At 44.7% G+C, this 288,358-nt stretch overlaps 6 protein-coding genes, 4 long non-coding RNA genes and 1 pseudogene across 20 annotated transcripts; 7 read left to right on the top strand and 4 right to left on the bottom strand.

The window, feature by feature from the left end:
• The first annotated feature begins 19 nt into the window (after window positions 1–19).
• On the top strand, window positions 20–13,391 carry SPINT1 (serine peptidase inhibitor, Kunitz type 1). 8 transcript variants are annotated; one of them, XM_070584069.1, is made up of 12 exons: window positions 20–283; window positions 1,892–2,125; window positions 2,346–2,885; window positions 9,309–9,436; window positions 9,664–9,799; window positions 9,890–10,060; window positions 10,245–10,271; window positions 10,587–10,712; window positions 10,829–10,879; window positions 11,628–11,798; window positions 12,011–12,058; window positions 12,494–13,391. In XM_070584069.1, exons 3-12 carry the CDS (start codon window positions 2,426–2,428, stop codon window positions 12,703–12,705), a joined length of 1,530 nt encoding a protein of 509 aa, XP_070440170.1. In that variant the 5' UTR covers window positions 20–283; window positions 1,892–2,125; window positions 2,346–2,425; the 3' UTR covers window positions 12,706–13,391. The 8 variants fall into 8 exon arrangements, with proteins under 8 accessions (XP_070440170.1, XP_070440177.1, XP_070440165.1 ...); XM_070584076.1 differs by having other exon boundaries at window positions 26–283; window positions 1,892–2,037; XM_070584054.1 differs by lacking the exon at window positions 20–283 and adding an exon at window positions 1,195–1,715 and having other exon boundaries at window positions 1,892–2,037.
• An 11,188-nt stretch (window positions 13,392–24,579) lies between these two features.
• Window positions 24,580–45,292, bottom strand: RHOV (ras homolog family member V). Of its 2 annotated transcripts, XM_070584025.1 has the most exons (6): window positions 44,857–45,292; window positions 38,279–38,352; window positions 29,722–29,746; window positions 26,381–26,924; window positions 26,127–26,185; window positions 24,580–25,929 (listed from the first exon to the last, which is right to left on the bottom strand). In XM_070584025.1, the coding sequence occupies exons 4-6, from the start codon at window positions 26,586–26,588 to the stop codon at window positions 25,486–25,488; spliced, it is 711 nt and encodes a 236-aa protein (XP_070440126.1). In that variant the 5' UTR covers window positions 26,589–26,924; window positions 29,722–29,746; window positions 38,279–38,352; window positions 44,857–45,292; the 3' UTR covers window positions 24,580–25,485. The 2 variants fall into 2 exon arrangements, with proteins under 2 accessions (XP_070440126.1, XP_008538847.2); XM_008540625.2 differs by lacking the exons at window positions 29,722–29,746; window positions 38,279–38,352; window positions 44,857–45,292 and having other exon boundaries at window positions 26,381–29,645.
• VPS18 (VPS18 core subunit of CORVET and HOPS complexes) lies at window positions 45,192–53,891 on the top strand. Its single transcript, XM_008540624.2, has 5 exons — window positions 45,192–45,805; window positions 46,853–46,994; window positions 49,648–49,739; window positions 49,887–51,757; window positions 52,557–53,891. The coding sequence occupies exons 1-5, from the start codon at window positions 45,715–45,717 to the stop codon at window positions 53,280–53,282; spliced, it is 2,922 nt and encodes a 973-aa protein (XP_008538846.1). The 5' UTR covers window positions 45,192–45,714; the 3' UTR covers window positions 53,283–53,891.
• Window positions 53,892–54,679: 788 nt separating this feature from the next.
• Window positions 54,680–58,265, top strand: LOC139077244 (uncharacterized). The gene is made up of 3 exons (XR_011529579.1): window positions 54,680–54,961; window positions 57,508–57,742; window positions 57,954–58,265. It is a non-coding gene; the product is annotated as an uncharacterized lncRNA (long non-coding RNA).
• Window positions 58,266–68,368: 10,103 nt separating this feature from the next.
• Window positions 68,369–75,449, bottom strand: LOC103564729 (uncharacterized). 2 transcript variants are annotated; one of them, XR_011529565.1, is made up of 5 exons: window positions 75,206–75,341; window positions 72,868–73,484; window positions 71,448–71,609; window positions 70,866–70,933; window positions 68,369–68,704 (listed from the first exon to the last, which is right to left on the bottom strand). It is a non-coding gene; the product is annotated as an uncharacterized lncRNA (long non-coding RNA). The 2 variants fall into 2 exon arrangements; XR_011529566.1 differs by lacking the exon at window positions 72,868–73,484 and having other exon boundaries at window positions 75,206–75,449.
• On the top strand, window positions 74,512–85,081 carry DLL4 (delta like canonical Notch ligand 4). The gene is made up of 11 exons (XM_070583847.1): window positions 74,512–76,260; window positions 76,372–76,641; window positions 77,134–77,191; window positions 77,980–78,243; window positions 78,655–78,715; window positions 78,802–78,932; window positions 80,433–80,602; window positions 80,776–80,995; window positions 82,147–82,849; window positions 83,356–83,464; window positions 84,000–85,081. The coding sequence occupies exons 1-11, from the start codon at window positions 76,195–76,197 to the stop codon at window positions 84,003–84,005; spliced, it is 2,058 nt and encodes a 685-aa protein (XP_070439948.1). The 5' UTR covers window positions 74,512–76,194; the 3' UTR covers window positions 84,006–85,081.
• A 6,811-nt stretch (window positions 85,082–91,892) lies between these two features.
• On the top strand, window positions 91,893–98,050 carry CHAC1 (ChaC glutathione specific gamma-glutamylcyclotransferase 1). Its single transcript, XM_008509202.2, has 3 exons — window positions 91,893–96,027; window positions 96,433–96,468; window positions 96,924–98,050. The coding sequence occupies exons 1-3, from the start codon at window positions 95,797–95,799 to the stop codon at window positions 97,323–97,325; spliced, it is 669 nt and encodes a 222-aa protein (XP_008507424.2). The 5' UTR covers window positions 91,893–95,796; the 3' UTR covers window positions 97,326–98,050.
• Window positions 98,051–104,579: 6,529 nt separating this feature from the next.
• LOC139077236 (uncharacterized) lies at window positions 104,580–123,173 on the top strand. Its single transcript, XR_011529569.1, has 2 exons — window positions 104,580–104,671; window positions 122,910–123,173. It is a non-coding gene; the product is annotated as an uncharacterized lncRNA (long non-coding RNA).
• INO80 (INO80 complex ATPase subunit) lies at window positions 118,246–244,624 on the bottom strand. 2 transcript variants are annotated; one of them, XM_070583754.1, is made up of 36 exons: window positions 244,029–244,624; window positions 219,046–219,231; window positions 218,627–218,796; window positions 218,469–218,536; window positions 215,527–215,694; window positions 206,562–206,682; window positions 205,245–205,459; window positions 201,275–201,328; window positions 200,252–200,455; window positions 197,892–198,087; window positions 196,932–196,999; window positions 195,662–195,871; window positions 195,086–195,166; window positions 194,152–194,247; window positions 188,753–188,812; window positions 188,174–188,316; window positions 186,923–187,007; window positions 185,810–185,927; window positions 184,442–184,527; window positions 181,478–181,645; window positions 181,124–181,257; window positions 179,544–179,611; window positions 178,737–178,830; window positions 177,801–177,972; window positions 163,710–163,850; window positions 158,142–158,367; window positions 153,733–153,860; window positions 140,387–140,481; window positions 134,108–134,180; window positions 127,222–127,380; window positions 126,488–126,590; window positions 125,318–125,406; window positions 123,024–123,179; window positions 122,564–122,723; window positions 121,635–121,850; window positions 118,246–119,845 (listed from the first exon to the last, which is right to left on the bottom strand). In XM_070583754.1, the coding sequence occupies exons 2-36, from the start codon at window positions 219,186–219,188 to the stop codon at window positions 119,628–119,630; spliced, it is 4,686 nt and encodes a 1,561-aa protein (XP_070439855.1). In that variant the 5' UTR covers window positions 219,189–219,231; window positions 244,029–244,624; the 3' UTR covers window positions 118,246–119,627. The 2 variants fall into 2 exon arrangements, with proteins under 2 accessions (XP_070439855.1, XP_070439863.1); XM_070583762.1 differs by having other exon boundaries at window positions 123,024–123,176.
• Window positions 164,685–173,064, bottom strand: LOC139077206 (glycoprotein-N-acetylgalactosamine 3-beta-galactosyltransferase 1 pseudogene; annotated as a pseudogene).
• LOC139077235 (uncharacterized) lies at window positions 243,700–246,323 on the top strand. The gene is made up of 2 exons (XR_011529568.1): window positions 243,700–243,818; window positions 245,816–246,323. It is a non-coding gene; the product is annotated as an uncharacterized lncRNA (long non-coding RNA).
• The last annotated feature ends 42,035 nt before the right edge of the window (window positions 246,324–288,358 follow it).

The following is a 288,358-nucleotide window of genomic DNA, read 5'->3' as shown; positions in this document are numbered from 1 at the left end:
CTTGTGCAAAGTAGAAACTATTCTCAGAGTTGTCGTGGGCATTAGCAATTATATATGTCAAGTGTCTGGCACGCAGTAAGCATCTCAACTAATGGCGGCGGCTCACCACTTGAAAATGAGTTTTTGTTTCAGGCAAGTTGAATCTGAGGTGAGGGTGGAACTTCTGGCTGAAGTTAGAATTGCGAGTCTGGCAAAGCCCGGGGTTTAGGTGCAGAAGCAATGGAATTGGCCTGCCTGGGCTCCAACCCCTGCTCTGCCACCTAACTGCCACATGACCCGACAGGTAAGTTCACCTGTCTGAGCCTGTTTGCTCATCTGTAAAGTGAGGATAAAAATAGTACCTACTTTCTTGGTTTGTTTTGAGTATACAAGGCAATGTACGTGAAGTGCTTAGGAACAGGGTTTGGGCATTGTCAATGCTTGATAAATGTAGGTTTTTGTAACAGTGTGTACCATGGATGTAATGATAAATCTGTGATAATGTAAGATTACAAGAAGGTAAGCATCTCCTGTGTTAGCATTTCTGTGCAAATAAGGTATCAGAGGAGGCAGGAATCAAATCAAACAAAACCCTTTCTTTCCAGTAAGTGCACGACCGTTTGCTTCATTCCCAGCAAACCATCTTTGCCCTGTGTCCAGCACTGTGCCAGGGGCTCTGGAAAAATCCAGAAAATCCAGAGAAAGGGAGACAGACCCCAGATTCCCATCCCTGACACCCACAATGTAGGCAGCTGGCAGATGTTTCAGTTCAGCCAGGAAAGTGACCGAAAGTTTGGCTATGGGACCCAGCAGGTCAAGCCGTTCTAAATGAGAAATTAGGACGAACGTTCCCATTGGGCAGGGGTTTAAGTCATCACAAAAAGGGGTGGAATCTCTTATTTCGTGAGGGCATTAATAAGAGCAATCTTGCTCTGGAGGGAAAGATCTTTAAGAGTTCTTCACTCAGGAGCAGCAGTGAGGGTGGCATCAAGGAGTCCACGGTTCCGTGAAGGTCATTCATTAACTCTGCTACTTTGATGAGTTGGAACCTCTAAGCTTCCAAGGATGGCATTTCACTGGAAGAGAGTGGCCAGCTCTTAACCAGGAGCACATGGGTGAGAGAGAAGAGGGAACCTGTGTTCCAGGGGAGACAGCAGCAGCTAACAGGGCGCTAAGGATGCTAATGAGCGCCAACAGGGACTTAGCTCCGACGGGGCCCGGAACCTAAACGTTAGTACAAGAGGAGGGAAGGCCTCAAACAAAAGGGAAGCACTGCGAATCAAGCTGGGAAATGGGACGCGGGAAATGGCCTCAGCTTCTCACTCAGGCAGAAAGGAGGGCTTCCTGGAGCTGGCAAGGGCGGGGACGCTGGAGCAGGCATCCCGGATTCCACTTATCAAAGGTGCAGCCACACAGCTTCTAGGATCTCTTCCGGCCACGAGATGGAAATGTTTCCCGAGGGCTGACGCCGACGGCGAGATCGTTTGCATCGGGCTTTCCCCCAAGTCTCCTCCCCCAGCCCCTTCACCAGCGCCTCAGGCATGGGGCTGGAAACGCGGGCCGGACCAGAAAGGAAGGCAGGAAGCAACCCGCCAGATCGCCCGACCCTCACGTGCCCGACGTCGAGGGAGCTTCCCGGCCGGGTCCGGGCCTCCGAGGTCGGCGAGCACTTCTGGGGCGCGGGGCCTCCCTGCGAGGCTGGACTCGGTGGAGCCTGCGGACAGCAGCCTGGAGGGGTGCGCCCCGGTGCCGGTCGCCCCAGGGCCTCAGAGCCCCCTTGGGGACCCAACCGCAGGGGAGTGGGGATGGCGGGCTGGGCAGTCCGGAAGCTCGCCAGGGCGGGGCGGCCGAGGCGCACCGGGCATGGGCGGGGCCAGCGGCACTAGGGTTAACGTCCGCCCCGCCCCGACAGCGCTGACTCAGTTTCACCAGAAACTAGGAGGAGGAGGTGGCCGATCCAGCGCACCGGGCAGCGGGGCGGAAGCGGCGGGCCGAGCCGCGCAGGAAGGCGGGACCGGAACCTCGGCAGGCCCGGCCCCACCCCACTCACCTGCGCAGGTAACCGGGGCCCGGCGCGCGCCAAGGCGGAGGCAGAGCCGGACGGAGCATGTTTGGCCCTTTGTTTTGCGCCCGCGCGTGCGTCCAGGTACGCGAGCTCCTCAGCCGGCAGTCGGGCCGTCCGTGGGTGGCGGGGCTGGGGGTCACCCCAGTGCGCGAGGGAGGGCTGGGCGCGCGTGCGCCTCTCCCTCTTTGGGTGTTCGGTGCTCCCCTCCCTCCTCTGCACTTCCTCCCGGCCCGCCCGCCTCCTTTGAAGTCTCCCCAGCTGATGAGGTGTGTCTCCTCCTCCGTCCCCTCCCCTCTTTCAGGTCTCAAGCACCCTTGGGGCCCAGAGGCCCGCACTGTGAAGGTGACCCCCGTGGGGAGGAGGGCGACGGCCCCTGGGAGGATGATGGCCGGCGCCCACCTCTCCCAGGCCCTCATCCCAGCGGTCCTGGTTTGGCTCCTGTGCGAGCTCGGCCTCCGGGGCACCCAGGCCGGGCAGCCGCCCGAGCCCCCTGGGCTGCCCGCGGGACCCGCCTGCCTGGACCGCTTCACCGCCGGGGTGCCTGACTTCGTGCTCGACACCGAGGCCTCGGTCAGCAACGGGGCCACTTTCCTGGGCTCCCCGACCGTCCGCCGCGGCTGGGACTGCGTACGCGCCTGCTGCACCACCCAGAACTGCAACTTGGCGCTGGTGGAGCTGCACTCCGACGGCGGGGAGGACGCCATCGCCACCTGCTTCCTCATGGACTGCCTCTACGAGCAGAACTTCGTGTGCAAGTTCGCGCCCAGGGAGGGCTTCATCAACTACCTCACGCGGGAGGTTTACCGCTCCTACCGCGAGCTGCGGACCCAGGGCTTTGGAGGTAAGGAGGAGGGTGCTGGGATGGTTGCATTTGGAGAGACTAAGAAAGGGCGCTGGTGATGGAGTCCTGGGGGAGGCGAGCATCAGAAAGGAGTTAAGGGGCCCGCGTAGTGGTTAAGTTCGCGCGATCCGCTTGGGCGGCCCAGAGTTGGCCAGTTCCGATCCTGGGCACGGACCTAGCGCCGCTCCTCAAGCCATGTTGAGGCGGCGTCCCACATAGAAGACTAGAAAGACGTACAACTAGGGTATGCAACTATGTACTGCGGCTTTGGGGAAAGAAAAAAAAGAAGATTGGCAACAGATGTGCGCTCAGAGCCAATCTTCCTCCCCCCCCCCAAAAAATAATTATGTATATTAAAAAGAAAAAAAGAAAGGAGTTAAGGAGAGTCCATTCTACCCCAGCTCCTCCTTAGAAGTGGGTAGTATAAACAGTAAACAGACGGGCTACTGAGTGGGGAGGGGCAACATCCAAGAGCCGGGACTCTGGCTCAGGAATTCAGGATGCTGAGTGGGCTGATGCTCTAGGGTGTGTGTGTGGAAGAGAGGAGGCAGCTCCTCAGGATTCCCGATGTCTGGCCCTGCTTTGCTGAGTCAGGGAGTGAGCTGTCTGGAGGCTGCCTGGTGAGCAGATAGGCCCCTCTGGCCAAGCACTGGCCTGGACACCTTGAGGCCTTATCCAGTGAGCCCGGTGAAGGGTAGTCTCCTGTGCTGTTGGGCTTGGGATGGGTTAGCATCTCTGTGCACCCCGCCCCCCAACATACTGCCCTTTTGGTGGGCTGGGGAAAACTGCCAGACCCCAGAGACTAAAGAACAAGCCCAAGAATGAGGGTGACCCAAACAGGGAGAGGGTGGTGTTGTGGGCACCGTAGCCTAGAGGCTCTAGGGTGGGGGTAAGGAGGGTTGCTGAGTGAGTCAGCCCACTGGTATGTGTACCTGGTGGGGGAGGGATGTCAGCTGTCCCAGCAGGTGAGTTTGTGTGCTCTCCCTGCTTAGGATCTGGGAGCCGAGCTGTCTGCTCGCCTTGTTTATCTCCAAGGATAAGGGCAAAGTGGGGGCCGGGGCTCCTCCTCTTTCCTCCTGGGACTGAGCAGTTCTCTGGCTCAGGGTCCCTCCAGAGACCTTCGTTCCCCATTCTCGCCACCAGCTGTTCTGGCCAGGTGGGGCTCCAGGGCAGCGATGGGTCACGACTGATAACCTCTGCTAGCGCTTTACAGTTCACCGATTGCTGTGCCACCCAGCCTCTCACTTAGGCCTCATGATAACCACCTTTGACAAGGGTGCTATTAGTAGTCACCCCACTTTTTAGATTAGCAAACCGACTCCTGTGTTAAATAACAGGATAACACTGCCCGTAATGGGAGGCCTGGAACTCAACTCCAGGAGGGACTTCTAAAAGCCTCGTGCTGTTTTTCATACAAGACCACCTTTCTAGAAGAAACCTGTCTCTGACCCAAGACAGCCCAGCAGATAACAGAACCAGAGACCTGGGACCCAGCGGCCAGGACTGGGCTGGGGCTGACTCTGGGGCTGGACTCAATTCTGGAAAGTGGAGAAGGAGCTTCCCTCTCCAGCCTTTGCCTGGGCCATCCTCTCTCCCAGGCGAAGGCTTGCTCTTCTCCCTCTCCTTCGAGTAGCTCTCCTGGATCTCTGAGGAGAGGTGTGATGAGGACTCTAGGAGGGGGGCTCCATCTTAAGGCCAGGCTGGGCCACCAAGTCCCACTGAGCCAGAGCCTGAGCCTGTTCCACAAGGAAGTAGCAGAGCATGTAGGTGGTGACGACTCTTAATTGACCTCAGCTCCCTTGCTGCTCTGATGGAGGCCCCATGGGAGTCCCACTCCAGGGCCAGCGCCTGGAACTCTGGGGTCTGGTCAGGGAGCTGAGCTGGACCGGGTCACATGGTTTTGGGACCAGCCTTCCTTATCTGGAAACCTCAGCCTGCTCCTAGATTAGCCTGTTTGGCACAAGACAGGGTGGACGGGGATTTCCTGGGGCATTTAGGGAGCTGGGTAGGGCTTTGACTGAGTATGAGCTCCAGGCCATTTTCAGGGCGCTGCTGCAATGCTTTGGGGAGTGGGGGAAGCTGTGTGTGTGTTAAGGAGTCCATTCTCAGCTGAGAGTTTGGAGGTGGATAAGAGAAGGATCAAGCCATTAGAGCATCCTGGAGGTGAGGGTAGGTGGAGCAGGCAAGGTGGGCGGGGGTGCTTAGGCCTTCTAAACCTTTCTCTTTTTTTGGTGAGGAAGATTGTCCCTGAGCTAACATCTGTGCCAGTCTTCCTCTATTTTGTGTGTGAGATGCTGCCACAGCACGGCCACTGATGAGTGGTGTAGATCGAGTGAGTGGTGTAGATCTGCACCTGGGAAGTGAACCTGGCTGTGGAAGAACAGCACACTGACTTAACCACCGCACCACCAGGCCAACCCCCAAACCTGTGATTCTTGTACTGGGTAGAGAGAAACCCTCCCCAGAGTGAGTTAATTTGTTCACCTTCCCCTGCCTGTGGCCAGTCCAATCCAGATTCCTGCGGCCACCTGAGCACCCTGCTCCTTCCTCCATCGCCCTCCAGCCCCCTCCATCCCCCTCCTCAGCTCTCCCCCTCTTTCCCTTCGAGGAGTGCCTTGGGAGGTGGAGTCTGTGTTTCCCTGGAGATATCCTAAGGCCTGGCCTCTGGGGCAGAGGCTGGTTTTATTGCCATTCTAGCCCTTTGCTCTCTTAGGGGTGGGAAGCAGGGAGTGGTAGGGCAGGGCCTGTGCCCCTTGCTCCTGAAGACTGGGGCCTGGACAGGACGGCTGTGTGTGGGTGGACTTCACTGATTTGGCTGAAGGTCTGACACATCGCTCTGGCTGCCGCTTCCACCCTGGGGGCTAGTGGGGCTAGCCTGCCTGTCTGCCAGGGAGACTGCCAAGGAGTCTGTCTCCTGTCTCCTTTCTCCTTTTAAACGGCTGATCGCTTTCTGCAAATGCAAGGAGAGAGGAACGGGCTCCTCCCAGCTCCTTGCCCCCTTGTCCCGGAGCCCTGTTGGCCTCCTCCTGATCTCCAGCCAAGCCACTGGGCTGAGGGATGGTTCCAGACAGGCACTTTCCTTTCCTGCTCTCCTGGTCTTATTTCCCCTCAGCTCCTGGAACCCAGATCCTTTTTCTCTTTCTCCTAGGCCTCTGCACCATTTGACATGTTTCTCTGTGGCAGCTCTCCCCTCCCATCCTTTTGCTGTCACTGTGTGTCCTGGTCTTCTCACCCATGGGACCACCCTCTGTGAGTCCCACAATGGCTCTGCTTTCTCTGCCTCCTCAAAGGGGAATCTCTATGACTCAGCCTCGTGTCAGCCTTCTTATCTTTTCCCTTCTCTTCTTCCGTTGAACTCTCTTACCCTTGATGTAACCCTCCGTAAGGCCTCTCTGGAGTGCAGTTTGGTAACGTTCATCCAAAGTGTAAGTGCACAACCTTCCACGCAATTCCACTTGTAGGAATTCATCTTGTGACTATACTTATACGTGTGTGAAGCAACTTACCAGCCAGTTATTCACTGTAGTGTTGTTTATAATAGCAAAGGATTGGAAACGATCTCGATGTCTGTCAACATCTTATAATTGGATACTGTGAGCCTGTTTTAATAATAATCATAATAAACCCTGAGGCAGCATGGTTTAGTTCTTTAAAAAAATTTTTTTTATTGGTGCAGGATAGTGCCTTTTTGTTTTTTTCTGAGGAAGATTTGCCCTGAACTAACATCTGTGCCAGTCTTTCCTATGTTTTGTATGAGGGTCACTGCCACAGCCTGGCCACTGAGAAGTGGTGTAGGTACATGCCCAGGAACTGAACCCGGGCCACCAATGCAGAGCCTCTAAATTAAGAGGAGATTGGTAGACTGGTTAATTAAGTTGTAAATTATAGTGCATTCATACAATGAGTACTCTTCAAAAGAAAAGAAAAGAAACTCTTTGTGTTGTCATGGAATGAGTTCTAAAATATATTATGGGAAAAATAAGAAGAACCTGCATGCTTATGAATTCAATACTCTGGATAGTCACACACATAAACCAGTTAAAGAATGGAGTGCCTCTGGAGAGAGGAACCTGGGGGATTACGGAGAAGAGGCGACTTAATTCTCACTGCCCTTTTGTGTTTTTTGAAGTTTATATTATGTATATGTATTACCTAAGCTAAAAACAACAAAACCACAAGATTATAAAAGCTATCAAAATCACACCTCTGGGCAGGTGGTGACCTGCAGCGTGGTGTTTTGGAAAGAGCATGAGCTATAGAGTCAGACCAGGGTTCAAATCCCAGCTCAGCTGTTTAGAAGCTGAGCGATCCTGGACAAGTTATTTAACCTCTCTGATGTCAATGTTCTTCTCTGGAAAGGGGTGAGAACACCGTTGTGGCATCGTGGTTAGAAAGCAAGTTAATGTAGGTCAGGGGTCATCAAACTTTCTGTGAAAGTTCAAATGGTAAATATTTTGGGTTTTGTGGGCCATGCAGTCTCTGTCAGAACTATTCAGTTCTGCTGTTGTCACATGAAAGCAGCCGTACACAGTATGTAAATGAATAGGCGAGGCTGTCTTCCAATTTACAGACAAAATTTGATTTTTACGTACTTTTCACGTCATGAAATATTATTCTTTGGATTTTTTTCAGCCATTTAGAAGTGTAACAGGTGGTGGGCTGGATTTGGCTTGTGGGCCATAGTTTGCCAACCCTTGACGTAGATGATGCAGGTAACGTACCTACGTGATGCCAGGCACACACTCAGTGAGTGGCAGCTTTGTTAATAAGTATGACTCCAGATCCATCTCCCGTCCTCGCCTCTCTGGAGCGCCCTCTGCGCACCGCCCCTCTGGATGGTCTTCTCTCCCTCAAGTTCAGCTTCTCTGTGATTGAACCCACGAGTTCCCTCTGCATCTCGTTTCCCTTCTGCCTGGGCTCTGGCTCTTCCTCCCCAGTTCCCAGAGTCTGTCATGCATGGAAACCTGAAGCGTCTGCTCAGCATTGTTCCCACATCCGCCTTAGCTGTCAGGCCCTTGATTCAGACCGCTCCTGTTACATCTGCCCTGAACCGCTGACTGGTCCACTCGTCTCCTCACTCCATAGAAATAATTCCAAACAGTTGCATAAACAGCCCTACCTGGAGCTCAGCACTGTCGCTGCTGTCCAGGCCCTTGGCCCTCCCTTAGGACTCCTGGACCTCGAGCATGCATCTAGGAGGTCAATGTCTGGTGCAGCCAGGGCTTCCAGAACTCTGCACCACTGCTCGTGGCTAGTGTGTGTCCCCTTCCTATACTGCCAGTTGTTAAATATTTGAATGTCACTCCTGCTGTGTCCACATGCCCTGGCCTGGCATCCAGGGCCCTTTGGGGTCTCTCTGAGCCCAGCTGGTTTTCTTAATGTCTGCCAAACCAGCTTTGCAAATTCCCAGCTCCTTGCTTTGGCTCCTCATGTTTTCTGCTGTCACCAACAACACAGCACATTCTTCCCCGCCACCAAACAAAAACAAAATAAAAGAATCAAAAACTCCTTTCTCCTTTCTTCAGAAAGCCTTGACTTATTCCTGTACCCTGCTGTGGCCTCTCCCTTCTCTGAATGTCCTCTTCCTTGTCTTGTACACGTACCATGTATCACTTCTGGCTGGGTCTTTTCTCCCATGTGTTTCATGTTGTTAGGTCTTATCTGTAGTCTCCTCAAGGGCAGTATATTAATCTTCTATGGCTGCTTTAACAAATTACGACAAACTGAGTGACTTAAAACAACAGAAATTCATTGTCTCACAGTTCTAGAGGCCAGAAGTCCAAAATCAAGGTGTGAGCAGGGCCACACTCCCTCTGAAGACCCTAGGGAGAATCCATCCTTGCCTCTTCAGCCGCCTCATAACTGGAGGCAGGATCTGTCTGAGGTGGCAGAGACACCCTCTTCCTGTAGCCACTCACCCTGGGACCCTAAGACCTGCCACATTGCTGGCCAGGGACGCTGAGCTTAAGGTCTCTACTAGGATGGGCATCTCAGAAACCAGCCAGCAGACTGATGGGTGGTAGGTGTTAGTCACACATTTACTTATTTGGCTTTCCAAAAATAATGTTACTTTAACTTTTTAAAGTAATTGGCACAAGACCTGCTTACTGTAGAAGATAGGAATAATCCCCCCGATATATATATATATTTATGTATATATTTCCTAAATAGGATCAGATGGCACATGCTACTCAGTCATTTGTTTCAGAATGTGAGTTTAACAACATAAAAATGTCTTCAATATACCAAAGACATAATATATCTAAAGAGAGAGCAAGAAGATGGTTGAGTGGTGAGCTCTTGCCTGCACCCCATGCGGACTGCCCAGGCTTAGGCTGGTCTAGGGGTGGCCCATCCTTCCCCCAGTGCCAGGAGAGAGCTGGTCCATCCAGTGAGAGTTGACCTTGCTTCCCCCTCCCCCAGGGTCCGGGATCCCCAGGATCTGGGCAGGCGTGGACTTGAAGGTGCAGCCCCAGGAACCCCTGGTGCTGAAGGGTGTGGGGACCACAGATTGGCACCTACTGCAGGGTGACACGGACGTCAGGGTAGAGGTGAGACACTGGGCTGGCTCCCTGACCCCCTCCTCAGCTCTCCAGACCCCCCTTTCTGGGGCCACAGACCAACCAGTGGCTCTAGGTGGGGTGGGGTGGATAGAAGCCGAGGATGCATTTAATACCAAGTCCCTCTGCTCTCCCTAGGGGAGGTGTGTGGCTGGGAGGGCCTGGGACAGCCCAAGGGCGTCAGGGGGTTGCAGCCTGATGGCCACTCCTATATACAGAAGAATGATCTGGACCAAGTGGAGCTGTGGGGACTCAAGGAGGGCGCCTACCTGTTCCAGCTGAGAGCTGGCTCAGACCAGCCAGACAGCACGACCAACATCACCATCACCGTGCTGTCCGCCAAGCAGACAGAAGGTGAGGGAGGGGGCGAGGAGGCAGCACCTGGAGTAACCCCCTCTGTTGATTGGCCCTGCAGGCACCTCTCATAAGCCTTCCTCCCCCTAGAATATTGCCTCGCATCTAGCAAGGTGGGGCGCTGCCGTGGTTCCTTCCCCCGCTGGTACTACGACCCCACAGAACAGATCTGCAAGAGTTTCGTTTATGGAGGTTGCTTGGGCAACAAGAACAACTACCTTCGGGAAGAAGAGTGCAAGCTGGCCTGCCGCGATGTGCAAGGTGGGCCTTTGCGGGGCAGCTTTGGGGCTCAGGTGACTTTCCCCCAGGGTGAGTTGTCTGCCTACACCGGTCAGGGAGGTGGGCATGGGAGTCCTCCCTTCACAGACCCCCATTCCCCCGGTCAGCTCATCCCTGCTGGGGCCTGGCCCTGCCTCCTCTCACTTCTCTGTCTTCTCCTTCCCAGGTCCATCCGTGGAAAGGCACCATCCAGGTGGGCTTTGTTCCTTTCCGTTCCCCTCATCCCTGCCACATCACATCCGTGCCCCTGACCCAGCTGCTTTTGCCCGAGTCATTCCTCCCTTCATAGGATGTGGAAGGACCACAAAGGCCCCACCCCTCGCTGCCCAGCATCCTCCTCTCCTCCCAGTTTGTGTGTTGGAAGGCTCAGGACGGGGAGGGCAGGAGGGGAACAAGGACGTGTCATGATGCTGTGTGGGGGTAGAGAGAGCCAGGTACATGATGGCCCTTTGGTACCTGCTGGTCTCTTCTCGAGCCTGACCTCACCCCCCCGCCCCGCCCCACCCAGTGTGCTCAGGCACCTGTCCCTCCACCAAGTTCCGCTGCAGCGATGGCTGTTGCATCGACAGCTTCTTGGAGTGTGACGACACTCCCGACTGCCCCGATGCCTCCGATGAGGCCACCTGTGACAAATGTGAGGCCTGGGAGATGGCGGGGCAGGAGGGCAGCAGAGGGGAGGTCCCGAACTTTCACCCTGCACCCCTGGGAGACCCTCGTTGGGCCTGTGCCTCTGATCTCTCATCTTTGCAGACACCAGCGGCTTCGAGGAGCTCCAGAACATCCATTTCCGCAGTGACAAAGGTAAGGTCCTCCCCAGGGCCCTGGGTCAGGGCCAATGCCGGCACTGCCATCCTCACTCATCCCATCAGCGTGCCGAGGAGCCTGCTGTGTGTGCCTGGCTGGGGGCGGAGAGAGCTGGGGGGCTCCTGAGCTCCTTTGGCTCTGTTTCCCAAACGTCAGTCATCCTCTTCACACCTTCAGAAATTTAGCCATGCCCACGTATTGCTGAGGTGTTCTTTACTTCATGTTTTTTCTATAATCAATTAGTTTTTTAACTTAATGTACTAAAAGGGAAATTTGACATCACTCCCATCAATGGAAAGCCACTGTTCCATGCCACAAATTGAGATCGACTATTAAAATAAGTATAATAAAACAAGGGTAATCAATTTTAGCTGGACGTTGTTGCCGCTGAGGCTCAGAGCCCGAGCCTTCTTTGTTAAGAGGTAGGCCGTCCAGGGCTGGAGTGGAAACCGAGACCTTGACACAATGAGAGAAGCTGAAAGAAAATTGAAAAAGAAATAGTTCTGTGAGTCGGTGTAGTTACTTCTGTACTTGAACTATGACCCAGGATTTGTCTTCCATGCTTTTGGCAACACTTTACATGGGCCAGATGTTTCTGGGGCTCTGAGGCCCTCACTGAGTCATAGCCGTCCTTGGCATAAGATGGGTCGGGAGGTGGCAGGCAGCAACCATGTGGAGCCTAGTGGACGGTGGCAGGGAGGCCCTGGGGACTCACTCACCCCTCTGCCTGCTCCTCACCCCCCAGGGCACTGCGTGGACCTGCCGGACACAGGCCTCTGCTTGGAGAGCATCCCACGCTGGTACTACAACCCCTTCAGTGAACGCTGCGCCCGCTTTACCTATGGCGGTTGTTATGGCAACAAGAACAACTTTGAGGAGGAGCAGCAGTGCCTTGAGTCCTGCCGTGGCATCTCCAGTGAGCAGGGCAGTGGGAGGTGGAAGATGGGAGGGTCAAGGCTTTGCTAGGGTGTTCTGCTCTCTCCCAAAGCCTGGGCTGGTCACGCCTTGTCCTCAGCACCTGGAGTAGGGGCTAGAGAGGATGGCAGGGTAGGGGGAGCCTGGAGCACCAGAGAGCAACTGACTCAGAGCCCTTAGTATTGACTTGTCTCTTTCCCCATCATTTTGTAGAGAAGGATGTATTTGGTCTGCGGCGGGAAAGCCACATTCCCAGCGTAGGTAAGCCTTGGTCTGCCCTGTCTCCAGTGAATAGGTATCAACTCAAGGATCAACTCCACTCACTTGGTTGTCACTGCCTAAACCTGTGTTGAGAAGGATCCTAAGGTTGACTAAAGTGACAGAGTACCACAATCAATAATTATTGTTACCTGCCATGGGCCAGGGAGGGGAGCATGGTAAAGTGCATGGAAGATGTTTGCCATCAGAGTCTCAGGCCTTTCCCCACACCACCTGCAAGGAAAGCAACCTGGAGCTGAGACCTGAGGCCCATAAGCATCCCTCCCACTGAGCTCCGCATGGAGCCACTCAGCTCTCATGTGCTCGAGGTCCTTCCACACCTGGCATCCATTGGACTTGATCCCTTCAGTATAGAATGGGGGTGGGCATCAGAACTGAGAAGGCCCCGGGAGCTCATTTGGCCCCTTCTTCCCCCAGGCTCCGTGGAGGTTGCCGTTGCAGTGCTCTTAGTCACCTGCATTGTGGTGGTGGTAGCCATCCTGGGTTACTGCTTCATCAAGAACCAGAGAAAGAGCTTCCACAGACACCACCACCGCCGCCCTCCGCCTCCTACCCCCACCAGCTCCACAGTCTCCACCACCGAGGACACAGAGCACCTGGTCTATAACCACACGACCCGACCCCTCTGAGCTGGAGTTGCCTTGGCCCTTCGGCCTGGGGCTCTCGCCAGCTCTCACCTGGCCCTGCTTCCTCCTTGCCTAGGTGGAGGCTGGGCTGGGGAAGACTTTGGGACTAGACTCCTCTAGCCTGTTTCCCGGGACCATTCTGCCTCAGAGGCCAGGGCTCCAGCCCCACCTGAAGGTGTCTCAGCTGTGCTCAGGCCGTTTGCTCCTGAGGAAGCTCAAGGGTCCAAGAGGAGCAGAAAACCTTTGAGTCAGGAGTCCCACACACAGATGGACCTCTCTGCCTAGGATTTTGGAGGAAGTCGGAGTTTGATTCCTGTTCAGAGCTGCCTGCCCTGACCCCATGGCGTTGGGAAGGGGCCTGGGGCTGTGTTGGAAGTTGGAGGCCCCAACCCAGTCCTCCTGAGCTGCCCCTCCCACTCTGCCCAGTCCAGAGCTGGGGGGAGGGACCTCCATATTTTGTGCTGTACAGAGTTGCTTTTTGGTTATTTAATGCTGTGGGGGTGGGTGAGAGGAGTGGAAAGTGCTGGTCTGGCCTCTGCCGCTTCTCCTTTCCCCAAGAGTGGGCCCCAGCCTGGCCTGGCCTGGCTCACAGGGCCAGATCCATGGCATCCTCCTGGCACCCTCCAGGGCTCCCCTACTTCCCACAGGCCCAAGTCCACGCATAGTGTAATAAATGGTTTGTCCTGTGAGCCTTCTGCCTCTGCTCTGTGGGCCAGGAGAGGGACAGGGCCGCTGGGGGGAGATGGGACCGCCCTGTCCAACCGGTTCAGGCTTTGGCCACCCTGTTTAGCAGGTTTTCCTACCCTCCCTGAAACTGCCCCAGCCCCTGAGGGTAGAGGGAAGCGCCAAGTTTGACCACCAGAGGGAAGGGGAGAGGAGGGGAAGGGTGAGATGCCATGGGAGCCCGGGCCGGGCCTCTGGAGGCTGCAGTGCTCTGCTGAGCCTTCTTTCTCCCTATCTGAGCCTGTCAACAAGCCTGGCCAGGAGCTGGGACGTCTTCACTGCAGTGTGTCATTGAGGCCTGGGGGGAGGGAGGTTCTTATCTCCACTCCCTACAGTCCCATCTGGCCCGGGTCACCATCTCCCTTGCTCACCCACAGAAGCTGTTGCTTCTTCACAGGACTGCGGCTGCCCCCAGGCTCTGCGCTCCTGCCCAGGGCCTTCAGCGGAGGTCCGCCACTGATCCACACCCCTCCATTGGTTTGAGCCACCAAAGTCATACTTTCAATTCATTTCTTCATTTCTTAAACAAATTATTAAGTTCCTATTTACCAGGTCCCGCCAATAGTTAGAAATTCAGTATTGTCACGATGAGCACAGAGGAAGCACCCTGTAAGTGCTGTATGGACCTCAAGTGACTGCCTCGGTCCACAACCTGTGATAAAGGTGCTATCTTCATCTCCATTTCACAGGTGGGGAGACTGACTCAGTGGGGTTGAGTTCGCAAGGTCGTAGAGCTGGTATGGGAGGACCAGATTCAAACCCTAACATTATGGCTCCAGAGAGTCTTACAAAAGGGATACTTTTAAATGGTGATAAGTGCTGTGCAGAAAAATAAAATGGCCATGTGAGAGACTGGGGGCTACTTTGTGCAACCAAGGTGAGTGTACGCATATGAGTCATAAGTGTGCTTTTCTGGAACTGCACACGCCCAGGAGGCAGGCACCCAGATCAAGAAGCAGAACCTTACTGACACCCCAGGATGGACCTCCTTTTGACGAGTAACCTGCTAATACCTCTGTGTTTTTGTACCTGTTGTACCGTCAGCCCAGACCACCCTCCCTTTCTCATCTTTCAGCCTCAGCTCAGGTTTTTGTTCAGGAAATGCTACCACACACATCAAGGCAGGGGCACTCCCTGCTCTGCAGCCCTGTGTGTGCTAACAGGACCCTGAGCACAGAGCGCTCCCTTTTCCATTTACTTACTTGTTTTCCCTCCCGGTTATGAGCTCCTGGAAACATGGATGGCATCTCAGTCATCTCTGAGTCTCCAGTCCCCCATGCTCGCTCTATGACTTTAGTAAATGGCAGTGGTTCCCTAAGTGTTAAGTGGATGGGGGGTGGGGATGGGAGCTGGTTGCTGTGCTTTGGCTGTTCCCGTTGCATAGGGCACTGTATTTTTGCTTTCTACTTTGCCAGCCGCTCATCTGTCCTTCAAGGGTCAAACCAGGCTCCCTCCCTCGTCTGGTCCCCCAACACTGGGAACCGACCCCCTCATCCGCTGGTTCTCTGAGCCCTTCAGGACGAGGTTAATGACTCCTTAAATTCTGTATCCCGATGCCTACAACAGTGATCAACACAGAATAAATGCTTAATAAGTGTTGGACCGAAGACCATCCTCCTCTCAGGGAGGGGTGGAGAGGAAGGGGGACGCTGCCAAGCAAAGCGCCACCCGGAGCGAGAGCCGCTGGGGTGGAGGCGGGGCACAGGGGCGTCAGCTATGGCGACTGGAGGTGGGATCGCGCAGGGGCCGCTAGGGGGCACTCTTAGCACTACTGGGCGCTGTGCTCTCGCTGCAAGGGTTTGGACAGAGTACACTAGTCCCAGGCAGGTGGCAGGTGTGAAGCAATGAAAGCTGAGACGCAGCCCCTGAGCTCCTGGAGCTCCAGAGCGCAGGCGGCGGGATGCAAATACTGTAACAAAACAATTTGGTCCCCAAACTGCTCCTTATCTCTCTCTGTGTCTTCCCCATCCCCGCTCTGCTCCATCCCCACCCAAATTATTCCCTTTCTCAGAACTTTCACGCCTCCATTCCCTTACATAGACAGTTGCCTCCACCTCAGATGCCCCTTTGCCCCTGGAAAGCTCCTACTTACCCCGTTGATCCAGCTCAAAAAGCCTTCCCTGTTTCCCCAGCCAAAGTTCACTGCTGCCCGCTCCATTCTCTCCTGCTGTACATGGCTCTGCTTCGTACGTATGGCCCACGTTAGTACATGTCTGCCCTCATCTGCTTCATGTCCTCCATGTGGGGGCCCTCTTGTGGATAGAGGTATCCAACAAGTGGCTGTTGAATAAAGCAGGGGGTGGTTAAACTATTAAGAAGGAGGTTGAGAAATGGCTTCATGAAGGAGGTATAAAATGAGATGAGCAGGTAGGTGTGGGTGTTCCAGGCATAACAAAATCATAGTGAGCAAAAGCTGGGCAGTGGAGATCCTGGGTCTTGTTTTGTGTGGGAAGCAGTGAGCCGCTCAGTTTGGTTCAAGCATTGAGAGGGAAAGCTGGGGGGTTGGTGGGCAGAGGCCACGTTGGTGGGCACTTGGGGATTTGAACAGGGAAAGGAGTGGTCCAAACTCAGCTTTAAGGAGTGGAGAGTAAGGAGGCCATATCACTAGAGGTTGCACCACAGGGAGAGGGAAGAAGGGAGGAAGCCACAACAAGTAAACCAGGCAGAATAACCTGCATGAAGTACAGATAGAAGTGCAGAGAAGGCTAGTTGAAAGCTTGCACGCTGGCAGCCTGCAATTATGCTTTGGCTTAAACAGCAGTTAAATTTCTTTAATTAGTTATCAACAAAGAGTCAGGAAACTTCATTTTTAAAAAATGCATATTTCTAGCTTCTGGAGGAAACCCGGGGAACTGTCCATTTGTGGCCCACATTGCTGCAGGAATGCAGGCGCTGAGTTCCAGTCCTCTTGAGCTGGGCGGGCGCTAACCAGTCCACAGCCGCCATCCAGCCTGCCGTTCCCAGGGGCCTCCAGGCATTTAACTGTGGGACCTTCATCATCTTATCCCTTATAGCCCATCCTGCCTTCCCTATGTTGGGGAGTTTTCTCCGAAACTTACTGGTCTCAACAGTTCAAATAAACAATGACAAAAACTAAGCTGTTTCTCCCAAACCGATCCCTGCCCACTTAAACAAACAGCCCTGAATGAGCAGTGGTTTGCCCTATTGCACAAGACCACTCCCTTCCCCACCCAACCGCAGCTAGTCTGAAGCCTGGGAAGACACTTTCAGCTCCCCCCCCCCCCCAAAGGGGTGGTTGTCAATAGTGCTACCTGGAAGCCCTGAACCCGGAAGCCCGGCTTCAGCCCAGGGGATGGCCCAAACTTTCCCACAGGTTCTCTAGGAGCGCCTGCCTCTCCTTGCTCCAGTCTGCCATGGCTCCTGGGGGTTCTAGCAGCAGAGCCCAGAACCTGAAAGACCAAGACAATAGACTGGGAAAGAAATGAAGAGGCCCCTTGTCGTGGGGCTAAAAAAAAAAAAAGGCTATATATTTAGAAAAACAAAAAAAGATATTTCCCCAAATGTCCATAGTGTTATCTCATTGATGAAATTATAGGTGGTTTTCGTTTTCTTCTTTTTGTCAAGCTGCCTTCTCTAAATTTTCTACAGTGAATATCTATTGCTTTTGTAATAAGAAAAAGTTGTGAGTTTAAAAAACAAAAAGTATTCAGATGTATTTCAGAAAGAAACAAATCATCAGACCATGAAGCGCTGAGATGGGATAGAGACAGTGTGGATGGAACAGAGCAGAGGCTGCTGGAGATCTGGGGAAGGGGGAAACTCCGAGACTTACTAACTCGATTATGCAGAGGGAGAACCTGAGGCAGCGGAGGCTTCAGGTTTTCTGTCCTGGGAGCCTGGATGGGTGGCAGTGCCATTGACAGAAACAGGGCCTAGTGGAGGAGGGGCAGCTTTGGGACAACCAGACAGAAGGTGAGGGGTCACCCGGTACCAGATGGAGACTGGTTTTACTGATTTTATTGTGGGTTACTTAGTTTTTGTTTTCTTATGCCTTGCCTTACTGGGGAAAGATTTAAAGGCAGCTTGAAATGGCCTATAAATTATGAGATAACGTAAGTATAAATAAGAACAAGATTAAAAAAAGGAGCAAGAAGGAACATAAAATAGGGCCAGGAATAAGGAATATTTTATGAAAATATATGAGTTTTGTAGTCTTTGGGCCATACAGTTAGTTCTGAGTGTTCCAGCTGCAGGTGCATCCTGTGAGGCCCTGGAGGTGAGGGGTCTTGGTGGGGAGGATGGAGCTCCTGGATTTGGGAGTAGGCTGTGTGAGGGTAAAACAGGAGCGGGGAGATTCCTGAGAGAGAGAAACACAGCGGCCCTCGAAAGGAGAGCAGAAAGCTAGGAGAGCCTCTTCTCAGAGGAAGAGAAAGCAGAGGAGGAGTGGTCAGAGGGGTGGCAGGAGATAGAGGGGAGAGAAGTTTAAAGGTGAGGGGTTTCAAAGCCTGCCAGGGTCAGGAAGGAGGAAGCTGGGGATGAGGAGCTGGCTGACCATCAGGTGTGGTTGAAAGGGCAGTGGTCGTGGAGCAGCCAGGTGGGAACCTAACCAGGGACCAGGGCTGGGAGCAGAGTCAGGGTGGAGGCTGCTGTAGGTGTAGTGGGAAGAGTGAAGAGGCGGTGTCGTCGCACGGAGAGCTGGAGGAGGAGGAGAGGCCTGTGCTGGGTTTTAGGCATGCAGGGAGAGGCTGAAGGTCCAGGGGAAACCAAACACTGATGGAGTACAAAAGATTACGTTGTGGACCCACCAACTCACTTGGGGTTGTCTTCCCAGTAGATTTTCTCTGACGCATTTACTTTCTCCCCAGTGGTCCTCTTTGCAACCAGTTTATGACCTTGGGTTACCAGGCTGACCAGGGTTACTCTGTGGCCCCCAAGGAGGGCGTTCATAGTAGCCTATGAAAAGCAAAGGACTTGGACTAGATGACAAGATCCCTTCTATCCCCAAACCGTGATGTTGGCCTCAGGTTACAAGCTCTAGGACCCTCTGAGTGCAGAGCTGGGGAAGGCTGTCAGAGCCAAGTTGTTGAGGCCTAGAGAAGGGCAGCAACTGGCCCAAGGCCATACAGCCAGTGACTGGGGACAGAGCTAGGCTAGGAAGTTTCTGAGCCCCAAACTTTTTGCTCTGATGTCTCATCTTTAGTCGACTAGACTCCTGGCTTCAGCTTCTGTCCTTTCTCTGGAAATGGGACAAAGGAAGCAGGAGCCAGGCCAAGAAACTGTCAGGGCTGGTCCCAAACCCCAGGAGGCTGGAAACCCCAGGTCCACACCCATGTAAACAGAGGCCAGCACTGATACCTCCTACTTGGCTCTCAAGATAGCTTCCTCTAAAGCAGTTCCCGCTATTATCTTGCATATCCCTGCAGGCCCCCTGGGAGCCAGGGAGGGGCAGAGAATATTAGCCCTCCTTCACAAGTGGGAGACACTGAGAGGAGGAGGAAGGCTGTAATTTGCCCAAAGTAGCCCAGCCAGTCGGGGATGGGGCTGGCACAGGAGGCCCGTGGGAGATGGGGTGGTCAGCAGAGCACATGACCTGCTGGGAGGTGCCATGGGTAGAAAAATGGACACAGCCGCAGGAATTGAGAGTCCCCTGTCTTAGCATAAGAGTGATCTCGCCATCCCTGGAGGGAGACATCTGGAGAGAGGCTCTGCTTGCTCCCCAACTGGTGCAGGGTACTGGGGAGGGAGAGAAGACGAGCAGAGGCAGTGAACAGGGCCACAGAGAATATAGGTCCAAGGGAGGAAGCAATGGCAGCTCAGGTGTTGCTGGGCGAGTCCGTGCTGCCTGCTTTTCTGCCAGCTTCAAAGGGCCCCAGGGAACCCCTAGACCCACAGCGGACCCAAAGGCTCCCTGTTGCCTTCCACTGCCAAGGGGCCAGGGAGTCATCTGGACACCTGGGGAGAGAGGGGGGTGGCACAGGGGAGGGTCAAGGAGACTGTGGAGCTGATGACAATGACTGGCTCCACCTTTTAGAGGGGTTATGAGTAAGGTGACCATAAGCCCAGGTTCTTAATGGCTCTCCCATTCAGTCTTAAAAATATTCTGAGTCCAACAATGAATTCTGTGGTCATCCCAGTTATGGGGCAAATCCTCTGTTCAGTGGAGAAAGCCTTGAGGACATTCCACTAGGAGGGCAGGCCTGGTTCAGTGCTGCCATCTCTCTTCACATCCCACCTCCCGCCCTGTCTCCCTCTGCCTCCCTCCCCAGCCCAGGACAACCTACTCTGTCCCATAAACCATACCTCCCAGCCCTGCCCTCTGAGACAACCATTTCTAGGGAGCAGAACCCCCAAGGTGGCACACTAGAAAGAGGCCTGCACCTGGGGTCAGGAAAGCAGGTCCAGGGCCCAGCTATGCCTTAACCCTGGTCATGTGACTCTGTGCTTCGGTCTCCTCATCTGGAAACTGGAGCTAATAAGAGCCATCAGGCCTATCTGGAAGTTCAGTTGTAGGAATGGAATGCTGTAATGGAGGAGATAAGGCTGCCTAAGCCTTGCTGCACACAGAGACAGAAACCAGTGGTTCCCAGGGACAGCCAGCACTGCCCAGGCCCAGGAAGTCAATCTCTGCTGTTGCCACAGCGTGACTAATGTGGCCCCTTGGCTGGCCGAGTTCTGCTCACCGGAGGATCTGGCCCAGGCCCAAGGAGGGCGCTGACAGCGCAGCCCTGCTGGGAGCTGATTTCCTGGCAGCCAGGCACAGTGGGCAGGTCTGACCTGTGAGAGCCCGGTTACCGCCTGGGGCCTGGGCTGGTTGCAAAAGGGGCCGGTGCTCCTGACGCAGTCTGCTTTCGGTCTCACTCATTCTCCCAAGCTGGTTCCCAGGAGAACGGGGAGCTCACGGAGGGTGTGTCACCTCTGCCCTGGGCACCACTCCGCTCCCAGGGGAAGAGGAAGCAAGGCACACACGCACACCAGCCCAGGCCAGCATGACACTCAGCACAAAGACACACATGGGGGCTGGCCCCGTGGCTAAGTTTGCGCGCTCCGCTTCGGTGGCCCAGGGTCTTGCCGGTACAGATCCTGGGCGCGGACATGGCACTGCTCATCAAGTCGTGCAAAGGGGGCATCCCACATAGCAGAGCCAGACGGACCTACAACTAGAATATACAACTACGTACTGGGGGGCCTTGGGGAGAAGAAGAAGAAGAAAAAAAGAAGATTGGCAACAGATGTTAGCTTAGGTGCCAATCTTTAAAAAAAAAAGATGTACACGGAGAGAGACCCTCACACACATCCACACAGAATTGAGCCTAGACACACAAAGACACATGGACACAGAGCCCAGGAAACTGGGCTCAACCTAGATGTGCACACACAGACACAGAGACCAACATACACACACAGAGACACACAGGGTTGTGTATAACACACACTCCTCAGGACAGACATACACATGCAGAGCTATACATGTGTTGCATAAAGATAGACACCCACACTTACAGACATGGATGCACAGACTTGCACATATATGGAAATATGCAGTTTTTCACAAAGACAATATCCACTTTAAATACACAAGAACAAAAACAGGGACTAGAGAAATGTATATGAACACAAATATATACACACCTTGTCATCATTTAGTATTTATTGAACACCCACCATCTGCTAGTCACACTCCAACAGAAAAAGCCCCTCCCCCTGGAGTCATACATACACAGAAACTCAGGTTCCCTCGGAAGAGCACACGGGACTATGTCGAGGCCCGGCCTCCGAGTCAAAGACGAAGAACTTTGTTTTCTGGTAGGTGGTCAACAACCCACGGTGGAAAAAAATAACTAGTTGTTGATGTAGTCTCATTTATAACAGAAAAAAAAAGTTAAAGGAAAACAACCTAAATGCCCCCCAAATGGGGAACTAGTTGAAGAAATCATGGTCAGGGGAAATAGTAAGCACACATTCACACTCAGGGACAGCCTCTGGTTCCAGTTTATAATAACGTGAAAAAAGTTAAAATTTTAAATGAAAAAACCAAAAATACAAAATTGTGTATACAGCATGAGCACAAAAAATGTTTAAAAGTAGGCATAGAACTAAAGACTGGAAAGAAGCACATCAAAACGTTGTTATTGATGTTAGGGGGGAGTTAAGACTATGAGTAAATTTTCAATCTTCTAGTTCTTTGGATTTTCCAATTTTTCTACGAGTGTTTATTATAGGAGAAAAAAAGATTAAAACAAATCAACTAAAGGTTGGTTACACAGACATTAAAAACAATTTACATCAATAAGGACAGGTGTGTGGGGCCGGCCCGGTGGCGCAGTGGTTAAGTTCGCACGTTCCACTTCGGCAGCCCAGGGTTCGCCAGTTCGGATCCTGGGTGTGCACATGGCACCACTTGTCAAGCCACACTGTGGTGGGCGTCCCACATATAAAATAGAGGAAGATGGGCATGGATGTTAGCTCAGGGCCAGTCTTCCTCAGCAAAAAGAGGAGGATTGGCAGCAGATGTTAGCTCAGGGCTAATCTTCCTCAAAAAAAAAAAAATTAAATAAGGACAGCTGTCTAAGAATGTATATGTATGAAACGTACAATTTTATCCAGTTAATAGAATCAACATTCCTTTACATTTAGACTCAAGAGTGGAGAAAACAGATAGATAGAGAAAGAGATAAAAACAGTTCCAGAAAAGTAGAGAAAGACCATATTCTAGAGAGAGACAGAAGCAGAGCAAGCTGGGGGGTTTGGAACCACAGATAAATCCGTCTGGTCCTGCTTGGGCTGGGCCCCACACCTCAGAGAGCCTTTCCAGCAAGCCATTGCTCTTAGGCTTGTCTCCAGGCTTTGGTGATACAAACCTGAAGCTGAACTTGATCCTCAGTGTCCCCTCCATGGCTCACTGGTTGGCTTTTTATCCTTGAACACTTAGGGGTCGCAGCCAACATTGCCTGAGCCCAGTACCCTGTGGGAGGATAGGGGCATGCACGGGACTCTCTCTCTTCATTTAGCTGGGGAGATGCAGCCTGAGTAGGTGACCAGATTTGGAGTGCTCTCAGCGTGCCAAGAGAGTGGCGTAGATACTAAGACAGGTAAAAGACGCCTCCTGGGGAAGGGGGGTAATGGAAGATGGCTAGAGGAGAAACAGGGCATCTGGGAGGGGTCCTTTCCAAACTAGAGGATTTGGCCACAGCAAAGACTTGAATTTAGAAGTCAAGAAATGATTGGAGGGGCCGACCCCGTGGCTGAGTGATTAAGTTTGCGCGCTCTGCTTCGGTGGCCCAGGGTTTCACCGGTTCGAATCCTGGGTGAAGACGTGGCACTGCTCATCAGGCCATGTTGAGGCAACATCCCACATGCCACAACTAGAAGGACCCACAACTAAAAAATATACAACTATGTACTGGGGGGATTTGGGGAGAAAACACAAAAAAGAAAAAAAAGAAATAATTGGGGATCACCGGGACAAGCTGGCCTGGTCAGCCTGGTCCAGAGAAGGCCTTGAATGCTGAAACAAGGAGCTGGGAGTTCACTGTGGGCAATGAGAGCTGGTAACAGTTTTGAGTTGGGGAGCTGCCAGAGGGAAGACAGCAGCACTGGAGGGACTGGAGTGGGGAGCAGCAGTGGCAGGGACATCAGCAGGGGTGAAGCTGATGGAGGAGCTGCTGACCAGGCTCGATGGCCCACATGACCCAGCAGGAGAGGAGGCACGGTGATGTGGATGTGCTGGTGCCATCAAAGAATCAGGGGAGAAGTCAGAGGCGGGGCCCAGACATTACCCGATTAGGCTCTCCCCCACCCCCACCCAGGACACCTCTAAGGCCCCTCAGAACAGTCTGAAAGCCTCAAATCCAGAGTCCAGAGTCCTTTGTTTTGTAAATGAGGAACCCGAGGCACAGAGAAGGAAGATTTGCCTAAGGTAATGGTTGATGTCAGAGCCTGAACTTGAACCTGGGTCTCTGCCCCACTGGGGAGTATGTCAGGCTGGGTTGAGGTAACCGCACACTGTGGACCTGGGGTGGGACACCCCTCAGAACCTGGCTACAGCGCCTCCACCTGAGGGGGGCGAGGAGACAAAGGGAGGCGAGGGTGGCTGGAGCTCTTGGGGAGGGGCCCCTGTGGGGCAGGAGGCGGGCAGTCTTGGCTAAAACTAAACTTGGGGATTATCTGAGGTTTCACTTGGCTAGGATTTCTGTCCCTCAGCCACGCTCTTTCTCACACACACACACAGCTGTAACTTCCTGCAGAGGGAGCTGGGCTGGGACAGGGTGAGAGCTCACCTGGCCAGCACTTGCCTAGCAGGTGTCCCAGGTGTGCCTTAGCAACACCTCCCCACAGGAATAACACTGACCCATGGACCCAACTCTAGAGTTAGCAAAGTGCTCTTACAGCCACTTGGTAATAATCCCTCACTTGAGATAATACCCTTTTTCTCTGGGCTTCACTTTCCTCATGGGTAAAATAAAGCGGGGTTTTATTTCCCCCAAGGTGCCCTTTAATGTTCCTTCCAGCTCCATTTTCGGGGAATGTTCTCTGGATCCCTGATCCTCTCCAAGTCCTCACCCAATGACCCCTGACTCCCACAGGATTTCTGGGACCAAACTTCTATTAAAATTGCTGACAACCAGCACCCTGACCTTCACTAGGTCCTTATGTGGACTGTGAGGGCCAAGGTGGAAGACTGGGTCCAACCAACCCATGCCCATGAAGTTTGGCCAGTGGTTGAGGTTTAGGCTGTAGAGGAGTCCCTTCACCCTCAGGCTCTGAGCCAGGAGGCCTCCCAGCCTGAGACCCTGGGCCCTGGGAACTGTTAGAAGGATCAGAGCAGGAAGGCTGGAGGGCTCAGGATCGCCCCAGAGCCCCAGCACGGAGCTTGGTGCTCTAGAAAGGAGGGGGAGAAGGGAGAGGCACCACCCGCCCGGTGAGGTCATGGGAAAGCAGCTCTGGCGCTGACACCTGGGGAAACCCGTTTCCAGGCTGCTTCCCACGCTAGCTCTCCTGGGAACCAGCTAAGCCTCAAGCAGGGAGCCCCAAACCTGCCTCCCCAGACCAGTTCCCATCACACTGTCCCATGAGTCTAGCCCCCACCTTTCAACCTAGCCTCAGTCCTTTACTACCCAAACCATCTCCAGCCATACTGTAGGGCCATAAGGGAGTGATGGGCTGACCGCTCCAGGAAATGACACAGACAGCAGCTTCAGAAACTTACAGCTTTATTGGCAGACTCTGCACTGCTCTACCATCTAGGATGTGACCTTGGAGAAAAAGGTGACCCCAGCCTCTTTTTCCTCCAGGCTCCAGTTTGCAGCTCCTCCCCCTCCTCTTGCTGGGCCTTGCCTCTCACTTCCTGGCCCACTCCTGGCCCAGCCAGTTTGGGCAGTGCCTAGGGAGCCCTGAGACTCAGTTCTTCCCAGGGACCAGCCCCGCCCTTCCTAGCCTTGGCGGGTGAGGGCAGCCCAGGTGTCAGCCTTGCTCCTCTGCTGCCCTACTTCTCTGCTCTCCTTCTCCTTGCTCTCCTTCCTTCCAGGCCTAGCCCTCTGTTCTGCCTGCTCCTCCTCAACCCAAGGCTCCAAGGCCTTGCTTTCTGCTCCCTCTCAATCTCTCGCTGACCTCTGTCTTACCTAGTCCATCCCAAACTTCTCTCCAAATCAGAGCTGGACACCTTCCAGCCTTTCCAGATACCCAGCTGTTCCCAGGGCTCTTCCTCACTCCTGTGACAAGGAGGGAGTGGAGATCACCAAAAAGGGCCCTAATTCAGCCAGGCTGATGTGAAGGCCCATGATAAGAAACTGGGAATTGGATCCCAAACTGTGTGAAGGTGACTGACACTGTCAGAACCATCTCATGAAAATCAAAGTGCTGGGTTTCTCTGTGAGCCTTGACCACAGAAATCCAAGTCAGAGCCTTCCTTCCTCCAGGCCCTAGGCTCACCCTGGCATCTAAGTGTGGCCAGTTAGAGACCAGAATCACCCCAGTTTTCAGAAGGGAACTGAGTCCCAATGGAGTGGCGGGCTGGGCCAGTAGCCCCCTCAAAGGCCCCTTGCCCTAGGTTCTAGAAGTCTGTGGCCGATGGCCTACTGCTCCCTACGCTGCCATAGCTGTTCAAACAAAGCAGAAGAACTTCTTCCAGCGGCAGCGGGAGAGGGTGCGCACACCTTTGGCATTCAGTTTCTTCTCCAGCCGGGCTTTGTGTTCGATCGCACTGAGAATGGCTGAGTCAAACACCTCCTTCAAGTTCTTCTGTGTCAAGGCTGAGCACTCTAGGTAGCAGCAGGCCCGGATCTTCTCGGCCAGACCCTGAGCCTGGGGTTGGGGCACCGGGCCCTCCCGCCCACCTTGGTCCAGCTCAATCAGTACATTGACATCGTCCCTCAGGTCGGCCTGGGTGCCCACCAGCAGCACGGGCGCCTGGGGGTTGTGAGTGCGGATCTCGGGCAGCCATTTCTCTGTGATGTTTTGGAAGGAGCTGGGCTGCACCACGCTGAAGCAGGCCAGGAAGACATCGGTATCCGGGTAGCAGAGGGAGCGAAGGCGGTCAAAGTCTTCCTGGGATGGGAAGGCCAGGTCATTAGTAGGATTGCTTCCCGCCACCGGGAGCGGGAATCCGCCCATCACCGGCGGTTGCAGACCTGAGACTCGTAACCAAGGGCCCAAGGCCTTCCCCATTCCTGTTCGATCTGGGGTCCTCCCAGCCTCCAGCCCACCTCCCCCCAGCCCAGAAGAGGCCGATCCCAGCTCCTCACCTGTCCTGCCGTGTCCCAGAGCTCAATGCGCACAGGGGCTCCATCCACCAGGACTTGCACTGCAGGGGCGGGGCGGAGGATAGCCTCAGTTAGAAGAGCGTCCTGGGCCCCAGAGCCCTCACCAGCGCCACCTCGAGGCCTGCTCCCGCCTCCCTCCCCGGGGGCTTCCTTGCCCTCGCGCCTCGGCGCGGGCCCCAGTCCGCAGGTGCACAACCCACCCCCAGCCACGCGGCCGCCGGGGCCGTTGAACGTACCGGAGAAGGTGTCCAGGGCCGTGGGCCGGTAGCGCGCGGGGTACCCATTGCAGGTGTAGCTGACGATGAGGCTGCTCTTGCCCACGGCGCCGTCGCCCACCAGCACGCACTTGATGCCCAGCTCCGGGGTCGCGCTGCCCCGCCGCGGGGGAGGGGTCGGGGCCCGGAGCGGGGACGACTCGGCCTCGCTCAGCTCCCGCGGGGGCATGGCCCGCTCCGGGGACAGCCCGGGACCAGGCTCGGCTGTGCTCAGGGAAGCAGGTACTGCTGGCCGCCTCTGACTGAGTCCGCAGAGGCCAGGCACGCCGGTCCGCCGCTACCCGGGGGTATATCTGGGGCGCCGCCCACCTTATCTGCATATCCCGAGCGGCCCCGGACCACGCCCACCCGCCGGGCCGCCTCCCGGACTCCGTCTGCAGCGCGCCGCGGGAGGCCGGGCAATCTCCAAACACCGGGAGGAAGAAACGCTGGCCGAAAGCGGACGCTCAGAGAATCACACAGGGACGAAGACAAAGAATTGCCAAAATGAGGCAGATCTGAGTATCTTGGCAGAGAAAGATAGCCAGGATTTATTGTTAGGAGGACGAAGCAAGTCGCAGAAAAAAATAATTGCAGTGTATTCAAATTAAACCTTTGTTCAAAACAACTATACGTATGTGAGTACGAGTATAAAAAAGTCTGGATAATAATTTTATTAATTAAAGAATGATTTTTAAAAATATACAGATCATGAAGATAAACTCGAGCGTGAACACAGCAGTCTGGAATGTATTGTACTCCCGTCCACGGAAGAGCTTCACTCCGCTCCCCTGAAGGAACTCTGGGTGTTGGAGAAGCTGGCTGGGGAGGATCTTCAGGACCATTCTTCAGTGGAATATTTTCTAAATCCCCTGAATCCCTAATATTATCTTCATCATCATCATCATCATCCAAAGCGCATAGTAATTACCTGTTGGCAGATGCAGTTCTGGGCTGCCCACTGTCCTTGCCTGAGAAGGAGTTTACAGATTAAGGCAAGAGATCCCAGGTAGCCCTAGGAAGGTCACCCAGAGAGCAACTGAAGTAGCCTGATGCTAATTTCATCTCTTTATTCCAGCCACACCAAGTGATGCCAGGCCCAGAATCCTTTCTCTGAACCCCAAGGCGGTCTTACATCTCAGCCTACGCAAAGATCATTGAAAATACCTCAGAGTTGTTGCAGAGAATGTTGGGGGGGGGGGTGCCACTGCATGTTAGAGAAAAGAGATAATCCTAATTCTCAAACAGTTGGTAGTATAAAAATCCATAAATTCAAATCTCTAAATCTCTTGGGAAAAGTCTCAGGACCGCTGATTTTAATTGATTTTCTTTTTCACTCAAAAGTTGAGGACCATAGCTAGAAAATTGCTGATTTAACCATTAAAATCTTGACTGTGGAGAAATGGTAGGATCCCCAGTATCTATTTCTACATCCCAGGTCTACATCCTACATTCCCTCCGTCCGAATGTCTGGGGCTGCTAACAATCCCTAATTATAGCCCCAAAGTCTTCCGGGACACATCCACATAAGTTTATTCGTCTAGCAGGTGAAAGGGGCCCCCAGAGTGTTGTCTTGCTGTTGTACCCCCCAGAAGATCCAGTAGCTGTTCTTTTTTTCTCCTGGAAAGGGAGGCAAGCACGGGGATTTGGAAAGAGCGGGACGGCAGGTGACCTGTCCTGGTATTCCTAGCTCTTCAGCTCTTTAGCTGTGTAGCTCCTGGGAAATCCCTTGATCCATCTCAGCGCTGTGAAAGGACAGGTGAAGCAGGTTTGTTTCTGAAAGCGCTTCTGGTGCGAGCAGTGTGTAATTCAGGGACCCTACGGAAGTTGCCCCAGCCCAGGAGTCTGGGACGAGATTACTACACACACACACAGAGGCTCTTTTTCCTGGTGCTCTTGTCCTTCTACCTAAGTTTTAATGATAGTTTTATTGTAGCTGTAAATTTGAGGTTAATTCTGTTTAATCCTTTCTGCAGGTGAAGGGATATAAATAATGCACAAATGGGGGGAGGTGTCTGCTAGGCTTGGGTAAAAGCCCTGACGGCCTGGGACAGGCCGTTCTTCGCTGGCCCACGGTGGGAAGACTTTCTGATCTAGGTCCCTCTGTCTAAGCTGGTTTAGGGATAGTCTCGTCAGCAAGAGGGGGAGGGAGGAGACAACCTGGGGAGCTGGTGAGTCACCTGTTTCTCAGCTGAGGACTTGCAATTCTGGCTGCTGCTGCTGGGAAAGTCCCCTCCTGAGGGTGGGCTGAGTCTTATTCCTGTCCACCTGACAGATCATCTGGCCCAACGTCCAGCCAGGCACACATTTGCTAAGATCAAAACATGGCCCTGACATTCTCCTTGGAGAAAAGATTGATTCTAGAACTGGGGCAGAAAATATACAAGATGAGCCTGGAGCATTTTGTAGCACAGAAAGTAAGGAAGTGCTAAACAAACAAACTGAGCGGAAGATGGAGATACGTCAAAAGGAGACGGGGGCCAGCTGAAAGAGCTTCCAAAGGCTGAATCTGGAAAAATTTGAGCAACGAAATAAAGTAGCATTGGATTATAACCCAAAGTATAAAGTAAATATCCACAAGTCTATTCTGGTATAAATAAATGATCAAATACATAAACAAACGGAGGATAATAGACAAATCTCCTGTGGAGAATTCCAATTAATGTACGTAGATACTCTGCCCTCGAGGAGCATAAACCCCCTCTCCTTAAGTGTGTGTGGGCTGTGCATAGTGACTTTCTTCCAAAGAGGACAGTGTGGAAACGATGGGGGAAAAAAAACAGTACCTTTACAGGGGAGAATCCTGACAAATACTCCCTCAACCAGGTGATCAAGATTAAAATCAGGGGCTGGCCCCATGGCCGAGTGGTGGGGTTCGTGTACTCTGCTTCATCGGCCCAGGGTTTCGCCAGTTCGAATCCTGGGCTCAGACGTGGCACCGCTCATCAGGCCATGCTGAGGTGGCATCCCACATGCCACAACTAGAAGGACCCACAACTCAAAAATACACAACTATGTACCGGGGGGCTTTGGGAGAAAAAAGGAAAAAAATAAAATCTTTAAAAAAAAAAGATTAAAATCAACACCAATAAATCAAGTTGATATTTATGTACCCTTGATATGAGGTGATGAGAATGGCATTTTTCTTCTGTGGTTTTCCTCACAAGAACCCCAGTCTAATTATGAGAAAAACATCAGAAAAATTCCACTGGGGAAACATTCTATGAAATGCCTGCCCAGTACTCTTTAAAAACTGTCAAGGGGATCAAAAACAAGGAAAGTCTGAAAAACTGCCACAGTCAAGAGGAGAGACGACAACTCACTGTGATGTCGTATGCTGGATGCGACCTGGGAACAGAAAGAGGGCATTAGGGAAAAATGAAGGAATTCTGAATAAAATATGAATTTAGTTAATAATAATGTACCAGTGCTGGTTCATTAATTGTGACAAATGTACTGTACTAATATAAGATGTTCATAGCAGAGGAACCTGGGTGTGAGGTATATAGGAACCTTCTGTACTATCTTCTCAATTTTTCTATAAATCTAAACTGTTCTAAAATAAAGTTTATTAAAAAAAAAAAAAACTAAAAACAAAAACATGGCCTTGACATTGAATCATGGCAGTAATAATATTTTGTTTCCAAAATGTCCAACACAGTTGTGTAAGGCTTTAGACTTGTAAAAGTGCTTAATTTTGCCCTGGCTCGTAAGAACTCAAGTGAGATTGCTGTGGGGTAGGGGTGAGTATACTGGGGCCCAGAGGAGTTAGGGGACTTGCCCTAAGATCAAAGAACTAGTAAGTGGCAGACAGCCTCAGAACCAGCAATCCCTAGGTCCACTCTCGGGTGTGGTCAGGTTCTTAGGCATTTCTGTTTATCTCTTATCTTTTTTTTTTTTCTTTTGAGGAAGATTAGCCCTGAGCTAACATCTGTTGCCAGTCCTCCTCTTTTTGCTGAGGAAGACTGGCCCTGAGCTCACATCCATGCCCATCTTACTCTACTCTACATGCAGGAGGCCTGCCACAGCATGGTTTGACAAGTGGTGCCATGTCCGCACCCGGGATCCGAACCGGCAAACCCCGGGTGGCAAAAGCGGAAGGTGTGCACTTAACTGCTGTGCCATGGAGCCAGCCCTCTTAGCTTATTATAAATTACCACATACCTTGGGATACCTACAGCAAAACCTCGACTCAAGAACAAACCAAAAGAAACCTACCCCTACCCCGCCACCATGATTTTCCAACTGTTGAAAAGGGATTAACAAAAGAACACCAGTGGGGAAGAAGAGTTTATTGAAAAAGTTCAATGCAGAGGTTCCTTGTGAGTGAAATGCACCTCCTGCAGTCTTTTTCTATTTCTTCTGCATACCCTACTCCAAGCCCCCAAGTCAGACCTGCTGATCAGAGCAAGCCCAGAGACTTAAATGGGCAGGGCAGAAAGCTTCAAAATAAAAAGAATTTTTTATTTAACACTTAATTTGTTTGTCAGTAATACCTCAATAAAGCTGGGGGAAAAAACCCACTTATTGGCCAGCCCGGTGGTGTAGTGGTTAACTTCATGCACTTTGCTTTAGCGGCCTAGGGTTTATGAGTTCAGATCCCAGGCGCGGACCTACACACTGCTCATCAAGCCATGCTTGGTGGCGTCCAACATACAAAATAGAGGAAGACTGGCACAGATGTTAGCTCAGGGCCAATCTTCCTCACCAAAAAACCCCCAAACAAACAAAACCCCCACTTATTTACCAAACACTCATGATAATAATAATACAATAATTAGAGTGCACACTTTCTGAGCTTTCCAGTTAATTGGGTTACCAGAGGAGTGCTTGTATCCTGGGAGGGAGTTGGTGGCAAATCCAGTGGCCTGGGCTCAGTTGGCTTCATGGTGGCCCCCAGGACCGGATCCCACTAGCCAGCCTCAGCCCCCACGGTCCCACCCACTCTATGTCCTCTGCCTCCTGGGCTTCTGCTCTGTCCTGCCCCCTCCCCCACACCCAGCCTTAGCCTCTGCTTCTCCCTGCCTTTCTCTCCACCGCCTCTCCATCCAGCTGATCCCAACTACTAATTGATTCCCCCCTCAACTGTCTCTTTCTTGCCCAGACCTTGCATTCAAGCTCTGGCCCTTGAGTATTTTTGAAACACCTGCAGGAGTTGCCGCCCAAAACGTTCATCTAAAAGGATTCTCTTCTTTCATTAATTGGGCTCCCCTCCTAACTTCCTTATTTCTGACAATGGTAGCACAATTCTCTCAAGTTAATGAAGTGGAAGGAGTTGGAGCTGAACACAAATCTTCCTTGACTTGAGGGAGGTTACGTCCTACCTGATAAACCCATCATAAGTTGAAAATATCATTAAGTCAAAAATTGCCTTCAGGGGCCGGCCCACTGGCACAGCAGTTAAGTTCGCACATTCCGCTTCTCGGTGGCCTGGGGTTCGCCAGTTCAGATCCCGGGTGCAGACATGGCATCGCATGGCACACCATGCTGTGGTAGGTGTCCCACATATAAAGTGGAGGAAGATGAGCACGGATGTTAGCTCAGGGCCAGCCTTCCTCAGAAAAAAGAGGAGGATTGGTAGTAGTTAGCTCAGGGGTAATCTTCCTCAAAAAAAGATAAAAAATTGCCTTCAATCCACATAACCTCTCAAACATCATCACTTAGCCTAGCCTACCTTAAACATGCTCAGAACACTTACATTAGCCTACAGTTGGGAAAATCCTCTAACACAAAGCCTATTTTATAATAAAGAGTTGAACATCTCATGTAGTTTATTGAATACTGTACTGAAAGTGAAAAACAGAATGGTTGTCTGGGGACAGAATGGTTCTAAGCGTATGGGTTGTTCACCCTCCTGATCGAGTGGCTGACTGGGAGCTGCAGCTCACTGCCCCTGCCCGGCATCACGGAGAGTATTGTACCATATCACTAGCCTGGGAAAAGATCAAAATCCTAAATTCGAAGTATGATTTCTACTGGATGTGTATCGCTTTCGCATCACCATAAAGTTGAAAAATGGACCATCGTAAGTTGGGGACCGTCTGTAGTTTCCAAACCTCACAATGCACTTGGACTCCTTCCTCTGTTTCCTCCTCAATCCTTAGTCCTTTCATTGAAGTGCTTGGCTCTCCTCTTCCTTTTGGCATCCTTTGCCTCAATAATCCCCTCCTCCCTGCCACCCTGTCTTTGTTTTATTCATTTCTAGCACACCCAAGCTTCCTAATACAGCAGATTTCTTCTGTCACTCTCCCACTCAAAAACCTACAGCGAATCCCTGTTAGGCATTGGATAGAGCGTGCGAGTCCCTGCTGGGCATCCCTCACCCTCCAATCAGAGTACACCTCCAGGATGGGAGAAGCGGCCACTGAAAATGGTCCTTAAGAGAATTTTCAACAACATAGGAAAATGTTAAAAGATAATGTTAAATGATACAGAATTATATAAACAGTTTGAGTCTAAGTATTTTTAAAAAATGATGTAGAGTTAGAGGAAAAGAGAGTCCTACATGAAGGACATACCAAAATGTGGGGAGTCGTTACCACTAGGTGGGGAGCTTTCTGCCCGACGTACAGTGGGCCTCTCTGTTTTGCCTCACATGTAATGATCACTAAGCACATGTTAGCTATTGACATTATGCTGCTTATCTGCATTTTCTCCTTTTTCTACAGTGGATATGCTACTTTTGCAAAGAAAAAAGTTACTGAAATTTTAAAAACTACTTATTGTATATTTAGGAGAAAAACGATAGAGGAAATGCACCAACATGTCAACAATGATTGCCTCTGGATAGCAAGATGAGGAATAGTTTGTTTTCATTCACTTGTTCATTCCGTGAGGTTCTTTGCGAACCGGCCGTGGGCCAGGCACTGTGGAAAGTGCTGAGGGCACAGCGGTGAATAACACAGGCCTCCTCTGTTCCCCGACCTTGCTCTGCCCCCATCAACCCCCCTTCTCTGAACTCTCTGTCTGCTGCACTGATTATGAGAATTGAGAATGCTCTATGTTTCCTGGGAGCGTCCCTCACACTTCAAGCAGCTAGAGGACAAGGAAGGTCTCCTACAACTTCTGGCTCTTACTACCCCAGCCCAGTGGCATCCCACTGGGTAGGAGCTTATTAACGATTTGTGGAATGAACGAATAAATGAATGGTGAGGCATGGTTGTCAAATGATAAAAAGACTGGTGGGCAGCCCCACCTTCCCTCATGCCACAAATGCTTGTCCAAATGGGCAAGCCCTGGGCCCAGCCAAATCCTTAGTTGCTTTTCCCCAAAGACCTGCTCCACTGGCCCAAATTCTTCTCTGGACTGGCAGCTGGGGCCTGATACCAGTGAGGTCCATTCAAGTCTCTGGGGTTAACACTGGACCGTGGGCTATCCTTTGATGATGATCATCATCATGATGAACATTAGCGACTTTACAAAATGAGGACCCAATAAACCAGCGTTCAGTTAGTAATCATATCACTCCAAATTCTCTTCGTGGCATTGCTTTTATAAATTTGCACTTTACTTAGTTGTAATCAGGGATGATATTTAAATTATTTAGCAATTGGTATGTCCTCAAGGAGATGATAGCTCTTGTGTTGGCACAGCTTTTTAGAAGACCTCTCGTGTGCCTGAGATTAATCCTTCCACGGATGGGTCCTGGGGAGGAGTGATAGGGAGGGGCACACTCAGAGAAGTGGATTTTTTTTTTTAAAGATTGGCACCTGAGCTAACATCTGTCGCAAATCTTCTTTTTCTTCTTCTTCTTCTCCCTAGAGCCCCCCAGTATGTAGTTGTATATTCTAGTTGTAGGTCCTTCTGGTTGTGGCATGTGGGATGCCACCTCAGTATGGCCTGACGAGCAGTGCCATGTCCGCGCCCGGGATCCAAACCAGCGAAACCCTGGGCCACCGAAGCTGAGCGTGTGAACTTAACCCCTTGACCACGGCAGGCCCCAGGGAAGTGGATATTTCAACAGCTGGTGTGGCTAGCCTGCTGTGCACCTGCTGAACTTTATCAGTCTGGGTGGATTTGGAATGATTGTGAACCAAGCAAAGAGGGCTGGGAAACAGCCTGAAGAAACAGCAGGCGTCACGGCCAGAGGGGAAAGAGCCTGGTCTATTTTGGAATTAAAACTAGCTCAGCCTGGCTGAGGAAGAGTGGCGAGAAACGGGCTGGAAAGGGAGGCAGGAGCCGAGCCAGGCCACACCGCGCTAGGCCTCGAGTGACCAGGACAAAGGGGTGTCCCAGGACGCAGAATTTTCAGTGCTAAAACCAGGAGGGTTGGTTCCCCTAACTAGATGTCTTTTTGCTCCTGTTGGTGAACCAGCCTGCTCTTCAGAAAGACCGCAGCCCTTGAAACTAGAAACAGCAAGATTTTCCAAACAGACATGAAATCATCTTACACTATTTTTCATGAAAGTACTGATATGAAAGGTACTGGTTTTTGTTCACACTTAAGTTTGCATAAAGCTAGCATTTCTAAATCAAATTCCTTTCCCCTCCTTTATCTCAAATTACAATTTTGTGAACAAGAGACAGGTTAACTGGAGGTCAAAAGCCTGGGCTCTGGACCAAAGCACGTGGATAGGTATCTAGGTTTTGTCACTTCTTAGCTGTTGTCTTCTCCAGGCTGCAGTTTTCCTGTCAGTAAAACGGGATTAAAATAGTACCTATTTCGTAGAAAGTTGTAGGGATTAAATGCATTACAGAGAATGCTTAGAATAGTGCCCATACAGAGAGAGTGCTCTGCAGGGGGCACTATTATTATAATTATCTTCCCTCCGGGTCATGGCAAGTGTTTTTAGATGAAGTCAAGGCCCTGCCTGAGAATGAACAGTACAAATTTGTCAGGTAAGGTACAATTCAGAATTTTGTCTCACGTGACCCAGATAGGGAACACAAAAAGAAATTAGATTTTATTCACATCAGTCTAATATACTGGTACGGTTGTCCCTTGGTATCTGCGGGGAATTGGTGTCAGGACCTCCATGGATACCAAAATCCGCAGATGCTCAAGACCCTTAGCCGGCTTTCTGCAATCACAGGTTCCACATTCGAGGATTCAACCAATCGCAGACGGTAAACATAGTGCATGATCCGAGGTTAGTTGGTTGAATCCGTGGATGCGGAACCTACAGATACGGAGGGCCAACTATATGGTTATTATCTTTATTTTACTGATGAGGAAATTGAATCTCTATAGAGGTTAAGTGACTTGCCCAAGGCCTCATGGCTAAGAGAGAGCCAGGACTGCAGAGCCGAGGTCTGTCACACTAACAACACTCTCTTTTCAGTCCTCCCCTTAAGAATTATGGGCTACAAAGCGGGTTATCTACTATTTTATTATCTTTTGCCTTATAAACACTAAATACCATTCTGACATTTGGTCAGAGATCTTTTTAAAATTTGGTGTTGTAATCAACTTTATTGAGATATCATTTACGCATAGGATGCACACATTTTAAGTGTAGCGTTCAATGAGTTTTGACCAGTGTGTCCCCACCGCCACAATCAAGATACAAAACATTTCCATCTCCCCTAAAAAGTTCCTTCTTGCTCCTTTCTGGTCAACCCTCCATCCCACGCCAGGTCCCAGGCAAACACTGATCAGCTTTCCATCACTAAAGTTTAATTTTTGTCTGTTTTAGAATTTCAGATGGATAGAATCATACTCCATGTACTCTCTCACGTGTGGCTTCTGGAGCTCTGTATGTTTTGAGATTCATTCATGCTGTTGTGTGTAAGGGTAGTTGGTTCTTCTTTATTGCTGAATAGTATTCCATCGTATGGGGGGACCAGAGTTTGTCTATTCTCTTGTTGATAGACCATTTGAGTTGTTTCCAATTTGGGGCTATTATGAATGAAGCTGTTATAAACATTTGTGTACAAATCTTTGTGTGGACGTATGTTTTCTTTCGCTTGGGTAAATAACCAGGTATGGAATTGCTCAGTCATAAAGTAAGTGCATGTTAAGTGGCTGTTAATGGTTGCACCATTTTATATCTTCACCAGCACTGAGTTCCAGTTGCTTCACAACCTCACAGTGCTAAGTATTAGGGGTCTTTTTAAACATTTTGGATTTTATTGTTGTATTTTTGCTACTATTTTTAATACAAAAATCTCATCATTTTTAAAAATTTGAAAACAGTTTTGGGGCCGGCCCCATGGCTGAATGGTTAAGTTCACGTGCTCTGCTGCAGCGGTCCAGGGTTTCGCCGGTTCAAACCCTGGGCGCAGACATGGCACCGCTCATTGGGCCACACTGAGGAGGCATCCCACATGCCACAACTAGAAGGACCCACAACTAAAGATACACAACTATGTACCGGGGGGCTTTGGGACAAAAAGGAATAATAAAATCTTAAAAAAAAAAAAAAAAGAAAACAGTTTCTACAAAGGCCATGTGGGTGAGTACAGGCAAGTTTAATTCAGACATGTGCAGTGTGATATAGTGCACATGTGTAAACGCACATTAACATGTTAAGTCATGGGCTGGCCCGGTGGTGCGAGGGTTAAGTTCACACATTCTGCTTCGGTGGCCCGCGGTTCACCGGTTCGGATCCTGGGTGCCGACCTATGCACCGCTTGTTAAGCCATGCTGTGGCAGGTGTCCCACATATAAAGTAGAGGAAGATGGGCACGGGTGTTAGCTCAGGGCCAATCTTCTTCAGCAAAAAAGAGGAGGATTGGCAGCAGATGTTAGCCCAGGGCTAATCTTCCTCAAAAAAAAAAAAAATAAATAAATAAAATAAATAAAAACATGTCAAATCATGCCTCAATTCAACAGGCACTTCCCAGGACTCACAGTTTGTCAGATCTTATGATCTAAAAGGTTGGAGGCAGAAGGAGGGCTGGTTGTTAGATTTTATTGGGTTTTACATTAATCAGAGAAGGCTTCTTGGCTGAAGGATCTTTTTTTTTTTTCAGAGTTTTGTGGGGGTTTTTTTGTTTGTTTTAATTTTTTCCTTTTTCCCCCCAAAGTCCCCCAGTACATAGTTGTATATTCTTCGTTGTGGGTCCTTCTAGTTGTGGCATGTGGGACGCTGCCTCAGCATGGTTTGATGAGCAGTGCCATGTCTGCACCCAGGATTCGAACCAACGAAACACTGGGCTGCCTGCTGCAGAGCGCGCAAACTTAACCACTCGGCCACAGGGCCAGCCCCTGAAGGATCTTCTGAAATGAGTCCTAGACTAAGGGATAGACAAGAAGCACAGCAACCGGCTCTCAGGCAGTGCCCTGAAAACCATTATCCTCCAGATGTCTCTAAACGGACAGCATCAAGGGTTTGGCTTTCAGAGAATCACAGAATGTTAGAGATGGTTTACAGCTGAGGAAAGGAGAGGAGCTCAGAGGAACTAGATGACTTGTCCGACAGCATCTGGCTGAGTTAGGTTCCATTTCCTGAAAAGAAGGGGGACCTGGAAACAGCTCAGAGAGTGGTGCCAGGGAGAGCAAAGCCTGGGAGGGGTTCCTGGCAGAGGTGGTGCTGGCACAAAGCATAGACCCCACCAAGACCCCCATGCTCCCTAAAAGAAGTTTATAAAACTATACTGACAACTAAAACTTTTCTTTTTTAAAAAATTTTATTGAGGTCATAATAGTTTATAACTGTGAAATTTCAGGTGTACATTATTATTCGTCAGTCACCATATAAATGTGCCCCTTCACCCCTTGTGCCCACCCCCTTACCCCCCTCCCCTCTGGTAACCACTAATCCGTTCTCTTTGTCAGTGTGTTAGTTTATCTTCCCCCTATGAGTGAAATCATGTGGCGTTTGTCTTTCTCTGGCTTATCTCACTTAACATCATACCCTCAAGGTCCATCCATGTTGTTGCAAATGGGACCATTTTGTCTCTTTTATCGCTGAGTAGTATTCTGTTGTATATACATACCACATCTTCTTTATCCATTCATCAGTAGCAGGGGCACTTGGGTTGCTTCCACATCTCGGCTATTGTGAATAATGCTGCAAGGAACATAGGGGTGAATGAGTCTCTTTGAATTGTTGATTTCAAGTTCTTTGGATAAACACCCAGTAGTGGGATAACTGGGTCGTATGGTATTTCTATTTTTAATTTTTTGAGAAATCTTCGTACTGTAAAACTTTTCATTTTAAAACCAAATAGTTGCAAAAGAGTAACTTCTCGCATACTGTACACATTAATGTTTAAACAAAACTGTTACCTCACTCTTATAAGTGGATGCATTAGAATCTAAATACCAAAGCAATTTGATACTCTCCCTCATCCATTTAAAAAATATATGAACAAGCTCTACTTTAACAGCTGAAAATTTTACAATATTCATTTTCTCTGTTTCCATTCGCACTGTAATGCACATTATGCTTGAAAGTTTTTATTGATATATCATCCTAATTATTTGTAAATAGTCTATACATTTTTTGAACGTTATAATGTTGTGTTTCTTGATACTATAAGGCTCTTAACATTGTTTTCTTTTGAATGAATATATTACAATTATGATTCAACTGATCAAAACATAAATATATTACACATTTTCATAATAATTACACATAAAAAGTAAAATTATATTAGAAATACATCCTTTGAGGGGGCCGGCCTGGTAGCACAATGGTTAAGTGCACACATTCTGCTTCAGCGGCCCGTGGTTCGCTGGTTCGGATCCCGGGTGCGCACACGGCACCACTTGGCAAGCCACGCCGTGGTAGGCATCACACATATAAAGTAGAGGAAGGTGGGCACGAATGTTAGCTCAGGGCCAGTCTTCCTCAGCAAAACGAGGAGGATTGGCAGCAGATGTTAGCTCAGGGTCAGTCTTCCTCAAAAAAACCCCCAAAACAAACAAACAACAAAAAACAATTAAAAAAAAGGAAATACATCATTTGACGAATTCGTAGGGCTTTTTTGTTTTTATTTTCAATTAGTTCATGTCTTTGTGGACAGAATACTTGAGTGAGAGAAAGTTTACCATCAGTTCTCTTCGGATATTTTGTTGTTTTGTGTTGACGTAAATGTGGAGAAATCCGTTCACACAGCCTGTTAGATGGAAATGGAAGGAGGTATATAGTACGGCAAGTTTACCTGATTACTTGACCCCCTTTCAAACTGTACACCAAAAATATTAGTGATTTTTTTTTCCAGTCAGCTAAAACCTGATTAAGTTTTCAAATCGTATTGAAATTAAAGAACTAGAAACCATTTGATTCACAAAGGACTTGACACCTGGTCTTTTTTTTTTTTTTTTTAAGATTTTATTTTTTCTTTTCCTTTCCTCCCAAAGCCCCTCCAGTACATAGTTATATATTTTCAGTTGTGGGTCCTTCTAGTTGTGGCATGTGGGACGCCATCTCAGCATGGCTTGATGAGCAGTGCCATGTCCACACCCAGGATTCAAACTGCCGAAACCCCGGGCCACTGAAGCAGAGCGCGCAAACTTACCCACTTGGCCACAGGGCTGGCCCCGACACCTGGTCTTTATTCTCTCTGTGGGAACACTGACGAGAATTCCAGTGGTCTCTTGGCTGGGCTCCCTGGGAATCTGTATGACCTGAAGTAATGCCCCAAGGGGTGCGGGTGCACTTTTCTTTTGAGAAGTAGGGGCGGGGACGGGGGATGGGGACCTGCGGGTGGGGGGACACGAACTGCCCCTTGCTCCCAGGTGCCTTCTCCTGCTGGTCACTTTTAGGAAAGAGCCCAGGGAAGCTGAGGCTCTGGACACTGATTCCCTTAAAACCATGTGGTGCCTGCGCCCCTGGGGAGAGCCTTCTGCGCCCCTAAGGACAGGTGAATCCCAGTCTGAGGACTGCTGACCTGAGGATGCTTTATCTCCACGTCAACAAGTGTCCTGGCCCCTCCCGCCCGGGGCCTTCTCTTGGGCCACCCGGCCTACATCCCCAGAAGGTGGTGGGAAGAAGGAGGGTGGGCTGGGCCCATACATGCCTTGGGAGGGGCCTTGACGTTCATTCAGTGAGAGAGGGGATGACAGTAACAGGGAGGGGAGAAGGCTTTTTGAGAATTGGGGCGATTCAGGTAGGTTTGGAAACATCTGGAAGGGAACCAAACAGGAAGGAGAAGAGATTTACAGCCTCTTGGAAAGGGTTGTGAAGAGGCCGAGGGCCTTCTTTCCTTCAGCATGTTTTAACAGGAGCCAACAGTGCCCAGGGCCCTGCACCAGGAGCAGGTGTGCAGACACCTCTCCCTGCCCTCAGGGAGCTTATAGCAGAGGGCCCAGGGACAAGAGGAAGGGGGAGAGGAAGGGAAGGGGAAGAAGTGGTGGGGAGGAGGAGGGAGGGAGTGGAGGAAGAGGAGGGACAGGTAGAGAGGTAGGGAGGGGGGAAGAAGAGAGAGAGAGAGAGAAAGACAGACAGACAGACAGAAGTTACCAGGCAAGTGTAATGCAGGGTGATCATAATGTGGGACGATCGGCACAGAGGGCTGAGGGACCACCCCGAAGGGCCCTGATCCTGGCAAGGGGAGGACCATCAGGGAAGCCAGTCCAGAGGGAGCAAACCTCCAAGACCATACTCAAGTGTCTAGAGGGGCAGGGTGCACTCTGGGAATATCCTTAGATCAGCACTGAGAGATAACAGACCCGATGGAGTTTACCTGGCGATGAGGTGAAGGACGGCTTGGTTTCTTTAATAAGTCTTGTAGCTCTCTCTTTTAAAATGTATACACATATTATGCTGATTAAAAATTAAAGTTAAAAACAGATTTCTAAATCGCCCATGCAGAAGGATCCTGAGTGATTTAAACTTCACCCCCAAGGAAGCATTACCTCCCCCTCCGTAGCCGTGGGCTGTGTGCAGTGACCGCCTTCCAAAGAGGACCGTGTGGGAAGAGGGGAAGGAGTCACTCTACAGTGGAGAGACCTGACAAACACCACCTCAGCCGGGCGATCAAGGTCAACACCATCAGGGTTAAGTCACGGTGATGGTATGTACCCGTTGATATGATGTGATGATAATGAGACTTTACCTCCCAAAACCCTTAACCCCAGTCTAATCCTGAGAAAAGACAAATCCCAATGCAGAGCTTCCTACAAAACCCCTGCCCAGCCCTCCTCCAAACTGCCAAGGTCATCTAAGATAGGGAAAGTCTGAAATCTGCCACAGTCCACAGGGCCTAAGGGGACACAACTAAACGTGAGGTGGGATCCTGGAACAGGAGGAGGACATCAGGGAAACACTAAGGACATCTGAAGCATGGACTTTAGTTAATAATAATGCTTCAGTATTGGTTCACTAATTTTAACTAACGTAAGATGTCCGTAGTAAGGGAAACTGGAGCGAGGTTTCTGGAAACTCTCACTATCTTCTCTACTATCTTCTCTACTACCTTCTCACTTTTTCTGTAAATCTAAACCCATACTCAGAAAGAAAGTCTACTTTTAAAAACCGAATGACTCACTTAAATCAAGCAAATCATTCCTTTTGGTCTGGGTCTTCATTCCGTCAACAATTACTACGAACAGTTAACCTGTACTGAGCATTTTCTAGGAATAGGCACAGTGCCGAGTGATCTGCATCATATCCTATAATACTTACAGTGCTATCAGATAGATTTTTCTCATTTCACAAAGGTAGAAACTGAAGCATGAGAAAGCTCGTTTTTGCAATTCTCTTGTAAATATGTATTAGTGAGTTAGTGACTGCCCCCGTGGGGGTCTCACGTGCAACTGTCCAGACTGGGCTCAGTCCTGTGACATCTGCACCGCCCCCGACCCCAGCTCTTCCTCCTCCTGGAAGGTGGTGACACTGCACCATTGGCCAGGTCTCCCCAGGAGTTGTCCTGCACTCCCTGCCCCCAACCCCGCACATCTAACTTGATGCTAAGTCCAGTGGACCCCTCCTCAGAAATGTCTCCCCGGAGTCTTCCTAGTCTAATCTCTCTTTCTCTGGGTTGGGCTCTCACCTCCTCTCTGCTTCTGCCCGAGGTCTCATCCTCTCTGATGGGGACTCCACCCAAGCCACCATCCATCCTTCTAGAGGCCGCATCTGATGATCTCATCCCCAAACAAAGCCTTCTGGTGGCCCTGTCAATAACTTTCACAATCTGGCCACAGCTGGGTCCACTGCCCTCCCCCCACGGGCTCCAGCTTTCCCCCTAGACTTCATATTGATTGCAGGTCTTTGCTCCTGGTTCTCTTGAGTCCTCCCTAATGCCTCCCTTTTTTTGCCCTTGGAAATTGTACATGCCCTTCAAGTGTTAGTTCACCTGGTTTCGTACACCAATCCTCTTTCTCTGTGGCCCAGCCCTTACTCTCCTGGCAGCTGCCACATGGATTCTGAGGGTTAAGAGCTCGTGGTTCTGTAGCTCCAGCTGTGAGTTCCCTAAGGCACCGGTGTATTCCTGTGCTCAGGAATGTTTAGGTTATTCCCCACAATCAGCATCTGTGATATCAAAGCAAAATGCCCACGCTTCATAATTAGGTGACAGTAAGTGGCCCGGACAAGAAAAGCCATGGCAGTTCTGAGGGGCAAGTTGTGGTCTAGAGAGGTTTCCCGGAGGAGGTGGACTTGAGGGTAATTATCAGATTAAAGCCGCATTTAGAGTTTATTGAGCACATGCTCTATGTTTGACGTTAGGCTATAGCAATGAGCTTTCACCTAGATCACCTCATTTACTCTTCAACACAGACGTACTAACTAAGTATCGTTATATCATTTCTGTAGATGAGGAAACTGAAGCTAAGAGCATCATATGTGCCATGTCACAGCTAGTGAGTAACTGGGCCGGGACAGGACAGCTGGTCTCTGGCTCTTACTCCAAAGTCCAGCCTAAGGATTGAAGAATGACGATGTGGAGGAGTACTGCCATAATCAATTCAACAGGAAGGATGGACTGAGTCTGTAGCAAGCGAGGCCCACTTAAGCCCCACCCCATACATCCCAGAGAGCAGTGGTACTCAAGAGGGAGGCTTTGGGGATAGCAAGGAGGTGGCTGGAAGAATTCTGTGTCCCTGAGACATCCCTCCTATGCTGGGACCCGCTCCATGCAGAGGGACACTCTGCAAAGTCCAGACCTGAAGAATCACCTGTACCCCCCTCCCTCAGCTTACATCCGGAGCGTGGGCATTGTGGTGGTGAACGCTTCAGCATCTGCTTGGATTTGAATATTGCCTCCTTCCCCACTTCCTGGTCAGATGACCTTGGACAAATTGCTCCACCATTCTGAACTTCAGCATCCGCTTTTGTAATGTGGGGGAAAGAGCAGTGCCTACTTCACAGCGTTAGTGTGAGGGTAAAATGAAATAATGAATATTAGGAACTTAGTGTGGGTCTTGGCACATTGTTGTACTCAGTAAAGGTACCTTTTATGATTATCTGACCTTTGCCTGGACCTAATGCAATCCGCAGGTGATCTGGGGTGGAGCCTTATGCACGGAGCAGGGCAGTGCTCTGCCTGGGATCACCTTTCCCAGGGCGGAAACCTCCTGCCTACCGCCCAGGTCGGCCAAATTCCTTCCTCGGACCTAGCCTGCAGGGCGTGGCCCCAGCAGCGTCGCAGGCCCGGGGCGGAGAAGCGGGACGGGGGTGCGGCGGGAAGTTATCTTGGATCACTTATCTTGTCGCCCTCTCCCGGGCCAGGGCCACTCCACCCAGGGGGCGCTTGTTGGGGGCAGGTGAGAGCCCAGTCCTCCGCTCCTGGCAGGGAAGTTCTGCGACAGTAGAGTGACCACACAATGTACGGTGCAAACCTGGACGCTTTTGAGAGTTAAGGGGGCGCTCTTAGTCATTACGCGGGTGCTTCCCGTTAAAGCCAGGACAGCGGTGACCCTGGCCAAGAGCCTTCCACTTTAGCAAGATAGATCCCATGGGCCCCAGAAGGAAACAGACTCCGTCGGGGTCGCCGAGGCTGGTGGAAGAAGGAAAGCCAACCGCAGTCGGCACCGGAACCCTCGCAGTTCTGCCACTTAGGACTCCTCATGTGCCTCCAACATCACTTGTCCCTTGTTCCTCCTAGGCTTTGCCGGTATTTGTTCCCCGCTCCTCCGAGCTCCCACAGCGCTGTGGCCACGTCCCTGTTTACGCCCCACGAGGGCAGAGATTTTTGTCTCTACCGTGCTCCCAGAGCCAGGAAAAGTGCCTGGCACAGAGCATGCGCTCACTTGTGGAACCAGTGTGCTTCCTATCGCTTTTCTAGCATTAAGTACCTATTACTGGCCCATCGTCCCTGCTGGATTATGACCTTCAAGGACGGTATTGTACTTATCTCTGTGACCCCAGCACCTAGCCCAAGGCCAGGCACAGAGTAACTGCTCAACACCATTTTGGTTAATGAGCGAATGGAAGTGGCCAAGCACTCCTTAGCGGTGCCTCATGATCTCTGCCTCCTCTCTGTCTCCCCTCACACAGAGGAAGCATTACGGAGCAAGCTAGAAGCAGATTAAGAAGCACATGGCTTCCCGCTGGCCGGCCCACCAGCGCGGCCACTTTCTGGAGGCTGGTGGGCCCCTGGAGTTGGGAGGAGAGGCCAGGACTGCTTACCTGTGCCTTGTGAAGCAGGGTCAAGACAGCGATTAGATCGCGGAACGGGAGGTTCTCCTGCAGACCTAGGGCAGCGGGCTCTTTAGAAAGGTGGGAGCGGGAGCCAGACAGGGAGGCTGAGCGGTCCATCTGAGAGAGGGAGGGAAGCCTGGGCATGAAAGGTGCTGGGGACCGGCTCCGAGGCTGCGGCTGGACAGCGCTGGGCGGGTTGCAGAGGGGGCTGAGGAAGCCGACATTGCCGCCTAGTGTCAAGGCCGGGAACTGCAGCAGGGTCTGGAGGGAGGGGCTGGCGTTCCGCAGGGCCGGCTCTCCACCCCGCTCGCCTCCAGGTCGGAAGCGTTCAGGGCTCCGCCCCCAGGCCGAGCCCTGCCCCAGGCCGAGCCCTGCCGCAGCGCTCCCGGCTCCCGCCAGCCAGCGCAGACTGGGCCCCGGCCCCGCCCCCGCAGGTCGCACCACGCCTCCGGGGGGCCGGCGGGGCGACGTTCCCGCACGAGCGTGCGTGGGGGGGAGGGGAGAGAACCCGGAAGTTACGTAATAGGCGCGCGTCCCGGGGGCGGGAGTCAGCTGAGCTGCCGGGGCGAGGTTGGGACCGCCTGCATCGGCGGAGGGGAGCCGGTGGTCTCTTGGGGGAGGGAGCAGGGTGCAGAACTGCGCCACGTTTAAGGGGGCGGGCCCGCCGGTCTTCCCGCTCTATAAGGCAAGAGGGAGAAGATCCTCAGGGTTTTAAAGGGGGAGGAGTCGGCGGCGGAGTGGCAGGATCTGTCAGATCCCTGTCGAGGCTGGGGAGCCGCAGCTTCTACTCTGGGGCGACCGGGATCCCTGGGGGGAACCCTGTTGTAATCCCAGAAGCCGGGCACCATGGCGTCCATCCTGGATGAATACGAGGACTCCCTGTCCCGCTCAGCCGTCTTGCAGCCTGGCTGCCCCAGCGTGGGCATCCCCCACTCGGGTAAGGGAGGGCAGGGCGCCGCTGCCCCTCTTGGCCCTCTTGGCCCTCTTGGCACCTGCGGGGGAGGAGCGGGGAGGGTGGCTCCGAGAGCTCGGTTCACCTCCTTCACATGCAGTCCGGAGCTAGGCCCCTGATTCTCTTAAGGCTCTGTGGATGGTCGAAGTTTGGAAGAGCAGCAAGAGCAATCGCGTGATCTAGGCCCTACACTTAGGGTCCTTCTAAGAGGGAACCGGGACCCAGATAAGGAAGTGACTTGCCTGCAGGGCCGCAGTTGGGAGAACTGAGAATAGGCTCCAGGTTTAACCTGGTTCTGTGCTTTTCTCGCCAGGCCCCTTCTGGAGGTGGGAGGAAGAGAGTGGGGGAAAGAAACTGAGGAAAGGGGAGTGTTGTAGGGGAGGGGGGATGGTCCTGGAGGGAACTTTGTCACTGAACAGGGAAAAATGAAGTGTTTTAGGCCTTTTCTAGAGCTGGGTGCAGCCTGGAGTTGAGGGGAAAATTTGGTAGAAAGTAGTAGAGTTGGCAGAGGGGATGAAGTGCTGGGATATTTTGAGCAACGGTAATGGGAGTTAAGGCTGGAGAGAGAGCAGCTGCAGTTTGTTAACCAACTGATGGGAGGGTCCCCAGGGCTCCCTCTGCCCTTGTTCTCCTGGAGACTCACTGAGAGCATTACTGCATGGTCAAGGAGGAGGGGAAAGAGTGGAACTAGACTCTAGTTGAGCTGGGGTGGCTGGGCCAAAGATTGACAAGGGAGAAAGCCCAACCCCTTCCTCCCATTACCAGTGGGGACAGGTGCATTGTGGTGTGACAGCATCCCAAGGGCTCAAAGAATCAACCCCTCCCTGCTGTCAGAAGTGTGGGAAAAGCCCAGGACCCCTAATGGAGAGGTGATTGACAAACTACTTGATATATTGATATTAAACTGTTAACCAAGGTCCTGGGGTAGGAATATGCTGGGAAAGTGGAGAGGAGCCCTGTTTCGTTGCTGCCTCTCCTTGCCCTTTCTCAGTCTTTCCCACAGCAAACCTTTTCTTTGCTCCTCACCTGCAGGGTATGTGAACGCCCAGCTGGAGAAGGAAGTCCCCATCTTCACGAAGCAGCGCATTGACTTTACCCCTTCCGAGCGGATCACCAGTCTTGTTGTCTCCTGCAATCAGCTCTGCATGAGCCTGGGCAAGGATACACTGCTCCGGTAACTGAGGCCCAAAAGGTTTAGGAGTAGGGAGTGGATTGGTGGTGTTTGGGGGACTGTTAGCTCACTGGGGCCTTTCTTCCACTCTGGGCTGGTAAAGCAGTGGATTTGGAGTTTTCAGGAAATACCCTATCCCTTCCCAGAGAGAACCAGTGTAGTGTAGTAGCTAAGAATCAGATAGACCTGGACTCAGATCCCAGCTCTACCATTTACCAGCTGTGGAATCTTCTCTAATGTGTGCCTTCATCTGTTAAAGATAGTACCATCCCACAAGTTAGTCATATAGATCAGTGGAACTGTCTAAGTCCTGAAATAAATCCACTATAATGGAAATTATATCTCACTATAACTGGAAATAAAAATAAATAAATAGATGGAAATAATATATGACAAAGGTGTCAGCAAAATTGTTTATCTATCCAGAATAATCATTTGGGTAAAACAGAGCTAAGCCTCTTTTACAAAAATGAATTCTAGGTGGAATACTTATTTAAATATAAAAAATAATGTGAATATTAAAAGAACGTTTAATAAATTTCTATCTTCTTGGCCTGAAGGGAGACCTTCTTACGTAAGCTAAAAAAATCCAGAAGCCACAGGGAAAAAGGTAGATATATCTAACTACATAGTAATTTCATGACAAAATAAAAACAAAAAAGCACTATGAATTAGGTCAACACAAAAGATGGTGGGAAAATAATCTGTTTCACAAATAACTAAAGGTTTACATTCTTGTTCCTTAAAAAACCGTTACAAATTAATAAGAAAAAGAGAATTCAGTGGAAGAGGGAGGCAAAGAATGTAAACAAGCAGTTCACAGAAAGGGCACTTCGGATTTCCAGTAAAAGCTGAGAATATTCTCAGTCTCTGGGAAATGCAAATTAAAAAAACAATAAGATACCATTTTTTTTAACCCATCAGATTGGCAAAAATTAAAAACTAGTATATAGTGCTGGTGAAGGTACACAGAAGTGGACTCTCACACATTGCTGCTGAGAGTATAAATTGCCACCATGTTTTGGAAAAGTAATCTGGCAATGTTTGTTAAAATTTTATTTATTTATTTTAAAGATTTTATTTTTCCTTTTCTCCCCAAAGCCCCCTGGTACATAGTTGTGTATTTTTAGTTGTTGGTCCTTCTAATTGTGGCATGTAGGACGCCGCCTCAGCATGGCCTGATGAGGAGTGCCATGTCTGCGCCCAGGATCCGAACCGGTGAAATCCTGGGCCGCCAAAGCAGAGCACGAGAACTTAACCACTCGGCCAGGGGCCTGGCCCTGTGTTAAAATTTTAAATACCTCTAATTTTGACCCAGCAATCCCACTTTGGGGAATACATAGCTATAAAAAGGATCGTACCAATTTGCAAGGCTACAGGTACAAGGAGAGTGATAGCAGTATTATTTATGGTAGGAAAAACTGGACCCAAGCTGAATGCCCATCAACAGGAAACTGGTGATTAAATTATGGTTCAGCCGTAAAAGGGAATATTAGTCAGTTATTAAAACACTGAGCTAGAGCTGTATCTGTTGACCCAGTGGATTGTTCATGAAATATCAGTAAGTGAGAAAAGCAAGTTACAAATTAGTATCATACACATATATACACAATATGAAGGCATTTTTGTAAAAACAGTGACAAAACAGCCCTATTTATGTTATGAGCATGGAGAAAGATGTTAACATCAGTTTTCTCCATTGGGAATGAAGTGTTAGAGAAGAAAATCATTAACTTTTTCTTTATACATCTTTTCAATTTGATTCTTTAATTAGATTGAGCGTGTACTTTGAAAAGAATTTAATAAAATAAACAGGAGCACCCCTCAAAGTTATTATGAAGATTAATGCAGATAATACTAGATTAAGCTCTTGGCATGGTGCTGGGTATATAGAAAGTGCCCAGTAACCATTAGCTACCATTCATTGTTCCCTTTTGACCCCAGCAATTTGGGATACCCCTGCCCATCTTCCCGGCTGCACTGGAGATGTGTGGAGCAGAGGGAAAAGACATCTGCTTAGTCACTGCTCAAAATGAGGTGGGGGAATTCTCAGCCAAGAGTTCTTTCTTTTTTCTGCTTTATCTCTCCGAATCCCCCAGGTACATAATTCTATATTTTAGTTGTGGGTCCTTCTAGTTGTGGCATGTCGGATGCCGCCTCAATGTGGCCTGAAGACCAGTGCCAGGATGTCTGCGCCCAGGATCCGAACTGGCGAAACCCTGGGCTGCTGAAGCGGAGCATGCGAACTTAACCACTCGGCCATGGGGCCAGCCCCTCAGAGCCGAGTGTTCTTAAGTAGGCCCCTGTGTGTGTTTCAGAGTGCCTTTGGGGATTGCATTCAGAATTTTATGTGTAGGGGTCATCCCAGTGGTGTAGCGGTTAAGTTCCCGTGCTCCGCTTCGGTGGCCCACAGTTGGCTGCTTCAGATCCCAGGTACAGACCTACGTACCGCTTATCAAGCCATGCTGTGGCAGGTGTCCCATATATAAAGTAGAGGAAGATGGGTGTGGATGTTAGCTTGGGACTAATCTTCCTCAAAAAAAAAAAGCATTTTATGCATATATGTAGATTTCAGGGAAGAGAGGCTATGGCTTTCATCAGATTATAAAGAGGTCTGTCCTTCTCTGGAGTGATGTTGTGCCTCTTATCCTGACAGCATTGACTTGGGCAAAGCAAACGAACCCAACCATGTGGAGCTGGGGCGCAAGGATGATGCCAAAGTTCACAAGATGTTCCTGGACCATACTGGTGAGTGGTGGCGGAGGTCTGAAGTTGGGGGAGTTGGTGCTGAGTGTAAGTCCCTGCCTTGGGTGGGTGGGATCTGGGGGGAGGGACATGGGGGAGGCTAAGGGCAATGGCAGCATCCTCTAGGGTGCCATGCTCTCCCCACTCCAGGCTCTCACCTGCTGATTGCTCTGAGCAGCACTGAGGTCCTCTACGTGAACCGTAATGGACAGAAGGTCCGGCCCCTGGCGCGCTGGAAGGGGCAGCTGGTGGAGAGTGTGGGCTGGAACAAGGCACTGGGCACTGAGAACAGCACAGGCCCCATCCTGGTCGGCACTGCTCAAGGCCAGATCTTCGAAGCAGAGCTCTCAGCCAGCGAGGGTGGGCTTTTTGGCCCTGCCCCGGATCTCTACTTCCGTCCATTGTACGTGCTAAATGAAGAAGGGGGTCCCGCGCCTGTGTGCTCCCTTGAGGCCGAGCGGGGCCCTGATGGCCGTGGCTTTGTTATCGCCACCACTCGGCAGCGCCTCTTCCAGTTCATAGGCCGAGCAGCAGAGGGAGCTGAGGCCCAGGGCTTCTCAGGGCTCTTTGCTGCCTACGCTGACCACCCACCCCCTTTCCGTGAGTTCCCCAGCAGTCTGGGCTACAGCGAGTTGGCCTTCTATACCCCTAAGTTGCGCTCTGCACCCCGGGCCTTCGCCTGGATGATGGGGGATGGCGTGCTGTATGGAGCGTTGGACTGTGGGCGTCCTGACTCCCTGCTGAGTGAGGAGCGAGTCTGGGAGTACCCAGAGGAGGTAGGTCCTGGGGCCAGCCCACCCCTGGCCATCGTCCTCACCCAGTTCCACTTCCTGCTGCTGCTGGCGGACCGGGTGGAGGCGGTGTGCACGCTGACAGGGCAGGTGGTGCTGCGGGACCACTTCCTGGAGAAGTTTGGGCCGCTGAAGCACATGGTGAAGGACTCCTCCACGGGCCACCTGTGGGCCTACACCGAACGGGCTGTCTTCCGCTACCATGTGCAGCGGGAGGCCCGAGATGTCTGGCGCACCTACCTGGACATGAACCGCTTCGACCTGGCCAAAGAGTATTGTCGAGAGCGGCCAGACTGCCTGGACACGGTCCTGGCCCGGGAGGCTGATTTCTGCTTTCGCCAGCGTCGTTACCTGGAGAGCGCCCGCTGCTACGCCCTGACCCAGAGCTACTTTGAGGAGATCGCCCTCAAGTTCTTGGAGGCCCGACAGGAGGAGGCTCTGGCTGAGTTCCTGCAGCGAAAACTGGCTGGTTTGAAGCCAGCCGAGCGTACCCAGGCCACGCTGCTTACCACCTGGCTCACGGAGCTCTACCTGAGCCGGCTCGGGGCTCTGCAGGGTGATCCGGAAGCCCTGAACCTCTACCGGGAGACACGGGAGCGCTTCCGTGCTTTCCTCAGCAGCCCCCGCCACAAGGAGTGGCTCTTCGCCAGCCGGGCCTCCATCCACGAGCTGCTCGCCAGCCATGGGGACACGGAACACATGGTGTACTTTGCTGTGATCATGCAGGACTATGAGCGGGTGGTGGCATACCACTGCCAGCATGAGGCCTACGAGGAGGCCCTTGCCGTGCTTGCCCGCCATCGTGACCCTCAGCTCTTCTACAAGTTCTCGCCCATCCTCATCCGTCACATCCCCCGCCAGCTGGTGGACGCCTGGATTGAGCTGGGCAGCCGGCTGGATGCCCGGCAGCTCATCCCTGCCCTGGTAAACTATAGCCAGGGCGGCGAGGCCCAGCAGGTGAGCCAGGCCATCCGCTACATGGAGTTCTGCGTGAACGTGCTGGGCGAGACTGAGCAGGCCATTCACAATTACCTGCTGTCTCTGTATGCCCGAGGCCAGCCAGCCTCTCTGCTGGCCTACCTCGAGCAGGCCGGGGCCAGCCCGCACCGCGTGCATTACGACCTCAAGTATGCGCTGCGGCTCTGCGCTGAGCACGGCCACCACCGTGCTTGTGTTCATGTCTACAAGGTCCTGGAGCTGTATGAGGAGGCTGTGGATCTGGCCCTTCAGGTGAGCAAATGAGGCTTGACCCCATCCAGGAGAGGGGCCTGGAGAGCAGTAGCTTCAGATACTGAAGGGGGATGGGGGGATCTGGCCAGCAGGTACTGGCTTCCCTTGCAGAGAGGTGTTGTAGTGTAGAGGTTAAGAACATGAACTCTGAAGTCAGGGTTTGAATTCTGGTCATGCCACTTGCCTAAGCTGTGTGGCCTCAGTCTAATTTCTGAACCTCTCTGTGCCTCAGATAATTCAGCTGTGAAATGGGGGTACTATCATAGTGCTTACCTCATAGGGTTGATTAAATTACTGTATATGAAAAGCACTCAGAACAGTGCCTGGTACAAAGGTAATTCTATGTACAAGCTAGCTATTGCATTATGGTTGCAATTGCAGAAGGGGAAGGTGCTGAGTTCTGTTTCTCAAATCATGAATCATCTCCTGCCTTAGGATCACATGAAGTGCTATTTAAAATGTTAGTGTCTGGATCTGAACCCAAGACTTACTGAATCAGAATGTCTGAGGGTGGGGTCCAAAAATCTGTATTTTGACTATGTTCCCCAGGTGATTTTTAAATTCATTAACACTGAATCCCCTTCATCGTAAGTAGTTTTTACATAGCTGTGACAGGGACAGGTCCATTACTGACATAACTTCCTATCCTGGCCCCCAACCTTGCTTGCTGCCAGGGATCTGGGAATCCTGCACTGGGGCTTCTCCTCAGGCCCAGGTTCTCCCTGGGCATCTGTCTCTCCCAGTCTCTATCCGGGGCGGGGGGGACAGCTTGACCCCAACACTCATGGTCTCCCCACAGGTGGACGTGGACCTGGCTAAGCAGTGTGCTGACTTGCCCGAGGAAGATGAGGAACTGCGCAAGAAGCTGTGGCTGAAGATCGCACGGCACGTGGTGCAGGAGGAGGAAGATGTGCAGACGGCCATGGCCTGCCTGGCCAGCTGCCCCCTGCTCAAGATTGAGGATGTGCTGCCCTTCTTTCCGGACTTTGTCACCATCGACCACTTTAAGGAGGCGATCTGCAGCTCGCTTAAAGCCTACAACCACCACATCCAGGAGCTGCAGCGGGAGATGGAGGAGGCCACAGCCAGCGCCCAGCGCATCCGGCGAGACCTGCAGGAGCTGCGGGGCCGCTATGGCGCCGTGGAACCCCAGGACAAATGTGCCACCTGCGACTTCCCCCTGCTCAACCGCCCTTTTTACCTCTTCCTCTGTGGTCACATGTTCCATGCTGACTGCCTGCTGCAGGCCGTGCGGCCTGGCCTGCCAGCCTACAAGCAGGCCCGGCTCGAGGAGCTGCAGCGAAAGCTAGGGGCCGCCCCACCCCCTGCCAAGGGCTCTGCCCGGGTGAAGGAGGCGGAGGGTGGGGCTGCTGCTGGGGGGCCCAGCCGGGAACAGCTCAAGGCTGACCTTGATGAACTGGTGGCCGCTGAGTGTGTGTACTGTGGGGAGCTGATGATCCGCTCTATCGACCGGCCCTTCATCGACCCCCAGCACTACGAGGAGGAGCACCTCAGTTGGCTGTAGGAAGGTGTCACCCCTGATGGGTGGGCAGGCAGTCGGGGGTAACTACTGCCCCCGCTTAGGATGGCCACCCCATAGTCGGTGCTCAGTCATCTGGAGACTGCTGGGCCATGACTGTGTTGAGGGCGTAGAATTATAGCTGTTGCCCTTGAGGCGTCAGCTATGAGTGCATTTTGCCGGCTGCCCGTGCTGTTCAGAGCCGCCTTGGGGCTGCTGTTATGCCGGGCTGTTAGCCTGCCTCCCAGTGGAGGGCCTGGGCCTGGAGAAGTCAGAATTCTGACCCATTACTGTCCCCCCTCCATCTAACAGCTCTCCTTTCCTTGTCCCTCCCCACACGCAGCTTGTTCACCTTCTAGAGTGAGAGTACCATTCTTCCTTTTTACTCTGTGCCTCTTCTCCCTCAGAGGTGTCTGCCCCTAGGTCCCAGAAGTGAAAAGACAGCCCCTCGGAGTCCTAGGCATTGGGGGTGGGAAAGGTGGTGCTGAGGCGTGGCATGCTCTTGTGCACAGTGTCTGGGGCTCCAGGGTGAGGCGTGCCCTGGGGCTGAGGGCCTCATGGAGGACAGTGGGAGATGGCGATGGGGGTGGCGAGCATTAAACTGTCTGCACTGTGCTGGTGGCTCTGGAGTTGATGGCTTTGTTGATGCTGGGCTGAGAGGTATGTGAGTGGTCTCCAGGCGGGGCTGGAGTGCCACAGGGAGGCTGCCAGGGCTCTGCATCCCTTCAAACCTTGGCCCTCACTCCTTCACCTGGAGATTTGACAGGACGATTTTGCCATTTCTGCTCGCTTCCTTGTCTCTCCATCCTCTCTGACTCCAGGCTTCTGTTGGGAATTACGGCCCACCATCCTGTCTCGAGGTCGAGACTGTTCTTCCCTCTGGCCAGCAGGTGGTGCTGCTCCCCACAGAATCCTCCGCACTCAGGCAGCTCGGGGCGCTGATTTCTCAAGTCACCTTCTCCACTAGAGCTTCCTCAGTCTGGTCCCTCCCTAGTTGTCCCAAGAATTTTCTGGGAGTCTCCACTGCCTAACCAGAAATCTCATTCTTCCTCCCGCTACTCGCCCTTAGCATGCTGGATTTTCCTTGCCCAGATCCCTGGATCCCAGCGTTCCCAGCTGCTTCCTGGCTTTGATTCTGCCCTTGCACTCTCTGGCATTTATTGTTGAGACTGCCACTGCCACCATCCATGGCATTTGGAAGATCTGTTTTCTTCCCATCTAGCTCCTGTGACCTGCCCCTCCCCCCAGATTACACTTCTTCAGTTGTAGCTGGAGGCTAAGCCCTAGGGAGTTCTGGAGCAGGACCTTCCTGTGACATCAGCTGAGCACCCTTTGCACCCTGGACTGGTGTTCATAGTCCACTACCTGGCTCTCTGGGTGTGGTCTGTCAGCTGCCCAGGCTGAAGCAAAATCATGAGTGTTCCTGGAATCAGGCTGGGGTCAGGCCACCTGGCTGGTGACTGCAGGCTTCTTTCCCCTGCAGCCTAATCCTCTTCCAAAACTTGTCTCCTGCAGTTCTGGTGGAACCTTGCCCTGCCGTGCTCCCCAGCCACTAGAACAGGGTCTCTTCATGCACTCTGCCAACCGACAGGGCTAGAAGCTGCCCATCTTTGATAAGCCTCAGATTACCCATCCTCCTCCAGAAGCAAGAGCGGGAGCAAATGTGTGTGTGTGGGTCCCACTGGGTGAGTAGAGGGCATTCTAATCCTGCTTCCTTTCCACTCTTCCAGGAAGATTTGGAGGGCTCCTGCTCCTTTCCTCTCCCCATGGGGCCTAAGGCTCCCCTCACCTGCCCAGTGGAGGGCTCAGGGGTACTGCTCCCCACTGTCAGTGAGTATTAGGTATAAACCTTGGCCTGCCATTGGTGTGGTCACTTGCTGACTTAGAACAGCTTGGGGCTTCTGTCTTTGCGCATAATGGGTGCCTAACACATGTTAGTTAAACAAACACTGCCCTATCGCTCCCTCCTCTCACAGGACTTGGCTAAGACAGCCTGCGACGCCCCTGCCCCTTCTGTCCTCTCCTAAGCCTACCCATCTGGCCCTCAGCTTCTTCCTCTTTCCTGGAAAAAGGCCCCAGGCTTCCCTGGCACTGACAGAATGGGGTTCCGTTGAGTCAGGGCAACGGGAAACCACAGCTCTTAGATCCCTGGAAACCAAGCAAGGCCTGGAATGGAGGAGAGTGAGAAGGCCCTGAGGGCCTTGGCCCTAAGCCTGGGGGAGGGCCAGAAGGGGGTGGGGTGGGGGAGCAGCTGCGTGGGCAGGGGCCAAGATGAATGAGCTGCTTCTGGAGAGGTCACTGGAAATAGGAGGAGTGGCCACAGGCAGTGACGCTGGGATCAGGGCAGGAGGCCTGTAAACAAGGAAGCCACCTGGGGGAGACGCAGGGCGGCCACTGGTCCTGGGAGCAGGTGCTTCCTGAGGCCCGCCCTTGAGGGCCCTGGGGGGCCGCCTGGCTAAGTCGGCAGCGGGCACTAGGGGGCGCTGTCTGCTGGCTTCCCGAACTCCAGCTCTCTTTCACAGCTCCAGGGGGAGTGGCCATCAGAGGGTGTGCCGAGCGGTGTCTGAGGTTCGGCTTGTCCCCGGCCGTCCTCCTTTCTCTCCCCAAGGCACACGCCAAGGGCGCTAGCCCTGGCATGGAGGACGCGGGGCTCAGAGGCTGGCCAGCCTGAGTGTGAGCTCATGCCCCAGGGACCACCAATTCTCGCCGTTCCTGCCCCACTCCCACCCCAGGGCCCGCGTCGCAGGCCGGCTGCACCAACCCCATTGATTGGGAGGGGGCTCCGAGGCCATCAGGCTCCGGGCTGCCCTGGGCGCTGCCCCCCTGGCGCCAGGGAAACAAAAGGTTAGAGAGCCCAGAGGGAGTTATCTGGCCCCACCACCACCGGGGGAGGGAGAGAGGGCCAAGAGGGGCACACCTCCTCCCCACTCCCCCAGCTCTGCAGATTCTTCGAGACACTTTCACAGGCGGAAATTCCCAGAGGTCAGAGGAGGGAAACGGTTAATTCCTTTTATTCAATGGGTCCCCCCTACACGCCTCCCCCCAACTTCCTCCCTCCACTTCCCGCCCCCCCCTGTGTGAACAGGAAGTGGAGAGGAAAAGGCTCTGAGCAGAGCAGCTGGGAGCAGGAGGCAGGGAGTGGGTGCAGGCTTGGTGCCAGCCCTGCCCCTCATGGTTACTTGCTGGAGGGCCAGACCCACTGTGGCCTGGGAAAGAACCTGCAGCCCCGCTAGCTAGTGGCAGCAGGTCCAGGAAACAGCCTGGTGTCTGAGCCCCCTTCCCTCAGCCTGTCTCAGGTCAGTGGCTGCTTCACTGAGGGTGCAAAGCCTCGTCTGCCGGAGACCCAGCTGCCCTGACCACTGCAGCCCCACCCCCACTGCAGGCTGGGCATCCTGAGGCTGGCAGGCATCTCTTCAGGCAGCCGCCGGTCCTGGCACTGGCTCCAGCCACTCAGCCCCTTGGCCCTGCCAGTTCTTTGAAGCTCATGCAGCGCTTCCTGTTTGGGGCGGGCGATGCCAGGGCCCCTCCCCCACTATTGTTCTGTAGAGACCATAGGTCCATCTGTTGCCCCATGGTGGGGCCCCTAGGCAGTGCCACACGGGAGCAGCACCACAAAGGACCCTGCTGGCAGCTTTGCTTACATGGAGCCAGGCTGGGCCCTGGAGCAGGTTGAGGATGAATGGTGGTGAGAGGCAGGCCTCGGGTGGGCAGTGGGAGAGAAAGAAGATGCTAGATAGTTCTAGTTCTTGGGCAGCTGGAGCCCTCAGCTTTCTCCTCCACCTGGAACATGGAGATGATGATATTCAGGGAGCTATTCATACTGAAGCCACCAGGAAAGGAACACCATTCTTATGTCTGGATTCCAGAGGGGAAAACTGAGGCAGAAGGGCAAACTTTGGTCTAGGACAGCCAATAAAAGAAAACGAAGTAGGATCCTTCTTTCAAGGGGATTAGCCCCTGTTCGCTGAACGCCCCCCGACTGGGTACTTTCCGCTCCCTGAACAGCTTTGCCTTTTTGCAGCTTTTGAAGTAGCCCTTGAGCTGAGCAGTCAGGAATCACGAGGTCATGAGAAGTTAGGGTGGCCCTAGGTTGGTGACCAGCAACCACTGAGAACAAGCCCGGGCAGGCCTGGCAGAAAAAGAGAAAGGGGCACTGGTCTGACCCCAGAAAAGTGGGTGCTGCTTCTGGTTCCCAGGCTGCCGTGGCCAAAGGTCTGTTTGTGTTTCTCAGGTGTGGAGGCAAGTGCCCTGTAATTCTGCAGCTCATCTCCTCTGCCGTGGCCTGATTCTATGGGTCGGACCTCTACCTGCTTCCTCCCACAGGGCTGGAAGCCCAGACATGGTCTACCCCACTTCCCTTGCCAGATCCTCTGGCCTCTCTTCCCAGCCCAGGACCTGAATTGCCTAGATCGCAGCTCCCAGAAGGAGAGAGCTGCAGAGACGTCAGATGGAGGCCATAGAGTGAGGTGAGACCCCTGCTCAAATAAAAAGATTCATGGATGTCCAATACCTGAAATTGATATGCTGAGCTTCCCTGGTGGAAGTTAGGCTGGTGGGGGCCCACACCCCCATTCACTGTCCTTTCCTCCCCCACCCCAATCTCTATGGGATGCCAGGATGCCCAGGACCTCAGTTTGAAAACCACTGAGCTGCCAATCCCACCTCCTGATTTTACAGATGCTGAATGTAAGAGGAGAACTTGGTAGCTGACACAAAGCTCCATCCAGGATCCAGTCCCTTCTCCACAAGATTCAGCATCAGTCAGCAGTGATCCCATGACCACTGGGAACCAAACGCTGTCCTAGGCCTTCCTTGTGCTCCCTCTCCATCTCCAGCCAAAGTGGGTCGAGCTGAGGGACAGGGAGGTGATCTGGAAAGAGCAAGTGCAACTCTCTGCTCTGCCGTGTATCAGCTGTCTGTTTAATCACATCCTCAGAACCTCAACTTCTTCACCTATAAAATGTAAATAAATAGAACAGACCTTGAGAGACCCAAGTGAAGCTTCAAGGAGAGAGGGCAGCGCATCTACAAAATCAGCCCAGGGCCTGCCCGCTGAGCACTTCCTGTCGGCTTGCTTCTCTTCCACTTTCTCTGAGCCTCATTCCTCTGGGACCCCATGACCCCTGTCGTGGCTCTGCCCTCAAAAACCCCTCTCATCTCTCGGGGAATCAGAGTGGAGTCAGAAGAAAGAGGCTTAATTGAGAAGGTTTTTCTGGTTTCTCAAAAGACCACGATTCTGGGGAAGAGAGGCTCAGGATGGGTATGAGAGAGGAAGCCCTCAGGCATATAGAATATGGCCGCAGAGGGACAGGAGTGTTACCTTGGGGGGGCGGAGTCCTGCTTTCCTGGAGGAGAGTGGGCGAGTGGGCACTACTCCAGCTCCAGAGCATGGATCGGATAGGCCGGGCGGGGGCTGGGCCAGGCGTGGCTCTTCTGCCAGCCTGCCCTCATGGTCCAGCCCAGAACTTGCACAACAGCCTGGCTTGCTGGCTGCCTGTTTGGCTGGCAGTCCCCTGGGAACCTTAGGAAGTCCCCCTTGTCCTCCCCTTGACCTTTGACCCCTTAGGCCTGCTACAGGCCAGAATTCCAGGCAGTTGTCCTCTCTTTTACCTTCTGTTCCTGGCCATTTCCCTTTAAGCCTGGGACTAGGAGACACCCCAAACCCCTACCTTATAGCTCATCCTTTCACATGCTCTCAGGTACAGACCCACTGGGGCCTCCCCTGGGGCAGCTCCCTATGTGAGCCAGTGGGGACCCTCGGCCACAAGCCAGCAGGACCCTTGGAGTCTAGCTATCTGGAGGGCCCAAGCCTTTCAGGAGAGCCCCCACCACCACCAAGTGCTCCTGACACCAGACATCCGCCCAGGTGCCCTGCCCAACTCCATCCCTGTCCCAAAGCCCAGCGGGTGAAGCCAGGAACAGCAGACAGAACCTCCCCATCTCCCTCCATCCTCTGAGCAGTTGAAGTCCGAAGAACCCTTGATACTGTTCTACATTAAACCGTGCTGCGCCTCACCGCCCTCAGTTTCACAATCAAATAATTCCCTTTGGTTTTCTAGCGGAATTTTTGCTTTTATTTTTTAGGGTTTCTCGGCGTTTTTTTTTAACGCAATCAGTCTAAATTTGTCATCGCACATCCCCCATTTCCGCCCCTAAGGGCCTCCTTTTCATCCCCTGGAATCTGGAAACCATATGTGTGGGCAGAAACCCCCCAGCATCCCCCACGGCACCCTGGCCCAGCCCGGCCTCCACAGGGCCAGCCTGTTAGCAGGGGAAGAGTCTACACTCCAGGCTGGGGCTGGAAAGGGAGTTTCTCTTTGGACCTTCCCAGCTCAAGCCATGGAGAGGCCGTGTGGTCTAGTGGTTAGGGCTGGAACACATAGGTTTTGTCCCCAGCAATCTCTTTGACTAACTCAAGAAGCCTGGGAAAGTCCCCTTGGTACCCAAAGGACTCAGTTTCCCCACCGGCTGAGGGGCTCAAAGCTTCACCAGCTACCTCATCTTCTACCTGCCTCGGTAAAAAGAGTTTTTGATCCATAATTATTTGCTCTGTTACCTACTAGTTGTGTGACCTTGACAAACCGCTTAATCTTTCTGAACCTCAATTTCCTTATCTATAAATTAGAAACTATTATTGTACCTCCCTCCTGGCTGCTGTTAGGGTTAAACAACACCAGGCATGCTATACAAGCTCAATAAACAGTAGATGTTATTGTTAATAATAAGTAGAAATACATGATGAGGGGGAGTGTGTTAGTGGGCCGTGCTCTGAGGCCCACCCTGTCTGCCCCTGCCGCTCCTGCTCAGGCTGCCCTCTGTGGACCTTCCTTGGGCCTCCTCTGGCTCTAGAAGGGGCGGGGATGCATTACCAGTCAGTCATTGTGGATCTCGGCTGAGGCCCTGCTGCTCTTCCCTGTCTCCATGACGACCCCAGCCCCTCCCCTCCTTCCTTCCTCAGGAGCTTTCTGTTTACTGTAAACAGCTGCCCCAGCTCAGCCCTCGCTGATCCCGCCCAGGGTCAGCCAGACCCTCTCTGAACTGGGGACTGGCTTGATGTGTGAAGATCTGGGCACAGCGTCCTGGGCTCCACGCGTCCTTCAAAAGGTTCTGCCTTGCCACCTTGACTGGAAGGGAGGGAACAAAGAGAGAGGAAGGGCCTGTCACCTCAGACCAGGGCAGCCAGGGCCTCAGAGACGAGGAGCAGATGGAGCGTAATTGAGGAGGACCACGCTGAGAGAGCTTGGCAGCGAGATCTCCAGCTTGGCCTTAGACTGACCTGGGTTCAAATCCTGGCCTGGATTTGCTCACTGTGTGACCTCAGGCTGGTCATCTAACTTCTCTAAGCTTCACTCAGTTTATTGATTTGTAAAAGGAAGATAATAAGACCTTCCTCCGAGGACTGGTCACTGTGTCGACTGGTGATAATGCATGTACGTCATCATGGCATGTTGCTAGCCTGCACTGATGGTGGCTGGATTTATTGTTTCACCTCTCAGCTCAGATACTCTCCTGCCCAGGGACCTTGCATGAGTCCCTGCACGCCTCCATCCCACAAGCCTAATAGTGTGCGTACGTGTGCACAAAGCACATATGCACACACACACAGCAAACACATACGAGCCAGGAAATGAAATGAAACTCACAAGTGTCTGAGGCATGGGAGACTCTCCATGAAGGTGGAGAAGGAGTCTAACTGTTTCCTAAGCCCACACCTGGGCCTGAGTGGGCTGACATTGGAGCTGGGACATCTGCATGACCACCATCACCAGGTCACCACAACTGCCTACCTCTCCCTCCACTCAGCCCCAAGGATGGCACCCACCCTCCCTGCCCAGCTAAGCACAGTACAGAAATACAGGGAATGCTGTTATGGTGCGGCTCCCCTTTCCTGGGGGTCAAGCTTTCAGGGCAAGATGTCTGGGGCGTGGGGCTCCTGGCTCCCAGCTCCCGAGGGGCCCATGTTAGCTGCTTTGACTCTGCAGCACCCTTGGAAGTGCCAGCCAGCAGGGGAGACTCAACGGGTGAGATTTCCTGCCATTCCCCTTACCACCAGAACCAGGGTAGGCTGGGGTTGGGCAGGGGCATTTATCGATTTGAGTCATTCCCCACAGGCCCATGAGTAAGTGCGGCTCTGGATTTCCAGCCCTTACCCCCAGGCCCCACCACCAAGATGCCTGTGGGGGTCTTCCAGGGCTGGGTCCCTGCCGGTCCCAGGTGCAGCTGAGGGGGGGGGGGTTCCGCCCTGGGCTCGGCTCCCTCCAGAGCAGAGAGTAGCAGCTGGAGGTTTGTGGGCTTAGCTGACTCTGCTGCCCCCTCAGTCCCTTGCCAACAGCCGGGCCTAACTCTGGAGTTTCTGTCCTCACCCCGGCCTGGGCTGCATGAGAAAGGAGAGGAGCCCCCAGTACTGAAGTCAGCCCCGTGGACAGGGCTGGAAATCCCCCACTTCTTACCTTGGCCAGTTGAGGAAACAGCCTCCCGGCAGAGGGCCGCTTCCCGCCAGGGACTTTTCTCCTGGGGGTGACACAGCATACAGGGCAGCTGCAGGGACCCCAGCCACACTCCAGCTAGCCTGGGGGCGAGGGGAGCATCGCACAGGCCCATTCTCTCCCTTGCAGGGAGCATGGCAGCCAAAGGTCCTAGAACCCAACTGGGGCTTAAGCAGGCCCAAGAGGGTGGGCAGGGAGAAGGGAGGTCACGGGAGGCAGTGGCGGCCAGGAAGGTCCACACTGCTGGCGGCATCCAGGAGAGTGACCAGGCCTAAGCAGTTCTACACCCAGAGCTCACCAGCCCCTCTTCCACGGCTCCCTTCCCTCACCCAGCACCCAATCTGAAACAGGCTTCTATAGGAGGTAAAGCCCTCACTAATCTCCTGGCTGGTGGTCTCCAAACTTTTTGGATTATGAATATTTATGTATAGATTATACACTACAGTCAAAACCCATATTGAATATTATAAGAGTTCAATTTATGTTTTAGATAAAAAGTAAGTCCATATAGAAATCCTCCTATTTCCTCCCGCCCCGGGCAGATGGTCTTGCTCACTCCTGCTCACAGCCCGTGGTGGAGCCCACCACCCTGAGAGGTGAAGGCAGGAGAGCCTCTCTCAGAGCAGACCATCCACCTTGCAGGAGGGTACAGGGTGTGGGGGCGGCTGGTTTTCTTAATCATCGCAAACCACAAACAATTGAGTCAGCCACATCTGAAGCCCTTCCATTTATTGTTGTTAACTTGAAAAGAAACTTGGTCATCTTAGGCCCTACTGCTGCGGTGGTGGTTCTGTGGCAGCTGCCCCCCGAAGGCCCAGGCAGCCTGCCCCTAGAACCACAACACCCCGGAGTAGAAAGTGAGCGTTTGTCAAGGAAGAATGCACAGGCCCGAGTGTGTGTGTGTTTCACATATGTGCACACGAGTGCATGAGCGCCTGGGGTGTGCCGTTCCAACAGAACCTGCTCAGTGACAGCCTCTGTTTTCTGGTCTGCTGGGTATGGGGGCCTCACATAGGTCACACAGGTAATGAGACACCTGCCATTAACCCTTCTTCCCCGAGTCATGAACCTCTGACATTGAATCAGATACCTTTTCTCATCCGTGTCCTCACACATAACCATTCAGGTAGGTAAGGCAGGTCTCAATAGGTCTGTGTTGGAGGTGAGGGGTCCAAGGCACAGAGAGGTGAAGGAATTGCCCAAAGTCACACAGCTTGGCAGAGCTGGGGCTCCTATGTGCTCCCCGTCCTCCCAGGGTGCCTCTCCTCATGTCCAGCCACCGTGCAGCTGTGGGGCAGCCTGCCCTTTTGCCCTCTCCCTGTCCTTGGAAATGTGGCCCAGCCCAGGGGTCAACCCTCTCAGCAGGGAGCAGGGGCCCCACAGGCAGAGGATAGGGGTCTGACTTTTCTGCCAAGGCCAGAGTCGCCCCCCCCACCCCGCTCCAACTGGCCCGGCTGGCTCTGGGGCCAGAGCTTCCTCCTTGATCCAAAGGCTCAGCCTTCTAAGGGTGGCAGAGGGGGAGGGGGACGGAGAAGGGAGGGTTCAACCTCCAGCCCCCTCCCCCCTCACTGACAGCTGTAATCTGCTTGGGAAAATCTCTTTTTTTTTCCGCACAGGAAAAAATATTAGTTGTCCCGATAACAAGGAAAACAAAATCCAGTGCAGGGCATCAGAGACTTCCTGAGGCGGGAAACAATGTCCAGCGAGCTCAGTGGAGAAGCCTGAGCTGGGAGGCTTAGGGGGAGCTGAGAGAGGACACTGGTCCAGGCCTATCCGGCCGGTGGGGGAGGGGGATGACAGATCGAGGAACTTGGAAAAAAGATTTCCCCCCCAAAAAACCTTGAAGTCTGAGCTGTTGAGCTATATCCGGGAAATGATTCAGGACCGGCGCACATCCCTAAATGGGATCAGGTCCCATCAGCTCAGGTGCTCCGAGTCTCCCTCTCTTCCCTCCCTAGCCCCAGCCTGTCCTTCCGGGTGCTGTCCCTCAGCCTGGGGGGCTGGGGGGTGAGGCTGGAGGGTCCCCTCCCAGGGGCTTGGAGAGGCCGTGGGCAGCCCATGGGCACCCCTCCCCCTGGCTTCTCGGCTTGTGCCCACAGCTGCTTCCTTGGGTAACTTTCCACTGGGGGGGGGGGGTCAAGAAGGGGAGGACTGCTCCAAAGGCCCCACCCCCAGGCCTAGGGGACTCTGTTGCCCATTTCCCTCTCAGCCAAGGGCACTTACTGCTATTTGGTCCAGTGAGTGTGGCCTCTGAGCACTATGGGTGGGAGGAGGAGCAGGTGAGGCCCCAGGATTGAAAGCCTGGCCCTATGCTCCCAGTGAGCTGTAGTTCTCAGTCCCATCTGCACATCGTGTCACTTAGGGAGCCTTTAGAAAACACCAGGGCCTCCTAGGCCTCATCCCAGACCAATTGTATCAGAATCTCTAGGGAGCTGCTCAGGTGACTCTTGTGTGTAGTCAGGGATGAGAACCCCTGCTCCACGACCCTGTGACTCTGGTCACTTGCTGGCTGGTCCCCTCAACCTCTATCATCAGCACTGGCCCCTCAGTTCCAGATTGGAGCCCCTCAGAAATTATCACCTAGCTGGCGGCCTCCAGAGGTGCCTGCAGAGTTCCCTGCCCAGGTGGAGGCCAGCTGCCCAACCCAATAGCAGGTCCTGGGTTACCCCCGCCCTCCCTCTGCTTTCTCCCATCCCCTGGGCAATGATGCCTGGGGCCTTTGTTCTCAGCTAACAGGAGTGTGACCAGAAACCTACCCACAGCTTAACTGCAGCCCCATTCACTGACCATAGGCTGGCCACTGTTCACACTCAAGCTGCCCAGCTCTCCCACTCAGCATCCCCCACCCCCACCACAGCCTGCAGTCCAGGCAAGCCCAATGTAGCTCCTCCCTACATCCCAGGGTCATCGCCAGCTTTGTTCTCAGGAGGACCAGAGGTTCTTTCTCCCACAATGCCCTCAGCCCTTGCCCTGCACAAACCTAGGGCCCTCGGGAGATCTGGGCTCTGAGCACAGGGGCTGTGACTCCCCTCGGGCTGGGGGGGCCTGCTAGGGTGCTGCTGCTGTGCCATGCCAGATACTCAGCTTACCTGGTAGGCTCTTTGAGGTCAGAGACCATTCCTGGTTCAGTTTTGATTGTTTATAAGCACGTACCAGTCACCTAAGTGCTAGGTCTGTGGCGGTATGGGCACATGGAGAGGGCCACAGTCCCTCCTCTCAAAGGCCTTCTCAAAACGGAGCGAGGGGCTGTAATGAGCCATCACAAGGTAGTACCATTTCAATTCCTGGGAACTCCCCACCAGCACAGTGTAGGGAGCATTTGCAACCACTCCATAAATGTTTGTTGAATGAATATTTGTTTCATAAGTGGAGCATAGTATGCCCCTCCCCTAGTAGTACAAATAAAGGGAAATAGCTTAGGAGTCAGGACAAGGTGGGGTTCCAATTGCATCAAATGGGGAGGAGGAGGATAGAATGAGCTGGGGCCTGCAGCCTGGCTGACGAGAACTCATTAGGGTCCCTTTTGGCTCCCGGCTAGGCTTTTATCAACTGAGGGGACTTGCAAGTCCTCAGGGTCTGTCCAGACCTGTAAGTTCTCACCCTCTCTGCCCAAGTGGTCTTGCCCACCGGGAGCATCACCAGACATCCTCAGATGCAGGACCACAGAGCAGGCTTTTCCTTTCTCCTAAGGGGGCCTTCTTGGCCTGGGATTCCCAGGGGTCTCCCCTTTACCTCTGGAGGAGCCCAACCCAGCTCCCAGCCCCCATCACAGCATTTTCCAAACAGGTGGAGGATGCTGGGAACAGTGGCCACCTGGCTGCGGGAGAGGGGAAGCCCCAGTGCATGTCCCTGGGGCTTCAGTCCCCAGGGGGAAACCGTTGGCTGCTCCCCAGAAGCTTAGCCTCTGACCCTTGGCCTGGGCAGTGGGCAGCAGGCTTCAGGAGCTTGGGGTAGGGAGGCTTATAAGGGAGGGGCTGCCATCCCAGCTGCCTAGCTCTGGGTACTAACAGGCCACGCCGGGGGCAGCCGAGATGGAGGGGGGGCGCACCACCACCTGCTTTTCCTTGTTTTGTTTTCAGGGCACTAATTACTGTGCTGAGCTCCGAGCTGCCTAATGAGGCCGGTTGGATTTCCTGTTGTTCTGGCTTCCCAAGACCCTTAAAGGGCCAGCATCGCACTAGGAGCGTGCCCGGGTGGGCCACCAACCGATCTGGTGAGGGTGAGCCCAGAGGGGCTATCCCTAGGCCCGGCCTGAATGCCAAGGGCAGTGACAAGGGGCTGGTCCAGTACTTCCCGGCCACTCTCACGCCCTCCATGAGGACCTGCTCAGAAGTGCCCGCTCCGGAAGCAGGAGCTTCAGAACTCTGCAGCCTGGCCAGAGCCTGGGGTGGGGAGGAGGGGGAGGCAAGGAGGCCAGCGCTGTAGAGGAAAGGCTGGTGATGTCACCAGTGCCCAGACTGTGAGAACCGCTGTAGCAGCGGGCAGGAGGGAAGCGCCGTGACGTCCTGTTCCCCCCCTACCCTGGAAAATAAACACTTGTTGTCTGAGCAGCCAGCGCCACTTCCGAAGGGGTAGGCTGGCCGGGCGAGAGGCCCAGAAACGGGTCTGAGCCCAGCTTTGAGCAAAGGCCTTTGCCCAAGTTGGATGCAGAAAGGCCTGAGGGTCAGGCTGCTCCTAACGCAGCCACTCTATGGCACACCGCCCAACGGGGCTCACAGGAGGCATTTGTCCCTTCTGCACCTTAGGGTCCGTCTGCACGTGGAGGAGCTGAGAGCATGGCTGGGGATGCCCGGAGCCCCTTCCGTGTTGCTGCAGGCTGCAGATGGGCTGGCAGGGCAGGTGGGGGGCGCCCCTCTGCCTCCTGAGTCTCCCTCAGATTTGAGGCACAGCCTCGGCCCTAGGACCTGTCCCAAGTGCCCCTCAGGCTGCCTCAGACTGTGGGTCCCCTGGGCCCCAGAAGGCCTGGCCTGCAGCGCCTTCCCCCACAGACGGGGTGACGACATTGTTGTTCTTATACGGGGCCTTCCGCCTGGAGTTCCGGCTCCGCTAAATGGTGGGAATGAGGGTCCCAGGGACAAAGCCAGCCTGGTTCCCGCAGCCACCTCAGAATGGACGGAATCCCCATTGTGTGCGGGCGCCCCATGCCCGCCCTCCCCTTGCCCGAGCCGGACATGCCAACAAACAGCTCATTGAGCCCGGGGGAGGGGCCCGGGAGACAACAATGTCCCCCAGCGGGCCAGGGCAGTGAGCTCAGCTGGGGGTGGGGGCTGCCGTGGAGGCCGGAGGGCGATGATCTCAGCCTCAGGAGGGCCAGCCCTTGCGACAGGCTGACCTGAGCCTGGCCTCCCTGGTGAGGCTGAGAAGGACTGACCAGGGCTGCCCCACCCCTGCTGCCCCACCCCCCGGGCGGAGCTGGGAACCGACCCGTGCTTCTCACGCTTAACTGGCCCCAGCCCAGGGCGCCAAACAGGCGCAGCAGGGGGTCCCACAGGACCCAAAGCCACCCAAGAGGCTGGTGGACCCTCCCTCTGGCAGTGCCATTCCAGGAGCCCCCCAGCGAGGCCCAGCCCAAACAGAGCCCTCTCACACCACCAGCCCACACTGACCACAGCAAGACTTTCAGATGAAAAGGAGGATGCACTTTCTATAACTAGAACCATCTAAAGAGGATCAGCCTGGAGAGGGGGTGAGGGTCCCGTCCCTGGAGGTATTCAAGCCCTTAGCTATAGACTATGGAGTTGGTCTAGGTGCTCTTGAGAGGTCAGCTCACCCTGAGCTTCTAGATATAGGACCCCAGCTCATTCCCTCAAGACATGTCTGGACTCCCTTTGTGGGTTTCAGGCCTGAGGTTGGAGGAATCCTGGCCTCATCCAACACTTTATCCTTTTCCAAGCAAGTCTGAGCTGTCAGGTAGGGCCTCAGGCCTCTGAGGGAAAAAGGAGGAGGACTGGCTGGGAGAGTGGCATGGCCAAAGTGGCCCCCTCTCTCAGGACAGGAGCCAGGGAAGCCCTGCTGTTGGTTGTGTTGTAGGGCTGTCTGGAAAGCAGTGGGAGTGAGGAAAGAGTAGCTGCTGGCAAGGAAAGTGTGGAGCCTGTCTCAGCAGGTCATCAGGGGTCTGGCATTCTCAGGTGTCCAGCCATCTCAGGGACAGGACCTAGGTATTGGTGCACGTCTGGCCACCAGCCACCGACACAGGAAGGCTCCTAGCTGCATCTGGCCTTCCCTCTGCACCTCCCTGCTCCAGACCACCCTGCCCAGCACTGCCAGACGGTGGCTGAATGCCCTCCTCTGCCCAAGAACCACAGGTTCCCTAATGCCCATCGATCGAGTCTGAATTTGTCTGTCTGCTGGATCTCATACCCTAGCTATCTAACCTCACGTCCAGCCCTCCACATGTGAAGTCTGCTCCAGCTATACCCACTTCATTTCCACCCTGATCCTTTCCCTCTCTCCATTCTTCCTGCCGGGAATGCCCTCTCTTCTCTTTATCTAAGTTCTGCTCTTTTTTCCAGGCCCAGCACAATCCCCTCTCCCCCACAAAGCCTCCTTTGACCCTTGGGGCCCCAGCCCCTCTCTGAACCCTGGTTCCACAGGTCATCACGCTCCTTTTCATGGGCCTCGATTTTATCTCCACATCCTGTGGACATCAGGAGCTGAATCTGATATTCCTTTTGGCCACACCAATCTTAGCCCAGGACTAGGCATACGGTAGACCTGGTCCACAACTAGCTGAAGGATGGACCCAAACTGCGTATGCATGTGGGCTCACACACAGACCTCAGGAAGACTAACCATGGGGTGAAAAGCTCTTCTCCTGATGAAACCCATCTTCTGTCTGCATTCTTTTCTTCTGATGGCATTTTGATGGACTCGTCCCAGGTCTCTCCAGCTTCCTCCTTACCTGGAGAAGGGCTGTGGTAATGGGGGTGGGGGATCAGGCCACTTAGGGGAGGAAAGAAAGGAGAGAGGGGGGAGTCAGCCACAGGGTAACAGAGGGATTTTGGTGGCAGAATGGCTCCCACAATGGGAAAGTTCATGCTGCCAAGCAAGACTCATGAGACCGGAGTGAGAGGGTACAAAAGAGGGTTGAAGCCTATCTATTTTGAAATGTATAGAATTAGCTGAGGCTGTTACTGAATCTCCTGGTACCAGAGACCCCAAGTATTCACCATTGCTCTCCAGACCTTAAATTCAGCCTGCCCCTTGGCTGCAAAGGTTGCGTGGCTGGACAGCTCCATAGGGTTTGTTTATCTGAAAGTGGCAGCCAGAGGGCTGGGGGCAAGAGAAACAAAGTGACATTGGCTAACAGTGGCCTAAATTGTCCAAAAAAACTCCTTGGAGCTGAGAGGAGGCCCACGTCCTGGTACCTCCCAGACCTCTCTGGACTTCTTCCCTGGGGACAGTCTAGACACAAGGAGAATTCTCAGGACTAGAGGTTCTTTGCTAATCGCAGGCAAGGCAAGTTACTCATTAGCAAGCATCAACATGCAATTCTCATCAGCTCTAGGGGAGAGTTCAACCTGGATTAACAACTGGGATACACAGTGTAGACACTGTCACAGGAAGTTCTCCCATACGTCTAACCTAAATCCTTCCTGCCACAATTGAAGCCCGTTTCCTCTCATTCTGACTGTGGTAGGAGAAGGAGACAGCTGGTCACCATCCTCTGCTTAAGACCCATCACCTACTTGATCGTGGCAGTCAGATTCCTCCTCAGCCTTTTCCAGGGAACAGTGACCTGCCTGCTCAGGCAGCTGTTCACAGAGTTGGCACCTGTCCCCGGTTTCTTTCTCTGTATTTGAGAGTGTTTGAAACACAGTACTTCCTGGTTCAGGCCTGACCCTTCCTTCCAGGGAGGCTGCAGGGGACCACAGCCTGTCTAGTAACCTCCACTCCCGGGTTCCTGGGGCTGCAGAAAGGGAGAGGTGTGACCCCACCCCTATCTCTTGATTGCTCCAAGTCCTAGGAGGCAGCTGGGATCAGAGATCAGAGGCTGTGTGGAGAAATGAGGAGAGATCAGAGTTTCTTCTTGGAGATGAGTTGGTGCTCAGTGGAGGAAGGTAAAGGGCACGCAAGGACCTGGGGACTCCAAGGGGTCAGAGACATGCTGGGCCTCGATACTAATGAAGGCCAGAACCAGGAGAGGGGAGTAAGGGCTGAGGGGAGTGAGGGCTGAGGCCAGAGCTGGAAGAAGGGAGTGAGGGCTAAGCGGGAGGGTGGAGCAGGGAGAGCTTCCCACCTGTCAAAGTTTACAGACAAGAGAGGTTTCGGGGACAGCTGCGCCATACGCTGGGGGCAAGAGGAGAGGACAGTGCAGGCTAGCACAGCTAGGGCAGAGGCTGAGTGGATGAGGAGGCTTCTGCAGGGGAAGAAAAACCTCAGGGTAGGGAAGCCGGTCCAAGATTAAGGGCCGAGGGGCTCAAGCCCTGGTCACCCACCCCACCCTGTCCTTCAGCACAAGTTGGCAGAAGGTTCTCTTTTGGCCCCCATCACTCTCAGTAGTGCCTTGCCCTGTGCCCTCTGTCCTCTAGCCCTGTAAGCCCCCTTCTCAGAGTCCTCTGTGCCCTGAGGGATCTGGGCAAGAGGGAAGGGCAGGCTGGGGCCAGGCCTGCAGCCTGAGGGTCTCTGTGCAGAGGCCTCCCTGAACCTTCTCTCCCTTGCCCTGAGCCTCCCTGCTCACTAGCTCTGGTGGGGACAGGAAAGAGCTAGGGAAGGGGAAGCCAGGGACTCTGGGAAAGTTGCCGAGGAGGCTGCCCTAAACCCCGGACTCCTCTGTGGCTGGAAATACCCGCTGTGTGGCTCCTGGCCTTGGCTTTCCAGGCATCCCCTGGGTTTGGCAAATGAAGCTGGGGCCCCCCATCAATGAAGGCCCTTGCCTCCAACCAGCAGGTCTCCACCCTGCCCCTCCTCTCTCTCCTTCTTTCCTCCTGACCAGCACACGGGAGGCCTGAGGAAAGCTTCCTTCCTACCCAGTTAAAAGGGGCTTCTCAGGTCAGCGGCCCTGAGTTCTCTCTTGGGCCCATTGTCTCTGCAGGCCAAAGCTTTTCTCATCAAGCAGAGGGCCCAGTCCACACCAGTTACCCCAGGTGCAGGCATCACCTACCCTGGTCTTCTGAGAAGGCGAAGGAGACAGAGTATGGGGCTAGCCCAGGCCCTCAGGCTCCTAGGAACCTGGAAGAGAGAAGGTGGAGGCCTTCGTGGTCTCATGAGGAGCCAGAGCAGGCATTCTGACTCATGCTCGATGGTCTCACCCACACGGACATCCTTTCCTTGGGACATTTGGGTCATCAGTCATGAGCCAACAGCCAGTGGACAGTCCAGTCCAGTTCAGTTTGTGTGACAAGGGAGGGCTGAGGCCCCTGGCTGCCAGGAGCCTCAATGACCAAGGCCGTTCAGAAGCTGACTTCTCCTTCCTCCTACACGCCCCTGCTCTGAAACACCGCTATCAAGGAGGAGGGGTGCCAGCTTGAGACCTACACTCAGCCCTGGCTGGAAGGTCATCTCTGGAAGGCCAAGGCCATGGCAATTGCTTCTTCCAAACCTTCATCTCTTCTGAACCCATTCTCATCCATTCTCAAAGCTCCAGTCTTCTCCCTCCAGTCAAGAACCTTGGCTCATCCCCTTCCCACAAAAGGCCCTCGCAGCTCAGGTTTTCCGCAGCGTCCATCTCTTTTCCTTGCCCCACCTGGCTTTCCTCTCTTTTTTTTCCATCCTCTGCTCCTCTTGCCTCATTGCTTGTGACTGTTTGCCTTCAGCTCTCCTTTGTCTTTCCTTTCCTCTTGGAGCTCATTTGCTGTGAGGAATCTCCCCTTTACTCTAGGTCTGCCCCTGGCTGTCAGGATGTCACCTGGGGGGAAGGAAATGAATGTTTATTGGGCCTTGCAGGTGCATGATCTGATACAGTTCTTCAGTCACCCTCCCAGGTCGCTGTCATGATTATGCCCATTGCACAGATGAGAAAACTGAGGTGTAGAGTTAGAGTTAAATTACAGGCCCAAGACCACATTGTTGGCAAGTGCCAAGAGCCAGAGCCATGTCGTGCTTATTCACCAGACTCAACCAGAGGTTGTGGAGCCATTCCACCTCAACCCTCCCCAGTTCCATCAGGGAGATTCTTCAGAACTCTGTCTCCGCAGGGCCCAAGCCCCGGGTCCTATCCCTTACTCCTTCTCACAGGGGCTCTCACATCTTATCATCAGCCACTGCATCCTGTTTCCCCGGGTGAAGCCCCCAAATGAGTTCTCAAGGCCACCATCAAGTCATCATTTTCTTCCTCTCTCCTCCAGCAGCCTCAGGCCTGTTCTATGGGGAACCCACTCTGGCCTGCGGGAAAGACCCGGAGCAGGCAGTTCCTCGTAGGGACTCCAGAGAGAGGTGGCTGAGGCCCCGCGGAGCGCCGCCTGCCAGCGGGAATCCCGGCGCTAACCGCTGGCGCCCCTCGAGGGGAGGGGCGAGGGCGGAGGTAGTTCTGCGGCGGCATCTGTCCCAGGCGGGCGGGAAGCTGCTGCATTAAATTGTAAAATCGATTTATTGACCGGCAGGTGCGAGCAGCGGCAGATGGAGAGTAGCGCTGCCGGGGCGCATCTGCGGGGAGCGGCGACATCGATTCTGGCCCCCCTCTGAAACCCCTCGGTCCTGGTCCTTTCTCGTCGGCTCGCTCCCAACTGCAGGGCCAAGGTCCACGAAACGGCGGCGCCTGGGCGGCTAGGGTAGCTCAGCTCCCTCCCCTACCCCCTTCTGGCCTCAGGGTCCGGGCTGCGCCCCCACGGCTGGCAGCCCCTGCCAGCCCCACTGCCCCAGTTGGCACGCGGCGGGCCGGGCTGACGCGTGGCAGCGCCCTGCGGCAGATGAGGCACGCGCCGGCCTCATTTCAATGTGAATGGCTCGAATGGAGCAGCCATGTGGCAGCAACAGTTTGCAAATCTCCCCGCCTTCTGTGCAGCTCCCCGGCCGCTGCTCCCTGCACGTGGCCCCTTCTCCGCAGCGACCACAGCGGCGCCCCTCAAGGCTTAAGCGCCCCGCCCAAGCTAGAACAGCTCGCCCGCCCCCGGCCTGCCTTCACCTGCCGTGGCGGGCGCAGTGGCCTGACCCCGCCGCGCTCTTACCTGCGTGCAGTTGGCCTCGCGGAGAACGCTGGCCCGGGGATGGGGAAAACGGCGCTGGAGGCCTCCGAGCCGCGCTGCTGGCCCCGGGGACGGCGCGCAGGCTGCCCGGTGGAGGAGGGCTCCGGGGCTCTCCGCGGGCCCCTGTCAACCCCAGTCACCTGGGGTCAGCTTGGAGGCACGGCGGCGGGAAGACAACTTTGGCGCTTCCCAGCCCCAGGTGCGGGTTCTGCCCGCTGGGGGGCTGTGTGCAGCGGCCGAGCGGAGAGGACAGCAGAAGCAGAGGGCCCCTGGGGCAGAGGCTGCAGGCCTTGCGTGCGTGAAGCCAGGCCTCGCCCCTGCCCCGGCTCCGGACGCTGGGCAGTGTTTAGGGGGCCGGTCTCAGTGAAGATGCGTGGACCCTCACAGGGCCCATAGTCAGTCGGGGAGAGCCCAGGGGGGTCAGGCCTTGCAACACGCCTCCTCTCCAGGGCGTCGCCTAGCGTCTGCGCAGGGGCAGGGGAAGCAGACGTCCACAGTGGGTCCACAGTGGGTCCAAGCCCACTGTGATTTGTGGCCTTCCATCGCTTCACGGCATCCCGCTCCTGGGAGCCCCTGGGACACGTGTTGGGTTCTTCTGTCTGAAAGTCGTGAGTGGGAGAAAAAGAGAGGCGCCCCAGCTGTGGTGCCTTGCATTTCGGTTCCCTGCCCACAGCGTGGCCCTCTCCTGCTCCGCAAATGTGGGCAAAGCTGGACCCCAGCAGACTGGAGACCTAGTGGGTACTCGGGGTGGAGGCTGGCGTCCTAGCCGGGTATTGAACTTCTGGGACTCTCTGGGGTCACAAACAGGTGCTTCACAAGTGCCTTCTGTTAGTGAGGAGAACTTAACCCTTTCCTCCGGTCAGAGGATTTCTAGGTCTCTGGGATCCCTTGCATTTCCTGTCTCTGAGGATAATGATAATACTTTTGTTCGGTGCTTGACTGTCTGCAAAGTGCTTTGGGGCACATTAGTCCGGATGTGTACGACGGGTAGAGAGTGTTTCAGAGCTACCAGAATTGAGCGTGATGCCTCCCTGGGATTGGATGTCTTCCTTGAGGGTCAGGCAAGTGCCAGCGCCAGAAAAGGAGCCAGTTTTTATGAACTCCCAGGCCAGGATTTGGGCGTGGAAGCGGACAGAACTAGGTAGGGCTGGATGCCAGCTCAGAGGAGGGCGAGGGGCACTCTTTGGCACCCTAGGCAGGTCTAGGGCTCCATAGAGTATGGGCGGAGAGGATGGGGGACCCACTTGTCAGGATCGCTGGGAGGCAAGCCCCGGGCTCCCCCTCCCTCGGGCCTGGGGACTCAGCCTGCCCATAACCTACATTAACTCTGGAGCGCAGCCTGGGCCCATCTGCCGGCCCCCGCCCCACCTCGGTTCCCCACGCCAACCCGCTCGCGCCAGATGGTGGCTGGGAGGGGTGGCCGTGCGTGGGGGACCCCGGAGCCCGTCTCCTCACCTCGCCCCTCCCCCAACCCACGCTCCCAACCTCTTGTTTCTCATCCTTCCCCCCAATCCTTCGCCAACACCCCCAAGTCAAAAAAATCAGACCATGCTCGGCCTAGGCAGCTGTTGGGCTCCGTGCCGCGCCCCCCCACCCCGGCCTCCCCCGGGCCCGCGCCGCGTCCCTGCTCCCCCCGCGCCGATCTTATCGCCCGACGACAGCCATCGCCATGCAGGCGGGCTGACAGCTGAAGCCACAGGGCCCCCGCTGCCCTCAGCGTCGCAGAGAGCGAGCTCCCCAGCACCCCCGAGACTGGGAGAAGCCGGCCCTCCCCGGTCTAAGGCCTCCGGGGATCGCGCTGTGTTCCGAGAAAGCAGCTGCACTGCCGCCGCTCGAAGTGGGGCCACCCTGGGGAGCCGCGAAGGCGAGACGGGTGAAGCCGCCTGAAACTCAAAAGAGCCCGCGCCCTTCCAGTTCCACCCCATGTCTCGCCCTATGAGGAGAGGACCCGGGTCTGCCCGGCCTCAACCCCTCACCTGACTCTACAGTGGCTTGAGCCAACTGTGGAAGCAGGAGAGTTCCTCCCTGCCCCAACGGAGCGACAGGACGCGCGGGCAGGGGTTTGGGACTGCTGGGGTGGGGGGAGACCGCGGGCTCTGGAGCTGAAGCTGAACCCAGGTGAGGGGAGGTGCTGGAGGCGGGGCCAGACCCTCATTACCATACAGCTGAGGACGCGCCCCTTTCTCCTACCTCGGGGACCACGCCCCCCACCTCCCGACCACGCGTCTAACGGCTGGCACGCGCCAAGCCCAGGCGGGGGGCAGAAGGGAGAAGGCACGCGCTGGACACGCCCCCCGCAACTAGGGAGGGAGACACCCACCAGGTGGAGGGAGGGAGCTCCGGAGTCTTAGACGCTTGGCCCCTCGCCTTGCCCCGAGTGGCCACAGAGAAGTTAATGCGTCTGCTGGCTTCCCTGCTGCGCCGGAGACTTATGGTGGGTGGGCTCTCACAGGTTGGGGGCCGACTAGGCGAGGATTCCCGAAGCTCCGGGACGGAAGAGATCGGAGTCCTTTGCTGTTGGTTTCGCTTTCTGGACTTAAGTTCTTTTTTTACCTGCTCCGGGGCTGCAGGTAAATAGCATGGCTACGGACGCACCGCCCACGGGGACTCCCCAGTGTCTCCGCCCCCACGACCATCCGGGAACCACTTGCTCACCTCCCGCCCCATTCCCCCCGGCCCTCCCCCTATCCTCCCACTGCCAGGGTCTCGGCCTGTAACCCCGTGATTGCGAAGAACTGGTCACCTCCGCACGCTCAGAGCTGGGGGACCAAGGACTAAGAGCTGCATGGAGGGGCGGGGACCTGTGCCTGACTGGCTGGCGGGGAGGGGGGATGGCGAGGGCGGAGGCCCCCTCCGGGCGGCGCTGGGGCTGTAGCAGCTAGAGGCCCGGAGGGGTGGGGAGAGTGACCATGAGTCTGAGTGACAGGCAGCGAGGAGAGGAGCCAATATATATAAGGAAGGCTCCGGAGCGCACAGGTTTCAGTAGCGGCGCTGAGCGCAGGCTGGGAACACGAGGCTAAGAGCCGCAGCTCAAGCCGCCTCAGCGCAGTGTACCCGGGCACTAGCCCGCTTGCAGCCCGAGGATTAGCCCGAGGACACGTCCTCTGCGCGGCCACCGCCCAGCCGCCCTCACCTGGATTACCTACCGAGGCAGTTGCAGCGGAGCTAGCGAGGAGCGAGGCAGGAGGAAAGCCTTGAGCGGAGCCTAGCTTTTCAGGTCCCCCTCCGGCGGGTGGACGCGCGGGAAAGCGGCGTCCTGAACGGAGCCAGCTCCAGGGCGGGCGAGTGGACAGAGCGACGCCCCAGGGGATGGCAGCGGCGTCCCGTAGCGCCTCTGGCTGGGCGCTACTACTGCTGGTGGCACTTTGGCAGCAGGTAACGACCCGCGCCCTCGCTGCCCCCTCCCGTCGCGCCCTGGGCCTGAGTCCCGGGCATCTACCAAGCTGACCGCTCCCCTCCCTCCTTCCCTCGGTCCCTGTGCAATAGCGCGCGGCCGGCTCGGGAGTCTTCCAGCTGCAGCTGCAGGAGTTTGCCAACGAGCGAGGCGTTCTGGCCAGCGGGCGGCCGTGCGAACCCGGCTGCCGGACCTTCTTCCGCGTCTGCCTTAAGCACTTCCAGGCGGTTGTCTCGCCCGGGCCCTGCACCTTCGGCAGCGTCTCCACGCCTGTGTTGGGCACCAACTCCTTCGCGGTCGGGGATGACAGTAGCGGCGGGGGACGCAACCCTCTCCAACTGCCCTTCAATTTCACCTGGCCGGTGAGCACAGCCTGGGCGCACTGGGAGGTCACGAAAGCCAAGAGAAGGGAGTTCCCTGGGACCAAAGCCCTCTCCCCAGATTTCCTAGGTCCCCTCAAAAAAATGGGGCGCTCTCTTTTGATCCTTTCTTTTTGCTGGGACTTCATCCTCGAAAAGGCTCTCACCATTCTTCCTCTTCCCAGTTGTACGCCCCCTCTTCTCCTAGCTCTTGGGATACGATTTTCATCACCTACCCCTCCGGCGCGTCCCCCACCTCCGAATGACTCTCGCGTACATTCCTCATTCCTCAACCCTCCTCCTACCCCGGGTTCTCCTCTCGCCTTCCCTGCTAGCGCGCGAGGCTGCGCACAGACCCGTTATGTTGACCCCGGCGCAGTAACTGTATCCTGCAATTAGACTAATTAAACCGGCTGCCGCGAGGCACCCCCACCTCCCCCCCCGCTCATCTCGCTCGCTCTCTGTCTTCCCCCGCCCCCTCCTTTCTCTTCCCAGGGTACCTTCTCGCTCATCATCGAAGCTTGGCACGCGCCTGGAGATGACCTGAGGCCAGGTGAGTAGCTCGCTCCTTCGCCACAGGGGGGCGCCACGGCACAGCGCCGAAAGAGTTAAGCTGTCATAGGCGGGGGAAGCGCGGGGTGGGGGGCAGGACGCTAAGCTGGGCCAGGAGCTGCGCCCCGCGCTGGACGCTCGGATTCCGCCCGCTGCCTGGACTCTGAGCACAATTGCGTTTCCTGCGGGTTATTTTTGGCGTGGGAACGCGGGGAGCGCGGCGGTGAGAAAGGCCGAGGCTGCCAGCGCCGCTGACGGGCCCCTTCCTGTATTTTACACCTTTCGCGAATTCCGCTCCTTTGGAAAGGGAATAATGGCTTTGGGATGTTGTTCTGACACAGAGGAAAAGGATATTTCAGCAGCACAACAATTCTCACTTTGAAAAGGAAAAAGAAAAGCATTACCCATCTCTGAGGGCAGAACCCCTGAATGGGCACCTAAGGACCCCTTGCTCCCAGGGTCCTCCCTGGCTTGGAGAGCTTTTCTTTTTCTTTTCTTTCTTTCTTTTTTTTCTTTTTTTCCATTTTGACCTCTTTTCCTCTTTCCCCTGCCTATCTGCCTCCAGAACACTGGAATATCTTCACATCCTTCTATTGTCCCCTTTTTGAATGGTATCAGGCCCCTTGCACATGCACACTCACAGGGCAGCTAAGCAGTGGGACCTTTGGGTTCCTTTGGCCTGTGCTTGCTGGCAGGTGGGGGTCATCTGGACAACTGGTTTGATCCAGTAGTTGCTGGCACTCTCGGGGACTGGCTGCCCTTCCTTGACCTGGCCCTCTGCCCCTTCAGAGGCCTTGACACCAGACGCGCTCATCAGCAAGATCGCCATCCAGGGCTCCCTAGCTGTGGGTCAGAACTGGTTACTGGATGAGCAGACCAGCCTCCTCACAAGGCTGCGCTACTCTTACCGGGTCATCTGCAGTGACAACTACTATGGGGACAGCTGCTCACGCCTGTGCAAGAAGCGCAATGACCACTTCGGCCACTACGTGTGCCAGCCAGATGGCAGCCTGTCCTGCCTGCCCGGCTGGACTGGGGAGTACTGCGAACAGCGTAAGCAGCCAAGCTCCCACCTGCCTGGAGGGGGGGTCCCCTGAGCAAACACAGTGGCGTCTTCTTGGCCACAGCCTGCCTCTCTTGCAGAGCTGGTCCGGGCTGCCCACTAGCTGGACCTCAGGAACAGCTGGGGATGCTTAGGATGGGCTTGAACTCTGACCTTGTCTCTTCTTAGTGCTCCTCCCCATCATACCAAACCCCCAAGGATCCCATTATTGCATCCATCCAGCCTGGATTCTCCTTCCCTGTGCCACTGTTTCCCTTTAAGACACCCACGACTCCTTTGGGAGGCCAGGAGTGGGAAGTGAGCCCAAGAGAGCTGGGGCACCCCCAAGGCCAGGAGAGGGTGAGTAGGGTTTCAGAGTGCTTGGCATCCCAATCTCACCCAGCGCTGTTTTCTTTCCTTAGCTGTCTGTCTGTCTGGCTGTCATGAGCAGAATGGGTACTGCAGCAAGCCAGCGGAGTGCATGTGAGTAGAGGACAGGAAGTGGTGAGAGGGGAGCCATCCCCTGGCTAGGCCCTCACCTCACCCTCAGCCTCCCTTTTTCCCCACAGCTGCCGCCCAGGCTGGCAGGGCCGCCTATGCAATGAATGCATCCCCCACAATGGCTGTCGCCACGGCACCTGCAACACCCCCTGGCAATGTACCTGTGACGAGGGCTGGGGAGGGCTATTCTGTGACCAAGGTGAGTCAGGGCAAAGAGAGGATGCAGAGGGGATGGGAGAGATGGGCTGGGAGGCAGACTTGTCACCTGGACCCTTCTTACCTGGTGATCGCTGCATTGGCTTTCCCATTATCCTTCAAGGGGCTTGAAACTTTTAAGGATCTTTACAACTGGCCTAGAACGAGATGGTGGATCCTTCTTCCTCAGGTGCTGGGGAGATAGGGTGGCTGTAGAAGCCAAGAGGGTGATAAGTTGGCAGCTTGGAGGTTGCACCCATAAATTCCAGCAAGGCCAAAGAGAGAGGGATGCCGGGCTCAGTTCCTCTTTCTACCTCGTAGTTACCTATTAACCCCCTAAGTGTTTGCTTACCTGCCAGGGCTGTTTGAGCAGCTCTCCCCTAAACAGCTGTCTGGTTGGGTGTGCCCACCGTCTGCCCCAAGGCTGCAGGTGAGCGGGGCCTCTGGGCGGAGTGACATCTAACCGACTTCTCTTGGTGTGGGCAGAAACAGCCTCCCTTGTTCTTCCCTGGTTGCACTTGCCAGGCAGCTGCCAGAGCCCACGGTGTCTCTTCCTGGTGTTTGTTGAGGCTGGTCCCTCTTCTGGCTGCACGGGGGTCTGCCAGCCCCAACCGTGGGGGAGGGAGCCTTTTCTCTTTCATCCTGGTAGCCAGCTGCAGTGTGTGCCTGCCATTTTCAGGGTCAAATGGGGTGGTTGCTGCCATGGAGACTCCAGCACAGGCCTGGGTTGGGTGGGCATGGGGCTTGCCAGGATAGAAAGAACTTGCCTAGAAGACTCGCTGGCAACAAGGGGCTTGGAATTCAGCCTCTGTATTCCATGTGTGTGTGGGTGTGTGCGCGCGCGTGCACGTGTGTGTATCTGTGTGACTTTCTCTCGCCACCTCCCAAACACACACACGCACACCTGGTTCCTGTCCATTTTCTTTCCCCTCCCCACGTTTGCTCCCAGGTGACACAGTCATATACTCATGCAAACACAGCCTTCATGGTCCCTATATTTGCTCTGTCTGGTTCTCCTTCTCTGTCCTTCCCAAATAAGAAAACAAATACTTATATTTAAAAATACCCTCATAATACATTCTCCTTTAAAAAATGCCTGGTCACTACATATGGTGGCTTTTGCCTCCCCTCTGCCATTTCCACCTGTTAAAATTATATCCCTCCTTCTCGGCTTATGCCAGCTGTGCCTCTCCCATGAAGCCTTTACTGACTTTTACTTTGACACGTGGCCTTGCTATCCACTCCTCTTCCTTACCTTCCTTCTACCCTGGCGGCCAGAGTTTGTGAGCTTACCTGTCAGGCAGTTGTCCAACTGTGTTTTTTCAACTTTGATCAATGGCGCTGGTCAGTTGTGGTTCAAGGTGCTTCAATATACATGATTTCATTGGCAGAGGAGGAAGGATATTTGGGCCCAGAAGACTTTGAAGTGAACTTGCACTACAAGGAACCTGGAGGGGGGACCATTCTCTAGCTCTGCTCAGCTGGTTGGTTCCTGTCTCTGCAGATCTCAACTACTGCACCCACCACTCCCCGTGCAAGAACGGGGCGACGTGCTCCAATAGTGGGCAGAGGAGCTACACCTGTACCTGTCGCCCAGGCTACACTGGCGTGGACTGTGAGCTGGAGCTCAGTGAGTGTGACAGCAATCCCTGCCGCAATGGAGGCAGCTGTAAGGTGAGGCCCAGGCCAGTGCAGGAAGGCAGAGGTCTGACCAGGTGGCATCCAGGCATCCCCACTGCAGGTGGCCAGTGGATGAGCAGCCAGGGACAGGTGGGGGGGCCTAACCCCCAGCCATGTGTCCCTGTCCCCCAAGGTCTGACTTTAGCCCCTTTCTGGTCTCTCTCCAGGACCAGGAGGATGGCTACCACTGCCTGTGTCCCCCAGGCTACTATGGCCTGCACTGTGAACACAGCACCTTGAGCTGTGCTGACTCTCCCTGCTTCAATGGGGGCTCCTGCCAGGAACGCAACCAGGGGGCCAGCTATGCCTGCGAATGTCCTCCCAACTTCACTGGCTCCAACTGTGAGAAGAAAGTGGACAGGTGTACCAGCAACCCGTGTGCCAATGGTGCGTCCTGTTGCTTTGCTAAACTGATGGACCAACCCTGGGTCCAAGAGAGCCTTCTGATGAGGGAAGGTCAGGGGCCTTGTCTGCCACTCTGGGCAAGCTGAGATGGGTCCCCGTCTGCTCTGTATGGTGAAGAGCTTGCGTGATCAGCTGAGCTGCTTTGAAAGAGGGGTAGCAGGTTGAGGCCTGAGGAGGAGTCCTGTGCCCCCTGCATGGCTTCCATTCCTATTCCCATGTCAGAGGCCTGAGCTGGCTGGGGTAGCCTCTGACCCTCTCCAGGAAGTCCTGGACTAGAGAGAGGGACGTTGGAGGCCTCTTGTCTCTCCTCTGAGGAGGCTGGCACGGTTAGGGCCCTGCTCCTAAAGGCCTCAGTTTGCCCCATGGCTTGCCCCATGGAGCCTGGCATGGCACAAGGCATCTAGAATGTTCAGCATCTTTTGGGCACAAAGCAAGCTGGTTATCTTTGTCTCCTTGGGCTCCTGGTGACCCTCTGTGAGGCAAGCGGACAGCACTGTGCAAGAGAGAAGCCTTGGGAGTGGGGAGGGGTTGGAAGGGCTGCGATGGAGTCTGCTCTCTAGCTAATCGCTTAGTTAGCTCCCTGGAGCCACAGGTTTCTTCATCACTGAGTGGGAAATATCCCTGTCTTCTGTCTTTCATCTGGCTGTGGGGATGAAATGAAACAGTGATCATTACATTTATTTGAACATTTACTATATACCAGGCATGTGCTCCTGCCTTCACGCCCCATCCTACCTAACCCCCAGAGGTTTCCTATGGAGGGGATAGCATGAACTCCAATTTAACAAATGAGGAAACTGAGGCTCAGAGATAAGCTAGAGCAACAGGTGCCAGATCCCCAGCTAGAGAGAGGCAGCTGAGAGTCAAACCCAAGCACATCTGTCCCATTCTACTGTCAAGCTCTGTAAGATGCTAGTCATTTTTATACATGAGCCCACTGAGGCACAGAGGACCAGGGTCACACTGAGCTCCAGGTCTCCTGTCTCTTCGCACAGTGCTCCTTGTAGTAGGGTCTGTAAGTGCTGGCTGTTCATGGAGGCAGAAGGACCCAAGCTTGTTCCTGGGATCGGGCACTCACCTGCACCAGGGGGGTTCCCGCCTGATTGCTGACTTGTGCCCGCGTGTACCCACAGGGGGCCAGTGCCTGAGCCGAGGTCCAACCCGAATGTGCCGCTGCCGTCCTGGATTCACAGGCACCCACTGTGAACGCCACATCAGTGACTGTGCCCGCAGCCCTTGTGCCCATGGTGGCACTTGCCATGACCTAGAGAACGGGCTGGTGTGCACCTGCCCTCCTGGCTTCTCTGGCCGGCGCTGCGAGGTGCGGACACCCAGCGACATCTGTGCCTCTGGACCCTGCTTCAACGGGGCCACCTGCTACACTGGCCTCTCCACGGACAGCTTTGTCTGCAACTGTCCCTATGGCTTTGTGGGCAGCCGCTGCGAGTTCCCTGTGAGCATGCCGCCCAGCTTCCCCTGGGTGGCTGTCTCCCTGGGCGTGGGGCTGGTCGTGGTGCTGGTGTTGCTGGGCATGGTGGCAGTGGCTGTGCGGCAGCTGCGGCTTCGGCGGCCCGATGACGACAGCAGGGAGGCCATGAACAACCTGTCGGACTTCCAGAAAGACAACCTGATCCCCACGGCCCAGCTCAAGAACACAAACCAGAAGAAGGAGCTGGAAGTGGACTGTGGCCTGGACAAGTCCAACTGTGGCAAACAGCAGAACCACACATTGGACTATAATCTGGCCCCAGGGCCCTTGGGGCGGGGGACCATACTGGGGAAATACTCCCACGGTGACAAGAGCTTAGGGGAGAAGGCGCCACTGCGGTTACACAGGTGAGCAGCACTTGGAAGCCCAGGGCCTCGCCACTGACCCCTGCATGGTTCTGCCTGGGCCTCCCCGGGATAGGCGGGAGGCTGGCACCAGCCCTTGACTGCTTTTAAGCAAACAAGGGGTTTTGCTACCGGCAGGAGGATCCTCCAATAAGATTTCTGCCAGGGGTCCTTTGTCCCTCCCTCCCATTCATTTACTCACAAATGTCAAGTGTCCACACTGTGTCTCTTGGGACTTCCATCTTTCTACAGCATGGCTTGCCTCTAGTGGCAATGCTGGCTTTTTCCAGGCCTGAGACCCATTGATGAGGTTGGGGGTCCTGTGGCTCTCTTAGGGGCCTTCTCCTAACTACCCCCCAGGCTAGAATTGGCATCCCCAGTCCCTGTGTTTCTCCCAGAGCCACCTCTGCCAGTGCCCTTTGGCTCGCCAGGGTCCAGGTTAGCATCCCCATCCTCTCCGCAGCCCTCTCCCCAGCCCTCCCTCACCAGCCCGTCTTGTGTTCCCTCAGTGAAAAGCCAGAGTGTCGGATATCAGCGATATGCTCCCCCAGGGACTCCATGTACCAGTCTGTGTGTTTGATATCAGAGGAGAGAAATGAATGTGTCATTGCCACAGAGGTGAGTGCTGGGCTTGCCTGTCCTTCCAGCATGTCCCCTCCTACCTTTTGGGGATGAGAAAGTGGCCTGGTTACTCCTGACCCCAGGGGCCGCTCCTGAAGGGTGGGTCAGAGCCCCTCCTTGGCAGGACAGGTTCAGTGGCTCTCGGGTCCCTGCTGGCCTCGTTGCCACAGAGGGTGTGAAACAGGAGCCGTGGCGGTGAGCCGGGCCTGATCTCTTCCTGCTCTGTTAGTGTTGGGCTGGGCAGCCGTGACACCTGGCCAGCTTCCAGGTGCTGCTTCCCAGCTGCTGGTGGCTGAGGGTGGTTGCTCTGTGCCCCTCCTGCCCCTTCTCATTGGCTTCCTCCATTGGCCCACCTCATGAGCACAGGCTGCCAGGCATGTGCATGTGCTGGGGCAGAAGACCCGGGAGGGCTGCCCACCTTCCCTTCACCCTGCCTGCCCCATTGCTTCTCCTAGGGAGGCCCAGGGAGGCCATGGAGGGAGTGCTTTTACCCCGAGGTGACCCACTTCCCTGCTCTCCACATGTTCCCCAGGTATAAGGCAGAGCCTCCCCAGGACATCCCAGCTTTGCCCCAGCAGCTGGACCTTCCTTCTGCATTGTTTACATTGCATCCTGGATGGGACATTTTTAATATGCAACGTGCTGCTCTCAGGAGGAAGAGGGAATGGCATGAACTGGACAGACTGTGAACTTGCCAAGAGATGCAGTACCCTTCCACACCTTTGGGTGTCTGTCTGGCATCAGATTGGCAGCCATGCCAGCAAGGGGAACGGAGGAGAGGAGAGGTGCCACTTGGACCTGCCCTGCCAGCAGTGGCCTTCAGAGGGCTCCTTTGGGGCTCTGGCCTGTTTTCCAGAGGGAGTGGCAGTGACCCTGTGGGGCCTGGAGCTGCTGTGGTCTCCACTGGCATCTGTTTCCAAAAGTGCCTTTGGCCCGGGCTCCATGGCGACAGCTGGGTCCAAATCAGAGAGGAGAGAGGAGGCCAGTAAGGGCAGGGCCGTCCATCCGTGGGCCGGGAAACCGTCAGGTGTGGCTCTTGGCAGGAGTTGCCCTGCAGGTGAGGTGAGTGCCCGAAGCAGAGGAACACTTTCCGCCCTGTGCCTCCAGCTACCGCATGTGGGCCTTGCTCATAACACCACCCCAGCCTCTCCCTGGCCCAGGCCCTCTGGGCGAGGATGTTGGTAAGCCTTACCTGGCTTCTGTAGCCTCTGGCCTTGGGTGCCTATGGGCTCCTGTGAGCAGACAGGTGGAGGGTCTGTCCCTTCTGTCAGCCAGGAGCGCCAGGCCTACCTGGGGAGCTCAGGGCAGTGATGCTGGAAATTCCAGCGAGGGAGAAATTGGGTGCTGTCGCCACCTAGACCCTTTCCTCCCTCAAGCCCGTCCCTGCGGCCTCAAGCCTGGGCTCTGCCCACGCCCACTACTGCCCTCAGACCACCCTTGAAGCCGATCTTCAGAAATCAATAATATGAGTTTTTATTTTGTTTGTTTTTTGTAGTTTATTTTGGAGTCTAGTATTTCGATAATTTAAGAATCAGAAGCACTGACCTTTCTACATTTTATAACATTATTTTGTATATAATGTGTATTTATAATATGGAACAGATGTGTACAGGAGTTTATTACTTCTTGGGTCCTGTCTTTGTGATGGCAGAGTGGGAATCTCCTCATCCTCACTCGCCTTCTCATATTGCTTTCAGCTGCCCCACCAGAAGCCCCAGGACCTGCGCATGCACTTGGGCTTGGCCTGCTGTGCTCCAGACCTGTATCCCCTCCAGGCCTGGGGGAGCCCGGCCTCACCCATCTAGTTCCCTGCTTGCTGGCTTGAGGCTGGCTGCATCTCCCCTTAGACTCCCACTGTTCCCGGGGGATATGCCCCCTGGCCCGAATCTATCCCTCTTTTCTTTCCTGGAGCCTGAAAAAGCTTATGGGCTCCCTAGTCAGCCTGAGGGATACAGGAATTTGGGGGAATGGGATAATTCTGCCTGTTTTCTTCTTTTCAAAAGCATTCTCTTGTCAGAGAATGGGGTCTCTGAACCATGATGATGTGTGGGTCCTGCCTCCTGCCGTTGCAGGGTTTTAGATGGACTGCATCCTATTCTTTTCTCAGCTCCAGCAGGGCACTGGTCTTGAGGCGGTGCTTTGCCTTGGGTCTGTCCTCCTTGCAGCTGGGCGGGAGAGCTGAGTCTGGGCGCCTGGTCTGCCTGGAGCTGCTGGAGTTTATTGAACACCGCAGGGAGGGGTGGGGGAGGAGGTAGCCTTCCCTCAGCCCAAGTGTCTCTGGCTGAGGCACCAATGAGGGAATTTCCAGTCTCTACTTCATGCCTAGCTTCCTCTAAGGCGCAGGATGGTCCCTAGGGTGCCACAGTCCTTTCTCTACAGCCACAAACATTCTCCATGGAGAGCAAATGATGAAAAAATGAGCCGTTGACAAAAAGCTGAGCAGATGCTCCCGGCTCTCAGCCTGTCCCAGTAAAGCAAAATAGACCCACCAGATGCTCCCAATGGAGTCCAAGTCTATGCCCCGCTCCTTGCTCTCCCTTTTCCTCTTTCTCCCTGACACACATACAGCATGCCCGCGCCTGATCTGGGTGCTTATGCCAGAGACATGGGAGCAAGAGACCTAGGCTGATCCACACTCACCCACATGCACACGCTCCATGCCTTGCTCATTGCTCCCTGTTCCCCTCACTGCACACACAGGGTATCAAACAGGAAAGCATTCAGAGAGCCGTTCCCACAGCCTGAGCCGGCAGCAGGGGGAAGAACAACACGACCTCACTCTTCCTGCCCAAAATGAAACAGGAAAGCTGCTCCCGGGCCCTGGGGGGCGGGGGGAAACTGGGCTGGGACACGCAGGCGAGATGACGAGGCTCCCATGTGGGGGACAGGTAGGACACCCGCAGGCCTGCACGTCCACACCACCAGGCTGTGCTGGGCTGCACGGGCTGCCAGCCTCTCAAAGTAGAGCCCTAGACGGGAGCTGGCTGGCTAAAACCACTCACTGGCTCTGATACCCTAGACAGGGAGCTGGGAGAGCCCACCACACCGGCTTTCTGGGGAAAGAGGGGATCCAGGCATGGACTTGGTCTGGGCAGCTCCAACCTGTACTTCGTGCTAGACTCCATGTCTAGTGACGTGGCAGAAGCTGGGCCAGGTACTTGAGGTGCCAACAGGCCCCAGTGGAAGCCTGCCTCTCCCCAGGATTTCCAGGTCGCTCCCTGAGAGTCCAGCCCCTTCTCAGAAGCAATGTACCCAAGACTTTCCTGACAGAGTATCCAGTGTACAGGAGAGTCCCAGGCTTGGCAGAAACAAGGCCAGGTGATAGCTCTAGACTCACTGTGAAGCGCTCTCGATGGTTTAGCAAATGCCCATGTTTAATCTGCATGGGTATTTCCCAAGAGAATTCAAAGTTCGGCAGTTCCTTAACAGCCTGGAGGCAATGCCCTGCCTAAAGAATAAGTGTGACCCCACAGTGACCTCCAGCTATGAGGACAGCTGCTCTTCCAGGGCTCACTGGCTGGTAACCACCTGCATATCACTGTGGGGAGGTGAGTCAGAGAGAGGCTGTGAAGAAGGGAGGAACGCCTTTGTCCTGCTTGCTTAGCCAGGGTCCCCTCTGCTGCCTCAGAGCCCTGGGGGAGGGAAGGGGGCGGGAAAGACTGTGGCCTCTACCTCCCCCCAGCCCAATCTAGATAAGGCCACGAGACTAAACTCAGGTAGTATGGCCGCTGCGCCTCTGGCTGGGCCCCGGGGCTCTCCCCTCCCCGCAGCTCTCCCAGCCGCTACCCGTGGGTCCGCAGCATCGGCGGACCCAGCCCTCCGCCCCACGTGGCCTGCCGCATTCCGGGAAGGGGATGGAAGTGATTCACTCAGGGAACTGTGACTGTCCCTTCCCGGGCAGAGGATGCGCCTGGGAGGTCCCAGCGGCCTTCCCCGGGCAGCCGCGCCCTCCTCGCGCCCAGGGCGCAGGGCCCGGCCCCGTGGTCTGGCCGGATCCCGGCGGGTCCGGAGCCCCGAGCGGCGGCGGAAGAGGCAGGTGCGGCGCGCTCGCCCGGGCCAGCCCTCCACCTGCCGCGGCCGCCGCCGCCGTCGGGCGCCCCGGGGGTCCCGCGGCCCCCAGCCCCCCGAGCCCTTTGTTACAGCTCCACTTCCTGTTTGCGGCCTCCCGACCCCGCTCACTTCCCGGGCCGGGAAGCCGCCGAAGGCCGCGAGCTTCTCGGAGACTCCCCGCCCGCTCGGCCCCGCCTCCTGCATCCCCGAAGCCCGCCCCCGGCCTGGGAGCCCGCGCTGGGCCGCGGCCGCGGGAAGCCGGTGTCGCCGGCGGGCCAGCGGGCGGGACGGCCCGGCCCCGCTGCCTGGCACCAGGGGGCGCTGCGCGGCCGTCGGCACTGCCCCTGGAGGGGTCGTCGTCCCCCAAGGCTCGGGGGTCAGCCCGTCACCGTCCTGGGGGCCAGCGGGACGAGCCTGGGGAGGGGGCTCCGGACGCGAGCTCAGCTTTCTTCTTTGTCGCGCAGAGCTCCCTCCGGGTCCCCAGCCCCTAAGCCGCCCGCGAGAGCGCAGTGCGACGCTTTCCCGTGAATGGGCCTCCAGGTGTCCAGCGCAACAGGGCCCTTTCGCGTCCTGAGCCGTCGCGGCAGCCAGGCCGACCGACTGAACGCGGTCAGCCGGCTCGCTGCCCGCCTCGGCGCAGTCCTTGTCCTCTGGCCATCCCCGCCCCGCGGGCAGCCTGAATGGGGACGGGCTGGAAGGGACACCGGGTTTGTGTTGGGAGGCTGAAGCTCCCTTCCAGCACTACCTCTCCTTGCCAGGTGACCTGGGACAAGTCCATCCATGTCTTCATTCCTTTCACGCTGATTGAGCTCCTCTTATATGCCAGGCACTGGCAATAAAACATGGGCTCTGCCCAAGAAAGCTAACCATGAAGTTAATTATCTTTCACCTCTCAGAGGATAATACCTCCTGTGCATCATGATTGAGGTTGAAATGAGTTCGTCTATGAAAATGTGAGAAAGGAGTTTCCTCCTGGTTGGTTAATCCTTCTTAAGCTTTTGTTGGCAAACCACTTTCTGGAGCTTCCACTTTCCCAGACCACAGGATGGGGTGGGCTAGAGAGGAGCTTGGAGTCTGGCTGGACAGTCCCAGCAGTAACCCTAGGACCAAGGAGGCAGCTGAGATCCCAGGTTGCCTCCACCATTGCTTCCCTCTGTGCCCTCGTCTTTAAGGAACACTACTAGTCTAGGTCAGCCTCCTCTGATATGGGGAGTAGGGGAGGGGAGACCCTGGCTGTGGGAAGGGACAGCAGGACCCTAAGTCCTCCAGAGTGCCCTTCCCCTTGAGATTTGCCACAAGTGACTTTTGCCACCTTTTCCCTGGTCTCCGGGGCCCTGCATCCTTTAACACCCTGGTCAGGATTCCCTTCATCCCCAAAGATCCTCTGAGGCCACGATACAAGGTCCAAAAAGCCATCTGAGGCTACACAAGGCAACTAGCAGACACAAGGTAACTGGCATCTCAGGAATCTGGGTTTAGCAACAGGTATGCTCTGGGCCCGTGCCAGTCCTGCGTCATGGCACCCCCTGCAGGGCAAGCCGAAGCCTGCCAGGCCTGGCCAGCCTATCTGTCTCCCACCATCCCTCCTCCTGGCTCATGTTGGAGGAAAAGCAAGCCGTAGGAGTTAGCAGATGGGTACATGCCACTTGGCTCATCCGAGGATTGCTGTCCCTTTCCCACAGTGGCAGATGTCTGAGCCAGGTCCATCCTGCTAGACCCGGTCTGTTCAGTTTCACCTCCGTCAGTGACCCCATTCACTCAGTGCTTCCTCTGGTAAAAGTGATCTAAATGGTTCTGGATCTCCTTCCCATTCACAGTAGGCCCTTGGGGGAGGGTGTCCCAGCTGCTCTCATTTAAGGGGCTTCCCTTCCTAGGCTCTTGGTGGGCCTGAGTCTGCCCCTGCAGTCATACCCGTTTTGAACAGTCAGGCTTTTCCACACAGGCTGTTTTTCTAGGGTCCTCTTCTAAAGCCAGGTCCTACCGCACTGTAGCCCTCTGCGGGGTCTGACGTTCCACTCATGGCTCTCCACTCTACGCAGCCCTGGCCCTCCACTGAAATGCTCCCCACTGCTGTTCTCCTCAGCCGTGCAGCCAGCCACTTCCTGCCCCCACAAACTACACCTTCCTCTCTCCTTGGAATCGGGAGGGAGGGCTCCCCATCCCAACCCTCTGTCGGAGCCCTGGCCCCTCCCTTTCAGGTGGGTTAGGCCAGAGCTCTGAATAACTGGAACGCTGGCCTCCCCAGGGTGCCCTGTCACCTGCATCTTCCTCCCTCTTTGGAAGCTGGAAATGGGCAGGAGCCAGGTTTTCCGCCATCGCATGCGCTCTTCTGCCAGGACATGGGTGAATCCTACAGTCCCTGCTTTTGTGGACGGGGGACCAAGTAGCCTTCCCCCTTGGCCCTGGATTCAGCTGGCATAACCAGCTGAGCAGCTGTTTTCTCCTTTTCCGAGGTGGGCTGTACTGAGGGATTTAGCTACTCCATCCCGTCTGTTTGCCAGAGTGTTGGTGGGCCCTGTGTCCTTCCTGCACACGGGCCAAGGACCTGAGGACACACTTCTCTCTCAGAGGCCTGTGGGAGGTGTAGCCCCTCATAGAGGGCGGATTATTTATTTTATTGATTGATTGATTTTGGCACCCCTCCCCCCGAGCACACAGACAATCTATCTTTGCTCAACTATTCTATTAATAGTGTGCTTGGGGCAGACTATCACCCATTCTGCTTTTAAAAATACTCCTTTAGGGGCCGGCCCAGTGGCGCAGAGGTTGAGTTCGCACATTCTGCTTCGGCAGCCTGGGGTTCGCCGCTTCGGATCCTGGGTGCAGACATGGCACCACTTAGCAAGCCATATTGGGGTAGGCGTCCCACATATAAAGTAGAGGAAGATGGGCACGGGTGTTGACTCGGGGCCAGTCTTCCTCAGCAAAAAGAGGAGGATCGGCAGCAGAGGTTAGCTCAGGGCTAATCTTCCTCAAAAAAAAAGAAAAGAAAATACTCCTTTAGTACCCTATTGACTGGAACAATTTGTGACTTGCATGGCAAGAATGGAGGGTGAGATAGTCAAAGTTTTCTCCACACTGAATCAAAAATACTTACGCCGATCCCTTTCCTGACTCACTCAGTTCTTCTGAACTGTGTCAGACTAGGAAAACACGCTCCCTGTGCATCTACTCTACTCCCAATATTACAACTCTACTTCACTTCAGACACCAGATGTGTGGGTTTTCCTCCCTCATGCAATTCTGCAACATCAGCTGGGTGTCCTCCAGTCGAACTCAATCCTACCACTATCTGCCTGGAGATAGCATCAGATCCCACAGATTTAGAGTTCAATCCCACAAGATTGCCACCCACTTCAGATGCCAGTTGAAGTCCAGGTTGTGACCTGTGCTTCTGACTGACTGGCTATAGATCAGAGGTTCTGACAATCCCCTCCTTGGTTTTGATTAATTTGCTAGAGTGAATCACAGAACTCAGGAAACCAGTTAACTTACTAGAGTCCTGGTATGTTATATAAGGATTTAACTCAGGAACAGCCAGATGGAAGAGATGCGTCGGGCAAGGTATGTGGAGGGACGTGGAGGTTTCATGTCCTGTCTGGGCATGCCACCTTCCAGCACCTTCATGTGTTCACCGACTTGGAAGTGCTCTGAACCCCCATCCTTTTGGGTTTTTATGGAGGTTTGATTATATAAGCTCAATCTCCAGCCCCTCTCTCCTCCCTGGAGCTCGGGAGGTGGGGCTGAAAGTTGCAACCCTCCAATCACGTGGTTGATTTCCCCTGGCAACCAGCTCCCCCTCCTGAGGGACTTTCCAAAAGTCCTCGAATTAGTATAAACTCAGGTGTGGTTGATAGGGGCTTGTTATGAATAACAGAAGACACCTTTATCACTCTTGTTAGGAAATTCCAAGGGTTTAGGAGCTCCCGTGTCAGAAACAGGACAAAGACCCCCAAAATATATTTCTTATTATAAATCACAATATCACAGTAGACTATGGCTCTACCCTGGATAAAATGGAACGTGAAAAGTCTGGAGTAAAAATCTTAAGGAGCTAAGGTGTATTGAGTGCTCCCACGGGCCAGGTGCTGGCTAAGGTGTAATTTCTTTCAATCTTCATCAGAACCTACAAGGTAGGCACTATTGTTCCCCATTTCACAGTTGAGAAAACTGAGGACCAGAGACAGTATGCCTGGGGTCTCCCAGATGGTAAATGGTGGAGCTGGGCTCAAATGTGAGCAAGCTGGGCTCAGAGCCCATGTCTGGGAAGGTTTTTCATCCATCTGGAATCAGCAGCTTTATAAACCGACTTCATTTAGCATAATAAATTAGCAGGATCCCCTAGCTCCTAAAATACACCCTTCCCTCGTTTCAGATAATTGTGCCCATTAACACCAGGAGTTGATTGCAGTGACTGGAATGAGAAGTGAGAAGGAACAGACCATAAGGAAATGAGAAGTGACCGCCTGAAGGGGAACAATGAGGAAAAATTAATTTGGGAAAGACCCAAAAAAGGAAACCACCATGTGTGCATCGTGTGCAAATCATGTGTGACTCTGCAAAGTGGAGGTGATTCTCTCTCATGCCCTCTCATGGGCTGGTACCTCTGTGGGCGTGACACCTGCAGCCCTTTCCTGAGGAGATTTTAGGAGGAAAGATGGGATAGTTGCTGCAGATGTTAGAGAGGAACTGGCTGAGTGGGATGGTTTACTGCCTGGGAGTGTTCCTTGGGAGGGAAAGGGACAAGTCTTGTTGGCAAGGATAAGCAAGGGGCGGGAACAGGCAAGACATGTTCCCGGGAAGGTGGCCAAGACCCATGGGCCAACTTTTGTGGGGATTCCTATTTTCGGAGGGTCAGGGTTGAGCCTGGTCTCCTCTGGACCCCTGGCCTTTTCCAGGTAAGACCTTCACTTCTTCCACCCTCTTTTGTGGAGAACCTTCCATGAGCCAGCACCATGTTGGTTCCCCTGGGCCTTCCAAGATGAAGTCTGCTCTCAGGGAGGTCTCAGGTTCGTTGGGGGTAGGGCGTCAAATGCTTATCAGCAAGGCAGCTTGGGGCTGGACTACCTGCTTCTGGACCCAGGCTCCACGCTTGCTGCTCCATCACCGTAAGTGGGTTCTCTAACTTTCCTGGGCCCCAGTTTGCTCATCTGTGAAATGATATTTACTTCACAAAGTAATGGATAAGGTTATGATTAGAATAGATGCGAAAGCATTTAGCAAACAGCCTAGCTCATGGTAAGCAGTGGATCAATGATTGTTTCTGTTGTAAGCAGGAGAGATCAGATAAATAAACAGAAGTGAGATAAAGGGTCGTGGGAGCACAGAGGAGGAAGTGCCTAACTCTGCCTGGAGCAAGAGCTGGTCGCTGATGACCTCACCAAAGGAGTAATTGAAACCTGGGGCTGTGGTTCAGCGGACGTCTGAGAACCGGCATCTTGAAGATGCTCCCCAGCTGATTCTGATATGTTATCTTCCCCTTAGTCACCAGAAAACCATTCATTACTCTTTAAAACTAACTTTTTATGATTAGAAATTACATTTCATGAGCTTTGGGAAATAGAGAAAAGAATCACCCGTAATCCCAATACCCCAACACATCCATCATTAGCATATGGTGCTCCCCCTCTCTTTCCTCATGCATCTTGTTTTTGTTGTTTTAAAAGTGTTAATCATAGTTCACGTGGTAGTTCATATTTTGCATTTTTGCCTAACTATGCAATCATAGGTATTTTTACTACATTCTTTTCATAATGGATTTTTATTTTTAACTTTTTTTCTAAACAGAAGTGGTTTATGTTGTCTTTAAAAAAAAATCCCAGATAATCTGAATTGGTATAAAAAAGAAAGTGAAAATCTCATGTAGTCCACTACTCAGTGGTAATCACTGAGCATTTCTATATGTTCTTCCAGATTTTTTTTTCTATGCAAATAAACACATACAGACTTTAAGTTTAAAAAGTTATATTATTTTATAACCTGCTTTTTCATTTAATTATACATCATAGATAGGTTTCCATGTCAATAAGAATAAGCATACATAATTGTTTCTAAAGACTGCACAGATTTAATTTTATGTCTATATCAAATTTATGTAACTAATCATTTATTGCTGGATATTTAAGTTGTTTTCTTTGTGTGGTGTGTGTGTGTGTGTGTGTCTTTCTCCACCATGTGGATTGACCATAATTTACTTAAACATTTAGCTATTTTTGGATATTTAAGTAGTTTTTCTTCTTTTGTTTTTGCTGTGATAAATAACAATGCATTGAAAAATCTTCAGGCATATGGCTTTTCCCATATTTTGAATAATTTCCTGGAGTGGAAGTATTGGGTCAAAGGGCAGGGACGTTTTATGATTCTTCATTTGTATCACCAAGCTGCTTTTTCAAAGGGTTGTTTGTGTCGATTCAGATACTTCCAGCAATGTGTTGGTACCAGTTTCCCTCCTCCCACTCCACCACCCACTGATGGTAGATGGAGGGGAGGATATTCTCCCTAAGAAACTAGCAGCAAAGGAGGTGTTCCTGGGGACTAAAGGGGGCAGGAGAGAGAGTAGACAAGATGGGAGAGTGAACATGGGGAATGGAGAAAAAGAGAAAGGAATGACCAGAAAGAACCATTTTGCCTGTAATTTTTTCCACATGGAAAAGTAATTCATGCACCTTGTAAAAAACCCAAACTTTTCCATAAATGTTTACATTTAATATTCAAAGTCCTCTTCTGGTGACAGGATCTGCTAACAGTTTAGGTATATTCTTCCAGATGATTTCTTTTACAAATATTAATGTATAACTTGTTTTGTTTTTAAAGAACTAGCTTCATACTATACACACCATAATGCAACATTCCTACTGGAGGATATATCTTCGTTGCCTTTGGAATGACTTTTTGAGCGTGCAGGCAGTTTTTTAGTTTAAATATCTAATTAAAATCCAGTGAGAAACAATGTTGCCCATTTCCCCTGCCGGAGAGCTCATCCCGGATCTCCTCAGCAGTGCCCCCTGCTCCGCCAGGGGCGGACCTTCTGCGGTCTCCAGTTCCCCTTTCCAGCCAGAGACATCTCCAGGAGGCGGCCCCTCGCCGCAGGTTAAGGGGTCAAGCCCAGACAGCCTGCAGACCCTCCATTGCTTTTGGTCGGAGGGCCTGTTGCCAAGGGAGAAGGCCAGTAGCTGCTCCCAGCCCTCTGGGGGCCTCAGTTCGGCCCTCCTTGCCCGCTGCTCCTGGAACCTCGGTGCCATAGGAGTAACGCAACCATTCTTGCAAACGTCTCCTGTCTGGGCAGAACTAAACCCATCGCCTCGGGGCAGGATTGGCTTGGCTTTCCTGTCTTCATGGACTCTCTCCGCCGGTCCGGCCACCACCGCCAAAGTGACGCGGCCGTTCCCAGCGCTTGGACCGGCTCCTCTTCGAGCCTGCCTGAGCTCAGGGGGTCCTGCACCTGGTCCGAGGCGTAACCCTCACGTGAGGCCCGCAAGCTCCGAGCGCCCGCCCTGACTCAACCTCGCAACCTCGGCAGAACCCCTGGCCAGCCCCGTGACTCAGTTTCTCCATTTGCTCATGCGGGCCATTGGCGTGAGGCACCAGTGCGGAATGCGGAGGGTGCCTCCGACGGCTTCTCCAGAGTGCGTGCTGTCAGGCAGAGCCCCAGAGACAGGCATCCACGCCGCCTAGAGCGCTCCTTCTGGACGTGCCCTGCACTGTCCCTGGTAACGAGCCCGTGCTGCCTGGGATGGCAGTGACTCGGCCAGGTGCACCAGCAGCAGGACTGCTGGAGAGACACCTGCCTGGGACCCGCCCGCCGTGGCTCCTGAAGGGCCCAGGCCATGGAGGGGCTGCCGGGGACACGACTAGCGCCCACCGCCCTCCGCCTGATGCAATCCTAGGCTCCCTTGCTGCATGCCGGAGCTGGGGAAACCTCCCCCGCCATTGCATCACGGCTGCCAGGTTTGCTACAGAGGCGGAGCCGAACCAATCAGCGGGCGCGCTGGCCAGGGGCCGGCCGCTCAGTTACCCATTCAGAGGGCGGCGCGGTTAGCCGGACAGCAAAGCCCGGAGGTGATTGGCTAAAAGGGTTTTGCCCCGCCCCAATCACCGCGGCAGCTGGCCGCGGTGGGCCGGGCCGCCCAGCCGGAGGGTTTAAAGGGCGCCTCGGACAGGGCTGCGCAGCTGGAGCGACCGAGCGGTGCCAGGCCAGGTGTGCGCGTCCGTCGGTCCTTCCGTGCCCGCGCCGGAGACCAGCCCCGGAGGCCGCCGGGCCCGTCCCTGTGCCCGGCACCATGAAGCAGGAGTCCGCAGCCCAGAACACCCCGCCCGCCTCGCCGCCGCCCTCACCGCCCGCGCAGCACCCCCGGGACCACGGAGACCCCCAAGCCCTGTGGATTTTCGGATATGGCTCCCTGGTTTGGAGGCCCGACTTCGCCTACAGCGACAGCCGTGTGGGCTTCGTGCGTGGCTACAGCCGCCGCTTCTGGCAGGGAGACACTTTCCATCGGGGCAGCGACAAGATGGTGAGCATCCAATCATCCCCGGGGGGAATGGAGGGGTGGGGGCAGGATCGTGGGCGCTGGTGCCCTGGAATGTCTGGGGCTCTCTGGGCAGACACTGACTCCGTGCTGATGGGAGAAATGTGTGAACCTGTGCCCGAGTTTGTGGCTTAAATTTACCTGCCCAGTGGATCACTGTGTGATGGCTGGGCTCTGTGATCCTGTGGCTTACCGTGTTGATGAATCTTTCTGTTTACCAGTCTGGGCCACTGCCGTGTGTCTGTTTCTCCTGCATCCATGCATCACTGCCTGCACTTGCCTGTGGATGAGTGGAGCTCTCTGAGGCCTGGGCTGGCAGGGTTTCCCCTGGCACTGATGGCAGAGCTGATTTCTAACTCATCTTTTTCAAAATCTTTATTCCTTTCCTAGCCTGGCCGTGTGGTGACCCTCCTTGAAGATCATGAGGTACGTGCTGGAGTCAAGAGAGGGACCCTGGGGCCCAGCATGGAGGGGTGCGGACAGGTAGAGCTCATAGTTCCTTGGCTGCAGGGTAGATTTGATGCCCTCTGGCCAAGAGGAAGGGTGGTCAACTCAGTGCTTCTCACAAAAGTCACCTGAGGATCTGTTCAAATACAGATTTTGATTTAATACGACTAGAGTTGGGCCTGAAACTCACATTCCTAACAAGCTTACAGGTGATGCCGCCAGTTCTCCCACCACACTCAGTGGGAATCCTGTTCGCTGTGGTGCTACACCGTCTCGTCAACCCTTATTAAGAAAGGAAGCATGAGGGCTTGATGTATTGCTACTAGACTGCTCATCAATCAGCCCTTCGCCCACCTCCCTTAGAGAGCACAGTCCTGGGGAGGGACCACCAAGGAGCTGTTGTCACTGACTCTGATGTCCATGTTTTCTCGTAGGGCTGCACTTGGGGTGTGGCATACCAGGTGCGAGGTGAGCAGGTGAGCGAGGCCCTGAAGTACCTCAACGTGCGTGAGGCAGTGCTTGGCGGCTATGATACCAAGGAGGTCACCTTCTACCCCCAAGATACCCCTGATCAACCCCTCAAGGCGTTGGCCTACGTGGCCACCCCGCAGAACCCTGGTTACCTGGGCCCTGCGCCTGAGGAGGCCATTGCTACACAGATCCTGGCCTGCCGTGGCTTCTCTGGCCACAACCTCGAGTACTTGCTGCGCCTGGCGGACTTCATGCAGCTCTGTGGGCCCCAGGCACAGGACGAGCACCTGGCAGCCATCGTGGATGCTGTGGGTACCATGCTACCCTGCTTCTGCCCCACAGAGCAAGCTTTGGCACTGGTCTGAGGGGCTGAGCCCCTGCAGGGAGTGCCTACGTGGATGTGGGGGCCAGGTCCCCACTCTGGTGCACACAGACAGACTTGGTACAGCTGGAGCCGGCTGAGAGGACTCGGGGGCGGTCAGGGGCTTCTCTCTGTAGGCCTCTGCCTGCCCGCCAGTCTCCAGCTCTCCTGCGTGACACTGACTTACACTTGAAACTATTTATTACACCATGTTGGTGTGGTGGGCGAGGTGGAGAGCCTGGCCTGGACATAGGGGCCCTGCTGAGCGGTGCCCCACTGCAGGTGCTTGGTGCCTGGCCAGATTACCCCCAGTGCTGCTGCTAACCCCACACCACCCCGGCCTCCACCTCCCCAGGGAGCCTCCAAGAGCCTTGACCCTCTGCCCCTTACCTACAGACCCACCATTCCCCAACCCTGGAAATACCACCTTCAAAACGTCCCAGCCTGCTGGTAAGGGACAGGAGGGAGTGAGGAGAGGGGGCCCTACAAGAACTGAGGCCCCTGCTAGCCCTGCTCATCCAGGTCCCCAGGACAGAGCTGGATCTGGAGCCCAGACACAGGCTGCTGAGGCTGGGCCTGGGCCTCTTACCCGTTTGACTTTGTTTCCTTGTCTCTGTCTGTCTGTTTGCTTGTCTGTCTGTTGGTCTAGTCCTGGGAAGCTCATCACTATAGGCACTGTCACCTTCCCAGTCTGTCCCAAACTGTTATCCATAAACTGATCTCTTATTATCCGTGCTGTGCTGGAATGTGGTTCTTTCTTCAGAGGAGGAGCTGGGCCGACTGAGGTGGTGAAGCCTGGAAGGCTCATAAGAGGGGAAAGCCTCCCTCTTCGTCTCCCTTCTTCCCTCCCAGGGAGGGGGCGGCTGAGCAGGCAGGACTTCCAGGTTGCACTCTCCCATGGGCGCCATTCATGTCTTAGTGCATGCCAAGAATGCCCCTGAGTTGTGCAGAAATCAGCCCATGTGGCTCTACTGGGGGCAGCCCAGTCAGCAGTGTCCTTGCCACCAACTTAGTGCTCTGTGTCTCCTTCCATCTGCCCTGAAGAGGCTGGCAGGCTTGGAACCCAGACCAGAGTTCCAACCCAGCCCCTTCCCCTCATCGGCCCAGTGACCTCCAGAAAAGTAGTCAGCCCTCCGAGCGTCAGTTCACTAGGACACTGTGTGACATGTGTTGCGGCTGCTCTTGTGGCTGGTGTCCTGGATTTGGTGTCCCCAGCAGGGTCAGCTCTGACCCGTTTGGGCAACTGTAGTGCCTGGGGAGGATGTCCATGTGTTGGCGGCCTTGTCTTGGCCAAGTGTGGCATCTAGCCAGGTTCTTCTGGGACCTCAGTCAGGGCAACACAGCAGGAGGAGGCAGCCGGTGGCAGGGAGCCCTGGGCACCACCTCCCGGGCCTCCTGTGCTGGGGCAGGGCCAGACGGCCAGTCTGGGTGCTCAGAGAGCCCTGCTCTATTCTGAATGGGGGTGGGGAGGGCTGCCTGTCAGCTGCACATGGGCTCGCATTCTTCAGGCCATTAATTCAGCAAGTATTTACTGAGCTGCTTACACCAGGCACCGATCTAGGCTCTAGGGACACAGCAGTGAGGAGCCCTCCTCCTCAGGGAACTTGGAGCCTGGGAACTCTAAATAGTGACCATCCAGTGTGAAATGTGCCGTGATGGGAGAAGAGGCAGGCAGCTGAGAAAGGGCTTCTGACCCGGAGGCAGCAGACAAGGAAGGCATCCTGTGGGAGGGAATGGTGAAGCCGTGCCCCGAGCCTGAGAAGGGGTCTCTGGTGAGCAGAGGCAGGGAACACCCTGGGCCAGAGGGGTAAGCAAGGTCAGACTAGCTGGGACAGAGTGGTGTCGGGGAGGCGACATGAGGCTGGACAGGTGGCAGGACGGCACCCCCCTGGCCAGCATGGTGAGCTGTGCTGTGCTGTGGAGCTGGCAGTCCTCCTGTGTCAGTGGGGCCTCCTGTGGCTTTCTTTGAGCAGGGAAGAGATTGCTTAAGAAGGAACTGGCTGCTGGGTCAGATCGGAGGAGGAAGGCCAAAGAGAGGCAGGGGAAGGTAAGGGTGGCCTGAGTTGAGATGTGGCAGTGGAACGGACAGGAGGATGGATTTGAGAGCAGTGCAGGGGAGGGAGCGACAGGGTTTGGTGTGGCAGGTTGATGAGGGGAGCAAGGGAGAGGGCAGAGGGCAAGGGTTCCTGGTGCAGTCACTGGGAGGGTGACTCCTGCAGAGTTAGGAAGGGCAGGCGTGGAGATCGGCCCTGTATTTGAGTTGGTGGTGCCTGTGTGGGGCAGCTGGCTATGTGGGGCAGCGGCCTCCACGTGGAAGTTCACGGGGCAGCTGGCTATGTGGGTCTGGGACTCAGGGGAGAAATATGGGCTGGAGTGAGAGATTTGGGAGCCATGCACGTGGAGATGGTGCTTGAAGCCCTGGGGGTAGAGAGAGAAGAGGGCAGGGCCCAGGCCTGAGTACTCGAGAACAAGCAGCCAGAGAGGAGAACCAGGGTCACGCTCCTGAGAAGGCGAGGAAAATCAGGACAGAGGAGTGTCCATTGGATGAAATGCCGGGGATCCTCGTGGCCTCCGTGAGAGTAATTTCAGGAATGGAGCTGGGAAGCCACAAGGCGGGGCTGAGGAGCCAGGGGGAGAGGAGGCAGACAGCTCTCAAGAAATTTGGCTGCTGAGATCAGAGAGAAGCAGAGGGTGTGGGGAGGGCGTAGGGGTCTCAGGACCCCTTTACAAATTAGAAATTACTGAGAACCCCAAGAGCTTCTGTTTATGTGGGATACAGAAACTGACAACATTCAAGGTATTAAAAATTAAAATTGAGAAGTTTAAACGTATTTATTAAATTAAAAATAAAAATATTAAACCCATGGCATGTTATAATATATTTTTAAAGAAAAATGATTCTATTTTCCAAAACTAACAAATTTGGTGAAAAGAGTGGCATTGTTTTATATTTTTAAAGATTGGCACCTGCGCTAACATCTGTTGCCAGTCTTTTTTTTTCTTCTTCTTCTCCCCAAAACCCCCCAGTACATAGTTGTATATTCTAGCTGTGAGTGCCTCTGGTTGTGCTATGTGGGATGCCGCCTCAGCATGGCCTGATGAGCGGTGCCGTGTCCGCACCCAGGATCTGCATTGGTGAAACCCCCGGGCCATCGAAGTGGAGTGCAGGAACTTAACCACTTGGCCACGGGGCCGGCCCCTGTTTTTATATATATATATATTTTTTTTTTTTTTGAGGAAGATTAGCCCTGAGCTAACGTCTGCTGCCAATCCTCCTCTTTTTGCTGAGGAAGACTGGCCCTGAGCTCACATCCATGCCCATCTTCTTCTACTTTATATGTGAGACACCTGCCACAGCATCGCTTGACAAGCGGTGCCATGTCTGCACCCGGAATCCGAATGGATGAACCCCGGGCCGCCGAAGTGGAACATGCGAACTTAACCACTGCGCCACCGGGCCGGCCCCCCTGTTTTATATTTTTAATGTCTGACTTAACAGTAGCAGCTGGATTCGTATCTGCTTCTGCCTTCAATTTGTTGCAAATTCACATCTCCTATAGCTCTGGAAAAACCCACTGTCCACTCATGAGGAAATGAGTGTGAAAAGGCAAATAACCTCTTAGTAGTATTATGAAAATAATTTTGACCCCTCAGAGGATTTTGGGGACCCCTAGGGATCCCTGAGCCATTTTTGAGGACTTCTGGTGTAGGAGCATTAAAATTTTTTTTGTTCCTTTTCTTCCTTAGTTGGAGGGATAGAAGCAGGGTGATGGGGGGGGTACCCATCCTTAGGGGGGCCCCAACCTTAGGCCGTGGCATTGAGGAATTGCAGAGTTAGCAGGGACCTCAGAAATCATCCTGTCCATCCCTCAAGGGCATCCTTCTGGAGAACTGGGAGTTGGGGGGGCTCAGCCAGTTCAATTGCCATTTGTCATGTGTGGAGTCTGAAACAGGCCCTGGGTCCTGCACCTCGGGCTGAGGGAGATGGAGGACACAGAATCCCCCTCCCACCTGGTCTGGGGCAAGGGCAGCTCCAGGGGCTCAGGGGATGGGGCAGAGGTGGTCGGGTCTGGGAGGGCCGTAAAGAAGCTGCAGGAACCCATCAGTTAGAGGGCACTGCAGGTGCGTGGGGCTGGCACCAGCCTGGGAGGGAGGCCCCAGAGCTTGGGCAGCAGCTGCGTGGAGGAAGCCCGGCTGAAAGCTGCCTTGGAGTCAGTTTGCGGAGGAAGTATTAAACTTTATCTTGTAGGCAAGTTGGGTTCTGCGGCGATGTCTTTGTTTTTTCATGTTTTTCCTCCCACGGAAGGGTCTTTGTTTGTTTTTGTTCTTTTTGTTTTGTCTGCTCGTCAAGCCGACAGGGTTGTGTTCAGGCCTGGGTTTAGGGAGCCTTAAGCTTGGCAGGGTGGAGCCGGTCTGAAGGCTGCAAGGCCTGGTGGGCGCCTGGTGCCGTGATCCAGGCAGGTGCTGGGAGAGCCCGACTAAGACCAGGAAGGGGGAATGTGGGGACACCTCCTGGCAGCCCATTGGAAATGGAGGGGCCAAAAGAAGGGAGGAGACTGGGGATCCCAGGGTTTTGCCGAGAGTGCGCCCAGACAGTGCAAGGGGAAGTGGGTGGACACCACGCTGGCCTCCGTGCACCCCTCTCAGGCTGGCAGGCTCCTAGGGGGTCTCCAGGTTGCCCCCCACCGGGTCCCAGGAAGGACCACATTGCTCTAGGGGCTGTTGGTCCCCTCGAGACGGTGGCAGCGTCCGTGTCAGAGAAGCAGAGGGTGTGGGGAAGTGGACCTCGAACTGGGGAGACGCTGCCTTCCCTCAGGCCTGTCTCTGAGGAGAGTCAGGGTGCTCCAGGGTGTGAGTCCAACTCAATGCCCAGGGCCAGGTCAGGGGAGACAGCGGTCACAGCAAGGGTTTCCCTGAGGCCCAGGGTCGGAGCACAAGGGCCAGCCTCCTGCCCCACAGCTAGTGTGCCCAGGGCAGGTCTAGTTCACTCTTCTTGTTCTGGAGTAATTATTACTTCCACTCTCAAAGCATCCATGTTTGGACAGTAAATTGCACGGTGGCTGTGGAAACTGCGGCCCAGCAGAGTTGCTTTGTCAGGAGTTGCTGTCAGAGGGGGTTGACCAAAGGCCCTGACCTCGCCTGTCCTCTGCCCTCCTCGCGCTATCCCTGGACCCTCACCCCCAGGACAGCACCGGGGGTGGGGGGGGGGCCACTGTCCTCTGCCCTTTCCTGGTTGCCCTTGGAGAATCCTTGCCAGGCCTGCGCTTTCCAGGTCAGGTCTGCCCCTGCCCTCCCCTCTGCTCCGGGCACTTCCCTCGACACACCCTGAGTGCTTTCTGGTCACTGGTCCTCCAGGAGGGCAAGGGCACCGTCTGCACTGTGCGCCCTCTCTGGCCTGTGCTGGCCCCTCCTCCTCCATCTGGGGACCCTGCACTGCACACCAGCCCCTCAGGCTCCGCTCCTCCCCCTGGCGCTTCAGTTCCGTCCTTGGCTCTGTTCTGGATCCTGCCCCTCCTGGACCACCGGCCCCCCAGTAAGGTGGAGCCCAAGCTTGAACGTTGGGCCCAGGCTCCTTCCTCAAACCTTCAGGGTTCTGCTGGTCTTGTCCTGCCGGTCTTCTGCCATCTGAAGGCCCCCTGTGTCCTCCCTACCACCACTGCCCTCACGCCCTCACGACCGCCCTTCCCTGGACCGTTGTCATGACCTCCAAACGGATCCATCTTCCCCAGCTTTGTGCCCTCCCTGGATATTCGTCTTCCACATGGTGTAACAATGCAACTCTGGCCACAACCGTCCACACTGACAGGCTCCGATGGCCCTCAGCATGAACTTCCCTGTGGCCCGGTCCCTGCTCTCCCCTCCAGCCTCGGCACCCTCCTGAGCCCCTCCATGCCTCCAGCCCCTGGTGTCTATGCTGCCTGCTGTCTCCTCCCGCCTCAGGCAATTTCTGGCCACCAAGCCTTGGCTCCCACTGCTTTCTCTATCCAACGACTTCGCCCAACCCTCTTACATCCTCAGCACTCAGCACCAGCATCAAGCCTCCAGAAGCTGCTGCCCTCCTTGTGCCCACCCCCCACACCTCCGTTTTGTGCCCAGCATGTTGTATTGGCATGATCTGCTTGCAGGTCTGCCCCCACTAAACCGAGTCCCCCAGAGCAGGAACTGTGTGTATCCAAGCGCCGCAGCTCAGCTCTGAGGCCCCAAAGGAGCTCAGGGGACCTTTGGGCAACGGGGTTTAATGAGACGCCCTTCAAATGCAATGTCACACGTCCCCTTGCAGGGAAAGACTCCATGTGAAAACCTCAGGCACAGCCAAGGGAGAGTGCTGAGCCACCTCCCCAGGCTAATGTGAATCTGAACGTCCATGTGCCCGGCCTGGGCATGTGGGACTGCGGCCACCGGCCAAGGGTGGCCCAGGCAGGTCTGGCGGCCCCAGCACACCCAATGGGGGTGGCGCTGACCCCGGGGCGCTGCATCCTGGGCCTGCCCCTCTCTCTCCCTCTGTCTGGCTGAGAGAGGCCAGGCCCTAAACGCACATCGGAGGAAGAGCTGCCCTCTGGCAGGCATCTCAGGGGGCAGGGGCTGAGCCCTGCTGGTGCTCCCACTCTGGTCACTAAGCTGGAGGGCTGTTGGCACATCTTTCATGGGGTGGTGCTCCTTGTCCCCACAGGAAGGGAGCTTGGCCTTCCTTGTGACAGCCTGAAGGTTTGGTGACTGGGGGAGGAAGGGGACTTCCCCCAATGGCAGGCAAAGCCTCCAGCCAGGCACAGCCCCTCCTGGGCCCAGTCAGGATGATGGCAGGTGAAGGGTGTGTCAGACGTGGCTCTGGCTGGGAGGGACGGTGAGTCCATGGGGGGAAAGCTGATGACGAGCTGCTCACGTGGGGTGCCTGAGTCACCTGTCCACAGGCCCTGGCCCGTGGGGGTTTCCACAGGAAGGGAGGCCCAGTTCCTGCTCACGGGTCACTTGTGGCCCTGACCTGATACACGCTGAATGTGTGGGAGCTGACCTGACAGAAGCCTGCAGTAAGCCTGTGACATGCAAGCTGCCTTTTTACCTCGTCTTGCACTCTCTGTTCCCTCATTCTGGAAGTCTCTTCCCTGCCAGCTCTGGTCTGGCTCATTCGTCACTCAGACTTCAGGGCTCAGGTGAGGTGTCACCTCCTCCAGGAAGCCTTCCCTGAACCTCCTCTACCTCACCACCCAGGCCTGGCTTTGAGGCCCTGCCATGTGTCTCTGACACCTGTGCTTTTTCTCTTGCAGCTTTGATAGCCCTGTGTTCCTTGTCAGCCTCCTCAGCAGACCGTGAGCCCTTGAGGGCCCTCCCAGGACCCAGCAGAGCTGGCACACAGTAGGTGCTCACATTGCATTTGTTGAATGAAAGCCCACTCACTCGGGAAGAGGCCAGCATTGGCGAGGGGAGGATGGGGGATAGGGAGGGTGCTCTGGGCTGTCTTCCTACAAGAGGGACCATGCAGTGGGAGGGGGGCTGGGGGGGGCCAGGGAGGGGGCAGGTGAGGGGAGGAGACAGACCTACCATGACCACCCCCACCTCAAATCCACCAGGGCCCCATACCCTGGTCTGGGCGTTGAACTGTTGTTCAGATGCAGAGAGAGCACTGGGCTGGAATCCAGGTCACAGTCCCTGTTTTAAGCTGCGTGTCTTAGGCAAGGCACTTAGCCTCTCTGGGCCTCCGTTCCTCAAATGTGAAATGAGGAGCTGCACCAGAAACCAGTTACCATCCAGTTCCAGTGGCTCTTCTTTTTCAGGAGGGTCATGGGCTTGGGGTTAGAGGGACTGGGTTTGAGAACCAGGGCTCCATGTACCCTGTGAGTCCTTGGCCAGGTTATTTAATGTCTCCGAGCTGCAATTTCTTCATCTTTAAAGTGGGACTGAACATCATAGCTGCCCCTCAGATTCTTGGGATTAGATGTGCTATCAGGTGAAAAACACGCTACACTTTAAAGCACTATGTGAATGCTGGTTATTATTACTATTTAGCACAATTATTTTTCACCACCACCGCGTTACTAGATTCTTTCTCGCCTCACTAGAGCGTAAGCTCCAGAGGCCGGAGCCGGTACCTGCCTATTCGTTGCTGCATCCCTGGTGCCCAGCACAGAGCCTGGCTTAGCCCAGGTCCTCAAAAAATACTTGCTGGACAAATACGTGGATAAATGAGTTGACTTGGATGAATGACTACACGAACGAACTCCACTCACTTAGCAGAGCACAGAGGACGAGTCAGGTTGACAGGGGTGGAGGGAGAAAGGGAAAAGGGGGAGGACGCAGAGCAGGGAGGGGGTGCTCCCTGGGCAGTCCAGGCTCCGCCATGTTGGGGAGGGTGGGCGAAGACAGACGAGAGAGGAAATGACAGGGAAAAATAAACTTGGGGCAGGGAGCCGAGGCCACTTCATAATTCTTCTGGGGCTGGGGCCTCGCAAGTGGCCCTTCCCTGGTCAGAGCCCTCTCCCGCCTCTCACAGCCCCTGCCCTGCCGGCGAGCTGGGGAGAGGGAGGAGGAAGGAGGGCTGGCTGAAGCTAGGCCATTCTGCTTTATTTACCAACAGCACAGTCCTCCTGGGGCATGACACAGCCAGCAGCAATTGACCCAGCTAAATGTATCTCCTCTGCTGGCCCGGACCACACAGCCAGCCCCTGAAGGCCAGGGACCACCCGCTCATCCGCCCCCACCGCCACCCCGGGGAGGGCTCTGGGCTCTTCCTCCTGACCCTAGAGCCCTGTGTCCTCAGGGAGCCAACAGCCAATCAGGGTCCAGACCAAATGCAATCATTGGCTGAACCCAGGCGGAGAGTGTCGCTGGAACAGAATCAGAGGACGTGAGGGGGGAACCCTAAATGTCCAGCAGCGGGACAACCAAATGGCTCATCTCCCTTCGATGGCATATTTTCAGCCTTTACGAATGTTTAGGAAGAGTATTGACTAATGTTAGAAACACATGTTACTCTCTATTCAGTACTCTCTTAACATTACCGTATAATGTGAAGTGGAGAAAAGAACATACCAAGTTAGGGACAGAGTATGAATATAATCATGTCTTTTAGAAAGCATAGAAATATGTCTGGAAGGAATCACCAGAAACTGTCAACACAGTTTGCCTCCCAGGAGGGGAACTGGGGGCCAGAGGCGGGGGTAGGGGAGAGACTTTTTCTTCTTATGCCCTTTGTATGTTTTCGATTTTGAATTGTGAAATTTATTACTTATTCATAAGTAAATAAGTCAAATATGTAATAAAATAAAATGCAGAGCTGAAAAAGAAAAGGCCTATGCACAAAGAGGCGCTGGAAATAGCCCTCGGAGGTTAAGAACACTCATTTGGGTGGCGGGCCATGCGGGCGCTCCCTTTTCTACCCAGAGGAAGAGCTGGCCCTGGGCCCAGCTCAGCCAGACCATCGGCCTTGAAAACTGGAGCAGGGGTCCATCAAGGCTCTGAATCTAACTGGAGGCAAGACAAAAGCTGTCCCTGCCTTAAAACAGCTCTCGATGGCGTCTGAAATTCCAGCCCAGGCCTTCGCCTGCAGTACTCCTCTCAAGTCCCTTCGCAGACCGTCAGGTGGGGGCGGAGGGGGCGTGTTACCATGTTATCATTCTATCACGTGAACTGAATTGAAATAGGGAGACACATTGTAGGAAAGATGTGAGTGTGAGAAATAGCCTGCTTTCTTCTTGCTTTGAGTTTTTTCTAAATTGTCCTTAAAAACATACACTTCTTTTATTAATAGTGCTTATAATTATTATATATAAAATAACACGTGAGCATAGTAGAAAGTTTGCAAAATACAGAAAGGTCTAAAGAATTAGGAAGTCATTCATGATTCCACCATCCAGGAACGTTTACATCCTTCTAGTCCTCCCTTTCACACTCTATTGAAAAACCTATGTACGTACATATGTAAGTGAAATCGTAAAATTGATCACACTTTACCTACTGTTTTGTGTCCTGCTTTTTCTCCTAAGATTAAATCGTGAGCATTTTCCTATATCATCAAATATTCTTGAAAATATGATGAGTTAGGCGCTGGCCCTGTGGTGTAGTGGTTAACTTTGGTGTGCTCCTCTTGGGCAGCCTGGGTTTGCAGGTTCGGATCCCGGGCACGGACATACACCACTGTCAACCATGCTGTGGCAGCAACCCACATATAAAATAGAGGAACATTGGCACAGATATTAGCTCAGGGCTAATTTTCCTCAAATAAAGAAAGAGGAAGATTGGCAACAGATGTTAGCTCAGGACAAATCTTCCTCAGCAAAACAGAGGGGCCAGCCCAGTGGTGTAGTGGTTAAGTTCACGTGCTCTGCTTCAGTGGCCCAGGGTTCGCAGGCTTGGATCCCAGGTGCGGACCTAGCACTGCTCAGCAAGCCACGCTGAGGCGGCGTCCCACATAAAATAGAGGAAGATTGGCATAGATGTTAGCTCTGGGAGCCAATCTTCCTCACACACACACAAAAAAGATTTTTAATTGTTACCTAATAGTCCATTACATTGATGTACAAAAATTTATTTAACCAATCCTATACTGTTTCCATTTGGGTTGTTTCCAATTTTTTGCTAGGTTCAGCTACACTGCCATGAAACCTTTTGTGTTAGTTGCATTTAACAGAAAATCCAGTTTAAATGGCCTAAGCCAGTTGGGAGTTATTGATAAAACCCAGAAGAGGAAGGGAGCTTCGGGCAAGGCTCAGTGAGGGCTCCTGCTTCATCCCTGCGGTTCTTCTGGCTTTACCCTTCTCTGAGTGGCAGCCTCACCCTCAGCTTGGCTTCTCCTCAGCTCCTGGGGCAACAAGCTTCGTGTTCACATCCATGTGGGTGGAGGGCGGGCTCAGGGCCTCTGTGTCTCCGGCCAGTTTATGAAAGGACAGCCATGAGGGAGGGAAGAACTAGGCTCTGACTGCCCTGGACCTGGGATCCTGGCCATCCTTGACCAGACCATCGTGACAAGGTGTGTGTGGGAGGGTTAGGCCTAGCCCCATGGCTCTTGCACAATGCAGGAAGGGAAAATGCTGAGCAGACAGCCAAAGAGTGTCCTCTGCAGCTGCTCAGATTGGAGTCTGTGGACCAGCAGCCTCTCCATCATCTGGAACGAATTGGAAACGCAGAAATCTTTGGGACTCTCTACACCTACCAAATCAGACTCTGCATTTTAATAAGAGCCCTGCTCAGGAGATTGCATGTTAAAGTGGAGAAGCCTTGCCCTACAGCAAACTTGATTATTCCCTGAAAATACATCTCTAAAAGTAGAATGGTGGATCAAAAGGCATGGGTGGTTCTAAAATTCTTGATATATACTATGAAACTGTCCTATATAAGCCTCCATCACTTTACGTTCCCACCCTGGGATCTGGGTGTGTGAGGCCTTAAAGCCTACGCAACTTGGGAAATCCTCTTTAAGAAAAAGAATATAAAATTAAGTATAAAACCAAATATTTAGAATAATAAAAAAAAGGAAAGCAAACAAATACCTCAAAAATCATAAAATATTATTTTTAATTATCAATAGGTTGAAACATGAAATTACCGTATTTGTAGTAAAAAATAAAGTCACATATGGGTAAACAGCAATTTCATGCTGTTCCACCTAAAACTCTTCCTCCACATTTTTGGCTACGTCTTTTCTTTTTTCTTAACAACTTTTAAAAATATAATTCACATACCATATAATTCACCCTTTACAGTGTACAAGTCAATGGCTTTTACTATATATTCAGAGGTATGCAACTATCACCAGAATCAATCTTAGAATATTGTTGTTAGCTCAAAAAGAAACCTCATCCAACTTACCTGTACCACCCAATCTGCCCCCTGACCCCAGGCAACCACTAACTTACTTTATGTCTCTATGGATATGCCTATTCTGGACATTTCATAATCATGTAACACATGGGCTTTCCTGTATGGGTTCTTTCACTTAACACAATGTTTTCAAGTTTCATCCACGTTGTAGCATGTGTCAGTACTTCAATCCTTTTTATTGCTGAATAATATTCCATTGTATGGACATACCGCATTGTATTTATCCCTTCCTCAGTTGATGGACACTCAGGTTGTTTCTACTTTTTGGCTATCATAAGTAGTGCTGCTATACACATTTGTGTACCAGTTTTGTGTAGATGTGCTTTCATTTCTCTTGGGCGTATACTTAGGAAGGGAATTCCCAGGTCATATTATTAGTCAGCATTCTCCAAAGATATGCAACCAATATGGTCTATCTATCATCTATCTATCTATCTATCCTTCTATCTATCTATCTATGTATCTATCTACCTATGTATCTGTCTATTGCATATAGATAGGTACATAGATATAGCATAATTGGCTCATGCAATTATGGAGGCTGATAAGTCCCAAGACCTGCAAGATGAGTCAGCAAGCTGGAGGCCCAGGAGAGCCAATGGTGTAGTTTGGAGTTTGGTGCGAAGGCTAGCAGGGAGAGTAAATGTTTCAGTTCCAGCCTGAAGGCAGGAGAAAGCCAATGTTCCAGTTCAAAGGCAGTCAGGCTGAGGAAATCTCTCTTACTGGAGGGAGGGTCAGCCTTGTTGTTCTGGCTAGGCCTTGAATTGACTGGATGAGGCCCATCCACATGGAGAGGGGCATGTGCTTTACTCAGTCTACTGCCTTAAATGTTAATCTCATCCAAAAACCTCCTCCTAGAAACACCCAGAATAATGTTTGACCAAAGGTTTGGGTACCCTGTTGCCTGATCAAGTTGATAAAATTAACTATCATAGTAAATATATGGCTAACTTTTTCAGGAACTGCCAAAATGTTTTCCAAGACACCTGCAGCATTTTACATTATCACAAGCAATAAATGATTCCGATTTCTCCATATCCTCATTCTCATTTCTTATTATCTGTCTTTTTTATTATAGCCATCTTATTGGGCGTGAAAGGCTGCATAGTCTTTGACTGCCTTTTCAAGCAATAACGATATTACAGTTTCACTTTCTATGGAAAGAATAGCAAGAAAGTGTCTTTTTTAAGAGCATGTTTGATATACTTTTTTTTATTGGTAATTTTGGAAAATGTCCCATTGCCACCTCTGTAACTTCCTCAGAGACATCTGTTCAGGCTAGCCCTTGCTCACTGATCTCAGGAGACATGGTCTAGCTTGGCAGCTGGTCCAGCCAGCCCGGTCCTCACTGCTCTGGCACCCCCTGCCATGCCAGTTCTTGGGGGGTTTGTTGGCCACGAAGCCTGGGTCAAGGTGGAACATTACGTTGTTCAGATCATTCTCCTTGGGGTCAACAATGGGGTCTGGACACTGGATGATGGTCACCAAGGGCAGATTGTCACTGGAGGTTGAATCACCCCAGGATCACCTTTTCCAAGGCATAGAGGGGGTCCCCAAGCTGCAGCAATGTTCCATGCTACCTGTGCAAAGGGGGCCATATAAAGTGAGGTGTCCTGAAGCTTAAACTAAGTGTTTCATAGTAAATCAGCCTCTGATTCCACCAGGAGTTTGTGATAAAGCCCATTTCCTTGTATCTTCCCCAATTCTGGCAACTGTCATTTAAAAACAAGTCTTAGCCAATCTGAAAGGAAAAGCTTGGAGTCTCATTATTGCTTTATTTTGCATTTCCTTGATTATTAATGAGGTTGGACGTTTCTCCATGACTATTAACCACTTGCATTTGTGTGTGTGCATTTTCTGTGCACGTACAGGGCCTACCACACAGAAAGTGCTTAATAAATAAATCTGGAATAAATGGTTTTGCCCATATTCCTTTGGGGTGTTGTGTCCAAGACTAACACCTGTCCATTCAAATCTGTCCTCTTCCTCCATTACTGTAAGGCAGGCCCGTCTGCAGTTAGCTGGGTCTCTGGGTCTAAAGCTCTCTCTGATAGAATGTGAGCCAAAGTACTGGGAGCCATTTAAGGATCTAACTCTTAAGACAGCTGGTGGCCCTCCTCCCCAGTCTTTCCTCTTCCTATAAGACATTTCTGAAACCAGCATGGATCATGCAGATGAAGACAAAGCATGGAGATGGCAGAGAAACAAGATGAAAGGAACCCTGGACCTTAAATGATTGTGTAGAAAGATTGTGCTACCCTAACCAATGTAAGCAATGATATTATTTGGTTAGAGGATTAATGGCCCAACCAGTGGATAGCTGCAATTAGTCCCTAGGCATGACCAGCCTGTTCCCATAAAGATGAAGCACGGGGGAGTGGAAGGGAGCAGGAGATCAGGTTCAGTGACACTGACCTCTGAGATCACCCATTTCATCTTCCTTGCTCTCACTTAACTCAGAGTATGGACTACATTTGTTTACATTGCCTTTATATGGCCTTCCGGGAGTGAGCATGTGCCAATCGACTGCCTAGACCCCTAAGCACAGCTGTTCCTAGGTATTTAAATGAATCAGTACATATTTTGGTTTTTAAGAAGAAGAAAAAAAAAGTAAGATAAAATCAACATGCTTTAGTGAACTGGTTCAAACCAGAGCATGCTTATCTAGAACACTTGGCTTATCCAGACCTCAGAGCCCAGAACTGGAGCCCAGCAGGAGGGCCAGAGGGCAGGCCAGACAGGAGGTGTGCACTGAAGCTCAGTTACTTTATTCCTAGGAGAGCCCACGATTCCTCCTTCAGAGTACTTTTCAGTGGTTCAGAAGTTCCGAATTAGGCAAAATGGTTTCTGAGCCCCAACAATTTGGAAAAGTCAGTCAGAAGAGGGAGGGCTGCCTCATATCGACACAAAAACACTGAGGGGCACAGGTCTCATACAAAGTGGACTTAAGAATTACACCAGCGTGGCTGTCGGCATCATCTGATGTTGGGCACACTGAGGTCACATCGTAGTGGGCCTGAGCACAGATGCCCACACGACCCAGGTCCTCAGGAAAGGTTAAGATATGTTCAGTGTGGTCTGTTTAAGCAGTGACATTCATAAAATCTTTTTTAAAAAAAATTATTTGTTTATTTATTTTTTTGAGGAAGATTAGCCCTGAGCTAACATCTGCTGCCAATCCTCCTCTTTTCACTGAGGAAGACTGGCCCTGAGCTAACATCTGTGCCCATCTTCCTGTACTTTATACGTGGGACGCCTACCACAGCATGCTTTCCCAAGCAGTGCCATGTCCTCACCTGGGATCTGAACTGGCGAACCCCGGGCCGCCGAAGTGGAACGTGTGCACTTACTTAACCGCTCTGCCACCGGGCCGGCCCCATAAAATCTCTTGAAGAAAGTTCTAACCAGATAAATTCTGGTGCTTCAAAGGGTTATATGTCAGCTCTCTGGAAGACTTAGCTATTCAGATAGATTCTGCATAACAGAGTTTATGCTGCCCTTTCCTATTCCATTGGCCTGAGGGCAAACTGAGACCACTGAAGCCACACTGCCCTGACAACCCCCTGGATTCACACTCTCCCCCGCCATTCCCAGGCAAGTGGCATCACGACTTCAAGGGTGCAAGGCTTGAGCTGCCCAGGGTTTTCCAGTACCCTCGCCTGGGAAATGGGAAGGGAGCCCCTTCCCCCTTCTCCGGCAGCAGGAAGAGCCGTAGGTGGGCCTGATCCAGGGTAGGGTGTGTGGTTGTGTGGTGGAGGCTGTAGGACATTCTGAGTGCGCCTGGGTGTTCTCCCAGAGAGCTGCTCTTGGGTGGCCATCAGCCAGGCTGGGGGAGCTTAGACAACTCTCCACCATCTCCTGCAACTTGGACCCTCTGTGCCCCTGCACCCTTTATCCCTTCGGAGGCTGCTGCAGCCTAATCCCGTCTAGTTCAAACCCAGAGAGCCGCCCCCCCCCCCCCCCCCCGCCCCGCCCCTGGGACCAGCATTCATTCTTGAGCTTTGGGTCCCAGGACAACAAAATCCCAAGGAGCAGGAGAGCAGAGGCATAGGCCCTGCCGGGGTGCTCACAGGAGACATTCCCTGCCTTTTGGGAAGAAACTCTCACCTCTTTAAGAGGGGAGAGAGAAGACTTGGGGAGCCTCTCACTCAGGAATCCTTGCTTCTCTCACTGAAAGGTGCCGGGAACTGAAGACCAGGGACTCTGAGAACTGTGAAATCTATCTTGAGCTTTGTGACTCCCTAACTCCAGTTCTGCTTTTACCTGGCACCCTTGTTTTGCTGAGCAAGAAAACCTTTATTAAAAAAAAAAGAGCAAGACTGGGGCCGGCCCTGTGACACAGTGGTTCAGTTCGGCGTGCTCTGCTTCAGCAGCCTGGGTTCGTGGGTTTGGATCGCGGGTGTGGACCTATATCGCTCGTCAGTCATGCTGTGGTGACTCACATACAAAGTGGAGGAAGACTGGCACAGACGTTAGCTCAGGACTAACCTTCCTCAGTGCACGCACACACACAAAAGCAAGACACTCATTTTTGGCAGTGGCTAGGATAGAACCAGGAATATACCCCCCAGGGACTTGTCATAACGGGGGAAACTGGAATGAGAGAGTGGGTGTTGTAAAGAGAGAGCGTTTTAAAGAAGAAAGAGGAGCCAGCCAAGTCCCAGGACCTGAAGCAAAGAAGAAATGGGAGCACAGAAGAGGCCAAGGGCCTGGTGATAAGGAGGCACCACTTTCCTCAGGCGCCCTCAGCACCCAGGAAGCAGGCCTCAGGCGCATCCTCCCGCCTCCTTCCTTCCACCTTCTCTTACACCAGCCCCGAGGACTGTCACCTGGGATTGGCATCTCCATAGCCCAGTTCTGGCACTGTTTGCTCCAGACACTTCTGTGGTGACAAATGGGTAGATCGTTCCCATGAGGGCTCAAATAGCCCAAGCTCTTGCCAACCCCAGAGTCCTCAGGAGCCTCCATTCAGGGGCCTCTCCCCCAAGCAGGTGACTTTCTTAGCACCATTTGCCACCACAGAGTAAGTACCTAGGCACACGGTTTCAAGACAGCCAGAAGCCCTGCTTTCTCTAGAACACACCGTGCCCTCCCTCCATCCTCTGCGTCTAAGTAGTCTGAAGGTGCACCATGGAGACGGCTGAACGGGGCAGCCGGCACTGCCCATGGCTGCCTCGCGGACTGCACGGCTTCACCACACTCCAGCTGTCTCAGAGAGGCAGGGACGAGCAGCCAAATTTCCCCAGGCCCCTGGAAGGGCTTAGGCATTAACTGAGAAAGCTCGCTGACCCTGAAGGGTCTGGTGGTCCCAGTAGGAAGACACATGCAGCAGAAACAGTGAGTCCAGGGGTCAGAGACCCTCCCGTGAATGCCAGCAATGAAAGAGGCTACATCTCGGCGGAAGCCTCACAGGACAGAGGGACAGCAGCAGATCACAGACCTCCTCTCACACCGAACAGAGGTGCCACCCAGGGGAGAAAGGCAACGGAGAAAATCATGAATTGACACTTTTTAAATGAAAAAACTGAGAAAACACATGGGGGACTGAATTCTCCTGGAAATGCTAGGATTTCATTTTCTGTCTTCAAGGTGGATTAAACTAACAACAGAAAAAATAAAGTTGTATTTCCTCCACAGGGCTTCCTGGCTGTGGCAGAGGTGTACAAGCAGAGGTCAGAGTTGACTGTGACTGGCAGGGCTGGAGGGTGCCCTGAAGCCTTGTTATTCCAGCTGTGGTCTAAGGATTGGAGGAATGGCCACAGCTGGGAGGTGTTAAAAATTCAGTCTCAGGTCTCTAAGTAGATCTTCTGAAACTGAACCTGCATTTTAAGAAGATCCCAAGGTGATTCATATCCGCATTAAGGTTTGAGAAGCATCGCCTTAAGGGATGATTCAGAGGCTCCAAATTCTTTTTTCTTACAGCCTAACTCCACACAAAACCTTTCACCTGGCAGTGAAAGCGGAGCGCTCTGCCTGCTTTGGGTGGCCCACGCCCCTTTTGCTCATCACTTACAACAGCCCTTGAGGCATGTCTGAGGATGTCTGAAACTCCAGAGACCAGCTAAAACCTACTCATCTTGGCCAAGCTCCTCGTCTGGCATTTAAGGAAGTTAAGGAGACCTGCTTTTAGCAGCAGGTGGTGTGCTGTGAGGGACACAGGTGAGGGCGTGTGGACTGCTCTTGAAAGCTCACAGCAAGGCTCTATGCATGGAAACATCGGCAGACACCAGGGCAAGGCGTGAAGAAAACCCAGCTCATTGCTCAGTCCGCACTGCCCCGTGTCCCGCCCAACCCAACCCTCAGGACCAGACAGACCCAAGCAAGTCGAGGGGTGGGTGTCCACAGTCTTGGGTACTTCTCCAAATCCCTAGGCAAGGAAACTGTGACAGTAAGCCCAGTGCAGACCTTGTGTTTCCAGGACTGCTCATACAGACCCACAATCTAAAAATCCACCTACCTAAGGCCCCCAAAGCTGGTTCACGTGGCAAGGTGACAGCCCTCACTGTGATGCAGCCCGGACCTGCACTCCAGGATGGGGCTTCTAAGCTCCATGAGGGATGCTCCCTTGCGCCAGGTGGGAGCCCTCCCCAGCCTTTTTCTGTGTTAAGGGACGGGCTCCCTGGGGTGAGTGAGAGCTGGCTCTGCCATGTGGGAGATGGACAGGTCTTCAGAAAGTGGGTAGATAGGGCATGAATCATGACTTGGGGACTGCACCCAAGTTAATGAGCTTGAAGCCTTCACTTTTAAGTCCCATCCTTCTGCTCTCAGACAAGGGAGGGGCAGGTGAGGGACGCTGTGAGCATCCCTCAATATGAAATGTTAGCTGTGTTTCAGGGACTGGATTGAAATGGGTAAAAGGGGAGGACGGTGGCATGTTGAGGGACAGAGAGGACTGGAAGGCTCTGATCCAAAACTTACACGCTTTTCAGGAGAGGCGTTACCCTATCCACATCTGAGCAAAGCTGTGCGAGGATCTGATATGTCAGGTCCCCAGAGAGGCGGCCCCTGATGACCTTGGCAAGGCTCTAGCTGTAGTGTCACTGGGGGCCTTGCCGAGTAATGAGAACTGGAGAGGACCCATCCTACTAGGCTTGTTGATCAGAAGCCACAGTGTTGACGACAACAAGGCGTGGTTAATTGGGAAACTGACACTGGTTTGTTCTGTGCGAGGCCTTGGTCAAGTTTACCAGGAAGAAAAACAAGACCCAGTGTATCTGATAGTGCTACTTGAGACCAACAGAATGAAGAAAAGGCTGACGCTGTGACTGGGTGAGCAGCAGCTGCCCAGGAGCCAGCCCACTCTGATCAAGGGTATGCAGGGTGAGCCAAGGCTCGGAAGACCACACAGCCAGCACACTTGGGAACAGTGTGAGCTCTGCTCAAAGGTGACGCAAAAGCATATCAGTGTTTTAGCTCAATCAGAGAAACCAACTGCCAGTCCGGGCTGGAAACTTGCCCTGTTTCCAACTGATCAGAGAACTGTTTTCAAAGCCAAGATGGCTTTGGAATCCTCAGCAACATAATGCACTGTTGTCTTTCATGATTCTTACAAGCATAGTTAACTTTGAGAACAGAGTTCCTTTCACAGTTTGTTAGTACGGTAGTCCCCCTTTACCTGCGGTTTTGCTTGCGTTGGTTTCAGTTACCCACGGTGAACTGCAGTCCAAAAATATTAAAAGGAAAATTCCAGAAATGAACAATTCCTAAGTTTTAAATTGCATGCCATTCTGAGTTGTGTGATGTCACACTGTCCCGCTCCTTCCCATCCGGGACTTGAAGCATCCCTTTGTCCAGCAGATCCACACTGTATACACCGCCTGCCCATTACTCACCTAGCAGCCCTCTGGTTTTCAGATCCACTGTGGCAGTTATCGCAGTGCTTGTGTTCAAAGTCACCCTTATTTACTAATAATGATCCCAAAGCGCAAGAGTAATGATGTTGGCAATTCCGGATGTGCCAAAAAGAAGCTGTAAAGTGCTTCCTTTAAGTGAAAAAATGAAAGTTCTCAATAAGGAAAGAAAAACAATCTTATGTTGAGGTTGCTAAGATCCATGGTAAGACCAAATTTTCTATCCGTGAAATTGTGAAGAAGGAAAAAGAAATGCGTGCTAGTCTTGCTATCACACCTCAAATATGTACATTTAGGCAAAAAAACAGTATATCTAGGGTTTGGTACTATCCATGGTTTTAGGCATCCACGGGTGGTCCTGGAAGGTATAAAGGGGGACAACTGTATTTCCACTGGCGTAACTGATCCACAGACAGTGTGTACTGGAACTGTGAATGGGTTGGTTTCTGGGGTTTATATCCAGGCACACCTTGTTTTATTGCACTTAGCTTTACTGCACTTCGCAGATACTGTGTTTTTTACAAGACCTTCCATCAGCAAAAAGGTTACAATGCCCTGAAGGCTCAGAGGAAGGTTGGCATTTTTTAGCAATAAAGCATTTTTTAATAAAGGTATGTAACACTGTTTTTCGAGACATAACACTATCACACCCTTAGCAGACTACAGTATAGTGTAAACAAAACTTTTACATACATTGGGAAACCAAAATTGGTGTGACTCGCTGTATTGTAGCAGTCTGGAACCAAACCTGCAATATTTCCAAGGTACACCTGTACGCATATTTGTACACACATCATAGGTTTAGAAATTGGGACCATAACATTCCTATTAGTTGGGGATTTTACATATTATACACTGCCAGGATAATCTCCCACTGTGTTTTGTGGAGAAAGAACACATCAGTATTAAGATTACCACTAGGTAAGTGACTGACCGTGGACCACGCCAAGCTGCCCACACCTAAGACCTGGGGGCTAGGTCCTGAGTCATAACGAGTCCATGAGCCTGTACCCTGAGGGCCTTGGCCTCAGCATGCGAGGCACTTGGTCAAGCCTCCTTTCTGATGGCTGAAGGGAAATTCCTAAGCCCAATTAAGAATGGCACCGAGGAAACGTCCACAGAGCACTCCTCATCCCACTGACCACTTGCGCTCTCTGACCACAGGAATCATGCTGCGGCCCTGCTTCCTCCATCCGGCCACACTCCCTCCCAAGCCCTACTATGCCCAAGAAGACGCAGCTGCAAAGACCACAGGCACCCCAATTTACATAAAATTATCTCACTCCATTTTATTTAAGATTTTTTTCTCCAGTTAGTAAAAGAAAGATGTGTCTCTCTTTATACATATGTACAAGTTCAGTTATAAAAATAGACAGCACATTCAAAGAGAAAAAAAGGCTTGGCATTTTTCTGATTCCCTCTAAATAGCATCTGTACACAGGAGTCTGGGATTGGGCAGGGGACTCTTAATGATTTAAATTAAATGATTCCCCTACCACCCTTACTCCAAAAAAAGTTTTAAAAATCAATCTATCTAAACTCAATTCCGCGATTTTCAGGTGTGCAAATTAGAGGCTGGCCCGCCTGGAAGCACCTGCTCCACCAGGGACATTAGGCTGGGGGCAGGCAGAAACACCTCCCGTGCAAACACCACCCCTTTGCCTTTCCTGGAGGGAAGCAAGCTCAGGCTGGTGGGGCTGGGGCTAGAAGGGTTGGTGCTGAACTTGCCCTCTCTCAATCCTCTCCACCTCACTCCTGCTGTCCCCTCCTTTCTCAGTGCAATACAGACAGTGCATACAGCCAAGCAGGGGGCTGAAGGGCAAGGGTGGGGAGACTGTGCATTCAGGAAGGGCAAGGGGAGACTGCAAGAGGGGCAGTGAGGATGTCCTGCTGATTGAGGTGGCTCCTGGTCTCTTTACTGGCTTCTGGGAGTCCCGGGGTGGGAGCTGCTGCTACTGTTGCTGGTGGGACCTGAAGGTTCTCTGGTGTGAACCATGCAGGACAAGGGAGGAAATGCTGGGAAAATAGCTGCCTTTGAGCACGCTTCCTCCAGCCTTCTGTCATCCTCACAAGCCACTATCTTCTCTCACACTCACTGCACTCTTCAATGGTGACACTCTGGCAAATGGGGTTTGGAAACCTGGGGAGCTGCCCAAAGACTGAGGACGCCAGGTACATGATTTCCTCCCTTCCTGGCCCTGTAGGAAATCACAGCCCTAAGAGAAGTCTCCACCATGAGAGGCTCTTCACAGCAATCGTGGAGCCTTTGCAAAGGAAATGGCCAGAGCCAAAGAGTGGAATGGGGATGGAGACAGTGTGCCTCAGCATCTAAAGGGGGTCTCTGTCAGGCCCTTCCCCAGCACGAGGTTTAAGACGTGGCTATAAAGCTCATTTGAGATGCTGCGGAGCTGACTGCTGTCCTTGGGCCTTCCTCCTATAGGCAACCCCAGAGCACTCCTCTTGAGACACAGGTGATATAAGTGCTCACACTAACCACCTGCCTGTCCTTCCCTTGCTGCGACTGGTCATCTCTGCCCTCTGACCTGTGATGTAAGATGCTGCACTGGGCAAGCCATCCAAAGATCATTTACAGGCCAGGACTCTAGCCCCTGGTTTGGGTGACGGAAGCTGGAGAGCCCAGGTGGTTACCGTCCTCCAGAGGAGTGGGTGCCTTTGCCCTGTTTCCGGACCAGGGAGTCTGGGGCTAGGCTGCTGGTCAAGTGGAGGCTCTTGGGAGTCCCAGGAACATTATTTCCTTTGTTTAAAGGGGAACTCAAGGGAGAAGAGGCGCTTGAAGGTCCAAAGTCAGCAAGGCCAGCAGGCCGAACAAGGGAAGTCTGCAGAGGACTGCTGGCAGAGATTCCTGTGGGGATGGAGAAAGAGACAAGAAGAGTGTAAGCACCAGCCCTGTCAGAGCTGACTCAGCATCTGACCTTGGTTACTGGAGTCTGGGCTGATGTAAGATTGTGGGGAACCCCTCCCTGCCACTCTTGCCAACCTCCTCTTAGCACATTCGCTTGCTCTTCCTGCCAACTGTCTTTTCCGTAAGAGGGATGTGTTTTTAAGAGAAAGACACCTACCCAGCCCCCTCCACATTACTTCATCTGCAGGGAGTAAGAAGTCACCTTGGTGCTCAAGGACAGGGCACATGTTATACAATGTGGGGCAGCCAAGGCTGCAGGTGAGCTGTAACTTACTAGGCATGAATGTACTTTTTCATACATTCTTCTTCCTTCTTGGGACACAACTTGTGATTAGCTGCTTCCTTCTTAATTTCAGAAGATGTCCTCTACTCTCCAGTCAGTCTGTGCCCTCTGCCTGCTCTATCCTGTCTATGCTCATGCAGTTCTCCTTGTGCTGGAAGTGGCGGCCCCTGCTTTCCATGCCCTCAGGTCAAACCTCCCATCTTCAGAGATGGCTCCCTGGGAAACAATGAACTCTCTCTTTCTTGTATGTGCCAAACCCACTACATCTGATAACACGTTGTCTAACACGATGCTTCAATCATTTCTTGGGTCCTGGTTTTACTTTCCTAGAAAGAATTCTAAGTCCTTGGTGGGCAGACACGTGTCTTTTCTCATGCACAGCAGGACTACAGGGAGCCCCTGGAGCAGGCCTTCCTCTTGCTTTCCACCCCCAGCTCCCAACATTGCTGATTTTCCTTCTGACACTCTACCCCTGTTGCCTCCTTCACTCTTCCCACCCCCTTCTCAGTTCAGGCCAGGTCTCCAGGAGAAAGCCTGAGGAGTGTCATCAGGTGAGGCCCTGCCACGGCAGCCTCGATTGCTGGCATGATTGTTTTCCAAGGATGTGACGAGCTGGAAAAAGGTTAAGAAACACTGGGCTGGGCTATTATACTTCCTATTTGTTGAATGAACAAATAAATGAAAGCTGAGATTACTCCTGCAGCAGAAGAAAGGGTGGTGAATTAATATTTACTGAACATCACTTTTTATAATGCCCTTACTTGCTACAAGAGCCCTATGAGGAAAGGCCCAGAAAAGCTAACTTTAATTAAAACAAGCAAAAATAAGGGTGAAATATGAAAGATAGGGAAGATTAGAAAACAAGGAAGTTTGAAATCTTCATCAAGCTCTTATTTTGCTTTCCCTAAACCCACACTGTGAATGGGGAGAGAGGTCTGTAAACAGGCTTTCCACTTCTCACCACTCTCCCAGGTCTGGCATTCCATGGCTACAATCATCCTCCACGTGTCATGGTCACAACAGCCATCTCCTTCTCACACTTTCCACAGCCCCTTGTCATACACCTGGTAAGTTCTTGCCTGTCAGGACTTTCCAACCTTGACTCCCATTGCTCCTCTTTAGCACAGCCTGACTGACCAGCTTGGTGACCCCCAATATGCCTTGGTCATTGCCAATTCTCCTGTTCCCAGTCCAAATCCTTTGTCATCCTTCTCCTTCTTTCTGAATTACAGTCTGGCAACTTTGTCATCAGGTCCATGGTTCCTCCTCCTGACAATTGGGGCCTTCTCTCTTTTTTTTACTCAATACAAGGAGCTTCCTGGACTGAGGGTGTCGTACCTGCTCTACCTGGCAGATCGCCCAAGACTCTACAGCCTTTCCCTGACCAGGGTGGAGCCTGCAGTGCACCCCACTCCCCCGATTTCCCAACTCCCCGGGGCTCCACACCTTTAGACACGTTGTACCCGTATGCAGCATAGGCAGCTGCGGAGGCCGCTGCAGCCCCTGCTTTGGCTCCTGCCATTGCGGCAGCACTGCCTGCGGTGGACTTCCGGCTCCGGCCTTTCCCTGCTCCTTTGGCTGTGCTTCCTGAACCTTTGGGGCGGCCTCGGCTTCGGGCTGAGTGGCCTCGTCCTGCAGCTGGCATTTCCTGAATGGAAATTCCTGTGGGAACAAATGGGCCAAGAGGGAAAAAACTGTTAGCAGACTCTTCCCTGACAGGGAAGGCTGGCTTGCAGGGTGCGTGTTTCAGGACTCCCAGGGAGGTCTAGGTCCCCATTTCATGGCTGGGCCATGGAGTCACACAAAGTTAGTAGGAATTCCATATAGCTAAAACAGCCTGACTCCTCAAGCTGCTTTTAATTCTAAAGAGTGGTTCCATCACTCCTGAATTTCTTCTTTAAACTGGATCATTACTAAATGAACCCCAGGGACTTGCCATCTGCAACTCCCCTGCACACTCCAATGTGCTCCTGCCTTGGAGAGTCACCTTATACTAGAGCTCCTCAAGAAACAGCAGCAACACTGAGCCCCACAGAACGAAGTGAGGAAAAGCCCAGAAAAGCTAACTTTAATTAAAAACTAGCAAAAATAGGGGTGAAGTAGGAAAGATAGGGATGACTAGAAAACAAAGTTTGAAATCTTCATCAAGTTCTTATTGTGCTTTCCCTAAACCTTCTCCTCCTCCCTTTCACTTGACAGGGCTAAGGAAAGAATGAGCCTACAAATTCTCCTTTTTGCTCCACTCTACTCTTCTTTAAAGAAAGTAGAAAATGCCATCATCCTAGAAGGAATCAGGCCTTCACTCACCACCAAACCAATGCTTTTCTGAGGCACTAGGCCAGGCCCAAGCTGTTTGGGACAGCAGAATCACTTACCGTTCACGGTGTCTGAGACAGAGCCCGTTATGGAAGCAGGAGAGTTGGTGGCTCGAGACTGAGGGGCTGAGGAGGCTGGGTCATCAACAATAACCAGCATGTCACTGCTGCTCTCGTCAGGGGGAATGGAGCCAGTGTGCAGCTCACTGCTGATAGAGATCTAGAGAAGGAAGGTCAAGATCATCACTATCAGTACCTACAGCCCACAGCCCTTGCACTTGGGTGAGGACATGCTTCTCAGATCTTGCCATTATTTCCCTCTCCTGCCTGGCTTCACTCCCCAGACTTAGATCCCCTGCTTTGGCTCCAGAGAAGCTAGCCTGTCTTCATTTTCTTTTCGTCTTAGAGATTCCATGTGCAACCCCCATCTACAAGGCAGGAAGACTCCAGGGAAGCAAAGGCTACAAGGTCAGGACACAGTACCCACTGCTGCAATGAAGGCCTCTAAAAGGAGCCTCACCTCACTGAACGGGCTGGGCATGGCGGAGTCCACGCTGATGAATGAGTCATCCCCATCGGCAGAGAGGTTGGAGTTATCAGCCGAGGGAACAAACGGGATCACTAGGTTCATACCCTCTTTTCTCCTTTTCCCATCCAATTCATCTTCCTTTTTCTTCTGGGAACATACAAATCAGGAAATATGGAAAAAGCATGAGGACTGGCACCAAGAGAAAAGTGTAGTTGGAGAACAAAGTGATGACAGAACTTTGACTCTTTATAAAAGTATAGGTTTTATTTTTTTCAATTACCATACTTTTAAGGAAGAAAAAATTCATAAGGAAGGCAGAAAGGGATGGCTTAATAAAAGTTTATATATATTCTACCACAATAATACATAGCTGAAAAGTAGGCCAGTCCCACTGAACCAGAGCTGCACCAAGCCTGACAGTCACGGGGCAAGGTGCATGGTCCGCTTCTGTCACGTCCCGGCTGCAGACTTATCAGGGGTTGAACTGATGCAGTCCTACATCAAGAGGGAGGGCCAGTGCCTTTAGTAGGTTTTCTGCACATCTGTTTTTACTCTGCCTTCTTAAATATGCATAAGGAGAACGAAGGTTCTTATTATACCCAATGAATAATGGGTTGCTTTTGTCATTAGTTCCTCAATTTATATGTAAAGACTTAAGTGTTGAGTGATTGAGCTACACTAAGCAGTTCTAGAACCAAGTTCATTAGGGCATTGTCACAGATTAGAGATCTGAAATAACAGAACATATGCTTGGACACATCTAGGAGTCACATTCACCCACTGCACCTAACTGCATTTGTATCTAATACACCTATATTAGGGTTAATATGGTATGTCTTTGTATAGTTTATATTGTCACTGGATATTTATCTGAAACTTCTATGCTCAGAGCAGGGATAGCATCTGATGCAAACTTGGTAAAGAATATCCAGTATGAGAAAACCACTTTTTCTTCTTTGATATTGTTTCTGAATGTTAAAGTTATTTTAATTCTAAATAGTAGTAAGTAATGGGTAGAGACAGCAGCCCACGCTAGGAAAAAATCTTTCATTCTTGGGATTTTTCAGCTTTGTAAATTAAGTGAGTACCAGGAGTATCCTTTAGGCTAGAAACAGTTCTGCTCAGCAGAAGGTACAATCAAAGGTATGGATTTTACAATGTGAAGAGCTGGTATATCTATCGGAAGATGATCATATAATACAGACAGGCTCCTAGGCTGTGGACTATCAAGGCCATATGGACAAAGGGACATGAGGCCCAATACAAGCTTCGATAAGGGGAAGAAGCTGAGCTGACCTCCACTTAAAGCCGAACCAGTTTTAACATGTGGATGCACAATACGCTTCAGACAAACTGAACAGTCAAAGGAAATGAGGCACGGACAGCTGTGAGACTTGAGGGCCCGCAGCTATGGAGATGCCTGAAGTCCAGGTGGCTATCGTATTCAGACCAGGGGCCCAACCAGGGCTGGTGAAGATGGGAAGGGCAGCACGACCCAAAGGTAAGCCAAATCCATCAGAAAAAAACTAGGAAGCACTTTTTGGAAGGTTGTAAAACGGTTCCACACCAATAGTCCTAGGGCATAGTCCAATCTGGGAACCTAGTCAGAACTAATGGGCTTACTCCTGAAACAAGAATAAGTCCCGAAAGCTGCACTTCCAACTTAGATGTCAATAAAGACTGGAGTAAGGATTAACTGATATAATACTCTGGTAGAAGCAGCCAGATAGGGAGAAAGGTAGGGGAACTACATCCCACTTTGCAGTTAGCCAAGTGGGCTCAAGCAGGAAATGTCAGAAGGGAGACAAAAAACAGCTCAAATCTTTGGCATGAATTAGAGAAAAAGAGATGAACAAGCTCGTCAGCAACTTATTTTTCCAATGGGAGACGACACTGAATGGCACACTAGCAGACCTACGGTACAACGATTGGACCTAATGACCTCTTAGGCCCTTTCTAAGACTCTATGGAATCTGACAATGTAACATCCATCTTACCCATATTTATTTAGCCTTACGCTTTGTCATAGTCCATCAAATGGTTTCCATAATTACCCGTAACCCCTATGACCACAGACATGGTGGATCTGTGTGAGGCATACAGGTCTACCAAGGCTGCACTTCTCCTGATCAAACGTCAGTCAGCAAAGAACTGCTACTAATCACAAACATCTGGAGCTGGATAACAACCAGGAACCAAGAAGATAAGTCATGTACCCCAAAGCCTCGTCTGTAAGCACCCACCCCCACCAGTCCCTGTCACCACCCCAGGCCTGAAGCTGATACCTTCTCTGCATATTTTTCCCGCTTGCGCTTGCGTTCTTTAACTCGGTTGGTTTCCTCCTGCTGCCGTTTCTCTTCTTGCCGCAGTCTCACTATGAAGAAAAGCAAAAAGAGAGCTGATGAAGTCTCTGTGGCAATCATAATCTTCATCCTCTGAAATGAAGGTGGCCATATCCTTGATATTTATGTTCCAAGGTATGACTTCTATCTGTCTAAGACAGATAATTGGTGGTTTTCTAACTCAAGAAGGAACAGAGTTTTTGGATTCTTAACAGTTTCTGGGTCCAAACCATGATCCAGTTTAATTATCATGTGACTTTGCCTTTATTCTTTTTCCTTTTCTTTTCAGGCTTTTTAATCTCTGTGAAGGACAGATTGGGTATGGCTGTAGAGTCCCAAAAGGTTTTTAGAAGGTGGTGGCAAATGTGAGCACCACAGAAAGGAGCTTCCCCATATTTTCTGATGTGATGCTGTGGAAGTCATCAGAGGCTCACAGGGCAAGTCTGAAACCCACTGTTATCAAAACCCAGAAATACACGGGAGAAAGGTTTGTATGTCACACCAGTGTGCTACTCCAGCTTCTCCATTAAAACACTTCCCTGGGCAGAATAGAGTAAATTTGTTACTGCTGAAGAGTCTAGGGATAATAGCCTTCCTGGTACCAGTTTATTAAGTCATATTAATTAAAATATATATGTGGGGGGGAGGAGGGGCAAAATAGATGAAGGGGATCAAGAGGTACAAAGTTCCAGTCATAAAATAAATTAAGTCTCAAGAATGTAATGTTCAGGATAGGGAATACAGTCAATAATATTTTAATAACTTTGTATGATGACAGATGGTAAGACATATTGTGATCATTTTGTAATGTATAAAAATATTGAATCACTGTGGTACACCTGAAACTAATATAATATTGTATGCGAATTATACTTCAATCAAAACAAACAAAACAAAATGTGAATTTTGCCTTCTACTCCATAACACATCCTTGTTTGGATTTTAATAGAAAATATTAATATAAAAAATATTTATCCTCAAATACAGTTTTGGCATTGCCTACTCTCGGCACACAGCCAAGGAAGGACCCCTTCCATTTTCAGATGTGTATGGCTAGAAAAACACCTTTTGTAGGGAGGAGAGAGCATTAAGAAGTAGTTTTAGAGTACGTACGTTTCTTCTCCAACTCTTCATCATCTAGAAGAAGACTAACCACCTCTTTGGGTTTCAAGGTATCTGGTTTGAAGTTCCCACCAGAAATCACCATCCGTTGAATCTACACCAAAGCAGATCAAAATATCACCTCTAGGCACCCATTTGCTTATGGCAACCATCCAGAAAGAAAGAAACACCTTTCTCAATCTGCTCCTCCACTAAGGGCCCTGGAATGCCTATTTTTTTCTCATTCATCTGATTGGCTCACCCAGATTATTTGTCCAACAGAAAGGACAATGAAAATGTCTTTACTTGGGACTGCTAATTGACAGCTAGAGGACCCAATAATACTGATTCGAGTTGGAAGACAAACAAAAATAATAATTTCTTTGGAAACTAGTAAATTTGGCATACAAAAAGAGGTTGATCAAATTGAGAGTGTTAGGGTGAGAGCTAAAATGTCATTTCTTCTTCCTCTCAATGTGAAAGTATGTCGAACATAAGGGCCATGACTGCTGTCGGTCTCCATGTGAACAGCTGAATCTAGGTTGTAGCCATTGTTTTGGTAGAAAAGGAGTGAGGAATGGCCTGGGCAGCTGAGACTGCTATTGTACAGGAGCTGATGTTATTTCATATGCAGAAGAAATTCTAGTCCTTTCATGACCAATGAAATGTGAGAGAGCGTCTTAGTCCAGTCAATGTGGTTGGACTTTCTGTTTTCTCCACCAGTACTTCCTTTGCCTTGTGCTTACCTCACTCTTCTCCTTGGCTCGCTGCAGAATGCGTTCTTCAATGGTGCCTTTACAGATGAGCCGGTACACAGTAACCTGCTTTGTCTGCCCCAAGCGGTGGGCCCTGTCCATGGCCTGCTGGTCCACAGTGGGGTTCCAGTCACTATCATAGAAAATCACCTGCACAGGCAGGACAAGAATACAGCAAAGACTGAGGCACCCTCAGAGCAAAACCAGGAATTCTGAGAGCAACTCAGGCACTCATCTGTTTGCATTAGTTTGATGCCAGATTTCTTTCTATGATATTAAGATTAGCAGATAATCCACTCATAAAATCAAGCCATTCCTTCACTTGCCCTGGGCAAAAGAGACATACTCAGGACTTTTTTCAGGGTTTTCATTTAAAAAGAGGGAACAGCAATAATATTAATAGTTAACACTTAGTACTTATTTGCCAGTCATTCTTTTAGATGCTTTATGTATATTAACTCATTTATATTCCACAATCACCATGATTTAGGTACTATTAAAACCCCCACTTTATAGATGAGGAAACTGAGGCACAAAGGAATTAGAGAATGTACCCAAGATCACACAGCCTACGCAGGTGGTGGGCCTGGGATGTGAAAGCCTTCTCTTTAACACTGGGATGACCTTGGGAAGAGATAGGCATAGCTTTCCTGGCATTCTCAGGCTCTCAGCAGCAGGGTCATTTTCTATCCCGCAAATTCCCGGGAAGAAATGTTTAAAGGGCTCCTTGGAAGTGAATTCTAGTTTTCCAAATAACAAACACAAACAACACAAAATGTACTCCTCCTTCCCCCACCCCACAGTGATCCTAAAACCAATGGACTCCTGGATTCTCAGTCCTTGAGGCAACTAACACAGTGGACCTCCTTAAAGAAACCCACTTCAAAACGACCCTGATCTCTTATGTGTCCTCTCCTCCATATACAATCAAGTCACCAGATCCAGCCAGTCCCTCTTTAGAAATGAATCCATCCTTTCGAGAGTCCCACTGTCCCTATCCTGGACCAGGCCCTCACCACCTACATCTGGCTCACTAACGCTGTTTGATCAGTGGGCTCCCTACATCTCAGTCTCTTTCTTCTTCAGTCTCCTTTGGGTACCACTGTAGACCACTTCCTCCGTCTCTGCTGGTTATGCTCTAACACACAAAGTCCGAACTCCCCTTAATAATCAGGCCTTGCTATACTGAGCCAACTTCGTTCTATTCTTTCCTAACATAAACTGGCCCTTCTCTCTTATTAGACAGGTCTCATCAGTGTTCCTCACTTATATTACATTTGTCTGCAGCACTTTCTGCTCAAGCTGCTCCTCTAGCCTAGAATCCCTCGCCTCTTTGCTATTAGTCCTTTAAGGTTCGGTTCAAGCTTCACCACTTTCAGGAAGGCCTTCCTGATTTCTCTTACCTATAACAATGTCTCCTTTTCCTATTCCTCATGAATTCTTATTAGAAATAATAACGGACAGAATCTGCTGAGTCCTTACTATGTGTCTGGCATTAGTGTGCACATATATCTTACTGAATTTTCACAAAAACCTGTGTATTTCCTTCAACTTATAAATTAGAAAGAAGCATGCCTGAGCTCACAGTCCTAACAGTCTCCCTCCAACACCTGCACTATTAACACCACTTTGCATTGCCTACCTCGGTCCAAGTTCCCACTTAATCACTGACTATTTTCTATGGGTGTCCAATTTAAAAATCTCCCCATCTAGTCTTATTTACCAGACACCATCCGTCGGTGTGAAGCAGAATTCCACAAATACTAGTCGATTGATACTAGAATCTCTAAGGGGATTTGAGCAAAACTAGACAGAGCCTAAAAATGTAAACTAAAGAGTGATTCCAACTCTCTTGAAACTGCTTCTCTATGATGCTTTTTCCATTGGCTAACACTATTCCTAAATAATTTATTTGTTTTCTCATTTAAAAATGGAGGCAATTCTTCTGCCATTCTTTGAAGAGCTCAGATTTTGGGTGAAGACAGACAAAAAGCATCAGCATTTTCAATGCTCTTTCCTCTACTAGTAAGAATCTCTACTGGCTCTTTCTTATGGTGCTCCTTTCGTCTTGCTTTTATATGAGGTATAATCCTTAAACTTTTAGTGTTTAGAATCCTTGGGGAGAAAATTACAAACTGCCTGCCAAAGAAAAACAAATCACCGTGAAAGCTTATTGTTAATCCACAGTGTCCACAGACCTAGGATCTAGAAGTACACAATGTTTGTCACTTGTAGAGGGGCATAGTAAATCTGACTACAGGACATTCTGGAGCTTATCAGGATATGCACAATTCTAGAAAATCCAGTTTAAACTTCCAAGGAGAACAAAGGAAGAGAAGACACAGTTAATGAAAAGGAGACCTACATTACTTGCCTAACATACCTAAAATGACTACATATGTGGAAAATGAGGGCTGATGTCACATGCAAAGATAGTGCCTTTAGTTGTCCAAGCCTGAGGCACTGGTTCAGCATGAATTCATAATGGGGAGTTTTAGATTATGAATCATTTCATAGGTGCTTCCTTAACATTTACATTTTTTCCTAGAAGTCTCAGTAGCAATCAAACCTGATTCAACTTGGGTTCTTACTCATAAACAGTAAGAACATTAAAGCCTGAGGAGGTAAGTTTGCAATGTAACTTAAAAAAATCCCCAAATTAAGTGGCTATTTATTATTTAAATGGATTAAAAGAGGTGGGGAATTTGGAAGAAAGAGAAAAATAAAGATTCTATTTAGAAAAATACTTACCCAGGGAAAAAGAATATGAAATATGTGTAAGCTAGTAAGTTAAAACAAGAACAAGGGTGAGAAAACTAAAACCAAGCCAGACATATGATTATTATCCAATCTGACCATAAAATGAACACTGAATCAACCATGACAGGAACTCGAAGTGGGGTAGGTGTTGGGGGAGACAATTGTGCCCACCACAGTGGGACAGAGATGACACCCGTACTTGGTAATCAAGTTTATGGAGCTCAGTGAGACACCCTAGAGAAAAACAAGCAACAATTAAAGGACTAGAAGAACTGACTTCACTAGGAAAGATTAAAGCAAGTCAATACACAAAGCGTGGCCCAGCAATGACTAAGGGGAAACATATTAATAGTCAGCACCTTCATGAAATTGTAAACACTAAGTTGGGCAGGCATGGCAGAGAGGAGGTAAGAGTCGAGACAGGGCGGAAACGCCTGGCTATACAGGTCAATGAGAGGGAGTTTCAGGGGATGAAGGAGTGAAATGGAAAACAGGAAAATTTCTAGGAGAACAACTGGAAAAAGCTGGACCAACACTTGGAGGGTGGAACTCCTTTTCCCTCAAGAGAATGGGTGGAAGTTCAGTCCCATGGGAGGGCTGAAAGCTGTCCCATTTTGTCTCATGGGACACAGGATTTTTCTCACATTGCTACGAAGGGACAAAAGCGCCTCATTCTCTCCATACATGTAAGCATATAAAACAGGTCTGACATAGAAACAAAACAAACAGTGCAGTTCATAACCACTCCTCACTAAACAGTCAAATGCAAAGAGATCCCTACTTCAGGAAGAATATACAAAGAACAACACAGACAGTAAGGGGCAGCTGCCATTAATCACATGCCGAAATCATGTTTGCAACTAACAGAGTGGGCCAGACAGAGACCCACTGTTTACAAATACACATGTATACATGCATTCTCAATCTCAAGACATTAAGTTTTTCCTAACATTTTAGGCTGACTAACTTCTTCCTTGTCCATAAATGGTTCTGGGGATCTTTCAAAGCTAAATAAATCTCAGGACAAAGGAAAAATGCCAGGCAAGCAGTGAAGCCTATTGTTTGTCTAATAATACACATACACAGAGTATAACTTGACTTCACACAAAGCATAAACTAGGAATTCATTTCAATCTTGTCTCATTTTTCTTAGGAGTATTCCAGGAGGTTCTAATTTACAAGTGAGTCCCTGAGCCCTCCCTCAAAATTAAATGTAAATTATTTTGGAATTGGGAACTCAGAATATTCAGAGCTTCTCTCTAGCCCCCAGGAGGAAAAGGGAATTTCTACCTCTGCTCCTTTTGCTATGGGCTTAGGGCCTACTTTAGTTCTTTGTGGCTGGCAGGAGCTCCTTACCCTCACAAGGCAAACTACGTGAACACTGGGAGCGTGATGCAGATCGCCCCCCTCAAATCTGCTTATTTTTTTGACCATTCAAATGAATGACTAAGGGAACAATTTCTTAAAAAACCATAGACCAAACCTCAATAGCCAGGCTGACAAGAAGGGAAATACATTTTAATCAAATGAATTTAGGCTAGATCTCCCCAGGTGACCTCATCTGGCCTCATAGCCTTAAACATCATCTATGACCTGATAATTCCAAAGTACATCTACAGCCCCAATCTTTCTCCTGAACTCCAGACTCTGCTGCCTGAGTGACAATGACACTTATGTGTGCTAAGCATCTTGAATTTAACATACCCCAAACCAAATTCTTGATTTCCCCTCTCAAACCCGCTCCTCCCCCCATCCTCCCCTTAATCAGTAATTGGTATCTCCATCATTCCAATTGCTCAGGCCAAATACCGTGGAGTTCTCTTTGATGCCTCCTGCATGTCCCACATCCAATCTACCAGCAAACCAGCTGCACCTTCAAAATATATGCAGGTTGCAATTATTTCTCACCACCTCCACTGCTTCAATCCTTGTGTACCATCATCTTGTTACCATCATCTTGTGTCTAACTCCTAACTGAACTTCCTGCTTCTACCTTTCTCCCTACAGTTCTCCCCACCCCAACCCTCCGAAGCCAGAGGGACACATTTAAAACCCAAGCCAAATCACGACACTCCTCTGTTCAAATTCTTCCAGTGGTCTTCCAACTCAAAATCCTTACCATGGCCTACCAAGCACTATGTGATCTGCTTCTCCAACACTCACCTCACACCGCTCTCCCTCTCATTCATTTAGTTCCACCTACAAAGGGCTGCTTACTGTTGCTTGATTGTGCCAAGCACGTTCTCACCTCAGGGTTTTGCACTTATCTCTTCTGCCTGGAACGCTCTTCTTTCTGCCAGATATTTGCTTGGCTTGCTTCCTCACTTTCTTCAGGTCTTGGCTCAAATGTTACCTTATCAGAGAAGCCCTACCAGCCCAGACAAAACAGCAGCTCCTGATCATGAATAGGGTTTTGAAGAACAAACAGCAATTTACAAGGTGGAAGGAGGTGCCCAGGAGGATGATCTATGCTGAGGGAACAGTTTATGCAACAGTGTGATATAATATAGTGCGTTCAGGAAACTATAAGTCAACTGTTATTTCTGAAACATAAATTTTGGAAGGGGAAGTAGCCTGACAATTAGGGCGGAAAGGGAGATAAAGGCTACAAAATGAAGGGCATTTAATGCCATGTAAAGGAGCTTATACTTTATCTCGTAGACGATGGAGACAACCTAAAGAGTTTTAAGCAAGAGTGGCATGGTTAATAAAGAAGGGTATAAATAAACTAATAGAGCAGGTATGGTGCTGGGGGCTGAGACTGGAGTCCAAAAGATCAGTTAAGAGAAAGTGATGAAGTTTATATTCATGTTGAGACTATGACTCAGTTGGGACTGTATGGAATGCTTACAAACTAGAGAGAGCAGAGAACCAAGGAACAAAAAGAAAGCCAAGTTTCTGCTATCTGATATGGCACCAAGGGAGCCACCACATCAGAGAACGCAGAACAACATCACCTACCACCAGTGACGGACTTCCTTTAAGGTGACTGAGGCTGATGATGTGCACATTAGATACAGTATCTACCCAGCTACGCCTCCAGTGGTCCTTAGGCCCTGGAGCCCTGTCCCAACCTGGTTAACTGGCTGAAGAGATTTAGATGCCAAGGAAGGTTCAGTTGAGTTCTCTGGTTCATATTCTACTTAGTGATATTATAGAATCTGTTTTTCATTCTTGAAGGCAGGCAGGTCTGTGGTGTAGTAGTTAGTAAGGAGAAAGAGTGGACATAGCCTAGGAGTGGGGACTGGAAAACATGGGATCCAGTTCCAGCTCTGCTGCTGCGAGTCTATTCAAGCCTCTTCACCCTTGTACCTCATTTCTCCATGAGCCTCCAGAGTTCGCATCCTCCTCATATTTGTGAGAATTCTGATGCTCTGTATTTTACAGAGAGGCACCACAACAGCCATAAAAATTATGTTTTTAGAGTCATGCCTTCTACAGAACAATTTCCCATTTATGCAGTTTTATGTCTCATGTTTAAGGTTACTGAAAATGTTATTAAATGTATTTGAATCCTGGGAGTAATTCTAAGATTCAAAAGGAATGCTCTTTTCCTCTGCTTTTCACATGCTGAAATATTCTTCCAAGATTGCATACAAAAGGATAGGTAATTTGATGGAATGTCTTTTTAATTTAATTTTTTAAATTACCAATTTCATTGCTCTCCAACCACCATTTGAAGTCTGGGATACAAAAATATGAGTTTTTCCTAAAATGGAATAATGTATAAGAGAAATAAAACAATCCTTTCTGATGTGTTCAGTTATAACTCCTAAAACAAATCTGGTTGGATTGACTGATTTTTTTTCTTCAGTGTGTTTATTCAGACGTACTCCAAGTGTTTAGAACTGTATCACGCACACAGTAGGCACTCACTAAATATTTATTGAATGAACATGTAAGAAAGTTACTCCAAGAGAATGGAGAGAAAAGTCTAAAAGGAAAGCTAACAAATGTTCCAGTTCCAGGCAAAGTGTATGTACTGTCTTGTAACATAACAAGAAGAGGCAAAGAAATAAAAGTTTGTGACACAAAGCAAAGGGTAACGCCAATTGAACAACATTTTTAGAGTAGAAAACCTGCATATCTGGTATCATATTGTGCTCTCATTACTTACTGTATCTGCAGCAGTGAGATTGATACCCAGCCCTCCAGCTCGTGTGCTTAGTAGGAACACAAAGATGTCATTCCTGTAGAAAAGGGAGGGATATGTTAAGAGGAAAAACTGAAAAAGAAAAATAGCATATGGCAAAAGAGAGGGAACTCTGAATATAGAACAGCGTCTAGGGCTAGAAAGGGTTTTGGTGGTTAGCCAGGCCTGACCCACGTTTTTTCGACACACTGTACAAAGGTGCTCTGTTGCTAAAATCAAACCATGGCAGTCACCTTCCAATTTGCACATATACTTTTCCTGCCCACTAATACTGACTGGGAGGCAGTATACTTATAAACATGTAGCAAATATAATAGAAAAATATGCTATCGTGGAAGTAGGGACCTCTCTATGTAACAGTCATATTTTTAACAAGTTCCTAGTTCATACAGAGGGACAAATAAATCAGTATTTCCTGTTGTTTCCCCCAAGAACCATGACTTGCAATAATTTTGGAACTAATGATTATAATTCCAAAGCATTCATTTTTCCAAACGAAGAAAGTCAGTCCCAGAAAAATGACCTGAGGTCAGGACTAAGACCCAGGTCATGACTTCTATGTATTAAATTGAATTTAGGATCAAACTCATGAAGATAGGCTGGAATTAAAGTACTTTTTGATGAATGCCAACACAACCCTTACACAGAAATGACCAGATATAGTTTTCTCAGTTTCCCTTTACATCCTATATCCTTTTAAAGAAACTAAAATTATGAATAAACCAGTATGTGCCACTGTCACTCATTCAGGCAACAAATATTTACTGAGTATCTTCTAGGAACAGGCCCATGCCAGATCACAAAGAGCAGGCTCTGAGGGTAAGATTTATCTATCTATGTACACACATACAATTAGGGCTCAATTTGAACTCAGTTCTTGCAGATAACATAAATGTATTTTAAGATTATCTTGTCATCTTCATGCTCCTGCCACCAGAAGTTATTTTCCAGAACATTTCTAAGGGGAAGAAACTGCATTATACTGGCGAGCAAACTTCAGTCCTCTAAATCAAGCAGCTAAACCCTCTTCTTTATGACTATAATGAGAAATACAACTGGAAATTCATTTAGATCAGTGTTATTCAAATTGCAGGTCACAACTATCAATGGTTATGAAATCAGTTTGGTGGATCTGGACCGTATTAAAGAAACAGACTAAAGGAAACAGAACAGATTAGAAAATATTATATACATCACAGGTCATAAGGATAAGTGCCGTTTTGTGAAGTTTCAGATATGGTAAATAGGTAATAAATCCCAATGTAAAATGAATTTTGTTCTGCGGTTTTCAGTTAAAAAAAAAGGAAACACACTGACATCAGGATGCTCTCATTCCTTGATTCTGTTCTTCCTTGGTAAAGTCACTTGACTGCTAAAGGTCTGTTTCCTGGACTATAAAATGAGGATGTTCTGAATATAGCTGAAGTGACTAATTAATGACATATCAACAACAAACATGAGTATCAGTGAAGGAACTATTTTGAAATAAGCATCCTCATTAATCACTATGCTGGGCAGGTCCTAGTAGAAAACTGTCCATTACTTGCATTCAGTTAAACACAACTTTCCTAGAGGCAGGCATGGATCACAGAGCATGTCTGGAGGCCTCTTGTAGGGCATGATTTCAAAAGCTCTGTACTCTCACAAAAGTTCTATTGGTTAGCCTTGATTTTATCATGAAGTTTAATATTTCATAATTTTCTTTATTTAATATATAAGATGTCATCTTTTATGGTTAAATCATCCAGAGCAAACCACAAAGTTAGAAGGCACCTGCCAGCTTACAAACACGTTTTCCTATAGATATGGGACGATGTAAATGGAAGCTTGATACCTCGCAGCCCATAGGAGAGTATTTAACCACAATAAGGCTTCAAATAAAAAGTGACTGAACTTTCCAGGGCTGCACCAATCCTGTAGAATAATCCTTCCCACTCTGGTCCTGAGAAGACTGCTCAAAGCTCTCTCCTGCTTTGGTGGGTACAGAGGGGTCAGAGGCTTCTCTCCAACACCTGTGTGAGAGCTCATGGAGTCAGCCAATGGTTAGGACTTTTTTTGTAGTTTCTAAAGAAGTCCAGAGCCTGAGGATGGAGTAGCGGCAGGCGAGTGGGGATGGGACAGGGAGGGAGGTAGAAGGTAGCTTGGGAACTACAATAAAAGAAAGGGTAGAGGTAGAAAGATGGGCTATTTCCACAGTCTGGACAGCCAGAGAGATAAGTCCCCAGATGTGGTAACTATTTATAAACAAGGACTATACACAGAAAAAATACTAGTGAAAGTAATCCTGGTAAAAATAAATTGATGGCGAAACTTAGAAATATGATGGTGGAAAACACTTTTTTTTTGGATATTAACTATGTATCGAGAAGATGTCTTTTAATGATGAGGTAGATTGTAAGTAGCAAGGTTTGCCTGCATTCAGTAACATATTCATAATTCATAACATAATTCATATTGTAACAGAAGAATAAGGATTACAGAAACCTTGGGCTGTTAAAAATCAAAGAAATTAGCTTCCACCCTGGATCACACTGTTGGATTATTTATAAGCAAAAATATTTGAATCAAACTGCTGAGAAGTTCCTTTCTACTGAACAAATCTAGTATTATAACATGAATTAATATCTTGGCAACCCTGACTAAAGAAAGGAAAGAAAACAATCCTGGAAGGCAACATGAGGGTTTGGGTGCCCTCTAGGGGGCTGAAAAGGAACCTCAACTCAGGGTCTCCGTTGGAAGACACCTGAGAGACCAGGCTTCTGGGTGGTCTATGAAGGAGACTATGAAATCATGTAGCAAAGACAAGTCTAGGTCTCACCCTTACTTTTCTTTAGTTAATGATCCACTGAGGCCACTTTGCACCACAATACCCAAATTGTGCTGGGCATGTAGCTGACTGCAGTAAAAACTAGATGAATGACTGAAAAAGAGCCAGAATGAAAGAGGGCACTGGAACTCTGTAACACTCTCAACTACAAAGAAAAATCCATGCTACACTCACATTTTCTCATGTTTTCTGAAGGGTCACCCTGAGTGGTGCGATAATTGGGGGGATCCATCTGGCAAATGCCATTGGGTAGGAGGAAGGGAAGCAAAGACCAAGGCACGTCAGAGCAAAGACCTTGTGAATGGCTTCTAGGATCATGCACTGGTCACATGTTGTGAATGTTGCCCAGTCAGGACATCCTGGTCAAACAGTCTTTAGTCTCAGTCAGACTCTTTCCTGGAAGGATCCCTCATAAATAAATCTTGCATGAAGGGAATGTAAATGGCTTTTTATAGGAGTTCTTGTTTACTCTGGCTGACCTTTGAGCCACAGCGCTGTCCAGTTGAAACTACAATTTTTTCTTTTGATGTCTTTTCATTAATAATAATGAAAATATTTGGCAAGGTGTGCTTTTCTGTTTTGAAAAACACCTGTCTTTTTCTCTATATTGGGTTACTGCCAGCCAATCAAATTTATAAGTGGAGAACTTTTTCCCCATTTGGAGGGGTCTGCCTGATAAGCTTCTGGTCAGCATAGGCACAGCTCAGATTCCATATACAAGAAGTAGGAGATTATTTCCTAGCCATTAATCCCAACTCCAATCATCTAGCTCTTAACGTAGGCAGGGAAGGAGACTTTGCTCTGTTTTTTCATTTTGCCAAATATTAGATGCAGGGTGTTAAAATGATAGTTACTCAAATGTTCAATCTAAATAAAACTCACTGCTCCCTAAGTAATTCTCAGTTGTAAGGTTTGGAAGCTCAAGTAAGTTTCCCAGGAAATCTGCAAAATAAGACATTTACTAAGTAGATGTAGTACAATTTAATGGTGAAAATACCCTTCTTTTAGAGCTAAGCTTTTAAAAACTACTGTGTGCTACTGGGATTGTCCAAATAACTGCTTGACAAATTAAATAAGGGATTTTAGAAGTAATAAATCAAATACATCTACTGATTTTTTCCATTAAAAGGTCACTGGAAAATGTACTAAGTCCTGGATCTCATAGTCCAGTTTTCTGGGAATTGGGTCAGCTAGAACAGCTGTAGCTCTACAACTCAGAAGCCCAAACCATTAGAAGTCAACATACCATAGCTCTAGGTGGAATCTATATCAGCAGAACTTTCTACAAAGTAATCTGACAATATGCACAGTCTTATATGTTCATATCCCTTCACTCAGTAATTTCCCATGTTTGAATCTATATTAAGAAAATATCTAAAATAGTGACAAAGCTTTATAAAAAAGATATTCACTCAACATTTTAACAATGGAAGAGTAGTATATATACTCAGTGTAATGGAATGTTGGTCACTAAAAATAACGATTACAAAGACTTTTTTAATGATGTGTGAAAATGTTTATGATATAATATTAAGCGAAAGAAATCAGGACACACAATCCTATCTACAATATGTTATCAACGTGTAAATATAACCCCCCACACACACCAAAGACTAGAGGGATATACCAAAACGTTAACAGTGATGGGACTGTGAGTAATTTTTATTTTCTTCATTAAATATTTTTCAAATATTCTTCAATAGGCATTTTATTGTAATATATAATGACCCCAATTGTTACTGGAAAAAAACAGCTTTGTTGTTAACGAAAGATCTTCAAAAGTACCCTAGCAAACATACTAGTGGAAAATAAACACAAACAGTAGTAGGTGAAACATCTACTACTTAATGGCTTTTCTTGTAACACAGAACTCATGCCACTCCTACTAATGTGCCCCCAACACAGAGATGCTGGCATCCCTGGAGAAAATACAGGCACCCTGGGAAAATACACAGTCTGTAGATCTTGTATGTAAGATTCCTGTCAGTTGGAACTCTGAGGTTGGAGTAGGTGTGGACATAGTAAAACACATTTCATTTGATTTCAGAATTAAGAAAAGATGAAGATCAGCTGGTAAACTTTCTTGGGGGGGCGGGGTGCGCACAGCTATATGGTAGGGCTAGGAGGCACTACTTAGCTTGTACATGTCTCAAATAACCAATTTAAGAATCTGCCCATAGCTTCTGAGAGCTGAGAAGCTAGGTGAGGTCACCGACACCGTTGTTCCAAGGGAGCAAGCTGGAACAGGTACAAAGCAGATCTTCCCCTCCACTGTTGTTCAAACAGCCACCTGAATTCAGACGCACGGTTTCAACTCAGAGGAGTTATTGGCCTGAGTATGCACTGTAAATGAAAACATCAGGATGTATCTCCTTACCTGCGCTCCATTGTAAAGGACCGTGCAATACCAAAAATTCTCAGAGGGCACTCTACTTTGAACTATGGATTTGTTTTATGCTAAATTGTTTTACATCTGAAGTAAATCATGCTTTAAAACAGAAATGAAAGAAATTAAAAATTGTAACCTAAATACAAATGGCTTTGTGCTTCATTTTCCTTCCCAAGAATTCAAAAGTTAAATATTAACAGACTACACAATTAAAGGCCAAAAATTCAGAACTGTTCTGATTTACAGAACATTAAGATCTATTCTATTCCTTAGTCCTCCAGGTCTAAGGAAGAAAACTAAGGGTGGAGTTCAGCAGACCAGTCACTAGCAGAGCTTGGCTTTCCCCTTGGAGAGAGCAGTAACCAGACTCTGCTTATTACAATGAGAACCTGCACTTAGGATAATTATGGCTCTGTAAGCCATCAGCAACCAGCAGGCAGTATTTGAAATTTCATAGGTTCATTATCAGGTGGGAGAAGGACTGTAACTGAGAGCTGCCAGCTGAATAGATTGCACACTATTGCAATTTGTCATTCTGTACTGTACTACTACAATGCTAGAGGGAAAGCAGGAAAAAGGACGGTATTTTTCTTTAAACTTAATAGGAAATGAAACAGCTAAGCAAAAATAAACTAAAAATCAATTGTAAGTCAACACCCAGAGACAGCCACTGTCAACATTTAGGAATACAGCCTTGTGGACTCTTTTTCTACATGCATATTATATATATAAGGAGGATCTTGGCTCATACTCAGACATCATTTCTTTTATAGCCCAAAGAAATAGGCACTGATTTGGTGAGAAAATACATTTCAAACACAGGTATTACCAAGCATTCATTTTCTCTCTCTCTCTCAGACGCACAAATTTGAACCACTATAAGCGGATTTAGCTACCTCTTAAAAGGGTGGGAACTATATCATGATCACCTAACAATCTGAGATGTGTTGGCATTTCTTTTAAACTTACCATCTCAAGTACTAGAGGAAAAACAAACGAGAATTTTTGTAACTCCTATTAACATTACCTGTTCTGAAAATCAGCAACCATGTCCCGCCTCTCTGAGATCTTGGATGAGCCATCAAGCCTCATGTAGGTATGCTTCCTATAAACCATATATTCCTGCCAACCAGAGTAAAAAGATGTGATAAGTCTGATGCAAATTAATTACTGTATTCTAATTCCCACAAGCATCTACCTACCTTCTTTCTACCTCCTCCATACTGGGAACAAGTCATTATATCCAGAATGAGAGAAAGTAATCTCAAAAGGACAGGAATTTAATTGGTAAATGAATTTACTGCCAGTGTGTGACAATCAAGGGTAACGAGAAGATTACAACCACTCTCAATTTCAACTTGGAAACTAATCTTATTCCTGTAGATTACTGTAGATTTCATGAAAACAAACAAAACAAAATGAAATTTTCAGTCATCAAAATGGCTTTTCAGTCACCAACCAGATGTTTCTCACAGCTATGGAATATCCAGTTTTCTTTTAGTAACACTCGTCCTAATGTGTTTCTCCCCAGCAAATTCTTGCTGATCAAAATCCTTGAATTTACAGCCTAAGCTTCCTTCTTCTCATAGAGCATGCATCACTGTTAAGGGAACAGAAGACAAGGTAACTTTCCATGTCAGAGGATGTTCTTGTCATCATCATCTGTGACACATCATCTGTGAGTGGAATTACAACTTTTAACAACGGAGAAGAGACTTCAAGAGATGCAATGGAGAGGATGGATCTCCATTCTTAGATGCTGCCAATTCCTCTTACAGATAATATCCAAATGAGCATTGATTTCCTGTCTTTATCCAGATTATATGGACAATACTTTGAACAGTCCATTTGTAGAGGAATTATTATCAAACGCTTCACACAGCTGCCTATATATAAGAAATCACCATGAACAGTTACTTTGGTTCTAAAATAACTTTTCACTATTGAAAAAGACTAATCATTTCTACATTTGGGAGATTGTGTTAATTAATTTTCTGTGGTCAAATGTTCTTTTATTGCAATACTCTCCCATGTAGCTCTTATACTTGGCTGGGTATTTTAGCAGACAACGTTGCTACTTTGGTATGGTTGGTGCAGAGTATGTAGCAGCCTGCTCTTAGAGCAAGTGAGTGCCAAAAACCCTTTAAATGGCTTGGCAGAAGTCTCTGACTATGATATCTGTTATGTGAAGCTGGTTGACAAAATAGACAAGCTCATCAAAGCACACATCTTCATGGTGTTTCATATATATATATTTCACTATTTCTTTCAGTCTCCAGGTGCTTATTAAAGGGCTTTGATAATCAAAGAGGGGCAGAAAAATATTCAGTCAAAGCAAGTTTCAAGTTTCCTTTTAGGAGTACAGCCCTATAATGGGACTGGGTTAATGGCAGAGAAGTAGGAGTGTTTTGGATAAGGAGGAATTCAGGGAAGAAGATGAAAAATGACAGCATGATGATGGTCTTTAGAGGCTCACTGTACTTTGGCAGCTAATCCAGTCAGGGAATACTGCCATCCAGAAAAGCCAAATAATGAGATTATACAGAGAGACACCCCACAGCTTTGGACTTTAACTAAATCGTGAGTTTCTTGGACAGGCACTCTTTTGCCTTTTAAGCCAGAACTTCTAATCCCAGCGAGAACAGTAATGAAGGAATCTTCTTGTAGATCTTGCTGTTTACATGATTTATATATCAAGGTCAGCATAACACCAGAGATATTAATGCCAGACCACAATCAAACCAACGCTGATTACAGAGAGCCTGTTACTGAGGCAACAGAAGTGAACCTTTTCAGTTTACTGCTTTAAGCCTTTGCTCTCTCACTCAGGGGAGTAGTGGGATTTCAGAAGGCTTAGATGAGTTTAGATCCTATTTTAGTAAGTAGCTTCAAAACAAGTTCATGGATGTGGAAAATACAGTTAAAAACAGAATAGAGGAATGTCTACATTCTCACATCACAGAAAAACATCCAAAAGATAAAAACTGAGCTAAAAAGGCAATTCAGTATTTCTTTCATTCACAAATTCTGGCTACACCAAAGCTATTCTAGATGTTTCTAAAATTCTAGGCTGTTTAGAAGATACTTAATTTAATCCAATGTTCATCCAGAAAGAAATACCTAATTTCTTCCAATCATTAATTTCAAGAACTGTGACCACTTCCATTCTTAGTTCAGTTTTCCTATGATTCTAAAAACATCTAATGATTTAGTACAAAATTCAATTCTATCTTGTTAAAATAAAAACACAAATTCTAAGAACAAATGATTTGACAGTACTCATAGAATTTCTGAAAATTTATTTAAAAAAATCTATCTCCATCGTATTTGAAAACACACTGTACCAAATGAAAACACACCATACCAAATGATTTGGGACGCAGCAAAGGCAGTCCTAAGAGGGAAATTCATTGCCATACAGGCTCACCTCAATAAGCAAGAAAAATCTTACATAAACAACCTCAAACGACACCTAATGGAATTAGAAAAAGAAGAACAAACAAAGCCCAAAGTCAGTAGAAGGAGGGAAATAGTAAAAATCAGAGCAGAAATAAATGATATTGAAACAAAAAAGACAGTAGAAAGGATCAATGAAACAAAGAGTTGGTTCTTCGAAAAAATTAACAAAATCGACAAACCCTTAGCCAGACTCACTAAAAAAAAAAGAGAGAAGTCTCAAATAAATAAAATTAGAAATGAGACAGGAGAAATCACAACAGATACCGAAGAAATACAAAGGATCATAAGAGAATACTATGAAAAACTATATGCCAACAAATTGAACAACCTAGAAGAAATGGATAAATTCCTAGACTCATACAACCTACCCAAACTGAATCAGGAAGAAATAGAGAATCTGAATAGACCAATCACAAGTAAAGAAATAGAAACAGTAACCAAAAACCTCCCCAAAAATAAGAGTTCAGGACCAGACGGCTTCTCTGGAGCGTTCCACCAAACATTCAAAGAAGATTTAATACCTATCCTTCTCAAACTATTCCAGAAAACTGAGGAAGATGGAGCACTCCCTAACACATTCTATGAAGCCAACATCACCCTGATCCCCAAACCTGACATGACAAGGACAACACAAAGAAGGAAAACTACAGGCCAATATCACTGATCCTCAACAAAATTTTGGCAAACCGAATACAGCAATATATCAAAAAGATTATACACCATGATCAAGTGGGATTTATACCAGGGACACAGGGTTGGTTCAACATCCGCAAGTCAATCAACGTGATTCACTACATTAACAAAAAGAGAAACAAAAACCACATGATCATCTCAATAGATGCAGAGAAAGCATTCAACAAGATCCAACATCCATTTATGATAAAAACCCTCAATAAAATAGGTATAGAAGGAAAGTACCTCAACATAATAAAGGCCATATATGACAAACCCACAGCCAACATCATACTCAACGGACAAAAACTGAAACCCATCCCTCTCAGAACAGGAACAAGACAAGGGTGCCCACTTTCACCACTCTTATTCAACATAGTACTGGAGGTTTTGGCCAGAGCAATTTGGCAGGAAAAAGAAATAAAAGGAATCCAAATAGGCAATGAAGAAGTAAAACTCTTGCTGTTTGCAGACAACATGATCTTATAGATAGAAAACCCCAAAGAATGCATAGAAATACTATTAGAAACAATCAACAACTACAGCAAAGTTGCAGGGTATAAAATCAACATACACAAATCAGTAGCATTTCTATATGCTAACAATGAACTAACAGAAAAAGATCTCAAGAACTCAATCCCATTCACGATCGCAACAAAAAGAATAAAATACCTTGGGATAAATTTAACCAAGGAAGTGAAAGATCTATACAACGAAAACTACAAGACCTTCTTGAAAGAAATCAACGACGACATAAAGAGATGGAAAGACATTCCATGCACATGGATTGGAAGAATAAACATAGTTAAAATGTCCATACTACCTAAAGCAATCTACAGATTCAACGCTATCCCAATCAGAATTCTAATGTCATTCTTTACAGAAATTGAACAAAGAATCCTAAAATTCATATGGGGCAACAAAAGACTCCGAATTGCTAAAGCAATCCTGAGAAAGAAGAACAAAGCTGGAGGCATCACAATCCCTGACTTCAAAACATACCACAAAGCTACAGTAATCAAAACAGCATGGTACTGGTACAAAAACAGATGCACAGATCAATGGAACAGAATTGAAAGGCCAGAAATAAAACCACACATCTATGGACAGCTAATCTTTGACAAAGGAGCTGAGGGCCTACAATGGAGGAAAGAAAGTCTCTTCAACAAATGGTGCTGGGAAAACTGGACAGCCACATGTAAAAGAATGAAAATCAACCATTCTTTTTCATCATTTACCAAAATGAACTCAAAATGGATCAAAGACCTAAAGATTAGGCCTGAAACAATAAGTCTTCTAGAAGAGATTATCGGCAGTACACTCTTTGAGATCAGCTTCAAAAGAATCTTTTCGGACACCATAACCCCTCAGATGAGGGAAACAATAGAAAGAATAAACAAATAGGACTTCATCAGACTAAAGAGCTTCTTCAAGGCAAGGGAAAACAGGCTTGAAACAAAAAAACAGCCCACTAATTGGGAAAAAATATTCACAAGTTATTTATCCGACAAAGGGTTAATCTCCATAATATACAAAGAACTCACACAACTCAACAATAAAAAATCAAACAACCCAATTACAAAATGGGCAGGGGACATGAACAGACATTTCTCCAAAGAAGATATACGGATGGCCAATAGACACATGAAAACATGCTCATCATCACTAATCATCAGGGAAATGCGAATCAAAACTACACTAAGATATCACCTTACACCTGTTAGAATGGCAAAAATATCCAAAACCAAGAGTGACAAATGTTGGAGAGGCTGTGGTGAAAAGGGAACCCTCATACACTGTTGGTGGGAATGCAAACTGGTGCAGCCACTATGGAAAACAGTATGGAGATTCCTCAAAAAGTTAAGAATAGAAATACCTTATGACCCAGCCATCCCACTACTGGGTATCTATCCCAAGAACCTGAAATCAGCAATCCCAAAAGTTCCAGGCATCCCTATGTGCATCGCAGCATTATTCACAATAGCCAAGTCATGGAACCAACCTAAGTGCCCAGCAACTGATGACTGGATAAAGAAGATGTGGTATATATATACAATGGAATACTACTCAGCCATAAAAAAGGACAAAGTCGTCCCATTCACAACAACATGGATAGACCTTGAGGGTATTATGTTGAGTGAAATAAGCCAGACAGAGAAAGACGAACTCTGTATGACTCCACTCATAGGTGGTAGTTAACATACGGACAAAGAGAACTGATCGGTGGTTGCCAGGGGAAAGGGGAGTAGGGGGAGGGCACTAGGGGTGAAGTGGTGTACCTACAACATGACTAATAATGATGTACAACTGTAATTTCACAAGGATGTTAACTTTCATAACCTTAATAAAAAAAAATTGAGAAAAAACAATAAAATACTTGAAACTAAAAAAAAAAATCTATCTCCAGGGCCGGCCCGGTAGCACAGTGGTTAAGTTCGCACATTTTGCTTCTCCGCGGCCTGGGGTTTGCCGGTTCGGATCCCAGGTGTGGACATGACACCACTTGGCAAAAGCACCCCATGTATAAAGTAGAGGAAGATGAGCACAGATGTTAGCTCAGGGCAAGTCTTCCTCAGCAAAAAGAGGAGGATCGGCAGATGTTAGCTCAGGGCTAATCTTCCTCAAAAAAAAAAAAAAAAATCTATCTCCAAAAAAATCTATCTTCGCTTTATCTCTACATCAAAAGATTTTCTAAGATCCACCTAAGAGTCTTGCTTAATATTCTCTTCAAAGCCAGCAGCTGACACCTGGTTAATTAGGAATTGTCTGTTTGCTGAGTTTTGCAGTTGGCTATCTTTTAAAGATGGCACGACACTCCCAGTCATTGCTCAACTCTCTGTGGTTCACTCCCATGTCTGAGGACCACTGCTGGATGACTTCACTGTGGTTTGTAAGAACTGTGTCATGCTTACGAGCACTCCTGTGCATTAAAGAGGGTATATGGGACAGAAAGACCAAGCGTTACCCAGGTCTTCCTTATTTCAGGCACTCTGTAGAAACCAAGGGTATCTCTCACCCAAATCCACTTTTAGTATATAGGAAGGGCTTAGAAAATGATCCACCAGTATGATTAAATTTCCTACAGCCTTGTAAAGCAAGATTTCCTTTTGCTTCACTTAAAGCAGCAAAGAGAGAAGAGAAACCAAATGTCCATCTTCTTTTTCTCCCAGAAGTCTCATAATTTAGTATCCTCCTTTAATTAAACAAATATGAACACCAGTATTCTCAAGTGGATTCTTGTGGATCGATAACTACTAACCAAGGTAAGCTCTAACACCACTTGAACTGGGATGGCCTGGTGACGTAGCTTCGAGCACTCTGCTTCGGCAGCCCAGGGTTTGCCAGTTCAGATCCCAGGCGTGGACCTACACACCACTTACCAGGCCATGCTGTGGGAGGCATCCCACATACAAAATACAGGAAGATGAGCATGGATGTTAGCTTAGGGCCAATCTTCCAAAGCAAAAAGAGGAGGATTGGTGGTGGATATTAGCTCAGGGTTAATCTTCCTCCAAAAAAACAAAAAACTGCTTGAACTATTAAAATAAAAATGATAACTTTCAATATTTAGGAAATCTTGAGAACGATACACAATTCTAGATACTATTTTTTTAAATTACTGAATAAGCCAAAGAGGTTATGGACAAGATGTACTCTCTTGGCATTTGAGTAGTGATTCCCAACCAAGATTAAAAATACATGTGCCTGGACCCACCCAAGGGATTCTGACTCTGTAAGTTTGGGCTAGGGTCTGGACTGGTTTATTTTGAAAAAGGCCCAAAGGTGACTGCAATAGATACCCTATACATGCAGCTGAGAACAACCACTACACAGGGAAGGTAGGGCAGGGTCCCTTAGAATCTTGCTATTTCAGCATGGCCCTCAGATGAGCAATACTGGCAGCACCTAAAGTTTCTTAGTAATGTAGAATTGAGAAGCATACCCCATTCCTAGAGAATCAGATTTTGCATTTTACATGTGTGACTTCTAAGCACATTTAAGGTTGACAAACACTGTTGTAGAACAAATCCTTATGCTATTTTTAAAGCACTGGAACACTTTTTTCAAGCATAATCTTATATGGAACCCCTCTAATACAAAATAGATAAAAAGCATTACTATTCTGGTTGATGAAGAAGAGTAGGGATTCAGGGCCCCATCTGCTTAATCTCTACCTGGGTCCCCTGTCCTCTACCCCATCCCACTAGTGTGAAAACCACTGTCTTAGAATATAAGTTGAGAAGAGAGGTCAGTTCTGGATCACATCTGTAAGTCCTACTTTTTAAAGCAGTGGCATGCAACAGAGGTATCAGCATAACTCAAAATAGTTTCAGCAAGTGCGTCTCACTTCTTTAAAGTATAAGAAATAAAACCAAACATTCATACACCCAATGGTGTAATATAAAGGGACTAGGTTCGTTCTGAAGTAGTAATGATGATAATGACGGCTAGCATTTACTGAGCATTTACTAAGTGACAACCACTATTCTATGTATTTTACCTGGTTTTCTCATCTAATCCTCCCTATCGTCTTTAAGGTAAGTGTTATTATTGTCACTCCCATTTTACAGATGTTAAGGTCTCTAAAGTGACACAGGCAGCAGGTAATGGAGCTGGGATTGGAACTCAAGTAGATTGGTTCCAGAGCCCTCGGCTTAACCCCTCTACTGCTTCCCAGATGAAACAGAAGCTCACCATCACCAGGAGAAAAAGGGCGCTTGAGGGAGAAGCCCCTATAAGGGTCTTAATATATTCTGTCCATTACCCCCATCCATCATCATAAAGAAAGGATAACTGGGCACTTGAAAAAATAAAGGCAAGTGTTTATATATCGTACACGAACCTTCCATTCTGAAACTTCTTTTCTATTTCAAAGTTGCCTCTGATGTTCACTTTAACCTAATTTCATTTTCATAAAACAAGTTAGGGGAAAGATTCAGTATGATCCACAAACCTGCAAACCTGGTGTAACTTTATTTTCCTGGACATGCCCTTTTCCATCTTTGGGGCATTTCACCAGCAAAAGGTGAGGTTCTACTCGATGTCTATCTCAACCCCTCTGTTGTCCAAGCAAATTGCACCAAGTGAATGAAATATGGCGGCCATCCTTCCCTTATCTAATATAGAGCCGTGTGGAGCAAGACCTAATCACAAGGCATTTATGGGCCCACCATAATCTGCCTTCACAAGTACTACTACTTGTGTTAGTCCCTTTCCTTCTATATCATATGCTCCAGTCGCTTTGAACTACTCTCCCCAAACGTCTTGTACCTTCCCATCTCTATGCCTTTTTACACCTGCCTTCCTTAGTTTGGAATGCCCTTCTCCCTGATGGTTGAAATTCTATTTAAGTTCAGTTCAGATGTCACTGTCTGTGTGAAGCCTTCCTCAAGTGACCCAGTTAGAAATAAGTGTATCCCTCCTGCTAGCTTCAGCTCTGTTTATGCTTCATTTTTGGCATTAGCATCAGGGTACACTTGACAGTTATTTGTATGTGTGTGTACGTGTGTGAGAAACATACATATATGTGTTTGTGTCTAGATTATATATACATATACATACATATAGATTATATATACATATATATATATATATATATATATATATATATATCCTCTCCATTAGATACATTCCTTGAAACCAAAGACCACATTTAACTGATATTTACATCTGCTAGCACCATGCCTTGCTCACAGCTGGCATGAAAAAGAAAAGAACTAAACAGAATAAACATAGTGTGGTTGTAAGCTGCCACATTTCCTTCTATCATCCGTAAGACCTAATGAAAATGCTAGTTAACAATTTTCTTTTCATCCCATGGGGCAGTTAGAATACCCCCAGCTTCCCAGTATGTTCAAAATCACAGCTCCCAAAGGTAACTTGGAGTTCTAAGAGAAGCCAGCTCATAAATGACAGAATGTCTGTTCAGGATGAAGCCTTCTCTAGTGAGGTACGTGCTGACTGAGCAAGTTACACAACCTAGTGTCTCAAATGTCATCATTAGCTATGGATTATCTGGATTTAATTCTGTGTCGTACTATTTTCATATATCAGTGCAGTTTAAGATTTCTCTGGGTTTCAGTACTTAACAATCACATCACATACAGCTCCAGCTGGCTGACCCTTTCCAAGTACTTTTGCATTGCGTAGAAAATATTGAGGCTTATTTCCTTAAACTACAGACTCTGCTGCTCGATGCAAAAAAAATGAATCACAAAAGAGATGACCCAGAGATAATGTAAGTCATCTGTAGTGTGTTAAAGGCTCTCTGCAACTATTAGAATATGGGAGTGGAGGAGGGGAGGGGAGGTCCCAAACTAGCGTAACAATGGTGGTAGTAGGAAAAGTTCTGTCTGACATCCAACTGGACATCACTATCCCAAACATGCAGGGGCTATGTCTGTTTCCAGAGTACTCCCACCAGCCAAGACCCTATAGGTGACTCAGTATATATAAAATACACCCACCACCTAACATTTAGTGATCTACTATATCCTACTCTATTTATGTCTGTGACTTCTGACCATGGCATACTAAAAATTCCTGGCCCTGGAAGTTAAGCAGCCTCCTTTTTTATCCCCTACCCAGAAATACTATTTGGATACCAAGGGAAAGGGTAAAACATTTCTGAATATAGATTCGATTTGGAATAAGATCTGATATATTCACAAGAAATTTAAATTGAAGTCAGATTTAGAAGAGAAGAGACTATCAATCACTTTAGAAAACAGTGAGCAAATACTAAGGGCCCAGAACTAGTATTTCTCACAAAATGGAAACCTTGTCCTATGGAAGTATGTGAATTTTTTCGGTCTTCTGAGTCCCAGAAACAGACAGCCAAGGCTAAGGCACAGAACAAAAAAGCCAAAAAGGCTGTTGGATGAAAGAGATGCTGGCATGCTCCAGAGCTACATGACAGAGCTTTAACCTCCCATGTAAATTTCTAACTCCTGCTCTATTGAAAGCTTTTCTTTCCCTCTGATATACAGTGTATAAGACGTCAAGGGAAAAGGAGAATCTTGAAAAAAAATTGTTTTTTAAAAATCTAAAACACAAACAAAAACCGCTACACCTTGAGAATGGAAAAATAAGGCGAGGTTCAAGGTATTTTTTTAAAGAAAAGGCCAAGTGTACTCAAGGGAAAGCATCTATATAGAAAGGCCTTTCTATAACAAGATCCTTAGAGTTCATGCACCAGGTCATGTTTTAAAGCTAAAACATGGCTCTAACGAAGGTTTACAGTGAAAGCTTTCATTAGGAAAGTGACTGAAAACCCCTAATACTCTTTGAAGAGGTAAAGAAATACAGACCTAATCCTGCACTGTTCCAAGATCCTCAATACATTACATCTCAATAAATGATTAGACATACACTAAACACCATGGGCACACTAATTCCATGCCTACCAAATAAATTTTTTTTGAGGACTAACCTCTTGGAATACAGAATGTGGTTCATTTAAGTAAATAATATTAAAACAAATAGACCAGGGGCTGTCTCTGTGGCTAAGTGGTTAAGTTGGCACACTCTGCTTCAGCGGCCCAGGGTTTCACCAGTTCAGATCTTGGGCGCAGACCTAGCATGGCTCATCAAGCCATGCTGAGGTGGCGTCCCACATTGCACAACTAGAAGGACCTACAACTAGAATATACAACTATGTACTGGGGGGTTTGGGGAGAAGGAAAAAAAAAAGGAAGACTGGCAACAGATGTTAGCTCAGGTGCCAATCTCATAAAAAACAAAAAAAACACAAAGAGAACAAAAAAAGAGATGAACTTTTAGGAAATTTAATGTTGAAGGAAAAAGAATAGTACAGTATTAAGAAAACCAGACAATAGTTTCATTTTAGTTTTTCAGTAAAACAAGCAAACAGTTGCAACATTTTCTGGCTTTTGCAACATTTTCTGGCTTCAGCACCCTAGATGCATGTTATACATATGGCTAAGGAATGTGAGCAGTTGTGAAATTCAGGCTTTGAATTTGCTATTCCCTAATTTAGAATTCCCCAGAGAGAGATGCAACTACCTTCAGAGAAGGTTCTCAAGCTGCCTTGTTTGTAAAGCCTACCCACAAAGTCCACATCCCACACGGCTCCAAAAAACCTGCTGGATTACTGAGAGACAGGAAGTGACCCTGGTGGGTAGGGTTTACAGGCACTCATCCTGAAACTCATGATCATACTTTGAATTACTTATTTTAGTAATGTTTATGAGTACCTAGAAATCTGCAATATACAGAATGAGGGACTAAAATGTCAGACTGCATCAAACCAGCCACACTCACCTTCACCTGTCAGAGCTGGCTTACTTTCTGGTGGTTCACTCACTTCCCTTAGAACTTTTCTTTAATATGATCAACTTTTAGGACTCTATAATACATTGATACAACCTTGAGAAAGAAAGATCATCACCTCCCTTACAAAGTCCTTAGCATATTGCTTTTTCTATAATTCTTAGCAGCATAGGATCACTACTTTATCTATACTTCCCTGACTCTTCAGGACTAGGAAAATGCACTTTATCTAAAAAGAGCCCCACTGAAAGAAAGTTACTCACATTATTTTGGTTGTTGGCATCACTTGGTTTGAACAGAACATTAAAGATGCAGGTAGTCCCTTTATTTTGGATTATTGCTGTTAGGACCTTTAACATAGTCAAGATTTACAGCAAACACAATGGCTTAATCAATTCTCTGTTACAGTGACTTATAGTCACTTATAAGCATCCTTCCATCACTTAGAAAGAGGTGATCTACTCATAATACAAACCAGAAACTTTGGCCTGCTGACAGCATTTAAGGGGTTAAACACTGTATTAAATGTGAAATTTAGTGATTAAGTTGAACTCGAATAACATTCGTTATGTCTCTTGCTAAAAGAAGTTGCCAGATTATTAAAAAGAGCCTGCCATCAAATTCAGATAAACCCATTGCAAAATTCAGCAAGCCAGCCTTGGCTTCCAAAGAACCTAAAAATTCCTCCCTCTTTTCTACTCTTCATTCCTTTTGTACTGATACGATCCCTACTCGTTCACTCCTAGAGAGGGATAATTATGGTCTAATTTCCACTTATCAACTATCCCCTGGAGTAGCAGTGTTAGAATATGAAGCCTTAGATACATAAACCCCACAGAATAACATGAGGATATTTATACACTACTGACATCCAGGTGTCTTAGCCTCTTAAGCTGTGGTTTTCCAACTTTCTTACACCAAGGACTTCGTCTAGTGGTTTGTTATTATTTGTCCTCACTTTCACTCTCCTGTTCCTATGCCCATGACTTCCTCTCCCTCAAGTAATAAGCCACTACCTGAACAACAAGAAAGCAGAAAGAACATCAACAAAGTAACTAAAGAAACAAAAGCTGCCTTGCACAGTAAGACACAGCTGTAGTTTTCACCATAACCCAGTGGTTGTCAACTCTGGTTGCATATTAGAATCACCTTTGGAGCTTTTAAATATCCTGATGCTTAGGCCTCATTCCAAACTTATTATTAAATATGAACCTCTGGGGACAGGACCAGATACCAGTATTTGTTAAAGCTCTCCCAGGAAATTGCAATATGTAGTCAAGTTGAGAACCACTACATTAACTCAGGTCGAGTAGTTTTTTACAACTAGCAGTTTTTGTTTTTAAAGGTTTTTTTATTTTTTCCTTTTTCTCCCCAAAGCCCCCCAGTACATAGCTGTATATTCTTCGTTGTGGGTCCTTCTAGTTGTGGCACGTGGGATGCCGCCTCAGCGTGGTTTGATGAGCAGTGCCATGTCCGCGCCCAGGATCTGAACCAACGAAACACTGGGCCGCCTGCAGCCCACACTTGGCCACGGGGCCAGCACCCCCCCCCTTTTTTTAAGATTTTTTTATTCACAACTAGTAGTTTTTTACAACTTTCTAGTTTTTTACATAGAGAACTAACCCCAAATCTTATTTTTCATACAGAATTTCAGAGGACTTTTCAAGAAATTCCTCGACTCTGATCTACTTTAAAATTAGGAAATTCCTTCTCCAGTGAAGGAAGGGAGTAAGGGGTGTTTGTTCTATTTCACTGGTACAGAGAAGAAGGCAGAAGTCCTCTGCATACTCTCACATCTGCTAGGAGCTGCTTCTCCTTCTTTTACAGACAGTAAAATCACAAAGATGAGTTTTGGGTTCCCATTAAGCAGGAGTGACATTAGTCATAGACATGTGATTCCTGCAAGTGCAATGTCAAGGTGTCCTAGGTACCAAAGGTTCCTTCTCCTACCTCCAGCAGGTCTATCATCCTGGTCATCTGAGAGTAGATAAGGACCCTATGTCCTTGAGACTTGAGTCGAGTCAGCAGGACATCAAGGGCATACAGCTTTCCACTGTCAGTGATGAGGCTCTCTTTGCCTAGGGAGAAGAAAAGGGAGGGAGGGGGAAACTGTATTTAATTGAAGCAGCAAAATCACTCACTGCAAAGCTGTATGCAGCCAAAATTACTACAACCAGGATGCTTGTCATCATGAGAGCAGGAAAGTACTCTAAAGAATGCAAAGCACTGTTCAGTCATGATCCAGTAGTGCTCGGGGAAGAAGTATCTTGAAAGAGGGAGGTGTAAGTTCCCTCCCAACTAACAGTTCCCAACCAGACGTCTGCTGCTATGGCACCTGAAAGCTTCCCTGGCTCCTCACCCTTACTCAGGGGATAGCAGCTACAGTGAACATCCAAGAGTGATGTCCATGCATCTGAGTGACATCCATGTGTCTAAGAGTGATGTCCATGTCATATCTACCGCAAGTGACCTGAGAAATCTGTTTTTCCCTTTGCTCACCCTAGCTCTAGATATTTGCTTCTGCTACTCCTGTGGCTAAATGGTTTACCTTCTGAAAGCACAAGAATGTGGAGAAACAAGGGCTGCCCTTGCCTGTTCCTGGAGACAGTTAAACACCAAGAAATGCAAATAAACATACCCCCTCTCTTGCCTTTTTTAAAACCAGAACTCCCTCTCCTGAGTGATTTCAAATTGTCTGGCTGGTAAATGTCACTATCCAAAGCTATAATTCAATAAAGACACTAGGGCTTCTTCAGCTTTTCAGAAAGACTGACTTTAGGTTTCTGTGAAATGGAAGCTGCTTTCACTCACTAACTTGTGCTTTCTCCTTCCTCTTCCTATTAAAAAAAAAACAACGTATTTCAGCCAGAGATCTTTAAAGAACACTTAACTCACAAATTTTCATCTTATCCATTCAGTATCATTCAACTCCCATCACATTTCAGGAAGTAGAGTTTCCTGTTTGCAGACTGGTCCATAAACACACCCTGAACAATTGCTGCTATTAAGAGGGGAAGAGATGAGGCTTAAGGGGCTGGGAGATTTAAGAGTATATATGCAAGTGGCTGTGGGCCACAAAGACGGAGAAAAAGGCTAGAGATACTACATAGAGAACTAACCACTGAGAGTAAAAAAGAAACTATGAAGAAAAATATACTGTGTATCCTTAGTTTCTGGGTTTGAACCCATGGTTTTCCCTCAGAACTGCAGAGGCTGGGTGTCGAGAGCACTCCAAGAGTTCTCAACAGTCATTTCTCTGTTCTCGCCAGTATTTGCCAAGTGCACAATTATTGTATAAACCAAACAAGAACGGATGTGCTGACAGCACCATAACAAATCATCAGCCACTCTGTTTTTGCTACAAAGCCTCAGGTCCTGGATGTTTACTCCTCTGCACTGCAGCCTGCCTTTTCCCACCTTCGGAACGCTGCCAGGCCAGCTCTCTCCCTCCACCACCCCTCCCTGATGCTGTGGCACACACCTTTGTTCAGCCTCTTTGTTTGGTCCTGTTTACATTACTGAAATGCTCTTCTTTTTGTTGGTCTCCTCACCAGCACAATCAATGACTGCAGCTGGGACAGGACCGGTGGCTAAGCCCTCTCCCTGGCCCCAGACAAGGACGCCTGTATAAGTTCCAAGTCTGACTAGGCAGCAGCACTTCCATAACAACTTCAAGGTTTTCTTCTTGTCACAATTATGCGTCTCTTGTAATTATATTCCCTGGCATCCCTTGATTTTGATAGCTCCTAAACAGTCCCCACAGAGCTACCAATCAGCTTTAGACAGTAAGTTTCTTTCTTTTCTTATTAAAAGCACAGGAAGGTGGAAAAAAAGCAGCCCATATATTTTTCAGTTATTGAGTGAGAGTGGGCAAGCTAATAAGCTCATCAGATTTCTGCAGCCTGTTCTCTTCTCTCTCCATTCACATATACTCCCTCAACACAAATATTTAAGCATACACAAATCTGTCTTGTATCTGAATTTTAAGAAGCTTCAATTCATCTCAAAATCATGGTTCAATGGTTTTCACACGTTCCTGCTTCCCACATCCTACTCTTCTTTGCTAACAGAATGCAGTGATGCTAGGATTCAGAAAGCTCAGAGATGAAGATGTGCATACAGTTAGGAGGACAGAACTCTGATGTGTCTAAAAGAAGCAAGAAGTGGCAGCTGTTGTTAGCTTGTTGTTGTGTAGGTGGGGGAAGTGGAAGTGGATGGACTGGATTTCTTGTCCTGAAGAAAAAGGACTATGAAGAAAGGCACTTCAAAAATAGCCTTAAAGCACTTAAGCAATGAACAATATTTCTGCTTCGGTGGTGAGCATGCTAGACAGGGGAAGTCAGCCTCCAGTATTTGTCCTTAGAGAGAGACGCAGAAAAAACAGGTTTCCTTCTCCGTACACACTGATGTCTTCTGAGCCCAGTATCTCTTACCCAATTTTTTGCGAGCTACCGAAGTTGCATCGGACAAGAGCACCACCTGTTGCTAAGCAGGGCATAGAGCCAAGAAGAGCACAATTCCCTAGAAATCAGGCTGATTCTGCCAAGTCAAACCCATGCCCAGCCCCTTCTTTAAAACAGGAGCTCAAAAAATGCTGAAATGAACAGACCTATCCTAGTTTCTTGCAATCTTTCCCACAACCCTACAGTACAATCTTACAACCCTACAGTACAATCTTACAGACTAATATTTTCACTCAGATACTAGTTCTTACTGACCACAGTGTAGTAAGACCCTGCTCAGAGACAAAATGAATGGCAGTAAAATTAGAGTAACAGATGAAATATTATCTCCTTTTTCCAAGGAGAAAAGGCTTTTGAAGAGATTTTACATCCTTCTCCTAGTGAAACATGGAGACACATTCAAGGTGTAAAATCTAGGAGATTCTGGTCAGTCTCTCAAGGAATATAAAGGAACCAACCCTTCCTGGGGAAACAGAAAATGTAAAAGTATAAAGGAAAGAGAGATAAAATACAGGTTCCAGTGATCACCCCCCCTCAACTCTCCCCCTCACTGCCCAGCCCCAGCCAGTCTACAGAGCACAATGGGGTCAGTGAGGAGCTGGTTAGTTCTCACAGTAAACAGCCAGTGAGGCTGGTGCTTTTTATCGATGCAAAAAGAACTCAGACACTTCCTGCTATTTAAACAAGGTCCATTTTTCTTTCAAAGAACAGGAAAAGCCACAAGAGATTCCCACAGCGCCAGCAATAAGCCTTCTACTCCTGGACTGGGAACTTAGGAGCCAGAATGAAGAAGTGGGAAAGAAGAAATAAGGTGTTGTCTTGCTTCTTTCAAAACTGTGCTCATCTTCTGCCTGGGATTCTGTGGTTTCCACACCTGCTGGCTTCTATTCCTCTATTCCCACTACATTCAGGCTTGCTTTACACGTGGGCTTTTCCCTTGTTTTCCAACAATATACCTTCACCCACTGCTTCCATGTGTTCTCAGTCAGCTATGAGGACATATACAACATTGCTCTCATATACCCAAACAGCATCTTTCAGTTCAAATCAGCCCCAAAGTCACTAAAAGGCTGACCCGAAGTCCCTTGACATCTGACAAAGTTAACGTTAAATGGAAAAACCAGGCCTTAGACCTTGGAATCCAGTTATCTCTTAGAAATAGCAGATTCTCTCTTTTGAATGCTTAGCCCTAGTTCACTTCCATTACAGGCCAATGAGATAAATACAATCAAAGTACCAGAGAATGTGCACAACCAAAACTAACACAGTAGCTCTGAGCTACCGCTCCAGTTTGCCACCAGGTGTAAGTAAAGAACATGAGCCTATGAACCCTGTGTTCTGTTTCCTTAAAAAGAAGTCTCACCAAAGCAAAGATGAAAACCTAATTTCCTTTCAACCTCGACCTTGACCCTAGGAGGTCTGGGAATCTGCTAGCATTTTGGCACAAAACACACTGTTTTTCTTCTGGTTATCATGCAGATCTCTAGTGCTTCGTGTAGAACACTGTTTATGCTACTTAAACTAGGCTTTCTGTGAGTGACGACAATCTCATTCATTCCACTGGCAATAGCACAACTGTACTCACTCGACCTGGAGCCTTTCCTACCAAGTTTATTTCTAACTCACCCTGCCTTGTTTTTTAAAGAATGGCATTCCTTTTTCAGCTGTAAGCTTGTCAAAGGAGAGTATTTAAGCACAAATCTAAAAAACACTTCTCTTTCTATTCAAGTCACAAATTACTTAAGTATTCTTACTTATAAGTTACTATGGGCAAAAGAGGAAAAAGAAACCCCAAGAACGTTGACTTCCAAATATCTGAAACCACCATATGGACTATCTCCCTGGTTCTCCCCTTGCCAAAGCTGGGAACATATTCCACAAGAAGGGAGGACTCACCTGGAATCCTAATGAAAGACCAGCCGTTCTGAGGCCTGATGCTCCACAATCCTCCAGCTGGCTCTGGGAAGAACTGGGATCGTCGATTTAGCCAGTCTGCTGCCAGTTCAGGGGCCCCATTCAACAAACACTGCTTGGCTGCCAGACTCCCTCCTTCCTTCAGCACTCGCCTCTCATATTCTGCACTTCGGTCATTGCAGTAAGAATCCAATGGCACTGCGGTGACCTGTAGTGAAAGATTCACACGAGATGGCTCTTTCACATTTCCATACCCACTGAGCCTTTTGGGAACTTCGACTTTGAGATGAGACTAATGTGGATAATCCTTAGACTACTGCTTTTAACTTCTGTTTTCTGACAAACTAAGCTGTCCCTAATAACTGACTTAATACCTTCCCCAGGTAAAAGGCCAACCTCTAGTAATATGAACCTGCAACAAACTAAAGATCCAAAGAGTGCTGGAGTTTGCAGATAAACTGGGATACCAGGTCAGGAATAATTCTGTCACAGATGTATATATATACACACACGATCACTTTGCCACTTCCTCTCACGGCTATAGTGCTTTGGCAAAGTTCTACTAGCCATACACAGGATGATAAGGCCAGAAAAAGGAGCTGGAGCTAGTTAGTCATCATTAAAGAACTAAGAAGTATTGGTCTGGTGCATTTGAAGCTATTTTTAATGTCTTTGCTGCAAAGCTCCCAAGTTTATCAATACTTCTTTCTCCTCTTCCCTGACCAGGTTGCTGACTGACAAACCTAATGGAAGCTAAGAGAATGTTTCCTTGAGGTCATAAACGGGTTGGGGTAGAGAGAAAGCAATTGCCAGAGAGTAGTAGATTCATTTCTTGGCTAGGGTAGAAGCTATACACAAATTCTTATCTCACCATAAGGTGTAACGACACTCAAAGGCTGCCCCCCAATGGAATAGAAGGCTCCTGCCAATTTAGAAGCATACGCTTTATCCATCTTTAGTGATCTGGGTCTATTCCCAGTCTAACAAGCAGCTGTCTATTTAGATAGCTGTGAAATCATCGAATAAGGAGCCTGAGGTTACCTTTGGTTAAAATTTGGAGGCTGTGATTATCTGCGAGCCCACGTTGATAAAAATGCTAAAGGAATAAATTATAAGCAGTAAACTGCTCCCAAGAACCTTGGAGCTAGACCACGAGATGGGAAGAAATTAGGTATAAGGAGCAAGAGCAGAGGTATGGGAGAAATCAGAACATAAAACACTGGCTGTACCTAGTTAGGCAGTTCTATTGTTTCTATTGCTTCTCAGAAGTTAGACAGTCAGGAAAATCTCTCTATCTTGCTATTAAGTTTTCTATTTTCATGCTCATCAATCTTTAGGGCAATGGTTGTCAAGTTTTGTTATGCATAAGAACCATCTTGGGAGCTTATCTAAAGTGCAGATTTTGATCCAGAAGGTCTAAGGGTTCTAGCCAATAGTTCTAGGTTTTTAACAAGCACCCCAGCATCCCAAGCCGAGCCTTGAGAAATACTGTCTTGGGGTACATAAACAGTCAGTGAGCTGACTATGGGCTGCAGGTGCCTCTGCTGGAGACTAGAGGATACCAAAACCAGAGAAAGGGCATCATTTACCAATAACCACAGAACACATAACTCTGGCTTGCAGATGAAGCTGAACTAAGTTTGTTAGCGAGCAGTGCCATCTATGGTCCAGAGGTCAAACTACAAAGGGTCACAGAAAGCTGGGTCCCTGGAGCTCCAAAACCCAGTTAGGGTCTCACATAAATCAGATTACCTAGACAGCACTAGGAGCAAGTTTTGGTAATCTCCTGTCACCTTTACTCACACCAAAAGGAATTTGATCTCTTGCTTCCAAGTTATTCATTTTTTCCCACTGAAAGTTGAGCATAGGCAAATAAAGACCAAAATACAAAGCAAACGGATAAAAATTGGGTCCCTCCCTGCTATGGCTTATCCTGGCAGCAGCCCAGCAGATACTGGACTAGAGCAGACGTCCACCATCTTGGGTAGAGTCCCAGAACCTCATAATCAATAGCAGTTATACGTCCATAAAAATGGTTTAAGCAGCAGTAGTCCGGACTACAGATGTATGACCAGTTCTATGTATCTCAAACAGCATGTGCACTCTTGGATGAGTAAAGCATACTCAGGCTTTTCTAATGAGAGACTCATACTGACCAATTTTACACTCAAAGATAACTGCTTTGATGTTTATTTTTCTTTATTTTGTAGAAAAGCAGAACTTGTATTGGAATTATATATAAAGAGTTTGAGCTCATATTCTCAAGATGAGAAATCAAAGCTAGAAACTCAGCATGAAAGAACAAGGGGAGAACAGGGACAGAGAGAGGAGTTTTTTTCCTGCCTGGGACTCATTTCTAGGTACTCTTACAGTTTAAGAACAAAACAACCTTTTCCAGTTATAAACTTTCACCTATTTCTAATTTCATTTTGCTGATATCCTTCCAAGTTCAGGACTGAAAACTAGGAGGTTTGCAAGTCACAGTTCTTAGTGAAATATTTTTTAATGTTTTGATAAGCTTCTTTGGCAGGAGCCCTGGATAAAAATATATGCAGAATCATAGAATGCTATGTTGTAAGTACGTAAGCAGTGAACTCATGAAGTTCAAAAGGAGGCAAACAAGCCCATTTCTACTTAAATCGTGCTTTCCAAGTCAGCTCTATCCTAGACAGCCTCCACCCATTCTGCTAACCACAAGTGGCCTTCCTGATTGCTCAGAAGCAGGGGGAGATGAAGCATGAACCATTCTTCCCTCCCCACAAATGGAAATGCATATTCCTTTTAGTCCCACATGAGCTAACCCCTGTTTTTTGCTTGATTAACTTCCTAAACTATAGTACCTTCAGGGGCTGCCTCTTCAAGCATTCAGCGCGTCCTTCCTGAGGACATGTATATTCCTGCTCCAGCTCTAGGAAGCGTGACCGCTCCAAGCGCTGCCATTTTTTGGTAAGAGGAATTCCTGGGGTCTTAAAAGTTTCTTAACCCTGCAGAATTATTTCCTCAGCTAATGAGAAAACAGCTCCAATTTCTTAGTGGCACAGTTCTTCCTGAACTGACCCTAAAGTTTTCATAGCACATGCCAGGGAAATTAATTTGTCTTAACTCAAGGCCAGGGTCGAGGCTTCAAAGGAAACCAGTAACTCCCCACCACAGATGGGTTAGAAATAAATATAAGATAATTAAGGTATCTCATGCAATGTTACCTTATTTACACCCCAGGCCTGATCCGAAAGGTAAGAATTTGTCTATGTGTGTACAAAATATTCAGACATGTTTAAAATCCTTCTTCCTGGGGCTGGCCCTGTGGCCGAGTGGTTAAGTTTGCATGCTGCACTTCAGTCCAGGGTTTCACCAGTTCGGATCCTGGGCATGAACATGGACCGCTCATCAAGCCACGCTGAGGCGGCGTCCCACATGCCACAACTAGAAGAACCAACAACTAAAAATATACAACTGTGTACCAGGGGGCTTTGGAGAGAAAAAGGAAAAATAAAATCTTTAAAAACAAAACAAAAAAATCCCTCCTTCCAGTCCTTATGACAATGGTGTAAACTACCCCCACTTTCAGGTTTAACACATGCTACGTGAAGAAACTCTACAAACAAATGGAGGAGACTGGCTGAGTAGGAAAGGAGGATGCTGAGGAGGATCCCTTCAGCCAAATAATAAAAGCTTTCTCTTGCTTCCTGTCCGCCACCATACCTTCACACTATTATAGTCTTCTTCAAGCTACTATTTATTGTTCTTTAGAGAAACAGCAGAACCAGGCATGATAGTTTAGCCTTCAGGCTCCTCAAAAAACAATACTCAACTAGTACAGTTGGGGTATGCATGTGTGAGTATATTGGGAGAGTGGGGTTGTTCTTCAGAGATGCTGGCTACAGAGCTCTGAGTGGTACAAATGAAGAATTTTTATGTCCATAAAAGCAATTACAGTCCAAGGTAGTTCACTTTTTATTGGATCTATAAAACACTTGGAATATGGGAAGTAAAAATGTCTTGACATCCCTCTCTCAGAAATCTACATTTCCTCTTATTAAGCCTTGGTGTACACATGAGACTAGGTGAGAAGGAAACAAACCATGTAACTATGAAACCTGAAGGTTGCCTTCTATAGAAGGACTTGGCTTTAGATGTTCCCTAAGAAAAGCGCATTTCCCTGCATCAACTTAAGCTTCAAAGACCAAGACTGCTTTGGAAGAACTAGATACACACAAAATCCGAATACTTTCCGGATAGCCAATATAAATCAAAGTTGACAGGGACAAGGGAATCAAGTTCTTGTAGCACAGGACCAACAGAAAGAAATCTAGGCAGGCAAGAGTCAGGGGGACTCAGCACTATCACCTCATTTCTATTCATCATCTTTCTTTGGAATCCCTGTCAGATTCTGACCTTTGATAACTTTATGAAGTCAGAATGCAAGCTGAAAAAATAATGGTAGAAAAATATCACTAAGGAAGATTCCAAAGGCTCCACCTTCTTTGAATAGAACTGTGAAAACAGTAGACTTGCTAGAATGAGTGGAGAAAACAACATAAAAACACAGAAAGCTAGGAAACATCAGCCAGTTAGTCTCCTGGCTAACTGAAAGGTGCCCCTTAGAGCAAAAGGAAACGACAAGCTGGGAAGACAAAAACTTGCTCTTTGCTCTAGCCATGGAGTCTGGCCACCTCTCTGCTCTGTCACTCTCCCTTCATATACTTCTCCATGTCTGGCCTCGATCAGTAAGGACAGGAAAGAGAATGGAAGATGCAAGCAAAGTAACTACCACACTGTGCCAAGGCAAGCCTTTGCAGCGATGCTGTCGGCAATCACCGGAGCGCCCTGTTTTGTTACCCTCTTTATAGCAGGTACTGGGAAGGACCTAACAGCTACTCAAAGTTGAAACCACAATCCAAACTACCCCCAATCTGCAAATAAGACTACAACTGCTGAATGGCAAATACGGTGCAACAGTCACTTTTCAGAGGGAACACACTTGTGAACTGCAGTCCAGGCAGGGCTGCTGAGGAAAGGGAGCGAACACCAGACTAAGAAGTTTCTTCATGCTGGAGTGTAAAGTTTCCTTTTGTTATTGGGAGACCGTACTGAGATGATAAGGCCAGACCAAATCTCCCTCTCAATCTGGCCCCCTCCTCTGAAAACTCTCAAAAACCTCAATGCAGGTGACAAATGGCTCTCTCTCCTTTTCAAATAGTCTGTCTCTGACCCTGCTGCTGGGTGATAATTTACCTGACAGATGGTTTGTTCCCACGGCAGTTTAGAGCTCCTGACTAAATAAGAGGAACCACACAGCAGAGATGCGGTTAGTGAAAATAGCCACTCCTATCTACTATACAACTATTCTCAAAACCAACACAATTCAAAGTGAGAAGTGTTGTCTTGGGAAAGCCAGGACCATGGATGCTCCTTCTAAATACTGAGGATTTATGTGTTTCTCAAGGTCCAAACAACTTAAGACAGTCTGTTGAAGGAATGGATCCCATGAAAATTGGTTTATTTCTTCAAATACCATATATTTTGTGTCTTCCCTCTTGTGGCACTTACTCGTGGACTGGCCACACACAAAAAAGATGGCAGCTCAGTGAGCAGGCAGCAACGAAGTGAGGAGGTAGCTGATCTCCGCTGATGGATGACCTGGTCTGAGTAGCCACTCACTGCTTTACAGTGGCTGCTGAAAACCAGAGACTACAAAACAAAAATGCAAATTAGCGCCACTGACAATTATGTTTGATGTAAGCAAAACGGAAAACATACCACATATTAAACACTTGACTTAAAGACATTCTTCCTAGTGAATATTATTAATTCTAATAAACAATTAACCACTATTTAGAATCAAATGTATAACACAATCAAGGTCCATGCTAATTTCAAAAGGTGGTTTTATTAATGTACCTTAATCAAGTGCCATTCTTAATTCTACCTTTTTTCTGGAGGAGATACTGTTAATTATAGTCACAGCAAAATTTTCATTAGACAAAACATTATGTGTTTATGTAGGGGGAAGTTTGGTTCATTTGTTATACTGTGGATGCAAACTCATGTCTTGAGTTAAAAACAATGACCAACAATAATTCCCTCTTTTTCTTTAAGGCAGATCTGTTTAGCATCACATACGTGTACTAACAGTGCAGTGTAGTTCTAGCAAGTTTAGCTGTTTTACTTTGGTGACATCAATACAATATCTGTTTAGTTCCTCTACCTGACCACCATTTAAAAAATATAAATTCTTCATTTATATTACTGTACCAATACATTTTTAACAGACTTAAAGCTAATGTTAAAGATTTAATTTACAGCCATTCTTATGAAAGACTTTTTCAAGTATGGAATGTTCACACATAAAGCGTTGGTCAGTGGGAGCACAGTGTTCTATATTGCAGATGCAGTGCTTTCTGCAGTGCAATGTTAGACATTTTATCTTCAGATCTTCATTCTTGATGACTTCACTGATTTGTTTTACTGGTATCTCCAGTAAGGTAGGTTGATAACCTAATAACCACACGGATGAAGATAATACACAAGGTAGTCAAATTTATATATTGTTGTAAGGTCAAGAAAACAAACTGCACGATGAACAGCAATCAGGACCCTCTGCAGGAGAATAATAGTTCTAATTCAAGTACCAAAAGCTTCCAGTACCAAATCTCTTCAAGCTTTCCTTGTTCGGTACATATCTTCTCCGGAAGTAAATGGGTTCTTCAGGATCATAGTTTAAGATAAGCCATCTCAAGTTGTCTAGTAGGACATGTGCATCATAGTCTGCTTCCACGAACCAATAAGCATCTTCTAAACAACAGTCATGAACAAACTGAAAGGCTCTAATTGTTTCCAGCAGAGCTGGGCCATCTTCAGTGGTTTTAAATCATACTATGGAAGTCTTTATGACACTTTATTGCAACACTGGGCCCATGAAGCTTTGATGTTCTTGACCCTTTTCTCTAGCTGATGAGGTCCCTGTCATTACCCAGCAAAGAATTTTAACCTTCTGATAGAGTTTTTCAATAATATCAGTGTTCTCATCTTTATGTTGGCTAGCATCTGCCTTGAAGTTCATCCACCTCTCCAATGTTTACGTCCATCATCATGTGAATGCCTAGCGTGAGGATCATTATGAAGATTATCAGACTAGGTCTCACTCTGTTCTTCTAATACTGACTACCAAACACCTGGGAACATTACTACAAGAATCCTATTGCTGATGCATAGATGAAGGTAAAAAAATGAGCCAATATTCTTGTTTTCTGAAAGTGTATTTCTTTTTTTTTTTTTTTTTTAAAGATTTTATTTTTTCCTTTTTTTCTCCAAAGCCCCCCAGTACATAGTTGTATATTCTTCGTTGTGGGTCCTTCTAGTGGCGGCATGTGAGACGCTGCCTCAGCGTGGTCTGATGAGCAGTGCCATGTCCGCGCCCAGGATTCGAACCAACGAAACACTGGGCCACCTGCAGCGGAGCGCGCGAACTTAACCACTCGACCACGGGGCCAGCCCCCTGAAAGTGTATTTCTGACTGTCAGCAGGAGTTCCTCTTGTCCCTCCCAGGGGGAATGGAGAGAAGAGACGACACAAGTTTAGCAATCACTGCTCCTGTCATCCAGCTACAGTAGCAGTTCAGGGCTGCTAGTCGGGTGTCCACTGCCACCCAGGTGGCTGAGATAGCAGCAGTAACTGACCTAAAGACCTATGAATTCTTTACTAATTTCTAAAGAGCTGTAACTAAAGAATATCTCTGTCAGGGATCTCTTAAAGTCACTCTCATTTTAAGCATTCTCAAATGGCAAAATCCAACAGAAGTCTGTTTCTTACCTCATTCTTAGAGTATAAAGGTAAAGGATGAAAAAAACGAACATTCCCCTCAGTTATTTTCTCTTCAACACTGTAGTTATTAATAAGAAAGGGATACACCATTCACTGTAGGGAATCCTTTTAACACAGTATGTTATTTGTGATACCTTTCGGGAAAAAAATCTAAAGATAATTCAATTTCTAAGGGTGGTCATTCCCAAATTAGAACATGTTCACTTGTCTTATGTGAGCTTGGTTAAGATGGTATTCTCACTGGGAGTAACTTGTCAGGATGATTTGTAGCTTTCTAATACCGGATTAAAAAAATTAATAATTCACTAGCTCAAAATGCTCAACATACAGTCTTACCTTTGAGAAACCCTGACTACTGCCAGCATATTTTACTCAATCTATTCTTTTCTAGATTATTTTCCCTTAACATTTGTTCCATTAAATCTTCCTTAGTATAGGTGGTCCTTGGTACCACACCACCCACATTCCTTCATATAATGGCATGAACTGCTAGATAGAGAAAAATTTAATGCTTAACACAAAACACAAAGGACATCTTAAATACTATTGAGTAGGATGCTTGGCGGGGTAGGAATAGAAAAGAAGGTTCATAACTTCTTTTGTCTATTTTGGCCTAAAACAAATTAGAAAGAAAAACAGAATGTCACACTATGGGAGATGTGACTTTGTTATAACATAGTCAAAGATTTTGCTATGCTGTTTTTCCCATCCTCATGCTCTTGAACGTCTTGTTACCCTGTAGGCACTGGCAGCTGTGTGTGTCTTGCTGCCAGCACTAGAATATGCACATAGCAGTGAAGTTAGGCTTTTGCACAGAGTCTTTTGGCACCATACAAAAATCTCAGGAGAAAATAAGTAGGGCAAGATGATAGGCCGCACAGCTGCACACTTCTTGCCACAGTGTAGCACAGAAAACACACAGATGTTCCCCCTCAGATACATACTTATCCATTTAACAAGAGACCAAACTTTGCTATGTCTTGTTTAAAATTAAAAAGAATACTTATGTTAACATCAGGTCTTAATTACTTAGAAATTAACTTCCAGCTTTTGTTCTTAAAGAATACATCAAACTTAGATACACAGCAAAGGTCTCACTGTAAATGAAAGGGCGTAGTGTTTACAGATCAACTGCAAGGGCACATGGATTCTATTTTCACAGATATTTTAAGTGACCAAACAAAAAGGGGGAAAATAAAATACAGAAAAACCCTGAACACAATGGCTTCCCAGAGCTTTTCACAGGGATGCTGGCAGCTCTCATGAGCTCAGGAAATAATGACAGATACAGATACTGTAGTTGCAAATTAACATGTAGCGGAAGAGTTTTGAAAACTTCCTGTTTGGGGGATTCTTCATCAATAGCTAGTCAAAGCTCTCAAGCATTTAATTGAGAATAGTGTTTAAAACTTAAATACACACTACTCTTTTCAAAACTTTTTTTTGGTTTTTGGTGAGGAAGATTGGCCCTGAGCTAACACCTGTTGTCAATCTTCCTCTTTTTGTTTGAGGAAGATTGTCACTGAGCTAACATCTGTGCCAATCTTCTCTATTTTATGCGGGATGTCGCCACCGTATGGCTTGATGAGTGGTGCTAGGTCCGTGCCCAGGATCCAAACCTGCAAACCCAGGCCACTGAAGCAGAGTGCACAAACTTAACCACTATGCCACCAGACAGGCCATCAAAACAATTCTTTATCTTCAGATCCTTCTGTGTATTTTCAATCGCAAAATCTGAAATGCCTCCAATTTCTATAAGCTAGCTGGCTCACTAAGAGTTGTAGAGTATATAAAGCTTTCAACACATATGATGCCCAAGTAGACCATTACCATGACAACAGTTTCATTGTGCCTGAGACTGGAGACAGAATCAATGCTGGTACTCTGTGTCTGCCAATCATCATTTTTAACATGACATTTAACTGGACATAGTATAAAATCTGTTCTGCCTCCCCAAAAGATGACTAAATGATATACTTCTTAGAGATTTTGGGCTTTGCCCCTATTCTTTTAAGCAAAACAAGATTGAAAAGAAAAAAACAGACTCCTCTGTGAAACCTGCACTCTAACTAGCAAAACTGTACAAGAAAGGAGCTCTGGCCAGAGCCCACGGTGGGGAGGGAGGTGTGTGAGAACGAATTTATGAAAGTTTTCAACTAAATACTATTCCTTCTTGAAATTCTCACCAGTAAAGCAAGATGGAGCATGGTGAAATTAAGTGGAACACCAGGAACCATGGTGGCTTTTGCTCTACCAGCATCACAAGAGAAGAAAATATGAGACAACATTCCACATCAAGAAAGAGATTTTAAAAGGCCCTAAACTTCGTTCAAAACACCCCAAAGTGTCATCTGATCTGTGTCCTTAGCCTAGTTCTTGGTTCCTTCATGTTTATGTATCATCCCAAAGCCAGTATTATAAGAATAATACTTCCTTGAACTCTTAACACAGAATTCAAATTTACTATTTACCGCAGGGTGAGAACAAGGGTTTCACAGGCACATTGGGGGAAACAAACAGAGTTTCTCTCTGCCCAGATTCACTCACATCCATGGAGGAAAGGAAGAAGGGAGGATGGGGTCAGATTGCTGAATACGACTCAGGTAGCACGTGGTCTGAGATAGTTTACCAAGAACAAGATGGCAACATGGAGCTAAGTCAATGCATACTATCTGTCTCCTCAGAGGAATAATAACAAAGTCTTTTACCTTGATCTGATGATAGGAAGCTGTATTTAGGAGACAGGCGCTGGAATAATACCTACTCATCTTTATAAAACAAATGAAGGCACGGAAGAGAACAGAATAAAGGATTTTCTGCATTAAGAGGACAAAGTTGAATACGGGAAAATTAACTGAAAGCTACTTTGGTAGCTCCAAAGGAATTTTATTGGAAATTATTATTTGAATAGTACAAGAGAAAGAATCCTGACACTCACTTCCAATGTTAGCATTTTCCCCTGTGTCTTCTCTCAGGTCTGTCTACTTAAGAATAACCCCAAATTTCATTATTAAGACTGACTTTGAACATGGAATCTGGATTCAATTCAGATATTCTTTCATTAAAACTCTGAAATAAAATTTGTGTTTATGTTGCTATTAAAAAAGGGCCGCTCCATTTCCTAGTACCACAAAAGAAAGCAGAACAAGGAGGTGGAGAAACAGCATCTCTTCAGTATTACGTTTATGAATAATCAAAATTACATAATCAGAACTAAGTTGGAAAATCAAATGAAAATGCAAGATATAGAATAGAACAGAGCTTGCAATGAAAAAAAATTTGCTCACAAGGAGTTAGGGCTTATAAGCAACAAATTCCTGTTGAATTTGAAAGCCAGATATTATACTGTATTTAACATCTTCCCCAGCAGACATTTGCTGTGGCTAATAAAACTGAACAGACGGGTGACATGGAGAGCAGGGAGAGACACCAACATCCTTTCCAGTTTAAGAACTTTCATGGTGTCACAGTCAGAACCATCTATAGCCTAAGCCAAGATCTCACAACAGGGAATACCAAAACAAACTTTATAATCAAGTAACTAATATAAAAGCATCAGCCCAACAGTAAGGGGCTGTGGTCATTTTAAGATATGTCCACAAATTCTGATACTCTCACTTCAAAAGGTAAGACCCTAATTCCCCCTCCCCTTGAGTGTGGGCCAGACTTAACAACTCCCAAAACCAGGTCACAAAAGGCATTGTGGCTCCTCTTTGCTAGCTCTCTCTTAAATAACTCACTCTGGGAAAGCCAGCTGCCATGCCATAAGGACACTCAAGCAGCCAGCCCCATGGAAAAGTCCACAAAGCAAAGAACTGAGGTCTCCAGCCAACAGCCAGCACCGACTTGTCAGGCATGTAAGTAAATTACCTGGAAGCAGATCCTACGGCTCCAGTTGATTTTCTGAGCCAGAACCACCTACCTAAGCTGCTCCCAAATTCCTAACCAACAGAAACTGTGAGATATTAAATGTTTATTGTTTTAACATGCTCAGTTTTGGAGCAATTTGTTATATGGGCATAGATAACTACTATAGGGGCTAACATCCACAATGGACCCTTTCTGCAATTACTCTTGAGATTTCTAAACATTAGCTTCTTTCTGCTGGCATTCCTCACTCCAAGAAACGCCTCTAGTTCTCAGCTCAAATGCAGGGCAAAAATAACTGATGTACAATAAAATCAAGGAATAATCAAACAAGTTACCAATCCCACCCACGTTTCCCAACCTCCATGGACAAGTTAAAACTCTTCACAAAATTCTGTTTTAAATACTGAATAAGATTATACTTATAATTTTAGGCTGAAGGACATTCCCTCAGATGAGAATAGGCAAAGTTCTAAAGGGAAAACTAACACTAATACAATGTACCAACACTCACTAAGTCATTCAACAAACACTTATTTAACCTTATTTTAGGCAAAGTGCCTAAAATAACCAAGGCTACAAGGACAAGAAGGACTATATAAAATTTCCAAACATCCAAATCATGTTCTCACTTGGAGGATAAAATAGAATGAAGAGGAAAAAAAATGACAGAACTGCTTAATAGCACTTTTTTTTCATGTTAAGTTTAGTTTTGGTCTTTCCGGGCATTATAAAATATTCTTTGTCGTAGGCAAGGATCTTTCTGTTAATTACAGAGCTCCTACCACTATTCATCCGAGTTTCTACCATATAAAAAGAGCAGTTAACCACTTTCCGCATCTCTATCATCTCTCTTGCATGTTCAATTTCCCCCTTTGTTGCCTTCTTCCTTTTCAGTCTTCAAAGCCGAGTCTCCTCTCTCTTACAAACTCAACTGTGGCTTAAATGCAACTATCCCTCCTGAAATATGTTCCTATTCTTCTTTTTAACTGTCATACTTCATTACCCACTCTTACCACTTCCTAACCAGAATCTGTCCCCTGTAAATCCTTGCACCTGGGCCTTCTCTGTTCTCCCTGCACTCATAACATCAAAGAGTTCCTAATCTCATTCCTAAGTGTTTGCTTTACACTTGCTATCGAATTTGCCGTTCCCTCTGAATCCTCTCTTGAATTCTGGGTTTTGGAAATGATTGCTCCACTGCCAACGCTCACCATATACAAATCAATCAGAGTCCCTTGACCCTTTCTTTATAACCTTTTGGTTATAACCATTTCTGTTGGGTCCCAGTACCTGATACTTGGAACTTTTGCTTAATATCCTCCTTAACGTGGACCCCTGTGTCTAATCTTTCCTCATATCATACTCTGAGATTAATCTTCATCAAATACCAATGGCAGAGATCCCTACTGGAGTGCTGTAATGACCTGAGTGATTTAGTGGCCTTCCTGAAGCCATTTACCAGATAACTCCTTCCCATGGCTTGACAGTAGCCACTAAAACTTTATTCCCCCAGGACTAGCATCTGTTGAAGAAAGTAAGCCAAAAAAGGGCTGAGACTTCTGATTTAATATCTGAACCCTAATAGACTGGCATTCAAAGATTCCCACACCTTACCTTTCTGGCCCCTTTTCTCACGCTGTCCTTTATTTTGCCTCAAATCTTTAACTTGGAATATCCTTCCTCCTATCTAGATACCTACCACTCAAGAGCCAGCTTAAACAATATCATTTCTGTAAAGACTTTTTTGCCCATTTCAACCTAAAGTGATCTCCCATTCTGAACTTTACCACTAATCATCTACCATTAATCTGACAGTTAGTTATGTCTTCTTTCAACTCTTATCCTGAATCACTTTTATTTTTAAAGTCTTTTTAAGTTTGTATATGCATGAATGATTTTTCAAACCAGAAAACAGGGACCATGACCGTTAACACACCTTGCCCAGAGTAGACACTGGTGCATGACAGGTTTGTAAACATTAATTACATGTGCCTTCTCTCTGCAGGAGTAGACTGACATTTGGAGGAGGCTATTCTGAAGGCAGCCTGGACCAGAGGAAAAAAGGAGAATTAGACACAACATTCAACCATTAAGCAGGACCACATTTTGCCACTGGAGATTCATTCAATCGATAAGCTGTTCTGACATACATCAATGTGCCCATTCACCCAATCCCACTGACACTTGAGATCAAACAACTGAAAACAGCGTAAGAGTGAAGCATATGTGAAAAAAAAGGGAGTACTTTCTCCAGCTAATATTGGGTCCTCCCCTCTATCACCATTCCTTACTAGATTAGGCTTCAATTTACCATCCAGATCAGTGGTCTCCAAAGAAAGCAAATGCAAATTTCACAATGTAAATAACATTAATATGTTAGTACATGTATATCATTTTAAAGGAAATAATACATTGGTACTGGTGACATGGATTAAGAATGTTTTAATAACGGGGACATAATCAAAAAACATTTGGGGACCACTGGCCTACACTATTCATATTGCTGATAAGAAGTTTAAAATAAGATTTATAAGCTGATTCTAACATTTACATGAAAATGCCAAGGCCCAAGAATTGTCAAGGCAATATTGAAGAAAACAAAGGTAGAGGACTATGCTACTAGTTATCAAGAATTATTATGAAGCTATAGCTATTAATATAGGGTGGTGCTGGCTCAAGGACAGACAAATGGACTAATGGAACAGAAGAGAGCCCAGAAACAGACCTACACATATGCAGGCACCTGTTCAACAAAAGTGACGCTGCAGTGCAGTAAGGATGGTCTCTTTAATAAATGGAGTTGAGTCAAGTGGATATGGATATCTATATGCAAAAAAAATGACAAAAAACCCGAATTCCTTGTGTAAATCTGAAGGCAAAAGGAAAATAAAAAAACTTTTTGAAGAAAGATACAGATTATCTTCACGACCTTGGTATAGGCAAATATTTACTCAACAGGACACAAAAAATGTTAACTACTTAACAAAAGACACCACTGAGAGCAAAAAACAAAGCTACAGAGTAAAAGATGTCTGCAATACATAAAGAACTACAAATCACTAAGAAAAATACAGACAGCCTAATAGAAAAATAAGCAGAGGTGTTGAATAGGCATTTCATAAAGGAGGTTATCCAAATGGCCAATAAGCATTAGAAAAGGTTATTCATATCGTTATTCATAAGGCAAATGTAATTTAAAGCCACAATGAGATACCACACAGAAGGGCTAAAATGAACAGGAAACAACATCACATTCTGGAAAGGACATGAAGCAACTAAAACCTCTTGCACACTGTTAATGGGAGTGAAAAGTGGCGCAATTGCTTTAGAAAATTGTTTGGCATTATCTATTAATGACGACCATACGCATACCCTTTGGCCCAGTAATTTGACTACTAGATATACACCCTAAAAATGCACATGAATTTTCACCCAAAGGAGTGTAATGTTCATAGCAGCACTATTTGTAATAACAAAAGCTAGAAACCACCCAAGCATTTGCCTGCAGTAACTCTTGTGGGGAGGGCAGTGCAGAGGAACAGTGAATGGAAGTGGGCATGAAGGGGCTTCTGAAGTAGAGTTCTGGTAGTGTTTTGTGAAGTTATCAAGCTGTATGTACACTTATTATTTGTGCACTTTCTTATATGCATGTTAATATCTCTAGAAGGACAGTCAAGGCAACAAGAAAAAAGGCTTAAAATTTTTAACATATCATACCTATTACTTCTCCCTGTCTCTCTAATCTACCTGGCCTGTTTATCTGCTAAAGGAAAACAAATGGTCATCTTTTCAGAATCAAGTTAGCTGCTTAGAATCATGAGTTCAAATAGTTACTAATTAATTTCGTTAGAAAAAAATGTTTTTAGGGGCCAGCACGGTGGCGCAGCGGTTAAATTCACATGTTCTGCTTTGGTGTCCCTGAGTTCACTGGTTTGGATCCCAGATGCAGAGCTACGCACTGCTTGGCAAGCCATGCTGTGGCAGGCGTCCCACATATAAAGTAGAGGAAGATGGGCACGGATGTTAACTCAGGACCAGTCTTCCCCAGCAAAATGAGGAGGATTGGTGGCAGATGTTAGCTCAGGGCTACTCTTTCTCAAAAAAAAAAAAGAAAAAAATGTTTTTAAACCTCCCTAATAACTTAGTTAGGGGTACTGGTTATCACTTTCGAGTTGTCTTCCTACACCCTCAAGCTTTAAAAATGGACCCCACATTTATATGTTGGTCCTTTTCTAATCTTTCAAGACTTTTCTTGTTCTACCTGAGTTTCTAATTCACCATAGGAACTACAGAAAATACCTCTCGAGTTATATTTTCAGGACATTTGCTGAAAATAGTTGTAAGTCTGTTTTCTCTGAAAATAAAAAATTTTCTAATTCCACAGTAGTAGGATTCCTATTTAAGCAGAGGTCTTTCACAGGATTTGTAAACTGTATTAACAACGCCAGAAGTATTTTTGTAGACAATGACAGCAAGCAAGTCACATCAGGAATGAAAGACACAAAGCACACACGATGAATTTATCCCATAAAAAGCAACAAAAAGAAACCAAGACCTTGTTTTTAAAACTAAGCGACAAATTCAAACATCAGCACAAAAGATAATTATTACATTTAAGTCTCAGCACTCCTGTCCATATTTGATGAGTTATCTTTTTTAAGAAAGACTCATTTTTTTCAATCATGTTTTTTAAAAAAACTGAAAACTGGCAGGATCAGAGTAGATTATGAAATTTGGAAGTGTGGTTTTGACGTATGTATGTATGCTAAAATATCATGCATCTTAAGTTTTAACATTAACTTTATTCTCAATTAATGAATTTTGCTTATCTGTTCTAAAGGATTAGGTGTCCAAAATTTCCTTCTCTTTTTTGCAAAACAGACAAAACACCAAAGTTCTCTAGAGACATGTTTCTTGAATAAGGAAAACTCAGTTCAGAGAAACCAGTGTGAGAAACAGCATGATAGTACTGATAGGCATATTCTAACAAAGCTGTTCTGGGGGATAGTTGTCCCCATAATAAATTACTTCGCTCAAGTTTGAATCAGTTGGTTCTTTCAAAATTATTTATTTGTAACTATCTTTAAATACCGGGGATATAACAGGTACATAGCAGAAACTGAGACACAGATAGACCTAGTTGCTAACTACATGTCAGGGTAACTGCAATGCAATGTGAATACTGCTCTCTGAGGGACTTCTAGTCTTCTCTTTCATATTCAGAAAGCGAGATTCTGTCTTAAGTCCCAAAATGTCAGTTTCTTTCCTTTCTTACTATTAAAAAGAATGATCCAGAATCTTCTACATTGTGACTCTCTTTATCTAGTCCTCTGGCTATTTTAATATTGTGCATTCGTCCAGTGCTTTGTATTTTTCAAACTGTGAATAGTAAGGGTCATGAAATTAATTTTCAGTAGGTTCCAACTAACATTAAAAAAATAATCATAGGGGTCGGCCCCGTGGCCAAGTGGTTAAGTTCATGCACTCCACTTCGGTGGCCCAGGGTTTCATCCGTTTGGATCCTGGGCACAGACATGGCACCGTTCATCAAGTCATGCTGAGGTGGCGTCCCACACAACACAACCAGAAGGATCTACAACTAGAATATACAACTACGTACTTGGGGGCTTTGGGGAGAAGAAGAAGAAGAAAAAAAAGATCGGCAACAGATGGTTAGCTCAGGTGCCAATCTTTAAAGAAAAATAAAATAAAATAGTCGTAAAAGAAAAAATCGGGGTGTGCTTATATGAGGTTAAGTGTTGTTTTGTAAATACTTTGTTTTAAAAGTTTATGTACGTGTATGTAATATTTGGTATGTCTACACACATACAGATGGTGATGTAAAATATTCTTGACCTGAGTCATGATCACACTTCAAAAGTCACAAATACAATGGGCTTTGTTATATTTTTATTAACTGTTACACAGGGAGCTTCAACAAAATAATTCTTTATTCAGAACCTGGGCTAACCTTTAAGGCTAGATACCATATAAAGATCATTCTGCTTAGTTGAAAGCAGAGATTTCTTAGAATAGATAGATAATAAACTCTGGCAAAATACATTGCCTAGCTGCTATCTCAGTATATGTAAGTTGGAGATAAGGATAATAAGACCAAAAGCAGAACAGTGTCTCTAAACATGTATGATTAGCTTTCAGCTACCTATGGCCCACTGGCTCAATAACTCAGGGTACATTCTAAGCCACTACAAAAGTAAATGTCTATCCACAACACAAAACAAAATTAAAGAAGAGGAAATGGAAGTGAATCTAACTTCTATTAGGTAAACTTGAAGATTTCACTGCCAATTTCCCATAAAGCACACTGTCCACATCTGCATTTCTCAGGAAATTCATTAATTCATACAAGGATGTCACTGATTAGTTGCTCTGAATTTTCAGAAACAGAAGAATACAAATAAATGATGCACATCTTTGAGTGTTAAGTAAGATGCAGGTGTCTACACAATAGGGCATAATAAACCCTTGGGAGGATGGTACTTTCTGTACCAAAAATAAAAGTGGTAAATTCCTAACTGTATTAACATACATTACTAAGTGGTCTATAGGAGATTAAGCAACTCTTCATCAGGAATGTCAATATTTCACTAGTAGGAAGTCACCCTGCCACCAGTCACTACATTATTCCAAATATGTTGGAACCCAATTCTATTCTCCTTTTGTATTACTGATCTCATCTCCAGAATCCAAAAAAGTACAAGGAGCAAAGCTTGAGAAACCAACTGGGAAAATCGAAAAGGAGGAAACCATATAGGCTCTTCAGTGTACCAGGGACAAACACTAGATCCAGCCGAAGAGCAGCCTGCATTCAATAGTAGTTAACCATAAGACTAAGGAGTCATTCAATTTTCTAGGGGATGCAAGGAAAATGTCCTTCCTTCTAAATTTTTAATCCAGTTAAAGGATGATAATAAATAAACATACAAATCTCTTCTCAAAACTCTCCAGCATTACCCATTTCATTTGAATAAACTTATAATGCTTAGCAACAACTTATGAGGCCCATATGATCTGGACCTACCTCTAAAACCTTATTTCCTGTCACTTTCCCCCTCACCTACTCTACAATGGCCAACGATTATATGAAAAAGTGCTCAACATCATTACTTTTCAGGGAAATGCAATTTAAAATCACTATGAGATACCACTACAAATTCAAAGAAATGGAATATACATATACGTGATGATGCAAGAATCTCATTCCTGGATCTAAACCACAAAGAAATTAGTACTTATGTTCATCAAAACACATGTACAAGAATGTGCATAGCACTTTTATTCATAACAGTCCCAAACAACAAGCAACCTAAATATCACCAATAGTAGAACAGATTAATAAATTGTGGTATTCACACAATGGAACACTTCATAGCATTAAAAAAGAATGCTATAATGCAACATGGATGAATCTCAGATATAATATTGAGAAAGAAATCAGACATAAGAGTCCATACTGGAAAATTCCATTTACATAAAGTTCAAAAACAGGAAAAAATAATCTGTGATGATAGAAGCAGAACAGTGATTACCTTTATTTGTTGGTTTGTTCTAACTAGAGGCATTAAATGAGAAGAAGCATGAGGGAGACTTCTGGGTGTTGGAAATGTTCTATACTTTAATCTAGGTAGTTGTTACACAAGTACATACAGATGTAAAAACTTAGAGGGTTGTACAATTACGATCTGTGTACTTTACAATAAAGTTATAAGCAGTATATATATTAAATACATATACATACACACATATAATTATATACATACAAAACACGTTTATTAAATATAGTAAGTCATAACAATACCCTGCTCCACTCCTGTGAGAACTTTTCGGCTCTTTTAGGCTATCATTTACTTTACTATTACTTTTACTGATTCAAAGAAAAGGGAAGACAGTACTACATGGGTAACTGGTGCTGAAATAATTGCTTACCTTTAACAAAGGGCAGCTGCAAAGGTTGGGAAAGGAGAGTGGAAAATTAACCCCAAGAAGGAAATCCTTGTTCCTCAGGTATCTCTGCTGGCTCTCCCCTTCTGGCTCTCCCCAGCAGCGCAGCTGATGGAGCCTGTAGGAGGCTTTCAGAGACAGGAAAAGAGCTAACCATCTGAAACAAACCACAGCAGACATGCTTATTCAGTGCTCCATGGCGGTTTGAGGGTAGTTCATAGCAGCGAGGAACCTTCTCTCTCCTTATCATGTTTCTTTTGTAAATCTTGAGCGTTTTAGAAGCAGTTCTTTCCTACTTGCAGATAAAGCTGTTTCATACTTTTGTTCTATAAATTCTACCTTTGGCATGACTTGGTTTGCTAATATGAAAACTAAAATCCTCCGTAAAGCTCCTCTTAGTGTTAAGAATGTTCAACTCTATCACAGAAACTATCATAAAAATATCCTCATATTAGGGAGACAGCCTTTCCTAATGAGGTCACTATCTATTACATAAATACAAAGTAATAAAATAAGTGAAAGCCATTATTCCAAAGAAAAGGAACATAGAACTAAGTTTCCCAGAACACTTAAGGTGGGCTATGCTGCAGTCACTACTAACTAAAAGAATCATCAGCCATCACTCGCCCTGTAGAAGAAAAGAGAACATGGCACTCTAACTAGAAATTAAGAAAACTTGAAGACTTTCTGGTAGCATTTGGGAGAAGAACCTAGTTTTTATTTAACGTATATCATGAAGAATCATGCAATTATTAAATTACCAAAACTGTTATTCCCTTATAAAATTTTTATTTTTAATTAATAGGAAAAGAATGAGAGGCTAAGATGATATAATATTAAATATTTAATTTCACAGTATTTAACCTTTGTCCCTGTTTATTTCCAACTGCTCTCTCATCAAACAGTGAACAAACTTCTCACCTGGCCAAAAGTCCCTGAAGCATGAGGTTTGCCATTTCTGCTGGAGATACATCAATAAAGCGAAGGAAAGAGAAACAGCTTTCTTCATTAACACCTGGAATATCAAAGGATAAAGTTAAACCTAGTAGCAAGCCAAGAGACAATACTCAACTAAAGCTTGCTGAACTGCTGACTTTTGACTTAAAAATCAAAAGATATTCTAAAGGTTCCAATCCAGCCACTTTGATGGAAGTCCTATTCTTGTACTACAATCACAAGTACAAGAGGCAGACCTATAAGATATGGCATATATGGGCCAGAGTGGAGCTGGCTCATCAGTTACCTTTCGGGTTTTGGGATCCTTGGCTAACTGCCTTTCTTTTTATCATGCCAGGAAAAAGAAAAGGAAAGGAATGGACAGAGGCGAAAGATTCTGAACCTTTGCCTTAATGCTTTTGACAATGCTCAAAATTCAGCAGTTTCTTTTCCTTAGACTAAGGAGGGGGGAACTGACTAAGTCACATTAATAAGAATCCTGCATTATTCTCTCTGTCAAGTTTCAAGGGTGTAAGAAATTCTTAAGAGGTGCGTATAAAACAAAGATGGAAGGTCAATGTAATAAGTTTTAATTGCTTCCTGTTATAGCCACAAACCATAGCATCTATAGATGAAGACAACTAATATACTTAAATCTTATCAAGATTTTATAAATAAAGGCTTAGCATGCAGGCAAAATCACTACTAGTTCCAAATCAGTCACTCAGCAAAATAAACAGGACCCTGGTAAACTCTTGGCATACTTTCCTTCCCAAAGATCAAAACACTTACCTTTTCTGTGAAAGAGAGACTCTTGGATGTAGTCTGGTGCAAATGGAGAAAGAAGAACCCTTAACCACCTGTAAAGTAAGTAGAAAAAATAAATCCAAACCCAAATATAAATATTGGGAAGCTAACTAGACTGGAGGTTCCAAACTAAAGAAAATCTTTTAGGTTTAAAACTGTTTCTAACAACTTTTTTTTTTTTTTTTTTAAAGATTGGCACGTGAGCCAACATCTGTTGCCAATCTTTTTTTTCCCCTTCTCCCCAAAGCCCCCCAGTACATAGTCATATATTCTAATTGTAGATCCTTCTAGTTGTGCTATGTGGGACACCACCTCAGCATGGCCTGATGAGCAGTGCCAGGCGCACACTGAGGATCCGAACTGGCGAAACCCTGGACCGCCAAAGCGAAGCGTGCAAATTTAACCACTTGGCTGCAGGGCCAGCCCCAAAACTGTTTCTTCTTTTAAGAAAGTTTGTTGCCATATCACCGGGCAAAAATCACAGCATAAATGTCAGGAAGTACTAAATACTTAAAGGCATAAGAAGATAACGCAAGTTCAAAGTAGTCTCATTTTATTTTAGAGAATCATAATTCTAGCACTGTAAGTTACCATATACTATATTACACAAAACAACGCTACAGCTCTGGTCTGTTTCCCCCTGCCCATGTAGTTAGTATTAGCCTGGAGCTATCACAGACAAAGAATTCTTAAAATTAAGCCCAAGAAATGTGTTTCACTTTCAGTTTTATTATACTAAATATTATTGACGATTATTTTGATAATACTGTTTATATTGTTTCACTACAGAAGGAACTTTCTAAATTCATGGTTTTCAAATGTGGATGTGCATAAGAATCCTTTGGGAGCTTGTTAAAAAATACAGAAGCTAGGGCCACCCTCACTCACAGGAGTAGAATGGACCTACACATCTATTTTCTGAATGCAAGTGGTCACTAGCATATTATCATTAACAACTACTTCACCTTTACTGATTCTGGGAAGAAGGTAAATTTGATTAATTTGAAATCCAATCAGTTCTCCAACAAGTGCCATTCCAAGTGTAAAATAAGCCACCATAGAGCAACTCCAGTACTGGGGCAGGGACATCTGCTGATCTCTCTTGCTGCAAGTACACATTTGCACACAGGTGCACACTACTCAATTCAGAAAGGAAGGGGCTGGCCTTGTGGCGTAGTGGTTAAGTTCGGCATGCTGTGCTTCAGTGGCCTGGGTTCACAGGTTCAGATTCCAGGCGTAGACCTACACCACTCACCAGCTGTGCTGGGGCAGTGACCCACATGTAAAGTGGAGGAAAACTGGCACAGAAGTTAGCTCAGAACTAATCTTCCTCAAGCATAAAAAAAAACTCACAAAGGACAACAGAAGGGGCTAGGGCCTTTAAGGTCATCCAGTTATACCCCTGATAAACCACAAGATCCCTTAACAAATAGTTGTCCACCCTTTGCTTAAATACCTCACTGTTGGAGAACTCAAACATTTTCCACTAAATTTATTTACTAAGCCACATATCCCCAAATTACAAAAACACTCCCAGAGTAAAACAAGTATCACTATTTGCTCACCTGTCCCGTGAATGATTGAAGACCCTGATCTGTCCATGACGGTATATAAACTTTGAAATCTGGTATGGCTTTAGGGAAATATGAAATGGAGACCAAGTTTCTTGTCGTTCAAATAACTCTGGGTGATTACATACCTAAGAGGAAGGGAAATGATAAGACAACATTGTCCTGTGCAGACATTGCTCTATGAAATGATGGGGGATCCCAAACCATGAAAGTTTACCTTTGTAAATATATACTTTCCCACTTTCATCTCTTTTTAACAGACTTTGTTTATCTGGAATCAAGGCCAGAGCCTTTTTCTTGAAATGAATTAATAAAGATAACTCCAAGGCAGCTGATCTAAGCTCTTACCTTCCTAAATTGCATGACCAGATTCATGAGGCTGCTGGTGGTGGTCTGTGCTTGCTGGGTAGAGCCCATAGAAGACTGCAATAAATCCTCAATGGAAATTTTGTTTTTTAGTGCCTGATATAGCAGCTTCTGTCGGCTGGTCAGTTGGCAATACATTAGAATCTCAATCTAAAAATCAATTAAGAACATTTATACTTCGAAAAACAGTTTTTAAGAATAGTCACTATCAGCATAAGGTTGAAAACATACACAAGCCAGATTATGATTGAAAAAACAAAATACACACCTCTAGAAACTCAATAGCTCTATAAACCTGTGATGTGGCTAATTATCCAGAAAAATGTTCTTTCCTTGACTTTCTTCCCTTGTCACTCACTCTACATGCTGTCCCTGGGCAATCTGTTCCATTTCCAATAGCACCAACTACCATCTATCACAGTAACTTGCAAAAATACATTCCCAAACATCCCCAGTCCCATATTTTCAACTACCTACAATAACAGTACCACTCAGAGAGTCTACAGCAATTGCCTATGTGACATATCAGGAAAAAAATTATCTTTTCCACAATTTACTAAATTGGTTAACAGCATTACAATTCACTCAGTTGTTGGAAGAGAAACTTCAGTCAGCTCTGGTTTTTCTTTCTGTCTCATACTCCATGTTCTACCATGTTCTAAGTCCCTCAAGTCAACCTGGAAATTTACCTCCAACTACCCTTTCTGACCACTCTCATGCCATAATGCAGAATCTCATCATACCTAATCTAGACTGCTATTATTTTGGGGTCTTCCTGCCTCCAGTCTCTCCTGGTTCTAAGAAACTTTCCACACAAATCTTGTAAGGTAATTCAACTGCTGAAAAACCTTCAATGTACATTACTGCCTATAGTAAAATATTAAAAATTATCCCATAGTCAGAGGCAGCCTCCCATAATTTAACTCACTCTATTGTCCCAGTCTCCTCATCACCATGTCCTCTTATATACCTTAGCAACAATGGTCTGAATAATGTTTGCCAAACACGCTGCATATCTGAATGTTGCTCTATCTTTGTTCACATTGCTCTTGTTGCCTAGCACCCCCTTCCTACCGTACTTTCCTAGTAAACGCCAACTCATTATTTCAGAGGTACTTCACTCTGCTTTCATGCCTTCTCCCACCTTCCCCAACAGAACTACTCCTTTATCCATGTTTCCATTACACTTCACATAGATAATCACTGTATGTCTTACGACACAGTATTACAGTCATTTATGTACTCATCTCCCTTGGAAATCTGAACAGAACCTAGACACTGTTCATCTTTATGTATTAGTGGCTGACAGGCAATAAGAGTTCAATAAATAAATATATTATTTAATAACACATTTATTACTAATGTTTAAGGAATTTATACTATGCACAGTGGTTAAGAATCATACCACATCTTCTGATCCCCTCCCTAGTGACCACTAAATAACAGAACTATTGTTTTTGAAGCCCTTTCTGATATAAAAGCCCCAACGATCCAGTGTTTTGTATAGTATTTTCCTTCTATCAGATACATCTGTGTGACACTGCTATTTTAGTTAAAATGAGCCAGTTTCATAAAACAGCCATCAAGATTTTAAAAAAAGGAATAAAACAAAAGTATACTTCTACTCCTCTCTTTGAAGGTATACACTCCCACCACAATCTTCCAGACAGAGATACTAATTTCAAATGATCCAGCCTTCAGGCAGTGATAGAGGAGAACTACCTGATGTTATCAAGAACCTGGAAAGATGTCTTTTAGGTAGAGAGCAGAATTATGAGAAACAGGTGGAATCTATGGAAGACAGGAAAAGCCCCAAAGGACTGGGAACTTGGAGAAAGAAGAAGGAAGGAAAATATGGGGAGGATTCACAGGAGATAACAGAAAATTACAGAAGTCTGGTAAGGATCTAAAAAAAGACATTTATAAACCAAAACTACTGGTCTTGTATGAGAAAAAAATATTACAACCCAAAGCACATTAAACTTCTAAATCTAACTCTCGGTTTGCAAGAATACAAGAGACAGAGGAACATGTGAGACAAGACCACAATGATACAACTAGGAAAATTCAGTACACTCATGTGCCACATAATGACCTTCCAGTCAACGACTGCATATACAACAGTGGTCTCCTAAGATTCCTACTATATAGCCTAGGTGTGTAGTAGGCTGTAACATCTAGTTTTGTGTGAGTACACCCTATGATGTTCACACAACAACAAAATTGCCTAACTACACATTTCTCAAAATGTATCCTCATGGTTAAGCAGCGCATGACTGTATGTGGAAAACAAATAACTACATTTTTTTCAATGAAGAATTGCAAAGGAAAAAAGAAGGGAGGGATTACAAGATATTTAAGAGACATATCACGCAAATGCTATGTGTGGACCTTGCTTGGATTCTATTTCAAAAAGCTAATTTTTTAAAAAAGAGAAAGAAAGAAAAAGAAACACTAACAAAGACAACTGGGGATATCTGAGCACTCATTGGATATATGATACTATAATGGAATAATTGTCTTTTTTAGGAGTGATAATGATATGTAGTTATGTATTTTAAAAGAAGACCAAATCTTTTAGAGATACATATGGAAATACTTATATGAAATAAAAAACATCTGGGATTTGCTTCAGAATAATCTAGAGGGGTAGAGATGGCTATGTTGAAGCTGTATGGTGGTGATTACAAGAGGGTTCATTATACTATTCTATTTTGGTAATTCAAATTCTCCATAATAAAAAGCGTAAAACAAAAAGAAGAAAAAAATATTACTTGCCTTGATTATTTGACTCATTTTAAGCCTTCTTTGAATCACTTAAGTTTAAAGGTCTTCTCTTAGTAAAACTAATTACCCTTCAACTAAACATTTACCAAATTTTTTTTGCCCTGGAACCCTAAGTTGGTGCCTATTAAGGCTTACACTCATGAGGTCTTCTTTTCTTACCTTGTCAGACAATTCATTTTCCACATCTTTCTTGATTCTCCTCAGCATAAATGGCTTCAGGATCATGTGTAAGCGAGAGAGTTGATCTGAAATGCCAGGAGGCCCCCCCCAATAATACATTATATTGATTTAACACAAACAAAAGAAATATGATCACGTCTTACTAAGCTGTTCTAACACCTTTTGGCTTAATGATTCTCTGAAAGAAGACAGAAACGGAATCTTTTTCCCAAGTAGGAACCAAGGAATCTGAATTTTTCATAGCATCTTCCTATATTCAACTGGGCAAATGCATTTTGGTCTCATTTACTCAGATCAACAAGTACCATTTTATTTTTATTAGAACTCACCCTTAGAGTGTTTTAGGACATTTTATCAATAATAGGGTTTTCATATAGGTCTAATGCAAGCTATCTGGGACTCCCAATGTTCCTGAAAAATCATTTCTTCAAAGTATGTCAGCAAATTAACAACTTGTAGTATAAGAAATTACTTAAGGACTTTTCTAATAGTAGATGTCACTTCATGTCCATGTAATAAACACCTCATAACTCTCTTAAAAGATATTATTCAACAAGGTCAAAGTATTGATAAACAAGGTCAAAAATGTTCACAGTAGAAACAAATCCAAACACAGATATCAACAAAATGACCCTTCTAATATTTTCTTTTTTCTTTTTTTTTTATTGAGCTAATGATACGTTACAAACTTGTAAAATTTCAGTTGTACATTATTGATTGTCAGTTGTGTTGCAGGTGCACCACTCCACACCCTGTGCCCACCCCCCATCCCATCTCTCCCCTGGTAGCCACCAATCTGTTCTCTCTGTCTACATTTTTAAATTCCTCATATGAGTGGAGTCATACAGAGATTGTCCTTCTCTAACTGGCTTATTTCACTTAACATAATTCCCTCAAGGTCCATCCATGTTATTGCAAATGGAATGCTTTTGTTGTGTTTTACAGCTGAGTAGTATTCCATTGTATATATATACCTACCACATCTTCTTTAGCCCTAATATTTTGTTTTTAATCACAGGAAAAAAGCCCTAACCCCACAGCACAAAGAATATAATTCTGATATGAACTTGTCAGAATCTACATGGAAAATGAGGAGTCTCTAAGCGAAAATATGGTACTTTATGAACTCTGCCTGTTCTGCCTTGGTTAGTCAACACTACAGCAACATCTCCTGAATTAGTCCTTTTTTGACTCTTTGGAAAATAAAGCACACAATTATAAGATAAACTTTTCACCTCAGATCCTTCTCTGTATACTAGAAGAATTCTTCACATAAAAGAAAATACACAATTACATAGTTGCCTACACTGATAGGCAAAAAGAAAGTAAGTTCATAAAAGTACTCACTCTCATCAATGGCAGATTTGTTTTCGGCGTGGCTCTCAATGTCCTTGGAAAACCATTCATTAAATTCCTCATGTGAATCAAATAATGTTGGCATAATGAAATGAAGCAGAGCCCAGAGCTGGAAACAAAAGAAAAGTGAAATAGCTGTAGGACAACAAAATGAGTATGTGAGAATACAATGGAGGTTTGGAGAGAAAGAGTGAAAGTTGCAGGTGTGTGTGTGTCTGAGTCTACGCGCACATGTATGTTTGAGTAAGGGAGAGAATGAGCATACAAGCACATACCTCATCAACCAACCCCAATTCTAAAACATGCTCTAGCAAAATGTGAGTATTTTTCAATTAATTTCAACCTAGAAGTCTGAAAGCACAAGTCCTGCTCAGACTTTGCAGTGGGATGGTTTTAAAGATCATTTATATGTCCATGAATGAACATGATCTGAGGTAGCATAACTTGCTAACAATAACTGTACATCAGAGGTCAGCAAATATGGTCTGTGGTGCCAGGTCTGGCCTGCCATCTATTTTTATAAATAAACTTTTTATTTTTACATAAACCTTTTATATTTTTATAAAAAGTTAAAATAAAGTTTTAAAGGAACACAGCCACATCTATTCATTTAATCTATGGCTGCTTTCACATTACAACAGCAAGGTCGAGCAGTTGCAACAGCAACTGTACGGCTCGTAACGTCTAAAACATTACCATCTGGTTCTTTACAGAAAGTCTTCTGACCTCTGATCGATTATCTTTCCAAAAGAAAGAATTTTAGCTCCTCTCAGTGTTAAAGAATATTATACCTTCTCATTCTGGCATAGAAACATCTCTGCGTTAGATGGGTAGCATTCCTAATGAATTCACTATTTATTACATAAATATAAAGGAATAAAGGAATTTATTTGCCTTATGCCAGAAAATAAGAAAATGAGAATGATGCAAAACAAAACAAAAACCACTTAGGGTAAGCTATGGTTAAATTCTTCCTTTTATGTGGGGATTGTCATTTGTACAGAACAATAACACTCTAACTGGGCATGGGTAAAGAACTCTGTTCTGTACTGGAACCATTCTGTTTAAGGCACACATAAAGCTGAGGCCTTTTCTAGTGCCTACCTCTGCCATGGTGTTCTGAATGGGGGTCCCAGTTAGCAAAAGCCGATTCCGACACTGAAACTGTAAGAGGATCTTCCAACGAACACTGTCCAAGAAGATGAATTACAAATTCCAAGTTAGCAGTAAATCTCTCTTCACCCTATGAAGACCCCATATTTCTAAAAATGCTTTCCAAAAAAATAACAAACACTCAGAATCAAGTACTCCACCAAGTATACAACTGAAAAATATTATTCAACAAAGCCGAGGTCAGGAAATTCCAGAGAAATTGACTCCTCTGTACTGAAAACATGGTATTAGGGTTTGGGAAAAAAAGGCCCTCAAACAGGCAGAGTAGGATCCTTTCTGGCTTGATAAAGTCCTCTACTTACTATCTTTGGTCAGTTTTATTGACAGAAAGCATTTAATTATATGGTACTTATCTGTAGTAGAAAGCTTTAAACTTATTAACTTGTGTTTCCAGTTGGGAGTTTGGAGGAAGCAATGGAGAAAGGGGAAGGGCGTGAGAAGAAAATGCAAAGTGAGTTTATTGCTCCTGGTCACAAGCATGTCTTACTTCAAAAAAGTGCAATATGAAGAAACGCTCTTCAGAAGATGGAGAGTTCCACGGAAAATACCATGCTGCCAGTTAACATGGACCTCCTAAGAAATTCCTATGGGTTCATCAAGAGTTTAATAAGAATTATCAAACCCAAGGTTTAACACTGCCAAGTAACACTTCACAGCCAAGTGCTCATTTACGATTCAGTTTGGGACCTTAAAGGTATTAGAACATTTCAAACATAGACCTTCCAATAAAAGGATTCTAGGGGGTCTAATAACCATCCAGGGACTAGGACAACACACATAAAATAGACAGAACCTGTAATCCACATAATGTAACATTCTAATTTCTACTAAGACCTCCTGTCTAAAACAATCCCTCACAGAAAGAGCAGACAACTCTTTCTGCATAGGAATTTTCCTTGAAGAATAAAGATCTGTTAAAACATCATAATTATTGAGTAGGGAGATAGAAGTCGAGAAAAATCCTTATATTCTAAACATTAGTATTTGTGTTCCATGGAAAATGCAAAAGGGAATTTCTGCCTTCTGGTCAGATATACGGCTTATGCAGAGACCATATCATGCCATGTTCTAAAACCTCTCTGATCTTCATTCACGTGTGTGTGTGTATATATCATATACACAGATATATGTATATCTATATATCTTCAGGCCATGGAGGTTGGTTTCTACTACTCACGTTACCTGGAACTACTTTTGAGCGCCTGAGCCTCATCCAATACCATGTACTGCCACTTGACCCGCTGGAAGTACTTTACATCCTGCACCACCAGCTGGTAGCTGGTGATAACCACGTGGAAGGGGGCATCCTGAGTATAGAGGGTCTTCTGTAAATAAAAGAGGGTAAGGGTGTAAAGAGACACCTAACAACTTACAACAAGATAATGAGGAATGGACTGTACTTTCTAAGGCCAAGAAGTTTAAGATAGTCCTAAAGATGTGCTTCTCCCACATGGTAGATGTGCAGTGAATTAAACCATAACTGTTTTTAAAGCAGTCACCTTAATCACAGACCATGTTAAAAACTAGTCTTTAGCTAGTTAAAGAAAAAAGTTCTTAGTTAATCCTGGACTTTAAGTTCAGCTGATTGTCTATAAAAGCAAAAGCATTGTTAAAAAAAAAAAAGTGTGCTTGCCTAGTGTCCAGAAATATATAATATATAAGAAGATTTTACATGAGAAATTACTCAGATCAACTAGAGAAATACTGATTGCACATGTATACGTGTGTGTGTATGTATATATGCAGTAAGCTGAAAGTTACCTGACTCCAAAACCTCCTGATGACTTTCCTATCATGAGGATTTCCCCAATATGGTAGCACCTAGAAAAAGGACCAATATACAGATTATTTCCTACTGATCATCTTAAATATACCATCACAAATATGTTATTCAGGATGATTCTAAAAGAACCTAAGAGAATGAATATAGGAGTTCCTCTTCTGTCATTGCTGGACTAGCGTTTCTCCTAGTATATATATACAAAACACTTGTTTGAAGACATCACAGGGCTGCTGAGACAGTGGAGAATTACAGAGCCAAGATCCAAAATTAGAACAGAAGCCCAGAAAGGAAAGCCAGGCACCTGGCACACATTTCCCCTGAAGGTGCTGATCCTTTCCAAAAGTTCTAGTTGAGAGACTAACAACGAATTTTTTGTTGTTGTGGGGTTTTTTTTTGAGGAATACTGGCCCTGGGCTAACAACCGCTGCCAATCTTCCTCTTTTTTGCTGAGGAAGACTGATCTTGAGCTAACATCTGTGCCAATCTTCCTCTACTGTATATGTGGGACGTCTACCGCTGCATGACTTGATAAGTAGTGCGTAGAACCACGCCCAGGATCCAAACTGGTGAACCCTGGGCTACTGAAGCAGAGCATACGAACTTAACCACTACGCCACCAGGCCAGCCCCCAGAGTCTTTTTTTATGAGACACAGAGCCCACAGAACAAAAATGTAGTTCAAGGAGAAGGGATTCTGATAACCACCCACCTCCCTGGCTTAAGTTGGGAATCCAAGCATACATACATACTGGTAATAAACTATACATAGATTTTCCTTAACAGGTAGTGAACCCCAGCTTTGAATCACCTCAATTCCTGACTGGAGCAAGAGGATTTTGGATTATTAGTGACCCAGGAAAAAAATTACTAGGGGCAAAAATCCAAAACACATATAAATCCTCTCTCTGGAAGAAGAAAACAGTATCCAGAGCCAACATCATTCTAGAATTTTTCCTATACAATGTCTGGCATACAATAAAACAAGTAAAAAAAACCAGACATAAGGAAAGACTAGACTACATGACTGAAAATCAACATGAAAAACATGAAAGAAACAAACCCACAGGAGATCCAAATAATAAAAACATCAGAAATGGACTTTTAAAAAAATGCTAATTTGTTCAGGGAATTAAATGATTGAGAATTTCAGTAGTGTACTAGAACCTATAAAAAAAAAAAAGGAATTTTTAGAACTGAAAAATACAATAACTAAAATCAAGAATTCAATGATAAGTTCAATAACAGATCTTAGATACAGGTAAAGAGAAAATCAGTGAATTAGATGATAAGTCAGAAGGAAATACTCAGACTAAAGCATGGAGAAACTAAAGAATGCAAAATTCAGCACTTTTTCTGTGATGTTTCTAGATGTGGTTTCTTTCTTTTTATCCTTATGGGGCTCAAAGTGCTTCTTGAAGCTGTAGCTTGATGTCTTTTGTTGTTATGAAAAATCTCAGCCAGATGGAAGCACAAATATGCAGGAAGCAATGAAGATCAATGAAAACAGTGAATATGTAACTAATAAGTCTAAAATAAATCTAAAATGTATAAATAATAATACAATGTCTTGTGGGGTTTAAAAGATAAAATACATATAAAAACAAGAGAACGTAAGTCTAGAGAAGGAGGATGTAGTTAAGTATACTAAGGTACTTGTACTTATACTAGTACTAGTAGTAGTACTTATACTACTTTTTTAAAAGTCAAGGATGCATATTGTATTCTCCTGGTATCTACTGAAGAATAAAATGAATATATAATTAGCAAGCTAGAAGGGGAAGAAAAAAAAATGAAAGAGTAATAAAATCTAATCAATCCAAAAGGACACAAGAAAGGAGAGAAAAAGAAAGCTGAACGGGTGAAAAAAGTAGAAAGAAACCAGCAAATTAGCAGATTTAAACTTCATATATCAATAATTACATTAAACATAAGCACAAATATGCCAAATAAAAGGCATGAAATACTCCTTAAATGTAAGGATAGAGAATGGTTAAAAGCAAAAGGTAGAAAAAGATATAATGTGAAAACTAACCAAAAGAAAGCTAATCTATCTAATATCATAGAAAATAGATTTTAAGGCAAAAATCTTAAAGGAGGGAATTTCATAATAACAAAAGAGTCAATTCACCAGGAAGATAAAATAATTGTAAATTTATACATATCTCACATCCTCAAAATATATAAAATAAAAATGAACATAGGAAAACAGAAATGGATAAATCCATAGTTGTAAATTTTAACACACCTCTTCAGTCACTAACAGGACAGGTAAACAAAAAAAAAATCTGTAAAGATAGAGAAGAGCTGAACAAGTTAAAAAACTTAACCTAATCAATATACATAACAACACTGAACTCAATGACTGCAGAATACCTATTATTTTTAAACACATATAGGACATTTATAAAAACTGACCATGTGCTGGGCCATAAAAGCAAAGTTCAACAAATTTCCAAGGATTAAAATCATAAAAAGCATATTTTCTTACCACAGTGGATTTAAAGTATAAATTAGTAACAAAGGTATCTAGAAAATCATCCTTTGTTTGGAAATTAAGAACCACACTTTAAAATAAGCCACATATCAAATAAGAACTTGCAATAGAAGCTTTTAGAAATTATTTTGAATTGAAAGATAATGAAAATGTGACACATCAAACCTTTGGATAGCTATAGTCACCCTTAGAAAGCAATTAATACCCTTAAATACACCAATTAGAAAAAGCTGAAAATCAGTTATCTAAGCTCCATCTAAAGACATTAGGAAAAAAAAAAACTACCAAAAAAGTACACAAGAATAATAAAAGACAAAATAGAAATAACTGAAATAGAAAACATACAGAACAGCCAATTTCAAGAATGAAAAGTGGTACATTAGCTATAGAAAAATTGTAAATCATACTTTATGGAAAAGAGGAGAAAGTCAGAGGCACTGATCATATCAGAATCATAAAATGAGTGTTACTCAGATACCTGCCAAATAAAATGAACTTTCAGACGTTATCATACATCTAAGTATCTTTTGAATGTAATCTAACTATAAACCTGACCAGAGTCTACATCTAACTATCTTCTGTGGGGAAGTGAACACATTTCTAACAGTTAAAGGAGTAATGGCAACAGAAACAATGAATCAACAGAGCAGAGGTCATCAAATCATTTCCTTAAACAGCCAGATAGTAAATATTCAGGGCTTTCCAGGCCACACAGCCTCTGTCACAACTACTCAATTCTGCTGTTAAGAATGCGGCCATCAATAATACATAAACAAAAGAGTGTGGCTGTGTTCTAATATATATGTATTTAAATTTCATGTATCATTTGTTATTCTTTTTTAATCAACAATTTAAAAATGTAAAAACAATTCTTAGCTCACAAGCTGTACCAAAAAAAAGGTGACAGATTTCTCAATAAGTTAAATATAGAATGACTTAGCAATTCCACTCCTAGGTATATACCCCAAAGAACTGAAAACAGGTGTTCAAACGAAAACCTGTATATGAATGTTCACAGCAATACTATTAACAATAGCCAAAAGGTGGAAATAATCCAAATATCCATCAATAGATGAATGGAAAACAAAATATGGTATATCCAGATAATGAAATATTATTCAGTCATAAAAAGGAAAGAACTGCTGACATATGCTACAACATGGATGAACCTTGAAAATATTCTGCTAAGTGAAAAGCAGCAGCCAGACACAAAAGGCTACATTATTATATGATACCAGTTGTATGAACTATCCAGAATAAGCAAATCCAGAGATAGAAAGCAGATCTGTGGCAGCCAGGGGCTGGAGGGAAAGGGAGTGACTGCTTAATGGGGAGTAGGTTTCTGTTTGGGATGATGAAAAAATTCTGTTACCAATTAGCAGTGAGCATTGTACCACACTGTAAATGTACTTAATGCTACTGAATTGTACACTTTAAACTTGGTACATTTTATGTTATATGCATTTTATCACCATTAAAAAAAACTGGGGCAAACAAGTGGCAACAGAATTGGCCCACAGGCCATCTTTTACTGATCCCTAAACTAGAATATCAAAAGGAAAGAAGCTTAACATGCAAATGAAAGCTCAGTTTGAGGGATAGGTATAAAGTCAAAAGAGAGGTATCAAATGACATAAATAGTACTCCATTGCCATCTATCGGCCAGTAAAAGAAATACTGAAAACTTAAGTGGTTTGGTGGAAAATTTTAAGACAATTTTTCAGCTTCCTGATTGTTCAACATGTACTGAACAATAACAAAGCAGGAAAAAGATGGGGAGCTCCATATTTCATACAGCAAACAACTCTAGAGACAACATTCAACAAACTGCCTTAGAATGATCTCATCTTCTCATTAGAAAGTTAAAAAATGAGTAAGCCAAATTAAAAGCTATACACCTAATGTGCTTTTGTAAACAGAATCTACAATTCAGACACAAAGGTAAGGCCACAGTCCCCAAGGTGCCCCAAAGTGGAACATTCCAGACATGTCCCTACTGCTTACAAAGCAAAAGCCAGAAAAACACCAGCCTCCCATCTCCACCCTATCCCATACCCTTTAAATTGAATGGAACTCATGATTATTATAGAGACCCCAAATCAGAGAGATCATGTCTCATGATATATCTCACGAGACATAATCTCCATAAAACCTCCTCACCATGCAACTTCATTACCACTGTAACCCTTTAGGGAAAGAACACATATTTAACTCATTTCCATCTTTTACTTGCAAACAATTTAATAAATTGTACCCATTCTTTCTTGCATCCCAACAACTTTCTGTAAGTAAACGTCTGTTTAAATCTTTTGCATGTCTTATTCAACTTGATGCAACATACTTCCCTGCTGATCATTTCCTACCTCAACGTCAATTCTTTTCCTCTGAATTAGTTAAAATCAACTTTCACATCTACCTTATACATTATAAGGTATAATATCTACTGTAGACATTATAATTTGGACAAAGACTAAAAATATGGCTTTGGAGTATTAAGAAAATGAATTATTTATGAATACATTTGGCAGGGGACAACAATGCCATAAATTACAGTATATGTGTCCTGATGATATGATTTGCCAAAATCTATGTTAATCAGTAAGGTAGTTATCTTCTATTATGGCAATTTGACCAGGAGCATCAATCCATGTGGCCAATGCAGCAAATCACTCAAATTAGATTGGCTGTCTCACTTATGAAACATAAGGATGTAATATACTCTCTTATTGCTCCCATTAGTAACTTTTATAGAGAATGTACGTAAGGTATTTTGGAAAAAATGCAAGAAATTAAAACTATTGTGAGCAATTAAATAAGTAAGGTAGCAAACGAAGAGTCAGAAAGTTTAAAGAGCAGTACAATTTCTTGTCAGATTGATTTTTACCTTAAATTTAGGAACAAATCTAGTAAACTCCTGGTGCCAATTGTTAAGTGTAGAAGCAGGTGAAATTATTAAGAAAGGTCCCCAAATGTTCTCTCTCTGAAACAGAAAAACTGGGTCAGCCAACTGCAGGAACACTGAAGATATGTAATTCAGAACTATAATGACGAGCAATTTAAGAATAGGAGATACATTATAACAAGAAAAACTGTGTATCTCCCATATATGCACACTCAATAATAACATCCTACGTTAATAATAACACAGGCAAGGAAGTTGCTCATATACACCTTCAGGAAAAAATACCAAGCAATTACTCCCTCCCCTCATCTCGTTTAGGTCCTAATATATATCATTCACAAAGCACCTAGACTGACTTGTATGTGTTGCTTTCCCCATACTAGATGATCATAACAATTTTACTATTATTTAATTGGTATAGAGCTTTTGTTTTCAAAATGCTTTTACACATATTTTCTCACTTAATTCTCATAAAATTCTTAGACGGTAGATATCATCCCCACTTTACAGAAGTGAAAACTAAACCTCAGAGAGTTAAAGTGAAGTCAGGTCAAAAGAAGTTAAGTGAACTGCCCAAGTTTTACACTGCTAGTAAGCATAGAGTTGAGATGTGAACCCAGGTCTTCTGACAACTAACTACAGCATCTTTGCCACTACATCGGTGGTTCTCAATAGAAGGGGGTTGGGGTGGGGCAGGGGTTCAAACCACACCTGCTCAAAAATTATCCTAGTCTTCTTGAAAACCAAAATGTTTCACCACACTGTGTCAGCTTGAAAAGGCCTTGAAGGCAAGGAGCAAGTCCTACTGTCTTGGTTTGCCACAGAGCCTAGTACAGTGCTTGATAATGGCTGATTCTCAATAGAAAATGACCCTAGGATCTAGAGAGAGGAAGATGGAAAGACTGCATCCACCCACCTCAGCCAGATGGGCCAGGAGGGCAATGCTCTGTACTGTTTTACCAAGGCCCATTTCATCTGCAAGAATGCCATTAATACCCTGGAAAAAAAAATACACATGGTCAACACCTCTCATATTCCACCACACAAGGTTCAACATACTGCCAAAAAGAACTAACCAAAATGTCAGATTTGTTCAAACAAAAGTGACTAACAGACATCCAGCTTCAGCACTATTACCCACTGCTGTAACGATTCCTTTTGCCAACTCCACAGAGACAACTGCGAATCATGATACATGAGATGAACAGGCCAAAGCCAGTTTTTCAGCTAATCTAATCTAGGCACAGAAGCAAAACAATCTGGTTTACCAAGACCCCCTAAGATAAACTATATTCATGATACAAATGTTCTCCAAAAAAATCTCCAGGTTAGAAATATAGAGACATCTTACTCTTATGAAAAGATAAAGCTTTTTAAAAGGGATGAAATCTAAAACAGTATCTTGTGCTCATTTCACAATATACTGAACCAACGACTTCAGGAAAACATAACAAACAAAAGACAACGGGTAGGATGTAGTTTTAAAATTCACCTGTTCATAGAGATTTGCCAACCAATTCATGCCTTTCAGCTGATAACCTTTCAATTTGCCATTAAAAATTGTAGGCTGTGGAATATCCTCACCAGCCCGGATAGATGGGTTTGCCAGGCTGTAACTCTCCCCAAATCCAGTGCCAAACTTGTTTGCTGCCCGTAGGGCAGCTGCACGACTTTCTTTTGCATCTTCATCAAATGACCTTGTCTGTAAAATAAAAATATATTGAAGGAAAATATAAGAAAAAAATTAAATTCAAATAAAACTCATAATGACATACATCTATTTTGTGCTAATTGGAACAAAATTTCTGATAATATAATTTGATATATAGTCATGTGTTGCATAATGATGTTTCAGTCAACAGCAGACTGCGTATAGACAGTGGTCCATTAGGACCATATAACCTAGGTGTGTAGTAAGCTATATAATCTGGGTTCATGTAAGTACACTCTAGGATGTTCACACAACAACAAAATTCTCAGAACTCATCCCCATCGTTAAGTGATACATGACTGTACCATATTATATGTAAAGCATTCTACATTAAAGTATATTGTTAATATTTTAAAATTAACTTAACAATTATATTAAGAATATGTTTTTGATGGACAGACACTAAGCCATATTACAGGATTACTTGCTTCATCAAGGGATTTGTTAGATTTGATATAGAATTTGTTTGATTGGTTGGGATGGGTGGGGAGAAGGTCGAGTTCATGTCTAACCTTGACTTAGACCCTGTCAAAGTTACAAAGGGGCTCCTATGAAGTATATTAAACTGTGTTTTCTTTATTTAATTCAATCTAACTGCAGTTTCTTTCTGATTTCATTAAATATCACTATATCATGAATAAGCAAGTTACTACTAAAGTGAAACAAGCTACTAACGTAGCAGATTTCTTAGAGCACGATATAGCTCTCTTAACAAGCAAGAGTGTGAGCTTTTTCACTAAACAACCGTGATGCATTTCATACTGTTTACCCATGATTACTCAGGAAAACAAAAAAATTAGGCAAGCTGTCCTAGCTTTAATCAACACACTCCTAAAGCTTAGACAAGCGAATGCTTGTTTTCTACCTTTCCTCAAGTATGCCTGCTGTTCTAAAGCAAATAGACAGCCCCCACCCAACACATTCACATACACATACACACATTCATAAATGTTTTTAATTGAAAATATGATTAAGACTAAAGGAAGACCACCCAAGTTGTGGGGTATTTCCAGGGCCCATTACAGTTTGTCTTTTCATTTTTAAGACTCACCCGAGCTTGATGAATATGGTAAGCATTTTCAGCATTCTTCAGGGCCTGGGCTTTGAAATGGTTACTATCTGAAAAGGAAAACTTGTAGATTATCACATCTCATTAACTGATCTCCTTCAAAGATGCAACTCACACCAACATATGTGCATCCCTGACTCCCCTATTCTACTTATCCCTAGGTTCATGGAGGGTGAGGGAGCAGAAAGGCTCAAATCACTTGACAGAGGTAAGGACTTGGAAGCGGCACTAGAAGCAGAGGGCTGCCACGGTCTCCAGTAGCCTAAGCTAGCTCATGACACCACCAGGAGACTGAGCTGCAGTTTCCCAATCCTAGGTTTCTTGCAGACAGCAATGCCAAAGCCAGGAAAAGCAAGGCAATGAGGATTCAAAATTGTGATATATTTATGCCGGGTCAAACTATTCCAGAAGAAGAAATACAGATATATGTAACCCCCAAGATTCTCTGAAGCACTCTCATTCTCTTTTATTCCGAGCTCAGCATGACCCTGATCATTATTCTCTGTGAAATTCCTCTCACACTTCACCCAATTCCCCCATCCCCTTGTGATCACAAAAATACCAACACTGAATAGTCTCTTTCTCATGCTTGACTTGCATCACCAAGAAACTTACTATGTGAGATAATTTTGTCTGCTGAGACATGTTCACTGAATTCTTCTGATTAATACCTTCTACTTCTACTAACAAATCAAAACATGTAAAATATTCCCAAACTTGCAAGATCATATAACTACACTCTTTCCTTTTTAAATTACATAATACAAGTTACTTCATATGCAGTCACACTTTTCCTACTCCAATACAGTAAGTTCCCCTTTACTGATCAACGTTACCTATCAATCAAGATAAAACTTGCAAGAATTAATCATGTGTATAATAACCTTAGATATGAAAAAATGGAGGGTACTCACCTCCTCTAACTCCTGATTCAGGACTTACCATAATCCTCCTGTGTGATGTTAACTACCACCCCTCCACCAATGTCAATTTGTCTCTGGGTAGAACTGTCTTCCAGTTTTCTTAGGATTTCTTCCTGGATCCCATCATGACCCATGTCTCGTTTGCGACTCATGAAATGGGCATATAATTCTGTCTGGGTGATCAGGAAGTTCAGTTTTCGCTGTTGCCTCTTGGCCTAAAGGGGCAAAAAGTCGAAAGTGACAGTAGAGTCAACTCATCAATCACACACAAAAGGTAGTCAACAGAATTCACCAAATCTACATATACTTTGCATATAATTCCTTTACAAATATTTTACCTTTAAAAAGGCAAAAATTGCTAATGAATAATCTTATTAGAACCAAGTCAGTGGTACTAAAAGCAATGAATAACTTTCATTTATAGTCTAATAATAACCTATGTTTTGCTCTCCTTTACAATAGAAAATCTTTTCTCTTTTAGGCTTCTATCTAAAATGCTTACTTCTTTACTGAATTACTTTTCTATAGTGGCACTGATATACTAACTAAATTCAAACAACACGTTTTATTTCAAAAACTGGGTGGTAGATACATGTGTATAGCTTTATCATTTTTGAAAATGTAAATGTCAAAAACCTCTTCTTTATCACCAGAAGTCAATATAAGTGACTAGGAGATATAAATTATTCTGAAAGTCAATATAGGAGGTATCGGAGAATAAGAAGCCCATCAAAGGAAGAAAACACAGCCCCAAACAATCTGCAGATCATCTGTGATAATGATAACTACACAACATGAATACAGACCAAATATACACACAAACACATACTTTTTTTTCAATGTTAGAAAGCTAATTCAAAGTGCCTCTAAAATAATCTGGTAAGGAAAATAATAATTGTGTCAATAAAAAAAACCATTCTTCAAGATAAAAAATAAAATGAACAAATGATCCAAAAGACTAAACTATATGGAATATAGCACACTTAATAAACACCAAATTAAAGAGTCATTATTTCGCATTAACTATTTTATAATAAAATTGCTATGTATATACTTGATTTAACCTTGACCCACCTCCCCAAAAGAAAAAGAACAATAAAATAAGGAACATGGCCAAGAAAGGACACAAGTCTCAAAGTATGCTATGTAAAACTAAATTTTCTCTTTAAGGTTTTATAGCACTTGAGTCAGATTCAAATTAGAAGAAAATCTGAAAGAGAATTTAAGAGAAAACTGAGTTTAAATAATGGATATGGATACTGATGTTCCAAAGCTAAAATACTGTCAAGAAAACCTTTCTAAATTAAAATAAAAGAGAGTAACATCTCCTTTCACCTTAAAGAAGTCAACTACTACATGTTTAAATGAACAAAGTAAATTAAGGGAATAATAAAGATCCATCAAAAATAGTTTCATTTCAGAAGTTCAGAGAAAAGACACATAAGTCAACATAACCACCATGAAACTCTCATTGGTTAGCTATCAACATAATTGAAAGAAAGTCTCACAAACCGAGATCATAAGCCAAGCTGCTTACAAAACTTCAAGATCTGTGACTAACTCTCAAATGCCTCTAAACTCAGTAAGTATTCCAAAAGCATCAACTGTTTACTAACTCAATAATATGTTTATCTTGCATGCAAAGATACAAGAGAAGTGGGCAAAATCCATATTCATCCCTAAAGGCATGAATGATAAGGAGGGAAGATCAAGAGTTCAGAACAGGCTCCATAGCTCTGCTTTGACCACTATCTGAAAGACAAAATAATCTAATGTTGGGATTCCCTTCCGTCTCCAGACCTCAACTTTCCTTCCACTCATCCCAACTGGTTTACAAAGGGCAACACAATGACTTTGTCCTCTTCTTCTCTCCTCTTGCTTCCCTGAACGATATACTCAGCCTTCATCAGCTGACATCAGGCTTAGCAAGAGTACTGGCTGCAGGTTAAAACAGCAAACTGGTGAGAGGTAGGTCTCAGAAAACTGGGCTAGTTGTCCATTGTCTCTATCTGGCCCTAAATTTGGCAACCAGCCCTGATCTTCCAACAAACTGAAACTGGAGACAGCACCTGGAACCAAGCCAAGACAAGCTGTAAACTTTCTTTTTCTTTCATTCATTCTTTTTCTTATTTTTTTTTCGTCCTCCAGAAATACATAGAGGAATAAGGCTACAAAGAATAGAGAAAATTAGCCAGGAAGAGGGCCTTAGTGAAATAAAAACAGAATTGGTTTACTGTACTAAAACCACTATTGTCAAAGTTATGTCTTAAAACATTTTTTCAATGATTTCACTGGTTAGACTCATAATCTATGAAGTGCAAACCAATCTCTTGATATGGCTGCAGGAAGGGTTTTCAAAATTTTATGCTATTGCCTTACCTCCCGCATTTCCTCATCCAACTTCCGCTGTTCCAAGGCTTCCTTCTCTGCACGTTTGCGGTGTTCCTTCTCCACCTTCTCATACTTCTTCCAGTACAGAAGCATCTCCTTGGTGAGGCGGCGTGCACGAGGCAAGGTCTCTTTACAGTTCTTTTGAGCCTGCAAGGCAGCTCGACGCACCTCTTTCATGCACTGGTGGGCAAGCTGCAGATGACAACAATGTTATTAAAATGGAGGAGGACCCAAAACCAGGGCAAGTTTTCTCTGGGCTCTAAACCACAGCATCTCTCAATCTGTTCAGGGCACACAGTCCTCCTATGGCCACATGTCTTCCTCCCCCAATCTGATTAATGGCCCTGTACAATACTGTCACCCAGACCCAGACCCTAAGGTAGTATCAGGGATGAAAAACTTAGAGACATATTGCCTTAGAAGCTGAAAAAAAAGTATAATGGCCTGAGATTTTCTGGGAACTGACAAAATGTTATCACACTCACTAATAATAATAACTATCAAAGCTTATTATATGCTAGGCCCCATTCTAAGCTTAACATGTATTAAAATAATTTATTCTTCACAAAAACTCTATGAAGTTGGTATTAGCATCCTCTTCATTTTATAGACGAGGAAACCAAGGATGAACGACTAGCCCAGGGTAACACAACAAGTAACCTTACCTCCTCTGATCTTACAACTCTCAAAAGACATTGTGTTACTTCCCTCTAGGGGAAGGACTTAATATTATCATTTCTTAGATGAAAAGACTGAGCACAGGAAGATTCCGTGATCTGACCAAAGAATTAAGATTGGGCTATGGTCTTATCCAAAAAGGTTCAAATACCAGAAATGTGAGGAAGAGCAATTTTATTTATGATATAAACTGAGAACACTTAGAAACTCTCTTAGGTACTATTAGATTCATTACCAACAGGTCATAAGACACAACAACTTAAGCATGTATCCAAAGAACAAGATCATATTCTAGCAAAATCTAAAATGAGAAATATAAAACTACGGTTTTACCTTTCGGCTATTGGTGAGAAACAGGTTACGAGCTGAAGCTTTCTGCTTGTTGGCCTAAAATATTTAAGAACATTATTTTATTTAGGATTCCTTTTGAAATAAGTTTTGTAGACACAGTGTTCTATTCAACTCCTCGAGGGTTAAAAAATAAAACATCAAGCCAAGCATATTCAAAATACATGACTTCTAAAAGTCTTCCAAATGTACCAACCAACTCGGAACCACACAAAACTACCAAAGCAGCCCTGAGAACAATAAGCTAGTGCTGTGGCTGCCTTAGTCTTCTATATACTTTTGCAAAGAATTTAAGTTATATTCAAGGATTGAGGTGGACTAGGAAAATGTAACCACATACCCTAACCCTAGCAGCACCCTGATTAAAACACAAAGCTTTCCAGGGCTGACCTGCAAAGAAGCTGACATACGAGGGCTCTCAGATACAGAAATCCTTAAGGAGACAGGTAAACTAGCCTCCCACCTTTATGATTCTAGCCCCACCTCCAGCCAGGGCAAACTTGCTGCCACTATTACTCAATTTCTGCCATCACTTAAGCCTCATCTTCTCCCACAAAAAATTCCACAGCAGATCTAACACAGGATGACTCAGCAGCCCACAACCCAGTCTCAAGCTGCTTATTATGTCTTCCGTTTCAGTTAAAAAAAAAAATCCTAATAAAGAAACTTTATTTCCCATGATGATCCATTTGGCGTGAGAGAAGACACAAGAAGAGGCAGAGCTGAGTGGCCCTCTGACTGTTAAAGAGTTCTCCCTATGACATTGAAGATACAATGGGTTCAAAATTACAGAGCGCCTGAAAGACATTTCTATAATATTCCCACTTCAGACTGTCCGCTTAATGGAATTTTTAGGCCTTTTATCAAAAACTTTCTCTTACTAACTCCTAAGCAGCTATTGCCACTTTAAAGACTCAAATATTCCCATTGAATTCCTTATCATCGGAAGGGCATCATCTGAAGTCTCTTCAGCAGGTACAAAGCAGGTTTTCTCAAAACTTTTCCCACCAATAATGATCAAACATAAACTTCCTCTCCAGAAATATTTATTAATTGCTATGGGGGGAAAATCACTTACTGTACAGTAGAGAAGGACTCTCATGACAAGGGATCAAAGTTAATATCACCAATATTGGGACAGATACGTGATGTGCCTCCTGCTGTGATATACCAAGAAGGACACATCATCTCTCTGGTAATCCTGCCAAAAAGGCATAACCCAAATGTAATCATGAGGAAACATTCTACAAAACAACAGACCTATATTCTTCAAAAACAACAATGTCAAGAAAGATGAAGGCAGAAGTGTTTCAGATTAAAAGAGATTAAAGAGATGTGACAACTAAATGCAACATATAGTCCTAGATTGGATCCTGGATTGAATCAGGAAAAGAGAAAATTGCTATAAAGGACATTACTGAGACAACTGATGAAATCTGACTATGGTCTGTGGATCAGATAATAAAAATTTTTTTTTTAATTGGCACCTGAGCTAACGTCTCTTGCCAATCTTCTTTTTTTTTTCTTTTCCCCAAAGCCCCCAAGTCCATAGTCGTATATTCTAGTTGTGGGTTCTTCTGGTTGTGCTATGTGGGACACCGCCTCATCATGGCCTGATGAGCAGTGTGCCATGACCGCGGCCCAGCATCCAAACTGGCGAAACTTTGGGCCGCCGAAGCAGAGAGCAAGAACTTAACCATTCAGCCATGGGACCCGCCCCAGATAATAAATTTTGTAACTGCACTGTCATTATATATGAGAAGACTTTTTTTGATTAGGAAATACACACTGAATTATTATGAGTAAGTTTAGCACAAAGTCTCAAACTAGCCCTCAAAATGAGTGAGAATAAAGGTATGCATTTATATAATAAAAGCAAATGAGGTGAGGCAAACAATTGCTAAATATGAGTAAAGGATACATGGCAGTTCCTTGCATTACTCTTGCCATTTATTTTTAAAAACTTTTTTTTTTAAACTAATTTTAGACTTACAGAAAAGTTGCAAAAAATAGTACGGAGTTCCCTTACATCCCTCCCCCTGCTTTCTCTAATTTTAGCATCTTATATAATCATGGTACCAATATTAAGAAAAGAAATTAAGACTGGTAAAATACTATTAACTAAACTATGGGTATTATTTGAATGTCAACAATTTTTCTGCTAATACTCTTACTGTTCCAGGATCCTATATAGGATCCCACACTGCATTTAGTTGCTTTTCCCCTTAGTCTCTTCCTGTATGTAACATTTCTTCAATCTTTCTTTTTCATGTCCTTCACACTTTTGAAAAACACCATTTAGTTATTCTGTACAATGTCCAAAATCTCTGGTTTTCTGATGATTGGAATGACATTATGCGTTTTGGCAAGAATACCACAGAAACAATGTGTTCTTCTCAGTGTATCACATCAGGGAGTTCACGATGTCAAAATTTATATTTACTTTGATCACCTAGAGTAGGTTCCTAGAAGTGGGAGTGCAGGTTTGAAAGGTAAGTGCATATATAGATTGTTAGACTTTGCCAATTTTCTCTTTAGAACAGTTCTCTCTAATTTGCACTCCTAGCAGCACTGTATGAGAGCACCTGTTTCCCCACAGCCTCGTTAACAGAATGTGTTGTCATACGTTTACATTTTTGCTGGTATGACAGGTGACAAATGGTGTCTAGGTGTTATTTTGATTTGTATTACTCATATAATTATGACAGACTGAACCTTTTTAATGGTTGAGGGCATGTTTATATCTTTCCTTGTGTACTGTGTACTCACATCATTTCCCCATTTGTCTATTGTATTTGTGGTCTTTTGTCCCTCAATTTTTAAGAGTTCTTTACATATTAATAGCCCTTTGACTGTGGTATACAATATAAATAATTCCTCCCAGTTTGTCAGCTGTCTTTTGTCATGCAAAAATTTACTTTTTTATGTGGTTAGATTTATCAATATTTTCTTTTACTGCCTCTGGATGTTGAATCATAGAAACTCTTTTCCTACTCAGAGGTTAATTAGGAATGCAATTATTTTCCTCTAGTATTTGCATGGTTTCATTTTTAACATTGAGATCCCTAATCCATTTGGAGTATATAGTGAGATACAGGCCTAATTTTCTTTTTCCAAATGGCTACTCATTTGTCACAGCATCATTTATTAAAAATTCCACTAGTCTATTCTATGAGTCTATTTGCCTATTCACGTGCCAGTACCACATAGTTTTAATTACAGAGGTTTTACAGTATGTTTTAATGTTTTGTGGGGCTTTTTCAGTGTTTTCTTGGCAATTTTTGAATATTGACTTTTTCCATATTGAGTATCAACTTTCCTAAATTCATAAAGTATCTCGTTCATGTTTCTATTAGAATTACCCTCAATTTATAATGAGGCAATTAACCAGGTAAAATGGAAATAACTAGTGAATCTGAGTAAAGAGTATATGGATATTTCTTGCACTATTCCTTCAACTTCTAAGTTTGAAATCATACCAAAATAAAATGGTATGAAAAACAAATTAATAGAGCAAAAAGAATGCTTATACATGTTTCTCTTGAATCATTCACATTTTCTTCTGATGTCTGTGATTATTCATAACATCTAAACGTTTATAAATTCTCTAAGAAACATATCTCCACCATTTTATTTTAATCTACTCTATTATCACCTATCAATTTGCTTCAAATCTCTATTGCTATAAGTAAGAAAAGTGTGTTCCTTCCTCAAAAAGGTCTCCTTCCATTTTTTTGGCCAAGAAGCATCACATAACAATTAACTGTCTTGTGAATTCTGATCAAATTCTAGAAAAATAGTTAAATGGAGAGAGTACTATTCAGTATTCTCTTAATTCCAACAGATGAGCTTCCTTTCTGAACTCTGTAAAGGTACCTAACTCTCACAGCTCCTCTTTAGGGGGCAGGGAGAGAAAACATTCTTGCCATCTCCTATGCTGGAGGTACTTGCTTACCTTTGGTAGTTCCTTTTTCACAATGCTAAGCCATACTTTCCTGCGACGAGCATTAAGCTGCTCAATAGACAAGTGCTTCTTCTTGATGCCAGGAGGAGGTGCATCATGAGAGAACTTGGCAAAGACTTTGGTCTGGTGGTGGTGGCGACGAGGGGATTCTTCAGAGGAAAGTTCTTCATCCCTTCGCCTTTTTTTCTTCACTTTTTTCAACTTAGCTGTCAAGGAAACAGATTCTCAGAAGGTTGTATTTCTTCCCTTCCACAGGAGACAGCCACAAAAACAACCTTTTCACATGAAGAAAATTCAAGGTTCTTTCCTCATTCCCCCTGAGCCTGGCAACATTTATCCCTTTATCTATTTAGGCTCATGAATATTCCAAAAGGAAGACCTCACTACCTTGGAAAAGAACACTGGATACTCCCCGTGTTTACATGAAAGAGAAACAGAATAAAACCTAAGAACTGAACTCCTTTGGAAGCCAACAACAGGAAAGGACGTTTATGAAGTTTCATGGACTCAAATAATGGTCAAAAGGAAGGAAACGTTTCTAGTTGGTGGAAAGGTACGGTTACTAAAGAGAAGCAACAGAGAAAGAAAAAAATGCATTAACTGATATGACACTAAGACCTGTGAAAAGAAAATCACACATCAAACAAAAACCTAATTCGACGGGGAGGGTGTAGAGAAGGAGAAAACAGATGAACAAGAGAATGTGGGAGAAAGAAGGCAAGAAGACTGAAAAGAGTCTTTCTGAGTAGAGTTCATACCTTTCGGGGAATAAAATCTGCCTTATACAGATAGTTTAAAACTTTCCCATTCTATTTCCTTCCTCATTTCCAGCTGCTTAGAGCTCAGTAATAGAAGAAAGGACAGTTCTTGGCAAACTTGCAAACAAACATTACAGAACATCATCAGGAGGCGATCTACTTTAAATCACCACATACAGCAACAATTGTAACTTATTCCAAACACTTTAGGTTATTCTTCATACTTCCCTGTGCATAACCAAGTTCTTCCTTTCTGAGAACATTTTCAACATTTGAAGAGTATGTACAAGAAAAAAGGAATAAACTAATTAGCTTAAAGCTTTGGCTAGAAATCTGTAGTTCTTATGTCTTTATAACTCTAGAAAACATCATAAACCAAATACAAAATAAGGTTAATACTACTTACTACTAATTAGGGGAGACTGGGGTTTTTCAGATAGAGCAAATTTCTATTACATGGATTATGTTCAAAGTCCAAATGCACCAGCAGGCCATGCACAATCCTGAAATTAAGAATGAGTAAATGTGGAAGACAGGTCAATATGCTCACCTTTAAGCTTCTTTTCCTCCTTGAATTTCTTTTTTTTGGGTCCAAGTAGGTGCCGTTGTTGCTCATAGAAAGGGTCATATGTGGAGAGCAGGCCTGCACTGTAATATTGGTATTGCTGCAACTGAAGCAGGCAAAAACAGTGATGCTTAGAATGGCCTGTCTATTCTACGGCACAACCTTCAAATCATCTTTACTACAGAAAGTTAAGCCAAAGAAAAACCATAGCTCCTAAATATGGTATTCTTCCCACAAAGAGACCAATAAAGATCTAGTATATCAATGTGAATTATTTCCCTAACTTCAAAACAAAATGGGGTCACTGGTTATGCACATGGTAGGCTGCTAGAAATAAGAAAGGAAAATGGTTTATGATTCTGAATCCCCACCAGAATATTCACTTAGTCCTGACACATATTTGAGAGATGTAATTCATTGCAGAAAGCTCTCCTCTTGGAATTAATCAACAAAAAATAAACCAACTTCTACTACCTAAGGTTTCTGATGCCTGCTATTCTGCCTTTAGACATATACTTGGTTCAAATAGTCCCCAGGCACCCCAATTCTCCAATCTTTCAAGTCTTTTCTCTTTTCATCTCCACTAAGAGAGTCTGACAATATTATAGATAGTGCTTATGTTGCTAGAATTCTAACATATAAATAATCTATTTTTCTGTCCAGGGAGTAGTTAATCCTTTCAAACATCTCATTTAAATTGACCTCCAGAACTTGCATTTTGTCTCACTTATCACTAATGAATAAACATGAATATAAATTAAAATTAGGTAGTCCATTGTTGAATCTCATTCTTGGATTATAGCCAAATGAGTTGTCCAAGGACAGTAACTAGGATAGAAGAGTGACATGGAAAACTACTACAAAGTCCTCTGTCAAAAGTCAAAATTAAATGAGCATGCATCGAGTTGTATACTTAAAATCTGTGGCTTTTCCCATATGTATGTTTTACTTCAATTAAAAAAAGATGAAAGAAAGTGATGTCAGCATCATGGCAGAGTGAGTTGTTCCCTTTGTCTCTCCCCTCTAGGTTACAACTAAACAGACATTCATTAACCAACAGAGGATTCCCTATAGAGCACAACAGGACACCTGAGAGATCCACGCAGTCATACAACTGACAGTGAGTGAAGTGGATCCCCAGATAGCAGTGGAACTAGGTGAGTGGGCCTGGACCCCTCCTCCCCACTGGCAGCAACAATCCAGGTTGTGGGTCCTCACATAGCAGCTGGTGCGACTATGAGAGAAGGTAGAGACAGCCCAGCCTGCACAGCAACACTTTCAGAGTGGCACTCTGGCCCAGGGGAGCACCCACCATGCCATGACAGCCCCACCGGTGGGAACACTCCCCACCAAGTGGCAACAGCTCAGCCCCAGGGAGGCGCCCCAACCACCAAGCACAACAGCTCAGCTGAACCGCCAGGAGCTGAGCTGGCCTGTACTCAAAAGAAGGCACCCCTCTGCTTCTGCCTAGCGTAGCAGCTCAGCAGTCCCTCCTGCAGGAGAGTAACCCGCCAGGGGAGCAGAGAGGTCTCACCCGTGCATGTGTGCGTGACCTGCCAAGTGGCTGTGGCCAGTGTGCAAATACAGAGCAGCCCTACTGGCATAATGTTCAGCAGACAGGGCAGGAGCAGAAAACACAGCTCCTGTCCCCTCCCCAGTGGTGGCAGGTGGAATCTGTAACCTAATACTACCACAAATGTGCCAGCAAAGGATCAATTCATCAAACACCATGAAGAATTATGGTAACGTTTCAAAGTAGAAGGAAAATGACAAGCCTCCAGAAACCAATCCTGAACTCACAGAAATTTGCAATCTAAATGACGGAGAATTCAAAATAGCTGTCATAAAGAAACTCAATGAGTTACAAGAAAACTCAGGAAGACAGTTCAATGAGCTCAGGAATAAAATTAATGAGCAGATGGAATACTTCACCAAAGAGACTGAAACTCGAACCAAACAAAGAGGAATTCTGGATATGAACACAATTAGAGATAAAAAATAACCTCCAAGCCATAGAAAATAGAGCTGATGCTATGGAGGACACCATTAGTGATTTAGAGGATAGAAATATAGAAATGCTTCAGGCACAGGAGAGAGAACTAAGATTTAAAAAAAATGAAGAAATTCTTTGAGAGATATCCGACTCAATTAGGAAAAGCAATGTAAGGATTATATAGGTATTCCAGAGGGAGAAAGGAGTAGAGAGCTTGTTCAAAGAAGTAACAGCTGAGAAATTCCCAAACCTGGAGAAGGAACTAGACTTACAAGTATATGAAGTCAACAGAACTTCTAATTATATCACTGGAAAAATATCTTATCCAAGGCATATACTATTAAAACTGGCAAAAGTTAATGACAAAGAAACTGTATTAAGGGCAGCAAGGTAGAAGAAAATGACCTACAAAGGAACTCCTGTCAGGCTTTCAGCAGATTTCTCAGCAGAAACCTTACATGCTAGGAGAGAACAGATATTCAAAATACTGAAAGACAAAAACTTTCAGCAAAACTATCCTTCAGATACAATGGAGAAATAAAAGCTTTCCCAGATAAACAAAAGCTGAGGGAGTTCATTGCCCTAGGCCTGCCTTACAAGAAACGTCAAAAGGAACCCTCCTATCTGAAACTAAAAAGCAAAGGTGTAAAAACCTTGAGCAAGGAGATAAATAGACACAATCAGAAAAGTGCAGCTCTACATCAGAAGAGGTTAGTAAACAATTATGACATAAAAGATAAAGGGAAGGAAAGCATCAAAAATAACTAAAAACACTTCAGTTTAGTCACAAACTCACAACACAAAAAGGCCACTCTGTGACAACAATAACTCAGAAGGAGAAGAGAAAAGGGATGGAACCTGCTTAGGCTAATGGAGATGAGGCTATCAGAAAATGGACTATCTCATCTATGAGATCTTTTATACAAAACTCATAGTAACCACTAAACAAAAAACGAAGAGCAGAGCCACACATCATAAATAAAGAGAAAACTATCACAGAAAACAACCAAACTGAAATGGCAGTCAGAAATACAAGAGAAAAGAAACAATGGAAATATAGAACAACCAGAAAACAGGAGATAAAATGGCAGTATTAAACCTTCATATATCAATGATCACTCTAAATATAAATAGATCAAATTCTCCAATCAAAAGACTCAGAGTGTCTAGATGGATTAAAAAACAAGACCCAACCCTATGCTGCCTCCAGGAAACACAGCGCTAAAGCCAAACATGGGCTCAGAGTGAAGGGATGGAAGATGATACTGCAAGCAAATGGGAAGCAAAAGAAAGCAGGTGTTACCATAGTTATGTCAGAGAAAGCAGACTTCAAGATAAAAAAGACAATGAGAGACAAAAAGGGGAGGATATAATGATAAAAGAGACATTGCACCGAGAGGATATAATGCTTCTGAATACATATGCACCTAACACAGGAGCATCAAAATATATAAAGCAACTGTTAACAGACATAAAGGGAGAAAATGACAACAATACAATAAGAGTAGGAGACCTCAACACCCCACTTACATCAATGGCTAGATCACCCAGACAAAGTCAACAAGAAAACAATGGCCTTAAATGAAACACTAGACCAGATGGACTTAATAGATGTATACATAGAACATTCCATCCCCAAACAGCAGAATACACATTCTTCTCAAGTGCACATGGAACATTCTCAAAGACAGACCATGTGCTGGGAGACAAGGTAAGCCTCAATAAATTTAAGAAGACTGAAATCATATCAAGCATCTTTTCTGACCACAATGCTAAGAAACTGGAAATCAACTACAATAAAAAGGCTGGGAAAGTCACAAATATGTGGACACCAAAGAACATGCTATTGAACAACTATTGAATCAATGAAGAAACCAAGAAATACCTGGAGACAAATGAAAATGATGACGCCACATACCAACTCTTACGGGATGCAGCAAAAGGGGTACTAAGAGGGAAATTTAAAGCAATACAGGCCTACCTCAAAAAATAAGAAAAATCTCAAATAAGTAATCTTAAACTACACCTAAAAGAACTAGAAAAAGAAGAACAAAGCCTCAAGTCAACAGGGGGGAAATAATAAAAACTAGAGCAGAAATAAATAAAATAGAGATTAAAAAAACAACAGAAAGGATCAATGAAACTAAGAGCTGATTCTTTAAGAAGATAAACAAAATTGACAAGCCCTTAGCCAAACTTACTAAGAAAAAAAGAGAGAAGGCTCAAATAAACAAAATTAAAAATGAAAGAGGAGAAATTACAATGGATACCACAGAAATACAAAGGATTATAAGAGAATAAAATGAAAAACTATATGCCAACCAAGTGGATAACCCAGAAGAAATGGATAAATTCTTAGACTCACACAACCTCCCAAAACTGAATTAAGAAGAAACAGAGAATCTGAATAGACCAATCACAAGTAAACAGATTGAAACAGTAATCAGAAATCTCCCAAAAGGGCCAGACCCAGTGGCCTAGTGGTTAAGTTCGGCATGTTCCATTTTAGAGGCCAGGGTTTACTTCCCAGGCGCAGACCTACACCATTTGTCTGTTAGCAGCCATGCTGTGGCAGACGCTCACATTAAAAAAAGAAGAAAAAAAAAAGAGAGAGAAGACGATTGGCAACAGATGTTAGCTCAGGGAGAACCTTCCTCAGCAAAAAAAAATCTGCCAAAAAACAAAAAAGTCCAGGACCAGATGGTTTCTCTGGAGAATTCTACCAAACACTCAAAGAAGATTTAACACCTATCCTTGTCAAACTATTCCAAAAAATTGAAGAAGACAGAATGCTTCCTAACTCATTCTATGAGGCCAACGTTACCCTGGTGCTAAAATCAAACAAGGACAACACAAAGAAGGAAAATTACAGGCCAGTATTGCTGATGAATATAAATGCAAAAATCCTTAACAAAATATTGGCAAATCCCATACAGCAATAGATCAAAAGGATCAAACACCATGATTATGTGGAATTTATACCAGAGACACAGTGATGGTTCAATATCCACAAATCCATCAATGTGATACACCACATTAACAAAGTAAGGAATAAAAATCACATGATCATGTTAATAGATGCAGAGAAAACATCTGACAAGATCCAACATCTATTTATGATAAAAACTCTCAATAAAATGGGCATAGAAGGAAAATATCTCAACATAATAATGGCCATATATGACAAACTCACAGCCAACAACATACTTAATGGTGAAAAACTGAAAGCCATCCCTCTTGAGAACAGGAACAAGACGGGTGCCTACTCTTGACACTCCTATTCAACACAGTACTGGAGGTTCTGGCCAAAGCAATTAGGCAAGAAAAAGAAATAAAAGGAATCCAAATTGAAAGGAAGAAGTGAAACTCTTGCTGTTTGAGGACAACATGATCCTATATATAGAAAACCCTAAAGAATCCACTAGAAAACTATTAGAAATAATCAACAAGTACAGCAAAGTCACAGGGTACAAAATCAACTTAGAAAAATCAGTTGCATTTCTATATACTAATAAACTAACAGAAAGAGAACTCAAGAATACAATCCCGTTTACAAACACAACAAAAAGAAGAAAGTATCTAGGAATAAACTTAACCAAGGAAGTGAAAGACCTATACACCGAAAACTATAAGACGTTATTGAAAGAAATCGAAGAAGACATAAAGAAATACAAAGATATTGCATGCTCATGGACTGGAAGAATAAACATAATGAAGTCGTCCATATTACCTAAAGCTATCTACAGATTCAATGTAATCTCAATCCAAATCCCAACAACATTCTTTATGGAAATAGAACAAAGAATACTAGAATTTATATGGAACAACGAAAGACTCCAAATAGTCAAAGCAGTCCTGAGAAACAAGAACAAAGCTGGAGGCATCACAATCCATGACTTCATAATATACTACAAAGCTATAGTAACAAAACAGCATGGTACTGGCACAAAAATAGACACACAGATCAATGGAAGTGAATCGAGAGCCCAGAAGTAAAACCACACACCCATGCACAGCAAGGCTTCAACAAAGGAGCCAAGAATATACACTGGAGAAAGGAAATTCACTTCAACAAACGGTGTTGGAAAAACTGGACAGCCACGTGCAAAAGAATGAAAGTAGACCACTATCTTACACCATACAGAAAAATTAACTCAAAATGGATTAAAGACTTGAATGTTAGACTGGAAACCATAAAACTCCTAAAGGAAAATGTAGGCAGTACAATCTCTGATATTGGTCTTAGGAGGATCTTTTTGAATACCATATCTACTCAGGCAAGGGAGACAAAAGAAAAAGTAAACAAATAGGACTACATCAGACTAAAAAGCTTCTGCTGGGCAAAGGAAACCATGAACAAAACAAAAAGACAACCACCAACTGGGAGGAAATACTTGCAAATCATATATCTGACAAGGGGTTAATTTCCAAAATATATAAACAACTCATACAACTCAACAACAACAAAACAACCCAATCTAAAAATGGGCAGAAGTTATGAACACTTTTCCAAAGATATACAGGGCCAACAGGCACATGAAAAGATGTTCAACATCACTAATTATTAGGGAAATGAAAATCAAAACTACAACAATATCACCTTATGCCTGTCAGAATGGCTATAATCACTGAGACAAAAAATAACAAACGCTGGAAAGGATATGGAGAAAAGGGAACCCTCATACACAGCTGGTGGGAATGCTAATTGGTGCAGCCACCATGGAAGAGAGTATGAAAATTTCTCAAAAAATTAAAAACAGAAATACCATACGATGCAGCTACCCTACTACTGGGTATTTATCCAAAGAACATGAAATCAACAATATAAAGAGATCTATACACCCCTATGTTCACTGCAGCATTATTCACAATAGCCAAGATGTGGAAGCAACCCAAATGCCCATTAACAGATGAATAAAGATGTATGTATAGACAATGCAATACTCCTCAGCCATAAAAAAACAAAACCGTCCCATTTGCAACAACATAGACGGATCTTGAGGGTATTATGTTAAGTGAAATAAGCCAGACAGAGAAAGACAAATGTATGATTTCACTCATATGTGGAAGATAAACAAACACATGGATTAAAAGAATAGATTAGTGGTTACCAGAGGAGAAGCAGGTGCAGTGGTGGGCGAAAGGAGTAGAGGGGCGTATACGTATGGTGACAGATAAAAATTAGATTATTGGTGGTGAGCACAATACAGTCTATACAGAAACTGATACATAATAATGTACACCTGAAATTACAGTGTTATAAACCAATATGACCTCAATAAAATAATTTTTTAAAAAAAAGACCAAGAGGCCAGCCCACTGGCCTAATGGTTTAGTTCATGTGCTCTGCTTCAGTGGCCCAGGATTCGTGGGTTCAGATCCCAGGTGTGGACCTACACACCATTCATCAAGCCATGCTGTTGTGGTGTCCCATGTATAAAGCAGAGGAAGACTGGCATAAATGTCAGCTCGGCGACAATCTTCCTCAAGCAAAAAGAGGAAGACCGGCAGTTGGCTCAATCTTCCTCACCTCCCCCCACCCCCAAACAAGACCAAATATTTCAAGCAGCAAGTGCCTTATCACTGTACTTTAAGAAGGAACTCCATGTCTAAATCAAAGCAGTTGGGTATCTTCTACAGGTTTATAACCTTCACCTTATTATTCAAAGCTTTCTGAACTAACTTCGCACCTTAACTAATGGCTGGAAAGTTTTTAGGTCTTCAAATCTACCATTGTTCATTATGTACAAACTGCCACACTTATGAGAAAAATCAGATGGCTTTGGTAACAGCATTTGAATAGTTGAACTATCATCAATCTAATGTTAGTCTATGAAGAAAGGGAGTTTTTCCAACATAGGAACACTTTCAAAGAGCAAGTGCATTAAAAAGCAACCACTAGAATTTAAAGTGGTACAGCTGCTTTGTAAAACAGTCTAGTAATTCCTCAAAAGGGTTAAGCATGGGGAACGGCTCGGTGGGACAGCAGTTAGGTTTGCACCCTCTGCTTCAGTGGCTCAGGGTTTGCGGGTTTGGATGCCGGGCACAGACCTAGCATCGCTCATCAAGCTGTGCTGTGGCAGCATCCCACATAAAATACAGGAAGATTGCCACAAGACGATAGCTCGGCAACAATCTTCCTCAAGCAAAAAGAGGAAGATTGGCAACAGATGTTAGCTCAGGGCCAATCTTCCTCACACACTCTCACACACACACACAAAAGAGTAAGCATAGAGTTACTATAGGACCCAGCAACTCTTTTCCTAGATATATACCCAAGAGAAATGAAAATATACACCCACACCAAAAACTTGTATGCAAATCTTCATTGCAGCATTATTTATAATAGCCAAAAAGTGGAAACAACTCACTATTCATAACTATGATTCATAATAGGCAAAAAGTAGAAACAATCCAATTAGTTCATTAACTGATGCATGGATAAACAATATGTGGTATGTCCATATAATGAAATATCATTTGGCAATAAAAACAAATGAAGTAGTGATGCATGCTACAACATGAATGAATCTTGAAAACATTATGCTAAGTGAGAGAAGCTAGACACAAAGGACCACATGTTGTTCAGTTTGTATGATACGTCTAGAATAGGCACATTTATAGAGACAATTGGACTGGTGGCTGTCTGGGGCTGAGGAGAACGGAGAGAATGAGGGGCAACAGCTAAGGGGAGTGGGGTTTCTTTTTGGGACAAGAAAATGTTCTGGAATAGTGAAGATAGTCACATAACTCTATGAATATACCAAAAACCATTGAATTGTGCACTTTAAGAGGCTGAAACTCTTTTGGTATGTGAAATATATTTCAATAAAGCTGTTATTAGAGCAATCACCACCGCTATCTGAATATAAAGTTAGAATGATGTATCGTCAATGAATATAAAGCAGAGAGTAAATACCCAGCATGAAGGTCTGAGATTTCTCTCGAAATTCTCACCTCCTTGTCTTTACTGTACTTATTCTGATGAAGTTTCTTGTATTTGTGCAGTCGCAACATGTTATGAAGTTCTTCTCTGCTGAGACTGAGTTCTTCTTCCTCTTCTTCTTCATCATTGTCTTCACTCTGAGAATCTGCCTCACTAGACTCATCACTTAGCAGAATGCTCTGAAAAAGAGAGGAAACGGAAATGCAACCTCTGCTATGAAGCAGTTCCTCAATAATCCAAGCATTTTTTCCAGGTCCCCAAACAAGGACAAAAACAGCTGGAGGACAGTCATTCCAGTTTCCCTTATACTACTCTTTACGAATTCAACTGAAAACACCACCAATTGAACCTAGTGGGCACAAACTAAAGAGCACTGATAGAGGGGAAATGCTGTAAGCAGCAACAAGGCTAGATTTCACTAAGGACTTACAATAATATAAGATATTTTAACTAAACATCAAATACCAATGCAAAACAACTAAACAAAACAAAAACACTACTTAGAGGGTATAAAGGAAAATAGAAAGCAAGCTGTGACAGCTAATGAAGAAGAAACAACCCCAAAATCCATTAATTGATGAATGGATAAACAAAATGTGTTATTATCCAGGTAATGAATTAATCAGCCATAAAAAGGAATGAAGTACTGATACGTGCCACAACATGAATGAACCTTGAAAACATTACACTAAGTGAAAGAAGCCAGACAAAAAAGGCAACATATTGTATGATTCTGTTTATATGAAATGTCCAGAATGGGCAAACCCATAGAGACAGAAAACAGATTAGTGGTTGCCAGGGCCTGGGGGAAGTAGAGAATGGGGAGTGACTGCTTTTGGGTATAGAGTTTCTTTTTGGAGTGATAAAAATGTTCCAGAATTACAAAAGTTATCTATCTGACAAAGGGTTAATCTCCATAATATACAAAGAACTCACACAACTCAACAATAAAAAAATCAAACAACCCGATTACAAAATGGGCAGGGGACGCGAACAGACATTTCTCCAAAGAAGATACACAGATGGCTAATAGACACATGAAAAGATGCTCATCATCACTAATCATTAGGGAAATGCAAATCAAAATTACACTAAGATATCACCTTACACCTGTTAGAATGGCAAAAATATCCAAAACCAAGTGGTGAAAAGGGAACCCTCATACACTGTTGGTGGGAATGCAAACTGGTGCAGCCACTATGGAAAACAGTACGGAGATTCCTCAAAAAGTTAAGAATAGAAATACCTTATGACCCAGCCATCCCACTACTGGGTATCTATCCCAAGAACCTGAAATCAGCAATCCCAAAAGTTCCACGCACCCCTATGTTCATCGCAGCATTATTCACAATAGCCAAGTCATGGAACCAACCTAAGTGCCCAGCAATTGATGATTGGATAAAGAAGATGTGGTATATATACACAATGGAATACTACTCAGCCATAAAAAAGGACAAAGTCGTCCCATTCACAACAACATGGATAGACCTTGAGGGTGTTATGTTGAGTGAAATAAGCCAGACAGAGAAAGACGAACTCTGTATGACTCCACTCATAGATGGTAGTTAACATATGGACAAAGAGAACTGATCGGTGGTTGCCAGGGGAAAGGGGGGTGGGGGGAGTGTACTAGGGGTGAAGTGGTGTACCTACAACAAGACTAATAATGATGTACAACTGTAATTTCACAAGGATGTTAACTTTCATAACCTTAATTAAAAAAAAATCTTTTCCCTACCAAAAAAAAAAAAAAAAGTTCCAGAATTAGATAGTGGTGACAGCTGGACAACCTTTATGAATATACTAAATATGGCATGTGAATTACATTTCAATTTTTTAAAATGTGATGGCTAAACACAAAGATTTCTGCATTCCTAACATAAAGCCTCATTGATATAAAGCAAATCAGGTGTTTTACACGTGAGCCTTTTAAAGGGCCTGGTGATAATAATGAAAGAGTACCTTTAAACACGCCAATGGCTTACCACTGTAACAAGAGTAAAACACAAACTCCTTCACATGGTGTACAAGGTCCTACACGATCAGGCTCTCTAATCTCATCTTGTCCCATGCCCTCACTCACTGTACTCCAGCCACATCAGCCTCTTCCTCCCCCAAACATACCCCAGTGAGTTGGTTCCTTTCTCAGGACTTCTGCAGTTGTTCCTTCTAATTGAAATGCTCTTATCTTAAACCTTCAGATAGTTCTCTCTGATCATTCATAAATCAGTTGAGAAGTTATCTCTTTAAAGAAGCCATATTTATTTATTTGTTTACAGGCTTACACATCTCCTCCCTCCATGAGAATGTACATTCCATAGGGCAGGAACCCTGTCTATCTACAACAGTATCTGGTACACAGGATGCATTCAATTAACATTTATTGAGGGGCCAGCCCGATGGTCGAGTGGTTAAGTTCGTGCGTGCAATGTTTTGGCGGCCCGAGGTTTCACCAGTTTGAATCCTGGGAGCGGACATAGCACCACTCATCAGGCCATGCTGAGGCAGCATCCCACATGTCACAACTAGAAGGACCCACAACTAAAAATACACAACTTTGTACCAGGGGCTTTGGGAGAAAAAGGAAAAACTAAAAAATCTTAAAAAATAAAACCCAAAAAACATTTGTTGAATGAATGAACTACTCAAAGACTGATGAAGAGTAGATTAATAATCCTGAGTACAATGTGACCCAGTGAGGGCAAGGATCTTATGCGATACACTGTTGTATTCCTTCACTCCACAAAGTGCTTTATTCTCAAAAATGTTTGCTAAAATGAACTTCCTTGAGTCCTCCAGATTTTTCTTTATAATCGTTTCAAAAAACCACACCCAGAATAAAAGACTCATCTAGAAAAATCTCTCCAACGTGCCAGAATGAGTCAATAACTTTCCTTTCTAATTGTAATTTTAGTAGGTTATTTGAATTGTAAACATTCTGCCTATCTCTTACCTTTAGCCACTTTCTGCTTTTCTTCAATTTAGAGAAGTTATATAAATTCCCTTTGTCAGATTTCGATTCTGTGTAAAGAAACATAAAGAAGAAAAAAATGAAAGGATGACCTCCCCAAAGAATCAACAGTCCAAAGAGGGATTTCATACCACACTGACCTGACTGTAGAACTCCATTCAGTGAGTATGTGTTTAACATTCCGGAATTGCTTGCTCCAGAAGTTTCACCAAGCAATGAATTTGGAGGTTCTTCCTTAACTTGTATTAAGGGATCCCCAGACTGGGGCAATAAAGGATTACTGTCATCCAGTCCATCTTCACTTTCATCACTATAAATTGAAGAATGATAAATCCACAATCACAGTTGACCCAGCAAAATACTGTAATTTATGGTTAGTAGACTGAACACTTTACATAAGAAATTGATCTTCTGAATAAGTTGTGTTTTACTTCAAAGAAAGAAGAAAAAAATATCACACATACCAAAAATCACAAAATACTTTAACCCTAAAATCTACAGGAATAATAAGAATGAAAAATGTGGTCAAACATTATATTGGGCAGATGGAACAGCATACCTAGAAATATTCCTGTTGAAGATGGCAGACGTTTGCCGCAGGAAATGGTCCAGCCGGAGGGCCCTCTCCAGGCACTGAAGATAGAGGGGCTTTGCCAGCTCACTACAGCCGCCATCGTCCCCGGCACCCAACTCCGAGGCCATAGAACAAATCTGTCTTCATGCACAAGGATCTCTGATTGCACGGCTGCAGAACAGAGATAAGTAGTGAAAGATGAAAAGACCATTCATTCTCCCTTTGTCTTGCCTGCTTGCTATCAATGTTAAGAGAAATCAGACCTTCTAGAACACAAGACAAGAAGATAGCTCTCTACAGAAAAATCATGACAAAACTCTCATTAAGGTTTGCCTTCTAATGCAAAGGCAGAAGTCAAAAGGATGAGAAGAGCATCAAAATATAGAAATACAGTCACATGTCAAAATGAAAATTCATATTATACTTTCTTGAAATAGTACCTTAAAATGTATACCCATTTCTCTTTCACCCTACAATTAACAGCTACTTGGAACAACTATCCAAATCTATACCACAAGCTTACTATTGTACACCTACCTCATAGAGGTGCACTTCTTCTCCACACCACCTCCAAAACAGCTGCTCCCTTTTTCATTTTGTATTTACATTAATACATATGTATGAGGCATTCTATTTACAAGGGAACAGATATATTGGCAGAGTATTCTACAATCCTTAGTAAACATGCCATAAAGTATAAGATTTAGAAATGACTTAGAAAACAGGAGCAAAGAGAATAAAAGTGAATATGAGAAACATAGGTATAGCCTGAGCATTCTCTTTGGTACCTTATGTTGTTAAAGACAATGTTAGAGTCAGAATGTCTTCACTAGAGAAACAATCAATATAACAACCTTCCCCCCACCTGTCTTTCATGTAACATGTTCTGCCTTACAGCTTGCTATCTTTAAAGAGTTAAGGGGTTAAGCCAGGATCCAACACAGTCATGCGCTGCAAAACATTTTGGTCAATGACAGACCACACATACAACTGTGGTCCCATAAGATTAGTACCAGATAGCCTAGGTGTGCAGTAGGCTATACCACCTAGGGTTTATGTAAGTACACTCTATGATGTTTGCACAATGACAAAATCGCCTAACGACGCATTTCTCAGAATGCGTAAAGAGTAAAACGTACCTCTGTCATTAAGCAACTCACGACTGTGATAAGATAACACTGAGCAATTAGACCACCATCTGACATATAGTGAGCATTTGATGTATGGTCAATTATTTTTCAAAAGTTCATAATTTAACAAACTAAGGTGTAAGCTTTAAAGGAAACCAGGACATCTTTACCTTGCATTGTCTTCTTTTTATTAAGTTTTTGAGTTTCCTAATATAATCTTTCTACTTAAAAGAATGTTAAAAATTCCCCCCTAATTGATCTATAGATTCAACATAATCTCTAACAAAATCCCAACAGGCTTCTTCCTCTTCTTTTTTTTTTTTTCCCAGAAATTGACAAACTGATTCTTAAATATCTACAGAAACACAAAGGAATCAGAATAGCCAAAATAATTTTGAAAAAGAAGAGAGTTGAATGACTTACACTTCCTGACTCTAAAACATATTATAAAGCTACAGTAATCAGGACAGTGTGGTATTGGCATAAGGATAATCACATAGACCAATGGGACAGACCTGAGAATCCAGAAACAAACTCTTACATTTACGGTCAGCTAATTTTCAATGAAGCTACCAAGGCAATTTCAACAGAGGAAAGAATAGCCTTTTCAACAAATTGCACTGGACAACTGGATATCCACACAGAAAAAGATGAATTTAAACCTTTACCACACATCATGCACAAAAAATAACTCAAAATGGATCAGAGACCTAAGAATAAAACCACAAACCATATAACTTCTACAAGAAAACACAGAAGAAAATCTTCAGGACCTTGATTAAGCAAAAAGTCTTTAGATATGGCACCAAAAGCACAATCCATAAAAAAAACCCTGACAAATTGGACCATCAAAATCTAAACCTTTGCACTTCAAAAGATACCATTAAGAAAATGAAGACAAGCCACAGACTAGGAGAAAAATATCTGCAAGTCGTACATTTGATAAAGAACTTGTATACACAATATAAGAAACTCAATAAGACAACTCAATCAAAAAATGGGCAAAGACTTTGAACAGACATTTCACCAAAGAAGATAGACAAATGGCTAACAGACACATGAATATGCTCAACATCAAAAAATACAAGTTAAAATTACAGCAAGATACCACTTTATACCCACTAGAATGGCTATAATAAAAAAAGACAGATAATAACAATTGCTGGGAAGGATATAGAGAAACTGAAACCCTTATACATTGCTGGTAAAAATGTAAAATATTACAGTCACTATAAAAAAATTTGGCAGTTTCTTAAAAATTTGAATATAAAGTTACCGTATGACCCAGCACTTGCACTCCTAGTTGTCTAACTCAAGAGAAATAAAAACATATGTCCACCCAAAGCCTTTTTTGTTTTTGAGGAAGATTAGCCCTGAGCTAACTACTGCCATTCCTCCTCTTTTTGCTGAAGAAGACTGGCCCTGAGCTAACATCCATGCCCATCTTCCTCTACTTTATACGTGGGACACCTACCACAGGATGGCTTTTGCCAAGTGGTGCCATGTCTGCACCTGGGATCCAAAGTGGCAAACCCCGGGCCACTGAGAAGCAGAATGTGCGAACTTAACCGCTGCGCCACTGGGCTGGCCCCCATCCAAAGCCTTTTATGTGAATATTCACAGCGGTATTATTCATAATAATCAAAAAGTGAAACAATCCAAACGTCCATCAACTGGTTAATGGATAAACAAAATGTGGCATAGCCACACAATGGAATACTATTCAGGCAATAAAAATGAATAAACAATTGATACACGCAACTTGAATGGACCTCAAAAATGTTATGCTAAGTAAAAAAAAGCCAGATACAAAAGACCACATATTATATGATTTCACTTACATGAAATATCCAGAAAACGAAACCTATAGAGATGGAAAGTAGATTAGTGGTTGGTTGGGGGTGCAAAGGGGGACTGACTGTAAATGGGTACAGGAGATCTGTTTTAGGGGAATTGAAAATGTTTCCACATTGTGGTGATGGGTGCACAATTCTGTAAATTTACTAAAAATCATTGAACTGTCCATTTAAATGAGATGAATTTCATGGTATGTAAAATATCAGTCTTGGTAACACACTTAAAGAAAAGATAATGTTAAACAATACCTTTTAAAAGATTTCACTAAGTTCTACTTTTCAAAGTGAGACCTAACATGTACCCACTCCAGAAGATGTCAGAGAAACTTGGTTTTAAAAATACAGCAAAACTCTCTTAGAGAATACATATAATTCGTCTTGAGACATGTACATACAAATTAAAGCATACAAAACTGCCACTTGGCTCCTCCTAAGGTTTTATTACAAAATAATTGATCTCATGCTCTACTTATTTTGGCTGAGAATGAAAATTATCATTAATTTTATTCACACCTAATTAAGGAGGTGTGAAGGTATGACTACAAAGTAATACTGCATAATTCAAAAAGAACTAGCCATTTAAAAAGATAATTCCTCAGTAACTAGGCTGTACATGAACATGAAGTCAAAACCAATTTGTCCAGGAAAGATCAGTCACTTCTAAGGTCTCACGGCGCTCACATATGCCTCCTTGTGACACCCAGTACACATCAATCCTGTAGTCAGATTCTCCTAGAATCACCTTTGTAGCATATCCCCAAGATGGCTGAAACGGCAACCAGGACATACTCCCTTATTTCCACACGGCTAAAAGGAGGGGCTACAAGCATGAAGTTCTTGACCTATCTCCACAAGAAGTCATCTTATGACGATATCTAGAGTCAAGGAATATTTTTAAAGTGTTCAATTAGATGATTTTTATTGTGGTAAAATATGTGTAACATAAATTACCATTTTAATCATTTTGAGGTGTACAGTTCAGGAGCATTAAGTTCATTCACACTGTTGTGCCAAACATCACCACCATCCTAAATTATTTTTTTAATTGCCTTTAAGACTGGTGGCCTCTCTTTTCAACCCAGACACCCTAGCTAGTCTGTTAAAAGCTGCTACTCTAACCTGTATTTTCATCTACTACATTTGTCTTTCTCTCATTCTCTACAGGAAAATTACAGGGCCATGCTAACCTGACCCACCAGTTGTTATCCAACTTCAACACAGCACATGACATTTCTCAACAACTCTTTTACTCACCTCTTATCAATTGTTTCTCATTCTCTACAAAGACTATTTCAAACATTCTCCCTCTTCCTCAAAATACTGAACTCATTCCCCTTCACCTCTGGAGGGCCTGTGGAGCAAATCTCTCTCTTCTTTTTTATTCCACTGTTGCTCAGTTTTCCTCTTATTCTTTGTGGCATCTGAGTCACAAATACAAGTCAACTTTATCAGTCTACATTTGTAACTCTTCAGTTACGGTCACTCTGCCGGCTGGTGCAAAGATATCACTCCTTCAGGGGCAGTCCCGTGACCGAGTGGTAAGTTCACACGCTCCACTTTGGCAGCCCAGGGTTTCGCCGGTTAAGATCCTAGGTGTGGACACAGCACCGCTCATCAGGCAATGCTGAGGCAGTGTTCCATATGGCACAACTGGAGGGATGTACAACTAGAATATACAACTATGTACTGAGGGCCTTTGGGGTAAAGGAGAAAAAAAAAGATACAACTACTTCATTATGTTATCTACTGTGTGTCATGCCCATACATTCACATCTTAACATACGTATTATGTTATTATAAGGTACTTTATGTTTTTTCAATATATCACAAATAGGGCATCATACTGCTTTTACAATTTATTATATATATAATATTTTTAATATAAAAGAAGAGTTGGGTCTGAAAAGGTTTAGAAAATCACTCTCTCTCTGATCACTGTTTATCAGAATGAACGAACATAAGTCAACTTTGCTGATCAATTCTTGCTTCTGGATAGTTTCCATCTCTTTGACAACTTCTTAGAATATTCCTTCCTTTACCTCCTTGATTGAAATTTCTTTATTCTAAATGTGGAGTCTACCAAAGTTCTCTCATCCATCCTTACCCCTGAGAAAAATCTCATCTACTACCAGGACTTCAATTAATACTGGTATATGGGTGACTCTCTGGCCACCACTTTACAAAATACACAATCCACATTTCTAGATGCTTGTTGGATCTTCCACACTTGATATACCACTAGCCCCACCAAACTCAAAACTTCTCATCTGCCCCATACCAGCTAGTTCATCTGTCTTTCCTATTTATACAACAGTTATTCAGACTCAAAATCTGTGAATAATTTTTTATATTCCCCTCTACTTCTCTCTTTACACCCAATCAGTCTCAATGTCTAGTTAATTCTTCCTTCGGGATGATGTCTGGAATCTGTCCTTTCCTTCCTATTATTAATGTTCCCATTTAAGTTCTTATTATCTCACACCTAGAATAGTGCTTCCTAATTTGGCTTCCCCCTCCAGGTTCTTCTCACTCTAATCCATCCTCACAGCTACTGCCAGGTCGGTATTCCCAAAACATCACTCAGATTATGTTGTTATCCCTCAACAGCTTTCCAAAATTCAATAAAGTCTAAATTCCTCAGCCCAAAATTCAAAGACCTTTATCATCTGGTTTCAAGTCACCTTTCCAATTTAATCTTTTACTGCTTCCCTATATACTCCACACAAATTAAGAATGCCCTGAAGATGTCTCTTAACTTTCTGTCAGACCCATTTCAATCTTCAAGTGAAGATCTCTTTAAAATTCATCTGACCACGGGCTCATACTGCCATTTCAAAGGATGGAAGCACTATTAATATATGCTGTCAGAGCAATTCACCATTGATTGACCTGGTCCATACTCTGAACTCTGGCTCTTTGATCCTGGGTATTCTGTAACTGGACTCTGATCATACTCCAGCTCCCCTGACTAGAGCTTGATATCCACAGTAAAGTGTTTGCTTCCAAAACCTACTTACGTATATCAGACTTCCCTACCTGTGTCTATGTGTGATCCTGGACTGACTGCTTTGCACTCTCTAGTTACTGCTATGTCTTTATGGATGCTGTTTTGCCCTTGTCCTATGAAAATGTCTCTATAAGAAAAGTCTTACCAAGTTGAAATAAAATCCTTCAAAGACGAGATGAAATACCCTGTCCCAGGAAATACTTTTAGATTATTCCTCGCTAAGACTATGCTCTCTCTTCTATGAACTTCTAAATGATTATTTATAGAAAACATGGCACTTAAATGATCTTGTAGTCTACTTACTGTATACATGGCTTGCATGATCTTCCTTACTAAACTATAAACTATTTGAGCAAAGAGTCCCTGTCTCATGAATCTATTTGGTTCTGATATTTACAAATGACCATACTGACTTACTTTTTTATGCACAGTCTTAAATATCAAGGCTACAAAACTCTAGTTCTGATGTTACATTCTAGATAAAGACAAACAGTAGACAATGACCAGAGGTCTCTACTCCCATCCTGGACACATGATTTGGGGACAAACATTTAAATAAAACAAATCACAAGATATAAAAGTCAGGTAACAGAAACTTAAGCAGAATGGGTTCAATTATTCATTATTCACCCTTGCTGAATAAGGACAGGAGAATGCATAAACTGAATATCTTTCAGGCAATCCTCCATAAAAACCATCTCTCAGACAAGCTTTATATAAATACCAGGAGGTGAGAGATCAAGCTGTTACTTCTACACATGAACCTGAAGGACACCTGCACCAAGTGCCAATTCTTACCTAAGAATAGAATTTTCACCTTCATCCAAATGAAAAGCCTAACAGAGACATCTACTTGGAGAGAAAAACATCCTATCTCTGGATGGAGATGAGCTAAGAGGCACTGTCCAAATGGTAGCCTAGGGTCCACCCTGTGGCCCAGTGGTTAAGTTCAGCACACTCCACTTTGGTGGCCCAGCTTCAGCTCCCTGGCGCGGATGTACACCACTTGTCAGCATCCATGCAGACGTAGGGGCCCACGTACAAAATAGAGGAAGATTGGCACATATGTTAGCTCAGCAACAATCTTCCTCAAGCAAAAAAAAGAGGAAAGGGGCTGGCCCGGTGACCTAGTGGTTAAGCTCGTGCATTCCACTCAGTGACCCAGGGTTTGCAGGTTCAGATCCCTGGTGTGGACCCTACACAGTGCTCATCAAGCCATGCTGTGGTGGTGTCCCACATACAAAATAGATGAAGGCTGGCACAGATGTTAGCTCAGGGACAATCTTCCTCAAGAAAAAAGAGGAAGATTGGCAACGGATGTTAGCTCAGGGCCAATCTTCCTCAGGAAAAAAAAAAGTAGCCTAATCTAACAAACAGTTTTTAGTCTAGTTTGGTTTTTACAATTTTTTTATTTTTAAAAAGGGAGGGGGGTGACTTTGAATTTTCCCAACAGCAATGGTAAGAACATGATAGATAATGACCACCTCATAAAGTTTACAATTACAATGATGGCCATAAGGCATCTATCCTAAGACCTACGTATTTCCATACTCAACTCTATTTTCGTTTCTGATTTCTCTTTATAGATGCTGCCTGAAATTAGTTTCATACCAATCATTTAGAGAAGCATTCTCAAAGTTTGCTTCTCTGAATACTAACTAGCTCAAGATATTAACAAATGTCCACTAACACTAAAAATATTAAAGCATCAAAGTTAGACCTAAGAGTTTTTAGTCTTCAATAGGCTAATGTACTACTAGTTCCTCTCACATGAATACTAGAGTAACATTTCATTCACTCAGCCACTCAATTGCTAAACTCTAAGTGCAGTGTAGAAAAAGGTATTTCCTTCAGAGAATTCAGTTTAATAGAGGAGGTAAAACTTGAACATAAATTATTACAATAGTGTACATGGGAAGTCACTTAAGAGATGTACAGATAAAGTACCATGGAGTTCAGGAAAATATGCTTACTTATGGAGTTGTTAGACCATGTCACATGTTATATGAGGGATCTGTAACTCCTACTGACAGGCTTATTTATAAATATTTATATCTTTGATGAGGAAACAGCAGGTTGGGATATGGAAGATCCTTCTAGGTATGAATGACCAAAAGAACAGAAAATGAAAAGTCTGATGAATATGATCATATAACATTTAATGCTTCCAACTTCCGACAAAGAAAAGCCCTGGCCAAATGGCTCCACTGGTGAATTTTACCAAACATTTAAAGTAGAATTGATACCAATCCTTTACAAACTCTTCCAAATAACAGAAGAGGAAAGCACACTTGCTACCTTATTCTGTGAGGCCGACATTATCCTGATTCCAAAACTAGGCAAGGACATCACAAGAAAACTATAGATTAATATCCCTTATAATATAGACAAAAAACAAGTGAATCCAGCAACATATAAAAAGGATTATACACCATGACCAAGTAAAATTTATCCTAGAGATGCACATTTGGTGTAACATCTGCAAATCAATGTACTATATACCACATTAATACAACAAAGGATAAAACCCACTTGATCATCTCAATAGACAACAGAAAAAAGATCTGACAAAATCCAACACCATTTCAAACTAAAAACACTCAACAAACTAGGAACAAAAGGGCACTCTCTCAATCTGATAAAAGGCATCTATGAAAAATTCACAGCCAACAACATATCTAATGGTGAAAGACGGAATGCGATCCCCCTTAACACCAGGAACAAGACAAGGTTGTCTGCTTTCACAACTTCTATTCAAAATTGTACTGAAAGTTCTACCCAGGGTAATCAGGGGAAAAAAAAAAAGAAAGAAAGAAAGAAAAGGTATCCAGATTGGAAAGAAAGAAGTAAAACTATCTCTCTATATAGATAACATGATCTTGTGTATAGACAGATAGATAATCCCAAGGAATGCACTAAAAAAATGATTAGAACTAACAAGCTCAGTAACCTTGTAAGGTACAAGATCAATACACAAAAATCAAGTATACTTCTATACACTAGCAATGAACAATCTGAAAACGAAATTAAGAAAATAACTCCATTTACGATAGCATCAAAAAGAACAAAATATTTAGGAATAAATTTAACCAAAGAACTGTGAGACTTATATACTGAAAACAACAAGACATTGTCAAAAGAAGTTAAAGAACTAAATAAATGAAAAGACATCCCATAGTTCATGGATCAAATGATTTAATATTTTTAAGATGGCAATGATACACAGATTAAATGTAATGCCTATTAAAATCCAAGCTGACTTTTTTGCAGAAATAGACAAGCTGATTCTAAAATTCATATGGAAATGAAAGGGACCTTGGATAACCAAAATGATCTTGGAAGTGAAGAACAAAATCGGAGGACTCATACTTTCAACTTCAAAACTTACTACGTAACAGCAGTAGTGAAGATGTGTAGTACTGACATAAGGCTAGACATACAGATCAATGGAAGGGAATTGAGAGTCCGGAAATAAACCTTTACATTCAGAGTCAACTGATTTCCAACAAGCGTGTCAAGATAATTCAGTGGGTGAAAGGACAGTCTTTTCAACAAATGGTGCTGTGACAACCCAATAGCCACATGCAAAAGAATAAAGTTGGACCTCTTCTTTATACTATACCTAAAAATTTACTCAAAAGAGATCACAGACCTAAATTTAAGAGCTAAAACTATAAGACTCTTAGAAGAAAACATATGGGTAAATCTTCATGACCTTGAACGAGGTAATTGTTTCTTAGATATTACACCAACAGCAAAAGTAACGAAAGAAAAAATAAATAAATTGGACTTCATCAAAATTATCTTTAGTGCTGTAAATAATACTATCAAGAACTGAAAACCCACAAATGGGAGAAAATATTTGCAAGTCATATATCTGATACGGGACTGACACCCAGAATACATTTTTTAAAACTCACTAATAAGTAATTTGCCAATTTTTAAATAGGCAAAGGATACGGATAGACATTTCTCCACAGAAGATATACCAATGGCTAACAAGTACATGAAAAGATGCTCTAACATCATTAGCCATCAGAGAAATCCCAATCAAAATCAGAATGAGACACTGTTTAGCACTCACTAGGATGATTAAAATAAAAAAGATAGATAATAACAAGTGTTAACAAAGATGTGGAGGACCTGGAACCTTCATCTACTGCTGGTGGGAATGTAAAATGGTACAGCCATTTTGGAAAAGTTTGGTAGTTCCTAAAAAGACTTACCATATAACCCAGCAATTCCACTTCTAGGTATACCCAAGAGAAAGAAAGTTTTTTCTCCACAAAAAACTTAGACATGAATCTTCCCAGGAGTCATCACAATAGCCAAAAGGTGGAAACAATCCAAATGTCAACAGATGAATGGATAAACAAAATGTGGTATACCCATACAATGGAATTTACTTGGCAATAGAAAGGAATGGAATACCGATAGATGCTACAACATAAATGAACCTTGAAAACATTATGCTAAGTAAACAAGCCAGTCAACAAAGGCTTCATATTGTATGATTCCATTTATATGAAATATCCAGAAAAGGTAACTCCACAGAAACAGAAAACAGACTAGTGGTTGCATGGGACTGGGGTTTCGGGGGAGGGGTTTCTTTTTGGGCTGATGAAAAGTTTTAAACTTAGACTATGGTGATTGTTGCAACTCTGTGAATATGCTAAACCAATGAACATACTAAACCATATACACTTTACATGGGTGAATTTTATAGACTGAGAATTATATTTCAATAAACATGTTAAAATGTATCATTTCTGCACAGGAAAAACACTGAAAAACAGTTAAAAAGTAAATGATAAATTGTGAAAAATATCTGCAACACTTTATAAATTTAAATCTCATATACTGGTTTCTTACAAAATTCTAGCAGTAGTATAATACCTTTAGCACACAGAATCCACCAATAATTTTCTGTTCAAAGAGACTGTTACTATCATTATTTTATATTACTTTGGTCCCATAAGGAACCAAAGGCTTACACATGTTGAGTAACTTGCTCAAGGTCATACATTAATAGGGAATATGACTTTGAATCCAGATAATCTGACTCCTGAGCCCTCACCTTTAACCACTATACTGTAAGATTTAAAAATGTCTGGAAAGTTACATCTCAAAGAACTGAGGGTGTTTATTTCTTGGAATTGGACTAAGAGGAACGTCTACTTTCTATTTTTTAATGTCAATATTTTTCAAAATTCTTACCATGTATGTATTACTTTTCAAATGAAAAAGTTACAAAGATTTTGAAATAAGGTATAATTTATATATACTGAAATGCACAGATATTAAATATACAGTTTGATGAGTTTTGACATATGCACATATCTGTATAATTCACATCCCTATTCAGATATATCAATAGCTCATTATCAAGCCAGCCCTGATGGCCTACTGGCTAAAGTTTGGCGCTCCCTGCTTTGGCGGCCTGGGTTTGGTTCCCAGCTATGGAACCAGACCACTCGTCTGTCAATAACCATGCTGTGGCGGCAGCTCACAAAGAAGAATCAGAAGAACTTACAACTACATACAACTATGTACTGGGGCTTTGGGGGGGGAAAGGAAGAAATAAAGGAGGAAGACTGGCAACAGATGTTAGCTTAGGGTAAATCTTCCCCTGCAAAAGAAAAAGAAAGAATAGCTCATTATCCCAGGAAGTTCTCTCCAGCTTGTGCTTCTTCCAAGTCAATTCTTATCTCTTGCCCTACAGGCAGTCACTGTTCTGATTTCTTTCACCACAGATTAATTTTGTATGCTCTAGAGATTCGTATAAAGGGAATTATACTGCACACACAATTTTGTGTCTGGACTCTTTTTTCTATGGCATGTTTTAAGATTCACTCATGTTAGTGCATATATCAGTAGTTCACTCCTTTTTGTTGCTAAATTGAATTCCATTATAAGAATGAATATAACCACAATTTACTCATTTACCTGTTGATGGATATTTGGGTTTTCATTTATCTTTGGGTAAATTCCTGGAATGGAACTGCTAGGCCATAGGTAGGTATATGTTTAACCTATTAAGAAATCACCAAACAATTTTCCAAAATGGTTCTACTATTTTGCACTCCTACCAACAATGAATAAGAGTTGTAGTTGCTTCCCATCTGTGCCAACACTTGGTGTTATAATAGTATTTCCCTGCAGTTTTAATTTGCACATCCCTAATGACTGAAGTTGAGCACCTTTTTACATGCTTATTGGCCATTTGTATAACTTCTTTTGTGAAATGTCTGTTAAAGTTTTTGACCACATTTGAAAAAGAGGTAGTCTTTTTATTATTGAGTTATAGGAGTCCTTTAATATATTATAGACACAATTCCTTTGTTAGATATATGTATTACTACTATTACATGTTCATGGATTGGAATGTTATTATTAAGATGTCAATTCTCCCCACATTCATCTACAGGTTCCCAATCAAATCCCAAAAGGGTTTTTGAAGAAACTAATAAGCTCAGTCTAAAATATATATGGAAATGCAAAGGCCCTAGAATAGTCCAAACAAGTTTGAAAAAATGAATAAAGCTGGAGTTCACACTATCTGATTTTAAGACTTACTAAGGTTATGTAATCAAGATGGTACTGCACTGGAATAAGGATAGACAAATAAACCAATGGTATAGAATAGAGACCAAAAGAGACCCACAGTTACATGGTCACATTGATTCTTGACAAGGGCACTAAAATAATCCAATAGGAAAAGGAAAAGTTTTCCAACAAATGGTGCTTGAACAACTGTAGATCCATACTGGGGGGAGAGGGGAAGGACAAACGGATACACAGACACCTCAACCCCTTTACCTCATACCATATACAAAAATGAAATGAGAGATGAATCACAGACTTAAATACAAAGCTAAAATGATAAAGGGTCTAAAAGAAAACATAAGAACATACCTGTGACCTTAAAGTAGGTAAAAATTTCTTAGATAGGACACAGAAAGCACTAACCCTAAAAGAAAATATTGATGAACTGATGATCAAAGTAAAAAGCTTCTACATAAAAAAAAATTGTTAGGGGCTGGCCCCGTGGCCGAGTGGTTGAGTTCGCGCGCTCCGCTGCAGGCGGCCCAGTGTTTCGTCGGTTCGGATCCTGGGCGCGGACATGGCACTGCTCGTCGGACCACGCTGAGGCGGCGTCCCACATGCCACAACTAGAGGAACCCACAACGAAGAATATACAACTATGTACTGGGGGACTTTGGGGAGAAAAAGGAAAAAATAAAAAAAAAATCTTTAAAAAAAAAAAAAAATTGTTAGTGACTGTTTGCTTGGTTTTATTCTTTACCAGCTTGCAAGGGTATTAAAAAATCAGTCTGCAGAGAGCATTGCCAATAATATGCAATCAGGACAAGTGGCCCCTTTGCTACTCCACAGCAAATAAAGGTGCAAATTCTCCCTAACACAAATGCCATAACCTTATCAGGATTCTCATGGAAGTCTGATGGGTTCCAAGGTCACCAAGAATTACTCAGGAAGATCCTGGTACACTTTCTCTTTCGCAGCCCAGATTAGGATTCAATTTCCAGCCATGGTCCTTAAAAGTATTTTTTGTGCTCCTCCCATACCAGTCTAAGGGAGATACTAGAAACTCCCATAACTATGCTCTGCTAAACCAGCATCCCTTACTGATAAAATAAGCAAGAATAACTTCCCTAACTCTCTTTTACGGGAAGCAACAACTTACTGTATACTTAAATGGGCAAACTAATCTCCGTTTCTCTTGGTTCTCTGAGTTGGACCTGTATCGGTCTTTTTATATTACCTTATCTGCTGTTTAATAATGAAGGAATCATACACGATACCAGAAGTTGCTGGAAGTCTTAGTAACAGAATACTTGCATTTAGTTTACAATGTGGATGCTTGTACAACAAATTGTAAAAATGGATTAAATTAGCAAACCACCAAAAATACAGGGGGAAAAATAACTCAAATACCAAAAGAGAAAACATAATTCTGCACAGTATAAAAATTGATAAGAAACTTAAGGAAATTCTCATTTAAATCATTTTTTTCCTAACCTATAAAATTTATTTGTATCACTCCATTTAGTTGAAATAAAAGTTACCAGTGACTCCTTTATTTTGCTAAATCTAAACTATTAAAATATCTTTTACCAGTTCTGCAAAAAATAATAGAAGAAAAAAGTTTTAAATGAATATTTTGAGAAAGAGTAAGAGTAAGTTTGAAAGGGCATTCATTTCCTGTCTACCATAATTATATAACTTTAACAAAAAATAAGCTCAATGGCTCAGCTGAAAAACATTCCTGAATTCACTGAAACGTTTCAGTTAATCTTAACCATAAAAAAGCTTTCAAAACCAGCCTCAGTTAGAAGTAAAAACTCTAGTTATGGTGTGATGGGAGGAGAGGACACAGGTCCTAACACTGAATAAGAGCACACTAGCGTGAGGGGCTTTCCTGTCTTAGGTAATAATACTAGCTCATTTAATTGTCACAACAATTCAAATCTAATTCCATTTTAGTTTAGTTAAATAACTTGCCAAGCTAGAATTAGAACTCAGATCTATTATCAGCAACTCCAAAGCCCCAATTCTTCGCCACTAGATTCTGCTATAACAAAAATAAAGAAGCCTCAGGACTAGGGTGACCATACCTTCTAGCTGGTTTACCCAAGACAGTCCAAGTTTATGCCTGCTGTCCTAGGCATAATTACTAATAGTCCTTCTCCCTTCACTTTCAAAAATATCCACTTTTGAACAATAAATTTTTGGTCACCCCACACATGGTAAATAAGAGGTAAATAAATCACAAAGCTCTCTTTAAATATTGTATTTGAACCAGAAGTTTCCATTCAGACCATCGAATATTCACTAAGAGGCTACTACAGACCAGACATGGAACTAAACAGAAGGAGAAGACCTTGCCCTCAAGGAGCAGAGGCTGACAGAGCCCTCTATGTGGAAGCCAGAAACTACCTGCTCGACCAAAAGGATCAATACAAGGGCATGAAGACAATCTAGCAATTTAATAAGCAGATTTTACCCAAAGCACAAAGTTTCAGAGATAAAAATACAGCTGCATTTTAAATGGAATGAAGAACTCCTGGCTAAAAAAGGATGGCCGTTTCATAAATTTCTAAAATGGCAAAGTGAAAATATTTCAGCCTATCTCATAGGTATATTGTGAGAAAGAAAAAAATGCTTATTCATAGTTTCTCTTTCCTACTTTTCTTCCTTAATGAAATCAGATTATACCAAAATGAAATGTTGGGGGGGGGGGGCGGCAATCAATTATAATGCACTTGTTTTCTTCCAGGAAAGAATCATTTCAACTCCCTAGAAGAATATCTTCACCAAGATGAGGAACAAAACATCTTATCAGAATAATAAAAGAAAGAGTCTTACTAACACAACTGCCTCAGGGGATTTCTACAGGATACACCATAGAGCATTTGGTCAAACATTTAATCCCTATTTATTAAGCATTTAGAGTCTAAATGTTACTAAATCAAAAAAACCCAAAAGGGAAGAAATGTTTCCTGAAGTAGCTGGTGGACTTTTCACATGAAAATGTAAAGAAAACAAAAATTTTCTAAGTGAGGTTATGTTAGAAGTCCCTAAGCTATATTTCATAAGTGTTCTGGTGAAAAGCACCCAATGTGAATTAATAACAATTTATCAAGTTAAAAATCTGAAAACATACCTAAAGATCCCCTCTTAATGAAGAACCAGTGACTTCAACAACTTTCAGAACAGCTAGTTCTATGAAAACACTTACCTTTTTCAGGGAATGAGATAGCTGAGTAAAAGATACTCCCATAAAAGAGATAAATTAAAGGAGTGAATTTAAAGCTCAGAAAATCTTGAGCAACTCAGTTGATTCCTCAGCAAAAGAAAGAAAACATTAGCTCACTTCATAGTTACTTATGAAAAATAGAGATCCTAGACAAAGTGTTGGGAAAATTTAGTTACCAGTTCCATATAGTTAACCCTCCATTATTATATGAGTGATGATGAGCGGTAATTATTGAGGATAAAAAATAAGAGACACCCATAAACAGCCAAAATTCCAAAATTCATTTTTATATTTAGTTTTCCTATACTAAGTCAGTTTTCATTTTGGGAATGAACACACTAACTAGTGTGGATAGTGAGAGAGAAGTTGTATAGAACTGTGTTCTCCAAAAGAAACCTGAGAAATCAAAATTCAAGTAATTCATCCTAGAGACAAACCACCTGTAAATAAGTATGAGTTAAACTGTACACTAAACGGATCTTGATTTTCAATCATCAATATTTCAGTCACTTAGATGTGTGATGATTTTGCTACCAAATAAAATTACTCATTCTCTTTACCACAGTCTCCACAATTTGAATAAGACAGGTAGGTTTATACCAAACTAGGTACTCAATAAACCCTTGCTAAAGTTAGACTTTTTCCTCTATTCAAGAAGCTTGTGGGGTGGGGAAGAAGACCTCATTACAAACAATTCCAACTAGGGATCCAAATTCTTTGATTTTGCTATTATCAAACGTTACTGTGATAAGGAGGCTATATACTTATATTCCATTGAGAACTAGGTGCCCAACATTTTGTACACATATGCACTTTATATATACATTAACTCATTTAATCCTTTTATGACATAGATACTATTATAACCTCCATCTTACAGATAAAGAAGTAAGCTTAAGTAACCCACCCAAGGTCACACAGCTGGAAATGGCAGAGCCAGGATTGGAATCCAAGAAGTCTGACTCCAAAGTCCCACATACTTAACCACTTGTTTATTTTGCTTCTCAAATTGTTCCAGTTTTGGCCACTGGGAGCTCTTTCAGTTGGTTCCTGTGCTCCTTTGACATAGCATCGTCACTGCAGGGTTAGGATTGGGGTGGTGGCAGTGGTGGCTGGAGCACTTCCTTACTTTCTGGCACTACAAGATGCTCCAGGCTCATCTTGTATATTTTCTGCCCCAGTCCTAGAATCAGTCATTTCTCCAAGGAGCTCTAGTTCTTTTTATTGGATAATGGTATTAGAAACCAAAATCTGGGTACTTGGTGTGCTCCTGGGATTCTTTTAACCTTCCCTGCTGACAAAGCACAGAAATGTGTGTGTGTATATAAACCCAAATATGTACACATATCTATAAATATTTCAATATGTAACCATCTGTATTGGTATTAAGCTAAACATGGGTTCATACTGATGTCTCCAACTTGAATCCACTACTACATGGTTCACTGTAGCCTCTTTCCCTTGCTTACTGTAAATTCCCACTCTGACAGTGAAAAGCCTGTCTCTTGTCATTTATTTACTAATTGTTCAATTGCTGTACACGTGTATATCACTATCAAAATTAACCCGAACCAAATAAAACTACACATCTACAGACAGCTAATCTTCAAGAAAGGTGCCAAGAACATACAATGGAGAAAAGATAGTCTCTTCAATAGATGGAGTTGGGAAAACTGGACAGCCACATGCAGAAGAATGAAGGTAGACCACTATCTCAGGCCATACACAAAAATAAACTCAAAATGGATCAAAGACTTGAAGATACGTCCTGAAACTATAAAACTCCTGGAAGACAACATCGATAGTACACTCTCCGACACTGAACTAAAAGGCATCTTTCCAAATACCATGTCCTCTCAGACAAGGGAAACAAAAGAAAACATAAACAAGTGGGAAGTCATCAGACTAAAGAACTTCTGCGAGGCAAAAGAAACTAGAATCAAAACAAAGAGACAACCCACCAGTTGGGAGAAAATGTTTGCAAATCATATATCTGACAAGGGGTTAATCTCCATAATACATAAGGAACTCATACAACTGAACAATAAAAAAACAACCCATCCAATCAAAAAATGGGCAGAGGAGATGAACATTTTTCCAGAGAAGATACAGAGATGGCCAACAAACACATGAAAAGATGTTCAACAACACTAATCACCAAGGCAAATCAAAACTACATTAAGATACCACCTTATGCCTGTTAAAATGGCTATAATCACTAAGACTAAAAATAACAAATGTTGGAGAGGGTGTGGAGAGAAGGGAACCCTCACACACTGCTGGTGGGAATGCAAACTGGTGCAGCCACTATGGAAAACAGTACGGAGATTCCCCAAAAAACTAAAAATACAACTACCATATCACCCACCTATCCCACTACTGGGTGTCCACCCAAACAATTTGAAATCAACAATCCAAAGTAACATATGCACCCCTATGTTCATTGCAGCACTATTCACAAGAGCTAAGACAGGGAAGCAACCCAAGTGCCCATCGACCAATGACTGGATAAAGATGTGGTGTACATATACAACGGAATACTACTCAGCCAGAAAAAAGGACAAATCCATCCCATTTGCAATAACATGGAAGGACCGAGAGGGAATTATGCTAAGTGAAATAAGCCAGTCTGAGAAAGACAAACACCAGATGATTTCACTCATATGTAGAATATAAACAAACACACGGACAAAGAAAACAGCTCAGTGGTTACCAGGGCAAGGGGGGTGGAGGGTGGGCACAGAGGTTGAAGGGGAGCACTTATGTGGTGACAGTCAAGAAATAATGCACAACTGAAATCTCACATTGATGTAAACTGTTATGAACTCGACAAAAAAAAAAGTGAGGAAAAAAAATTAACCTGTACCCCCATGGGACACTACTTTATCAGGTAGACCAGAGTGCTTACAGGCAGTTCCTTACGTCTTAGATTCCACTCATTTCCAGGGTTACTTAGGTCAGCACTTCCCTCCTCCCCTTTTTTAGTAAGGTTGTTTCATACGTTTGTTATACAATTAGATTCTCCTGCCACAGTCTGCATTCTTTCCTGGGATCCCTCACCTCCTAAATGATTTTTGTTTAATGTGCACACATTAAAGTTTACTCTTTGTGCTGTAAAGCCCTATGAGTTTTGACAAATGTCATGTATCCACTATTACAGTATCCAACAGAATAGTCTTATCAAGCAGTATTTTAACTGAATTAAATGGCACTATAATTCTCTATGGAAGCAGTCAGCTATCCTCTCACAGTACCAACAGCCTCAATGTAAAATGAGGGGGTTCTTGGGCAGGCCCCATGGCGTAGTGGTTAAGTTCAGTACCCTCTGTTTCAGCAGCCTGGTTCAGTTTCCAGTCACAGACCTACACCATGGTCAGTGGCCATGCTGTGGTGGTGACCCACGTACAAAATAGAGGAAGACTGGCACAGATGTTAGCTCAGGGTAAATCTTCCTCAGGGGAAGAAAAACACGAGGAGATTCAACTAAATGATAATAATATATAGCATTTATTAAACATTCTGTGTCAGGGATGGTGCTAAGCACTTCACATGGATTATCTCACTTATTTCTAGCAACTCTCTATACAAAGTAGATACTATTATTATCCCCATTTAAAAGATGGAATTAAGGCTTAATATTAACATGCACATCATCAGCCAGCCAGGGAGTTGTAGAGTCAAGACTCTAGAGCAGGAGTTGGCACAGAATGGCCTGCATGTCAAATGCAACCCACTGCCTAGTTTGGTAAATCCTGACAGGTAAGAATGATTTTTACATTTTTAAATAATTGGAAAAAAGTTATATTTCATGACACATGAAAACTACATGAAATTAAAACCTCAGTGTCCATAAATAAAGTTTTATTGGAACATGGCCTCACTCATTCATTTACATACATGACCAGCAAAACCTAAGATTTATTATTTGACCCTTTACAGAAAAACTTTTCCAAGACCTGCTCTAGAGCCTGGCCTACTATTATATTCTAAGAATGATTCTAAAAAAGGCAAACTATTACTAACATTAGAATGAGATCCCGGACAGAAATATCTTAGAGCCTGAACTAAAAAGTTTAATGTTGCAAAACACCACCTCTTTGAATTATCATCTTAAACAAGAAGATACTTCTGTGAACATCTACTGGTATTCTGTATACAACCACAAAGGTTTATGCATTATAACTATTTTCTTTATTGAAGTATCTTTCCCTGCCTTATCTAAAAAAAAGATCAGAGATATTTTCTATTCATAATAAAAGGGTTCTGATTTCAATACTTTATAAACTAAAATCCTAGATCAAACTGATTAAACTATCAAAATACAATGGCACTCATAATTACAGCTATCACTTGTTGAGAGCACTATGTGCCAGGCACCATTCTACACATTTCTATGTACTCATTCATTTCTCACAATTACTCTCTACGAGGTAGGTATTACTAATTTAACAGATGAAGAAATTAGGCTTAAATAGCCTTCCAGGGGCCACACAGTTAATAAGAGGGAAAGCTAAAATTTGAACCCAGGTCATTTGGCTCTAGGATCTAGATGGGGTTTGGCTATACTACACTGCCACTGGATTACAATGCTTCTGTTAACAAGGCAGATTAGGGCCTTTAAACAAAGCAAAAGAACGTCTCAGTATTTAAAACAAAAACTAAGTACTAGTAATTCATATCAGCACCTCAAGAGAAACATTTAGGTTTATACTTCTCTATGGTACTTAGAGTTTACATAATTGTATGTTTATCTTTGCAAAGCCCCTCTGTACTCTCTATATATGCACATACAACTGGATCAATTCACTTGTATACCCCTAGAGTCTACCACAGTCCCTTGAGTATGGAGATGCTCAACAAATTATTGTTGGGAGGATCAAAAAGCATTCACTAGGTGTTCAATAAATATTTATTGAGTAAATGAATGAACTGATGAGGTTTCATAAACCATTAGATACAAGTATCATTAAATGGTCTGTTGACCTAAACTAGGGCTGAATCAGAAAAGTCTTAGTAACCCTTAAATTGTGTCTGGTCTGTTGTTGAGCCTTAACCACCTTCTGTGCTAGTAAGTTTCATAAACAAAACCAATCATTATACACCTGCCAAACAATATTCATCTTTCAAGCTAGTTGTAATTTCCCAGGATTATTTTTCCTAATTCAATACAATTTAATCATGGTCGATCTCAGTTTTCATCACTCCATTGTGGAGTGAAATTTCTTTATCTTCATGTGAAAGCCTCACCATTGCCTTCATCATTTACACTGCCATTTTCTGGAAACTTCCCTTCTGATTAATTTGTTCTTGCTTGAGGTACAATAACTGGGATCCATTCAACAGTCTAAGAGTGGATATACTGCGGTTTCATACCAAGATAATGCGGTCCATTTTTAAATTTTATTTTTCATACCTCTCTTGGGAATGACTAACATTTCATTGGCCATTCAGGCAACACTCTCAGCGATAAAACTGACCACTTGGCCTAGCATTCTTTAAACCACATTGATGCTCAGTAGCCATTTTTCTGTTCATCCACAAAGATACAAAAGATTTACCCACAGTTTATCCTGCATAGCTACTAATTTCTGGCCCAGAAAACCTAGCCGTCATATACAAACCCAGAGGCACCTTATTTGTCCTTTTACAAGAATTAAGAACAGTTTTAGTATCATTATCAAAAGGTGAACTCTATCCTTGAATATCCTGAGAAAACCCAATATGCCATACATGTTGTTCCTTTCTACCACATAACAAATAGCGTCCCCTCTTCCCAAACTAAATGTATAGCAGAGTCTTCGGTATGGTTATTTCTTCAAAAATGAAAATAAACTAACATTCATCAATATGCTGTCTTATAATTAAAGTCATTTAATCTCAAAAGTGAAAATTATTATACCCACTTTACAGAAAAGGAGAACTGAAACTCAAAAAAGTTTAGTAACTTACCCAAAGGTAAGTGAGACTCAAACCCAAGTCTTTTCAAGTCAAAAACCAATGTCTTTCCCTTATACTACCAGGTTTGTCCTTAGCTAAACTATTACTTGCTCTTCCTGTAAGAATACATGTTTACACTCTTGTGAACATGAATTTAAGAGTCAATAATCCTAATAACAATAATAATATTGTCACGGAAACCACTGTTTTGTCCCATATGCAATAACTTAGCTAGGTATCCAAGACTCTGTAGGGCAGAGGTTCTTATACGAGGGTCCATGATCTCAGATGGAAAAAAATTTACATTCTTATTTTCACTAACATATAACTAAAATTAGCATTCCTTTCAAGTCTGAATGTAGGCAGCACACCACAGCAGTATTAGCAGGACTATCACTAGTTGTTATTTAATTCAATAAAAAGCAAATTTCTTACTTCATAATTGTTTTTTTAAATATGTGTGCTACATTTTATACATTTAAAAGTCATATTCTGGGGCTGGCCCCGTGGCCAGGTGGCTCGGTTCGCGCGTGCTCCGCTTTGACGCTGGGGGTTTCTCCGGTTCGGATCCTTGGTGTGGACATGACACCACTCATCAGGCCATGCTGAGGCGGTGTCCCACATGCCACAGCTAGAAGGACCCAGGACTAAAATTAATATGCAACTATGTACTGGGGGGATTTGGGGAGAAAAAGCAGAAATAAATAAATAATTTTTTACAAAGTCATCTTCTGAGAAGGGGTTCACAGTCTTCTTTAGACTGCAAAGGGGTCCAGAGCACATAAAAAATATAAGAACCCTGCTCTAGAGACCATCACACGAGCTATCTGTCAATCCTTGGTAGTAAAAGTTTATAAAGGCAAGTTACATACACAGTTTATTCACTGTCCTCTAGTCCATTAAAAATATGGATACCATTTACTCCCAGTGATTTTCTTATATCTAATTTGTCAACTATATCTACTATTACTGATCTCCTACTTCTGACCTAACACATATGGAAACCTCTCTTACGTACTTATTAAACCCAGGCATTAAGCTTTTTTGTGACCAACTTTTCAACCCTAAGCAAACCTACTGTATGATGATTAGCAAGTGAATTCAATGCTTCTGTAACTGAATTTCTGACAATGTATAGCCAAGATCTGAATGTTTATTCGCCCCCCCCATTCATATGTTGAAATCCTAACCCCCAAGGTGATGGTATTAGTTGGGATGGGAGCCCTCATGATTAGGATCAGTGCCCACAAAAGGTGTTTAGTAATTAATGACTGTGCTCTTCTCATTCTCTGCATGCTAAGCCTATCACATCAAAATTCTTGTGCAACTTTAAAACTTGTCATCAACTTCATTTATTTTCCCACACAAACTCAAAGTTTCCTATTAACCCTATCCAGTTGTGACCACTCTAAAACTCACTGCATTCCAACATTTATATTTTGTGTGAACTTGTATGTTGATATGTTAAACCCCCAAGCCAGTTTTAATCTTCTTGTGGGAAGAAGAGGTGTCTATTATTCCTTCCCCAGCCCTATGTCTACACAAGTAACGGCAGTCAAAAGCTGTTATGATACCGTTAGGAGTGCTATGACAAACTTTCATTAAGTGAAATTATAACACCATAGTTTATGGTCTGTTGCTTAGACAATCACATTTCCACCTTGATGTACTCAAGAAGTTTTTATTAGTCATAAATTTTTCTCATCACATTTGTGCTCTTTACAGTTATTTCCTATTAAAAGACACAGATCTTCAAAAATTGGTTCAGATTCTTCCGAAACAAAATGTAGAGGAAAAGAACAAAGTAAACTAAAATAATGGAATTTAATCCTTAAAAACACAAATTCATTTTATAATCAAGTATACAACTTTTACCATATATAATAATCTTGAATCATCATTTTATAGAAAGAGCTTGAGAATTTCAAGCATAAAGCACAATGAGAATGGAATATTATTTGGCAATAAAAAGGAAGAAAGTCCTGATACATGCTACAACATGGATGAACCTTGAAAACACGTTAAGTGAAAGAAGCCAGTCGCAAAAGGACACATATTGTATGATACCATTTATACAAAATATCCACAAAAGGCAAATCTACAAAGACAGAAAATAAAGTACTAGTTGCTAGGGCCTAGGGGGCGAGGGGCATGAGAAATGACCACTAAGGGGCTTCTTTTGGGGGTAATGAACAGAGAGTGGTGATAGCTGTACAACTCTGAGTACTATATACTAAAAAGCACGGAACTGTACACTTTAAAAGACGGAGTTTCTTGGTATGTGGATTGTATCTCAATAAAGCTATTACTTAAAAAATAATAAATAAAAAGCCGTCACCAGTAAACCACAATGAAAATTTCCTTGGGAAAGGATGTCAGGAAAGTCACTGATTGGAAAAGTAAGCTGGTTACCTGTGATGTTAAGGAGCTCGACCTCCTCATTCCTTCTGCCATTCCTACCAAGTACGACCATAAAACTAGTCAGTGTATGAATCAAAGAAACATTTAGGCACAGTTAGGTGTTAACTAACTGGCCTAAGTGAGTGTCTCCTTAGGCTCTATCACTCCTAAACTGTAGGGGGCTTCCACCCCGGGTGATTACGGAAGTACTAGTTTTCATTAGCAAGAAGGAAAGTCAAAGTAGGATGACACTTGCCTACATGCCCTACAAAAGCCTAGAAGATCAGAAGAGGTGTCACCTACACACTCCCAAGTCTGTGCACGTGTTAGGCTGCCCCCACTCAACATGAACAAGCAGCATGCACCATTCACCCATATCCCAACTTGCTCCCCATAAATTGACACACTATCAAACCCTTAGATATCTTTTAAAAGGGCAGATACAGCCCTCCCCGGGTTCCCACTCGAGACCAACCAGCCCCCGCCCTGCCCTGCCCCACCCCACCCCACCCCCAAACCCACACACGTGTTAGCCCGACACCGCCCCACCAGGTCCCACGTGCACCTGGTCTAACACACTCCCCACGTGTGGGCGCCCCACGGGCTTCCTCGGCTGGCTGAGGTCACCGCGTGACCCCAGGTCTCCAGAGGTAAGAGAGGGGAAGGACGAGGCCCAGGTCCCTGAGGTTCCAACCCTGCGGGGAGTGTCCACACCCATCCTCCCTACTAACCCCAACAAATCCAAGGGCTGGGGGCTACGGCCCCTTTAAGACGCGGCCCAGTCGTCGCCCGCAGAGAGGGGCGCAACGGGGCCTACACCACCCCCCCTCCGTTCGCCCGCCCACGTCTGGTCGCCTCACCTCGGGCCGCCGGGCCCCGCCGCCGCGGCGGCGGCGGAGGGGGGGCGGGGTGCGGGCGGGGTCCGGAGGGGGGGGTCGCCCCGCCGACGGTGGAGCCGCGGTTCGCTCTCTGAGGCCGTGGGACGGTGACTGCGTTGGGCGTGGACGCTCCTAGCTCGCTCCCTCGGCGGCTCCTGGGACCCCAAGATGGCGGCGGCGCTGAGGCGGCTGCGGGCGCTGGGCCGGCGGCGGCGGCGGCCACTTTCACTCACTGAGAGGAGCGGAGCAGGGACACGGGGAGCCATGGCGGGGGGGAGGAGAGGCGCCATAGCCAGGCCAGAACAATCGAGCCGCTACTCGGCTGGTTTACCCCCGCCCCACCCACGCTCACTGCTCGTCTCCAGCCCGTGGCCTCCCGCAGTGCCGCTGCCGTCGGCCTCGTGCAGCTCGCACCCCGCCGCTGCCGCCTGACGCCCCGCGCGGACCGGGGTTCGTGGGGAGACCCTGATCTATGCCATCTGAGTGCAGATTGGTCGGGGCTGGGACTGGCGAAGATTGCCGAAAGGCGGCGGGGAGGAGGAGGAGGATGTCATCGCTAGAGTGAGCAAGCAGATCTCGCGGGAGCAAGTGTCGCGAGACCTCTCCAGGCCTGCAACCGCCCAAGAAAGGTTACTTTTCCCGGAAGTAACGTCAATCGAAACGGCCCGGGATCCTGGGAATGTTCGTTCCCGTAGGCAGGAGATTGGAGCGTGCTTGTGCTTAGTTTGTTAGGGGCTACCGAACGTTGATGAGATCACTGGAGGGAAAGGATAGGCTCAGGTGTGATATTTTATCGTTTCTGGCCCCTTTGGGTGGGCTTGTACGTCGTCGAGGAAATGCCTGCTGTTTACAGTCACTCTTAGACGGTAGTTTGGGGCTCCCCTTTAGGCTCAGGGACCAACATCGCGATGCTGTGGCATAGTTAGGCAAGATGCCTAACTCAAGGCTTTAGGATTCAAGGACTTGGGAAGACAGAGACCTGTCATCGGAAATATCTCCCTATCCTCACACCCACCCAGTGAGCCTCTGAAAAGTGAATAATTGATTTGTCTGTGCCAACTCCGTAGTTTGAGCCCCCTACTACCCACATTTACAGCCCAACTGCAGATAAGGATTAGCACTTCCTGAAAGTTAGCTATGCTATCTCAGCGCCTTCACGTCTTATGCTTTAATTCATTTCAATCTGGTCTTTAGCGCTTAAACAGAACAGCATTTGCCTAAGGTCATTAAGTAGCCTTCCTGAGCTAAATTCACTGGACTTTAAAAAGTTAGTTTTGCTTCATGGCAAAAGTATACTATACGACCCTGTGTGTAAGAAAGAAGGGGACATAAGAAAACACAGGAGTATCTCTCATTTGTTGGGGGGGGGGGAATACAAAGATAAACCAGAAATTAAAGTGATTAAAGTCCTATATGAGAAGAGTGGGAAGAAGGGGAGGAATGGAAACAAAGTAGCAAGATTGACCGGAGAGTGACAAATATTTTTGTACAGGACTGACATAATAATGTTTCACATACTCCCCAAAAATAAGCATGTAAAACCAACTAAGGTGATATTTGAGTGACAATGAGCTGACTGTTTGGAGCATAGACCAAAAGGAAAAGAATAAAGGGAGAAAAGTCAGTAAGCTAAGGAGGGACCAAGTTGTAGAGTCCTTTATGTTCAAATGTAGGTTGCCTCTTGTATTCATTTTCTGTTGCTGTGCTAACAAATTACCACAAATGTAGTGGCTTAAACAGTACAAATTTATTGTCTCACAATTCTGTAGGTCAGAAGTCTGACACCCGTCTCAAACTGGGCTAAAACCAAGGTGTTGGCAGTGCTGCCTTACATTCTGAAGCCTCCGGGGAAGAATTTGTTTCCTTTTCCTGCTTGCATTCCTTGGTTATTGTCTCCCTTCCTGCATCTTCAAAGCCAGCAGTGGCAGGTTGGGACCTTCTCAGGTCACATCCGACCCAATCCGTCCTTTTAAGGATCTTTGTCATTACATCAGGCCCATCCAGATAATCCAGGATAATCTCCCTATTTTAAAATCAACTGATTAGCAACTTTAAATCCACCTGCAACTTTTAAGTCCTCTTTGCAACATAACCTAACGTGTTTACAGGTTCTGGGGACATTCCTGGGGGAGGGCATTATTCTGCTCCCTGCATCTCTCCTAGAACTTCTCATGTACAACTCTCTACATCCTTCATCTGTGACTTTCACACTGAAGTCCAGTTGTTTCCAATCTCTAAAATAGCCCTATATTCTTAATTAAAAGTCTTTGTACATTCTTCCCCTCAGAGATTTAATCTTTTCTAGAAACGTCTTGATTTTATTTTACAGTTCACTGTAACATTTTCTGTTTTCTATCTAAATGGAGGAGTCTCTTTGGCCTTCTGTAAATATTGTTCACAATCATTCAACATGCAATATTTAATTTTATTAGGGTAATGTTTAAAATACATTAGAAAATAAAACATACAGATTATTCTTTAATGATCATTTTGAGGAAACTTTGTGCAGTCAATTTAGGATATGTATTTTATTGCCAATAATAAAGCAATAAACAAAGATGTGTGGGTGGGGGACCCAAAACTGTGAACACTAAGGAATGAACTTAATCATGTACAACAAATGAGTAACAGCCACTCTGCAGTGAGTGGGGAAGAAAAGAACTCACCAAAGTAACTGAGGGAAACAGTATCCTGACTGGATACCTACGAATGAGACCAACTGAACTGTACGTAACTGCTGTGCTCCACATACGAAGTGTTTCTCAGAGCAGGGAGTGTACGTTAGCAATTTGAAACTACTTAATGTGTATGCTAGAATTCAATAAATAAATGTATTGTAGATCATGAGCTGAGTTTCTCATTGTTGGAGAAAAAAGTTATTCAATAAGGAAAAGGGAAAAGCTAAATGAAGCCTGTGGTGTTGGATTGGAATCTGAGGTGGCAGTATAAATTCATGGTTTTTTCTGTTTGTTTTGCTTTGTTTTTTTGTGAGGAAGATTGGCCCTGAGGTAACATCTGTTGCCAATCTTCCTCTTTTTGTTCAAGGAAGATTGTCGCTGAGGTAACATCTGTGCCAATCTTCCTCTATTTTATGTGGGATGCTGCCACACTGTGGCTTGACAATCGCTGCTAGGTCCACACCCGGGATCGGGATCCGAACCTGTGAACCCCGGGCCACCGAACTGGAGCACGTGAACTTAACCACTACACCACCATGCCATCCCCAATTGATGGTTTTTAATATATGTACGATAGCTGCAGAAATATAGATTGGTGTACGTGTGGCTTAAATACATATATTCCCTAGTTCTCTGCTGAGAGCATCTGGAAGCAGTGAGGATACCTACTACCCAGATCTTGATTTCTAAACACCATTCTCCAATGGAAAGAATAAGGAGAACCTTGGAGAAATAATTGATTCCCGGACTGAGACAAGGAACATACAAGATGAGCCTGGAATATCTTGTGGTTTTGGACAACAGTGCTCCAAAAAGGATGTCACAAGAACACAGGAGCCAACCTGAAAGAGTTCCTAATGGCCAAAGCAACAAAATAATCATAGTATTACATTATCAGCCATAGACCCAAAGATATTTATTTTTAAGTATCTTATATAAATAAGATACTTATTTATACTTATATAGATAAATGGTTATTTAAATGAATAGGGGAGAAGAGATGGCTCTTTCTTAAAGTAGAATTCCTATTAATAAATGTTGCAGGAAAGAAGGATAACAAAATCACCATTAAGCAAACACTGTGGTAATAACTGTTACAGACGAGATCCACCGATGGATGCTAAATTAATGGGTAAAAAATTGAGGAGCAAGAGGATTTGTATAGATTCAGCGTGTTTCACCCAAGATACATTTTAGCAGAAAGGGAAAGAGAGTAACTTTATAATGGAGAAACTCAGCAGAAACCACCTTCCAAGTGATCAAGCTAAACATCATCAGTAACAAGACATATTTATATCATGAGCCTCTTGATATTTTGCCTTGAGAAGTACACAACATCATTTCTGTGATATTCTTGCCGAAAATGCATAACCTCATTCCAATCCTGAAAAAAACATTAGATGACCTGAAATTGAAGGGCTTTCCAAAAAGTCATTGATCAATACTCTTCAAAACTGTCAAGGTCATGAAAGACAAGGAAATACCTGGGAACTCTTATAGAATGCTAAAGCCTAAGGAGAAATAATAAGTAAATGCAATGTGGAGTCCTGGAAAGGGTCCTGAAACAAAAGAGACCGTGGTGGAAAAAACTGGTGACGTTTGTATAAGGTCTTTAATTTAGTTCATAATGTTGTACCAAGTTAATTTCCTTGTTTTGAGAATTGTACTGAGGTTATGTAAGATGTTAACATTGGGGAAACTGGCTGAAGAATATACAGAAGATCTTTTTGCACCTTTTCTGTAAGTCTAAAATTAGTTCAAAATAAAAAGTTAAGAACTTTTTCATTCCATTTGACTTTTCAACTGTATTCATCTCCATTCCTGAAACACTGTCTTCCCTTGACTTTGGAATCATGATATTCTCCTAGTTTTCTTCTTCTCCTGGACACTATTTTTCATAACCACAATTAGTCCACTGGTTCACAGGTTCTGGTCTTGACAAAATTAGGGATATGCAGAAACTTACGTGGGAGTAGAAAAATATTTTAGGACACACTCTCCTCAAAGTCCTTACCTAACTTGAAATCACAGGAGACATAGGGAGACTTCACTTATGAGGAGTTGGAAGTATAAATTCAAGCTTTTCTCAGATGTAGCAGAGTTGGCAAGAATCTGAGTAATAATAACCATGAAGCTGCACCCACCAACCACCAACTCCATCCGGAAAGCGGATAGTTTCCACCATCCTGACTGCTATCTGGGATTCTAGGGAAAACAGGAAGGAGAAGAGCAAGTGCATTCTGCCTAGGATCTGCAGCATCCATGTTTTAAGCATTAAAGCAAGGGCCAGAAACTGGTGGTCTTTGGCCATAACTGGCCTCCAGGTGTGTGTATTTGTTTTGTTCCAGTTAAAAACTAGATCTAGCAACACCAGTCTAGCAACTGCATGGAAATGAACTGTAGCTTCTCCCTCTAGCACAGTGTTCTTGTGTTCACCCGAGTCCCTCTAACTACTATTAATTCTGCTTGAACCCAGTCCACTGACACTCTTTCCATAACTGTCCAATTTCTGTTTGCACTTCCTACAATAAAAGATTTTTATTTATTTGAATTCGTCACTCTCATTGAGATATTTTTTGTTCTAATTAGTATGGGTTAGTAAGTGCTGTTCTGAAAACACATAAACATAATAACAGCTAACATTTTGTGAGCATGCATAATGAGCTGTGCAGTGCTCTAGGAGCAGTACACGTTTAACCTTGAGAAAAGCCGGGCCCAGTGGCGCAGCAGTTAAGTTCGCATGTTCTGCTTCAGTGGCCCGGGGTTCGCCGGTTCAGATCCCGGGTGCGGACATGGCATCATTTGGCATGCCATGCTGTAGTAGGCGTCCCACATAGAAAGTAGAGGAAGATGGGCACGAGTGTTAGCTCAGGCCCAGTCTTCCTTGGCAAAAACAGGATCGGCAGCAGTTAGCTCAGGGCTAATCTTCCTCAAAAAAAAAAAAAAGCCCTTTATTTCTATTTTATGAAGAGGAAACTGAGGCTTAATGTGACTAAGTAATAAGTAACCTGCCCGAGCTCACACATACAGTAAGAGATAGAGCAGGGACTCAAACCCAGGTCTTCAGAGGCGAAGTTCTGTGTTCCTACACTATACTAAATGTTTCTCCTTATCATGTTCGTTTGCTTCACTTATTTGGTTGCCCATCTGTAATCTTTGATGCTATCACTCTTTTACTTCATTGTCAAATTATGAAATATATACCAGTACAAAGAAAAGTATAGAGAAAAATATAATGAACATTGTGTACCCACCACCAGATCTGTCAAACCGTAGTATTTTGTCATATTTGTTTTTATTAACAAAACATTAAGAATACAGTTGACACCATACACGTAACCCTTTTTGATCCCATTTACCCTCTCTCTCCACTCCCACAGGTGACCACTATCCTGAATTTGTTAACAATATTCATCCATGTTTTATCTATATCTCCATAAAAATTATGCTACAGATATCCATCTTCACTTGCTCTTTTCAGTCGATATTATGTTTTTGAGGTTTATCCATGTTAATATGTATAGCTTTAATTTATTTTATATTTTTATTATTTTGAAATTGGGGGTCTTCGGGTTCACAAAATCAGATTGATCGTAATCTTTGGTTCATGACACATCAGAGGTGTTTCAATGGCTCCTTTTTGTTTCGTTTACTTTTAATATCATAATAAGCAATTTGCAAACTCACTGAGAAAAACAAAACCTAGTTCCTTGACAGTAAGTTGTGTCTAACCATATCACATCCTCCAAGTCTACCTTCTGCCTCCTGACGTAACCATCATCCTGAATTCTGTCTTCCTTATTCTCTCACTTTCTATTGGATCATTGTACATTTATAAAAAGTATATATTTTCTATTGTAAATGTTTTTAACTTATATATAAAAATTGTAGCATCATAGTCACAAAATATCTCCACAAAGATATATATTAATTACAAGAGCTAAAATAGTAACTTTATAGTGGAGAAACCTAGTATACACCATCTTAACCAAATGATCAAAGCTAATATCTCCAGTAAGATTCAGGAACTGTTCCAGACTAAAGAGATACGGCAACTGAATGCAGTGCGTGAGCCAAGATTTTCTTGGTGGCCTGGGGCGTTATAAAGAATATTATTGAGGGGCTGGCCCGGTGGCACAGTGGTTAAGTTTGAAACTTCTGCTTCGGCGGCCCGGGGTTCGCCGGTTCAGATCCCAGGTGCGGACATGGCACCGCTTGGCATACCATGCTGTGGTAGGCGTCCCACATATAAAGTAGAGGAAGATGGGCATGGACAATAGCTCAGGGCCAGTCTTCCTCTGCAAAAAGAGGAGGATTGGCAGCAGATGTTAGCTCAGGGCTAATCTTCCTCAAAAAATAAATAAATAAATAAAAATATTTTTTAAAAAAAGAATATTATTGGGACAATTTGCAAAATTTGAGTAAGATCTGTAGATTAGATAATAGTAGCCGATCAATGTTAATTTCCTGATTTTGATAGTTGTGTTATATAAAATAATTCTTTGTTTTATATATACACCAATGTATTTAGGGGTAAAGGGCCAGTGTGTTCACCACTAAAACTTAACCAATTTAGGGGAAAAAGTATATATATATATATATACATATATACCATTTGTGTGTATATATACACATATATATGTATATATACATATACAAAAAGTATATATGTGTATATATATATATATATATATATATATATATATAACAAAAAAGTTATATATGAAAGAGAGAAATAATAAAGCAAATGTGGTAAAACGTTACCATTTGGGAAATCCAGGTGAAAGATATATGACAACTCTTTGTGCTATTCTTGCAATTTTTCTCTACGTCTGAAATTATGTCAAAATAAAAGTAAAGGTATCTGTTACATGTAATCTTTTGGGACTTACCTTTTCCGCTTAATATTGATAAAATTCATCACAGCTGTTAGGTATCATTGGAGATTGTACTTTTTAAAACAGCTTTATTGGGATATAATACACATATCAAAAAATCCACCCATTTAAAAGTGCGTACTTCAGTGGTTTTTGAGTTTCTTCACAGAGTTACGCAACCATTACCATATCGAATTTTAGAACACTTTCCTCACCCCCCCCCCAAAGAATACCTATACCCTTTAGCTTCACTCCCCATGCTCAGCCTCCACTCCTACCCAATGGAAACAATAATCTTTCTGTCTCTGTAGATTACTTCGTTCATTTTTAATGTTGCATAATATTACCTTGTTTATACCACAGTTTATTTCTCTGCTCTCCCACTGTTGGGCATTTGATTTGTTGTCCAGGTTTTTGCTGTTATGACTAGCGTTGGTTTGAACAGTCTTGTATCTGTCTTCTCTTGTGCACGTCCAAGAGGTTTTCTTAGGTATATACATAATAGTAGACTTATAGGATCATGGATATGCAAGTGGTCACATATAGAAAATATTTAAAACGATTTGGAAATTATATTCCAAATTGGTTGTACAAATTTACACTCTCACCAGCAATAAAAAAAGAGATCCTATGGATTACTACCTCTCCAAAATTTTGCATTGATGACTTATAATGTTGAACAACTCTTCAAATGTTTATTGGCCATTTATGTTGCTCTTCTGTGAAATCCCTGTTCATGTCTTTTGCCTGTTTCTATTGTTTTTGTCTGTGTGTGCCTTTCTTATTGATTTGTAAGAGTTCTTAATTTATTCTTGATACAAATTCTTTGCTAGTTCTGTCTATTGCAAATATCTTCTTCCAGTTTGCTACTTTTCACTTTCTTTAGTGTCATTTTAAAAGTTCTTAATTGTAATAGTAAAATTTATCAATATTTTCTTCTATATTAAGTGTTTTTAATATATGCTTAAGATGTCTTTCCCTATTCCGTAGTCTAAAAAAACCACCAATCTTTTCTACTAAGAGTTTAAAATTTTTTTAACATTAAGATCTTTAATCCAAATGGAATTGTTTTGTTTTTTTTGTTTTGTTTTTGAGGAAGATTAGCCCTGAGCTAGCATCTGCCGCCAATCCTCCTCTTTTCGCTGAGGAGGACTGGCCCCGAGCTAACATCCGTGCCCATCTTCCTCTACTTTATATGTGGGATGCCTGCCACAGCATGGCTTGACGAGTGGTGTGTAGGTCCACACCCGGATTTGAACCTGCAAACCCCGGGCTGCTGAAATGAACATGTGAACCCCACAGCTGCACCACCAGGCCGGCCACTGAAATTGTTTTTTTATATGTTGAAAAGCAAGTATCTTTTTCCATATAGAGAGCTATTTTTTCCAAATCCATTTTTTGAGCAGTTCGTGCCTCCTTTCACACTGACGTGCTATCTCTGTTCTTTAGTAAAGTTCTACACTGTGAAGATCTGTTTCTGGGCTCTATTCTATTCCATTGGTCAATTTGTCTCTCACTGTGCCAATGCCATATTGTATTCATTACTACAATTTCCAAACAGGTTCTGATACCTGGTAGGCAAGCCCCTCTCCCTTCTTCTCCAGAAGTGTTTGGCTATTTTTGGTCCTTTAGTCTTCCATTTAAATTTTAGTATCAATTTTAATGAAAAATATAGTTAGTATTTTGATTGTATCTCATTGAATCCATAGATCAATTTAGAGAGAATTGACATTCCTTAATATTAAATCTTCTTGTCTGTAAACGTGGTAGCTCTAATTTATTAGTTTTGTTTAGATCCTTTTTACTACCTCTTAATAACATTTTATGGTTTTTCCTGCAGAAGCCTTGGACCACTTTTGTTAGATTTATTCCTAATTACTTGACATTCTCAAATATTATTTTATCTTGTTTATTAGTAAAAAAATTGTAAGAGTTGTCTTCTCTTTTATGTTGTACATCTTTCTTGTACACCTGCAGGAGTCTGTCTAGGGTATATTCCTGTGACTCAAACTGAGTCATAGGGTATGTGCATCTTCAACTGAAAGTGCTCTGTGAATAACAACAAAAACTCACACACTAATGTAAGTTATTTAGTGAACACTTAAGAAATATTCAATGAAGAAACTATCCCAACTGAAATGGTGAATTGAATTTTACCACATGGTAGTTATGGTGCAGCCAGAGTCACCCTGGAGGAGAGGCATGTTCAAAATAGATGGAGAGTGCTGACAGTTTTAGAATGAGAGTCAGCAGGAGACTCAAGTCCTCTGAGAAGGAAAAGGAGGAAGTTGTGGGAGGATCTCTGAGAAGTATAAAGAATTAAATTAGAGAAATGTATTACTAAAGATATTTATTTTCTTTCTAGAAAAGCCGTTTGGCCAAGTTGAGGGAAATAGCAAATAACGACTAACCCTAGATAGTGTCTTCCACATCAAGTTTCTCAACATTAACCTCTAGAGATAAGACATGCAGGGCTAGACTGATTGTGAGTAGAGGTAAAAAGAAAGCATTTCACATGTATCTAATATTAATGTTATATATTTATGTTTATATTCATCATCTCATACTATAGTGTGAGATGACAGCATTAATGTCTCCACTTTATAGATGACAAAACAGAAGCTCAAGGGCATTAAGCCTAAGATCACAAATCCAGTCCATTCATAAATCCAGGACTTGACTCAAGATCTCTTGGAGGCAAATTCCATGGTCTTTCCACTATATCAAAATACTTGAAATAGAATCTGAGCATCCTAGTTGAGAGCTCTGAAGTACAATGCAAGGATTTTTTTTTTTAAGATTTTATTTTTTTCCTTTTTCTCCCCAAAGCCCCCCAGTACATAGTTGTATATTCTTCTTTGTGGGTCCTTCTAGTTGTGGCATGTGGGATGCTGCGTCAGCGTGATTTGATGAGCAGTGCCATGTCCACGCCCAGGATTCGAACCAACAAAACACTGGGCCGCCTGCAGCAGAGCGTGCGAACTTAACCACTCAGCCACGGGGCCAGCCCCTGATGCAAGGATTTTTAACTCCTTAGGGCATGCTGGAGTTTTAAGACAGTAGGTAAAAAAAGCAAAGTACAAAGAAAAGAAATTAGTTATATTTAGTGGTAATGAAAACAGACCCTTTTAAGTTGGTGCTAGAGTCAGAAGCCTGGTAAGAAGGAGGATGTAATAAAGATAAACAAATTTAGCCATGAGTGTATAAAACACAGCCTACAGAAAATTTTAAAAATGGTTTTACATGCTTTGCTTCTTTTCTCCACTGTGGTTGTTGAAGACGTAACAAGGAGAATTAGATTGTTATGAGGATGGATTTAAATATCTATAGAAGGATTTTTTTTTTTTTGAGGAAGATTAACCCTGAGCTAACATCCACGCCAATCCTCCTTTTTTTGCTGAGGAAGATTGGCCCTAAGCCAATATCTGTGCCCATCTTCCTCTACTTTATACGTGGGATGCCTGCCACAGCATGGCTTGATAAGGGGTGTGTAGGCCGGTGCCTGGGATACAAACTGGTGGACCCCAGGCCACTGAAGCAGAGCACGCAAACCTAACTGCTAAGCCACTGGGCCTGCGCCTCTATAGAAGGATAATTTTTAGTATTGCTTTAGAGGTAGGTGCAGTGGATGGTTCTGATGCCAATAATATCTTACATGCAGTCTGAGCTTGCATATACCTTACCTCAGGTGGTAGCCTCAGTTTCTACCTTGAAGTTGGAAGAATATGAAAAACCATCATGTGGATAGGGCAGTGTGACACCAGAAATGAAGGGAAATAACAGTGTGAAATGACGCAGCCACTCTGGAAACAGTCTGGCAGTTCTTCAGAAAGTTAATTACAGAGCTACCGTTTGATCCAGCATGACACTCCCAGATAGAAAAATAAGAGAAATGGAAACATAGGTCCACGCAAAAACTTGTATACGAATGTTCATAGCAACATTATTCATAATAGCCAAAGGTATATCTAAATGTCCATCAAACAACAAATGGGTCAGCAAATGTGGTATGTCCATATAATGGAATATTATTCAGTCGTAAAAAGGAATGAAGTACTGACACATGCTGCAACATAGATGAACCTGGAAACATCACTCTAAGTGAAAGAAGGCAGTCACAAAAGACCACGTATTACATGATTCCGTGCGTATGAAATGTCCAGAACGGGCAAAGCTATAGAGATAGTAGATCAGTGGTTGCTGAGGGATAGGGAGGATGCAAGGAGAGGTAGCAATAGCTAAAAAGTTTCTTTTTTGAGGTGATGAAAATGTTCTAAAATTAATTGTGATAGTTGCACATATCTGTGAATATACTAAAACTGTTGAATTGTACACTTTAAATGGGTGAATCATAGTATGTGAGTTATGTCTCAATAAAGCTATAAAGAAAAGAATAAGAACAGCATGAAGAACTTGGAGACCAGATCTCCCCAGCAATATCTCCCTGTACCCCCTTTCTTTTTCCTAGACAATGCTAAAAAACCGAAACAAAACTGGAGGTTTCCTTAAATTAATCTGTTAGGGGATGAGTCCGAATTTTAGCTCTTCAGGACAACCCTAACATTGTTATCATTGAAATCAAATAGAAAGTGGTAATGGGATAGCCCAGAGGCCATTCTGGTTCTAGCCCAAATCTAAAGGTTCTGCCAGGCTGCCAGAGTGTTCTTCCATTGGTCCCTAGCAACCCTGAGTAGCTGTACACGTCCCAGGCCTTGCCTAATCTGAATTCATACCCCATAAGTCTGGACCATATCTGGACGGGTGTTGGGGACAGAATGAATAACTACTCAGCTCTCTCTTCTCTTTACCAGTGCTGTGTGCCTGGGGAATGTTGTGAGTCAGATCTAACAAAGGGGAGAAACCAGTTTGACTTCATGCTGGTGCTAAAAGTGACATAACTAGAAGGCTAGAGCTGAACGATGCACAGTGGACTCTGAAGGAGAAGAAGGGTTCCTATCTAGTTTTAAAACAAGAGAGAAACCCAATCACAGGTTCTAGCTTGTTTCTTCCACCAGCCCATTTTCCTTCTCTATGTCAGCAGAGTATTGGGCAGGGTCTAGAGGAGTTTCCATGTACTTGTTTCCACTTGACATGTGCTCAAGGCAAGTCCCAGGGAAAGCAGACGCCCTACTCCAAGAGGAGCAAACTCAACTAGTTCTTAACAGGTTCACTCATTCCTTGAAACGCATGAAACATTCAGGCAGTTTTTCAGCATCCTCGCCACCATAGTCAAGTCTTAGAAGTCCTCTCTGGTTTTCAGACTCTTCCCTCACCCAGAGAGATGGCAGTGCCGCCTCTCCTCAAGAAGACACTTTGTTCCATTTTAGTCAACAACTCACTTTCCACAGTACCTTTTGCCCTGCCAAACTGCATCTCTGGGATAGTAAAAACCTATTGGAGCAGAGTTCCCAGAGGATGAGGACATTAACCAGGAGGGAGCGTCTGTGTGTTGCATCTTTTTCCTAAGCAGCTGCAGTTCTCTATCGTTTTCTTTCCACTGGACTCAACTCTGAGTTTGAGGGAGTCAGATAGTGAGAACCAAGTCTGGAGTCTGAGGCCCAGGGAGACACTGAATTCATGCTGGTAATGGGCTGTCCAACAGACTGAGACGTCAGTGTACCCTTGTTTTAGACCTTGACTCTCATTATTCAAGCCTTCTAATACAGACAGAACAAAGCTATCCGATTGGAGCATAGCTGAATTGTACATTACTGCATGCAGGGAGAAACCCAGAAGCTCAGTGGAAACAAGTGTGTATCTATAATTATGCTAGGGCAAGTTTCTTATGTATGTATAAGGAGCTTCTGGTCCCCAAGGGGCTGGACTGGAGCAGTGGGTTCTGATAGCCATTAGCAGAACCATGGGCTAATAGAGGGGGAAAACATTTCCAAAAATTAGGGGGCTCCTCTGGGTAGCCAAAACAGTAAAAGTGTGTCAAATAGAAGAATAAAACCATAAAGGCACTAGAAAAAAGTAAAGATTAATTTTTTTTTAACCCTGGAATGAAAGATCACTTTTAAGCCTGCCATAAAATCAAGAAGTCACAAAGGTTGGGGACGGCTCGGTGGCGCAGCGGTTAAGTTCGCATGTTCTGCTTCAGTGGCCTGGGGTTCGCCTGTTCAGATCCCAGGTACGGACGTGGCACCGCTTGGCAAGCCATGCTGTGGTAGGCGTCCCACATATTAAGTAGAGGAAGATGGGCATGGATGTTAGGTCAGGGCCGGTATTCCTCAGCAAAAGGAGGAGGATTGGCAGCAGGTGTTAACTCAGGGCTAATTTTCCTCAAAAATAAATAAATAAAATTAATAAGAAGTCACAAAGGAAAAGGCTGATAAATATAACATAAACAATTAATATAACCAAATCTAAAAGTCACCGTAAGTCACATAAAAAAGCCAATCTCTTTAATATGCAAGCAGCACATATACCCAATTTTAAAAATTAACAGTCCAATAGGAAAAGGGGTGAAGAAGAGAAAATACAATTCAGTCATTTGTTCAATAAGTATATACTGAGTGTTTAATGTATGCAAAGCATAGTTCTAGGCACTGGAGATGTGGTTTTGAAAAAAAACGAAAAATAAATACCAAAAGTTAATAAACATATGAAAAGATTCCCAACTTCATTTATAATCAAATAAATACAATTTTTTAAAAAATCGAAATACTGTTTTTCATTTACCAAATTGGCAAAGATTAAGCTTAGTACAGGCAAGGCTGAGGGCATATAGACACCACTATACACTAATGAAGAAGTTTAAATTCGTAGTATCTTTTTAGAGGACTTTTACTTCTTTTTTTGTTTTTCACATTTCAGAGAAGAGACATTAATGATTAATGCCATAAGTTTATTTACAAACATATCTAGTATTTGAGTTCAAGAGTTTGATTCATTTTTCGAAGAGATTGCTCCTCTTAAAATGCGTCTCTTCATATCTTCTGTAAGAAAAGTTTTCTTAAAAAGGAGGGAAGAATCTGTCTACATTTCAGCACAATCTAGTTGTGGTAGTGGCTGATCTTAGAAACTCAGTCTTCTCTCAACCCACAGAGGTGAAACCAGTCCACTCTTCTGGAAGAAAAGACGTAGTGATTGTCAACTTGATTAGTTGGATGTAGAGGCAATCCAAGGCTTCCGTGTTGTTTCAGTGGAAAGTCCTTACAAGTGACTTTCTATGCCTTGATCCAGGGCATGTTAGAGTTTGACTCTGGCAGTTTGTCCCCATTCCAACCAGAAATACCACTGGATCTGGGTTTTAGCCAGTTTTCTTACTGTAAGTATTGGCTTCAACAATTTCATATTTTCTCTTCTGGCTGTGGGGTGGGTCAGCAGAATCCCCTTTGTTAATATCATTAATCAGTTATTTCACACCTGGAATGTAAGCCAGAAGAGCAAGCTGGAACATGGAAGTTGTGCTTAAATACACACACAGAGCCATTTGGAAAAGTCTGAGAGGATTATAGGTTCAAGGCATTTAAGGTTTGCTTTGTGTAATTATAAGCTGACTACATAGCTAAAAGAGAGGAAATGTTAGACAGACACTTAAGTTGTTTCCATATCTTGGCTATTGTGAATAATGATGCAATGAACATGAAAGTACAGGTATCTTTTTGAAATCCTGTTTTCATGTCCTTTGGATATACATCCAGAAGTGGATGGCTGGATCATATGGTTGTTCTACTTTTAATTTTTTGAATATCCTCCTTAGTGGCTGTACCAATTTACAATCCCACCAACAGTGCACAAAGCTTCCCATTTTCTCCACATGTTCATCAACACTGTTATCTCTTTGATAATAGCCATTCTAACATGTGTGAAGTGATTTCTCACCCTGGTCTTGATTTGCATTTTCCTTTTCATGTACCTATTAGCCTTTTGTATGTCTTCTTTGGGAAAATGTTTATTCAGCTCCTCTGCCCATTTTTTTCTTTTCTTTTCTTTTCTTTTTTTTTTTTTTTTGTGAGGAGAATTGGCCCTGGGCTAACATCTGTTGCCAATCTTCCTCTTTTTGCTTAAGGAAGATTGTCACTGAGCTAACATCTGTGCCAATCTTTCTCTAATTTATGTGTGGGATGCCGCCATAGCATGGCTTGATGAGCAGTGTGTAGGTCTGCACCCCAGATCTGAACCTACAAACCCTGGATCACCGAGGCTGAGCCCACAACCTTAACTCCTACACTAGGGGGCCAGACCCTCCTCTGCCCATTTTTTAATTGAATTGTTTGTGTTTTTGCTATTAAGTTGTAATTTTTGTGTCCTCTTTATGATATCTTTTCCTAAATCAAGATCACAAAGATTTTCTCCTATGTCTTCTTCTGGAAGTTATATTTTAGGTTTTAGGGATTTAGCTCTGTGTTCCGTTTTGTGTTACCTTTTTTTTTGTTCGTTGCAAGTCAAGGGTCAAGGCTCATTTTTCACATATGGATTTCCAGTTGTTCCTACAACCATTTTTTGGAAAGATTATCATTTCTCCATTGAATCACCTTGGAATCTTTGTTGACAACGAATTGTCCATATAGTGTAAGTCTCTATTTGGACTCTATTTTTTCCACTGATATATTTGTCTGTATTTATACCAATACCAAACAGTCTTCACTATTGTAGCTCTATAAGAATCTTGGAATTAGATAGTAAGTCCTCCAGCTATATTCTTTTTAAAAATTGTTTTGGCTATTCTGGATCCTTTGTTTTTTCATTTACATTTTAGAATCAGCTTGCCAATTTCCTACCCAAAAACACTCCTGGATTTTGATTGGGTTTGTGCTGAATCCATACATAAATTTGGGAAAAATTAACAGTTTAACAACATTGACTCTTCTAATACATAAAAAAAGTAGGTCTCTCCGTTTATTTAAGTCTCCTTTAACCTCTCTCATCAATTGTAGTTTCAAAATACAAGTCTTGCACATATTTTGTTAGGTTTATCTCTAAGTATTTCATGGGTTTTTTTGCTATTGTAAATGATATTTTTAACACTTTGATTTCCAGTTGTTTGTTGCTATTATATAGAATCATGATTGATTTTTCTATATTAATCCTGTGTCCTACAACATCGTAATATTCACTTATAGTTCTAGTAGGTTTTTTGTAGATTCTTTGGGATTTTCTACATAGATGATCATGTCGTCTTTGAATAAAGACATGTCACAGGGAAATAGGAGGTAACTAAAAGGGGATCACACCGGCCAAATCTGGGATAATTTAAGCATCAAAATAAATAATGATAGTAAAGGATTATTACTTATAATGTAAGACTCCATAGGGTGATATAAATAGGTATATAGACAAATGAATGAAAGAGTGAGTGAATAGTGGAGAAGGGAAAACACTTGTTTCAGTTAAATGTAAATTAATAAATGAGGAAGGAATGATAGAATTGGAAAATCATCATTGAAAACCATCATAATAATTGATTCAGGCGAGCATCATCAATGTATGATGCTAAAACTAGCAGGTGAAAGTTTGAAGAGTGAGAAGATATTTACACAGTCTCAAACTATCTCCCTACAAAATACTTATTAACCATAAAAAGGTAAAAAAAGTAACTTCATAGTGGAGAAGACTGGCAAACATCACCTTAACCAAGTCATCAAAACTAACAAAGTTAACATCGCAAGTAATGATTTAATTGACAGCATATGTCTTCTGCTGTGATGCACTGAAAAGCAGCACTTCTGTGGAACTGCAGCTAAATTAGCGTGACCTAAATCTAATTATGAGGGAACATCAGATAAACTCAAGTTAAGAAACATTTAACTCCCAAAATAACTGAGTTTCCAGGAAAGTAAAGTAGACAAACTTCACTATTCCTTCTACTAATTACAGCTAAAACCCCTAAACACTATATAGAAAACAAACATAAGACTCTGAAAGGTGGAGAGAAGACTAACCAGCAAGGATCCGCAGGACCAAAGGAACAATATGGTGGTGCGTTCCCTGGGTTTTCTTTTTGTCTCATGTACCAGACTTAAATCTTAAGAAGCTGGCAACCCTGAAACCAGTGGGTACAGACAAAAGAAGCCCCAACAAAAGCCTACTTTTTTAGCCAAAGGACCAGGAAAGGGGCAGCCCAGCATACAGAAAATGTTTCACAATAACCATTTTATTCCAGCATGTACCACAGAAAAAACTGTGGCTCAGCCCACATCCACATCAGCAAAGGCTAAGTGGGGAGGCTAGACTTCCACTCTTGCAGCCTGTAACAAGGTGTCCCAACACCCCTTCAGGGTGGCATCAGAGAAAGCCAAGTCGGGAACCAAGACTTTCATCTCCATCTGAGGAGAAGCAGGACCCCTACCCCATGACGTCAGTGGAGATTATGTGGAGATCTGGAACTCCAACCCCCAACCAGCAGTAATGAGGACCCCCAATTCAGATAACAATGTAAACCAAGTGAGAAACCTGGATTTGTTACTACCACCTAGTAGTAACAAGATGGCACCCTCCGTTTCCCTGCTGGAGTGGTGTCAGAGAAAGCCAACTAGAATAGGTTTAAATAAGACCCAGAATCATATTTAAAGACGTAATATGATAATGTCCAGGTTTCAACAGAGAATCACAAAGAAGCAAGATCTCAAACTGAATAGAAAAAAAAACCAATCAATAGAAGCCAACAGCAAGTATGACTCCACTCATATGAGGAATTTAAAAATGTGGACAAAGAGAACAGATTAGTGGCTACCCGGGGAAAGGTGGGGTGGGGGGTGGGCACAAAGGGTGAAGTGGTGCACCTACAACACGAATGACAAACATTAATGTACAACTGAAATGTCACAAGATTGTAACCTATCGTTAACTCAATAAAAAAAAAAAAAGAAAAGAGAAAAAAAAAAAGAAGCCAACAGCAAGATGACAGAGATGACCCATTACCTATTCAGGAAAAACAGTTTGAATGACAGTGAATTTCTTATCAGGAACCATGGAGGCCAGAAGAAAGTGGCACAATATTTTTCCAGTGATGAAAGAATTGACAACTCAGAATCCTATAATTCCTTCAGGGATAGAGGAGAAATCAAGACATCATCAGATGAAGAAAAACTAAAAGAATTTGTAGTCATCAGACCTATCCTAAAAGAATGGCTAAAGGAGTTCTCTAAACAGAAAGGAAATTATAAAAGAAGGAACCTTGGAACATCAGGGGAAAAAAAGAAAATGATAAGTAAAAATATAGGTGAATACCATAGGCTTTCTTTCTCCTATTGATTTTGTTTGACCCAGTTTTGTTGTCTGTCTGTCATACATATTTCTCTTGATTATGTTTGACAATTGAAGCAAAAATTATATCACTGCTGTGGGCTGAATGTTTGTGTTCCTCTAAAAAGTATATGTTGAAAACCTAATGCCCAAGATGATGATATTAGGAGGCGGGGGCCTTTGGAAAGTGATCAGGTCATGAGAGTGGAATTCTTGTGAATGGAAGCAGTGCCTTTATAAAAGAGATCCCACAGAGCTCCCTAGCCTCTTCCACCACGTGAGGACCCAGGGAGAAATCAACAGTCTGCAACCCAGAGGAGGGTCTTTTCCAGGACCCGATTGTGCTGGCACCCTCATATTGGACTTTCAGCCTCCAGAACCATGAGAAATAAATTTCTGTTGTTTATAAACCATCCGGTCTATGGTATTTTGTTAGAGCAGCCCAAATGGACTAAGACAATCACTGTCTGATGTTCTAAATATAGGTAGAGGAAATAGTTAAGACCACCGAGTGCTGGAAGTTCAAGAAGTGCCATAAGGCAAGAAGGAAATAAAAGGCATTCTGATTGGAAAGGAAGAAATCGAACTGTCTTATTTGCAGATGGCCTGATTGTCTACATAGAAAAACCAAGGAATCTACAAAAAAAAAAAAAATCGGAGAACCAATATGTGAGATTAGCAAGGTCTCAGAATACAAGATAACCATACAAAAATCAATTGCATTTTTATATGCTAGCAATGGGCACTGAAATTGAAACACAATACCATTTAAATCACTCAAAAAATACTTAGGTGTAAATCTAGGTTTGTGTCCTATGAAGCACAGAAGTTTTTAATTTTGATACAGTCTAATTCATATGTAATTTCTTCTTTTGTTGCTTTTGCTTTTGGTGTGATATCTAGGTAACTATTGCCTAATCCAGGGTCACAAAGACCAAATGAATTGCAAAAGCAAGTCAATGGAAGAAAGAGCCTTTTCAACAAGTCGTGCTGGAGTAGCTGGACATCCATAGGCAGAAAAATGAACCTCGACCTAAGTCTCACGTCACAGAGAGAATTAACTCAAAATGCATCATAGCTTTAAATATACCTTGTAAAACTATAAAACTTTTAGGAAAAATATAGCAGAAAATCTTTGGGACATAGGGCTAGGCAAAGAGTTTTTAAACTTGAAATCAAAAGCATTATCCACATAAATAAACTGATAAATTTTGCTTTATCAAAATAAAAAACTTATGCTCTGAAAGACCCGATTAAGAGGATAAAAGACTAGCTGTAAACTGTAAGAAAATTTTTTTTTTTTTTGCAAGGAAGATAGCCCTAAGCTAACATCTGTTGACAACCTTCCTCTTTTTTTTTTCTCCCCAAAGTCCCAGTACATAGTTGTATATCTTCCTTGTAGGTCCTTCTAGTTCTTCTATGTGGGATGCCACCACAGCATGGCTTGATGAGCAGTACGTAGGTCCATGCCCAGGATCCAAACTAGTGAACCCCAGGCCAAAGCGGAGCCTATGAACTTAACCAGTGAGCCACAGGCCAGCCCCTGTAAGAAAATATTTGCAAACCACATATCTGACAAAGGGCAAGTATCTAGACTATAGAAAAATTTCTCAAAACTCAACAGTAGCCTTTTACTTTGTCGTTTCCATGAAAGCCAGACGGGCCACCAGCAGTTCTACTGGAGCCACTTGTGAAAATTCAGCCAAGGCTCTCATTTTTGCTGCCCCTGCTCAAACCTGCCCTATCTCATCTGAAAACATGGCCTCAATAAGTGCAGCCAGTGTTTGCATCAGTACACAAACTATATAGGCTTCATCAAGTGGGTCTAAGTGATCTTCCTTGAATGGATCATCTAAGACATCTACTGGACAAAAGAAACAATGCTAGCTCTTTGGACATTAAAAAACAACAACAAACTCAACAGTATAAAGGAAACAATCCAAATAGAAAACAGTCCAAAAGCAAACAATCCATGGACAAAAGCCCTGAAGGGACATTTCTACAAAAGAAGCTATACAGATGGCAAATAAACATGTGATAAGATGTTCAAGATTATTAGCCAGTAGGGAAATGCAAAATAAAATCACCATGAGATACCATCTCATCCCACTCACGTTGCCAAAATAAAAAATACAGACAGTACCAAGTGTTACTGAGGATTTGGAGAAACTGGATTACTCATACATTGCTGCTGGGAATGCCAAATGGGATAGCCACTTTGGAAAACAATCTGGCAATTTCTTAAAAACTAAACATGTGACTACGACATGACCTAGCAGTCGCACTCCTGGACATTTATCCCAGAGAAATAAAGACTTATGTTCACACAAAAACCTGTACAGAAAATTTTACAGCAGTTTTATTTGTAATAGTAAAAAACTGGAAACAAACCAATTTCTTTCAACTAGTGAATGGTTAAATAGACTGTGGTAGATCCATACCATGGAACGCTACTCAGCAAGAGGGAACATTGATACATGCAACAGCCTAGATGAAGTCCAGAGAGCTATGCTGAGTGAAAACAGCCAAGCCAAAAGGTTACTTACCATATGGTTCTATTTATGTAACCTTGAAATGATGAAATTATAGAAATGGAGAACGGATTACTGCTTACCAGGGTTAAGCAGGGAGTGAGGATTGGGGAGAAATGGGGATGGGTGTAAAACAGCAACATGAGAGATCCTTCTGGTGATGGAAATATTCTCTATCTTGACTGTATCAATGTCAATATCCTTGTTTTGATATTGTGCTATTGTTGTGCAAGATGTTACCATTGGGGCAAACCCGGTAAAGCGTACATGGGATCTTTCTGTATTATTCCTTACAACTGCATGCAACACTACAATTATCTCAAAATAAAAGCTTAATTTAAAAATAATTTGCCTATATTCTTCCACAAATGTCAATGTCATGAAATAGAAAGAAAGATGCAGGAACTCTTCCAGAATAAAGAAGAGTAAAAGAGACACAACAAGTGAATGCAACACATATTCTTGGATTTTCTTTTGCTATCAAGGACATTATTGAGATAATTGGCAAAATTTGAACAAAGTCTGTAGATGATAAAATAGTATGATATCACTCTCATCTTCCGATTTTGTTAAATGTACTCTGGTTATATGAGAGTTTCTAGGTAATACAGACTGAAGTATTAAGGAGTAACGTGTGTCATGTCTACAACTTGACGTGATTCAGAAAAAAAGTAGAGAAAGTGAAAGAGAAGGATAAAGTACGTGTAAGTAAATGTTAACATTCAGAGAAACTGCATGAAGGATATCCAGGAATTCTTTGTATTATTCTTGCAACTTTTCTGTAATCTAAAATTATGTCAAAATAAAAAAAAATTCAAACCAAAAAGCATAAATTATGGTATGACCATACAATGTAATGCTATTCTTCAACTAAAAGGAACAAGTTACATGGAACAACATGGATAAATCACAAAACCCTTATGCTGAATGAAGGAAGCCTTACACGAAAGAGTGCTTGTTGTATGATATGTTTATATGAAGTTCTATGATGGGCAAAACTAATTTACGATGGAAAAAATCAGAATAGAAGTTGCCTCTGGAGGTGGGGGCATTGTTTCTGAGAAAGGGCATGAGGGAATTTTCTGAATTGATGGTCAGGATCTTCTGAATCTTGATAGAGGTTTTGGGTTGCATAGTTGTGTACATCTGTCATAACACATTGAATGGTACAATTATGATTGTACATTTTATAGTATGTAAATTTTACCTAAAAAACAATAACCAAATGCTGAACACTACTTAATATTAAGTATGCTCAAGTGGTGGGGCAAAGTGTTCTGTTGTCTCTAACTTACTCTGAAAAGCATTACAAAATAAGAGGGCAACTATAGAATCTAGGTGGTGAATGTAGTGTTCCCTGTAGAATAACTTTTGTGTATGTTTGGCATTTTTGTAGTAAGCTAACGGGAAAAAAAGCCGTGGGAATCAAATGGCATACATTGAACATTTTTGAAAAATTCTAGGGATCAATTGCATAAAATGAAAATATTTAACTCTGTCACTGGGCCAAGATTTTGATGAGTTGCTACATAACTCCTAATCATGAGAAGGGCTCCAGAAGTGACCTTGTTGACTTAGACCACAAAGTTTCATTTTCCATACTTAGCACTGATTTCTCAAGCTCTTTCCAAATTCTCACTCCTCCACGAAACTTTTCCTGATTTCCCCTTCTCTCTTGTTAACTCCAGTCAAATTGGATCTATGCAATTTCCTTCTTATGCAAAAATCACATTCTTATGTGAACTGCTTCCTACTCTTCCAGCCCCTGCTCCTAAAATTTGTAGGCACTGAGAGCTGGCTACCTACAGATTCCACCCCACCAGCCCCAAACTAATGAGGACCTCGCCTGGCACAATTTCTGTTCCTTTCCTCCAGTGAGGATGTAGTCTGCTGCCCTTGGCCCCGTGCGAACAGTCTTGGATGTCTGCAGGAACACTGAATTGAGTCTTCCTGTTTACCTCTCCAATGTGCACGGTCAGTCTAGACAAAGACCTCCGGCCTGGGTCCCTGGTTCTCACTCCAGTTTCCTTCCAGGGTTGCAGCCTGCCCCTGGAGCCTGTTTTTCTGTTGAAACTCTGACCTCTTACACAGTTTCTAACCATCCCTTTCCGCAGCGTTGCTCACACTGACTTGTATGATTCCCTCTTCTCCTTGTTGGCCAGTATCTGCACTGATGAAAAATCCTGCAACCATGTCCTGACCCCTCACTTTCGGACCTTCAGAGACTGACCCCAAAATTATGTTCTTTGGACTCAATGATGGGACTCCATTCCAGCCGCCCCTGCTTCATCCTGGTCTCTCTCATTCTAAGGTCCTTACTACAAGGTCCCAGCATGTGAATCTGAAAGCCATGTCATTACAATTATTTCCACATACCTTGTCTTTCCAATTGTTATAGCCTTAAACATAAAAGCTGTCTAATTTGCAGCCAGCCTGGTGGCATAGTGGTTAAGTTCATGTGCTCTGCTTCGGCGGCCCGGGATTCCTGGGTGCAGGCCTATACACCACTCATCAAGCCATGCTGTGGTGGCAACCCACATACAAAATAGAGGAAGACTGGCACAGATGTTAGCTCAGCAACAATTTTCCTCAATCAACAAGAGGAAGATTGGCAACAGATGTTAGCTCAGGGCCAATCTTCCTTACGAAAAAATAAAAAATAAAAAAAATAAAAGCTGTCTAATTTATCTTCCCATTTCTCACAATACTTAGGACATTGCTTGTATAGAGTAAATACATAACAGACTTGTCAAAATATATAATAAATTACAGGGTTCTTTGAATATTTTCATAAAGTGGTTGGGAAACCATTCCCGGTCAAACTGAACAACTTGGTATGTCCAAAGATACTCTGTGCTTGCTGGGCTTGCACCTACTTTTTAACTACATATATTCTTAGGATTCACCTTAAACTTACTGAATTGCAATCTCTGAGAGTGAAGCCACAAGTCTGTTTATTGTGGTGGGTTGAAGCACCACACAAAGCTGGTTTTGCAGAGCAAATTATTACGGGGGCTTAGAATCTAGAACTAAATCACCTACTCCAGAGGCTCTCTCGCTCTAGGGTACCACCTAGGGAGCTTTTCAAAGGCGGATTCCTTGAGCCCAGCTCCAGAAACTCTGATTCAGAAGGGCTTGAGAGGAGGCCCAGAAATCCGCATTATAAATCAGCACACAGTGATTGTGATGCAGCTCTGGGACAGACTTTGAAGAACACTAACTTGAGAAATAATCTTTTTACCAGCAGAACTTCCTGTCATTCCTTCTTGACTGGCATCATCACAGGGAATGCTTCCCCTGTGTGCCATTTGGTCCATCTGAGAACCTGACCTCTAAAATCTGATACATGTTCTCTTGGCTCCCATGTGGCCGCCTGCCAAATCCCCTCTCTGATATCCCTTCCAATCCAGTCCCACTCTCACCAGCCTTCCATCTCGTACAACCTGCTCATCATTCATTCATTGGTTCCTCATTTATTCATCAAACATATGGAATATTGTCCATGTACCAAATGCCTGGGCTACAAAGTTGAGGAAGGCCTGGTTCTGCCCTTAAAGAGTGCAGCTTGATGAGGAAGACACACACAAAAACCATCATTATGACTCAATGTAGTGAGTGCACAGATAGCGATAAGTATGGGGAGCTAAGTGACATACCTAACTCAGTCTGGGGTGGTGGTGATGGTGGCACCAGAGGTTTCCTGCAGGACAGACTACCTGAGCTGGAATTGAAGGATGAGTAGGACTCGTCAATCCTCTCTCTTCCTCAGAGAAATCACATTAGAAAACTTGTAAGACTATATCACTCTCCCTCAAGAAACAAGCTCAGTTCTACCAATGCAAATAAATCAAGCTTACCAGCTGGAAAGACATTAGCAAATCAACCATCATAGATAAACGCTATCCTAATTGTAGAAGATGACAATAGTTGCAATGCCAATGCTGAGGTCCCTCTGGAACCTACTCCACAATGACTTAAGAATTCCCTCGGGGAACATAGTGAGATGGGGAACTAAGAATACATACTTACCTTATACTTTTGCTTCCAGGTGTTAACATTCTTTACCTACAAGCGACATGATTTTTTTTTTTCAGTCCACACTGCTCTTTTTTCGGATTCAAAAAGTATTGCTATGTATTCCTTACAGAAAATCGGATAAAGAGCTTAAAAAAAGATCAGCCATAATCCCACAACTTGGAGAGGACCTCTGATAGTATTTGGGTATACTTCTTCCTATCTTGTTTTAATATAGGTTTTTTAAAACAAAATAGTTTTATAATTTTGATTATTGCTTTCTAAAATATAATGTAATATGAGCATTTTTCCACATTAGTAAAAATTCTGCAAAAGCATTCTAATGGATGCATCATCTAGATTTACCATAATTTATTTAACTATTCTCGTAATACCTAGGCTGTTTCCAATGTTTTTTTCACAATTAAAAATAATGTTATGGTGAACATCTGTGTCTGCATCTCAGTTTAATTTCTTGGAGCTGATTTTCAATAATGGAATTATAGAATCAAAGGATTCAAACCTCTTTATATCCCTTACATGGTTAAGTTGACCTCAAAATGGTCATATTATAGCACAGCCAGAGGGCCTACAACTGGAATATACAACCATGCACTGGGGGGCTTTGGGGAGAAGAAGAAGAAGAAAAAAAGAAAGATCATACCAGTTTCCACTTGGGCTGTTCCCTCTTACTCTCTTTTGTGACCTTTTTAAAAATTTTTGATGTATAAAATTTACCCTTTTACAATGTATAATTCAATGGTTTTCAGTATATTCACAAGTTTGTGCAACCATCACTACTATCTAAATCCTAAATGCTTTCATCACCCCCAAAAGAAACCCTGTGTCCCTTAGGAGTCCTCCTGATTCTTCCTCCCCCCAGCCCTGGACAACCACTAATCTACTTTTTGTCTCTATGAATTTTCCTATTCATTTATTTAACAAACAGTGAACACTTATGGGGCACCTTTTATGTGCCACTCAATCTTCTAGATACAAAAGATGTGTAAGACTTCCACGGAGAAAAGTATAAAACTTTATAGAGAATTATTAAAGAAAACCTAAATAAATGGAGAGGTATGCCAAACTCATGGTTTAGAATTCATGATTTAGTAACAATGTCAATTCTCCGTAAAGCAGTTTGTAGATTCAATGCAATCTCAATCAACACCCTAAAAGTTTTGTGAAACTTACAAGCTTTTCTAAGATACTTTTGCCAGGAAGAGCCAAGATACTTTTGAAGAAGAACAAGAATGAGTCATTTTTTTGATATCAAGACCTATTATAAAGCTATAGTAATTAAGATAGTGTATTACTGACATAAGATGGACAAATACCCAATAAACAGAAGAGAGAACTCAGCATCAGACATTGGCACTGGATACACAGCATATATCGACACTGGATAGCTCATGGTGGGAGCACTGCAGTTTTTCAATAAATGGTGCCAGCAACCAGTATACAGGGGCTGGCCTGGTGGCATAGTAGTTAAGTTCACATGCTCCGCTTCAGCAGCCCAGGGTTCACCAGTTCGGATCCTGGGCACGGACTTACACACTGCTTGTCAAGCTGTGTTGTGGCAGGCATCCTACATTTAAAGTAGAGGAAGATGGGCACAGATGTTAGCTCAGGGCCAATCTTCCTCAGCCAAAAGAGGAGGATTGGTGGCGGATGTTAGCTTGGGGGTAATCTTCCTCAAAAAAAAGAAAAAAAGAAAAAGAGAAACCAGTATACAGAAACCAGTAAAATTGGATCCATCCTTCATGCTATATTTAAAAGTCAATCCTGAGTGTAATATAGACCTAAATATGAGTGGCAAAATGAAAAGAACATAAAAAGGAAATAACTTCAGAACCTGGAGTAAAAAAGGAGTTTTTAAAAATCACTATGAAAGATGGGGCTGGCCCTGTGGCTGAGTGGTTAAGTTCGCATGCTCCGCTGCAGGCGACCTCAGTGTTTCGTTGGTTCAAATCCTGGGTGCGGACATGGCATGCTCATCAAGCCATGCTGAGGCAGTGTCCCACGTGCCACAACTAGAAGGACCCACAACAAAGAATATACAACTATGTACCGGGGGGCTTTGGGGAGAAAAAGGAAAAAAAATAAAATCTTTAAAAAAAAATCACTATGAAAGAAAACAATGATATACTGGACATTATCAAAGTTAAAAACTTCTATTCATCAAAGGATACCATTACAAGTAAAAAGGAAGCAACAGAAAGGAAGAAGATATTTGCAATACATGTATCTAACAAAGAACTTGTGTCTAGTATAAAGAACTTCTAAAAACCATTAAGTAAAAGACAGTAACTCAATAGAAAAACAGGCAAAAGATTTGAACAGGCACTTACAAAAATTCCTAGTCAATTAGTATATAAAATAGCATTCAATCTCATTGGTACTAAGGGAAATGTAAATTAAAACTACAATGACCTACAACCACTTACTCACCAGATTATATTACCTAAAATTTAAAAAGACTAACTATTCTGACAGTCAGTGAGGATGTGGCACATTTGGAACTCTCATATACTGTTGGTGGGTGTGTAAATCAGTAAAGCCATTTTAGAAAACAGTTTGGCATTGTTTAGAAAGTTGAAAGCAAATGTAACTAGCAATTCTACTCCTGGAGAAATTCATGCACATTGGTACCTGGATACATATACCAGAAAGCTCTTAGTAACACTATGATAATCAAATATGGGAACATTGATAGTGGTGGCAAATTGTACCACCTTTCCTTTTAAAAGGACTGTGTATCTCTCCCCACGCGGTAACTTGCCGTGCCTTCTGTGAGAAGGGTATAGATACCACATAATTGACTTTTGACTTGGCCATGAGATGTGCTTTGGCCAATAGAATGTGAGCAGAGCAGACACAATATATCTATTACAACCTTAAGAGTCTTAATGAGTTTCTGTCAGAGCTATTGCTTTGACCTCTGCCATAAAAAGGCATATCTCAGAATTTGTTCCTTTCACCCGTGTCCTTGGATGAGAATACACATGGAAAAGAACACAAGCTGAAACAGTTCACGAGTATCAAGAGCAAGAAACAAATGTTCGTTATTGTAAGCCAGTGAGACTAAGGGGTTGTTTACTGCAGCAAAGCTAATACACAACAATAGAATAGATAAACTGTGGTATACACCAGAAAGGGATTACCATTCAGTACTGAAAATGAATGAGACATAAACATACACAACAGTGACAAAATAATATTGAATAAAAAGAAGCCAGCTACAAGAGGATATATACAGTAAGATTCCATGTATATAAAGTTCAAAAACAGGCAAAGCTACTTGCCTGTTGGGGAATTCATAGGCAGATGGTGACACTGTAAAGAAAAGCAAGGACATGATTGCCATAAAAGTCAGGATAATGGTTATCATTGGGGGTGGGAGGTGGAAAGGAGTTGTGATGGAAAGTGTACTGTCAGTATCATGACAATGTTCTAGTTCTTGAACTGTGTGTTCACTTTAGATTTTTCTTTAAACAGTGCATTTTCGTTTATAAACTTCTATGTATATTTCACAATAAAAAAAGTTTTTAAAAATTCCCTGTCATTGCTCATTTGTTCCTCTAAGTCTTCCTTGAAAGTTTCCAGTTACCACTCTCACCTGGAAGTCACTATAAATTAATTTCGTAATGGAGATTTCACAAGATGCTAGATCAAAATGCTTTACTGATAGCCCAATCTAGAATATCTAACATTTCTCTTCTTGTCTTGTTCCTGGAATTCGTAATCCAAAAACCCCCGAGAAAACCACTCACGCCAGTCTGGCAAGGTCCACTATTTATAATTCATCACTGCTGTTGATTAGTTGGAATTCCTTCATCCTTTAGAGGCTTACACATTTTTTCTTTTTAAATATTTATCCCACTATTTTATTTAATGTTGAGATCACAGTTGCATGATGGTGATTTCCAGAAACATTTTTTGGAATTCATGTATTTATTCCTCATTCTTCCTTAATTCCTATTATTTATTCACACCTGCAGTGCAGATGGAGATGAATGAAAATACCAATGATATATTGGTGAGATATCAGAAAAATTACAATAACTAGAATATTTAACCTATGTCATATAATGAGAAGCGCTACTAATGGACAATGCTTTGATTTCCCTGTTGTTTTGTAAACGTTAGCAATGAGTCATACAATATTACTGGTGTTTGCATTTCATCATGACTAGGCCTTTTTTTTTTTCTTACTGAAGGGCGATTTTCAATGTACATTCAGCTTTTTGGTCATCTGCTTAATTTCCTAATTCCTCCTCGGTTATCAAGTTTCTTCTAATCTCATTTATGGGATATCACCCCAAGGACCACTTCCTCTCCTACAGTTACAACTCATTAATATACCGTTTTTCAAAATATCATCACTGCAAGTTTTCCTCTAGTTCCAACTGCATCTTTGAAAACATCTGTCATACCTCCAGGCATTACATGGGTGGCAGAGCATAAATAAAGCAACATAAATCCATGCAGTTTAACTTCCTGTCTTTGGGAGAAATCACAGATAATTGTGGTGAGCACTACAAGTAGCCTCTTGTGACATATCTCAAAATTAATGTGGTAGACCCCTATATCAGTCAGGCTCTAACCAGGAAAACAGAAAGCACTCTAAGCATTTGAAACAGAGGGAATTTAATGCAGGAAATTAATTACACAGTTGATGGAAGAGATGAGAAGTCAACAGTGGATGGTGAGGTAGTCCAGAGATTATCAACAGCAGGAAGACTCTCCTACACCGAGGCTGGACGAACAAAGACAAGAAGTGCTGTTACTGGGGCTGGAATCACAGTGTAGAAGCTGAAACCACAGCAGGGCTGTCAGGCTGGTAATGGAGCCACGGAGGAGGTGCAGTCTATGTTAGAGATACCACCCAGGGCAGAAAGACGGGGCAGTGCAAATATCCTGGCTTCTCCCTCTCTCTAACCTTCCAGTAGTGCTTCCCATTAGCTGGAACCAACTGAAAAACAGCAGTAGCAGGAGAACAGGGGAAGGGCAAGAAATGCAAGGACTTGGGAGAAAAAGGGATTCAGAGAAGTCATAACACTTGTCTCCAAATAGTCAGAGGGCTACCACTTGGGAGAGGAAATGGATTTATTTTCCATAGTACCACGAGAGGATCAACAGATGGAAAACTTAGTAAATCCAATTTCAACTCAAAATAAGAAGATATTTAAATAAACAGAACTATCTAAAAAGGGGAACAATTTGCTTTGGAAAGTGGCTATCTTGGAGTCCGTAATTCTGTAAATATTTTGAAGTATAACAAATGGAAGGTTTTCCTACAAGTTCTAAATGATGTCACTAGAGGTCACAGAAAAATGTTGATAGAATCTAGATGGTGGGTATATGAGTGTTCACTGTAAAATCTTGTGATTTTCCTGTATGTTTGAAATTTTCTATAGTAAAATGTTCGAAAAACATTGCTGAAGTCAGCAAGACATCTAGGCCCACAAAGTGGGATCATCTGTTCATAAGTATATTTGTTATCTGTTACTGGGTAACAAATTACCCCCAAACTTAGCAGCTTAAAGCAGCAAACATTTATTATCTCACAGTTTCTGAGGATCAGGAATCCAGGATCAGTTTAGTTGGGCAGTTATGGTTCAGAGTTTCTCATGAGGTCGCTGTCAAGCTGTTGGATGGGAATGGAGTCATCTGAAGGCTCAACTGGGGAGGAAGTACTTCCAAACTCATTCATGTGGCTGGTGGCAGGGCATAGTCCCTCACAGGCTGTTGGCTAGAGTTCTCAGCCCTTTGCCAGGTTGATCTCTCCACAGTGTTCTCCTGACATGGCAGCTGACTTCCCTCTGAACAAGTGATCTTAGAGAGAGAATGTACCCAAGAAGGAAGTCACAGTATTAGACTTTTCAGTGAAAATACAAGTATATACCAAGATTCTGGGAAGATGCAGCAATGATTGTGGTGGCATAATTTTTAGATCTTCCCAAATTCCAACACAACGGAATAATTAAACAGCAAAACCCCAAATCCTGGGGCTGGCCCCGTGGCCGAGTGGTTAAGTTCACGCGCTCCGCTGCAGGCGGCCCAGTGTTTCGTTGTTTCGAATCCTGGGCGTGGACATGGCACTGCTCATCAAACCACGCTGAGGCAGCATCCCACATGCCACAACTAGAAGGACCCACAAAGAAGAATATACAACTATGTACTGGGGGACTTTGGGGGAGAAAAAGGAAAAAAATAAAATCTTTAAAAAAAAAAAAAACCCAGGGGCTGGCCCCGTGGCCGAGTGGTTAAGTTCCCGCGCTCCGCTGCAGGCGGCCCAGTGTTTCGTTAGTTCGAATCCTGGGCGCGGACATGGCACTGCTCATCAGATCATGCTGAGGCAGCGTCCCACATGCCACAACTAGAAGAACCCACAATGAAGAATACACAACTATGTACCGGGGGGCTTTGGGGAGAAAAAGGAAAAAATAAAAAAATCTTAAAAAAAAAAAAAAACCCAAATCCTGAACAATATTTATGACAAAATTCAGTGACAAAGCATCCATTAAACTGGACATTATAAGCAGGTGGGGACAAGCCGCCAAGAGCTATTGGCATCCACGTAAGAGAAAAACAGAGGAAAACAAGGGGGCACCTGAGACACCTAAGAAAAACCCCTAAAATTGCCAATAGGTATTCACTAGAAAGTATTAAGGGCCAATGTGAGAACAATACCTGAAACCAAGAAGGATTTGGCCCCCTCCAATAGCAAGTAAATGTAAGGATCCCACAGTATGAAGGTCTCTATAAACTGGAGCAGTCTAGACCCTACATTCTAGAAAGTAACCAACCATGCTTCCTTCCAGGACAGGGTCCCACACTGGGGAGAAACTGCTGGAAATGGAGCCAAAACTGAGCAGGACAGAGACAACAAAAAAGAAGGGAAGAGAAGCTCCAGATAACAGTGTGGTAGGAAAATAGAGCCAGAATATCTCAGAAAGCAAACCACCACAGTTTTAACACCACACCAAGCAACAAAAGAGGCAGCTCTGTGAAGTTAAAAAACCAACTAAACCAAGCCTCCTTCCAAAATTTTAGGAAAACTAATTTCACATAAATATGGACAACAGAAAAGTGTGCAACTCAAATCCCGTACAAGTTTATTACAAGAAAAAAGAAAATAAGGAACGGAATAACATCTCAATGAAATCTTGCCAGAAAGACATATTCAAGAAACAGATTAATGCTTGAATGCACTATTGTGTAACAAGCTAAAAGACATTAAAAATATTACACAAGATGTGAAAGAACATAAGTAAGAATTAGAAATATTCAGAAATGAGGTGACAGAACCCGCAAAAGAATTAGAAATACAATTTTAAATACCATTTAAAAAATAGAGACTAAAATGGAAGGAACATGAGAAGAAATAAACACAAGTAAGGTAATAAGAAAAAGAAGATGAAAAGGAGGAACATTCTTTAAATAAAAAAGAAATGAAGAAAGTAATAGGATTTGACAGAAAGTGACAGATATTGAAGACAGGAAAAGAAAAACCAACACATAGATAATAGAAGTCTTTAAAGAATAAAAACAAAGCAAGGGAAGAGAATAAATAAAAATATTTCAAGATGGCGTTCCTAAAATATAAAAAAAAACAAGCTTAAAACTGCATATTGAAAAAGCACTGTGTATCTGAAAATGGTGATCCAGAATGACCAACAGCAAGATATAATCTAGTAAAATTATTTGGTTTTAAAGAAAAAGAAAAAAAATCCTTTGGGCATCTAGGCAAGAAGACCACATGACATAAAATCAGAAATAACATTAGAGTAGTATAATTAGACTTGAAAAGCAACATTTTGTGCCAGTAGAAAATGGAGTAACATATTTAAGACACTCAAGGAAAGAAAATAGGAATCTAGGATTTTATATCCAGCAAAACCAACCTTTAAATATAAAAGGCACAGATAAATTTTTCACATCATGTGAGAACTCACAAAATATTGCTCCCATGAGCCCCGGCTAATGAATCTACTAAAGGAAGAGCTTCAGTCAAAATGACTAGAGAGTCTTTGGCATAAGAACCAGTGGTAAACATCAGTTATGTAGTTCCTTGTAGAACTAAGACTAAAGGAAGGTAAAAGAGATAGATTATAGTATGTAATAGCTATATGATTTGGCAATGTGGCTATAATACAATTATGAAAATGTGTGGGGAGAATGGGGACAATATATGCAGAAAAATATTCTTTGTTCTCAGTAATCATAGTCTGGTGGTGGTAGTGGACTGTTGTCGCTATTATGAAACTTCTGCGTGTATAGAGTGGATAAAGCAAATGAGTAGTTAGAGATTATTCTAATTCTAACATCCCTTGTGTCCTTAAGACCCACAATTCTTTATGTGGAAGAGATGCAGATGTAATATAATTATCAGGATGGTGCTTACTTTTGGCAAGAAACTAGGGACTGATTGAGTTGGAGCATATGGATGGCCTTCTGAGATGGCTGGCACAGTTCTGTTTCATGACCTGGGTGGTTGCTACGAGAGTATTCATCTTTTATTAAGTTAGAGGTGAATTTACTAAGCTATAAAAAGGTAAATCTCCTAAAAGTAATTATACATCCAAAATATTGACTAAAGAAATGTTTAAAATAATTTGTGGTTAATGGTGCAGTCACTTTGAAAAACATTTTGGCGGTTTGTCAAAAAGTCAAACATATAGTTGCCATAGAACCCAGCAATTCCACTCCTAGGTTTATATACCCAAGGGAAATGAAGACATGTCCACACAAAAACTTGTGTGCAAATGTTCATAGCAGCATTATTCATAATAGCCCAAAGGTGGAAACAACCCAAATGTCCATCAACTAATGAATGGATAAATAAAATGTGGTATATCTATACAATACAACATTATTCAGCAATTAAAAAAAAAGATGTACTGATATATGCTACAACATGCATGACCCTTGAAAACACTATGCTAAGAGAAAGAAAGTTCATAAAATACTAGTCACAAAATACCACACGGTGTATGATTCCATTTATATGAAATATTCAGACTAGTAGTTGCTTAGGTTTGGAGAGAGGTGCAAGAGAGATGAGGAGTGACAACCAATGGGTATGGTGTTTCTTTTAGGAGAGACAAAAATGTTCTAAAATTAGATTGTGGTTGCACAACCCTCAGAATATGTTAAAAGACGGAATTATTTACTTTAAATGGGTGAATTGTATGCTATGTTGATTATATCTTAGCAAAGCTGTTAAAAGCGGTTTGGGGTTGATATATTCAAAATAAGTGTTCATCAGCCCACAAGTGAGTTATCTTCTGATTTACATGATACTACTCTAATTTTCTTCCTATTTGTCTGCTTCTCGTTGGTATGTGTGTATCTCTTTCTCTTTACCCTCCTTTCAGAATGTGGTTCTCCTTCCTTTTCTCTGACACTCTATACTCAAACCCTGGAAAATATGGTACACGACCATGACTTCAAAGGCCATTTACATGGTGATAACTTCCAAATCTCTCTAGGTAAGATCTTTTTCTTGCTCTATATCCCCATATGTCCAACTGCCTATTAGACATGTTGATTTCAAAATTCCAAATATATCCTAAATGCAAAATTCACACAAAACATGCTTATTATCAAATCACCATTCCTCAAACTGCCCTCTCAATGTGTTGTCTGTAAACGGTACCAACTTTCAAACAGATGTCCAAGCCAGAAACCTGGGAATCAACCAAGACTGCTCCCTCTCCTTTACCACCCATATTCAATTGATCATTTGGTTCATTCTACTTCTTAAATATCTTTCATATATGTATTTCTCTTCAGCCTACCAACTTCTGCATCCCTATCAAATTCAAGCGTTCACCACCTCCCACCTGAATCAATGTAAGAGTTTTTGTACAAGTCTCCCTCATGCTATTCTTGCCCTTTTTCAATCCATCCTCCAATTTAAACCAGGATGACCTAAAATCTACATTTCTGATCCTGTTAGTTTCTTGTTCGTGGTTCTTTCATGGTTTCCTATAGTCTGCAGAACAAAACCTAAACCAACAAGGCATATCCTCAATTCTCCCTTCCTTTGGCAGTATACTTGGATTTCTTTTGGAATTACCTTTCCCCACGGTGGGTAGGACAATAAATCAACGTGCTCTGGATGGGTGGGTCCATGACATAAAGTCGGTTATACTGTCTCAGGATTTTGAATCCTGAGTCAAGTTATGCAGAGATGGGAAAAAAATGTGTTGGCACTCGTTCACTGTGACAGACAGTTGAGTAGTTCCTGCTGCCTAGAGTTCTGCAACTGCCCTTGATCCTTTTTCCAAGCCCAGTTCTCCAGCTTTCCCGTCAATTCTGTGAAGCCAGTCCTCTTTCCAATAAATTCTTTTTGTTTACATTAGCCAAGTCAAGTTCTCTTGCTTATGACCAAGAAACCGTTAACAGACACATGGACCCTATTTCCCAGCCTTCCCTCTCACTGTCACGCTTTATATGTTTTCCTCTCTTGGAATAGTAAACTCCTTGTAGTTCTCTTACCCAAAATGCACCCTTCCTCTACCTTTTAAGAAGCTCCTTGACACACATCACAGTTCCAGGGAGAGGGCTGTCTCCAGTGCAAGTGTACCCTGCCTCGCCCACCCGCATCCCTACCACCAGCTGTACCTTGAGCATAACTGTTATTTCAACCACAATACTTTGTACATGTCTCCCACCAGACTCTATGTTCTTTAAGAGTAGGGACTGGGTCTTTTTATCTCTGATTCCTCAAGCCAGCCCAGCACGTGGCTCCGAAAAGTCACTCCAAAATGTTTGCTGATGGATGCATGAATGAAGCCTACTGTGTGGAACGCTGTAGTAAGACAGCTGTATGGTTCAGTGTTCTCCATTTTAAAGGCAAGTATGAGTATGCGCTACTCATACATGTAATATTTTCATTTACATTTTACTCCTTTTAAGTTTGCCTTCTCAGAAAGAAGGGCTGAGGAAGAGTTTCCTTTCCTCTATCAAGATTTTACTATTTCAATGGCTTCTTAAAAAGCAAACTATGGACGGCCTCCCAACAAGTTACACAACAACAGAGAGAACTTCTTTCCCTTCTTTCCCTCATTCCTGGAACTTGCCCTTTTGGCACTTCCTGATGTTTTCATTAGAATTTGTTTCCATTACAAAGCTTTTATTTAAAACATTCAGGGTTTAGCCATCAGGTGGCTTTCAAGTTATAAACAACAATTCACTTTCGGGAACTTGAGAACCCCAGAATGTGGAATTCTCTCATACAAACCAGGAAGGTTATTCCTGCAGCGTGGAGAGATCAGCAGCCTTAGGCTTAAGTTCTTGGCCCTTCTGGTTTATATCACAATTAAATGCCTTTCATCAACTGCTCCGGATCTACCAGTTTACGCTCGAGTTCATTGAGGAAAAAGAGGGGGAAAGATTAAAATATTGAAAGTGGATGCCTCTGGGGAAAAGTGCAGAGCTTGGGAAAGGATTGGGCAGGAGATATTTATTTTCATGATAAGCCTTCCTGTACTATTCATTTTATAACCATGTGCCTATGTTAGTTTCTTTTTAAATTTTGTTTAAATTTTATCCAACTATATTAGCAATACATATTTGCTTCTTCTGTTCATTGATATCATTTAACAAAATGTTGTAACCCTAACGATTATTCCCCCATACCCACTAGTCCAGTGGCTTTCAAATGTTTTTAAAATAAACTTTAGTGAGGCATAGTTTATGTACAATAAAATGCATGTGCGGTTCAATGAGTTCTAACAAATGTATACATTGGTATAACCACCACCACAATCAAGATATAGAATATTCATATCACTGGAAAAAATTCCCTTGTGCCCCTTTGCAGTCCAATCCCCAACTCCTGTCCCTAGCCCCAGGCAACCACTGATCTGCTTTCTATGTCATCATAGATTAGTTTTGTTTTCAGTAGAGTTTCATATAGTAGAATCACACATTATGTAGTCTTTTGCATCTGGCTTCTTTTGCTCAGCAAAATTTTTTGAGTTGTCCATGTTGTGTGAGTCGTAGTTTGTCCCTTTTTATTGCTGAATACTAGTCCACTGTATGGATATACCACTATCTGTTTAACCATTCACCCATTGTTGGAAATTTGCATTCCAGTTTAGGACTATTAGAAATAAAGCCATCATGAGCATTTGTGTCCAAGTCTTTGTGTAGATATATGCTCTCATTACTCTTGGAATAAATGCAAAAGTGTGGATTGTGGGGTGATAACTTTATAAGAAATTGACAAACTGCTCTCTAAAGTGGTTGTGCATTTTATAGTTTTGGTTGCTCCATATCCTACAACACTTGGTATTGTGTCTTTCTTTCTCTTTTTTCTTGTGAGGAAGATTGGCTCTGAGCTAACATCTGTTGCCAATCTTCCTCTTTTTGCTTGAGGAAGACTGTCACTGAGTGAACATTCTTTCTCTATTTTTTGTGGGATGATTCTACAGCATGTCTTGATGAGGGGTGCTGAGTCTACCCCCAGGATTTGAACCTGCGAACCCCCGGTTGCCAAAGCAGAGCACTCAAACTTAACCACTACACCACGGGGCTGGACCTCTTATCAGTCTTTCTTTTAACTTAAAAAAAATTTAACTTTATTGATGCATGAATACCTAGGAGTTGAATTTCTGGGTCATATGGTAAGTGAATATTTAACTTTTAAGAAATAGCCTGAACTTTTTCCAAAGTGGTTGTACCATTTCACATTCCTACCACCAATGTATGAGAATTCTGGTTGTTGAACATCCTTACCTATATTTGCTGGCATTGGTGTTTTTAATTTTATCCACTGTAGTGTGTGGTGGTATCTCATTGTGGTTTTAATTTGCGTTCTCTGATAATAATACTGAACATCATTTCATGTGCTTACGGGCCATTCTTATATCTTCTTTTGTGATGTTTCTGTTCTAATCTTTTGCCCCTTTTAAATTAGACTGTCTTATTGAGTTATAAGATTTCATTATATACACCAGATATAAATTCTTTGTCAGACTATATGACTGGCAAATATTTTCTCCCAGTCTGTGGCTGGCTTTTTCCATTTTCTTTGAAATGTATTTCAAGGAGCAGAACTTTAAAATTTTGATGATATCCAATTCATAGTTTTGTTTTTTCTTTATGGTTTGTGCTTTTTTGAGTCTCAAGTAAGAAATTTTTGTCTGCCTCAGTGTCATGAAGATTTTCTCCTCTGTTTCCTTTGAAATTTTTTTTATAGTTTTATCTTTTACATTTAGGTCTATGATTTATTTTGAATTAATTTTTTTGTATGGTGTGAGGTAAGGATGGGCTTCATTTTTTTTCCATATGGATACCTAGTTGTTCTGCAACCATTTGTTAAAAAGACAGGTCTTTCCCCCATTGAATTTACCTTGGCAGCTTTGTCAAAGGTCAAAGTGGCCTTACATGTGTGGCTTTATTTCTGGGCTCAATATTCTGTTCCATTGATCTTATGACTGCCTTGTACCAATACCGCACCGTTTTGATTACTGTTGCTTTAAAGTCTTTAAATCAGATAGTAAAAATCTTCCAACTTTATTCTTTTTTTTCTGAATTGTTTTAGCTAATCCAAATCCTTTGCATGTCCATATAAATTTTGGAATCACCTTGTCAATTTCTGCATAAAAGCGTTCTTGGATTTTGACTGTGATCATAATAAATCTATAGATCATTTTGGGGATAATTGACATCTTAACAATGCTGAGCCTTCCATGATATATTTTCCATTTATTTATAGCTTTCATTTCTCTCAGCAGTATTTTGTGGTTTTCAACACATGGGTCTTGCATATATTTTATCAAATGTATCCTTAAGCATATCATGTTTTTGAACATTCTTGTAAATGGTATTGTCTTTTAAATTTCAATTTCTGATTGTTCATTGCTAAAATATACATTTTGTATATTCACATTTTTGTATCTTGACAGTGTATCCTGTGACATTGCTATGTTCATTCATGGGTTCTAGTAGCTTTTTCAGACTCCTTAGGATTTTATAGGCACATGATCATGTCATGTAAAAATATAATTTTACTTTTTAAATTTCTAATCTATATCTAAGCAAAAATCTATATGCTTTTTGTTTATTTTTCTTGCATTATTCCACTAGCTAGTGCCTACAGTACAATGGTGAATTGAAGTAGTGAAAGCAGGTATCTTTTCTTTGTTCTCAATCACGTGGGGAAAGCATTCAGACTTTCACCATTATAAGTGTGATATTAGCAATAGGTTTTTATTTTTCCAATTTCTAAAAATGTGATAAAATACATATAACACAAAATTTACCATGTCATTCATCTTTACATGTACAGTTCACTGGTATTAAGTAGATTCATACTGTTGTGCAACCATCAAAACCATCAATCTCCAGAATTCTTTTCATCTTGCAAAACTGAAAATTTCATAGCCATTCTACAAGAACTCCATATCCTTCCCTTCTCCAGCCTCTGGCAACCACCATTCTACTTTTTGTGTCTATGACTACTCTAGGTACCTCATATTTGTTTTTTGTGACTGGCTTATTTCACTTGGCATAATGTCCTCAAGTTTCATCCAACTTGTAGCATATGTGAGAATTTCCTTCCTTCTTAAGGGTGAATAATATTCCGTTTTCTATATATATCACTTTCCGCTTATCCATTCACCCACCAATGGACACTTGGGTTGCTTCCATGTTTTAGCTATTATGAATAATGCTGCTATGAACATAGGGTACAAATATCTCTTCCAGACCGTGTTTTCAATTCTTTGGGGTATATACCCAGAAATGGCATTGCTGAATGATATGGTAATTCTATTTTTAATTTTTTTGGGAACTACCATACTGTTTCCCATAGCAGCTGTACTGTTTTATATTCCCGCCAACAGTGCACAAGGGTTCCAATTTCTCCATGTCCTCCCCAGCACTTGTGATTTTTCCTGTTTTTTGATAGTAGCTGTCCTATTAGGTGTGAGGAGGTATCTCACTATAGTTTTGATTTGCATTTCTCTAATGATTATTGATGTTGAGCATCTTATCACATGCTTATTGGCCATTTGTAAACCTTCTTTGGAGAAATGTCTACTCAAGCTTGTTGTCCACTTTTGAATCAGATTTTTGGTGTTGTTGAATTTTAAAAGTTTTCTATATATCTAGATGTGAATCCCTTATCAGATATATGATTGGCAAATAGAGTCTCCCATTCTGTGGTTTGCCTTTGTACTCTTTTAATAGTGTCTTTTGATGCACAAATTTTAAAAATTTTCGTGAAGTCCAATTTGTCTATTTTTTTCTCTTTCGTTTCTTGTGCCTTTAGTGTCATTGGTTTTTTGAAAAGAACTTTATTAAGTAGAGGAAATCCTCTGCTAATCCTAGTTCTGAGAGGTTTTTTTTTTTTACCATAAGTAGATGTATAATTTAATCAAAATTTTCAGCAGCTTTTGAGATAATCATATAGTCTTTCTCGTTTATTCTGTTAACACGATGCATTACATTTTCATGTTAAACCACACTTGCATTCCTGGGATGAACTCCACTTGGTCATGATATGTTTATCCTTTTTATATATTTCTGGATTTTTTTTGCTAATATTTTGTTAAGGATTTTTGCATCTATGTGCATAAGGGATATTGTCTATAGTTTTCTTTTCTTGCAATGTCATCTGGTTTTGGTATCAGGATTACGCAGGCCTCATAAAATGAGTTGGGAAGTGACCCCTCCTTTTTTATTTCCTACAAGGATTGGTGTTATTGCTTCCCTAGATAGAAATTCACTAGTAAAGCTATCCGGATACAAAGTTTGCTTTAGGGAAGATTTTTAATTATGAATTCAATTTGTTTAATTGATTTAGGGCTTTTCAGGTTTTCTATTTCTTCTTGAATCAGTTTTGGTAATTTGTGTTTTTCAAAGAATTTGTTCATTTCAACTAAGTTGTTCAATTTGTGAGCAGAGAACTGTTCCTAGTGGTCCCTGGTTATCATTTTAATATATGTAGGATCTGTAATGATAATCTCTCTTTCATTCCTGGTATTGGTAATTTGTATCTTTTTTTTTTTTTTCAATCTCGGTCAGTATGGTTAAAGGTTTAGTAATTTTACTGATCTTTTCAAAGAACCAGGTTTTGGTTTTATTGATTTTCTTTGTCCATATTTAATTTTATTGATTTATAATCTTATCATTATTCATTTCATCCTTCTACTTACCTTACTCTTCTTTTTCTATCTTAGAAAGATAAAGTAGAAGCTGAGATCATTGGTTTTAGATCTTTCTCATTTAATTGAATAAGTATTTAAAGATAAAAATTTCCTTCTATGCTTATCTTTAGCTGTTTTTTACTGCAACCAACAGTAGAAGCACACAAATCCTAGGCATACAACTGAGGGAAAAAAATTTCACAAAATGATACTTTCTCTTACTGTATGCAATGCACTCTGATATGTTCTATTCTAGGGCATTGTTTAAGAAATACTGTTCATGACTAACTAAATTGCAGCATAGTCCAGACACTTTTTTTGCAATGACTTCTGTTATTTTAAGATCAGGTTGCTGTTTATGCCCTGATTACAATTTGACAGCTCCTCCTGTTTGAGGATGTCTATTAAATTGTAGAGTCACAGCCTCAAATCCTACGGCTATGGGGAATAGAATGTATTAAACTTTGTCTTAGGGTGAACCTGGAAATTTAGCTAAGATCCTTGTTTCATGTTACAATCAACATCATTTTCTATGATATCCCTGATGAGAGCTCTGAAAACATTTCAAAGATACGTTTTATCATGAGTATATAGACTTTGGTTGTATTTTAGAGTTCTACGATTAAAATATTTTACCCACAATATAGTCCTTACTTAGAGATCAGTGACATTTATCAGGATTCAAATGTTCCCAATATTTCTGTTCTCGTTAATTTTCCTAGTACCCAGTGCAGGTAAGTTACAAAAAATGACAGAAAACCTTTCAGATTTATGGATGAAGAAGTTAGAATTTTGAAAGTCAAAGTACGCCATGCCTCTCAAGAAAAAAATCTAATGGTCTCAGTGGTGCATCATTACTACAAAAATTGGGGGTGGCAATATAATTGGTTGGTTAACACTTTTGGAACATAACTTAGCAAGAGCTGTAAAAAATTTGTAAAAACAAAAACATGAAAACTGTTTTTGACATGCTAATTCCATTTTTGGAATTTCATTGTAACAAAATGATTCAAAACATGGAAAATGCTTGGAAATAAGCTTTTAAAAAGCATGAAATAAGAAATTGGAAACAACCTGAATATACCAAACTACAGTTAATAAACCATACTGCATCCTCTTAGAAATACTATGCAGTCATTAAAAATCATAAACACTGGAATTAACAAAAATGCTACCTGCTTTTTCTGTTGGGTTAGAGAAATGAGTAAATTTTTTCCTATTTTCCAAATTCTATTTAATAGCACATTAGTTCTAAAATGAAAGTCTATTTAAAATGTTGGCTGTTAGGATTATAAAATGGAAAAATACATGGTATAAAAATCACAGTAAGTGTATTTACAGTATGGTGTGATTATATTTCAAGTGTGTGTGTGCAGAGAGAACGAGAGAGAAGAAAATTAAAAGAAAAGTGCCAAAATGCTAGGAAGGGTTGTTTACTGTAGGATGATACTTGAGTATCCTTTTCTCTTTATTTTCTAGATTTTCTGTAAGGTATTTATGTTACTTTGATAATAAATGCCTTTTGGTAAGTATAGCTGGCTAACTGCCCATAAGGTCCCCTAGTTTGCCCCAGGCCTCGTCTCGGTTTGTTGCTGAGAGGCATATATGGCACTCAAATTCTGTGGTATCATGTTAGGATCCATCCAGCCCGCAGCCAGATTGGAGGCAGAGCTGCTGCAGGGATTTTTCACACTGTAGTTGAAAGAACACTGAATGGACCAAGAAGTGAGAAACACTGGTTCTATTCTCAGTGCTGCGTTTTTGTTCAGGGAAGTCGTTTAACCCCATTTCCTAATTCCCAAACTAAAAGGGTCAGATTACTTGTAAGAATCTCTTAATTGCAGGTCATGTACAGAAAAGTCAGACCTGAATAGGACAAATGCAGCAAATTAACATAGACTGAAGCAAGACTCCAAGAGTTTGAGAAAGCAGGCAGGATGGTTTATGAACTCTCAACCAGGAAAATAGAGAGTAAGTCAAGAACTCAACGATGGGTAGGGACAATAATCCAGGATTTCCAAAAATTCTGGGCAAAATTTAGACAAGAAATCTGAGTGATGGCCCAGAACACTAGCAGCAGGGTTTGGACCACCGAGGGGTTCTTTCCACTCCATCAACAGAGGACCGAGCTTTGTGGTAGGATCTGACTGCACACATGGATTTTAGGAGGCTCTCCAGGCTGGAATGAGGATGTGGAGAAAAATGCAGCTCCAGGTATGCGAGTGTTTTACTTAGAAAAAACTGTGATGAAACCCAGAAGGCTCATTTAGTTCTGGGAGTCAAAGTACTTCTCAAATAGCACTGTCCAATAGAACTTTCTGAAACGATGGAAATGTTCTATAGCTGCAACGTTCAATATGGTAGCCACTGGGCACGTGGGACTATTGAGTACTGGAAATATGACAAGTGCAACTGAGGAACTGAATTTTTTATTGTATTTAATGTTAATTAATTTAGTTTAAATAGCCCCATATGGCTAGTGGCTACCATACTGAGTGGCTCAACAAAGGTCCAACACAGTCCTATTGTTCTTTTTGAGTATAGTCACAAAACATGCATAATGAAAGAAGAATCTTTTTTTTAAATATGAAGAATATTACATTTTTCTTTGTAGCCTATATGTATATGTACTGTGTATGGTAACTTAATTGTTCCATAAGAAGCGAAATCAATTCTAGGAATTTTACAGGAATTCATGCCCTTTCCAGTGTAAACCTTGATTAACCACATTCTGAACTCAACCTGAAGATGCATTCACCCAAGGTGAACTAGAAACCACCTTGGCCCCAAGTGACTTTCTAAACCAAGGACAAAGTGAGACACAGCAACTGCAGGGCTGAGCTGACTGCGCTT

The sequence above is a fragment of the Equus przewalskii genome, chromosome 1, assembly GCF_037783145.1.
Source record: "Equus przewalskii isolate Varuska chromosome 1, EquPr2, whole genome shotgun sequence".
Classification (NCBI taxonomy): Eukaryota; Metazoa; Chordata; class Mammalia; order Perissodactyla; family Equidae; genus Equus; species Equus przewalskii.
This window is presented reverse-complemented; position numbering and strand designations above follow the sequence as displayed.

Excerpts from the sequence above, each read along its gene's own strand:
- SPINT1 (XM_070584054.1), top strand. The coding sequence starts at position 1,285 with ATGGCCTCAGCTTCTCACTCAGGCAGAAAGGAGGGCTTCCTGGAGCTG. Across the intron at positions 2,038-2,345 it reads CACCCCACTCACCTGCGCAG|GTCTCAAGCACCCTTGGGGC; the intron begins GTAACCGGGGCC and ends CCCCTCTTTCAG. Across the intron at positions 10,061-10,244 it reads GGCCTGCCGCGATGTGCAAG|GTCCATCCGTGGAAAGGCAC; the intron begins GTGGGCCTTTGC and ends TCTCCTTCCCAG.
- RHOV (XM_070584025.1), bottom strand. The coding sequence starts at position 26,588 with ATGCCCCCGCGGGAGCTGAGCGAGGCCGAGTCGTCCCCGCTCCGGGCC. Across the intron at positions 26,186-26,380 it reads GGCCCTGGACACCTTCTCCG|TGCAAGTCCTGGTGGATGGA; the intron begins GTACGTTCAACG and ends CCGCCCCTGCAG. Across the intron at positions 25,930-26,126 it reads TCTGGGACACGGCAGGACAG|GAAGACTTTGACCGCCTTCG; the intron begins GTGAGGAGCTGG and ends TTCCCATCCCAG.
- CHAC1 (XM_008509202.2), top strand. The coding sequence starts at position 95,797 with ATGAAGCAGGAGTCCGCAGCCCAGAACACCCCGCCCGCCTCGCCGCCG. Across the intron at positions 96,028-96,432 it reads ATCGGGGCAGCGACAAGATG|CCTGGCCGTGTGGTGACCCT; the intron begins GTGAGCATCCAA and ends TTCCTTTCCTAG. Across the intron at positions 96,469-96,923 it reads CCCTCCTTGAAGATCATGAG|GGCTGCACTTGGGGTGTGGC; the intron begins GTACGTGCTGGA and ends GTTTTCTCGTAG.
- VPS18 (XM_008540624.2), top strand. The coding sequence starts at position 45,715 with ATGGCGTCCATCCTGGATGAATACGAGGACTCCCTGTCCCGCTCAGCC. Across the intron at positions 46,995-49,647 it reads GGCAAGGATACACTGCTCCG|CATTGACTTGGGCAAAGCAA; the intron begins GTAACTGAGGCC and ends TTATCCTGACAG. Across the intron at positions 49,740-49,886 it reads GATGTTCCTGGACCATACTG|GCTCTCACCTGCTGATTGCT; the intron begins GTGAGTGGTGGC and ends TCCCCACTCCAG.
- INO80 (XM_070583754.1), bottom strand. The coding sequence starts at position 219,188 with ATGGCCTCGGAGTTGGGTGCCGGGGACGATGGCGGCTGTAGTGAGCTG. Across the intron at positions 181,258-181,477 it reads TGGTCATGCAATTTAGGAAG|GTATGTAATCACCCAGAGTT; the intron begins GTAAGAGCTTAG and ends CCTTCCTCTTAG. Across the intron at positions 177,973-178,736 it reads CTTCAGGGACTTTTGGCCAG|ATGGTTAGCTCTTTTCCTGT; the intron begins GTGAGAAGTTTG and ends GGTTTGTTTCAG.
- DLL4 (XM_070583847.1), top strand. The coding sequence starts at position 76,195 with ATGGCAGCGGCGTCCCGTAGCGCCTCTGGCTGGGCGCTACTACTGCTG. Across the intron at positions 77,192-77,979 it reads TGGAGATGACCTGAGGCCAG|AGGCCTTGACACCAGACGCG; the intron begins GTGAGTAGCTCG and ends CTGCCCCTTCAG. Across the intron at positions 80,603-80,775 it reads GCAATGGAGGCAGCTGTAAG|GACCAGGAGGATGGCTACCA; the intron begins GTGAGGCCCAGG and ends GTCTCTCTCCAG.